At 46.7% G+C, this 287,143-nt stretch overlaps 5 protein-coding genes and 4 long non-coding RNA genes across 24 annotated transcripts in view; 4 read left to right on the forward strand and 5 right to left on the reverse strand.

The window, feature by feature from the left end:
- Positions 1-7,027, forward strand: part of NCOA1 (nuclear receptor coactivator 1) — a 291,778-nt gene extending 284,751 nt beyond the window's left edge. For 8 of the 13 annotated variants that reach the window (XM_072986356.2, XM_072986373.2, XM_078381578.1 and 5 more), the window contains 2 exons: positions 237-323; positions 5,438-7,027. In XM_072986356.2, coding sequence (XP_072842457.2) covers positions 237-323; positions 5,438-5,608 — 258 coding nt within the window. In that variant the 3' untranslated portion in view covers positions 5,609-7,027. Of the gene's footprint in view, positions 1-236; positions 324-5,262; positions 5,322-5,437 lie in introns of all 13 variants that reach the window. The other 5 variants (XM_072986382.2, XM_072986398.2, XM_072986368.2 and 2 more) reach the window with 3 other exon arrangements.
- Positions 7,028-10,892: 3,865 nt separating this feature from the next.
- PTRHD1 (peptidyl-tRNA hydrolase domain containing 1) lies at positions 10,893-13,003 on the reverse strand. The gene is made up of 2 exons (XM_020813355.3): positions 12,768-13,003; positions 10,893-11,630 (listed from the first exon to the last, which is right to left on the reverse strand). Exons 1-2 carry the CDS (start codon positions 12,963-12,965, stop codon positions 11,460-11,462), a joined length of 369 nt encoding a protein of 122 aa, XP_020669014.3. The 5' UTR covers positions 12,966-13,003; the 3' UTR covers positions 10,893-11,459.
- Positions 13,004-13,080: 77 nt separating this feature from the next.
- Positions 13,081-24,900, forward strand: CENPO (centromere protein O). 3 transcript variants are annotated; one of them, XR_013539173.1, is made up of 8 exons: positions 13,458-13,626; positions 13,778-13,963; positions 15,503-15,672; positions 17,363-17,492; positions 18,220-18,479; positions 20,030-20,201; positions 22,231-22,437; positions 22,649-24,900. XR_013539173.1 is itself a non-coding variant. In XM_072986403.2 (7 exons), exons 2-7 carry the CDS (start codon positions 13,936-13,938, stop codon positions 22,356-22,358), a joined length of 888 nt encoding a protein of 295 aa, XP_072842504.2. In that variant the 5' UTR covers positions 13,458-13,626; positions 13,778-13,935; the 3' UTR covers positions 22,359-24,900. The 3 variants fall into 3 exon arrangements, 2 of the variants coding, with proteins under 2 accessions (XP_072842509.2, XP_072842504.2); XM_072986403.2 differs by having other exon boundaries at positions 22,231-24,900; XM_072986408.2 differs by lacking the exons at positions 13,458-13,626; positions 13,778-13,963 and adding an exon at positions 13,081-13,396 and having other exon boundaries at positions 22,231-24,900.
- A 2,512-nt stretch (positions 24,901-27,412) lies between these two features.
- On the reverse strand, positions 27,413-138,316 carry ADCY3 (adenylate cyclase 3). Its single transcript, XM_020813356.3, has 21 exons — positions 138,036-138,316; positions 136,492-137,334; positions 111,002-111,151; positions 76,678-76,808; positions 74,450-74,561; positions 72,098-72,225; positions 63,652-63,810; positions 59,408-59,570; positions 52,597-52,716; positions 51,972-52,114; positions 49,677-49,838; positions 47,777-47,864; positions 46,514-46,630; positions 40,830-41,086; positions 39,005-39,086; positions 35,163-35,321; positions 34,316-34,462; positions 32,062-32,181; positions 30,475-30,601; positions 29,678-29,802; positions 27,413-28,492 (listed from the first exon to the last, which is right to left on the reverse strand). The coding sequence occupies exons 2-21, from the start codon at positions 137,179-137,181 to the stop codon at positions 28,310-28,312; spliced, it is 3,363 nt and encodes a 1,120-aa protein (XP_020669015.3). The 5' UTR covers positions 137,182-137,334; positions 138,036-138,316; the 3' UTR covers positions 27,413-28,309.
- Positions 138,317-148,718: 10,402 nt separating this feature from the next.
- DNAJC27 (DnaJ heat shock protein family (Hsp40) member C27) lies at positions 148,719-160,199 on the reverse strand. Of its 2 annotated transcripts, none has more exons than XM_072986431.2 (7): positions 159,962-160,199; positions 156,208-156,290; positions 155,281-155,350; positions 154,439-154,603; positions 154,088-154,210; positions 153,118-153,278; positions 148,719-152,171 (listed from the first exon to the last, which is right to left on the reverse strand). In XM_072986431.2, exons 1-7 carry the CDS (start codon positions 160,028-160,030, stop codon positions 152,039-152,041), a joined length of 804 nt encoding a protein of 267 aa, XP_072842532.1. In that variant the 5' UTR covers positions 160,031-160,199; the 3' UTR covers positions 148,719-152,038. The 2 variants fall into 2 exon arrangements, with proteins under 2 accessions (XP_072842532.1, XP_072842528.1); XM_072986427.2 differs by having other exon boundaries at positions 159,953-160,198.
- Positions 160,200-180,771: 20,572 nt separating this feature from the next.
- Positions 180,772-185,883, reverse strand: LOC144584750 (uncharacterized). The gene is made up of 2 exons (XR_013539182.1): positions 185,593-185,883; positions 180,772-181,444 (listed from the first exon to the last, which is right to left on the reverse strand). It is a non-coding gene; the product is annotated as an uncharacterized LOC144584750 (long non-coding RNA).
- Positions 185,884-230,752: 44,869 nt separating this feature from the next.
- Positions 230,753-237,337, reverse strand: LOC144584753 (uncharacterized). The gene is made up of 2 exons (XR_013539185.1): positions 236,070-237,337; positions 230,753-231,337 (listed from the first exon to the last, which is right to left on the reverse strand). It is a non-coding gene; the product is annotated as an uncharacterized LOC144584753 (long non-coding RNA).
- On the forward strand, positions 230,908-236,019 carry LOC144584751 (uncharacterized). The gene is made up of 2 exons (XR_013539183.1): positions 230,908-231,045; positions 231,614-236,019. It is a non-coding gene; the product is annotated as an uncharacterized LOC144584751 (long non-coding RNA).
- Positions 237,338-261,150: 23,813 nt separating the features above from the next.
- LOC144584754 (uncharacterized) lies at positions 261,151-263,662 on the forward strand. Its single transcript, XR_013539186.1, has 2 exons — positions 261,151-261,263; positions 261,786-263,662. It is a non-coding gene; the product is annotated as an uncharacterized LOC144584754 (long non-coding RNA).
- The last annotated feature ends 23,481 nt before the right edge of the window (positions 263,663-287,143 follow it).

The raw sequence follows: 287,143 nt of genomic DNA on the forward strand, positions 1-287,143 counted from the left end.
GCAGGCAGAGCTGTTTCCCTCTATGTCCTCCTAAGAGGGCCGATGCAGAAGATAAGCTGGGCGTCGGAGAGGCTACCGATGTGTCGTTTCTCCCCACCCCCACCCCTTTCCCTTTTGATGGCCAGAATTGCTGGGCATAAGCCCCATTCTGCAACTTGGGTTCTCATCTTGCTCTCCTCCTCCTCCCCCTCCTGCCCGCCCGCTTGCCCTCTCCTTCCTGTACAATTTTTTTCCAGGTGAACGACCCGACCCTCAGACCCACCGGCCTCTACTGCAATCCGCTTTCCTCTGACCTTTTGAAAACAGAAGCCGATGGAGCGCAGGTCAGTAGCTCTCTCCGGGAAGCCTCGAATGCCCACCTCCACCGCCTGGCACATCTTCTGTGAAAATATGGTGCCCAGCCGGGAGCGAGGGGCAAGACTCTTTATCGGCAAGCCACGGAGACGGCAGCGGGGCTCTTGGTTAAGCTTCCCCAGAGCTTTTTCTGGCTCGGAAAACAATGTGACTGGGGGGGGTGGTGGTGGAGAGAAGCTTTGAGCGTCATTACTCTTGGCTTTGGGCCCTGTGGATCGTGTCCCATGTGTCTCAGAATCTGTCATGGCCCCATCTTGAAAATGAGGGGGCCTCCGACCCCAGTGGTGATGCAGCTAACACAAGCCACACACGAAAAGAAAGTAAAGAAAGACGCGGGTAGTGTGTTTGGGGGAATCATGCGCCCTGTGCCAGACCAGCGTTGCAGGAGGTGGCTTTGCCACCTGGGAGAGCCGAAACGCCTTTGTTCAGGAATATTGCTTCCCACGTAAAAGAGAGGCCGGCAGTTTAATTTTTTTAAAAAAAATCTTTTTGTTTGTAAGTCAGTTTTCCATTCTGCAGTCAGCTCTGCAAAGCTGGGCATGCCCTTTCTGCCACCCCTCTTACATTGACTCCCCGTACGAGCCGTCAGCAGAATAAACATAGGTGCCCGGCTGTAAAGGCAGCCAAGACCTGTGCTCAGCATGGGAAACACTGAGATTTTTCAGAGCCACAGCTGGGAAATAATCCGGTTGTTATTTTCCTTCATTTTGTTTCATCGCTGTTTCTTTTAGATATTTCTGTATCGGTTTTCAGGTAGGTTTCCAAATGCAATTTCGGTCAACAAGCAGATCTCACCTGCTCTCCATAGAGAACCTCCGCCAGCCAGGTCTCTCTAAGCCAGTTCAGGTCAGCACACTCCGAGCCAAGCTCCTGGGCTGGGTGTTGGCTGTTTGGCCGTTTGCTGACCTGGCCTTGTTATGATGTGCCATCACGTCACCTCTGACTTCTGGCAACCCTATAAAGGAGTGGCCTCCAAAGTGGCCGGTCTTCACCTGCTCTGAATGAGCGATCCCCTGTCCTCAACGGTCTTGCCCAGCTCTTGCAAACTCAAGCCTGTGGCTTCCTTTTGGGAATCAGTCCATCTCGTGTTTGGTCTTCCTCTTTTCCTGCTGCCCTCCACCTTTCCCAGCACTCCTGTCTTTCTCTTTCCCAGGGAATCTTGCCTTCTCAGGAGGTGCCCAAAGCAGGACAGCCCCAGTTTCAACACTTCTGCCTCCAGAGAAAGTTCACGCTTGATTGGATCTGGCACCCACTTGTTCATCTTCCTAGAAGTCCAGGGTTTATCCACAAAGCCTCTCCTCCGGCACCACATTTAAAACAAATCTCCCCTTCCCCCCCCCCCTCCGTTCAGCTTTCTTAAATGTCCAACTTTCACAGCTGGACAATTAAGAAAGCTTGCAAGTATTGGGAAAATGTTGCTGGCATTTCCACCAAGGAGGCCAGAGGGCTTTGAAAGGAAGCCCAATGTGTCCCTTGACCTCTTAGTGGATTACTGGGTGGCTGTTCCCAGCGGCCAAAGCCTGCCTAGCTGAGGGGTGAGGAACGCTGGTCGCCTTTTGCCCATTCCCCACAGGTCTTTTGCTCCCCTTGGTCCTTCTCCCAAGACTGCTGCCAAACTTCCGCAAAAGCGAGCGAGCAACCAAACTGAAACGTCACCCGAACCACCTCCCGATGGGTCTTGCCCGACACTAAGGAGATATTGCCTACTTGTTTCATTTTACCTCGCAAGACTTCAGATTCACGCACACACATTTGTACATTTTCTCTAGTGTTTGTTATTGACACGTTTTTTTCCCTAGGATACACATGTGTGTATCTATTCTATTTAATTTCCACATTTTCTGTCATTGGCTGTGCCTTTTTTACAACTGCTACCCCTTTCAGTAACCCATGTTTTTAAATGCTTTCTGCACACTTTATGTCTCTGAAATGTTCCATAAACGTTGAAAATATATGGATTTTTTAAAGCAAAGAGCATTTCTTCCCACAACGAACCTCAGAAGGTATTTTTTTAAAAAGGCTGCTTTCATCAAGGCTGTCAAATCCAATAAAATTCTTTTCTGTCTGTGCTTTCACGAGAACTAACTGTTCTGGTAGGAACCAGTTTGGAGGCACAGCTTAAAAGCTTTTTCGGTTACTCTAGTATTAAACAGAAATAGATCATTCTTCCAAGGGGAGGGGGTGTTCATGGGTCGTACATGCAGTTTCCTGCCACCCCCAGGCTATTTACAATCAGTGACTAAAATCTTATTAGCTGCTATGGCTGCACCAACTTCCTCGCTTGTAGCAATTCATCACCAAGTTGAAATCCAGCCCGTGAATTGCACGACACTGGTGTAAAAACATAATAGATTTGGGGCCAACATCTGTACTCGTCTCTGTTTGAATATAATAGTTAAGGACGGCTCTCCTGGGAGAAATGGCCTCAGCCAAAGGGCTTTGAAGCTGAGCTCGGCCTAGCTTCCTGTTCAGAAAGAAAGCTCCCAGCTATCACTGCTGGGGCAGGAACAGGAAGCTTGGACAGAACTAGGCCTCAAAATCTTCCAGTTGATGCCTTTCAGCCAGGTGAACACATGTAGCTGTCAAGAAGAACTCCCAGAATTGAGAATTATGGAATTTGTAGTCTTAAGAAAGCTAAAAATCCCACACCTAATAACAAATGGAGGCCAGCAAAGTATGAGGACACTTGAAGGAGGATCTGCATAGGATTCTGCAGTCCAGAATGTGCAATATTTGATCCGCGTTACCTTGGTATTTCCTAAATGCCTAATGTTTATTTTCACAATATAGATGGGCTGAAACTGAAATCCATCTTTGGCAAATATGGCGCCAAGCTGTGACACTGTACAATGTGGCTTCACCCTGTGCAAGTGATTGTCCCCATCACTTTTGGTGTTTCTTAGTCAGTGGTTCTCCCTGTTTGCATTCCAGTTTCCAGAAGCCCGAGCCAGCGTAGGCGCTGGACAAGGATTCAGGGAGCTGAATCCTTAAAGCACCTGGGGAGTTAATAGTGGAGAACCACTGACCTTTCTGACCCCTTCTCTCAGGATCCTCAGGCTTAGTTTGCTGCACGAGATCATATGGCCAAGGTCCAACCAAGAAGATGCAACAGACATTGTCCATTTGCATTTAGCCCTGTTGACCGTTTCCCCAGCTGTGCCGGATCGATACGAGGCAGAATGATCAGACTGGGGGAAGGAACCCCTCTGGCACCATTTTAGGCATCTGTGAACCTCACAATTCAGCCGCAGCCATATACAGAGAAGCTGGTTTTAATTCACAGAAATCATTGGAAACAGATGGGAGGGATCTCACTCTGTGGGGACCACAGCTATGGAAAGGGGCTTCCCCTCAAAGCTTCCATCTTCAGGAGGATTCCGTTGAATCCCACCATGGAGGGCCAATGGGAAAGGCTTGCTTTGATTTTATATCAAGCTTTCAGCTTCTAACTTTTCTGGCAGCCAGAACAGGATCTCAGCCTTACGGACACTCTTTTGCCAAGGCCTGGGCACTGACGGTGGAACAGAGGGACCCTGTATGCATTGGGGCAGGCGTGCCTCTGGGTTTTAAACATCCCAGCTCACCAAGACCCTGGGGGGGGGCAGTTAGTGCTCCTAAGCTTGTGCCGGGGAGAGGTCAGGGAAGCTGAGAAATTATGAAGAAGGAATGTACGGTAGGGGGAAAGACCTGGAGGTGTGGACTTGTGAGCCGGCAAGAATTTGCAGGCTGCTTTAGCAGACTCTTCTCTGTTTTCGGACCTCCTGGGGACGCATTTTCCCCCAACTTTGAGGGAGGGGTCTTCGCTCCATGGGTTGAGGCCATATATATTCGCGAAGGCTTTCACAGTCGGGATCTAATGGTTGCTGTGGGTTTTTCGGGCTCTTTGGCCATGTTCTGAAGGTTGTTCTTCCTAACGTTTCGCCAGTCTCTGTGGCCGGCATCTTCAGAGGACATCCAGTCCTGTTCTTGAGGCTCATGAGCCTGTGGAGCGGCGTGCGGGGTACAGCCACAGTAGGAAATGCGGCACATCTCAGTATCCTTGGCTTGACCAGGCGCGGTGCTGTCCTCTGAAGATGCCGGCCACAGAGACTGGCGAAACGTTACGAAGAACAACCTTCAGAACACGGACAAAGAGCCCGAAAAACCCACAACAACCAGTTGAGCCCATGCTTTGTATGCAGAAAGAAGTTGTAGAACTTGCTCCCCATCTGCTGGAGGGAAGGCGAGGAGAGAAGCCTGCCTGAAACCCCCAGAGGTGGCCCATCTGGCCAGAGGTGACACGGGGGGGGAATCAAGCGAAACAAACCAAAGGCCTGACCCAGCTTCCCGTGCTCCTAACTTGGGGCCCTGGATTGGATTCCAACTCCTGTAGTAATCATGATCAAGAGTTGAAGTCCAATGTCTCGCGGGCTGGGGGCGGCCGTCCAGAAACAATCTCCTCTGTTTTGGGGAGGCAGGGGTCTCTGGTGCAGTCGCTGACGCCGGACAGCATCTGAAAGGCAAGGTTGGAGAGAAGGGGACGTGAAAAGCCTGCGGGCATGAATGGGGAGGAAAGTTGGGTTAAGCCTGTCTAGCTTTCGGGCTATGCCACTGGCAGTGCTAAGAAAGGCTGGAAATAAAGCATCGGCCTCTCCCTCTCGAACAGGGACAAGAATAAGCTTTAAAGGGGAAACGCCATCCAGTCCTGTTCTTGAGGCTCATGAGCCTGTGGAGCGGCGTGCGGGGTACAGCCGCAGTAGGAAATGCGGCGCTTCTCAGCATCCTTGGCTTGACCAGGCGGGGTGTTGAGCCAGCTTGCCCGCCTGCCCTCACCCCCCACCCCCGGGGCCTTCCTTTTAAATGCAAGAACATGTGAACTTCTTTTTCCCAGCACTGATCCAAATGAGTGCAGCGGTTTTCTTTTTATAGGACAAGAAGACAGAAGAGTTCTTCTCTGGGGTGACTACAGGCTAGAGGAATTCTCTCTAGTGAGTTTCCACCTCACCATGGTACCCCGCTCTGTCTGCCCGCCCGCCCGCCCGCCCGGGGGCCCCTTCCCACGCTTGGCTAATCCCCCCTCCTCTCGCCTCTCTTTTTCTGTCAGCAGGTGCAGCAGGTCCAGGTGTTTGCCGACGTGCAGTGTACGGTCAACTTGGTGGGCGGAGACCCTTACCTGAACCAGCCGGGCCCGGTGGGTACCCAGAAAAGCGCCACGGGGTCTCAGACGCCACAGGCCCAGCAGAAAAGCCTGCTCCAGCAGCTACTGACCGAATAGTCTTGCTTTTCAAAAGGAATGTGAAATTTAAATAATAAGACGTACAGAGATATATATAAATATATATAAATATATATATTATATATTTTTCTGAGATTTTTGATATCTCAAAAACCTTGCAGCCATTCTTCAGCTCTCGTAGTGTTTTGAGGGGGGGGAAGCAGGGTGGTGGGTTTTTTCCTTTTTCTTTTCTTTTTTTTTTTAAAGGCGTTGGATGTCAGCCGTGACAAGACAGAACAGTTGAGCCAAAATTTACAGATGATCCTTATTTTTGTAATCCGTTGCTGGCTTCTTATCCCTGATGGAAGTTACTTGTGGGGCAGGGTGGGGGTTGGGGGTTTGGTTAGGAGAGGAAGGAAAGGAAGATATTTTACTGGGGGGAGAGGAAAAAAAAAGGAGTCGAGTTCTCAGTTTCAGCTGGATCTGTCACTGATTTGCGTCTTCAGCGAAGCAGGAATTGGGCGAATCCTCGCACTCACCTCTTCTTGGGTAGGGATGTTTTTAGCTGATCTTAAAAGACAGGCCCTCTGGCCCATTGCCTGCCCCCCCTTCCGTTTGTGCAATCAAGCTTTTTCTAGCAATTGTGAGTTTGTCAGTTTTAAATAATAATAATAAAAATAATAATTAATAATAATAATTAATAATAATGACAGAGTATTTTGACCCACCATTTTCCCCATGTTTTATGCTGATCTATAGACAGCCTCATTAGTGAGAAAGAGGCCTCGGTGTATATGACGGGGGGGGGTGGGAGCTTGTGCAAAAACTAATATAATAATTTTTGAAAAATAAAAAGACATGAATACAAGTTTTGGGGGAGAATTGCAATATTTTGGGGGGGGGAAGAGGTGGCTCCGAGAGCAAAGCACCAAGTGCCGCCGCCCCTGTTACGCTCCTTTTATATCTGTGGGATCCGTGGGTGGAAGGAGGGGGTTTGTCGTCCCCCATGGAAAGGAAACCCCATGGAAAAGAAAGGATGCCCATTAGCAGCTTACTGGCAAAGTTGCACCCTTTGGCCATTACTGTAGATAAGGGGAGGGGGGGAGAGATAAATCTGATTAAAAATGAGCAGTCAGTCCTCTGCTTTGATTCTGTTTAACAGCCAAGGTAGCTCAAAACTATTTAAAATAATATTATGATTATAATAAAAAAAGGCAGTTCTCTGTGGAACGGGAGACACGTTTATTCTTCGCCCTGCTCAGGCCTTGCCTTGTAAATAGCTCAAAAACCTCTTGTATAAATTGGTTTCCTTCTCTTCTTAGTTAAGGGATGCTCTTAAATAGCATTGCTTTTGGAGGGAGGGGGGGTGTTTTCTTTCTCTTTCCTCTTTCTGAAATTTTGTTGATGTGTGAAAAACAAAACTGTGTAGCTTTTTGTTAATTGAATTTGCAAGAGTTTAAAAAAAACAAAGAGACAAAAGCTGGTGGCTGGTGTTGCATTTATTGTTCAGAAATGCTGGTGAGGGAGAGAATGGCCGGGGGGGGGGGGCTTTTTTTCTCTGGGTCCCGAGCAGGAGGACCAGCAGACTTAATGGGGCAGTTCGGGGGGGGGGGAGAAAGGAAGAGAACGGGAATGTTCTTCCTCTGTTCTGGACTCCACAGGGGCCCAGCCAGGGCTCCTCTTCCTGTGTTGAGATTTGCTGTTGTAATGGGACAGCATGTGTTTCCTTCCCCCCCCACACACACACACAGAGTATCAAGGAGACACGCCAAGAAGAGAAGATCCACCTGCCCATCGCACTCACCCACGTTCCAGGAGGACTCACCAAAAGGCAGGGACCAGCCAGGCTTTATAAGTGGCTTAGTTTCAAGGAGGCACCGCGAGTGAGCAAGACCGGCCAGAAGGAGTTGTCACCCCAAGCCTTCCATAGGGACACGAGAAGGCTTCTCCCTCCTTCCGCAGAAATAACAACGGAACAGAAACACGGCAACATTCCAGCCTGATATAAGAGCCATAGAGTGGAACGGCTTAACAGCCCCAAAGCAGTCAGTCCAGTAAGTGAGGAGCCTTTTTGATTTTCTGGTCTACAGATCCCATTGTTTTCATTTCTGGGAGTCCCGTCTGCAGGACCCAGGAGAGATGTCCCAGCTGGCAGGCCTCCTACCTTGGACTGGCCTAACTTCCTCTTTGGAAAGGAAGCTTCCCAACCATGACCAGAGCAGTTTCTTGTTAAAAGAGGAAGTTGGGCCTCGCCAAGGTAGGAGGCCTGCCAGCTGGGAATTCTCTCCGAATGTAGGCCTCCTTCAGTCCCAAGGGACGATGGTCACATGGTCTGTATGGAGGACTTGGAACAGCGTCTAGTGTGGCTGAGAAGGCCAATTCGAGAGTGACCGTCCCTTCCACACTGAAGGCAAATACAATCTGTCCCCTGTCCATCTCCCGGATTTGGCTGGTTTCGGGATGGCCCCTTTGCCTCGGCCTGCTGGACAAGGGTCTCCTCAAATTGCACTCCAGGTGAATGCAATTTAGGTGTCTGTAAAGTCTTTATCCTGAAGGCAGGACTTCCAGAAAGCAAAATTAAAGGCTTTGATTAAGGAGCTTTGTAGTGCGGTGGTTGAACTACCGTGAAGACTCAGCTCACGACCCAAATTCAATCCTGGCTCGAGTAGCCAACTCAAGGTTGAATCAACCTTCCAAGGTGGGTAATTGAGTACCCAACTCGCTGGGGGGAAATTTTAGCCTACATGAAGCTAAAGATCACAAGCTAAATATGAGCCAACAGTGTGACGGGGCTACAAAAAAGGCCAATGCTATTTTAGGCTTCATTAATAGAAGTATAGTTTCCAAATCCTGCAAGGTGCTAGTCCCCCTCTATTCAGCTCTGGTTATGCCTCACCTTGAGTCCTGTGTCCAATTCTGGAGACCACACTCTGCAAGAAGGATGCTAACAAATTGGAACAACTTCAGAGGAGGGTGACAAGGATGAACAGGGGGCTGGAAACAAAGCCCTAGGAGGAAAGGCTGAAAGAATTGGGCCTGTTTAGCCTTGAGAAAAGAAGACCGAGGGGGTGATAGGATAGCACTTTTCAAAGACTTGAAAGGCTGTCCTACAGAGGAGGGGCAGGGTCTGTTCTCAATCATCCCAGAGTGCAGGACATGTCATAATGGGTTCAAGTTACAGGAAGCCAGATTTTGGTTGAATATTGGGAAAAGCTTCCTGACTGTTAGAGCAGTATGACAGTGGAACCAGTGACCTCGGGAGTTGGTGAGTGCTCCAACACTGAAGGTGTTGAAGAAAAACTTGGATAATGACCTGGCAGATCTGCTTTGATTGTATTCCTACCTCGAGCAGGGGGTTGGACGTGATGGCCTTGTAGGCACCTTCCAACTTCACTTTATGATTCTATCATTAAGTTGCAAACCACCCAGAGAGAAAGTACTAGAGGGTGGTATATATGCAGCACACTTTGCTTTGCTGTCCAAAAAAATCCAAGATGCACATCCCTGAAATCTGGGTATATTCAGAGGAGCTTTGCTGCATGGCTCTGAAACTAGCCTCAGACTACAGGCAGCCAAAATGATATGCCCTGGTTGCCAGAGGACTAGTGGTAACAACCCCCTGCGTGATTTTGGTACCGGGTCTTCCATAATGAATTCTCCCTCCCATGGCCTTTACAGCACAACACGGTCTAAAGCAGTACTTCAGAGGAACAGCATGTCTTAAAGACAGAGGGATGGGGAAAGGGCAGCCCTCCAGAGAGGGGAATTAGGGGAGGTGCCACCTGACATCTCTTCACCTACCTGGCTTTTAAGGTCTGCCAACATTTTGCAGCTTAGAAGTTTCCTCGAACACACCCCTCAAGTATCTGACCTTCAGTGTAGTTTGCCAGAGAGGTCGTCTGTTTCGGCAACAACGAAAAGTATTGTGCTGGCTCTAAGACTATCAGATTTATTTCCTGGTGAGTTTGGGGAAGCAAGTTCTCAAATTCTGAAGCAATGGAATGAGTTCATGAAATGTTCCACTGAGAGGTTCCACAAGATGTGTTTTCATTATGGCCCAGTTATTTTCCTCCTTCATGGAGAAGAGGCAAGAAGAGGCCCCCCTCCATAGCATCCTCGCCGCTTCCCCCTCCATGAATGCTCCAACCCTCTTTTGAAACCTTCAACGCGACATTTTGTTGTTGAAAATCCCATTTCTGTCCTCTGCCTCCCCCAAAATCTGTTTAACTGTGTGGCCTCAAGTTCTGGTATTATGATAAAAGAACAATCCTAACCTTAATTATGTCCTTACTTTAAAATTGTAGTCTTCCCGCTCTCTTCTTAAGCTTTATAGAGTGTGCCTCACCAAGACTCCCTAGAAGCACTGCAGTAGCTTCCTTCTTTATACACATGGTGGGTGGAGCTAGACCACACAGTCTCTAAAAATGAGACCTTTGTCCAGGTGGGGGGAAATGTAGGTGTTGGTTTGTCGCATGGAATTCCCAGAATTATGCCTGGAAAATCCTGGGATCTGGAGTCCAAAAAAATCCAAATGACACATCCAAGTTTTTCTCCCCCCTAGGGAGTTACTTCCACACTTTTAGTTGCCATTTTCTGCACTTTTCCCGGGTTATAATTTCTTTCTCTTTGTGTGTATGTGAGAGAGAAAGAGAGAAAGATGGTGGTGTGCAGAGACAAGACATGTAACTGCATAGATTTGCATAAATGAAGGACTTTTTTTCTTTCCTAATAAACCTGAACAGCTAATTTACTTTTCCCACATTCTCATCAAACTACCCATCACAACTTGAAGATCCAATTTCCTGATCATTCACTGCCAGTTCAGACCTGTGTGCTCTAATGTGCATCGTTTTACAAATCCCTGGACTTAATTTGCCTTTTCACTACAATTCATCCAGGCTGCAAGGATCTTCCGGGAGCCCTCCACAATCCTCTCCACCCACTCAACTCTTATGGTCACCAGAAATCCTGATCATTTACTTTTTGCCTCCACATCATTCATGAATCCACCCTGGAGAATTCTGGGAATTGTTGCCCAAAACAATTGCACACACCTTTCATTGAGAAGCATGGCCCAATGCAGACCGGGGGGGGGGGGGGGAGATGACACACAGGGACAGATGCAGTTCTCACAATCTTCATTTGCAGGAACAGCTTTGTTTGTTCTCACTCTGCTTTGTATTCTTCAGACAATGCTCTAAGACAGTGATGGCGAACCTTTTTGAGCCCGAGTGCCTGAACGGCAACACAAAACAAAATTATTTATTTTGAAGTGCCAACACTGCAATTAAACCTGAATACTGAGGTTTTAGTTTAGAAAAAACAACTCATGTCATTTACACACTTTTTCTGTCTGGTTCTTTATTGATTCCTCCAATTAACAGCTCTTTTAGAAAAAAGTCAAGTGCACCACTGCAAGGCCAAATAATGTTAGTTCATATATAGCCTCAGAGTAATTGTCCTAGGTCAATCAAGAATCCCTGTTCTACCAGCCAAGATTACTGAGAAGAATCTAGAGTTCTAACGGATCTGATCTTGTATAAATTTTCTGACTTTTTAATATCTGAACATGAGCAGAAGGGGGGATTTCATGAGGCTCAAATCCACGGCTCCCCATCTTTATCCATCAAAGTGCCTCAAGAGTTTCTTCTTAAACTGAGAAAAGCATTTCATCAAAAGATGAGACGGCTCGCCCTGTATCCCTGTGAATGCACCACTTTAATCACCTCTGCAGAAGCCCTTCAGCTGAAGCCTCAAAAGAGTCTGCGTCAATGCAAGAGGACCACTTCTGACGTCTGACATCTTTAAATTAAACGGCTACAGCCAGTTGTCCACAAACCGAGAGTAACAAGAGCGCACCAGGGAGATGCTGCTCCCAGTCAACTGTTAAAACGGCTAGAGAAGCAGCTACTCATTTCAGCAGTTTGAATTTCTTCAGATGTTGGTGTACCTGCTCCTTTGGGTATGGGCGGAGAGCAATGCACGTGGCTATATTTTCCGGCTGTTCTACCCACAAGTTGTGATCAATGTTGTTTTGCTGCAGCGTCTCTGTTAAAGCTGTCAAGGCACACTCATCCAAAGCCTAAGGACAAGAGAAAGCAGAATCTCAGTGCAACACACAACACTGAAAGAGGTCTAGCGGCAGTGCTTTCCACAGTGGTATTTATAATTCACATCTGCATGCTTAAATCGCAATTATCAAGGAGCACTGAAAGACATCTGTTTGACATAAAACTAATCAATGAGATGTGCTGCATTATGCACAACTACCCTGCAGGTACACAGGGAAAAGAAATACACCTGAAGACACTGGGCCACACACTGCAATTGTTTGGAAGGAAAGAAACCTCTCACTGAGAAGAAAATCCATCCAGGGTGGCTCCTTAGGGAGAAGACAGGACAGCTCCTCTCTGCCAACGTCAACCCGGGTGATCTGGAGGGAGCCAGAGCAGGAGACGAAAACCTTTCCTTCCACCAATCCCCCTCCCCATTTTGTCTCTGGTTCAAAGCCACCTGAAGGTTTGTGTCCCCCCCTCGACTTACATTTTTTTAAAAACGCAATTGATGCAAAGATTGACTTTCCAAAGGGGAAGGCGGCCCACAGCTCACGAATGATCCCACCGGCCTTTTGCCCCTCCCTGGCCACCCCAGTCTGTAAGGAAGCCTTGGGGGGGCAGAGGGGGGGAGGTTAAAAAAGGCCTCTGGAGTAACAGGCCCAAGGGGTTTCCTTCCCTGTCTGGGAACGAGAGGCAGGGTCCCAGGAAGGGTCCCAAGATCACCTCATCATCATCATCACTACCTCTGTGCGCCAGTAGGTCTGGGGCGGCAGCCACCCCAACACCGGCTGGCGAGGGCGAGGCGCCTGCCCGCCCCATTTCCAGGGCCATCGCCTCCATCTCTGGGCTGCGGAGGGAGAGGCTTCTCTCGCCGGGCAAGGAGCATGGGAGTTGTCGTCCGACACCGGGAGGGCCGCACGCGACTTCTCTCTTTCTCCTCCCCCCCCCCGAACCCTGACACGCGTGTCATTTTAAGGGCGCGGTGGTGGTGGTGGTTTCTGAGGATCCCCCGAGAGGAGGAAGATGATGATGATGCCGGTGAGGCCAGGAAGGCGGTATTTTGATAAGCCAAACCCTTACTCAGGGTTGGGGAGGATGCCCGTCTCCCTGGCAACCGAGGGGGGGGCACACACACACATACAATCCCACAAACACACACGCACCTCCAGCACCACGGTCCTCATGCTGCCGCCCTGGGCGAGGTAGGCGGCGGTGTCCGGGTGATCGCGGTGCGCGTGCACGACCGCCAGGGCCGCGTGGCAGGCCTGGGCCACCAGGGCCCCCAAGGGCCACGAGAGCGGCTCCCGCCTCAGGTCCCCCCTCAGCACCACGTACTGGACCAGCGGGCGCGCCGCCGCCATCTTGCCCCGCCTGCCGGCCGGAAGAACAGATGACGCGGCCGAACGGCATTCTGGGAGGGGAAAAGGAAGGGGCGTGGCCGAGGGCGCCGCCCTACCTTCCCGTACGGAAAGGCGCGACCGACGAGGCCGCCATGTTGCTGTACGGACGGGCGCGGTCGGGGAAAGGGCCCCGCGCCTCTCCTTTCCTTCTTTTGTTTTCGGCCTATAAACCTATTTATTTCGCCAACCGGCACCGGGAAGAAGCGAGGCCTTTGCTTCCGTCGCATATATTTCTCTCCGCCCCCGCGAGGCCACACCCCCTCTTGAGGGAAAGCCCGCCCGGCGCGGGGAATGACGGGAAAGACGTTATCTTTCGCTCATCCTCGTCGAGGGACAATGACGCACTTCCGGTCTCCGCCTGGGCGGGAGTTTTGACTGCGCGCCGGCGGCCGGTAGGTTGCCGTGGCGACCGTTCCGAGTCTTCCCCGAGGAGGCCGCAGATTCCCTCCCCCCCTCCACCCGGGTTGGCCGCGTTTCCTCCGCCCGGGCGCAGCCGCCTCCCCCCCCCCAGGGATCCGGAGGCTCCATCGGCCCCCGAGGCCGAAGAAAAAACCAAAAAAAGGGCCGATTATTGGTTCGAATCTCGCCCTTCCCCAAAGGATCTCCGCCCCGTGTGGGAAAGGTCCGTTCCTGGAGGCTCGGCTTGCTGTGGGGGGGGGGGACGCCTTTGGGACCCGGGTTGGTGCTTTCCCACCTCGTGGTGGTGATGGTTGTGATGATGGCAAGAATGTTGTGCCCTTTGGGTCACGCGACCTCTCTTTCTTTTTTTGAAGGTTGCAGGAGGTTGGGGGGAAAAAACCCCCAGAAACTCCACACTGAGTCGAGAAAGAAACGAAGGAAGGAAGGAAGCAAAAGAAAAGAAAGGACCCCCCGCTTGGCTTCTCTTCGCCTTTCCCTCCTCGGGCTTCTCCTCCTCCCGAGGGAATAAAAAATGGGAGAAGCCGCTGACGCCCGAGAAGGTCAGTGTGGGAGTCCAAGGAAGGACCCCGAAGGTTACGGACGGATTTGTTGGACGGTCCGGGACACTTCCATTTTGTTTCTTTCTTGTATTTAAAATGTCTTGCCCACCCGGCCGTTCTCCTTGGAAAAGGACCCGAGGCGGCTGACCAGGAAAGAGAACCGGATGTCATAGAATCGTGAAGCGGGAAAGGGTCCTCTTAAGGGGCCCCGTCGGTTCCAGAGCGGCGAGGGGGCTCTCTGGCGAAGAAGGCGCCGTTTCCACCTTCCTCCTCTGCCTCTAAATGCCCCATCATCAGCCTCAGGGTTCAAGAAGGTCTCCCCCCCCAAAAAATTCCAGTGAGGCTTTTGGTCAAGAACGCTCATTGACCTATCATGAATGCTAACCTACTGTTTTAAGTTCCTTTTCCTTTGCCATCTCTTTTCTTAATGGGCTTGCTTTGCTTCCTTCATTTCTCTCTCCCTCTTCCTTTTCCTTCTTTCCTGACCTCCAAGCCTGCACAGATCATATTGGGAGTCTCTCCCAGTGCCAAAGCGTGGGGAGGCAGAGGGGCAGTGGACCAGGGCACAAAATTCTTAGGGGCACATGGGCTGCCCTGGCCGGCACACCCCTGCACCCGCTCCTTGTACTCCTGTATTGCCTCCTGGCAGTCCCAAGTCTGAGCTGCCAGCAGGCACCAGGTCCACCCATGCAAACTTTGGAGTGGCTCCATGGCCGTTTTGTGGCACCACCCTGGAGGGCTTCTCCCACCGCACCTGCCCCCACATGGCGTGGGAACACGTGACCCATACCTCTCAATACTTGCCTTGCCCTGGGTGCTGGTCTCTCCCACATGTGGGCACTCTGTTTTTCAGTCTCCTAACTGTAACTGTAGACAACAACTGTAAGTAAAGACACCTCTGGGTTTTTTGACTTAAAATGTTTCTACGGTGATTTTTAAGATATTTATTTATTTTATTTATTTATTTATTCTATTTATATCCCGCCTATCTGGTCTTGCAACCACTCTAGGCGCCTATCAGGTACAGACATAAGATATGGAGTGCTGCTAGTCACTTTGAAAGGGGGAGAAACTAAAGCGGTTCTCTCGTGCTTTTTTCCTGCTGTTGACGTCTGTACCTTATACTCTGCTAACTATCAATGGAATTAACCAAATTCTCAAACAGTTATCACAAGTGGCAAATCACCACTGGTTGAAGCCAATTTGAGGATGCTTGCAAGATGCACACAGTACAACAAAGTTGCATCCACGCCAAAATTGCTAGGGGAAGCCATTAGTCAGTGGCAATTTGCCACTGCTGAGGCTGTCATTCCTGTCGCGCGCAAAGAGATGTGCTATAGGTTTTTAGCCAGCGTCTCATAATATAAAAATAGAATGGACACGCTCGAGTCCATAAAGAGAGTTTTGAGCTTTGAACTAAGATTATTACCACATGGCATTTATTTCAAAATTGAAATGAAACATAAATTAAAAACGGAAGTTTTAAAATCCTATTAAAAGGAAATTGAACTCTGTAAACAAGTGTGGATTGCTTTCCAGATATCTTTTCCCACCTGGAAGAGTTGGAAGCCAGCGCACACAAGGTGGCCCTGAAGCGAGGAGCAGCGAGGACGCGCCAGGAGGACGTGGCCTGGATGAAAGCTAGAGTCCAGGAGCTGAAGCGTCAGAGAGATGAGTTGAGGGCCAAGGTGAACATGTGTCGTTCCCTGGTAAGTGTGTGGCATCAGGAAAACCCCGAGCCATTTACCTAGGAATAGAGGAAGGATTTAAAAAATTGTGCCTGCAACTATGAATGCATACCCATCGAGCTTTAAAGTGGTTGTTTTTGCTGTTCAAAAACATCAATTCTAATATTAGACAGCAAGAAGGTTAGGTATGTGTGAAAAGGTGGTTGATGCCTTTAGATATAGCTACTGGTCAGAAAAGGATTTTTGCTCCTGCCTATTCTTTCCCCGCAATATATTCTCCCATTTCAGCTTGTGATGCTTCCTTTTGCCCCGAGGAAGTCTTTGGGAGCCTTGGGATAGAGAAGGGGAGATTTTAAAAGTAAAAAAATTGTCACTGGCAGTCCCGATCTGAGCAGTGGTTGGTCAGTGGTAATTTTTGGCTTTTTAAGTCCCCCCCCCAAGTTCCCAAATGCTTCCCCCACAGCAAAAGAGAGCCCTGAGGAACCTCAGAAACTAAAAAAATGGGATAGGAAGTTAAATTCATTACTTCCAGCACCCGAATCTGATTTATACCATTGTAATTTTGTGTAGTGGAATTTTTGCCCCTTTGTGAGCTGCCGCCATGATTTTAATCCCAGGAGAGGAGTCCCTGTCTGTTCTAAGCAGCTTGCAGTGGTTTGTGACTACATTGAATTGTCTTTGGCTTGCGGCTTCTGTCCTAAAAAATAAAAAACTCCAATTCTATGCCTAGATACAGGCATCGAGATGGTCCATTGAAGTCAGCAGCATGTCTTTTGTGCCAATGGGGTTTTCTTCACCCGAAAGTGCTGGCTGATGGCTTTGTTTGTACTTTCACATTGTCCCAACACGCACACATACTCAGGAAGGGAAGGCACAGGTTTTTATCAACAGCAGAGAGCTTATGTCGGTCGTATGAATCATCTTGAGTGGCCTGATGGATTTTTAGGAGAGAAAGGAGCTGGTGGATCAATGGATGGCCTCCTTTCCTTGGCCGTAGCATAATTGGCCACAATGTGTTCCTTCCTGCCACTGCTTTGCCTGCCAGCCATCCAAAGAGAGGCTTCTCCTGACCCAGCTTTGCTTTGCTTTTGTTTGCTCACTGCCTGCATGATCTCTGGTGACTCAGTCCAGAAAAAAACAGATCACGGTGACAGCTTTTAGTTCTAAGTTGTCAAATGACTCTCTTAGTCACCGGAAACTATAGTCTCATTCTGTATGAATTTTCCTTACCTGGGCCAAGAACAGACAAAGGCAGTTCTGTCAAAGCATCTGATTGAATTCCTGTTAGCTTCTGGTCCTCGCTCGTCCTAGCTGTGTAAAAAAATAGTCTGAGCACTTAACTGGGGAACTCCTTTTAACCCACAATTCCTCCGTGTTTGGTGGTGGACTACCAACAGGAAGCTATCTGTCCTATCCCAGTGGAACAAGGCTGAATTTGAATTCTCAACTGGGTCATCGCCTATGACTCACTAGTAGTAACTCCGTTATCCATACAAAATAGAGGAGCAAGACTAAGCGCCTTGTCTATGTATATGTGGGCTATTTTGAGGATCACACAAGGGAAGGAGCCTTATTCTTTTCCCCATCATGTCTCTGTGCTGTGGTTCCCTTGCTAATTCTCGGCAACAAACTTCTCTTGGTGTTTGGAGAGGTGTCAAAGGCAACGTAGACATGCCCGGTAGCTGAGCCATGCTTTTCTGGTCTGTCGCAGCACGTTGGGAGCAAAGAAGCCATCCAGAGTGACTTGCAGACTTCCCAGGGAACCAAAGCCAGCCGACAAGCTCTCTTGGAGTGGAAGATAGAGAACGCTAAAGGCCTGCTGCAGGTTTTTCGTCTGACAGGTACCTTTCTCAGATGCATGTAAAGCTCTGCTCCTGTTAGTGACCTTTGGTTCCATCTCTCCTGCTCCTCTGGCTCCTTCTCTGCAAAACAGAGAAGCCACAAAGTGTTCTCCCACCTTCCACGCCCGATATGTATGCACAAGTCTACATCCAAGGCCGCAGACAGACCAAACAAAGACCAGATAGGGCAGGTGAGCCTTGGCGTGCAAATTATCTTGTCTCTTAGATCAGGCAGGACCCCCGATGTTGGGCTTGCCAACTCCCATCTGCCAGCTGCTGCCTTGTGTCTTCAGTTTTCGTGGAATTGTTTTAGGTTTCAATAACCTTGAAAACTCTGTGCTAACTCCTAACACCAGGCTGTTGTTGGGCACCAGCAGAGCGTAGCGCTTTGGCTGTGGAGTAATTTGAGGCCTCCCTCTTGTGTACGCAGTGCCGGTTTTACACAAGTTTCTGCCTGTCGCAGAAAGCCATTTGATACACGAGGGTCAGTGGGGTGTCCTCGATACGGCACACACCGGAAGTGTCAAACTGTGGTTTGCCCACATTCTTTGCATTTAGAAAGCAAAAAGAGGAGGAGGAGGAGGCAGGAGGTTTTAACATTGATGAGAAGCAGTTCCATGTCACAAAGCAGAAGTCTAAACAACCCTGGACAGGTGTGTTCATACCAGCCACAGCCCCTTTCATTTGCCCTGATTTGCTGTTCTGACTGGTGCTTTGCCTGCCTTAGGTCTCAGTGGGAAGCTGACAAAGCGAGGGGCCTGCCTGTGCATCAGTACCGCCTTTGAGGGCACCTACCTGGGCGCCTATTACCTGGACCTCCTCATACAGCAGCCGATCCAGATCCAGCGCCATTCTGTCCCGTCCTTCATCCCTTTGGAGCAAATCGCTCGCGAACATTTGCAGACAGATATCAGGCGTTTTTTGTCCATGCTGTCGGAACACCTGAACGCTTATGACGGGAGGAAATTTCAGGCGGATCAGCTCCAGGTAGGAGAGTCATCGCTGGGTGAGAAAGCCAGTGTCCTTTTACAGGATCCTGGAAACATGTCTGTGAAGCAGGCCAGTTTCGCTGTGGTGCAGAGAGGTGTGTACACAGCTTCTGTGGGCTTGAGGCTGCTCCTCCATGAGGCCTGCAGCTGTTTTGGATGGGAGGGGAAGAAAGAGGGTGGTCCAGGTCGGCTTCTAGTGAGGCGGCATTTTGAATTAATTGAAGGGCTAAGAGTAGCTCTGTAGATTGCAGAAGGAGATCAGTCATTTATATCACCAGTTTTAAAAGTCTGTCTAAAATAACTGGAATCACATGCTTAACATTCTTATCCAGATGTCTGGAACAGTAATTTGTTGCCTATATGAATTAAAACAACATGCTGTTATAACAGACTAAGTAAAAGGTAAAGGTTCCCCTTGACATTTAGTCTAGTCGTGTCCAACTCTAGGGTGCGGTGCTCATCCCCGTCTCCAAGCCATAGAACCAGCATTTGTCTGAAGACCATTTCCGTGGTCACGTAACCAGGGCTTCTAGACACGGAACCACCGTGGTGGTACCTGTTTATCTACTCTAGATAAACTCTAGCCGCCTAGAGTGGTCTTTTAGACCACTGGTTCTTAACCTTGGGTTACTCAGGAGTTTTGGACTGCAACTCCCAGAAGCCTTCACCACCAACTGTGCTGGCTGGGGTTTCTGGGAGTTGCAGTTCAAAAACATCCGAGTAACAAAGGTTAAGAACCACTGTTTTAGACCAGATGGGCGGGGTATAAATCAAATAAATAAAATACTCACATTTTTGCATGTTTTTGAACGGCTCGGTTGGCAGGAGCTGGGACAGGTGATGGGAGCTCGGATTGGATTCCATCTCACAACAGCTGGTCTTCCGACCTTGCAGCAGTTATAACAGACTACCCAAGAGCATAGGCCAAGCCTTTGCTGGTGCAGTTCATGTGCATCTTCAGGGCGGAAGAGTGCCGTCCGCTGTCAGGGCAGCCTCCCTACGCTCAGAACAACCCTCTCGCTCTCGGTGGCTGAAGAGGACTGTATTTTTTTATGCAAGCCTAGAGAAGTGAGAAAGTAGCATCTCTCAGCGGTTGCAGGGCTGGCTGGTTTCATTTTATGCCACTAGACTCCCGTGACTTCAGTGCTCTGCATAGCATGCATCTATATTTAGCTACGGGCTAACACATAAAGTAGAAACATAAGTCAACAAGTTAAAAGAAATCAGCAAAACAGTACAATTCAAGCAGCACAGATCAGTCTTATAACCATCCTCATGCACGTACAGTACTTACATACACCAGACTCTTAAGCCTGTTCAGATCCCTTAATAACCTTGTAAAAGACCTAGAAAAATAAGAAATTCTTTCCATGGTGGCCAAACAAGTATAATGCTGAGTTTCATTACACACACACACACCCAGGTGCGCTTGCGAAGGCAGCCTTCCTCCTGGGGGCCCTCTGCGGTGGTCGGAGGAGCATCTGAAGACAAGACGGTGGGAATCGTCTCAATGGGTTAATCTGTGGCTTTGACTTTCTTTGCTTGCAGGAGCGTTTTTCTGCTTTCCTCGAGGGAGACGTGCGGGGAAATTCCTTGTACAACCTGCTGGAGTTCAACTACGGTGTGAGGGGAGGAAGCAGGACTTTTCCCTTCACGGCGAGGCTCACTTACGGAGACCCTGTGAGCGCCTTGCCCACGGAGGCCACTGTTGTCTGCAAAGGTGAGGAAAAGGGGGCTTGGCGTTGACTGCTGTGTAGGTGAGGCTGCCGGGTGGCTGTCCTGCCCAAAGCATTACCGTGGGGAATACCGTTGGCCTTTTCTTGTTCTCCGATTTCACCACCACCAAAGTGGGCCTTGGGGGAGAGGCCCTGAGCTTGGCCGTTCTTCATTTCAAGAAGCATAATTAAATCAATGTACCATGTGTGACTCCAAGAGTATATGCAAACCTTTTTAAATTTTACCAGGGGATTTCTTAAGCCAGCTATTCTTTCTTGCTTGTCCTCAGATGGTCTCCCTCTGTTTTCTTTTCAATAACTTGTGATGAATTCAGTCGTTAAGTCGTGTCCGACTCTTCGTGACCCCATGGACCAGGGCACGCCAGGCCCTCCTCTCTTCGACTGCCTCCCAGAGTTGGGTCAGATTCATGTTGGTCGCTTCGATGGCCCTGTCCATCCATCTCCTCCTCTGTCGTCCCCTTCTCCTCTTGCCTTCACACTTTCCTAACATCAAGTTTTTTTCCAAGGACTCTTTTCTTCTCATGAGATGGCCAAAGTACTGGAGCCTCAGCTTCAGGATCTGTCCTTCCAGTGAGCACTCAAGGTTGATTTCATTCAGAATGGATAGGTTTGTTCTCCTTGCAGTCCAGGGGACTCCCCAGAGTCTCCTCCAGCACCACAATTCAAAAGCATCAGTCCTTCAGCGGTCAGCCTTTTTATGGTCCAGCTCTCACTTCCATACATCACGACAGGAAAAACCATAGCTTTGACTATGTGGATCTTTGTTGGCAAGGTGGTGTCTCTGCTTGTTAAGATGCTGTCTAGGTTTCTCATCGCTTTCCTCCCATGAAGCAGGCGTCTTTTAATTTCCTGGCTGCTGTCACCATCTGCAGTGATCATGGAGCCCAAGAAAGTGAAATATGTCGCTGCCTCTATATCTTCCCCTTCTATTTGCCAGGAGGTGACGGGACCAGTGGCCATGATCTTAGTTGTTGTTTTTTTATGTTGGGCTTCAAACCATTTTTTGCGCTCTCCTTTTTCACCCTCATTAAGAGGTTCCTTAATTTCTCCTCACTTTCTGCCATCAGAGTGGTTTCATCTGCATATCAGACGTTGTTGATATTTCTTCCTGCAATCTTAATTCCGGTTTGGGATTCTTCTAGTCTGGCCTTTCGCATGATGTATTCTGCATATAAGCTTAATAAGCCAGGGGACAATATACAGCCTTGCCGTACTCCTTTCCCAATTTTGAACCAATCAGTTGTTCCATATCCAGTTCTAACTGTTGCTTCCTGTTTTACATATAGGTTTCTCAGGTGATAGATAAGGTGGTCAGGCACTCCCATTCCTTAAGGACTTGCCATAGTTTGCTGTGGTCCACACAGTCAAAGTCAAACCTTTGTAGGTTAGGGTACTAACCTAAAAAGCCTTGAACAGCTTTTAGTACTTGTGTACCTGTCGTTATTAGCTTTAAAATTTTTTTAATGGTGTAAGCTGCATTATGTCCTTTTTAAGGAGAAAGGCAGTGAATGAGTGAGTTAATGAATGAATGAATGAATGAATGAAACTAACTATCTGAACAGTCTGTCCAAAAGTGGTGAAGAGAGACCTGGGCTCCTCTTTTCTGAGAAGCCTGGTCTTCTGTTTGTTCAACATACTTTGGCTTAGCTTGTGTTTTTAAAATGTACCCTATTAGCTTATTTGCAGCCTTTCCGCCATGTTGCGGATCAGGTGTGCAAATGAAGAGGTGAAATTTCCTCCCACACTGCAAATTTTATAGCAAGCCGGACGATGCTTGAGAGTCAAGTGAGCCTGATTTAGCTTTTTTTTCTGAGAAAACCCTGCATGCAATTTCTTTCAATATATACATAGCTTCCCTCTCCTATCCTTGGGCTTCGAGACCAGTAATAAAGAGGTTGCTATCCAACATCTGAATGAAAAGTGTGAAGTTGAGGTGGAGGTGCGGGCGGGGAATATGTACTCTTTTCTCTGATTTGCAAGCTCATCTCTTCTTTTTTCTTTTTTCCTCAACAGAAGATGCTCCGTCCTCTTCCGCCGAGGTGGCAGCCGCTCATTCGGCCTTATTCCCCACGAAGCCCCTTCATGAAATCTTTAGTGCCATCACAGCCTCCACTGAGACTCTGAGCAACTCTGTTTTGTGAGAGTCCTCCGTGGTCTCCTTCTAGGGGTGGCCTCGTTCCTTTTGGGGGGCCTCCTGCCGTGGTCATTCTCTCCAGACAGGTAAATCACCGAGCAGCATCTTTGAGGATCACAGATGGGTATTTCAACCCAGAAAACCTCCCTAAAGTGTGTGTTCAAAATGAGTTGTCTTCTTTTTAAGAGCGAGCAGCTTACAGACCTAACAAAGAAACTCCACACTTTCAGAGTTCTACTGTATCTCCGCAGTAGAATGGAAAGAGGATGTTGGAATGATTACCTTTCTCTGTTTCAGCCCATCCTGTCTTGTCTCAAAAAGGCTTCCTGGGCCTGCCACCTCCTTGTGTGTAAATTCCACCTGCTACAAGGATCAGGAAAGGAATCCAAGTATATTCACGCAGCAAGCCCCTCCTGCTTGAGACTCTGCCCTCTCATCCCTTTTCAGCAGCTTTGAAGATCGGTCAAGAACAGGGAGCGGATTTCCTGATTTCTTGAACTACAATCATCCATTCTGGGATTTCTACATGACAAACACCTGGCAGAGACATATCAGCACATCCCAGTTGGGAGAAGGGGCCTGAACCCTGGATGCCTTGGAGGCTGAACTTCCTGTTCAGAAAGGAAGCTTCCAGCTCGCTCTGGGACTGGAGCAGGAGGAAGCTTGGGCTGATTGAGGCAGAGCCTTTCTGCCAGCTGAGCCACCTTGAGGGATCTGTAAGGCGCCTGTCGGATGGAACTGCCAGGAGGGAGAATGACGGGAGCTGGAGTCGAAGAAATCAGAAAAATCCTCTCTGCAGTGAAGGGGGGGTGGCCAGCCTCCTAGGCAGTCTTCCCCCTCACAGTCGCCCTTTGGGGTATTTATTGAAGCTGACCACCATGTAGAGGCGGCTGGACCTTTTTAGAGAATGCTTATTGTATACTGGCTTTCAGTCTTTTTAAATTAAGTGTTTCTGCTAACTTACACACTATACTTTTTACAGTTTAAAAATATGCATTAAATTGGCCGCACATGAAGTTGTATGAAGCAGACTGAACTGGAAAGATGTGCACGTAAAACGATAGCTCTGAGGCAGTCCAGACTACTCTATTTACTTTAATTTCAAAAAGTTAATAAAAGACAAATCGCCGAACTCAAAAGTTAGCTACTTCTTTCTTCTCTGATTTTGCAGTCCTGTTGAGTTTTACCATTTCAGCTCTTCCTCCCCATAGCTTTGTAGTGGTTTTTAAAGGATGGCAGCTGATGGCTGGATGCTCTTGGGATTGATTTCCATTAAGTAAGAGGTTCTATACTAGAGTAAAATGTTGCATTTCTATCTGGCTTCATTCTGAAGGCTTTTACTGGCATGTAGCATTTACACACCTTTATATTTAAAGGAATTGCTAACCTTTACATTTAAAAACAAACCCACCCAGCATGGTGACACATTGTCCCCTATGCCAGCCTTTGTAGGATGGAAACTCAGCCTCAGACTAGCTACCTGTTACTGAACCTGGGTGATGAGCAGAGTTTTGGACGCAGTAATGCAGTTTAACCGCTGCCCGTGAGGCTCCCTCCATTCCATGAGGATTATCTCTATCCAGGCCCTCTTTTGGCATCCAGTGGTGTCTGGATAGTAGCAGTGGGGAGGGGTCTGCAGCTCCATTCCCCTGCACCGATCCCTCCACAGAGAGCAGATAGAAACAGAAAGGCCTGCCTGATACGAGGTCAGACCATTGATCCATCTATAGGCCAGCCTCTTGCACTCAAGACGCGCTGAAGTTCCGGCCAGGCTCCTTCCTAGCCCCCCTCTCCGGAGATCCCTCGTATTAGCTGGAAGGTCTCCTGTCCAAATACAGTGGTACCTTGACTTATAAACTTAATCCATATTGCCACGTCATTCGTACGTCGAAAAGTTCGTAAGTCAAGGCAAGATTTCCCATAGAAAGGCATTGAAAACCATTTAATCTGTTCAGGCTGTTTTTCGTTCGTATGTCGAGGCGCTATTTGTAAGCAGAGGCATTAGTTCCCATAGGAACTAATGCAAAGCCAGTTAATCCATCCTCTACTACCAGAGGGAGAATTTTTTCTCTTCTTTTGACCGAAGATGAACTTAGGTCAAAAAAGGGCAGGAAAAGTTTTTTTTCGTTCGTAAGTCAAGGCTCCGTTCGCAAGTCGAAGCAACATTTTGCGACCGGAGCCATTCGTAACTCAAAACGTTCGCAAGTGGAAATGTTCATAAGTCAAGGTACCACTGTAGCTACCATGCCTGACTTGCCTCACGCCCAAAATTAGCCCAGATTGCGTGTGCCCAAGGTGGTAGTGCTAGAGACAGAAAACTGGATGAAATCTGGGGACTGTGGCAAAGCGCCGTTCTCTTCTGGGTCATCCGTGAGGCCCATCTAGTGAAATTCGTGGGGAGAATGCTTTCTTTCTTGTGAATCTTCAGGTGGTGGCAGGCGTTGCTTCTTTTAGATGCTTGATTAGCCATGCTTATGCTTGTGAACAGAATTTATTATTTTGTTAGGAGTGTAAGGTCTGGGCCAGTAAACTTAAATCCTTCCAGCTTTGCATTTTGTTTTGTTTCATTTATTGGTTAGTTCTCTGTTTCAGATCTTATTCTAATCCCGTAGTTAGCTGTCCTGCAGTTTTGTTTCATTCACCAGCACCCATGACTACCTGAAAAATAAACATGTCCGTTACGCATCCAGTAGCCTGCTTGTCGCTGCTGGTAGACTTTTTCCTGGGCCCAGGCGTGTGTTTGCAACGGAGGTTGGTGCCGGTGGGGGTGGCGAGGATGGCAGCTGTTGGAGGGGAGGCATGTTCTGTGGATGTGAGCAACAAAGCACGTTGGGGGCAGAAAGGTTCGACACCGTTGGGGGGGGGTTCCTATTCTCCTTTCGCCTCGGAGAATGCGAAACACATTCACTGGACACAGTTCATCATATTCTGCTTAAAACCAAGTTCATTCGAAAACGAGCCATCTGACGACATTGTTTTCTTATTGAGGAGACACACTGGTGATCTGGTTGGATGAAGATGGGCAGAATGTGATTCTGGCCCGGCGGGGTGGATCGGAACCTGTGGCATCCAAGCAGATGCACCTTAGCATGTCCCCAGCGCAAGATGTTTCCAACTTTGTGTCTAACATGCCTCGAGTTGAGTGATCAAGATGGAAGAGGGATTTGGTTGACAGATCAACTGGACCCTTGCAGTGTCCTTCGCTAAACTGGGGGGGGGGGGAGTTGTCTGAATGCTGCGCACATCCCTGATTGCCCACCCAGGGGACTTGTACTTATATCATGGCCTTTTTAATGAAAAGTCTCCAGAACTGCCCCAGTTAATAATTTACAGAACTTGGGAAAGGGGCCGGCCGGATGCTCTGGGAAGGCGACACGCCACCTAATGGGATCAGGGTCTCCAGCAGGAAACAAAGAGGATCTCTCTGCCTTTCCGCCAGGAAGTTCTACTTTGAGCAATTGTAGACTTTAGGCCTCTTCATTTTGTTATTTCCTTCCCAAGTATCTTTGTGAAACTGGGAGTGGGCCAGGCAGGGGCCCCCGGAGGCTCCCTCTGCTGTTCTCTCTGCAAAAAAACACAATTTAACAGCTGAATAACAAATACACATTGACGCCTTGGAAGAACAATATATATCGATTTGTCACTAGTGAAAATTCAGTCCTGGCCCGCAAGGACTTTGAAATGCTTACAGGATCAGCAGCAAAATCTTGCAGCATGAGAAGCTTCGGTTCACGATGCTCTTTTCCGAGTCCCTCGGTTTCCTGACTTTCTCTTCCCACTGGCAACGGCAGGTGGCAGCCCCTGAGCACGCACGCCTGTCTTGTGAGGGCATCTCCCTGCCCCGCCCCACCTCTATTTTTGCAGGTCTTGGTATATTTCCCTTAGCCTGCTGGTGCCTCCTTTCCCTGTGTGTGCAGGTACGAGGCCATGTTGGCTACAAAGGGGCCCGTGCTTGGAAAATGGATATTCGTCTGTAGGATGCTACAGATGTCGTCTGCTTGGCCGATTTCCCCCTCCCTCCACCTAAGGTTTGGTCATTAGTGAAGCAACAAGAAAAGGAACTGAGTTAAAAGGAAGCAGTTTTTGTTTTGTTTTTAAATGCTGGGCTGGGCTGGGCTACTTAGAGATCTCCATTCCAACAACAGAGCACAAGAAGTAACTGTGGCTAAGCGCACGCACGCACGCACACACACACACACACACACACACAAACCAGCTAGCTGGAGATCAAGATCCATTCTGGATGGAGAAGGGTTTTAAATGGACTGTTCTGCTGTTGTTTCAAATATGTTTTATTATTGATCTGTTATCATTTTAATATAGTCCTTGCTTAAGAACTGTTTTAGCTTTTAAAGACTTTTAGTAATGTAAGCTGCCTTGGGTCCTTTTGGGGAGAAAGGCGGCACAGAAATATTTTAAATAAACAAATAAGCTGCAGAAGCCTCTGTGTTACAAGGTCGGAAGACCAGCTGTCGTAAGATCGAATCCACGCGACGGAGGGAGCTCCCGTTGCTTGTCCCAGCCCCCTCCAACCTAGCCGTTCGAAAGCATGTTAAAAATGCGAGTAGATAAATAGGTACCACCTTGGTGGGAAGATCACGGCGTTCCGTGTCTAGTCGCGTTGGCCACGTGACCACGGAAAATTGTCTTTGGACAAACGCTGGCTCTACGGCTTGGAAATGGAGATGAGCACCACCCCCTAGAGTCAGACACACGACTGGACTAAATGTCAAGGGGAACCTTTACCTTTACCTATGGCTATGTGGCTGTGAGGGGACAGAAAGGCTAGATTCTAGCCTTTAACAGGTTTACTCCACTGGCTTAGGAAATGAGAATAGCTAACCTGTGTTAAATTTTATAAAACGGATAGAATCAGTTAAGCTCTTGTAATGCAGCAGAAGTACAGCAGGACCCCCCCTATCCACTGGGCGTCATTTCGATGCCCTCCCACCCCGTGGATGCTGAAACACAGATTATAGCTAACAATGTATTAATAGTGACCACCATACAAAGGCTGGACCCTGGTTCTTCATCCAACAGAAAAATAAGACACGGCACAACTTTAAAATTGAACAGATTTCTATTCGAGAAACTAAAGAAACTGATTACATTCCTTCCTTCCAACATAACCCGACAAAGCCGTTGAGTTTAAAAAAACAGTCTGGGAACCAGATCACTCTCTTCCTTTTAAAGCATCAGCAGAGGTGAGAGCAGCGAAAGGTTGCAAGGCGTCACCCGGAAGAGGCGGCTCGCTTTCAGGTTAAGACAGTTAAAAATATAATCTGCATCTCTTTATATAAATTTATTCATATTTTAACAGATCTGAAACAGGACATCTCAGATTTAAATGGAACAGATTGCACGTGGTCCTTTCCTCTCCCCTCCCTACTTTCTCCTCCTTTCCTCCAGGGGTTTTGAGAAGAGGGTAAAGCTCTCCTGGGAACCAGGCGCAGACAGCCCAAGCGGTAGCGGTTCGTACCCAAACCCGGAGTTTGCGTTTACTTTAGCAAAACTCTGTGCCGAGATCGAGTCTATGGAAAACTGAAACCATCAGCCATGGGCTCCTGGTTGGGACTGAAAAAGAGAACGCAGGCAATCTACGCAAGTGGCGCGGCGGAGGCGGTTGTGCACTTCCGAACCCAAAGAAGGCCACGTGGGCGCCGGGGGCAGAGACCCGTTCCCCCGGACACGGCTTTTCCCACTCCCCCACGTTTACATCAAGAGGCGACTGCGGACGCACCTGCAGCAAAAGGAGCCTCTCTACTAACAATAAACCTTTGGAAAAAAAGGGACAGGCTTTCTGTAACTCTAACGGTGTTGGTGTGGGATAAAACCATCATCTCCACCTAAAACCCCAGGTGCTGAAAACGGTGGTGCCTTCAGGCAGGCCGCAGGGGGAGCGCCGGCTCTTTCCCCCCCCCCCCATGTGATTGGCATGCACAGCCCGAGGGGGGGGGCTCAAGAGCTGTCGACCACTTGGTGGGGCAGGGTCACGCAGGAGCCGTTGACGAAGGAGCCCTGCTTCTCGCGCCCTTTCATGAAGTAGGTCAGCAGGTCGCCTTTGCCTTTGACATAGATGTGCCCTCGGCGCACGAAGCGGAAGCCGTACTCCTTCAGGACGAGGTGGGTCTCTTCCACAACCTGGAAAGGCAAGGGAACGCACGGATGCCACTTTCCAAGACTTTGGTCCAAGAGGAGCAAGACTTTCCCACCAGTCTCAGGGGGCCCTTGCTGGAGACAACCACCCACCTAAACGTCTTGTTCTCTGGCTGAAAAAGCGGGTGACAGGGGCTCTCACAAACGTTATTTTTCCATCCTGGAATGACTCTTGAGAGGCTGAACTGCCTGTACCTAGGTAATTCCCCATAGACTGAAGGGTGGTTCTATACCAAAAGCTTTCTGCTTTCCGGAAAAGTTTTACGCCATTGGGTCATACAGGCCAAGGAAAACACATTTTAACCTACAAGAAATCATCTGGATTGGACTGGAACTCTGAACCTCTGAGGTTTTTAGCAGCTGTAAATTACAGTAGGACCCACATGGGACTGGTTCCACAATCTTCCGTGAATGCCTGAAACCGTGGATACTAGGGAACCCTATACAACATACAAAAGTGTGGGATAAGGGCCACTGTGGTATGTTTTATATAGGGCTGCAGGCGAACTGCAGATACTAATCCTGAGGATATGGGGGGGGGGGAGTTTTCCCCCTGTACACTTCCAACATCAGTATCTTGCCCCATTAGGGGAAGTTAAATAAGGATACCAAAACTATCTTATCAGCCAATTTCTGGTGACTGTTCTGGCTCAAATGTTTGCGTGGCACCCTGCAAGTTTCTGCAACTGCTAAAAGGTGTGCCGGAAAGTCAGGTGGGTAGGAAATGTTTAAGAGAAGATCAAAAAGTGGTGCCACTGCTTTTCTGCATATGCTCCTGCAATACGATTTTCCGCTTCATCTGTAGGAAACTCTTGGGCTTCCTAAGAAATTTGTCCTCTCAACAAGAAGACCAGTAGCCTGAACACACATTGCCAAGAGAGACAACTCACTCCCTCGCTCACCCACCACAACTGATCTTAAGGCACAGTCTTACTTTAAACGGGGCCCTGTAAAACCCCGTGGGTATTTCCTAGAAAGCACACCCCTCTATCCCTATGGCATGGGTTTTGGGGTGTATGAGGAGTCCGTGTCAAAATGCCATGAATATTCCCTGGAAATATGGGCTTTTCCTTAAATCCCGTGGTTCACCTTCACTCACAGGCAAAGGCAGTTCATTCCCATCCCGTCCCCTCCCGTCATGGCAAGAAAGTGAGGGGGACCCCCCCTCACCTGTATGTTTCCCATGACGCCCGTCGATTCCATCCGGCTGGCCACGTTCACCGTGTTCCCCCAAATGTCATAGTGTGGCTTGCGGGCACCGATGACTCCAGCCAGGACGGCTCCTTTGTTCATGCCTGCCGTTACCATGTGAAGAAAGAGAACGGCATGCAAATTTATTGATTTATTTATTAACTTATATGCCGCCCACACTACCCAAAGGTCCCTAGGTTGAAGCTCGGTTTCCCTGGGGGCACTTTTTACACACCGACATGGGTCAGCTGTTCAGAGGAAATGGGAAGGCAGATGGGTCCTGCCAGATTGGACCAACTACATCCCGGCATTCCACCATGGCCCACCCCATGCCTCCCAGAAGCCCAGAAGCAGGGGATGGGGTGGTTGCATCCCAGCCGCTGTGGTTCAAAGGTAGAATGTGGATGGTAACTCCAATGTGGAATACTCCACAGAGTGACTGAACTTTATACCCACAACTCCTCTGAGCCTCAATTTTAAAACAACACTCAGCCAGAGGCTACCGCTACGCCTTTACAATGCTCCCTTCCCTAAGCGAGCTGTGCATCGAGTGAATCAAGACTTCTCCTTGTTCGCCCAGAATCTGATGCCAACCCATTTCACTGGCTTGACTCCACATTCTCCTGTTACAAGGGAGCAGAGAAACCTCTTCGCTCTCTAGGTGGAAAATGCCCAACGTCCTTCTCTTCCTGTTTTCTTTCCAAAGGTGGCTCCAAGCAACTGAAGGCGCTCAAAGGGAAGCAAGCCAACCTGGGGGGGGGGGGTGTCAAACTTGCCTATTCGCAGCATGAAGTTATTGAAGGACTGGTAGTTGATGTTCATCAAGGTCTCTTTCATGGCCAAGGCAAAGTCTGTGAGATCCGCCAAGTGTTGCCAGCGCTCTTTTTCGGAAAGATCTTCTTTCTGAAGAGAGCAAAGGGCAAAAAAAAAAAAAAGGCACAAGAGCTGAAGCTCCCTGAAGTGGGGCGGGGTGGGAAACGCACACCCCTGCCGTGAAGGACTTCTTCGAAGTTCTCCGGTTCTAAGCCCTTCCTCTCCCCCTCCACCACCCTGCGGTGCATCCAAAACATCTTGGAAGGCCAGCCCTGGTCTACGGCGTAGCTTCACCGTGACTTTAAAAGAGTTTCTGGGGACTAAATTCATGAATCACGATCAAGGAATTGACTGGATTAATGCATTTCAAAAATTAAATGAACGTGCGCGCAGACGGTAATGTTTTAAAGCAGGCAGCTCTTGCGACGTGGCTAAACTGATGGCTGAACTAACCACCATCTTTGTTGCTAAGCAAGTCTGGAGGGAGCCGGACTTGAGCAATCGGGGGGGGGGGGGGAGATGATTCAGGGTGGCCCCCTGATGTATATTGATTATCAGCATGCACGTATGGATTCCTGTAGCCAGAACTTGCAAATTACAGGCCTTGGGCAGTGGAAAATCTAGAAGTGCGAGCGTTTCTCTTGATAGTCCACCACAGACACTCCTCCCAAAAATGGAGAATTCAAAAAAACGAAGCAGCTGGGTGGGTGCACGTCGACCCATGAAGAGACCAGTGTCCTGAGAAGTTCATGGTTCATAGGCTTTTGGAAGCCAACCTGCTCTCAGACGCTTGGCATGACCATAAAGGTAGTGTGTCGCAACAATATCCTGTTGCTGGGGAAATCTGTTCCCCCCCCCCCCAGCGCTTGTGATGATTGTCACTAACATCAGATGGACAAGCAAAGCCTTGCGGGGGGGGGACATGGCTAATTGACACCACAGTCCTGCAGGCCCTGGCTCTGTGACACCACTGGTTACAGGAAATAAAATTAACTTGTGCGTTATCTGGGACACTGAAGACAAGCTTCATTGAAGTTTTCTGACAAGTGAGGAAACTACCTTTTTAAAAAGTAACCTCTTCTTATTACTTCCTAATTAGTTTTTGAGAGCATTTTTGGAATTTTAGAGACAGCTGCCGTTCTTTCAGTCTTAAAAGGCGTGAACGCGTGCACGTAATTGTAAACTGTTAAAAGTAAAAAACTTGATATAATGAGCAATACGGCAAGCAACAAGTCTGCACGTTCTATGCTGTCAAGTCAGAACCAAATTAAAGAACCCTGAAGTGAGATACTGTATTTAAGAAGTGGTTTTACCAGTTCCACTCCCTCAGAGAGTTCCCATGGCTGACCAGGGATTTGAACCCTGTTCTCCTGAGCCCTAGCACGTCACTCTCACCACCACACCGCACTGGGAATCCAAGCCATTAGAGGAGGGCGTATTGTCCATCATGTTTAATACACATTAACTATAACACATTACTTCTAAAATGACGTCTAAGTCCTGCTTAGATCAGCACAAATCTTAACCTTTCCCCTCCTTTCTCCGCTTACCTTAACAGCGTTGTTGTAACTGTTGGTGTTGGCATCTGGGGTCACACCAGAAGCTGCCATGTAGGTACTGCCGATGGTTTTGATCTTGGTGATGCACCGGAACTGGGGGTCGTCCAGGAGCTGCAAGAACCAGGAATTAAAGGGACCCCTGGCCCATAATCACTACGAGAGTCTGGGAAGCCCCTCTGAAAGCTTTCAGGCTGAGAGAGCAGCACACCAATACTCACAACAGACGGTCAACCCATCCACTATATCAAAATGCTGTCAGAGCTGTGGCAGGATAGTGTGGAAGTAACTCATTACTTGTACAACCAAGGTACCACTATGTTCCATTAAAACTGTAACTAATTGGTTGAAATCTCTGATCCTTAGGGCAGTATTGCAATTACAGTAGGCCTGCTGAATCGATGGAACATATGGAGGAGCTGTCTCCCTTGCATTACACTCTGGGAGGCAGTGGAAGACAGGAGGGCCTGGCGTGCTCTGGTCCATGGGGTCACGAAGAGTCGGACACGACTTAACAACTACACAACAGTTCAGATGTATTTACGCTAAGGAGCAGGATTTCAGCCAGTATGACATAATAAAGGAAAGTATTAATTTTATTGTTGTACAGATAAGGCCTAGTGAAAAGTAAGACGATATCATATGGTTCATCCACTGGTTTATCCTGTGCTTTGTGCTCTGTTGTGAAAATATTTTAAAAATTAAAAGAAAAAAATCCAGAAAAAACTTTTCACGTGTATTTCAAGAACCGGCCACTGGAGAGAGTCAGAGACCTTGCTATGAATACTTAGGAAGAGTGAAGAATTACATAGCATGGTCTCTGGAGTCATCTAGTGGGCTGTTCTGGTTATGCATATGAAGGTGTGTTTTTTTCCAGTTTTTTAAAAATCTTTTATGATGCTGTACAGATATACTAAAGGGACATGGTGGCGCTGCGGGTTAAACTGTAGAAGCCTTTGTGCTGCAAGGTCAGAAAACCAGCAGTCATAAGATCGAATCCATGCGACGGAGTGAGCTCCCGTCGCTTGTTCCAGCTCCTGCCAACGTAGCCGTTCAAAAGCATGGAAAAATGCAAGTAGATAAATAGGTACCACCTCGGTGGGAATGTCGCAGCATTCCGTGTCTAGTCGCGCTGGCCACATGACCACGGAAAAACTGCCTAGGGACAAACGCTGGCTCTACGGCTTGGAGACAGGGATGAGCACCATGCCCTAGATTCGGACACGACTGGACTAAATGTCCAGGGGAGCCATTACCTTACATATATATATATATATATATATATATATATATATATATATATATATATATATATATATATATATATATATATATATATATATATATATATATATATATATATATATATATATATATATATATATATATATATATATATATATATATATATATATATACTGCTTCCTATTATTCATGGTTTTCAGTATCCACGGGGGGGGGGATGAGGTTGGAACCAACCCCCACTGGATATTGGGGTCCTACTGTAACTAATAAGGTTAACTATTAATGAAATACAAAGTTCTCTTGCCAAAAACTGTAGCAAACTGTTGCTGTTTGGTATCCGAGCATTGTAACTGTAATGAACTCTCCAAGTTCTGATTAGCACTGGGGGCAAAGGTATTTTCCCAGTCCCAGCCCCCCCCCCTGCAAGAACTGTTATTTGTCTGAAGGGGATATAAACCCTGCCATTGCTCTCCTAAAAAAAAAAAAAAACAACCTCAAAGCTCCATGGCATTACACAAAGTTAAATGAGTCATTTGGCCTTAACTTTCCAAATGTGCTACCTCTAGGTACCGAGTTACTTCTACACAAGCCAGCCTCCTCTATGTTTTCAAATGGGAGACGCTCACTAGGAAGCTAAATAGACCAGCAGATGCTTCTGTTTTAGGATGTGCAATTGGTCCTTTTATGGATGCAGCGGAGCAATTGCGGTCCTGTTGATTTCCTCACCGGGTTCCGATACGGTGCTGGCACACAAGCCCGACTCCGAGGCCGAGCCTTAGCTCAAGCTAACTCTGCTTTCCCAACTGTTTCTCCCTCAGCCAAGATCCCCAAAGAGACCTCCCTATATATAGGAGGGCTGGTCGAAGAAAGGAGGAAGTCGTAACCAAACCCATGAAATATCCCTCCTCCAAAGCAGGCCCTCGGAAGGAGAACGGATTCCCTTCGGGGCCCAAAGACTGAGCCACAACAGTTGGCCCTTTCCTGCCGAGCTGGGAAGACTCACGGCATCAAAATCCGAGATGATCTCGTTGAGGAAGCGCAGGCACTCAATCCCGCTGTTGTTGATGCTCTCCTCCGTATAGAAGTCGGCAAAATTTGGGATGGAGGCAAACATGACACCGATCTCGTCGTACGACTGGCTGTACAGTTCCTGCGTGTGAAGGAGTGAAGAAAGTAGACAAGGGTCTAACCGTTGATTTTGGAGTTGACGTTAGTAGGGATCTGAATAATACACTTCTTGTTGGTTGGTTTTTTCTAAGGTCAAAATATAGTAGGACACACACACCCTGTATCTGCTGATTCACTTATCCACTTATTTTCATGGTCTGAAAGTATTGAAAAATCCTAGAAATACTGTGCATATTTCTAAAAATGAAGTTACCAGAACTGGCCACTAGAAGGACTGAGATACCATACTATGTGTAGCATTCACTTTTTTAAAAAGTGTTTGCTATAATCTGTTTTCTAGCATCCACGGGGAAGTGGGGGGAAGGCTTGGAACTGATCCTCCATAGATATGAGGGTCTTATTGTAATTTGAAAGTGTGGGTTTGGGACCTGTGGTAGACTTCTTAGCGCTGTCAGTTTTGGTTCAAAAGCTGGTTGCAGCCCTCAGCGGCTTCTTGGGAGTTGAAAACCGGCCCACCACCCTCCAAAAATGGCCCCTCCTTCCCCAAGTGGATGCATTCCAGATAGTTTGGATTACAAACAGAAGCCTGCAAATTTTGTGGGGTCTTTTTTTTGGGGGGGGGGGAGATGCAGTCCAGAAAAAAAAAATCTGCCCACTAGCCAGGTGACGGGAGGACCCCCCCCCTTGCTTCAGCAGCCCGGTCTCCTCCCGCCGGTGCTCACCTCATCTCGTTTCTTGGAGCCCAGGAAGTGTCGCGCCACATGATCCGGCAGCATGTTGGTGACCAGGGCCTCGTTCCAGCGTCTCATCTCATAGACACGTTCTTTCTGATCATGGACGTCAATCTTCCATAGGAATAAAGTCCTAGCCAGCTTCTCCACCTACCAAGTGTGTGTGGGGGGGGGGAGAAGACAGGGGAAGAGATCTGTGATCAAAAGGGCTCTCCCAAGACACTTCAACGCGACTGACCATCTGGACAAATCATGTTGCTTTAGATGCAGTCGCAACCTTGCTCCCACCAGCCCAGTCCTCTTGAAATCTTTCCATTGGCTACCTTAAGATTATTTGCTCATCCTTTATTTGCTAAAAGGAGAAGCCACTGTTTTTTATTCCAGTTTAAAAGCTCCACTATCAGGGCTACTGTTTCTTTCTAACCATAAAGCAGTGGTTCCTAACCTTGGGAAACCCAAATGTTCTCGGACTGCCATTCCCAGAAGGATTCTCCACCAGCTGCGATGGCCGGGGTTTCTGGGAACTGCAGTCCAAGAACATCTGGGTGACCCAAGGCTGAGAACCACTGCCGTAAATGAAACCCTGCCGCGTCTCTTTTCCCCATCACAGTATTAGCCCGACCTGAGAGTATTCAACCAGAACCAGGCAGCATTTCAAAACACAGACTGGGTGGGGGTAAAGAGATTCCGTTCCCCTGCCATGAAGCAAAGTCATAAATAAGGCGGTTTCATTGCTTAGACAAGCCAGCGTCAACCAGAGCGCAGCTTGGCAGAAAGTATGCTGATGGAGGTTATCAAAACAGATTGATTTTTATAGGCCGGTTGGTTTTACGCTTCTCTCAGGGACATGTAGGAAGGGGGGGGAACCAAGCAAGATCCTTCTTAGAAGCCTCCACACGAAGCAGGATTTCTTTCCAAAGCTCCTCTACATCTTGTTTTTAGGTTTTAAAGAAAAGTCATAGATTTTGCCACCAATGCAGCACCAAAATCAACTGCATGCCCTGCTTTTCTTATGGGGCGTCACGTGCCCCCATCTCAGGGTGACTCATAAGGTTTTATGGTATATAAGATGCAAAAAGAGTGTTTCGCTGTTGTCAACCCCCAGTCAGTTTCTGCGGCTCAGGAGGGATTTGAACTTGGTTCTTCAAAGTCAAACAACGCTGACGTTGCCTTCACCGCAGGGGCAAATGCAGCAGGAAGATGATGAAAAGCCCCTGGTTGGTTCTGACAGGACCCCCTCCGAGGCCAGAAACCTCCTCCCTTCTGCTCGTGTCTGGGATCTGTACAAGCCACGCTTCTGGAGAAAGACATGGAACAATATTCTCAAAAAATACAGGTGCAATGTTTCTCAAGGAAACTGTGGGCAACACCCATCCGCCATTTTGAGGGACGGTATTCACCCACATCTTACTGCCACCGTCTTATGGCTAAGGGACTAAGACCCAAATCTGGAAGCCCGCAGTTTGGATCCTGTGTCTGCCATAAACGCTCCAGGTTTACTTTCCTCTCACAGCACCGCATGCAGAATATGGGTAATAATAACACTGAGCTTTCTTAGAATTGTTGAACAAGGGAGCCGAGAGGGGCCTCTAAGGCCATTGCGCCCAACCCCCTGCTCAAGGCAAGGGTCCAAATCAAAGCAGATAGGACGGAAGCTGGTCTTCATTTTCTCTTGAAGGCCTCCGGCGCTGGAGCGCTCGCCTCCTTCCGAGGTCAGGGGTCCCACAGTTGTACTGCTCTAATCAACATTCCCTCTAAGCTGGACAGCCGCGCTGTGCTGCGCCGGTGATCCACACCCATAGCCAAAGTTGCTGCCCATTGGCTTCCAGTCGTAGCCACCTAGAGTGGTTTTATAGACCAGATGGGTGGGGTACAAATCAAATAAATAAATAATTAAACCTCCCGCGCTGGCAGAAAATTAGAGGGACTGTTGACTCTAATGGTTAACATTCTTTCCCTGAGATTCAGCCTAAATCGGGCTCCCTATAACTTGAGCCCATTCTTTCGTGTCCTGCGCATTAGGATGATCAAGAACAGACCCTGCCCCCCTCCACTTTCAAGCATCTAAAATGCGCTCCCTCCCCTCCGTCTTCTTTTCTCCAAGCTTAAACATCCCCAGTCCTTTCAAACTCCCCTCCTCACCGGGCTCGGCTCCCAGTCCCCTGATCGCCCCGGTTGCCCTCCTCCAAACTTATTCCAATTGGTCAGCATCCTTCTTGAAGTGCCGTGTCCAGAACTGGACACAGGACACCAGATGAGGCCTCACCCGTGCTGAACACAGTGAAACAAGTACCTCATGGGTTCTAGAGACTAGGCAGTCTAAAATAGCATTAGCCTTTTTTGTAGCCACATCACACTGTTGGCTCATCTTTGGCTTGCGATCTACGACAATTCCAAGATCCTTCTCACCCGTAGTTTGGCCGAGCCAGGTCTCCCCCATCTTGTAACTGTGCATTTGGTGTTCCTCCCCCCCCCCAAGTGTAGAACTTCGCATTTTTCCTTGATACATTTCATTCAGTCGTTTTCAACCCAATGTTCAAGCCTATCAAGATCATTTTGAATTTTGTTTCTGTCTTCCAGGTGATTAGCTATGCCACTCCATTTTGTGACATCTGCAAATTTGATTAGCACGCCCCATATTTCCTGATCCAGGTCATTGATAAAAATATTGAAGAGCATCGGGCCCAGGACTGAGCCTTGGGGTATCCCATTTGTGACCTCTTCCCAGTTGGAGAAGGAGCCATTAATCATCCTCCTCTGAGTATGATTCTGTAACCAACACCAGTCCACCTGGCAGTTTGGCTATCTAACCCATACTTAGTGATCTTGCTAATCAGAACACCACGGGGCACTTTGTCAAAAGCTTTGCTGAAACCAAGATAAATTACGTCTACCGAATTCCCACCAGACGTTACCCAATCCAAAAATGAGATAAGATTAGTCTTACAGATTTATTCTTGACAAATCCATGCTGACTTCCAATTACAGTGGTGCCTCACATAGCGACGATAATCGGTGCAGCAAAAATCGCTGCAAAGAGATTTCGTCGCTATGCAATATTAAAAAGCCCATAGGAATGCACTGAAACCCCTTCAATGCATTCCTATGGGCTTCAGACTCACCTTTAAGTGAAAATCCTCCATATGGCAGCCATTTTCGCTGCCCGGTAAGCAAGGAATCCATCCCAGAAAACAGCGGGTAGCCATTTTTTTTACCCAGTGGCCATTTTGGAACCGCCGATCAGCTGGGGGAAAATCATCGCTTTGCGATGATCGGTAAGCAAAACAGGGTACCGATCATCACAAAGCGATTTTTCCCCATAGGGGGCGCCCATTAAGCAAGGCACCACTGTATTACTGCATTGTTTTCAAGTTGTTCGAAGAGTGAACCTTTTATAATCCGATGCAGAATTTTCCCTGGGATGGATGTGAAGCTGACTGGTCTTTATAGGAGTATTGTTAAGAATCACAAGGCTTTTTTTTTCTGAACATGGAGAAACATGTCCCTAGATGTGTGCAAAGCCACACATCCTGAGCAAGAGGAGAAAAACATCTTAGGTTTGTCTCATAGACCAATTGTGGTGGATTCCAAAACCTGGTTTCCAAAGAACATGGGGGGGGGGCTTTGACACCGGAGTCTTCCTCTCCGATTTGCTCAGAAGGATCTGAGGCTTCTCAAAAAGTTAAAGACAAATATGATGCCTATCCAAGAGGTATTGTTGGCTGGAAAAGCTAAGACATTGCCCAGAAAGATAGACTTGAGACAGAAACAACCCATGATTCAACCTCTAGGGGGGTATTCCCAAGTCGGAAAGCATTCAGCCGGCTACTCACATGGCGGGAGAAATAGTAGAAACTGAGCATCATCACGGAAATCATCACCGTCATGGAATACTTGGACGCAACCATTAAGTATCTGTAACAAAGAGCAAAATTAAGACTCGTGGAGCAAACAATTATTCCAGTGATGGCTGGAAGAAGCATTCAGCCATTTTTCACAGCCCAATCCTCGTCAACTCGAGGCAACCCAATAAAGAATCCAGGGTAGTTTCGAAAGCCCTTTGTGTGGGCAGCTGCCCTGGAGGCTGAATTCTCCGGGCGATTCCAAAGTGGCTGACATTGCTGTCCTATTCTCTTCATCCTCTGGTGAACCGCCTTCCCTAGATCCAAGAGAAGGGAGACCTGCTCTTAGGCCTCTGGATCATCATCCACTGTTTCCCTTCCCTTGGCATTCACCGATCGGCATTTGGAACGTCAAAACAACCCTTGCCTTCCGGATTGGCGCTTTATCAGCGTTCACTCTCTCAGCCAGGCAAAGGTCTCCCGCCCCATGAAATGCTCCACCCAAGGTGGATATGATTTAAATAACAATTTCAACTTTTTTTAAAAAAAATTGATCATTCAATTTTTTTAAAAAAATCTGTGTTTAATTTAAATAATGATGGAGATCAATTTCAGGTTTTTTTTTAAATTATTGATTTTTACCCGCCCTGCTCCACCACCCCCCAAGAGCTGCCTCCCAGACCACTTGCATGAAGTCACCTCACTTCTTGATTCTTTCTCGAGCCCTCTTCAAAATTCATCTTTCCATGCCACCTCTTCTCTCCTTCCTCCCCCTATGAAAACCCAACCAAACGCTTCCCCGGCCTCTTGTATGCTGGACTTCCATGTCCTCCTCTCCTCCTATTGTCTCTCCCGCACCTAACTTTAGTTTGCAGACTCCAAAAGGTCACGTAATATAACCTTTCCACTACTGCACAAGGCACATGAAAGACAACTAAAAAAATTTACCCATATTTTCCGTGTATAAGACGCCCCCATGTATAAGACGCCCCCCTTTCTAACCCAAAATTAAGAAATCTAAGTGGGGCTTATCAAATATAGGGTAAAAAGGATCAAAGTGCTGCGGGATGGCTTTGATCCCTGCTTTCTCTCTTTGTGCTAAGCCACACGAGGGGGAAAGGGATCAAAGCAATTCCATGACTGCACAACCATTTTGATCCCTTTCCCCCTTAAACAGCCATGGGATTGCTTTGATCCTTCCCCCCTCCTTTTGCTAAACCCCATGGGACTTAGCAAGCAGAGGGGAAAGCAGGGATCAAAGCGATCCTGCAGCACTTTGATTCCTGCTTTCCTTTTGCTAAGGCTTAGCAAGAGGAGGGGAAAGCAGGGATCAAAGCCCTGCAGGATCACTTTGATCCCTACTTTCCCCTCCACTTGTTTTTTTCTCCCCAGCTTACTTCCGTGTATAAAATGGCCTTCAATGTTTAGTCTAAAGATTTTAGACAAAAGTATAGTCTTATACATGGAAAAATACAGTACATTGTTTACTTTAATTAATTCATTGGCATCGGCAAGATTACACTGGAGGTAGCCCTTTGCAGCTTGTCCTGAGATCAAAACGCAAGCCCCCTCTCTCGCCCTGCAGGACGGGAGCTCAGTCTGCATCCCAAACCTTGCACCGAGGCCACCCTGGCCCATTCTCCCAGGCCACCTTCAAAACACTGCTTCCTTGCACTGCCCATTCCCAGAAACACCACCCTTCCCACCCATAAGGCCAGCAGCTCTGCTGGCTGAGAGATTCTCAGCATCATCCTCAAAAAAAAAAAGGAGGACATTAATTTCCCAAGCTCGGCTCCTGGCCCCCACAAGCTCTTACTGGCTCTCTCGGAATCGCTTCTCGTCGTATTCGTCAAAGATCTGTTGCCAGGCGAGGATGTTCACCACCCCCACAGCCCCTGTGATCATCAACATCAGGGTGAGTTTGACCATGTGGCTCACTTGTACCAGCATGATGGTGGCGATGAGCGCCAAAACGGCGATGTAGCTGTAGTACTTGGGGTTCTCCACACAACCGCCGTGAGACAGCACAGGCGTTGTGCCGTTGTGAAAGGTGTAAGACTGCTGGCAACTGAGCTGCGGAGACAGAAGGGAGGGAAGGCTTCAAGACTGGCGCTCTTTCAGTCACTCGCTCACTCGCTCACTCAGTCGATCTTTTTATTGGGGACACTGCCTTTCCATAAAGGGTACGTTCAAGACCGTTCCTTTTCAGCCACCTCCACACGCATTTCAGAGGGAGCAGAGAGAGTCCCCCTTAATTCCAAAGAGTAAACGTGTAGGAACCGTCTTGGCACCACACAGCCCACCCGATTCCTCCATCGCGCCAGATCAGAGCTTCAAAACATCAACTATTCTCCATGACAGCACCCAGAATATTGGCCCCAGCTCAGCAGGCGAGGGGACTCTGGGAGTTGTAGTCCGAGATATCAAATTTCTAAGCTGTGCTCTACACAGGACCCGACCGTACTATTCCCAACTCATTTGGACGACCCCATCAAGGCACCCTTGCCCTGCTTAGGTTCTCTGCCAAAGACACGCGGCTCTTTCCTTCCATTTGAGAAATCTGCTATGGAAAAAATAGCACTTCCTTCACCCACATCCTCAATTAACGCACCACTTCCTTGTTGCTTTCAAGGAGCACTAGCACTTTGAGATGATGATCATCATAATAATAACCACGTGCCGTCAAGTCAACTCTGACTCACGCCAACCCTCTCCAGGGCTTTCCCGATATAGAATACTTGGAAGTGATTTTCCACTCCTTTTTTTTCTGAGGACATTTCTCGGATGACCATGCAGCCAGCCCAAGGCTACACAGACTGGATCCCCGCATGGGGGGGGGGAGGCACCGTAGGGAACCCAGCTCCCAACCTCTGGCTCCAGATCATCCAACCCACTGATCTATTCAGCCATCTTGGCACCTTGTGGGAAAGGCTTATATTTCTCATAACGCCCTCTGGTTACACTGCTTACACATTCTCCTAATATTCTTTTACACGGATATCTTTCTGGAACCTGTAAAAACGCTTAGTGTTTTTTTTTTTTTAAGTTGGACAAACGGCCTTACTCAACCCATTGAGTCAGATGGGTCATAAAATCTGTTTCATTCTGTCAATATTTAATTGTTTTTAACATTACTTTGCAGTGTTATTGCAAAAGGCTCCTGCATTTTATTTTTACAGTGTATTCAGTTTTGTTTTGTTTTTTATTGCCATTTCACGTGAAAGTTGCAGGTTTTTTAAAATCTGAAAGTGTGCCTCAGGTTGACTGGGACCTTGCTATGAAGCAGGCAGAAGGCGGCACTTCCTAAATATGCGTCTAGCTCCTTCTTTTATCAGGCTGTTTTGTCTGCTAAAAAACAATAAATTCAGTGAATTGAGACATTGATTGGGCAAGTCTGGGGCAGGGTTCCCCCCCCCTCTCTATTTCTCTCAGCCTGGTCTAGCTCACAGGATCGTTCTGAAGAGGAAGCAGGAAGGAAGGACGCCTTGAGTAACGAAGCAGCAGTGGACGGAATATAAATGCAACCCAAATTAACCATAATTGCTTCTTAAACAACCTTACCAATTAGACTGACAGAATCATTGCAATACAATAAACCCTGCAGACCGTGAAAAAGATGGACAGCGATCGACTCCGGGAGCCCCCCTGGCCGCTGGAAGCTGAACTCCCTTGAGCCACCAGGTCAGCGACAGAGGATCCCACCACGACGTTTGAGCTATTTTCATAGCCTATCTTGACCGCTCTGGGGATCATTTCAAGGTTTGCTCCCTTGCTCACCCTTTCCGTGTTTCCAGTGAAAAATGGCAGGATGCAGGACCCTGCATCTACTCTTGCAAAAATATGAAGGGAAAAGCCTGGGGATTCTTTCACCTTCTATCTGTTTAGGACTTCAAAAGGCACCATCCTAGGGTGGTCAAGGACTATGGGAGTCGGAGTCCAGAACATCCAGGAGGCCCCCTGAGTTGGAAGGAAACCTTCTGGGTTCCTAAACAGAATTCCTCTCTGAGCATCGGCCACTGGCAGGAAGGGGAAGAACCACGGAGGGCTCTTGGTCTCACGGCCCATAGGAAGCTCTTTGGCCACCGTTCAAAGCAAGGGGCTAAACCAGACAGACCGACGGAGCAGCTGGGCACTCCTGTTGTCTATCTCACAGCTGCTTGTCTAGCCCTGTATGGCTTAAGCACCGTAGAGCTCAGCTCTCTCTCCTATATAACTGTAAACCTATAGAGTGGTGCCTCGCTTAACGAGGACAATCCGTTCCAGCAAAATCGCTGTAGAGCGAAATCCTCGTTAAGCGAAATAAAAAATCCTATTGAAACGCATTGAAAACTCATTCAATGCGTTCCAATGGGCTGAAAACCCACCGCCCAGCAAAGATCCTCCATAGGGGCGGCCATTTTTGGTGCCTGTAAAGCGAGGAATCCGTCCAAAAACACAGTGGGGAGCCATTTTACACAGTGGGCGGCCATTTTGAAGCCGCCGATCAGCTGTTTTAAAAACATCGTCTAGCGAAAAATTGGTTCCCGAAGCAGGGAACCGATCATTGGGAAGCAAATTTTGCCTATTAAAACATCGTTTTGCCTATTAAAACATCGCAAAACAGTCATTGTATAGCGGTTTCGTCATTTAACGAGGCAATCATTAAGCGAGGCGCCACTGTACAGCTGTCCTGTATATATAGATACACCTCTATAGCTACGTTGTCTGATCCTGGGTTTCCATGGAGATTCCCCAATGAGGTCCAGCCCAAGAAACATTGCTGTCTGAGGTGGAATAGCACATGCCATCCATTTTTTTTCTGCCAATTATGGAGCATAACTCCTAGGGCTAACCAGGTTATTTTAGTGCCTGAGGCAAAGAAATCCTGCAGATGCTTGCCTCAAACGGCTGGAGAGCTCGGTAGTTGAGGTCTCCGGCTGCAGGCCCAGAGGTTGCGAGTTCGATTCCCCCCACGGGGCCTTCTCGACAGGGGCTGGACTGGATGACCCTAGGGGTCCCTTCCAGCTTTGCCGTTCTAATATGCTGATGGCGACAAGGAGGAGGAGGAGGATGACTCTCTCTCAGTAACAATGCAACGACAACAGCTAACCATGGGCTGCCTTTAATTACAGCCCAAATCTGCTGCCAAGGGTGGCTGCCTCACTCTGCTTAACAGCAGGGCCGGCTCTGGCACATAAAATATGGGGCAGCAACAGCAACCCTAGAGCAGTATTCTCCTGGGAAACGCAGCCTCCCCCCTGCCTTCGTACCGAAGACAGGAGCACCGACAGAGCACACTCCAAATTTTGCCCATCAGAAAGGCCTCTAGATGGATTGGCTTACACGACCCATCATCCACAGGCATCGTGAGCGTCGTTCATGCCATCTAGCAATGATGAGAACGGTAGCCAAAACCTACCTAAAGGACTTTGAGTTCGGGCAGCAGTAGGGCCATGCTGCCCGATAGGAGTTGTAGTCCCATCGATAGCAAGGGTGACGAATTAAGGGAGACGACTGCAAAGAGCTTTTCCATGGCGCAGGCTTCCCCCCCCCAAAAAAAGAGAAGGGGGAGGCAAGGGAGAATTAAGCTCTCTCCTCCTCCTCCTTTTCTCTCTTGTTCTGAACACTCCCCAAGGTTTCAAAGCACGGAAATGGCAGCATTTCCACATCAGCCTCAGTACAGGAAAGTTCAAGGTCCGGCCAATTATTAACAGTTTCTAAAAATAATCAGCGGCAGCTGGCCTTTTGCTAATTCCCCTTAATGATCCCCCACCGCACAGTTCTGTAAACAATTATTGGCTTGCACAGAAAGAGGAAGTTGGCAACAGACATCCACTGAATGCTGCCCGAGAGGGAGGAGGAGGAGGAGGAGAGGTGGTGGTGGTCCTGGCAGGGTGATGTCTAGGTTCAGTGTCACTCTGCTCTAAATAAAACCACAACAGGCTCGTGGTTGAAGACAGACTCTTGGGCAGGGCCTTGGTTCCCCCCCAGTATTTGCTCCATTCTAAATAAAGAACGGCCTTCGGAGGCTGCAGCCGGTCGGAGGAGAAGAGCGAAGGGGAAGGAAGGAGCAGAGAGTGTGCTTAAGGCCTCTCCGAAGGCTCTCTCCGAAGGCAGAAAGGAGAAGACAACAGACAGAGAAAGAGACGCACAACAGTTAAATGGCTTCTTCTCCCGTCACCAACCCTTATGCTCTGCCCTTCTCAACGTGAAAAGTGCACTGGGCTAAAAAGCAACAGAACTCCCATGTTGCATGGAGAGGACTTTTCAAACACTTGAAAGGGAGCCATACTGGGGAGGGCCAGGATCGGAAGGCCTTCAAGAGAAACTTGGGCCACCCTCGGCCAAAGGTCTGCTTTGACTTCCATTCCTGCCTTGAGCAGAGAGGGTTGGACTCAATGACCTTTGAGGCCCCTTCCGACTCCATCGTTCTAGGATTCCATGACCCACTTTATCTCTGAATCCCCGGGACCCCCATTCTAGCCGGAGAACGGAAAGTTGGATGTTAGAGCCACCCCTTCATTTTTGTCCTGCTCGAGGCTCTGCTGAAGCTGTCGAAATCTGTTTGACTAGAGATCACAGCAGAATGGAAGAAATGAGTGGAACTACCACGGATGGCAGACGGTACCTCTAAGATTATATCCCATGCTTGGAAAAGTGAGGTTTCTAGCCATCACCATTCCGACCATCTCCCAGCCACTGGGGGATGCTGGGAGTTACGGACAAGAAAACGAAAACTAACTTCCCCAAGCTCTTCAGTTTCCAAACCCTTGATAAGTGGCACCTTACACACACACACACACACACACACACACACACACACACACACACACACACACACACACACACACACACACACACACACACACACACACACACACACACACACACACACACACACAGAGACTGGCAAAACGTTAAGAAAAAAAACCTTCAGAACACGGCCAAAGAGCCCGAAAAACCCCACAACAGCCAACGATTTGCATCCTCTCTGTTTCGGCACCATGGATCGTAACGGCAGTCACCACCCCGTCTTACCTACAGCCCTGCGCAGGGCAGTGGTTCACAAACTTTACTTCCCTCTCTTTGATTTTTAAGAAACTCTCTTATCTCTTCAACTCTCCTTGAACATCATACACCCTGTTTAAATCTCTCTCTCTCTCTCTCTCTCTCCATCTCTAATTTGTCTTTCCATTTTGTAAGTCGCCTTGGGCCCTTTTCTAGGAGAAAAGCAGGGTAAAAATATTTTAAATAAATAATTTTGTTTTTTTAAATAAATAATTAAAAATTAATACTAACTGAACATATCACCAAAATGTCTTTAAGCGAGCCAACTCAAACCTTCATGAAAATCTCAGGGATGTGGAATTTCTTCACTTACCTCAGACGGGGACCAATAGCCCTAGAATGCCATTTATTTTCCACAGCGCTCTCTGGACGTTGACTCAACAGAACAAAGACTTTTTTAAAAAAAAGGAGGTTGGGTGGGGTTTGCTGTTTTTAATTCCATGCCTTGCTTACCATATCAACAATGTCTGCCATGGTAAGGATAAAAATGGCGGACATGGCCCATGTATTCCTGGCCCATCGTGTCCGGTCAATCCATGTAGAAAAAGACACCAGCTTTCTAGGAAAAACCTGTAAAAAGAAGAAGAGGGCATTAAACGCACAGGAAACCTTTTTCTCCATCTCCTGCATCTTAGCAGGGAAAACTGCTCAGGGAGGGACAGTGGCTCCAAGATACTGCACAGAATCATCATCATCTTAGAACTGTACAGCTGGAAGGGACCCTCTGGATCATCCAGTCAACCTCTGTCAAGGAAGGCCCAGTGGGGGAATCAAACTCCCAACCTCTGGCTGCTTATACCACTGAGCTATTTCTTGGGAAGCATGGCTATAAAGTGATGGCACAGTTACTTCCTATTGGTGATTTTTCACAAGGAACGTGCGCCAGCACCTCTGCAGCTACACTATGGATGCCAATCCTGTTGGCCTCTTGTGGGGGACCCTAGTCTGATGTCCTGCTGTGTCCCAATAGGACTCCAGGTCAATGCTTTTTCTGGTGATGATTTAAAAAGTCACCAAAAATCCTGTTATTCAGGCAGGCATTTCAAAATATTATACCTGTGGACAGCTGGATTTATTTTAGCTTTAATCTGACTAATTCTGCCATTTTAAATGTTCTTATATATCTGTATTTTAATGCATTCTGTACTGTTTTGTATTTTATTCTGTTTTGTTTTGTCAAATTAGTATTTTAATTATGCTGTTGTGTGTTTTGTTATAAACTGCCCAGAGTGGCCCTCAACCAGGTGGGTGCTATAAAAAGAAAACCAGCCAACCAACCAACCAACCAACCAACCAACCAGCCAGCCAGCCAGCCAGCCAGCCAGCCAGCCAGCCAGCCAGCCAGCCAGCCAGCCAGCCAGCCAGCCAGCCAGCCAGCCAACCAACCAACCAACCAACCAACCAACCAACCAACCAACCAACCAACCAACCAACCAACCAACCAACCAACCAACCAACCAACCAACCAATAAAATAGCCCACTCCAACCATTCCTGTGGATAGCACCTACTTAAAACAGAAGCTGGCCCTATCCAGCAAGAGGGAACCTCACCCTTTCTCCCTCCTTCCTCGCAGGGGGAAGGGTTAGACTCAGTGCTCAACGGTGGTGTTGCCACCACACAAGGACTACCTTGACAAGCAGATGCTTGGGTTTTGTACAACCACTGAATAACAGTTATGGACCTGACCAGAGATGGGGGAAGAAACACGCCTTACCCTGGGAAAGATGGCAGCCAAAGAGCAAAGGGTCAAGATGAGCAAGAGAACCTCACCGACAACAAAGGTCACGTAGTTGGCCACCAACCTGCAAGAGAAGGGAGGAAAAGGGAACCGTGAAAGCTTGCCAAGAGGAAGATTGAAGATCCATGCTTGTGCCCTGCCTCCAGAGACAATGGGATTTTGGAGATTTTTAGACGCGTAGAGCTAATACCCAGTGCAGTGTAGTGGATAGAGCGACAGACTAGGACTCAGGAGACCTGGGTTCAAATCTCTGCTCACCCACGGAAACTCACCAGGGGTGTGGAATTGGTAAAACCACTCCTTAAATCTCACACTTACTTTGAAAACTTGGTTAGGGTTGCTATAAGTCGGTTCCAACGGGAAGGCACGAAACGACACATAGATGAGATATAGGGACTAAGAGATATACACATGCATGCAAACCTATTCAGGCTGCTCCCCGGGACCTGAAGGAGCCATGGAATCTTACCAGCTGCTGCCAGTGAACCACCTGGCTCAATTTAAGGTGACAGCACCCGCAGACGGAGCCTTAAGAAGTGCCGGACTCCTATCTGGGTCAGTATCCTGTTTAGATTGCGACATGTGGAAGGAAAAGCCGTGCCTGAGCCTATCGGAAAAGTACCGCTCGTGCGTTCAGCGGCGTGGCCAGTAGCACAACAGGTGCTTCTACAAATGGCTGTAGCCAGGTCTGAAACGTCCACTGTGAGCACCGAAGTCCAGATGGAAGACTGGCCAGAAATTTAAGAACAGCCCATAAGCCCCCCTCGAGCGCCTAAGGTCTACCACAGAGGGTGGAAATGTCTTTGCCCTTCTGGCGCCAGCTAAAAATATCCCTATTTCTACGTCCTTTGGAGAAATAGGGAATATTTTCTGACCATTTGGGGCCCAGGGGGTCTTCCTACTAGCACTGAGAGAAAACGTTTGCCCCGTGACCCTCCAAAGCTTACAGAGTGACTTAAATTTCAGGTCCGACAACACAGGGATTAGACCCACTGTTTGGTCCACTCTAGGGATGGGCTAGTTTGCTCCTTTTCCTGGAGAGCCCAGGATGTCATTGCAGGTAGAAATCAGCCTACCCCCCCTCCCCGAGCCTTGTTGGGCTCCCTCTGTCAAGAAGACTCTATTTTTTTTAGGTCATCAGGCAAAATTAAATAAAAAGAAGACGAAAACGTTGCGGCACCTTGGATGCCCTTAAGATTTGAATGTGAGCTTTCATGCACAAGTCCACTTCTTCAGGCTTCTTTTTTAGGTGTGGGTTGGAGGGCTTCCTGTTGGTGGGACCCCAGCGTGTGTGATTGCCGGCCCTGAATCCCAGCCAGCTGGCTGGCTGTCCCTTTGGTGAAGCGGCTGAGTGATCTTGAGAAATGAAAAACTTCCTTCCCACTCCCCTGTGGGAGTGGGAAGTTTTGTATTTCTTTGCCATTGTTGCAAACGTATCAGCAATGCTTTGCAAGGTTTTCTTTTTTAAAAGCCCTGTCAAAGCATTGTGATGTGTCGGTTAGCAGCCATTAAAAAGATATGGAACCCTTAGTTTCTCTTCTTCTCCACAAGAGAGCAGAATGGAAGCTCCCCATTTCTCAGGACCCTTAAAGCCTCTTAAGCTGTTCACCTCTGGCTTAAAGTACACAGCTATGACTAGAAACAAACCTTCTTTTTTTGGACCACGAAGCTCACTTCGACTCCATCATTTTCCCTGGGCCTGACTGATGTCACAGGGTTGTCGAGAGGACAAAAGGAGGAGCATTTCGCTTCTGTCCTGAACTACTCTGCGTTAAGGCAAGATATAAACCTAGCGAACAATAAGCCCAGCACAGAGTTTAATGTAGCATTTTTAGCCGGGACACAGACAGAGCCCCACAGGCTTCACTGCACTCACCTCCGATCGATGAAAATTTCCACCACAGCAGTGAAGAGAAGGACGACACACGAACAGCTGAAGGCTGCCCCGCTCTGCTTTTCTTTCTCCACTGAGTAACGGGTCTCCATCTCTGGGTCAATAAAGCGCAAGGACAGGCGGAAGGTGGATCTGCCCTTCAGTCTGCAAGAAATATGGGACACACTATGACCGTCATGTAGGAGATTTCAATTCGAGGTTTATTTAGATCTTTGGTTCAATCACACCAAGACCTTGTAAAAAAAAACCCAGTCTGCATAGAACTACTATCTGCTGGGAAATAGGAGTGAGATGATGCTGTTTTGTCCATGTCCTGCTGGTGGGCTTCCTATAGGCTTCTGGCTGGCTATGGTGGGAAGAAAATGCTGGTCTCCTTTAGTCTGATCCAATATGGCTCTTATTTTGGGAAACAGGAAATGCTCTTACACTGAATCAGATCACGCAGAACCTAAGAACTTGTTACTCTGAAAAGGCTGGGGAAAGTTATTCAGAGCTTTGGCGCGAAAGGCCGTCGGCATGCGGAGGACACCTAGCGCTATTGCTCCCAGTCAGCAAAGGAGCAGTCAGGTTTCGAGAATGCTGCCTGACCTTGATAATGAGCTAAATGGAGGTGAAAAATTAAAATGAAATCCTGAGAAGCTGTAGGTGCTGCTGGTGGACCAGGCATCAGGATTCAGCTTTTCCTAGAAGAGGCTGACAGGCTCTCCCTGACAGGTCAGGTTCACAGTCGGAGAGGATGCTTCCAATTCTGGGCTTGCCCTGGACTCTGATTTGGTAGCATCGACAAGGAGGGCTTTTTCACAACTCCACTGAAGTGCGCCAGCTATGACCTCTCCTGAGGCAATGTGACTCAGCAACAGTCGTTCATACCTTTGCTACCTCCCATCTGGACTACTGCAACCCACTCTGCATGTGACTACCCTTGAAGACGGTCCGAGATCTTTCGCTGGTGCTGTGCTACTAACGAATGCAAAATACTGCCATCATAAGGTCAAGGTTTCCCTTGACATTTAGTCCAGTCGTGTCCGACTCTAGGGCACGGTACCCATCCCCGTTCCCAAGCCGTAGAGCCAGCATTTGCCCGTAGACAGTTTCTGTGGCCAGCGCGACTAGACACGGAACGCCATTACCTTCCCACTGAGCTGGTACCTATTTATTGACTCGCATTTTTACATGCTTTCGAACGGCTCGGTTGGCAGGAGCTGGGACAACCATATGCCCCCACCCAAAAACTGAAAGCCCAGCTCTGATTGCCATTTTCTAACAGGACCTAAATCGAGGTGTTGGCTTTAACCTTTAAAACCCTCAATGGCTGAAAGTCTTGGTATGCAAGGGACCACCTGCCTTGATATGAACCAGCCTGGATGTTAAGGTCTTCAGGAGAGGTTGACAGCGGCAGAGGCCCACCCGACAGGCCGGCGGGCAGAATCTTCCTCCTGTTTGATTTCCAGGCTCTCAGCCATTTCGGGAAGGATCGCGTTTTATTTTATTGTAATTATTCAACATTTAAATTTGTTTTTCTTGTTGCTGTTGTGTTTTTTTAAAATCATGGTCCGCATGGCCTACTAGTGGAAAGGCAGCGTATAAATTTACTAATTATAATTAGGATAACTTCCTGAACATGCCATCGTACTTCTGGCCACGCAGACAAGGCATAATGATGATGCATTGGAGGAAAGGCCACAATTTTTTTTAAAAAAGGAATTCTAGTCCCCTTATAACTCCCCCTTTCCCAGGCACCTTTACTACCTGCAGAGATCTCAATTTCTGGTTTGGATTTTTAAACAAAATGCTGTCGGACGGCGTAGCCGCTACTCAGAGCCGGGACCAGTTGGGAGCCTCACAGAGAACACCTAGAGTTCCCTGGCAAAAGATGGAAATGAGACCTAAATGAACTGATAAGGATGACAAGGTGAGTTCTGTTTGGATGTCCTCTGTGAGAGACTCTCTCCTATAAAAAACAGCAGTGAAAGAGAGGGAAGAGAAGAGCCCGCCCATGTCCACATGAAGATGAACCACGGATGGACCGTGCACAGAACCCTCAGGTGGGACGTGTCGCAGGGCAGGCAGGGACAGCTTTGGGAAGGAGAATAAGTTGGGATATACCAAGGAGCAAGGCTGGGGGAAGTATCTGGGAATCCTCATAGTGTGGGCTGCCCCCACTACAATCCCAGCACGGGGATGGCTTTTGGGAATGGTAGTTCCCCCAAAAGCCACTCTTCTAAGCTCTGGGAGTCACACGGCAGATTCCCAAAGCGTGGGAAGGGTCCAACGTACGCTTGCACGGACTCCCTCTCCAGCAAGGCCTCATTCAGCAACTTGTTGAGTTCCTGCTCGTTCTCCGAAGCGTCCACCACTCTCTCTGCCAGGTCACGCAAGCGCAGGCGTCTCCGAGGGTTGGGGAAGGAAGGGTTCACCACCTGAGCAGGAAAGAAAGCAGATGGGAAACCCTACAGCAGAAGTATGAACACGGTCGCTGTTTTGACTTATATACCGGCTCCCCTAGCGCTAGAGCACTCTCTGGGAGGTTTGCAACGTAATCATGCAAACAATAATTTGCCCCACCCCCCAGTGTGCTGGGTCTCTCATTTTACTGACCTCAGAAGGATGGAAGGTTGAGTCAACCTTGAGCTGGCTCTCTAAAGCCACTGCGATCAAACTCAAGTTCATGAGCAGAGGCTCGACTGCAGTATTGCAGTTTAACCACAGCACTACTGGGCTCAGTTCGATCCCAAAGGACAAGAGAAGGGGAGAGAATATACAAAACACCAGAGATACGATACTTTGGATGAGCCGCGCTCTGCTTTATTTCTGCAACTTGCTCGCATCACAAAAGGCAGTTTTCGGAGTGCAAATGTACAGAATTTCTGGTTATTTTTCCAGTCCCGTTCTGCCCACCTACCTTGGTGTCCAGTTCCTCTGCCTCATCTGGGGACGTGCAGGTCGTGTTTATGCTCCCGTTGCATTCTTTGGTGTTGATCAGCTGAGGCGAATTCCCGTGGGAAGACGAGACGGACAATTTCTACAGGACAAAACGGAATATTTTTTTAAAAAAATTAAGAGGCGCGTGTCAGCTTTAACCACGGAATCCATAGTTCCTTGATTCCTTTTCTCTCCATTCTTCCACGTCTCCGCAGACCTAAAATTCAGGATTTAGGGGAACATTTTCCAATGCCCTTCTAATTTTAAAAACAAACAAACCAGGAGTCATTCTCAGCCCTCAAAATGCACAGGAAGGGGAACCTTCCATGCCTAAACTCTCAGTCACTAGCAAGGAAAATTGCTGGATAGCTCAGTGGTTTAAAGGAGGGGTCCACAACCCCCGGTCCACGGAGACAAATCTGGCCCCTGCACGTGCAGATGCACGCATGACCCCTCCCCCGCATGCACGGGCACACACACACACCCTGCCCCCCCCGGCACTAACCGGTATCAGGCGACCATATCAGCAAACCCTCGGGCCACACGGTGCTGTTGATGAACGCCAGGTCAGTACAAAATAAAACTGCCCTCATCCATGATGTAATTCTGGATGAGGGGGCTGACCTGGCGTGCATTACTGAGACCTGGGTGGGAGAGGAAGGTGGTGTTCCCCTCTCCCAGCTGTGTCCACCTGGGTACTCAGTCCAGCACCAGTGTCGCTCGGAGGGTAGGGGAGGGGGAGTTGCTATAGCCTATAGGAGTTCTATCTCCTTGACCAGGCTTCCTATCCCTTTGAGAGGAGGTCTTGAGGGCCTGTATTGTGTGTTGGGCTCACGAGACGGGTTAGGGATTCTGCTGGTGTACCGCCCACCCTGCTGCGTACCAACAGTCTCCCTACCTGAGCTGACGGAGGCAGTCTCGGACCTGGTGTTGAGGACTCCCAGGCTGCTGGTGCTGGGGGACTTCAACATCCATGCTGAGGCTGCCTTGATTGGGGCGGCTCAGGACTTCATGGCCGCCATGACAACCATGGGGCTGTCTCAATGTGTCATCGGACCGACACATGAGAAGGGCCACACCTTGGACCTGGTTTTCACAACGGGACTGGAAGGTGGTGGTTTGGATGTGGAGGGGTTGGTTGTGACCCCATTGTCATGGTCAGACCACTTCCTGGTCAAGTTCAGTCTATTAGCTTCTTCTTCCCTCTGCAAGGGTGAGGGATCGATTAAGATGATCCGCCCCCGGAGACTAATGGATCCGGATGGTTTCCTGAATGCTCTGGGGGAGTATCCGTCTGATATGGTTGGCACTCCTGTCGAAGCTCAGGTCACCCTATGGAATAGGGAGATGACCCGGGCGGTTGACACGATTGCGCCTAAGCGTCCTCTCCCTGCTCGCCGAGCCCAGACAGCTCCCTGGTATACTTCTGAACTGCGGGCGATGAAGCGAGAGGGGAGACGGCTAGAGCGCAGGTGGAGGAAGTCCCGCTGGGAATCCAATCGAACACAACTTAGAGCCCATTATCGGGCCTATTTCGTGGCAATACGGCTGGCGAAACGGCAATATTTCTCCAGCCGCATTGCTTCCTCAGAATGTCGTCCAGCAGAGCTGTTTCGGGTGGTCCGGGATCTTCTTCAACCGGGAAACCCGGTGGAGGTCCCGGACTGCTCATCAGCTCGCTGTGATGAGTTTGCTATTCATTTTGAGGAAAAAATCGCTCAGATTCGCAGTGGGCTGGACTCCACTGTTACTGCAAAATCAGAAGATGTGTCCAGTGTGCCGTGCTTAGGTCAAACTTTAATGGATGAGTTTCAATTGTTGAGACCCGAGGATGTGGACAGGATGCTTGGATCTGTCCGTTCTACCACCACGCCGCTCGACCCTTGCCCATCTTGGCTAATTGGAAGATCTGCCAGGGGGCTTCGCACTTGGGTCCAGGAGGCCGTGAACGCCTTTCTGAGAGAGGGAGTGGTCCCTACCGCCTTGAAAGAGGTGGTAATTCGACCACTCCTTAAAAAGCCTAACCTGGACCCAAGGCTGGTGGTCAACTACCGACCAGTGGCGAACCTCCCTTATTTGGGCAAGGTGTTGGAGCGGGTTGTGGCCGGGCAACTCCAGGCGCTGCTGGATGAAACGGATTTTCTGGATCCATTTCAATCAGGTTTCAGGCCGGGTTTTGGTACAGAGACAGCCTTGGTCGCCCTGTATGATGACCTTTGCCGGGAGAGAGACAGGGGGAGTGTGACCCTGTTGATACTCCTGGACCTCTCAGCGGCTTTCGACACCATCGACCATGGTGTCCTTCTGGATAGGCTGGCTGGGTTAGGAGTTGGGGGCACTGTTTTACGGTGGTTCCGCTCCTACCTGGCTGATTGGGTCCAGAAGGTGGTGCTGGGGGACAGTAGCTCTGATCCATGGTGATTGCGTCATGGGGTTCCTCAGGGCTCTATACTGTCCCCCATGCTGTTCAGTATCTACATGAAACCGCTGGAGGAGGTCATTAGGAGGTTTGGACTGAGGAGTCAGCAATATGCTGACGATACTCAGCTCTATCTCTCGTTTTCCACGAATCCAGGTGAGGCGGTTTCTGTGCTGAACTCGTGTCTGGACCTGATAATGGACTGGATGAGGGTTAATAAATTGAAACTCAATCCAGACAAGACGGAAGTGCTGTTAGTGGGTGCTTCGCCGGACAGGCTGGAGGGCCACTTCCCTGTCCTGAATGGGGTTACATTCCCCCTAAGGGACAGGGTCCGCAGCCTGGGGGTGCTCCTGGACCCCAGTCTAACTTTGGAAACTCAGGTGGACTCGGTGGCCAGGGGTGCCTTCCTTCAGCTGCGGAAATTATACCAGCTACGGCCCTACCTGGACGAGTGGAGTCTCATGAGAGTTACATACGCACTGGTAACATCTCGTATTGATCATTGCAATGCGCTCTACGTGGGGCTGCCTTTGAAGACGGTCCGGCGACTGCAACTGGTTCAGAATCGAGCTGCGCGGCTGGTGAGTGGTGGGGCCGCCAGAGAACATATCAAGCCGATTCTGTATAAGTTACATTGGCTACCAGTTGCTGCCTGGGCCCAATTCACAGTGCTTGTTTTGACATATAAAGCCCTAAACGGCTTGGGCCCTGGATACCTGAAGGACCCCTCCTTCCATATGAGCCTACCCGGCTGTTAAGATCTAGCCAGGGGGCCCTTTTGAAAGAGCCATCCCTCAAGGAGGTAAGAGGGATGGCTTGTAGACAAAGGGCCTTCTCGGCAGCTGCCCCCAGACTATGGAATGCCCTCCCAACTGAAATTCGCCTGGCGCCGACACTGATGATATTTCGGCGCCAGGTCAAAACCTTCCTGTTCCAGAAGGCTTTTAATTGAAATAACATTAACTGTGGGTCTTAATGATGGCAATTTTAATTGTATTTTAATCGTATTTTAATTGTATTTTAATCATTTTATTTTATTGTATTGAATTTTAATTGTTGTAAGCCGCCCAGAGACCTTTGGGTAGAGTGGGCGGCATATAAATTAAATAAATAAATAAATAATAAATAAATAAATAAATAAATAAAAGGTTGGGGACCACTGGTTTAAAGCATCTGGCTACAAAGACAGAGGTTGGGAGTTTGAATCCCCTACCCATTCGGCCGTTGAAAGACTATTATTAAAAACAAAAGCACAGCTACCCTGTCATGTTCTCCTTCACACTGTCTTTTGAGTGTGTAAATAAAATAAAATAAAGGAAGTTGTTACGGTGGTAAAATACAGGGAGGTTACAAATAGAAATTGTCATTCCGTGGCTCATCCCCAACACAAAATTTCAGGAATGAGGCAGAATAAGTCCAGTAAAGGCTTTACTCTGGAAACATCTCTTGCCCCAGGTATGACGCTTTCAGTAAACGAAAGTGTTTTTATTATTTACAGTATTTATTTTAAAAAGGCTTTGAGAACACGTTTTTCTGAGGCAATGTCTGAAGGGAGGCAGAGAGACGGGCAGCTTCTATAGTGTGGCTCCGGTTCAGGTTTGCTGCGCAAGCCCCTTGGAGGTTAGCAATCCTCAAGGGAGCGGCCTTCTCTCCGTCCCACCGCTTCCACAAGCGCATCGGGTGAGAGGACGCCAGAGAGGGCTTCCTTCCCCTGTGGCCACTCCCGCAGGAGGGGAACTCCCTCCCATGGAAGGTCCGGCCCCGTCTTTCCTTCCACCCGCAAATGGAAACCGACATCTTCAGAGAGGCTCTTCAGCAGTCAATAAGCAATGGAGATGGAGAAGATTTTTTTACATTGGACTTAAGACTTTATTTAAAAAATGTTTTAAAAATTTGTATATTATCCTTTCTAATTATAATGGGCATATTTTTAAATTAATTCTAGATTTTTAATATATTTGGGGAGAATGGTAAGAATGGATGGATGGATGGATGGATGAATGAATGAATGAATGAATGAATGAATGAATGAATGAATGAATAGATTAGATAGATAGATAGATAGATAGATAGATAGATAGATAGATAGATAGATAGATAGATAGATAGATAGATAGATAGATAGATAGATAGATAGATGATAGATAGATAGATAGATAGATAGATAGATAGATAGATAGATAGATAGATAGATAGATAGATAGATAGATAGATAGATAGATAGATAGATAGATAGATAGATAGATAGATAGATAGATAGATAGATAGATAGATAGATAGATAGATAGACAACTCTGACTGGCAGCACCTCTCCCTGGGTTTCTGGCAGAATTCGTTCCTAGCCCTAGCAGCAGACCCCTGGTATTCCTTGATGTTTTCCATTCCAAGTACTAACCCATCTCAACCCTGTCAAACGTTCCTGTCATATACGGTACTTTTTTTTAAAAATTGAACATTTTGGTCATGTAAGCCCAGATCTACGCAGACTGTCTCATAAAGCAGTGTGTGAGAAGAAGCCCTCTGTGAGTATCTACTAGCTCACAAGGGCCCTGATCCACCCTGGGAATATTCCATCACAACACAGAGGGACAAGAAAAACTTTCCAAAACAAGAAAAACTTTCCAAGCAGAAAGTCTTGGGGCATCTTAAAGATTAATAGGTTTATTTCACACAAACTTCTGTGGATCCTTGACCACTTCTTTTGATGCAGATCCGAGATAAGGAGGCAACCGTCCACAAAAACTTCATGCCAAATAGAACTTGCAAGGCTTAAGGTGTCGTGAGACTCTTTGCTGGTTTTGCTGCTGCTTACTAAAGAGATTTAAAGAAATGTAAATAACACATTGAATGTGTTAATAGCTAACTAGCACAAAACTGAAATTCCGATTAAACACCGGAAGGAATAACATTCACCTTCCAGTGTATGTGCGTGTGTGGCAGAAAAGGACAGCTACCGGATGCGGTTGTACAAGAAAAAGCACATGCCGAGTCTGACATTTAAACTCTGACAAACCGAAATCAAGACTGAATGCTTCTCTTTAATCCTGAGAGCAACGACCCCTCTGGGACCCAGTATTTTAATGCCAAGCTGAATGGAGTAACAGGCTAATGAACAGACTCCACTGACCCTGGCTGTCGGAGTAAACTGAAATGGAAGAGAGCGTGTGGTGGGGAAAACTGAAGCGAATGCAGACACGAAATCTCTCTCACTTTTTAAATCACTATAGGAACATCAACTTGCCCATTTTTCATGCAAGATAAAGACCACCCGTTGGTTTCCATCGTTCCCACTATGAAAATACACCCGGTTTTGCCCATGTTCTGGTCAGTTTGCTTTGTTTTGGGGGCCCAGTGAAGACGTAAAACCGGCTCCTTCGGCGGGGGGGGGGAGTTATTACTTCCACCCCATTTCCCTTCACAAACAATGTGCTCATTTGTTTACACACAGTCAAAGGGGAGTGTGTCATAGGTTTCGCACCGATCTAGCCCAGAGCGTGGAAAAGTTGCTGTCTTGAAATAAATTCCCCCAAGCCAGAGGGACAAAAGCAAACTCGGAACTACTCGTTCAGCGTGCTTCACAAATCTTCACCTCAATCAAGATACATTTTTGATAATCCTGAGCCAGTCCAGAGCCACGATCTAAGAGGTTTTACAATCGGATCTTACAGGGCAATTCCTAGCTCAGAACGTGCATATAAAACACAGTGAAATAGAATACTGTTTCGTAGGGTGCCTTGACAAAAGACATTTTAAAGCGTGTGGCTGAACTGTTTCCGAATACCAGTGTTGTATTCGTATACGAATAAGGGACCCGCGAACGTCCCACATTTTCCAGCGAAGCGCAGATCTGACGTCAGAACTCGGCATAAAAGTGCAAGCTGGACCACAAAATGTTTGCTTCCCGTATAAACATAGTCCGATGGGCTGAATACATGCCCATGTTAAAATGTCTAGCCTGCGTACGTGTCTTTTGCTTCAGTTGGGGGTCAAGAAACCAGGTCAGGGTCGTAGCATGAGAAATGTGTGGTTAGAACTGTTCCAGACTTCTCGTTTTAAAAGCAGCTGCAGCCTGTCCCAGACCAAAGGACGCTCCTACCCAGATCTGCTATTAGCCATCGAAGGCCAAGAGCAGAAAGGGAAACGGAGACATGACAGAAGCCTGTACATTTTTTTTCGTCCGTCCCAGCTAGTAAATTGATTCAGACAACCATCATTTGCGGGATGGAAAGGGGTAGACCTTCCCGCTCTCCCATCTCACAGCCTTCATCCAAACCAAAGGGACATTTCCAAAGGATTCGGAGGGTGCCAGCCCAAACATTGGGCAGATTGAACGGGAAATTTTTCCCAAAGGTGTACCAAGCACACTTACCACCCCGTTGATCCCATTCTTGAGTGGCTGTTCGGGGAGAAGTATGAGGTAAGTCACAATCCCTTTCTCCTTCAGGTATTCGCACCGTGATCCGCCGTCTCCTGGCTCCACCTCAAACTCTCCCTTCAAGCAGTCCATGGTACTCTGGGAAATGTGCACACGCCTAGAAGGAACACAGAAAATCTACAGTCGTGCCCCGCTTAACAATTACCCTGCATTACGACGAATCTGCTTTACGACTATGTTTTTGCTATCGCAATTGCGATCACAAAATGATGGTCTAAATGGGGGAATTTCGCTTAGCGATGATCGGTTCTCTGCTTCGGGAACCGATTTTCACTTTATGACAATCAAAAACAGTTGATCGTCGGGTTTTCAAAATGGCCACCGGGTGCTTAAAATGGCTTCCCGCTGTGCTTAGGGATGGATTCCTTGCTATACAGGCACCGAAAATGGCCGCCGTATGGAGGATCTTCACTGGACAGTGAGTTTTTAGCCCACTGGAACACACTGAACAGTTTTCAATGCATTTGAATGGATTTTTAAATTTCGCTTTACAATGTTTTCATTTAACAGCGATTTTCCTGGAATGGATTATTGTTGTTAAGCGAGGCACCACTGTAATCAGTGGTGGGCAGATTTTAAGAGATGCCAAACGGATTCCAGAGGCATGGTAATTTACAGCAGCAGTCCAACTGCAAGATGATGTACTGTTCTTCTTGAGCTCTCTGTAGAGAAAAGCCCAATTTTTGAATACAAGGACCATGGGAAGGTACCAGTTCTCTCTGCTTGATTTGCAACATATGTGGGCAGCCATGCTGCAGGCAAGCACATGGGGAAGCTATGACTTTGGTATTAAAGGATAAAAACAAAGAGAGAAACTGTAATAACTCCCAGGCCATCTCATCTGCACTGTAACACATCGTGTTGTTTAGTCATTAAGTCGGGTCTAACTCTCCCCATGGACCAGAGTCTTCTCATGAGATGGCCAGAGTATTGGAGCCTCAGCTTCAGGATCTGTCCTTTCAGTGAGCACTCAGGGTTGATTTCCTTCAGAACGGATAGGACGGATAGGTCTGAAACACATACATACCCCAAAACATGTTGAGAAAGAGTGAAGGCAAGAGGAGAAGGGAATGACAGAAGACAAGATAGTTGGACAGTGTCACTGAATCAACCAACATGAATTTGATCCAACTCTGGAAGGCCGTGGAAGACAGGAGGGCCTGCCGTGCTCTGGTCCGTGGGGGTCACAAAGAGTTGGATACGACTTAACGACTAAACAACAACAAATGGAAAAATGGAAGCAGCAGATTTCTTGACCCTGGACGGGCAAGTTCTCAGGGTAATTACATGGGCCTGGATCCTGTACAAGCATTTATCTGCACATTATCTAGTCCAGTGGTTCTCCAACTGGAGTCCCCAGATGTTCTTGTACTGTAACTCCCAGAAATCCTGGCCAGCCCAGCAAGTGGCGAAGGCTTCTGAGCATTGCAGTCCAAGAACCTCTGGGGGGCCCAGTTGGAGAACCACCGAGCTAGAGGGCTCTATTTGAGATTCTCCTCCTCTTTACTCCATATTTTGTCACCCTTTCCGTTGTAGGTTTTACACTTTCTCTCTCTCCTTTTCATCCTGTTTGCTGTCTATATAACATAACACATCCTAGAGGATGCAGAGAAGAATGAGAAACTGGAATTGACCAGCAGAATAATATGGACTGGAGCTTGGAAAAGTTACTTTTTTGGGGGTTGGCAGGGGAATTCTGGTAGAGCCCCCCCCCACAAAAAAAAACCCCAACCCTGCTCAAGGCTCTGATCATTCTCTTTTGCTCTCAGATTTCCATGCAGAGATGCTGGAAGCAAATCCCCCTAAATTTGGCCTCCACAAAGGCCACCACAGGTCAATGCCTTAACATTTCAAGCTTTCGTTGCTTCTAAATATAGCACCCTTACTGCTATTAATACTCAACCCAGAGAGCCCAAAACTCCACTGACCCACTCAAAAGGACACAGATTTATGAACTTCCTTGCCTTGGTGGCCGGCTGTGCTTCGTTTTTATGTCTGACCTCTTGCCCCAAAGCTATTGTTTCAGACAGATGATGAGTCCCAAGTGCAGCTCGAACTTATTCATTCTTCGTCACAGAAGAAACAGGGGTCAGCAGACAACCCTGGGGGAGTCCCTCCCTCCCTCCCTCCCTCCTTCCCAGGGCAGCCTCCCATTCAGTTTCGGTCCACCTGCCAGGCAACATAAAACATGTCCCCCGTGCAGCCAACTCCACACACCTCCTGGGCTCTCCTATCGCTTGGGAAATGGAAGGCAAGCTCCGGCTAGCAGGGTGGGAATCTTGACATGAGTTAAAGGTTCCCCTTGACATTTAGTCCTGTCGTGTCTGAGTCTAGGGCGCAGTGCTCATCCCCGTCTCCAAGCCGTAGAGCCAGCATTGGTCTGAAGACAGTTTCCGTGGTCACGTGGCCAGCGCAACTAGACACAGAACGCCATTACCTTCCCACTGAGGTGGTCCCTCTTTATCTACTCGCGTTTTTACATGCTTTCGAACTGCTAGGTTGGCAGGAGCTGGGACAAAGTGACGGGAACTCACTCTGTCGCGGGGATTCGATCTTACGACGGCTGGTCTTCCGACCTTGCAGCACAGAGGCTTCTGCGGTTTAACCCGCAGCGCTACCACCTCCCCTGTCTTAACACTAGTCCCTGGAAAAGTGTACACTCTATAAGCCTGGTGATTGTGCAGAAGAGGTGGAATTCAGAATAGGGCAAACAAGGCTGATGGATGCTGTTCAGGCATTCATTCAATCAATGCAGTTCTCTCTCTCTGGCTCCTGCTTAAATCTCCCCCCCCCAAAAAAATGTACCATTTCTGGGCGTCATGCAAGTCCCAAGCCCACCAAAGTGGTCCCACTCTAGTCCTGGAGCAGGTTCAACTCAACATGTTCCATTCCAACCCTGGAAGGTAGCCAAATTTGAGGTTACAGGAAAGCTGAGCTTTCTCGAAGCCAGCCTTCCCAGGAAGTTCAAATGGCTTTCTCATTAACTCCATATTTACCACTACCTACCACAGCACCATACATTTACCCCCATAGTTCATCCCCCTCTGGAACAAGGTGGCTGTTGTAATTATGTGCCGTCAAAGGCACATTTGATTTGCGGTGATCCCATGAAAAAGGGATCTCCATAATGTCCTGTCTTCAACTGCCCTGCTCTGTTCTTGTAAACTCGAGCCTGTGGCTTCCTTTAGGGACTCTGTCCATCTCGTATTGGGCTTTCCTCATTTCCTGCTGCCTTCAACCTTTCCCAACATTATTGTCTTTTTCAACCCATCTTCTCTTTCCATGACGTGCCCAAAGTACAACAGCTTCAGTCTCTACTTCTTTTGAACAGCAGCAGAAAAGTTTTGTAGCATCTTAAAGACTAGTAACTATTATTTCTTATAACCTTTTATGGACTAGGAAGTGCTGATTCAGATGCAAGCGGGCAACAATCCATGAAAGCTTACATCTAATAAAACCTCAAAGTACCAAAAAGATTTGTCTTTCCTGCAACAGAGAAGAAATTGGCAGAACTATCTCTCTGGAAATTTCAAGAAAATTGAAGAAGCAGTCCAGCCCCATATTAAATTTTACGGGCCAAAAAAAAAATTCACACATGCACACAGTTTGCAACCAGCAACTGCATGAAATGCTTCCAGTTGCAGGATAGAATAAATTATATTGTAAGTCATCAGAGAGAGAAACTAGTTCTAAATTCATTTACGTGTACTCTTGCCCACTTCGTACATGCTGGGAGAGCCGGAATCATTAACATTCACATAAAAAGAACACGGACATAGGGATGTGAATTTCACTGCTTCTCCCTCGGTCCAAAAAGCGGAGAAAGATAATCCACTTTTCTTTTCTCCCCTGAGATTTTCCCCACAGGCGGATCACCCAAGAGAAAGGTCATAAGAAATCTCACCGACCACCCGGAAATCTCTGGGAATGTTTCAGAAAATATGTAGAAATGGAAAATGTCCATTGTGTGCAAAAAAATGGCCAAATCCTGTCAAAGGGAACGTTGCTGCACAGACCAAGATCTTGGCCATTCCTGCTGCAGGATTTGAATTTCCCAGGAATCAAAAAAAGAAAAAAAGAAATGAATGAAGCAATGTTGGAAATCCCCACTCTGCATGATGAAACTGGGGAGAACGTTAAGAAGCATTTTGTTAATGCTTCCCAAAGGAAGCGCTCACCCTGGGATCCCTCCGGCTTCCATCTTGTTAGCCACGGTCACATCGGTGGACCAGACGTCATATTGCCACCGCTTCTGCCCCAGGACTCCGCCCAGAACGGCGCCACTGTGCACACCGACACGCATGTCGACGTTCGTCTTGGTCTTCTCTCGCACGTAACTTTGGAGGAAGGAGACAACAACAACAAAAAATTAGTACTTAAATCTAATATTCAAGGACTCAACTGGACGGGCCAACGTATGTTCAACCACCACCGAGCGTCGCTACATGATTTTAAAGAAACGGGGAGCGGGGTTTAAAGTACAACTTTTGGGGATTGCATGTGGCCCTCTCACTGTACCCAAAGAGCTCCTGCAGTTTTTTATAAAAATGCTGGGAAGTTTTTTTAAAAAAAGATACTAGAAATTCTGATTTTTCCCCATTTCTGAAAGCCTCCAGGAATAGTTTTGATGTCTTGTACCTCTGGAGGCCTCCAAAGACTCCCTAATTTTTTTTAAGGAATTATCTTCTGGACAATTTCCTTTGTTTAAAACAAAAGTTCAAATGCTATTTCGGGCTTCCCTGCAGCCATACGTAGAGAGGCTTGGACACACACATTTGAGCCCTCAGGCTCCCTGACCTTGTCTATTGAACCTTGTTTCAAAAGAAGGAAACATGGCTTTAAAGAATCGCCGGAATAGACGGCAAACATCAGAGCAGGGGAAAATGGCTTCTCTAGACTACAATTCCCAGACTTCCCCCCGTCAGCAGGGAAAGTGGAAGCAGGAACTCAAAAAAGCAACTTTTTCCAGCTCAGATGATTGATTGATTGATTGATTGATTGATTGATTGATTGATTGATTGACTGACTGACTGACTGACTGACTGACTGACTGATTGATTGATTGATTGATTGATTGATTGATTGATTGATTGATTGATTGATTGATTGGATTTCTATCCCACCCAGCTAGACCAAAGGTCTACTCTGGGCGGTTAATAGATATAGACTTAAAGGTCCGAGGGGCAGGCTAAACCAAGACATATTTGTCCTGGAGGAGCAAAAAAAAACCTGCCTTCCCGTGGGCTAGACCCCATGACATGGTACAGCCGGAATAATAAAATTACACGGAAGAGGAGGATCGTGATGAACCGTTCGGTATCAGGGCTCCCGGTTCCCAGGGAGCTGCGCTGTTGCCATGGGAACCTAGCAGGTAGGGGTCCCAAATCAGCGCATCACTCTGCCGAAGCAGCAGCCTGTTCATTCCTGCCATATGTAAAGGCTTATTTTGATGCCACTCCTTACATCTTAACAGAAAATTCATCTTGAAGTCAGAGCTACGCTCCTGGAAGTTCTCTCTTTCACAAACCCAGGGACTTCTGCGACATTTTCAACAGATTTGGCTACCACGGCAAATAACTCTTCCTGAAATCAAAGCAGAGGCTCTGCAGATCAGCATTTTCTTCCCCAACAAAATAGGCTGCATTTGATGGGAGTCCTGGTTTGGGTTATATTTCATGCGCTGAGTTCCAATTAGGAGGCAGCTAAGTCTGATGTTCAGACCCTTTTCACACCTTGAATTACAGATGCACAGAACCTCCTGTTTCTTGTAGAAGCCGTCTGAGGCCTACGACGGACGCCTCCACTATTCGCTTGAAGAGAAATACAAATCGGTCCTTTGCTGAACTTCTTGAACGATTGAATAGTAAAGGTAAAGGTTCCCCTTGACAATTTTTGTCCAGTCGTGTCCGACTCTAGGGGGCGGCGCTCATCCCGCTCTTCAAGCCATAGAGCCGGCGTTTGTCCGAAGACAATCTTTCCGTGGTCACATGGCCAGTGTGATTTAGACACGGAACGCTGTTACCTTCCCACCGAGGTGGTCCCTATTTATCCACTTGCATATTTACATGCTTTTGAACGGCTAGGTTGGCGGGAGCTGGGACAAGCGACGGGCGCTCACTCCGTTGCGTGGATTCGAACTTACGACTGCTGGTCTTCTGACCCTGCAGCACAGGCTTCTGCGGTTTAGCCCACAGCGCCATCACGGTTGAATGGCGTGGACTAAACCAGAGATGGACCAAGGGCCGCCTCCAGATGTGATGAGATGCCTGCCCCCCTCCTGCTAGTTATGTCTGACTTAAACTACTGCTCCACTACAGCTAGAAGGCTGCTCTTTGCCCAGCTTTGACAACAATCTGTCTAATGAACAAGGATTTTAGCCATTTGCACTACCCTTCTCCATTTTAGGGGAGCTCTCTTGGAGCATTTAAAAGAGAAAGGGATTCATTTCAAGGGGTGAGCAAGAAGACAGGTGGAGGCCCACCCTCTCTACCGGCGGCTACATCCTCATGAAGAAGGTGAGCACAAAAAGGAGATGATGGTAACTTCCCCTCGGTCTTCCTTCCTCAAGGCTAAACATGCCCAGCTCCTTTAATCTTTCCTAGAGTTGTAAACCGCTTCATGGATTGCTGCCTTGTCGTGGCGAAGGGGCTTGAGCAACTCAGAGAAGCTATGGGCTATGCCGTGCAGGGACACCCAAGACGGACAGGGCATAGTGGAGAGTTCTGACTAAACACAATCCACCTGGAGTAGGAAATGGCAAGCCACTCCAGTATCTTTGCCAAGAAAACCCCATGAACAGAAACAAAAGGCTAAAAGATATGACGCTGGAACATTTTGTGCAAAGATGGACATGATAAAGGACAAAATGGTAGGGACCTCACAGATGCAGAGGTGGCAAGAATACACAGAGGAATTATACCAGAAAGATCTGGATGTCCTGGACAACTCAGATAGTGTGGTTGCTGATCTTGAGCCAGACATCCTGGAGAGTGAAGTGAAGTGGGCCTTAGAAAGGGTGGCTAACAACAAGGCCAGTGGAGGTGATGGCATTCCAGTGGAACTATTTAAAATCTTAAAAGATGATGCTGTTAAGGTGCTACATTCAATATGCCAGCAAGTTTGGAAAACTCAACAGTGGCCAGAGGATTGGAAAAGATCAGTCTACATCCCAATCCCAAAGAAGGGCAGTGCCAAAGAATGCTCCAACTACAGTACAATTGCACTCATTTCACACGCTAGCAAGGTTATGCTGAAAATCCTACAAGGTAGGCTTCAGCAGTATTTGGACCGAGAACTCCCAGAAGTACAAGCTGAATTTCGAAGGGGCAGAGGTACTAGAGACCAAATAGTTAAAATGTGCTGGATTATGGAGAAAGCAAGAAAGTTACAGGAAAACATCTACTTCAGCTTCATTGACTACGCAAAAGCCTTTGACTGTGTGGACCACAGCAAACTATGGCAAGTCCTTAAAGAAATGGGAGTGCCTGACCACCTTATCTGTCTCCTGAGAAATCTATATATGGGACTGGAAGCAACAGTTAGAACTGGATATAGAACAACTGATTGGTTCAAAATTGGGAAAGGAGTATGACAAGGCTGTATATTATTGCCCTGCTTATTTAATTTATATGCAGAATACATCATGCGAAAGGCTGGACTGGATGAATCCCAAGCCGGAATTAAGATTGCCGGAAGAAATATCAACAACCTCCGATATGCAGATGATACCACTCTGACAGCAGAAAGTGAGGAGGAATTAAAGAACCTCATAATGAGGGTGAAAGAGGAGAGCTCAACATCAAAAAAAAAAAAAAACTAAGATCATGGCCACTGGTCCCATCACCTCCTGGCAAATAGAAGGGGAAGATATGGAGGTAGTGCCAGATTTTACTTTCTTGGGCTTCATGATCACTGCAGATGGAGACAGCAGCCACGAAATTAAAAGATGCCTGCTTCTTGGGAGGAAGGCAATGACAAACCTAGACAGCTCCCTGGAAGGACAGATCCTGAAGTGGAGGCTCCAATATTTTGGCCATCTCTCATGAGAACAGAAGACTCCCTGGAAAAGACCCTGATGTTGGGAAAGTGTGAAGGCAAGAGGAGAAGGGGATGACAGAGGATGAGATGGCTGGACAGTGTCATCGAAGCGACTCACATGAATTTGACGCAACTCCGGGAGGCAGTGGAAGACAGGAGGGCCTGGAGTGCTCTGGTCCATGGGGTCACGAAGAGTCGGACACGGCTTAACAACTAAACAACAACAAATAGATGTAAAATTTCCAGAAATTTTCTTTTTTTTCCAGGAAAAAATATTTCCCCCTTTTTTCTGGAAAAAATTGAATTTTTTTGGAAATTTTGCATCTCTAGTCTTCTCTCATAAGGTGTATCATCCAGTCCTCGGATCATCCTTGCTGCCCTCCCTTGAACATGCCCCAGTTACTGCCATCTTTCTTAAAATGCAGTATCAATAACTGGAAGGAGTCCTCTAGATCAGCGATTGTCAAACTTGGGTCCCCAGATGTTCAACTCCCAGAAATCGAGGCAAGCATAGCAAGTGGTAAAAGCTTCTGGGAATTGCAATCTAAGAACATCTGGAGACCCCCAGTTTGAACCACTGTTCTAGATGAGCCCTAACCAGTGCTGAATAGAGGGGGACTAGCACCTCACAGGATTTGGACACTATATTTATTTTAATACATCCTAACATTGCATTTGCCTTTTTTGCAGCCACATTGCACTGTTGGCTCATATTCAGCTTGTGATCTATGACAATTCTAAAATCCTCCTTACAGTACTCATACATAGTACTACCGAGCCAAGTATCCCCCATCTTGAAACTGTGCATTTGGGTCTTTTTCCTCCAGATGTAGAACCTTGCACTCCTCCCTGTTAAATTTCATTCTGTTGTTTTCAGCCCCATGATCAAGCCTATAAACATGGATTTAAATTTTGTTCCTGTCTTGGAACAAGGTACTAGCTATTCCACACTATTTTGTGTCAGATTTGATCAATACAAGCTGTCCTCTTTCTCTAGCTCGTTACCCTTTTTGAATGGCTAAATAGGGATTTGTATTTCAGACCATCATTCATGTAAATATTGACTGAACGAAAGATGGCATTTATACTCTTGATAGAGCTTGGCTACAGTCATCACCTACCGTAGCCTATTTTTCTTTTTTCCTTTTTTTCTCTTTTCCATCTTGGATTTCGCTGTTAATTTGGGTCATATTTTTAGTACATTTATATTTCCATAGTTTATTTTTCGTGTAAACCACCCAGAGTAGACATGTTCCAGATGGGCGGTATATAAGTCTAATAAAATAAATAAAATAATACATAAAATTGGCTTGGAAATAAAATCCTGTGACGAATGGTGGAAAGAATCGGGTATGTTTAGCCGGATGAAAAGACCGAATGACAGGTGTCATCAAATACCCGAGGGGCTCTCATGTAGAGGAGGGAACCGGCTTAGTTGCTATAGCTCCAGAAGGTAGGACCTAAAGCAATGGATTCAAGTTATGAGAATGATAAACACTGGTATGTGGTGGTGCTGCGGGTTAAACCGCAGAAGCCTCTGTGCTGCCAGGTCGGAAGACCAGCCGTCGTAAGATCGAATCCATGCGACGGAGGGATCTCCCGTCGCTTGTCCCAGCTCCTCGCCAACCTAGGCATTCAAAAGCATGTAAAAATGCGAGTAGATAAATAGGTACCACCTCGGTGGCAAGGTCATGCCGTTCCGTGTCTAAGTCGCATAGGCCACGTGACCACGGAAACTGTCTACGAACAAACACTGGTTCCATGGCTTGAAAACGGGGATGAGCATCACGCCCTAGAGTCGGACACGACTGGACTAAATGTCAAGGGGAACCTTTACCTAAACCTTGGGAAGAACATGACAGGAAGAGGTGTTCAACAGCAGAAGGGACCACCTGGGAGGGTGGTGGACTTTCCTTCACTGGAGACCTCCAAACAGAGGTTCAGTGACCATTTGTGAGGGATGCTTTAAGCTGTGGATTTTCCCTGGTTCTTTATAAGAGTGGTCCCCAAACTTGGGCCTCCAGATGTTCTTGCACTTCAACTCCCAGAAGCCTTCACCACCACCTCTGCTGGCCAGGATTTCTGGGAGTTGAAGTCCAAGAACATCTGGAGACCCAAGGTTGGAGACCACTGCTTTATAAGGTACAAGCGCACAAGCGTCTTATCCCAGAAGCTTAAAAACAAGAGACACAGAGTACTGAAGGCACGGATATGCTCAAAGCAATATAGGGTGGCTTCAGTTCCCTCATTAATGCATAAGAAGCTGCCTTATACTGAATCAGACCCTTGGTCTATCTAGACTGGTGGTTCTCTACCTTGAATAACTCAGGTGATCTTGAACTGCAACTCCCAGGCGCCTTCACTACCAGCTGCATTGGCCAGGGTTTATGGGAGCTCCAGCCCAAGATTGGTAACCACTAATTTACACTAGTAACATCACTTCTGACCAGCCATGGCTGTTGAGGATTTAAAGCATAATTCTTTCCTAGCCCTAACCCTGGTATCCCCTAATAGTTTTCCATCTGCCATGAGCATGTACACTTTGCTTTTGTATTGAACCAGCCACTAAACGCCATGACGTTTGCTTGATCCTAGTCCTCTTTGTTAAACTGGGCTGATCCAACAGCCTGCATTTTTGGGCTCTTTAAGGTTCGGGGCTGACTATGGGGAATGTTATTAAGAGCACCTGCTCTTCCAAACTGGCCATTACGCTACTGCTATTTACCTAACTGAATACGGAACATGGATCTTAAGACAGCAAAATATGTGAATAAAAAAAACCAAGATAAACTGCTTTCCCCTGACAAAAAGCAAACAGTTGAGTTTGTGACGATTCTGAAAGGGAGCGGACATCTTCTCCTCCCTCCTTCCCTATCTCTGGAACTGAACTAGAGCCCCTTATTTCTATAGCTAAGCTGGCAAGCCCACTTTCATTACTTCTCTTTCCCCAGTAATTTTCCATAAACAACTTCATTCAAGGCCAAATTTTTCCATGGCAGAAACCCTCAGACGAGCACTGATTTTCCTTTAACGAACGTCGAAGAAGAATTGGCTCAAAGGATGTTGTTTGAGTTAACAATGTAGAGTGGGAAAGAAGAGCTAGAGATATTTGTACTTCTCCAGTGGCGAAACAACACCAGCCACGCTTAAAGTTTTAAAGAATTAACCTGTAAGAGGAAAACCAATTTGAGCAAGAAGAAAGATAAATCCCGACGGAGAGGCACTGAATATTCACTAACACCACTGAAAAAAATAAGGTTTATCCAAAAGCAAGAATACATGAGGATCGTAACCCCTATCAACTGCAACAGTCCGGCACCTAGATTTGCCCATGCAGAGCTAATTAGTCGATTAACGGGGCTCTATACAACAAATTCACATAAGAGTACACATCACAATATACCGTATTTTTCCGTGTATAAGACGCCCCCATGTATAAGACACCCTCCACTCTTCTAATCCAAAATTAAGAAATCTAAGTGAGGCTTAGCAAATGTAGGGTAAAAAGGATCAAAGTGCTGCAGGATGGCTTTGGTCCCTGCTTCCTCCCTTTGTACTAAGCCCTGCATGGCTTAGCAAAAGGAGGAGGAAAGGGATCAAAGCAATTCCACAACTGTGCAATCATTTTGATCCCTTTCCCCCTTATGCAGCCACGGGATTGCTTTGATCCTTCCCCCCTCCTTTTGCTAAGCCCCATGGGACTTAGCAAACAGAGGGGAAAGCAGGGATCAAAGCGATCCTTAAGCACTTTGATCCCTGCTTTCCTTTTGCTAAGGCTTAGCAAGTGGAGGGGAAAGCAGGGATCAAAGCCCTGCAGGATTGCTTTGATCCCTGCTTTCCCCTCCACTTGTTTTTTTCTCCTCAGCTTGCTTCCGTGTATAAGACGACCCTCAATTTTTAGTCTGAAGATTTTAGACAAAAGTATAGTCTTATACACGGAAAATTATGGTACGTTTCTCCCTTGAATTGCACATACCTGAGCAGCACGGTATTGGTTATGCACTTACTTTTCAATAAATAAATAAATATTCATGAAATACTGTGCTGCTATTCCTCTCCAGGGCATGGCCTGAAAACGTTGCGTCTTGGGCTTACGTAGGGCTTACGTTGTTGGCAGCAGGGCAGCCCCTGGTCTGATGGCAGTGGCCTGACCACCCCTCTCTCCTGTCATGGCGGCTCCACATGGCAGCCAGGGAGGATGCTGGGGGCATGCCGGGAGGCTGATATCGGCCGGGAAGAAGTTACGTCCAGGTCTGTGTTAATCAGCTGTTTATGCTTTGTAGTTTTGTAGGGGATAAGAGTTACGCATAGATTTTTAACTACATGGGGGTCCAGTACCCTTAACCCCAGCCTTGTTGAAGGGAGAAGTGTATGATGCTTTCTCATTTGGGTTGTTGTTTCATTGACCTTTTGGAGCACTTTTAATTAGAAACAACCCCGAAGGTACTTGCCCGTTTGCCGGTAAATAAATATATCTTTCTTTACGTTTAAAAATAAAAAAAAAACAGTGATTGAAAAGGATCAGACTGAAAGGGAAGTATAAGATAAAAGAAAGAAGGAAAGCGCGGGGGAAGTCAGAAGACTTACGAAATAGCCTCCACCATCGCAAGACCCATCATGATGGAACAAACGGCGTGGTCTTCGCGGTAGTCGGGCAGCCCACAAATACAGTAGTAGCAGTCCCCCAGGATCTTGATCCGTAGCTGGTGGTACCTCTGGGAGAGCAGAATAACACAACATGTTCTGCCAGCAGCTCAGGGTTGACAGATTACAACCCAGAGATCCATTTTATACATTTAAAACTGCTGCTGAGTTAAAAATCAAGGTTCCTGGAGGCTCTTCTGACATATTTCCACCCCGTTTTGGTTTTTTTTTCCCCATTAACAACCCTCTCTCTCTATAACTCATGTGGAGGTTTGAGCACAGATCTTCCAAATCTTAATGCTCTAGCTACAACACCACAGCAGTTCCTTCTCCTTATTAATTCAGTTCCTTCATTCGTCTAAAACTAAGCTTGTTCGTGGACGAATTACATTCTTGGCTCTTAAAACCCTTATATAACTAAACAGTCTTCCCCCTGCCCCCCCATGGAGCAAAGCTTTGATTAAACACAAAGGAAAGCAGCAAAGACATTTCACAATAGTTATTTTTTTAAAAAAATGCAATCAGACCATTAATGTTGCTAATATTAAATGATTACTGGATGAATTGAAATATTCAGGAGGTCTTTCTCCTAGGTGAGCCACCTTTACAAACCTGTCTGTCAGATGCAACTCCCAGAATGGAGAACTATGGGGTTTGTAGTGCAAGAAATCTAAAAACCCCACCCAAACTAAAAAGACGGAATAACTCTAGGTAATAAGTCTTCATTACTATGCCCAGTAAGCCTCAATAAATTCAGCACATGATGTGCAGTGGTATTGATGCATGTAGATGGCATATTTTGGTAATGTGCCCGTTGCATGACCAGTCAGTCAGTCATGGGTTGCAAAACCAGACATAAAAAGAGACTGCATGACAGACTCTCTACCAAAGGGTGTGAACTATAGATGGGCACAAAATGAACCATAAACCAATAAATAAATAAATACCGTATTTTTCGCTCCATAAGACGCACCTTTCCATAAGACGCACCAACTTTATAGGAGAAGAAAACAGGAAAATATAATCTGTTTTCTTCGCTCCATAAGGCGCACAGACTTTCCACCCCCCTGTTTTGTTGGGGGGAAAATGCATCTTTTGGTGCGAAAAATACGGTAAATAAGGCTGGTTTGTGGTTCGTTTTGTGGGTGGTTCAGGGAACCACGCTTTCACAATACAAAATGAAAAGAGTGAACATCTCACTTTTTCATCATGGGCATTTCATTCTTTTGAAGGTTCCCTATATATATAGTCCAATGGGCAGCAAAAATACACTTCTCAGCTCAGCTACCTTCATTTAGAGATGGGCCTGAACCAAACGAAGCATGAACTGGTTCGGTTTTTCAAAAATTCACTGTGGTTTGTGGACACTGATGAACCACGAACTTTCACAAACCACCATTGTGCCAGTTCGTGCCCATCTCTAATGTAATGTATGATTACAGTAGCAAACATGGGGTGTTTTGAAAGGATGCCGAATCTTATACCTGTCTGCTTTTAAGATTATGCTGCAAGTCCACAAACATGGTCTGAGTCATTTTCACTTTGCTGAGTAATTCTGGTGTAATCGTTAATGATGATAATCATGAAGATGATCAATGTAGTGATGCTCATCATAATCATACATATACAGTGGTGCCTCACTAGACGATTGCCTCGTGGGACGAAAAACCCACAAGACGATTGGTTTTTGCAATCACTATGGTGCCTTGCAAGACTTTTTTTTTTAGATCGATGCTTGGCAATACTTTTTTTTAGACCAATGCTTCGCAAGACTTTTTTTTTTGACTGATGCATAGGGACCCTTGCAAGATGATTTTTTCACAAGACAACAATTTTCGTGGAATGAATTAAAATCGTCTTCCGAGGCACCATTGTACTACTGTTAATCTTGCCTTAGCTTTCCTCTCCATGCCAGAAATATTTAACTGATATTACTTATTTAGATCAGATGACATGGGGTGGCTTCAGGTACCCGGAAATGACCTTCCACAAGTGGCAATTCCAATTTTTCCAACCAGGAAACTGAAGGGGAGGGAGACTCGAGACACCACAGATAGGAGTCGCGAAGAGCTACACAATGCCATCCCCCAGTCCCACTTTTACCACTGTTAATGTAATGGACCTGCTTTTATTCCAATGCTGCCCCCCCCATCTATCTGCTTCCAAGTGCCCTTAAATATCTTTGCCACGGAGCAGAGTCCTTCTTCAGGTGCCATCGCTAACAGATGCACTTCGTTCCGAAAACCCCGAGGACACCTTGCAGGGCGAGTCAGCCAAGGTAACCAACAAACCTACCGCTGCTAGTTTATCAAAGCGAGCAAAAAGTTCGTTCAGAAGCTTCACCAATTCTTGGGCGCTGCAGGCGGACGACAGTTGTGTGAAACCAACAATGTCAGCGAAGAGGATGCTGTAAGGGGGGGAAGCACAAGAAATAAAAAAGATAACAGGGCTGACACGCCGCTAGCGCCATCCCAGAGAAACATCTATACTTTGTTAGCTACAAGTCGGACCCCCTCCGCGTTACCTGGCCCAAAGGTCATCATTCCAAGCATTCAAGATTTCCTTTTTCTATTTTAGATCAAGTTTCCAGCCTTTATGCCTCCAGAGGGAAGAAATTCTTCAGTTCGCTGATTATGATGATCAGCCCTAAAATTCCAGCAAGTCATCCTTCAGCTCAACTGAAGCACGTTACTTGCTATTGATACTCATTATTTCAGGAAGCTTTAAAGAGGATTCATTTCCTCATAAATCGAGCTCCAGTGGTCAAAGGCCTCTCATTCCAGATGTTCCTATCCCAACACTCACCCACACTCTGCAGAGAGGTTCCAGTAAAAACAAATTGATGTGAGCAAATGTATACAATTGATTTGATTTGCATCATCAGCAGGAAAATCCACACCAGAGAGATAATGGTCCTAATCCTTTTCGGGGACTTTAAAGTGAACTGAGTAAGCTGTTACGGTGAATTGTAGCTAATTACAAAAGTGCCCGTTGTGCGCCTGGTTGTGCACCAGGCACACAAACAGGGACACAATCTGCACCTTCGTAATTTGCTGCTGTGGTTTATGCAATTGCACTTACTCCAGAGTAAAATCTCAATAGGTGTCTGGCCAATGAGACCCATTAGCTAGATCACTGAATTTAGATTTTCTGTTCTTTTTCTTTTTAAATTTTTTTTGTTCTGTCCTTAGGGCTTGATAGAGCTGCTCAGCCCCAAATTCAGGGCTAGGCCACCTGTAAGAGGTTCAGACAAATCGTCCAGTCCTGCTCTGTCGGCCATATAGGCCTCATTGATGTCAGTCAATAAAAAGAAAACATGAATAGGAAGTACCGGATCAATTATCATATTACAGTGGTGCCTCGCTCAGCGATTGCCTCGTTTAACGATGTATTCGCTTAGCAATGAGGTTTTTGGAGCGATCTTGTGCTCCGTTTAGCGATGTTTCCTATGGGGAAATTTCGCATAGCGATGTTCAGGACCTTGCTTCGCTTAGCGATGACAGTTTAGGTCCCCCTGTTTCACTTACCGATGTCCGTTTTCGCTATTTATAAAGTGTCTTAAAATGTTCAAAAACTGTTTAAAATGCTTGGAATCATTAGTGCACCTTGTAAAACCTTTGCAAACTTAATTTGGCTTTGTTCTGAGTCTTCGTTAATTTTTGGTAAATTCCCCCCCCCCCCAATTGGAATGCATTGAACTACATGTCTGGGCTGATCGGTTTCCAGCATTTCCCCAGAGAGCGCTCTCTGAGTACAGGTGAACGACGCAGTGACAAAGCTCCACCTCTGATGAAACTCGCTTAAGGACGGTAATCCGTCCCCATTGGAATGGATTATCCGGTTTTCAATGCATTCCTATGGGAAATGGTGTTTTGCTTAGCGATGTTTTCCCGTAGCGATGTTTTTTGGGGGAGAACCAATTAACATCGTTAAGCGGGGCACCACTGTACTCTGTTTCTGGCTGCTTGGAAACAAATTCCACCCAGTCCAATTTGAGAAGGAACTCTACGAGACGCCCACACTGTGAAAACTACCGTTCCTGGATCCCTCCAAGAGTGGAAATAGACCACTTCCATTCACTTCCAAGAAAGCTGTGGATTGACTTGTTCATTTGTTTAATATTTTTAAATTTGTGGGTCCCTAAGATGCCGTTGGAGACGGCAAAAATGCCCCTGGGGCTTTACTCTTCCCTTCATACAGAGTCATACTGAGGGCCCCATCCAACAATTATTCTATGATCTATGACTCCTTAATTTTTTTTCATTCTTTTGGACTTGGCAAGGCTGTGTGTGGTGGTTGTTTTTTTTTTTTAATTTCATTTTTATGTTATAGATCTTTCTTTGAAACCTTACATCAACAGCTGTTTTGCTTTCTACCTCTTATTTCAACCTGTGGTGTTCCTTATGCTGCCACTTGGCTGATAAACTTCTTCTTTCTACTTTTTATGAAGCAAAATCGGCCAGGGCCTTCTCGGCGGTGGCTGCTCAAAGAAAGAACTCTGAAAACCAAGCCACGTTTCTCACCTGACGTTCTCATGGCGGTACATGTACATGGTGTTAAACTGTTGCATCTCCTTCTGGCTTGCATCTTTCTTCATGTCCTTCAACATCTCATCGGCAACGTGCTTGGGCAAAATAGAAAGCATCAGCCGTTCCTGAGGCAGGGGAAAAGGAGAGGGAAACAGACAGTCGAGTTAGAAACACGGGTGAAGTGGATAGGATTGTATCAGGCTGCCACAGAAATGTACACGGATCATCATCAACAGAAGCAGGAGGGAGAGCTGGCCCAAGATACGTTTTCACCTGAGGCAAAAGACAAGATGGTGCCCCTTTCTTCTGCACTGAGAGACACCGCCTGGACTTGCAGCAGACCTCAACTATTTAGCGGCAAAGTGACAAGATTTGAGAAACCAGGGAAAGGAGGAATCAAAAGACCCAGGGCAGTGGTGGAAGATAAGCCCCCTGGCTCGGGGATTACACTGCAGTATTGCAGTCAGGACTCTGCTCCAAGCCTGAGTTTGATCCGGATAGATTCAGGTAGCTGGCTCAAGAGTGACTCAGCCTTCCATCCTTCTGAGGTCAGTAGACTGAGTACCCAGCTCACCAAGGGACAATTTGTTGTTTGCATAATTGCCGTATTTTTTGTGTATAAGACACCCCATGTATAAGACACCCCCCACTTTTCTAACCCAAAATTAAGAAATCTAAGTGGGGCTTAGCAAATGTAGGGTAAAAAGGATCAAAGTGCTGCAGGATGGCTTTGGTCCCTGTTTCCTCCCTTTGTACTAAGCCCTGTGTGACTAAGCAAAAGGAGGTGGAAAGGGATCAAAGCAATTCCACAACTGCGCAATCATTTTGATCCCTTTCCCCCTTATGCAGCCACGGGATTGCTTTGATCCTTCCCCCCTCCTTTTGCTAAACCCCATGGGACTTAGCAAGCAGAGGGGAAAGCAGGGATCAAAGCGATCCTGCAGCACTTTGATCTCCTGCTTTCCTTTTGCTAAGGCTTAGCAAGTGGAGGGGAAAGCAGGGATCAAAGCCCTGCAGGATCACTTTGATCCCTGCTTTCCCCTCCACTTGTTTTTTCCTCCTCAGCTTACTTCCATGTATAAGACAACTCTCAATGTTTAGTCTAAAGATTTTAGAAAAAAGGATAGTCTTATACATGGAAAAATACGGTATATTGCAAGCCACTAAAAGAGTGCATTAGCACTACGGTGGAGTACATAACTCAAAACAACATAAGATGCTTCATCTGAGGATCCGGGATAGTTCAGTGGTTCGGGACAGGCCGTGTGGCACAGGCAGCCTCGCCTTCCAAGGGGTGGGGGTTGGCGTCAGGGGCTAATGGGGAACAGCTAGGGGCCTACCTGCCCTTGCCCCCCACCCTCTGCTTCTTGACGCTGCTGCTTCACTGTAACCATAGGGCCAGGTTTGGTTTTCCTTTTTTTTCTTTTATTTTTCCCATTGCAGAAGAAGTGAAGCCTGGCTCCGAACCCAGCCAAATTATTTTGGCGCCTGACGAAAAGTACCTCTTGCCATTTCTGGCAGCAAAAATACTAGATCGACAGAACCGTTAACAAGCCACTGCACCTTCACCATCCACCACACTCTTCACAACCTCCCCCCCTGTGTGCTCCTCGGCCTCACTCGCTCTGCCTCCGGGCACAGCTGGCCGGGCCAAGGACCCCGGGTTGCCATGAACCCTCCGTATCTGCTCCCTTGCCCCAGTTCAGGAAGGATGGGAAAAGAGGAATCAGAAGCCCCCGGGCAGGGGTGGAAGGCAGAGAGGTTTCTAAGCACTATGGACATGCAAGATCGGCGCTGACAATGAAGTGAGGAAGGGGAGGCAATTCTAAAAAAAACTCTTCGGAAGTATTCCAACGTGACACTGAATCTGTCTTGTGCTATAACTTACCAGGATAAGCAAAAGGCAACACAAGTGACATGTGGGACTGCATTTACTGGCCCAAATCTTGATGTTTAGCCTAGTAAATAACCTTAGAGTAGGCCCATTGAATAATGAGGATTTGGTGAGTCAATTCCTCTCCACGTTCCATGGACTCAAGAGGGCCCCACAAGAATGGCAACCAACATTTGTAGAGTAACTAGAATAAGCAGCACATTACGGCCTTAAAGCACGCCTACAGAAATTGAGGGAACTTGATAAGTTAACACTGATTCTAGTGTGATTTATTACCCAAAGCAACAAGAATTCTGGTCCCTGTTATAAGCCAGGGTGGCCGCTTAGTAAGAATAACGATGTGCTGTCGATTTGATCCTAACCCCATGATTCCCAAGTATTCATAGGCATCCTTCAGTCTCAAGAGACTATGGTAACATGCTCTGAATCGAGGAGTGTCCTCTCCAGAACATGAAGCCCGGGTAAGGTAATGTGGAGGATAGGCTGTTACCCAAGCAGCAGATCCCCCCTCTCCACATTGCTGAAATGGTCAAATGGAAAGGCAAGAGCCAATACAACTGGTTCCAGCAATGTCGCAGGAGTTGGCAGAACGACACGAACTGCCTCCGGGAGTCTGGCTCCGGATTTTGCCTCCAGGTTAACTCCTGAAGCCTCTTCCATGAGTGGATATAGCCACAAGGCAGTGGAGGTTTGAAATTGGAGTTTTCCTTCTCCGAGATGGGCTGCCTTCCATGGCTGACGAGCCCCACCTACCCGGCCTGCTCTTTAATAGTGCAAAAGTACGATCTGATCCTTAAAACTTTCCAGACTCCCAGTTTTTTTTTCCTGGGCTTTCTTTTTGTCTCCTGAGCACATGGCCTGGGGGTGGGGCCTACCGGTGGGACTTCCTGATTTAAAAGAGCGTGTCCCAGGACCCTGGACCCTTTTCCCTAGGAAGCTGGGAGAGACAAGAGGGCCTTCTTAAATGAACAGTGCAAGGAAATAGAGGAAAATAATAGAAAGGGATAAACCAGAGATCTGTTCAAGAGAATTGGAGATATTAAAGGAAACCAACATAGCACCAACATAAAAGTATACAAAATTATAATCCTAGACCCAAGACATAAAACTACAATCCTTCTCTGATACACAAGTAGCAAAAAATACAACACAATCTCAAATTTAATGCAATTCTTGAAACATGTTGGAAAATCATTATTTTTAAATTCTAATATACCATCATTGTTTTTCTATATATATATAATAAACCAGCAGACATGCTGTATGCTGTCCCAAGTATAATATTCTGAGAAGTGGCATTCCAGGTCTTCCTTCCGGTGGCACTCTGTGGCTAACATGCTCTTTGCCCAGGGCACATAATCCCATCAGACACATGTGTGCCGGCCAACATCTTAGTTGGCCCCTCTGGGCAGGAGGGAAAGCGGGAATTTGAACTCCCAGCCTCTGCAGCCAGTTCCTTCAACCCACTGAGCTCTACCAGTGGGTTGGCCACCTGTATGTGATCAAAAAGCAAAACAAAAGGGGTCACTCTGCATAAAGGCGCATAGGGAGCACATGGCACTTGCTAGATTTCCTTAACATAAACAAAAAACAGAGTCCTTAAGCCTCTTTTTGCCTATTTTCTCCCCTCTAACGGCAGCTGTTCCCCATTCCCTTCAGTCACATCATGCGCAAAGCCACCATAGATTGGGACCCAACGCCAGGCTTCCAGCGGCACAGAGTGTTGTCAGATTGGCATAAACGAGATAGCTGGCTGCCTCTGGCAAGACTCCCAACATGCAGGAAAGCGATTGTTCCAGGCAGGCACCTTTTCTTAGAAGCAATTCCTGAGGGAAGTGGAGATAGCTGAATAAAATGGACATGAAACCTACAGCGACTCACAGCGACACCAGATGAAGCGAACCTCTTTTGGAATCCAACTATCCATCTCCTCAGCTCAGCATAGTCTGTGCACTCCAGGTTTTCCAGCGGAGTCTTTCCAAGCCTATCTAGATGGGAAAAATTGGGGGTTGAGCTTCTGTTTCCATTTTGCATTTAGGACTTTAGATTACATGAGGCATCCTTCAGTCTCGAGAGACGATGGTAACGTGCTCTGTATGGAGGACTTGGAACATCGTCCAGTGCGGCTGAGAAGGTCAATTCGAGAGTGACCATCCCTTCCACACTGAAGACAAATACAGTCTGTCCCCTGTCCAGCTCCTTGGTTTGGCTGGATTCAGGACTGCCTCTTTGCCTCGGCCTGCTGGACTAGGGTCTCTCAAATTGGGACAGGCCGTGATGCAACGCCTGCCTCCAGGCTGAATGCTCAGACATCAAGGTTTCCAATCTGTTGAGGTCCATTCCTAAGGCCTTCAGATCCCGCTTGCAGATCTCCTTGAATGGCAGCTGTGGTCTCCCTCTGGGGCGATTTCCCTGCACTAATTCTCCATACAGGAGGTCTTTTGGAATCCGATCCTCAGCCATTGTCACGACATGCCCAAGCCAACATGGATGTCACTGTTTCAGTAATGCATACATGCTAAACATTCCAGCTAGGACTACTCTCTTTGCAACTTTGTCCTGCCAGGTGATACCAAAAATCCGTCGGAGACAACGTGTTCAGCTTCCTCTCCTGCCGTGCACAAAGGGTCCAGGACTCACTGCAGTACAGGAGTGTGCTCAGGACACAGGCTCTATAGACCTGGATCTTGGTCTATGCCGTCTGCTTCTTATTGAGCCATACTCTCTTTGTGAGTCTAGAGAACATGGTAGCTGCTTTCCCAATGCGTTTATCCAGCTCGACATCTAGAGAGAGTCAGAGATGGTTGAGCCAAGGTACACAAAGTCATGAACAACCTCCAAGTCTTGTGTGGAGATGGTAATAGAGGGAGGTGAGTCCACGCCCTGGCCCATGACTTGTCTTTTCTTCAGGCTGATTGTTAGTCCAAAGTCTTGGCAGGCCTTGCTAAAACGATTCGTGAGTTGTTGGAGGTCTTCAGTAGAGTGGGCAACAATGGCTGCATCGTCTGCGAAGAGGAAGTCCCGCATGCATTTCAGTTGGACTTTGGTCTTCGCTCTCAATCTAGAGAGATTAAAGAGCTTTCCATCTGATCTAGTCCGGAGATAGACACCTTCTATTGCAGTTCCAAAGGCCTGCTTCAGCATGGCAGCAAAAAAGATCCCAAAAAGTGTTGGTGCGAGGACACAGCCCTGTTTTACTCCGCTTCGGATGTCAAAGGGTTCAGATGTTGAGCCATCAAAAACTACAGTGCCCTTCATTCCCTTATGAAAGGACCTGGTGATGTTAAGAAGTCGAGGAGGGCATCCAATCTTGGGAAGGATTTTAAAAAGGCCATCCCTGCTAACCAAATCAAAAGCCTTTGTGAGATCTATGAAGGTCACAAAGAGTGGCTGTCTTTGTTACTTACATTTCTCCTGCAACTGTCTGAGGGAGAATACCATGTCAGTGGTGGATCTATTTGCTCGAAATCCACACTGTGATTCTGGATAGACTCTGTCTGCAAGCACCTGGAGCCTCTTCAGCACCACACGGGCAAGCAGCTTCCCTACAACGCTAAGAAGAGAGATGCCACGGTAGATATTGCAGTTGCCCCTGTCTGCCCTGAGATCCATTGTTCCTGTAGGTGGAACAATGGATTTCAGCAGAGTACTTCTGACCGCAAAGCCAACACCATATTCCCTGGTCTCATTCAATGGTTTTCCCTGCCAGAAGAATGAATTTTTTTTTCTTTGACAGATCCTGTGTCTGGCAATCTCGTCTCTTGCAGGGCAACAATGTCCATCTGCAGCCTACTCAGTTCCACATCGATAACTGCTGTCTTATGCACATCATCTATTTCCTGCAGGTTGTCAGAAAAGCCAGGGGTCATTGTCCGAACATTCCAGGTGCCCAACTTTAGGGCAGAAGTTTTCTTATGATTGTTGCATGGTACTGGGTTATCGATCTGCATGTCGGCTTTCACCCTAAACCCCGCGCACCCCACGAGGTTAACAGACCATGGCAAGGCAGCACCTTTCTGGCTAGGGGCTGCCCAGCGTAAGGTGGGTATCTACCTAGTGAGGTGCAATGACCTCTCCCACCATCGGAAGTAGCCCCTGGTGTCATGCTCTATGCCAATCGAGCAAAGACTTATAACCCGTAACTGTTATTTCCCGTGTTATTTTGATGCTGTACGCGAAGCTGGAGTGTCCTCTCCAGAGCATGAAGCCTGGATAAAATAATATGGAGGATAGGCTATTACCCAAGCAGCAAATCCCCCCTCTCCACGGCGCTGAAATGATCCAATGGAAAGGCAAGAGCCAATACAACTGGTTCCAGCGACATCGCAGGAGTTGCCAGAACGGAATGAACTGCCTCCGGGACTCCAGCTCCGGATTTTGCCTCGAGGTTAACTCCTGAAGCCTTTTCCATGAGTGGATATAGCCGCAAGGCAGTGGAGGTTTGAAATCGGAGTTTTCGTTCTCCTAGGTGGGCTGTCTTTCAAGGCTGACGAGACCCACCTACCCAAACACATCCTATCTCTGATCTAGAGGACTTGTTCATGGACAGCTGTGACCCTTGTCGTGGAGCCAGTGCGGTGGACTGGATAGACCTGTGGGCTAGCTCTCAGGAGACCTAGGTTAAAACCCCTGCTCAGCCACGCAAAACCACAAGGGGGTGGCCCTCCGTAAAACCACGCCTTAAATACCTCACATATCTGAGCAACCCAACTGGAGTCGCCATCAGTCACAATCAGCTTGACAACGCAGAAGAGACAGCCTGCAGCCAAATGGGAAAATAGCAAGGAAACGGTGCAACTGATCGAGCGCCCACTGTTCAATAGCTCTCATGACGCCCCCTGTCTACTTATTAAATCTTTCTTTCTCAATTTCCTAGCTTTACTGTCGAATCTTTCCAGTCACCTGCCACTGGTGTTCTGTTTCCATTCGGTCTGGGTGGATCTTGGCTTCAGTCATGATTCAGAGGCGCAGGGGAAGCATTGGCCCTCAGGAAAGTTACAGAACCATATTCAGAGAGTGATGATGAATGGCTCCTTCTCCAACATGGGGGGCAGGCAACAAGTGGTGTACCCCAAGGCTCAAAAGTGGGTCCAGTGCTTTTCAACATTTTTATTAACGACTTGGATGAAGGAGGGCAGGGGATGTTTGTCAAATCTGGGGATGAGACAAAATTGCATGGAATAGCTAATGGCGTGGAAGATGACATTGGAGGCCTTCAAGAGAAAATTGGAAAAGTCTCTATCAGATCTGCTTTGATTTGGACTCCTGCACTGGGCAGAGGGTTGGACCTGACAGCACTATAGGCCCCTTTCAGTTCCATGATTCTACGATTCTGTGATGCTCCATAAGTGGGTGGTGTTGTTTGTGTTTAAGGGAAAAAATAATCTATCCAGTTCAGTGGGAGTTACTTCCACTTATGTGTGCATACAGCTGCACACTGAATTCTCTGGATGCTCGTGGTGGAGCTGGGCCATAAAGAAGGCTGACCGCCGAAGAATTGATGCTTTTGAATTGTGGTGTTGGAGGAGACTCTTGAGAGTCCCCTGGACTGCAAGGAGAACAAACCTATCAATTCTGAAGGAAATCAACCCTGAGTGCTCACTGGAAGGACAGATCCTGAAGCTGAGGCTCCAATATTCTGGCCATCTCATGAGAAGAGAAGACTCCCTGGAAAAGACCCTGATGTTGGGCAAGTGTGAAGGCAAGAGGAGAAGGGGACGACAGAGGACGAGAGGGTTGGACAGTGTCTGCGAAGCGACCAACATGAAATTGACACAACTCCGGGAGGCAGTGGAAGACAGGAGGGCCTGGCATGCTGTGGTCCATGGGGTCACGAAGAGTCGGACACGACTGAACCACTAAACAACAACAAAGGGGTGGAATGTTAGTTGGCAGAAACAGCATCTCTCAGCCTGCATCAGTTCCCAAGGGGCTTCTCTCATGGTGGTACAGAAGAGAGAACCCGAGCAGGTTTCCCATTTGTCTCCCTTCTGAAAATGTTATATCTTCTTAATACCCACAAAAACAGCCTCTTCGGCACAACCAATGCCTCCTCTAGCCCTGTAGAGAGCCGCCGACGCAACACACCATGTGGTGCTGTGCATGCATTTTTCCCTTTTCAAGCCTCCACTCCATTGTTGTTCACCTAAATGAACCAGTCCCCCAAAATATTCCAGGAATTTCCAAGTTACTATTACAGGCCGTACAACATTTTATTTTCAACAATAAAGAAACCAGTGCCTAAGGACACAATACACAGGCACACCTGTAACAATGCTGATCAAATGTTTTGACAGTTTCCTCCCACCTGTTCCTTGATAGGAACACAAGTATGAAATGCTGAAAGCCAACTCCAGGTAGAGAATATATTATCTAGGAATCAAATCCTCAGAAGCACCCAAAGAGTTGCGGTTTCACAGATCAGTTTTCCAAGCCCAGATTGTCACTTTCGAATTGGCCTCTTCAGCCACACTAGACGCTGTTCCAAGTCCTCCATACAGAGCACGTCACCATAGTCTTTTGAGACTGAAGGATGCCTAACCTAAGGTGGGTATAAACGCTGATGGGAAAGGGCAGAAGCTGGAAGTGTCTGCGCATTAAAATAATATTCAGTTCATTGCTTCACTCTGGGGAGCCCCAAAAGAGCCTATATTTGGTCCATCGCAAACTTTTTTTGTGATGGGACTCTGCTCTGAGATGCCCCGTAATTCTTGAGAAATGAGTCAAGTGTTCTATTTTATCCAGTGGGTCAGTCACACCATATCTGCTCATGGTGCCTTCACCCATTGCTGTGGGGGGTGGTGTGTAAAAAAAGAGGCGTAATCAAAAAAGAGCAAAAAAGAGGTGTAATCAAAACATTGGTAGACCGTGCAAATCGGAACTGTGAAGCTCGGTTTCTCAGCACCGAACTCAACCATCTGAATTGGGCCCTACAGGCAAATGGCTACTCCAAAAATGAAATCACAAGAGCCATCAAACCAAGAAAACAACACCAAACTGAAGAAGAAAAACAGCCACCCACAAATAAAGTATTTCTGCCATACATCAAAGGGGTCACGGACCTCATGGGGAAACTTTTGAAAAAACACAACCTACAAATAGTATTCAAGCCCACCACAAAAATACAACAAATGTTATGGTCAGCAAAGGACAGAAGGGACCCCCTCACCACTGCAGGAGCATATCAGATACCTTGCAGTTGTGGCCAGGTATATATTGGAACCACAAAACGAAGCATCCACACCAGAATCAAAGAACATGAGAGACACTGCAGACTAAAACAACCAGAAAAATCTGCAGTAGCTGAACATGCCCTAAAACAAACTGGACATGAAATTCTATTTCAAAATACTGAAATACTGGACAACACCAGCAATCATTACGTCAGACTGCACAGGGAAGCCATTGAAATCCACAAGCACCAGCAGAACTTCAACAAAAAAGAGGAAACTGTGATGCTCAACAAAACTTGGCTCCTAGCTCTCAAAAATACAGCATGCAAAAGGTCAACGAACTCTACCCAGCCACAAGGACAGGGGATCACTACACACAAAAGACCAGCTAATGACACCCATCAACCACAGTGACAGATAATCTCTTCTCCTTAGCACAATAATACACCCACAACAAGACACACCAATCACCCATCTACAGAAAAAGACAAAAGCCTATCTCACAGCCATAAATACGGCACTCCCTAGCCAACTACATCAGAGCACAGAGTGCTGTCCTCCGAAGTTGCCGGCCACAGAGACTGGCGAAACAACCTACAGAACACGGCCAAAGAGCCCGAAAAACCCACAAAAACCATTAAATGAAATTAGTTTGTCTTTAAGGACCACCTAGAAGCGTCAAGCACTCATATAAGGAACTGTTATCAACTCTTGTTCCCCCCCCCCACTACTGTCTTGGAGAGCCCTTAAGAGTGTTTCAGGCATCTCCAGAATTAATAAATATAGGCCAGAATCCTGTTGGGTGGTTATACCAGCATTAGTGTAATAGAGTAAAGTGCAGTGGAAAACCGCCACTAGTTCAAGAGTCACAGCGTCTATTCCTTGCTACATGCTTGAGACATAAAATGGGGGCATGACGAGGAACACAAGCTGTGACTCCTTAACTACTGGCAATTCTTACTGCTGCAATTTATACCACTGCATATACACTGAAAAACATGGCCATACGCGCTCAACCCAGCAACACGGGAAGCCACAGACAAATGTTGATGCAAAATGCTGAGATCACACCGAACAATGGTAGGTAAACACATTCCAATATGGAAACACTCTAAGACACAAGAGACTAAACTATTCAAATATGCAATCAAATATTTCAATATTCAAATATACAGAAAGCAGAAATACAGACACGCAGTGAACAATTATCAGCAGGCAGATGCTCACAAATGCAGATTAGGATCCCTAGTGAGCTAGTAATAATGTCTCTCATGAACTCTCTTCTTCTTGCACATAGCATTTATTTATTTATTTGTTTGTTTGTTTGTTTGTTTGTTTGTTTGTTTGTTTGTTTGTTTGTTTGGAACAGAACCATACAAGGTCCAGACAGCAAACCGGCTAGCTCTTATTTATGATGTATGTTATCTTTTATTTCCGTGCCATGCCTATTGTTAAATTCAAGGCCATCTGGAGCCCAGCAATTCTGATCCTCTAATTTTGGCCAGGATGCACTTGTCTAACGGTGGACAGCATTAATGTTGTACAATGTTTGGGCAGAGTCCGTTTGTTAATACTGTAGAAGTCTGTGCCTCATTTTCAAAGTTAAAGTATTACATTTTATAACTCCTGTTGCCTATACAAAGTTAGTATAATAGCATTTATGGTTACATGTTGTGTTATCACAATACAACACACTGCAGAACTACTACTACTACTACTACTACTACTACTACTACTACTACTACTACTATTATTATTATTATTATTACAGTATTCTTAAAAAACACCAGGCACAGTCAATCAAAATTATAAAAAACTGACTGATATTACATACTGTAACTGGTCCGCGACTCAGCAGCAGTCTGTGGCCTATCCAGGACCAGACAACAGACAGAGATCTCCTTACCCCCGCGAGTGCTATCATGTACATGCGCATGAGCGCATTCTGCCCCTGCACTCATGCTGTGTGCATGCGCACTCGCACCCCCGTGAGTGCCATTGTGTGCATGCGCATGAACACTTTCCGCTACTCTGAGCGCGCTTGTGCGTATGTGCCCAAGTGCCCCCCCGAGCGCAATGTGTGCATGCACAAGAGATAACTCCGCCGCCCCTACGGGCACACCATACCCCCCGCAGTTGGGAAAAGGTTGAGGACCACTAATATAACAGATACAAGTTTTAAGCAAAAACCTAAGTATCTGTTGGATATTGGTGCAGTGTGCATGCTGTTTCCAATATTGCCAGTTTTTGTAGCTCTGACGGTGGTGTGATTTCTGAGATCTGAAACTGCTTATTTCTTGATATTGTTCCCAAAGCCCCAATGACTAATGGGACCAGTGAAGTGTGTTTCTTCCAGAGGCAAGATTGCCAGGTCTCTGTACTTTGTTCTTTTTTTCAATTCTTTCTTTTCAACTCTGGCATCTCCTGGAATTGCAATGTCAATGATTTGGACATTTCTTCGTTCTATCACTACTACCGTATGACTGTGTATTATGTTCAAGGTGTCTGTCTGTTTGGATCCAGAAATCCCACAAGATCTTGACTTCCTCATTTTCTGACACCTTCTCTACCTGATTTTCCCACAGGTTTTTGGAGACAGGAAAGCTTTTTTTTTTTTGTATATATAACTTGCACCTTTTTTGCACTAACTTTGCCACTCTTGTCATGTCTAACTTTGTGATCTGTTTTTGCAATCCGACATTCGCAGATGAGGTGTAACACAGTTTCATCTTTTTCTTGGCAGAGTCGACATTTGCTGTTAGCATGAATTCCTTGGATCTCAGCTTTCATCATGTTGGTTTGGAGCGCTTGTTTTTGTGAAGCAAAAATCAGTTCTTCGGTTTCTTTCTTAAGGCTCCCCAGTTTTAGCCATGCCCATGTTGAATTGTGATAATGCTTTCCATCAATATTTCTCAGGTGTTGTCCATGTAATGGTTTATTTTTCCAGTTTAATTAACTTTCAAATTGTTGTTTCATATATTGAGCCTTTGTTTCTTGATTTTCAAAATACTGTATTCCCCATTTTTACTGCCTTAAGTAATTTTTATCTGCTTGTACTGATATAATCATTTAGGCTTCTTTTTTCCTCCTCTATTAGCTGCTGTATTTGCAGTAATCCACAGCCTCTGGTTTTTTGTTTTTGTTTTTGTGGTAAATATAATTTGTTCACATTGCTTTCTGAATGTAGTGCATGATGCATGTTCATTAGTTTCTGTGTTTTTTGATCCAATTCTTCTAATTCATACCCAGCTGGGTATCTCCACCCATGTGTTCATGGCTTTGTTTATATTTCCATCATTTAATTTTGATTTTCAGTTTTTCTCCAGTCTTTTGATATATTCCCTGTCAGTTTTTTTAACTTTTTTGTGCATGATGCTTCTAGTGTTCCAAGGTATTTATAATTTTCATCACTTGCGAATGATTTTATAATATTGTCATTTTTAACTCTATTCTACCTAGTTTTTGGATCTTGTCATGGTGTATAGACAGACCTGCACATTTGTTCAATTCCAAATTTCATTTGGATATCTTCACTAAATATTTGCACTGTGTTTAGCAGTGATTCTATCTCTGTGGAACTTTTTGCATATATTTTTAGGTCATCCATGTATAAGAGATGATCAATCTTTCCTGCTTGTTCTGAAAGATGGTAGCCAAATCCAGTTTTATATAAGCTTATTGACATGGGAATCAGTGAGATGTTAAACAGCAGTGGTGACAATAACTCCCCCCTGAAATATTCCTCTTTTGATGCTAGGTAAAGGTTCCCCTTGACAATTTTTTTTGTCCAGTCGTGTTCGACTCTAGGGGGCGGTGCTCATCCCCGTTTCCAAGCCATAGAGCCAGCGTTTGTCCGAAGACAATCTTCCGTGGTCACATGGCCAGTGCGACTTAGACACGGAACGCTGTTACCTTCCCACTGAGGTGGTCCCTATTTATCTACTTGCATTTGCATGCTTTTGAACCGCTAGGTTGGCGGGAGCTGGGACAAGTGATAGGTGCTCACTCCGTCACGTGGATTCGATCTCACGACTGCTGGTCTTCTGACCCTGCAGCACAGGCTTCTGCGGTTTAGCCCGCAGCGCCACCACGTCCCTTTTGATGCTAACTTCCCCAATTTCTTCATCATGGGCCATTAAGATTATTATTGTTGTTGTTGTTCAGAATCTCAGGCAGAAGAGACTCTGCACAAATAACAATTATATTTTCTATCATCTGTTTAATTGAGATTCTTTAAAATCAAACAGAGATCAAATCTGACCTCCAGACCATTAGCTGCTAGCACTACCGATCAAAAGACACTGTGCGGCTGTTTTGTGTTTTTAACACATTTAAGAAAAAAAGATGGCGGAATCTGTGGTGGGAACTCGGGAAAGGACCCATGGAAGATGATAACAATTGGTTCCCATCCTAACCCTCTAGTAAAATCCCACTCGTACGAGAGGGCAATTGTCTTGGAACATAAGAACATCAGGAGAGCCCTGTGCTGGATCAGGCCAAGGGCCCATCTAGTCCAGCTTCCTGTATCTCCCAGTGGCCTCACCAGATGCTTCCGGGAACATCCTTTAGGGGTTTATGGTTGAAAGGAAACCAACACCCGCTTTTAATGAAAAAGTGAGCTGCTGGATGAATCAATTATACATCTCTCGTATGTCATTTGTTCTGGCTTTCAGCTCCGTGGAGTTCTCTTCCCAGCTTTTAGGAAGGATGTGGACCTCAAACGTCCAAGCCACTTATCCACATAAAGCAACGGAGTCAACTTGCCCTTAATGCCCTCTCTCTCATTTCCCGCATGCATCTGGATTGCTAAATCATGCTCATTAAAACCAAAGCATCAAATTATCCCCACTGCATCCTTTCCAAGAAACTCCCAGGAGGCGGTGAACAGAAACAGTAGTAATATAATAGCAAACATTATTTACCAGTTCTAGCCCTGCCAGAGTTTCAGTTTTATTCCATCGCTTGCCAGGGGTACTGGCTGTTCTAAAACGCCGCCGTGGCCCCTCACAAAACTACCATCATCCCACAACACACCGGCCTCACACACACTCCATAGTCAAAGCCTACGAAGAAATAAATCCAGCTGCAACATGGATTTCACGCATGGCTGGTCTTGTATTCGGTGTCAGAACATATCCTGCCTGACCCAGTTGGATGACTTTACACAGAACAGAGATAGTTTGGTTTCTCCTAAGCAGAAAACGGAGGGATGAATCAGAGCACATGAAAGCAAGTGAACAGAAACAGGTCTACCCACTCAAGGCTTGCATTCATTACTTTCATACCACGAAGATTCTTCTTGGTCAAGATGCGAATTAGTAAAAGGTTGCCGACTGGAAAAATCAATTCTTCCAGATCCTGATTAAAGGGTGAAAACCTGACCTCGTGCTCCCCATCCAAGTGGTCTGTCGTTCCATGCAGAGCAAGCCGACAAGTGGATCGGAAGCTGAGACTTCCGCCCTATCCAAGACATTTTGCTGTCGGAGGCTGAAAGCGGCACCATACCTTCCATTCCATGTGCAGAAGCCCAGGGGACCAGCTGCTAACACTTACCTTCAGTTCTGGCAACACTATAAGTTCAACAAGGTCTTCTAACCAGACCTGGGAAGCATCAGACAAGTTTAGGGGGCTCAAAGCTTTTCCTTCCATAATGGGGCAGGGGCTCCAGCAGAAACAGCTGGGAAGTGCCACCTCTGTCCCTGGCATCTGTTGTCCTAAGGCAGATGTCCTAATGGTTGGGATGGCTCTGTCTTGGGCACCATCCTCTGTGGCCTCCAAGGTCCCTTCCAACCCTATGACGGTTCTATGATGATGACTATCTGCAGCAAAGAAGCCCTTTGGGGCAACTCCTGTCTGATGCGTCTTTCCTGCTGCTCTGTTTGTTATAAGCCTCACCTGCCATGTAATTTATGCCTCTTGGGAGTTTTCCGTTCAAGTATTCTTTACTTTTTAATCTAATTTATGACCTCAATATTTGGCAGATCATCTTCTCCCACCCAGATCTACCCGAATCACCCGCCATAGCCAGCAGGGATGGCTGAGGGGTCTGACGCCGAGAGAGGCTCGGAAAGAAAAAACTAGAAACCGGGCCTTCTCGGCGGTGGCCCCTCGGCGGTGGAACGCCCTCCCAACAGAAATTTGGCTGGCACCCTCGCTGGGTGTTTTTAAAAGACAATTAAAAACTTGGCTATTTAGGCAGGCCTTACCTCCAGTCAGCTAAGTCTTTTTATTTCTTCTTTCCTTATCCTACCCCATCTTGGTAATTTTTTAAAAAATTAATTCTCTTAATTAATATAGCAATTGTATTTTTAATGATTTTTATATTGATTTTTATGTTGTAAGCCGCCCCGAGTAGACATGGTCTAGAGGGGCGGGGCATACATTTAATAAATAAATAAATAAATAAATAAATAACTAAATAAATAAATAAATAAATAAATAAACAAATAAATAAATAAATTACTGTGCTTATCCTGCTGTTAACCACTGCACTGCACTAATGGGGCGGCATATAAATCCAATCCGATCCAATCCATCCATCCAATGGGATATCCTGAAAGAGGACATGGCTGGCTGAAACACGGCACAAGAGCACTAGACGATGAATATTCTGTTGCAGGTTCGTCTCGGTCAACCTTAATGTTCTTCCGCTATCGGGGAGATGCTCCTGCCTGCCATACCGTTCTTCTGCACCTGCTCTCTGACCTGATGCCATAGTTGTGTTCCTGTATCAGCCTCAGGTGAAGATCTATTCTGTTTGTGCAAAGAACAGGACAGGAGCCATAAAGCCTTTGTCGGGAAGAGGACACGGGCTCATTTGCCTAGAGACACAACGTCCTTTGTGCGTTCTTGCTTGCCGTGTTTTGTGGCACCAACGAGGGCAACCTGTCTGGGAAAGTTTGCCAGCGGCTGTCATGGAAATGGGTTGCCATAGTGACTCCACCTGACATCCACACTGAATTACAGGAAGTGGAAGAAAATGATTGAAAGTCAAGGGACAAAGGAGATCTAGTGACAGACAGGGAGGGGCAAACAAACTGTCCGTTTCTGCCAGTCCCGTCTTCTGTGTTGAAAGTTCTGCTGCTCCAAGCTATTGATTGTGATCTGACCTCAAGTTGTTTCCCACTCAATGCTAACCCTAAGGAATTGATGACTTCCAAAAAGCCTTGTCTTTAAAAAGCCCTAATCAGGTCCAGCAAACTAAGGGCTGTGGCTTCATTTAGTAAGTCAATCCATCTCACATCAGATCCTCCTCTTCTCCTGCTGCCTTCCACTCTTGCTAGCATTATTGTCTTTTCATAGTATGTCCAAAATAGGATAGGTTCAATCTAATCATTTTAGCTTCTAATGAGAATTCAAGAATCAACACTTGTTTCCTCCTGTTACAACCAGCTTTCCAAAGGAGACACAAGTGCTGAGAAAGACATTATTTCTGTGGGTTATCTCTGCATCCATAAGAAGGAGGCATTTTTTAAAAGAATAATAATCATATTCTGCAGTAAGGAAAGCAAAATCCTAAAACAAATTATATGCATTTGCATAATTCCTCCCACATCTTTGGGGAAGAACAGAGAACTATATTCATTAATTATCACATTTATTTTATTTAAAATATTTTTAACCCACTTTTCCCCCTTTAAAAAGTATCCAAGGTGGTTTACAACAATTTAAAGAAAGTATTTAAGGTTAACAATGAGTATACAATACTAAAACGATCAACGAATACAAGACCAAAAAACTTAAGGAACACCAAAACACATTTAATGCACTAATGTACAACAATCCAGCTTAAAAACCACACTCAGAAGCCATTCAAAGAATCATAGACTAGTGAAGTTGGATGGGGCCTAAAAGGCCATAAAGTCCAACCGCCTGCTCGATGCAGGAATACAAATCAAAAGATATTTGCTGGGGATTGTCTACATTTCTCTTGAAGGCCTTCAGTGTTGGAGCACTCATCACCTCTCGAGGTCATTGGTTCCATTGTCGTACTGCTCTAACAGTTAGGAAGATTTTCCTGATATTCAGCCTAAATTTGGCTTCCTGTAACTTGATCTCACGGTTGCTTGTCCTTCACTCTGGGATGATGGAGAACAGATCCTGCCCCTCCTCTGTAGGACAGCCTTTCAAGTCTTTGAGAAGTGCGATCCAATCTCGCCTCTTTCTTCTTTGTTCAAGGCTAAACATGCCCAGTTCTTTCAGTCTTTCAGTCTGCATCTCTTGCCTTTTTCTTCGCAAAAAAGCAGTCATATAGGCCCCTTTGAGGGACAAAACTAGTCTATCAATGCAATTGTCCTGCTAAAAATGTCTCTTTCTCTCTTGCTTGTGTGTAGACACACACACACACACACACCTGCAGTTTCTGAGCAAAAAAAGCAATAGGGGTGGTGTTAATGAGAATTTTGCGTAAGACGGCGATCCTCTCCCCATACTTGCCTTATGGTCCCAATACATATTGGGACTCAACAGATTCTTTCTGGAAAGATTTTAAACCAGCCATTCTCGACCTTATTAGGTTCATTATGCAACTTACACAATCCTGATTTGACCTACATTTCTTTCATATCATCTTTATGGCCATGGCCAAAGAAAGAAAGAAAGAAAGAAAGAAAGAAAGAAAGAAAGAAAGAAAGAAAGAAAGAAAGAAAGAAAGAAAGAAAGAAAGAAAGAAAGAAAGAAAGAAAGAAGGAAGGAAGGAAGGAAGGAAGGAAGGAAGGAAGGAAGGAAGGAAGGAAGGAAGGAAGGAAGGAAGGAAAGAAAGAAAGAAAGAAAGAAAGAAAGAAAGAAAGAAAGAAAGAAAGAAAGAAAGAAAGAAAGAAAGAAAGAAAGAAAGAAAGAAAGAAAGAAAGAAAGAAAGAAAGAAAGAAAGAAAGAAAGAAAGGTAGGTGGATGCCAGGTCTCCATAAGGCATCAGCCTTACAGTTTCTGTATACAGTACTGTACTCAGTTTCTGTGTTACCCTATTGATCACTGTAAATGTTTTTAAAAGGACTGTTTTACTTTTGACACGACTGATAGCCACGGATCTACCACAAGAGAAAACGTGGTTGCTCCCACAATTATAGGCTTGCAGCAGAGCGCTGTAGGGCTCAACTTCCCTCTTTCCAACTTTCCCCCTGAAAACCCTATTTGGCAATTCTTTGATAATTTCCCTCTCAGCCATCCTCCAAAACCGGGTGCGAAACTAGCCTTCTGTACATTTGTGTGCGTTGACAAGCAAGCACAATCTATCAGAGGCAGCCGAAGGAGTTAAATTAATTCGGTATACTTTTCTGACAGTCAGATCATTAATGTTCACATGAGAAAAAAGTAATTTGGAAAGGAGCCCTCAGATGCTAAAATTATGGAGCATTAGCCAAGAATTGCAGCCATTTCAAACGACACCCATCTCCTGAAGACGGGAGTAATATTTCAGATGGTGTCGAACGCAGGTTTGAAAGGTTTCCTTTCCTTTCCTTCTGCTCTCTCGGCACCTTATTATAACGTTTAAAGATGAAGCCTGCCAGACTAATTAGCTCTTCTGGCTTAGCTAATTGGCAGGGTTGCAGATGAGGCTGGGGCAACATTTGCTGAGAAGCACGAAGGCGAGGCTCAATCATTCTTAAGAAAAATTACAAAGGGGGAACGATCAACATGATTTAACGTGTAATCCTAAACTCATTTTCTGGAGAATAACGGGGAAATAAGATCACATCTTGGACGCCATCTGGAGCACTTCCTGGCACTCCACCCCAACGCTTATCTATGCCCAAATGAGACGTTTTTGTAGGACTGTGTTGTTGTAGTTGCTTCGTTGTTAAGTCATGTCCGACTCTTCGTGACCCCATGGACCAGAGCACGCCAGGCCCTCCTCTCTTCGACTGCCTCCCAGAGTTGGGTCAAATTCATGTTGGTAGCTTCGATGACACTGTCCATCCATCTTGTCCTCTGTCGTCCCGTTCTCCTCTTGCCTCCACACTTTCCCAACGTTCAGGGTCGTTTCCAGGGAGTCTTCTCTTCTCATGAGATAGCCAAAGTCTTGGAGCCTCAGCTTCAGGATCTGTCCCTCCAGTGAGCACTCAGGGTGGATTTCCTTCAAAACGGATAGGTTAGTTCTCCTTGCAGTCCAGGGGACTCTCAAGATTCTCCTCCAGCACCACAGTTCAAACGCATCAATTCTTCGGCGGTCAGCCTTCTTTATGGTCCAACTGTCACTTCCATGCATCGCTATTGGAAAAACCATAGTTTTGACGATGCGGACCTTTGCCGGCAAGGTGATGTCTCTGCTTTTTAAGATGCTGTCGAGGTTTGTCATCACTTTCCTCCCAAGAAGCAGGCGTCTTTTAATTTTGTGGCTGCTGTCTCCATCTGCAGTGATCATGGAGCCCAAGAAAGTAAAATCTGTCACTGCCCCCATGTCTTCCCCTTCTGTTTCCCAGGAGGTGATGGGACCAGTGGCCATGATCTTAGTTTTTTTGATGTTGAGCTTCAGACAATTTTTGCACTCTCCTCTTTTAACCTCATTACAAGGTTCCTTAATTCCTCCTCACTTTCTGTCATCAGAGTGGTTGGTATCATCTGCATATCGGAGGTTGTTGATATTTCTTCCAGCAATCTTAATTCCGGCTTGGGATTCCTCCCGTCCGGCCTTCCGCATGATGTATTCTGCATATAAGTTAAATAAGCCAGGGGACAATATACAGCCTTGCCGTACTCCTTTCCCAATTTTTCGTAGGGCTACTGTTTTGTGCAGCGAGGCAAGGTGGAGCAATTCGCTGACAGATGGAGGGTCCCTTTGAGGGAGAAGGCTGCAATTCTACGTGGGCCTTTCCCATCATCTCAACCAGATCCATGGTAGGATGGGCCATGCTGTAAATAATAACCAAGTATTCACAGGATGAGGCCACAGTCTTGTTTTTTTTTTTAAGGTTTCCACTGACTGTTTATGTGTTCATTCTTCCAGAGATTCGTTCACTTTGGTCGTTCGCAAGCCTCTTATGCTCTGATGTTGCTTCCAAAGATATGAATCGGCTGGTTTCCTTCCTTCCCCACCCACTTGCACGCCACAAAGGGGCTCATTGCTGGTGTCTCAAACTGGCATGGACACACAACAGAGAGGGCATGTGCCACACACAAAAATAAAAGGCAAAGAGGGGAACCATCTTCAGCAAACGCACAGAAAACCATGTTTGTCAAAGGCATGTCTTAATGTTATTTTGGGACTGGCTCGGATTCTCTGAATGTAAATAACTCGGTTAATTAAGTGGGTTTTTACTGAGAGTCTACAGAGGTTACTCTCTGGTAGGAGCATCACAGAATGTGTTGCTATGGCAACTGCGCCGTCCCCATGGCCTCCCTCTTAATTTCACCGAGAACAGCCCATCTATAACAGCATAAACAAGGGAGAAATCCTTCTCTTTAGTAGCCTCGGTGAACTGCCACACGGTGCTTCAGTTCCAGGGCGGGAGGCCAACCATCCCACATCTGAAGCCGCTGGGGTTGAGTCTTAAACATCATTTGGTGATCTTCTGGGGATGGGCTACCATGCCAGGGGTTTGGGCAATGGACAGATTTTGCCAGGCTTCAGAACAGAGGGGATTTGGTTTAAATCCAAAATTGATTCTTTTAATAGTTTAAATTTAAAACATGATTTCTAAAAATAATTACAGTGGTGCCCCGCACAACGAGCGATTCATTTAACGACGAATCCGCATAACGATCACAAAAGCGATCGCATAATGATGTTTTAAATGGGTAAACATTGCTTTGCGATGATCGGTAAGCATTTTGCTTACCGATTATCGCATAACGATGTTTAAAAAACAGCTGATCGGCGGTTCCAAAATGGCTGCCAGAAAAAAATGGCTGCCTGCAGCGTTTTTGTGCCGTTTCCTTGCTTACCGGGCTGTGAAAATGGAGGCCGCATGGAGGATTTTCGCTTTAAGGTGAGTTTTTTTCCCATAGGAACACATTAAATGGGTTTTAATGCGTTCCTATGGGGTTTTTTGCCCTGCATAGCGACGAATCCATATAGCGACTATTTTTTTGGAACGGATTATCGTCGCTATGCGGGGCACCACTGTACATGGTGTTTTTTTAAAAAAATCAGTTGTATCCACCCTGCTGCAAAACTCATCAGCTCTATTCAGCACAGCCAGTGGTAAGGGGTAGCTGAGGGTTAGGGACCTACAAGTGGACTACCTTGAGTTAAAAGGATAGAAAGCAGGTGCTGGGCAAAACAATTAATTGGGACATGCTTCCAGGCAGTGTGGGAAGTATGACATCCAGGCGTCCATGTCATGCAATCTGACTACTGGCAGCTTCTAATGGCCTTCCCCTCCATCTAACACAGTGGTTCCCAACCTTTGGTCCCCAGATGTTCATGGACTACATCTCCCAGAAGCCTCCACCATTAGCTGTGCTGGTCAGGACTTTGGGGAGTTGCAGTACAAGTACATCTGGGGAACTGAGCTTGGAAACAACTGCTCTAACACAGCAAGGTGAGGTGGGTTAGCCTTGTTCCCTTAAGCAATGACAGTGTGGACAATGGCAATGAGAGCTTCCTGAGAGGGAAACTGAATTATCAGGGTCTTAAAGGTCATTGTCTTTAACCCAATACAGATTTTTCAAGAACAAACCTTGCCAGACTAATCTGATCTCGTTTTTTGATTGGGTCACCTCCCTGGTAGACAGAGGGAATGCTGTAGACGTAGTATATCTTGATTTCAGCAAAGCTTTTAACAAAGTGCCTCATGATATTCTGATTAACAAGCTAACTAGCTGTGGGCTGGATAGACCAACTGTCAGGTAGATACACAATTAGCTACAGAATCATACTCAGAGGGGGATAATTAATGGGCCATTCTCTAACTGGGAATAGGTCACAAGTGGGGTACCCCCAAGGCTCAGTTCTGTGCCCAATGCTCTTCAAAATTTTATTAATGATTTGAATGAGGGAGGGCAGGGAATGCTTGTCAGATTTGCAGATGACACAAAATTGGGTGGAACAGCTAATACACTAGAACAGTGGTCCCCAACCTTAGGCTTCCAGATGTTCTTGAACTACAACTCCCAGAAGCCTTCACCACCATCTCTACTGGCAAAGATTTCTGAGAGTGGAAGATTTCTGAGAGTGGAGGCCCAAGGTTGGGGACCACTGCCCTAGAAGACAGAAACAACATTCAAAATGATCTGGATAGGCTGAAGAACTGGGCTGCAAACAACAGAATGAAATTCAACAGGGATAAGGGCAAAGTCCTGCACCTCGGAAAGAGAAACCAAATGCACAGTTACAAGATGGGGGATACCTGGCTCAGCAAAACTATGAGCGAGAAGGATCTTGGAATTGTTGTAGATCACAAGCTGAATATGAGGCGACCGTATTATATGGCTGTGTTCCCCAATCTTGGGCCTCCAGATGTTCTTAGACTACAACTCCCAGAAGCCTTCACCACCACCTCTGCTGGCCAGGATTTCTGGGAGTTGAAGTCCAAGAACATCTGGAGGCCCAAGGTTGGGGACCACTGTTATATGGGACAAAAAAGGCTAATGCTATTTTAGGCTGCATTAACAGAGGTATGGTTTCCACATCCTGAGAGGTGCTAGTTCCCCTGTACTCAACACTAGTCAAACCTCATCTTGAGCACTCAGTCCAGTTCTGGACGCCACACTTCAAGAAGGATGCCAACAAATGGGAACAAGTTCAGAGGAAGGCGACAAGGATGATCAGGGGGCTGGAAACCAAGCCTTATGAGGAAAGGCTGAAAGAACTGGACATGTTTAGCCTTGAGAAAAGAAGGCTGAGGGCTTATAATATAGCACTTCTCAAATATCTGAAAGGCTGTCCTACAGAGGAGGGGCAGGATCTGTTCTCGATCGTCCCGAGTGGAAGACACGCAACTATGAGCTCAAGTTAAAGGAAGCCAGATTTCAACTGAATATCAGGAAACACTTCTTAACTGTTAGAGGAGTACAACAATGGAACCCATGACCTCAGGAGGTGGTGAGTGTTCCAACACTGGAGGCTTTTGAGAGAAATTTAGGCAACCATCCGGCAAATATCCTTTGATTTGTATTCCTGCACTGAGCACGGGGCTGGACTTGATGGCCTTTTAGGCCCCTTCCAACTTCACTGTTCTATGATTCTACGATTGCCAGATGTGAAACGCTGCACTATCAATAACTTGTGCTGAAATACGGTCTCTGTTTTGAGGCCATGTATTAATGTATAAATATTTACCATGCAGTCCCCCTGTTATATCTGTGGAAGTATTTTAAAAGAAAGCTCATCATTAGTCTTTAAAGTACCACAATGTTTTTGTCTTCTTTAAATCCCCCCCCCAAAATGCAAACACAGAATAACATGGCCATCTCTTCTAAAACTCAAGATGTGAAGTGACTGATGCTTGAAGCAGATGTTAGCAGCTGTGCTTCCCCCAAACATACAAAACTTTTGCTTTTATTGTTTTTTGAAGGTGCATGGGACTTATTTTGCTCTTTTCAGTAACACATTATTTCCAAGTAGCTCTGAATGTGATAAAAGAGCCTACAAATATAATAAATGAAAAATAAACAAATAAAAATTCCTCAAATTGTCCCCCATGTTGCAAAAATACATAATCCTTAAGAAAACACGATCTATTGTTGCATGCATATTGAAAGATTTAAAAAATCTAATTTTCTCTTACTAGAAATTGATTGAATAATTATACACAATTTTTTTCTTGGGAACTCATGTCTAAAATACTGGAAGATACTACTTTAACAAGTAAAATGATATTGATATAAACATAATAGAAGCACTCATTTTGACTCCTTCTGTTTCAACAAAATGTCACCATATTTGGAAATAACTGGGAGAGAAATAAAACATCAGCCCAACTTCTGTGTATTACTTTGGAAGAATCCACATACTAAGTTATTTTGTCCTCTGTTTTCTGAGAGAAAATTCCCCATATATGGTTGTCATTTGGAACCAAAGTAAAGAAGCATAAAATGCTCATAACTTACAGGGAAATTAAAATCATTTAAATACACTAACAAACAAAAAGGAGCCTTCAAAAGCATTGATCCACTCATAATCACAATTCAAAGTACTACATATTATTGGTCGCAATTCTCTGAATGTTACTTGAAAAGGATTATAGAAATGTATTCTCGAAATGCTGGCTAGAATCCTATTGCTGAATTGGGCTTTCATAGCAGAAATGGTGTAAGCCTTTGTGATCAAGTGGTGCTAATGAAAAAGGAGACGACTGCATTCAGGTGCCAACTTAATGCAATTTCCCATACAGCAGTGTAAATTGGCAACAGGATCCTAGCCACTATTTGTCATTTATACCAAGCCTTCAAAGCTCAACACCAAACATCAAATATCTAATTCTTAACCTGTGTTCTCAACGTCCAGTTGAAGCAATGATTTTACGTCATCTCTGTAGCAGTAGGCATCCTTCAGTCTCGAAAGACTATGGTATCGTGCTCTGTATGGAGGACTTGGAACAGCGTCTAGTGTGGCTGAGGAGGCCAATTCGAGAGTGACAATCCCTTCCACACTGGAGACAAATCCAATCTGTCCCCTGTCCAGCTCCCTGGTTTTGCTTCCTTTGTGACTTCCTCTTTGCCTCAGCCTGCTGGACAAGGGTCTCTTCAAATTGGGAGAGGCCGTGATGTACTGCCTGCCTCCAGGCTGAACGATCAGATGTCAGAGTTTCCCATCTGTTGAGGTCTATTCCTAAGGCCTTCAGATCCCGCTTGCAGATATCCTTGTATCGCAGCTGTGGTCTCCCTCTGGGGCGATTTCCCTGCACTAATTCTCCATATAGGAGATCCTTTGGAATCCGACCATCAGCCATTCTCACAACGTGCCCAAGCCAGCGTAGACGTCGCTGTTTCAGTAATGTATGCATGCTGAAAATTCCAGCTCGTTCTAGGACTACTCTATTTGGAACTCTGTCCTGCCAGGAGATACCAAAAATCCGTCGTAGGCAACGCATATGGAAGGTGTTCAGCTTCCTCTCCTGCCGGGCACAAAGGGTCCAGGACTCGCTGCAGTACAGGAGTGTGCTCAGGACACAGGCTCTATAGACCTGGATCTTGGTATGTGTTGTCAGTTTCTTATTGAGCCATACTCTCTTTATGAGTCTAGAGAACATGGTGGCTGCTTTCCCAATGCGTTTATCCAGCTCGGCATCTAGAGAGAGGGTGTCAGAGATGGTTGAGCCGAGGTACACAAAGTCATGAACAACCTCCAATTCTTGTGTGGAGATGGTAATAGAGGGAGGTGAGTCCACACCCTGGCCCATGACTTGTGTTTTCTTCAGGCTGATTGTTAGTCCAAAGTCTTGGCAGGCCTTGCTGAAACGGTTCATGAGTTGTTGGAGGTCTTCAGCAGAGTGGGCAACAATGGCTGCATCGTCTGCAAAGAGGAAGTCCCTCATGCATTTCAGTTGGACTTTGGTCTTCGCTCTCAATCTAGAGAGATTAAAGAGCTTTCCATCTGATCTAGTCCGGAGATAGACACCTTCTGTTGCAGTTCCAAAGGCATGCTTCAGCATGACAGCAAAAAAGATCCCAAAAAGTGTTGGTGCGAGGACACAGCCCTGTTTCACTCCGCTTTGGATGTCAAAGGGATCTGATGTTGAGCCGTCAAAAACTACAGTGCCTTTCATTCCATCATGGAAGGACCTGATGATGTTAAGGAGACGAGGTGGACATCCAATCTTGGGAAGTATTTTGAAAAGGCCATCCCTGCTAACCAAGTCAAATGCTTTTGTAAGGTCTATGAAGGCCACTAAGAGTGGCTGTTGTTGTTCCCTGCATTTCTCCTGCAACTGTCGGAGGGAGAATACCATGTCAGTGGTGGATCTATTTGCTCGAAATCCACACTGTGATTCCGGATAGACTCTGTCTGCAAGTACCTGGAACCTCTTCAGCACAACACGGGCAAGCAGCTTCCCTACAACGCTAAGAAGAGAGATACCACGGTAGTTATTGCAGTCACCCCTGTCACCTTTGTTCTTGTACAACGTGACAATGTTTGCATCCTTCATGTCTTGTGGTACTCCACCTTCCCTCCAGCAGAGGCAAAAGATTTCATACAGTTCGGTGATGATGATCTCCTTACCGCATTTCAGCACTTCAACAGGGATGTTGTCCCTTCCAGGTGCCTTGCCAGAGGTGAGGGAATCCAAGGCCGCTTTTATTTCTGCTAGGGTTGGTTCGCTGTCCAGCTCTTCCAAGACAGGCAGGCACTCAATGTTATTTAATGCTTCTTCGGTTACTACATTCTTTCTGGAATATAGCTCGGAGTAGTGCTGCACCCAGCGTTCCATCTGCTGTGCTCGGTCCTGGATGATCACACCTGTAGTAGACTTCAAGGGAGCAGATTTCTTCTGTAATGGACCTAAGACCTGCTTGATACCATCATACATTCCTTTGATGTTACCTGTGTCCGCTGCTATCTGTATCTGAGAGCAAAGCTGAAGCCAATAGTCATTGGAGCATCTCCTGGCAGCCTGTTGGACTTGGCTACGAGCGGCTCGAAGAGCTTGCAGGTTGTACTCGCTAGGACAGGCTTTGTATGCTGCTAGAGCTCTTCTCTTATCCTCAATGGCTGGCCTTAACTCCTCCGAATGGGCTTCGAACCAGTCAGCCATCTTTCTGGTCTTCTTGCCGAAGGTGGACAAGGCGGTGTTGTAGACAGTGTTCTTGAAGTGTTCCCATCGTTCAGGTGCATTTACATTAGCTGGACCTGGAAGGGTTTCCTCGAGTGCTTGGGCAAATTCCTTCACTTTTCTTTGATCGCGAGTCTTGTTGATGTCAATACGTGGTCTTCCTTCCTTTTTCATGTGATACAATTTCTTTGTTCGCAGTTTTACTCTACTACACACCAGGGAGTGATCAGTATCGCAATCAGCACTCTGGTAGCTGCGTGTGATCGTAACACTAGGAAGGCTAGAACGTCTAGTGAGGATCAAATCGAGCTGATGCCAATGCTTGGATCTTGCATCCAAGATCCAAGATCCATCTCTGTAAGTATCTTCAAAAATTGTGTTTGCTGTTGATTTGATTGTAAGCTAGCTTCACTCAAACTGTATTCTAATGTTGTGGTGCTAAGAAGTAATGGGTTTAAATTAGAGGAGGAAGGTTATGTTGTTGCTGTTTAGTCGTTAAGTCGTGTCCGACTCTTCCTGACCCCATGGACCAGAGCACGCCAGGCCTTCCTGTCTTCCACTGCCTCCCGGAGTTGGGTCAAATTCATATTGGTAGCTTCCATGACACTATCCATCCATCTCATCCTCTGTAGTCTCCTTCTCATCTTGCCTTCACACTTTCCCAACTTCAGGGTCTTTTCCAGGGAGTCTTCTCTTCTCATGAGATGGCCAAAGTCTTGGAGCCTCAGCTTCAGGATCTGTCCTTCCAGTGAGGAAGGTTACAGGACAGCAGATTTTAGGAGTAAGCTCCAACCGGCAATTTTAATTTGACAGTGGAATGGAACAATAAATACGCATATGGTACTAACTGCCAGTTACTCCTTTGTAAAGTGGAATAACCGCTTCCACAGCTGTTTCAGCTGCCCTGAGTCTGTTGAAGTCAAGTTTATGACTCTAGCAGAGCCTAGACCAGTGATGGCAAACCTTTTTGAGCCCAAGTGCCCCAACTGAAAACAATAACAACCCAGCAGGTGGCGGGCGGCAGCAGAAGCGAAAGTGGCGGCAGAAGGAGGAATTCCAGGCACAGAGGTGCCTCCAGCCCCCAATCTGGATTCACTTCCCATCATACTCAACCCTGCCAGTGTCTATAGCTTGGCCAGCCCACTGCCACCAGGGCCAGCTGCTCCGGATCCTGGCCCGCCACCTGTTGTGGCACTAGCCCCGTGGCTGCAGCCGCCTCCTAAGGTCTGGCTGCCGGGGGTAGCGATCTAGCGACTTATGGCTCGCGTACCCACAGAGAGGGCTCTGCGTGCCAGCTGTTGCATGCATGCCGTAGGTTCGCCATCGCTGGCCTAGACCAACAGAATACAGTACAACAGAATACAGTAGAATACAATCAACAGGGTTTTGAAACATAAGCATGCCTTCAAGAACAAAGAAAGCCTGACCTTCAATCAACAACATGAGTCTATTCCAACCGAGGCATCAAGTTGGGACTGACGCCCACCAGTCTGTTCCTGACAGCCATCCATAGAATTATAGAATCGTGAAGTTGGAAGGGGCCTCTTAAGGCCATCCAGTCCAACCCCCTGCTCAAGGCAGGAATACAAATCAAAGCAGATCTGCCAGGCGGTGGTCTAAGTTTCTCTTGAAGGCCTCCAGTGTCGGAGCACTCGCCAACTCCCGAGGTCACCGGTTCCATTATCGTACTGCTCTAACAGTTAGGAAGTTTTCCCTGATACTCAAATTAAACCTGGCTCCCTATAACGTGAGCCCATTGCTGAGTGTCCTGCACTCTGATGGAGAACAGATCCTGCCCCTCCTCTGGATGACAGCCTTTCCAAACACCATATCATCCCTCTGACTTCTTTTTTTAAGGCTAAACATGTCTGATTCTTTCAGTCTTTCCTCATAAGGCCACAATGCAGGACACTGTTACATACCTGTATTTCCTGAGTAACACTTCAGTAAAAGCTCTCGACAGCTGCAGTTCCCTGTCATTCTGTATTTTGAATGAACACAGAAAGCTTTTAAGCCTTTGTATCCAGACACAAAGATTGCCAACACCCACTAATCTAATGGTACCCCAGCCCTCTCTAGGCAAACAAAAAGGATAAGTGAAACTGTGATTTCACAGAACTGGTGTACAGAACGGTCGCAACATCTTGCGCGGCCATGTTGTTTTCTGGATTCTAGGAACTGTATTATGAACAGGTTATGAGCTAGACGCCTCCCTTCCTTTCCCGCAGCACAAAGAGCAACAGCCTTTCACCTCCGAACCTGCCCAAGATCCTGGATGGAGAGAGATCTCCATAAACAAAAACATACTGTATTTTTCCGTGTATAAGACCATATTTGCCCATGCAGAGCTAATTGGTTGATTAACGGGGCTTTATCCAACAGATTCACATAAGAGTGCACATCACAATATACTGTATTTTTCTGTGTATAAGACGCCCCCATGTATAAGATGCCCTCCACTTTTCTAATCCAAAATTAAGAAATCTAAGTGGGGCTTGGCAAGTGTAGGGGGAAAGGGATCAAAGCGCTGCAGGATCACTTTGATCCCTGCTTTCCCCTCCATTTGCCTTTGTTCTCTCCTCAGCTTACTTCCGTGTATAAAACAACCCTCAATTTTTAGTCTAAAGATTTTAGACAAAAGTATAGTCTTATACACGGAAAAATACAGTATATCTCTTCAACTCTAGAAGCAGATCTAATGTGGCATTTGGAAGTGATCAAACACAGAAGTCTCAGCAACATGACGTCTGCTAGTATTTGCTCCGATTTCCTCTCCAAGAGTTGAATAAGATACTTTGAAGACACAGACTATGGACATTTCTCAGATATCCCCAGGAGCATGTTCAGAATAATACACAGTCCTCATGCTCTGACATGCCATGCTTTGTTGCTTTAATGAGATCTATTGTTGCACTGAGTTGATTTTGTTATGTACTACAGGAATTCATAGAATCAGAAAAGTGAAGTTGGAAGGGGCCTACAAAGGCCATCCAGTCCAACCTCCTGCTCAAGGCAGGAATACAATCAAAGCATATCTGCCAGGTGATTCTCTAAGTTTTTCTTGAATGCCTCCAATATTGGAGCACTCACCAACTCCTGAGGTCACTGGTTCCATTGTTGTACTGCTCTAACATGTAGGAAGATTTTTCCTGATATTCAGCCTAAATCTGAATTTAGGCTGAATCTGAGCCCACTTGTTGCGTGTCCTGCACTCTGGGATGATCGAGAGCAGATCCTGCCCCTCCTCTGTAGGACAGCTTTTTTAGAATTTGAAAAGTGCTATCCTATCACCCCTCAGTCTTCTTAGAGCAGAGTAGAAATGTTTGAAAACAAACAAACAAACCTTCCACCTAACTGTGAAATTAGTAGGCACCAGACACAGAAGAACTAACCCTCCATCATGCCTGGATCTATAGCCAGGTGGGACCCACCCATGCCTTCAACTACAGTGGTGCCTCGCTTAACGATGTTAATTCGTTCCAGCGAAATCGCTGTAGAGCGAAAACGTCGTAAAGCGAAATAAAAAGCCCATTGAAACGCATTGAAAACCGTTCAATGCATTCCAATGGGCTGAATAACTCGCCGTCCAGCGAAGATCCTTCATGGGGCAGCCATTTTCGCTGCCTGTAAAGCGAGGAATCCATCCAAAAACACAGCAGGGAGCCATTTTGAGCAGCCAACGGCTATTTTGAAAACTCGACAATCAGCTGTTTTGATCATCGTAATGCGAAGAATTGGTTCCCGAACCAGGGAACCGATTGTCGGGAAGCGAAAAAAGCCCATTAACACATCATTTTGCGATCACAATTGCGATCGCAAAAACATCGTAGTGAAGCGGATTTGTCGTTATACGGGGTAATCATTAAGCAGGGCACGACTGTATCAAACTTTCACTTTTTCTTTTGCTATTGCCATGGAGGGAGAAGTGGCCACTAGAGATGGGCACAAACCAATTCACCCCAGTTCGTCAAGGCGGGCAGCACAGGTGCTGATGCACCCCTCTCCGGCCTCCTTTGGCTCAAACAGCCCCTCACCAGGCACGGCGTCCTAGTTTCCTGCACCTCCTCAACTGATCTTCCAGTCCCGGCAAGAGCTCAGTCTTCTCTGCTCTCCCTCCTTCTTGGCTGATCTCGCACTCAGAGAAAAGAACGGGGCAGAGAAGTCTATGTTTCTCGCTCATGACTGGGAGATTAGCCAAGGAAGAGGGGGGGAAATGGGTCTGGTGAGTGGCTGACCGGTTGACGGGGGGACGGACAAACCAGCGCAAATTGAACCAGGTTGTGTTCATCTGTAGTGTCCCACCGCTCCAGGGCATTTGAATCCATTTCCATGACCTGCCGAAATTTTGTAATTCTGATTACCAAATGCTCCACATTGCTTTTTTTCCTTCTGCATCTCCATCTTTATTCCTTCTCTGTCTTGCCTTTCAGACTGTCAGCCCATCTCCAGGGGCCGTGTCCTTTCTGATACCTGCAAGCCACTCCGAGAGCTTTTTGGGCAGAAGAGCAGGAGAAAACTGTGGCAAATATATATATTAAAATGGAGGATTAGTGCTTCGCCCAAACTTGGTGCCATTCAGCGGTTGTTCCAGTCTCCTCCTCCTTCCCCGCTTAAGAAGCAGACGGAGCTGAGATGAAATTTATGCCCGAGAAACTAGGCCTTTAGCGGTTCTCTTTTCATAAAAGTTTTGCCATTTCTTGTAGCTGTCCCCACGCAATTTCATCCTCCTTACAGGAGACCTTTTGTCAGTTTATCAGGCATGTGACACAGGCCATGGGCTGACTATATATATTTTTTTCTCAATGGTCTATAAATATCTCTTCAAAGACCCATCCAAACATCCTCTGACGCCTGTCAAAGTTTATCTCCCCATGACCCACAGCTCCAGCTGATATCAATAGCACTCCTGTGACGCTCATGAGGAAGGTGTTATCAACTGGTTCGGAGCAGGACAGAGAGCATGAGATGTTGTCAGGACTAAGAGCAGAGAACTGGAGGCAACTGAGTCTATAAAAAGAGTGCCAAATTGTATTTTTAAACTCCTTCCAAAAGAAAGCCCCAAAGACACATATCTGGTTCTGCGTTTGATCTATAATCATGTGCCATCAACTCAATTCTGACATATAGCCACACTTTTCACGGTTTTTCCAGATAGAGAATACTCAGAGGCAGTACCCCACTCCCTTCTTCTGGAGACCCCACGGGACTGCTGTGCAGCTTGCTCAAGGCCACCCAGGCTGGCTCTTCTCCCTGGAGGTCCAAGAGGGGGAATCGAACTCCCAACCTTTGGCTCTGCAGCCAGAGACCAAAATCACTGAGCTATCCAGCCAGATAGGCCATCTATAGTTCAGACAATAAAATGTTCAGCCCAGAAACTCACCTCCATGGCCTCCAATATGCTTCCAAGTTCAACTGAAGATGTTCAGGTTGATTTTAGAAGCTCTAAATGGCTTAGGGCCCAAACAGCGATCACTCTGTTTAGCAATGAAATCACTTTGCAACGCATTTTTTGCGATGTTCCCTATGGGGGAATTTCGCTTTGCAATGATCAGTTCCCTGCTTCGGGAACCAAGCATCACAAAGCGACGATTTTCCAACAGCTGATCGACGGTTTCAAAATGGCCGCCGGGTAAACAAAATAGCCGCCCGCTGTTTGCTGGGACAGATTCCTCGCTCTACAGCCACCAAAAATGGCCGCACTATGGAGGATCTTCGCTGAACGGTGAGTTTCCAGCCCACAGGAACACATTGAAGGGGTTTCAATGTGTTTCTATGGGCTTTTTTATTTCGCATTGCGACGTTTTCATTCTGCAGCGATTTTTGCGGAACGAATTAACGTCGCAATGCGAGGCACCACTGTAACTATAAGACCAATCACCCATCTATGTGCCTGTCCTGAATCTGAGATCCTGAATGGAGATATTGTTGTGTGCGCCTCCCCACATCGTGAGAGGCTAGGTTGAGGAATATACAAAACAAGGCTTCACCTGTAGCATTACTTCAGTGCAAAGTTCCCTCCTGAGGGAAGTGAGACTGTTTCCACCTCTAATTTGTTTCCAACAGCCAGCTTAAAAAAAAAAACATGTTGTTTCCTGGGTTGGTTTCTAAACTGGCTTTCAGAGAATGCTTCGGAACAGCTTCTAAAGACTGGTTTCAATCTGTTCTTTAAGCAATTTTCCATTCTGCCTACTGCAAATTTCTTTGAGAGTCCTGGTGGACTGAAAGTTGGTTAAACAAATATTTCTAATGAATAAATAAATACAATGAATATTTCTTTTGGAATTCTAAAAGAACAGCCCCTGCCAGAACGACAAGTGGGCAGAGTGGCACCTTGTCCTGGAAAGAAACAATATATTTTTAAAGCTCTGCAGTAAAGTCTAAAGGGAAAAAGCAAACAACAACAATAATAACACTTGTTTCTAGCACCCAAATTCAGAAGCTCAACTCAGAAGGGAGAAAGGAGCTTGACAGGGTTGGGAGAGTATGTTGTTATCCTTGCTAATTAAAAAATCCCAGTATCTGAACTTTGTGGCCTCGGGTTATATTTTCACACTGAGTACCAGACTGGTGTTACTCCTAATGTGTGAACTTGGAAGGGAGAATCACAGTTCAAGTCTCTCTAAAACTGCAAAGGCTTCTCACGTGAAGCAACTTACAATCCAGTACAGTGGTGCCTCGCTAGACGATGATAATCTGTTCCACTGAAATCGCTGTTCAGCGAAACCATTGTCTAGCGAAAAGCATTTTCCCCATTGGATTGCATTGAAGCCTGTTTAATGCGTTCCAATGGGGAAGGATCGTCGTTATCTAACAAAGATCGGCCATAAGAAAGCCGCTTTGCGAACTGCCAATCAGCTGTTTAAATCGCTGTCTTACGAAGCTTAAGTCCTGAAAACATACATTTTGCGAGCACGGAGGGAGCTGTCAAAATCGTCTAGCGAAAACTGGTTTGCGAAGCAGAGAGCAATCATTGTCCAGCTAAATTCCCCCATAGGAATCACTGTTTTGCGAGTCGCTGTAGCGATCGCAAAAAGTCAACGTCTAGCGAAAAAACTGTCATGCAGGGTAACTGTCTAGCAAGGCACCACTGTATTACCTATCCTTTAGCAATAAATACCTGTGTCTCTTCACTATCTTAGCTGGGGCTCTTTCCTAGCATTGCTACCTGAGAGCTTTCAAGTGGAGGTTAAGGAAGATTGTGTGTATGTGTGTGTGTACTGAACCTTGGGCAAAGCACTCCCTTTTAGATTAACATATTTTGCAGGGTTGTTGTGCAAACTTTGAGTGTTGCAAACTCTGGAAAGGGCCATGGAAGTTCTAACACTTGGTACGGTAGCTAATGCAAACCAAATAGGAATATTATAAAGGGCCCATTGACAGAAACCAGCCGATTACTTGTCGGATACGATGCAGACCTGAACGATTTAGGGCCTGAAATTCACGCATATGACCTGAAATTGCAGTTAAGTGAGGCAGCCTGCGCGTACACAAAACACACACACAAACTCATCAGCCAGAAGAACACCGAGACAGATATGGACACCCAGCTCAAGAACAGGAAAGGCATGTTAGCTTAGACTAGAACCATATCTGGAACTTACCTGCTGCTGGCTCTGTTCCTCGAGATTCAGCTTGACTTCGAGAGATTGCCGCGCTTCCAGGAAGGCTTTGCGGTGCTTCCGGTCTGCCATGTAGTAGGACATGATGCCCACACAGATGGTACACAGGTAGATGGCCACATTGGACAAGATCTTGAAAGGGAGAAGGGGGGAGGGGGAAAACGAGGTTCATCAGTCTACAGAAGTCGGAAAGCAAAGAAGACACGGGATCGTAAACCTATTTCCTCATCCATGTGAGAGGTCCCACCGAACACTGACAGAACTGGAAAAGCCACTTTTCCGGTGATCATGATAGGCTGAATCCGTCCATCACTGAATCATACTAGGAGAAGGTTGTGGGTCCCATCTGAACAGACATCACAAAATGATGGGCCATCAACATTTCATTTTGGTTTGGTTTGGCTATTACAGTGGTGCCTCGCTAGATGATGATAATCCGTTCCACTGAAATCGCTGTTTAGCGAAATCATCGTCTCGCGAAAAGCATTTCTCCCATTGGAATGCATTGAAACCTGTTCAATGCATTCCAATGGGGAAAAATCGTTGTTGTCTAACGAAGATCGGCCATAAGAAAGCCGCTTTGCGAACCGCCAATCAGCTGTTTAAATAGCTGTCTTGCGAAGCTTAGGTCCCGAAAACACCCGTTTTGCGAGCACGGAGGGAGCTGTCAAAATCGTCATTTAGCGAAAATTGGTTTGCAAAGCAGGGACCAAACATTGTCCAGGGAAATTCCCCCATAGGAATAACTGTTTTGCGAATCGCTATAGTGATTGCAAAAAGTCAATGTCTAACGAAAAAACTGTCATGCGGGGTAACTGTCTAGCGAGGCACCACTGTATTGCCAATGGCCCAGAGCAGTGCTTCGGCACTAACGGAGAGTGCGACACAAATTTAAGTAATAAATAAGAATAAAAAAATACATTTGTCAGTTTCTCAGTGAGGAATGGCTTCAGCTGGCTGTGATTCTCTCTCCTTATGAGGAACTCTTCCAGACTTACTCTATTATTACCACCCCACAGTGGTGGGCGATGTGAGGCCTGCCAGCTGCATGCAATTCCTAGGAGTATTTCTGCACACCCTCCACAGGTGCCTCTGTAGAAAAAAGTGGGGCATTTTAAAACAAAAAAAGGAAATGAAGGTTCTGCCCCCTAAAAGCCTTCAGGAATGGCCTGGGAATTCCCTCACACCAAAACAAAGCAAAACTGGAAGTATTCTTTCTGGAATTGCCTGTTTACTTGTTTATTTTGGATGGCCAAACGCAGAGACTAGTGGGCTATGTATGATGTCCAGAGAGAGGTTCAAATCTGACCACAGCTCACCCATCTCTGCCATGTTGTCAGGGCAAAAAGGGCACTGATTCTGTAAAGAAGTGGCTGAATGCTGGCTAGCTCAGCGCTTTAGGCATCTGGCTGTAGGGCCACAGGCCAGGGGTTCGATTCCCCCACTGTGCTTCCTTGATAGTAGTTGGACTCAATGAACCAGAGGGTCCGTCCCAGTTCTAAGATTGTGACTGAAATGAGGAGGATATGCTGAATAAGGTCTCCACCCCGACAGACACATTTAGTGAAGAAGCAAGAGAGGGATTGCTCCCACACTGCAAAATTCCCTCCCAAAGGAGACCAGACTGAACCCATCCCTGCTGGCCTGTCACCAACAGGCAAAAATTCATTCTGTTTCGGCAAGCAATTGACTGGAGGCTGGAAAAGGAGCTGTGGATTGAACGGGGCTACACATTTATTAACACGTTTTCAACCTTTGTTTTAATTCAACAGTGCTTTAAGATCATTCAACGGTCCTTGAGCGTTACGACTCTTTCATCCGGTTTTATTGGCACTGTTTTTTATTCCGTTTCTGAGAGAAAAGGGGTATAAAAGGCAACGAAATCTTGAAAGGGGCTGTAGGGGGTGAGGGTTTGGGTGGAATGTAATAAATCCAGATGTGAGTGCCAATTATCAAGCTGCCTTAATCAGGGTCACCCAGGCCACTCTTTTTAACAAATGGCAGCAAACAGATATACAAAAGTAAGCCTTGAGGAAGAACTTAAGAAGAAAAGGACCAGAATGGGTAGATCATGCTGGCTGTGGAATTCTGGGAGATGTAGTCAAGAAAAAGTAGGATTTCACATCTCTGAGAGAGAGGCAGCTTGGAAGAATATACTGTATAGAACAAAGTCATTTCCAAACACGGGGAGCAGCCCGGGCCTGATTTAGAGACAAGGAAGAAGGAGACATGGGCCTCAGAAAGACAGAGAGAGAGAAAAATCTTAAGTACAAGGAAGGAAGGAAGGAAGGAAGGAAGGAAGGAAGGAAGGAAGGAAGGAAGGAAGGAAGGAAGGAAGGAAGGAAGGAAGGAAGGAAGGAAGGAAGGAAGGAAGGAAGGAAGGAAGGAAGGAAGGAGCTGATGGATGGAGCTGATGGATGGATGGAAGGAAGGAAGGAAGGAGCTGATGAAGGAAGGAAGGAAGGAAGGAAGGAAGGAAGGAAGGAAGGAAGGAAGGAAGGAAGGAAGGAAGGAAGGAAGGAAGGAAGGAAGGAAGGAAGGATGGATGGATGGATGGATGGATGGATGGATGGATGGATGGAAGGAAGGAGCTGATGAAGGAAGGAAGGAAGGAAGGAAGGAAGGAAGGAAGGAAGGAAGGAAGGAAGGAAGGAAGGAAGGAAGGAAGGAAGGAAGGAAGGAAGGAAGGAAGGAAGGAAGGAAGGAAGGAAGGAAGGAGCTGATGATGGAAGGAAGGAGCTGATGATGGAAGGAAGGAAGGAAGGAAGGAAGGAAGGAAGGAAGGAAGGAAGGAAGGAAGGAAGGAAGGAAGGAAGGAAGGAAGGAAGGAAGGAAGGAAGGAAGGAAATGAGCAAATGAATAAACGAGACTGATCTTCATTTCGATACTTTCTTCTGCCAGGCTCCTGTCAAGAACACAGAGATTAGATTCAGAAATAATGAGCCAAGATACACAACAAGCCTTTTAGCTTGCCATGTCAAGCAGGAACCTTCCAAAAATTAATTCATCAGAGATATTATAAAGAACATTAAGTTCTCCCTCGAGCAGAACCAAACAAAGGAACGAGGGTTTCGGACTGGGATTACCGACTGTCCAACTGGGATTTTCTGGCTGTTCTAGCCGGTTCTTGGGCCATCCACAGCTGCTTGATCTGTAGCAGGTAAAGTTTGCACAGAGGTAAACACAGGGACCGCCAGATGCTGACAGAGTGCAACCAGCAAAAGCAGGACTGATCCATGCAATGTAAGCGTATTTTCACTGTCAGTGTCTCCATTTCAATGGCTAGTCTTCTCAGATACCTCTGCTCCTGTCATGTCATTAAAACTTGTTGCCATGTTTTGGAAAAGTAAAGCAGCCAACCTTGTCAGGCCTCTAAGCATCTGAGTGTCAAGGGGCAGGAAGGCATCTGGGGAGGACGTTTTTTCCACAAGGAGCTGGCATTCATCTCCACTGCACACACACACACACCCGGGCCAATACTTTCCCGCAGACCGCAGAGGAAGGCGTCTTCTAGAAGATAACCTCGTTTGAAAGATTTCATTTATGGGGCAAAAGAACCAACGGGACCTAACTGGCCTGTTGCAGTTCCCTGTACCTCACCTCCACGTTTGGCTTCCAGGGCTCCCCAAATGTTCTGAAGTGGACCCTGAACTTGGAAAAGTGTCAGTAGTTATGGGAGGCAGGAGGACCTCAGCGCCCCGATTCCATCCACCCCCAAAGTGTCTGCTTCTCTGCTTGAATGACTAAATTAAAACGGTGGTGGTATAATGCTCTCCTGGGCAGAAAGACGAACAAGTGGGTCCTAGATCAAATCAAGCCTGAACTATCTCTGGAGGCAAAAATGATGAAATTCACAATATCCTACTTTGGGCACCTCCTGAGAAGGCAGCATTCTTTTGGAAAAGGCCGTCATCCTGGGAAAGGTGGAAGGCAGCAGGAAGAGAGGAAGACCCAAGATGAGATGGATTGATTCCGTACAGGAAGTGACATCCTTGACTTTACAAGATCCGAGCAAGGCTGTTGAGGACATGACATTTTGGCCATGGCTGATTCACAGGGTCACTATAATTCTGAGGCAACTTGATCGTACAAAACAACAATGGGGGGGGGGGTTTAAGATGCCTTAAATTTCGCAGATAGCTGCCAAAGGTTGTGTTTTTCTAACTGTCTACGGCTTTGAGAAGCAATTTTCCATTTTAATTCAAGCCCATCTTCTCTGGGGTTGCTAAGAGACGATAAACAGAACAGAGCATTTATCTTTCAGACAGCGCACCATTTGAATGATAGCTTGAAGAGGAAAAGGAAGAAAATTATCTATGTGCCAGACTCCATCTCTCTAAGGCACGACAACCATTGCCAGCAAAATCCAAGAGTTGCCAAAGACCAAAAACTAGAAGACCAGACCATTGGGGGCGGTCGTATCCATTTTAGGGTGCAGTCCTTTCACTCTGTTGGACCCCAAAAGTTCAATCCATCCTTCTGCGGTATGCTAGGCACGGACGGGGTTTTTACTTTGCTATTAACCCCCAGCCTCTTCCTGGTCTGTTGGGCTACATAGCAAAAGACGGATGGGAAACCTTGGGTTTTTGAACTACAGCACCCAAAAATCTCTACGGCGGCGAAGTGGCCTTGCTGGGAATGACAGCCCAATGTACATGTGCCTTGCCCCTTTCTGCTCTGTACGTTGCACCCAGTGGAATCTACTGAATCCAATGAGCAGGGAGCATGCCCTGGGTTTCAGTCCAAACTTGAAAGAAGCCATCCAAAATGCTGCATTTATTTGGGGGATTGGACTCACCCACTTTGGACCGCTCCTGTAAAGCACAGAAAAAAGATCCACAGCAAATCTGTCATCCCCACAGGAGTGTCAGTGGCTTTTCGCTGGATCCAGGACCCATCCGAAACCATTCACTACCCACCTTTTTAAAAACTCTGTCCACAGATTTTGTGTTTTTTTTAAAAATTGTTGTTGTTGTTGTTGTTGTTGTTGTTGTTGTTGTTGTTGTTGTTGTTGTTGTTGTTGTTGTTGTTGTTGTTGTTGTTGTTGTTGTTTTTGCATGTTTGCCTGACTACGGCCTCCAGGATTTCCCTAACAGATTAGCAAAGGAAAACTTTATTTCAGACTTTCTAGTCGCGCTACTGCTGTGTTCAGTCACTTCTTGTGCCTTTCAGTGACTATGACCATACTTTGTCGAGTCAGAGCAAGTTCACATCCAGACCAGCATCTGGTCTCTCTGCCCCCAGGCCCGCTCAGATAGCCAGGTGGCCACATGAAAAAAAAAGAAGACTGGGCTCCTGTCCACCTAAGAACTGTGTGTCAGAGGAAACTGGACAAAGCATAACATATACAACCAGTACCTCTTCCGTACGATGACTACTACCGCTCTTCCTTTTTTCTGCATGACTACCTCTGTCAGATGCCTCTATGAAACCCAATCCTCCTTTAAATTCACCTACACTAGGGGTCATTATCCCATCTCCGCATCATCCTCTCTTCCTCCCCCTCTTCCTTTTTTAGATTTTAAGGAAGCGCATGACCATTTACGCGAATGTTCGCCCGTGGCAAAGCCCTTCGGTTCACACCCCAGAGCTCTAGGGGAAATAGCTATTAACGATTCCAAACCGCCGCAGAAACATGGGAAATAAACATAAATAATAAACGACCATGGAAACGATGGGGGAAGGCTTGACCGGTTGAATTTCTGCCTTGTGCATCATGGAACTGCGGAGCAGCGTGAGAAACCACCGAGGTTTAAGACCTGAAGACAGAGGGAGATCCCGTTCAACAACTTTAAAAGCGTTAGCCCATAACAATGGGGAAACCCACCTCTGGTGCACTGGTGACTTGCTATTTTTAAAGGCCTTTGGGTTGTCATGACAACCAACCCAATTCTGAAGCACTGAAGATGAGCTGGCTTCCATGGCAGCATTTAAAACCAAGTCATAACAGCTACTGCCGCTCTGGAAAGAATGCACACACACACACACACACCTCTCCCTATCTGAAGATGATTAAGTACTGTATTCTGGGAAAAGGGAAGGATTTTAAATATACGTCAGTATTCACCCAAAAGGAAATCTATTTGGCTTCCAGGCTTCTCCCTCAACTCTGCCCCACTCGAAACAATCGCTTCTCCTCTGAACAGAAATGCAGGGATGGTGAAGGTTGCATCGGTTGAATTTCTGCCCGTTCTGTGACTTGCATGAAATGCACAGAGACCCTGGAAGGAGAGAAGGGCTGGCTAACCTTGTCAGCCTCCATCTTTTAGCAGATTGCTGCAGATCCGACCCTTCAAAGTTTTTCATGAAAGGGTGCAGAAGAAGAGCTAAGTTTCAAAGCCCGCCTCAGGAGCTGGTGAGCATCCTTTCGCTGGAATTATTTTAGCCAGCGGTCAGAAAAAGTTACTTCTCTGGACTAAAAAAAAATAAACACCCAGCCATGGAGTGCATGGGAAGTGGCCATACCGCCATACCTCTCCAAAGGGGAAAAGCACCAGCAAACGTGGAAGAGACAGAAGATAAAGAGTTTTTTTCTGATGCTGTCAGGGCCTTAATGGGGAACAACTAACCCCAAACAGCAAGAGACAGGTGGCGATGATGGGAGCCCACCTCAGCCTCTGAGCTACCGCCCAGAAAAAGAGAGAGTATAGATGCCTCTGCTAAAGGGATTCTGGATGTTATGATTCCAAAGAGTAGCTTTTCAAACCTACGATGTAAGAAAATTCATAGGCCTGCCAGAGACTCATACTAGCCGTGAGAGATTCCCAGCCCTGCCTCCTCAGGGAGGAGAGCCAGTGCCCCAGCTTCCTTGATCTGCTTTCTCTGGGTGCTGCCTCTTGAGTGGGCACCCAACAGAGGAGGCAGGGAACAAGGTAACAGAGGAGTGCTACTGAGGTCCCATCCTGTTTACGGGCTTTCCCGAGGCATCCATCTGTCCCATGGTTGGAAACAGGCTGCCGGCCTGAATATGCTTTTGGCTTTCTTTTGATCCGGAAAGGCTATTTGTAGGAACTTAGTGCTGTCTTTATACTCTAAGGGGAAACAACCAAATGATAACCTTGATTTTTTTGGGGGGGGGAGGAGGAGGGAGAGGGTGAAGGGCCTTGAGGCCGGAGTTAAGAATAGCCAAGATCATTAAGCTGCCTTGTGCTTCAAAGCACAGAACCAGCCAAGATCGTGAAGTTCAGCATATGGAAAAAAAACACTAATAACAATAATTAATCAATTAAACATGAGCAGATGATATTCACAAGATAGCTGGCTGAAAGGAGTCACAGATGCTATTTTTAACATGGCACTTTAATGTTATTCCTACACAGTTTAAAAGACGAAAGGGCCTCCATCGTTGGAATGGCCAGAAAAAAGGGATAATATAAGACTTTCCTCTCTCCATTCGTATGTTTACACTTCTCATTATGGGATGCTTATGAAGAGAGGTTCTGATTCATGATCTTAAAGATTAAGAATGGGAGCCAGTGTGAGGGTCAAGCAGTCATCGTGCCACCTCAGAGCCCCTTGTTCAAGTCCACACTAAAATCACTAAAATCACTGGGTAGCTTTGGGTGAGCTACTGAGAGCCTGTACAACAAACCTTGCAGGATTCCTGTAAGAACAACGAGCAGTTGTTTCTTCCTCTGTGACAGTTCCCATCACCTGTCGTGGCACGCATCCGACACACCATGAACAAGCGCGGATACCTCTAAGTGCCAAAACCTAGTAAAGGTAAAGGTTCCCCTTGACATTGAGTCCAGTCGTGTCCGACTCTAAGGGCTTGGTGTTCATCCCCGTCTCCAAGCCGTAGAGCCAGCGTTAGTCCGTAGATGGTTTCTGTCGTCACGTGGCCAGCGCGACTAGACACAGAACGCCATGACCTTCCCACCGAGGTTATCTAAAATTCCACCACAGCCAAGTAAGAGGTTCAGGAAATCACAACGTTTGGAGAAGAACCAAAATAAGCAAAAAATGGTAGAGAAAAATATATGAAGGCAATCATTCCCCCAACACAAGTAATCCGTTAAGAATTCAGAGCAAACAAAATATTGATTTGTTTTAAAAGGTTTGGGTAGAAAACAGGCCATGGGGTGAAACGGAGTATCGCAGAAATGGGCATGTCTGGCTAGAATGACCACAACATTGAGAGGCTCAACACGTAGCCCCTCCCTTTCAAAACATGGTCTGTGCATGGACACTAGGTGTTATCCCCGAATTCTGAGCTCAGCAACGGGCCAGATGACGGTGAACAAAATTGAATGAAACTCGGAGGTGTGGCATACAAAGTGGATTCAGCCTGTTCTGGAAAGTGCTGCGCGACCTTTGAAGGATCAGGTTGAGAGTCCAGGTGTCCCTCCTTGATTCTGCATGACCTCTGAACTCCCAGGTAGCAGCAATGGCAAACACTCCTTCTGCACAACTCCTTCTAAGGCACCCAGAGTTGACCTTGTTTGGCAACCATCAGCCACACCTTATTTACATTGTGGCTTGACTTCTACAATGCACTTGACGTGGGACCACCCTTGAATGGTACACAGACGTTCCAGTTGGTGCAAAATCTGGCAGCTTGACTGCTAAAAGGCACACAATATTTAGACCATACTACTTCACGCTGGCCACGTGACCACGGAAACTGTCATCGGACAAACGCTGGCTCTATGGCTTGGAAACAGGGATGAGCACCGCGCCCTACAGTCGGACACGGCCGGACTAAATGTCAAGGGGAACCTTTACCTGACTTCATTACTGAAAGGCCTGCTGCTAGTTGCCAGTTGCTCATCTGCCCGGTCTAAGATGTGGGTCTTAACTTTCAACATTTAAAGGTCTAAAATCCCATCGTTATCCGCAGAGGCTCCTTCTTCAGAGCATGCGGGAAAAAGCTTTCTTTGCCTTCTATTAAAACCTTTCCAATCTCAGTTCACTGCCCTCAGCGTTGCGATCAATTCCCACTCTCTGTCTGTTCAACGAAAGTGTGAAAACACAGCTTTTCAAACTGGGCTAGTGTGGCCCTTTTAATGACTTTCTTGTTTTTAAATTATGCTCGCTAAGCCACCTTGAGCACTGTATTTTAGGTGGAAAGTGGTACAAAGATGTAATGAATACAGTAGAAAATCGATGGAAACAGCTGAAAATGGACTGCACGGTGGATCACATTCCCTCCTTCAGACCTGGAGGAAGCCAACGTTTGAAAATCATCAGATTATTTCATGGATCCTCTCTCTATGCCTTGCCACCCCACCCAATGCTGTTTTAGACATACAGTGGGGTCTTGACTTGAGAACTTAATCCATATTGGAAGGCGGTTCTCAAGTCAAAAAATCTGTAAGTCAAGTCTCCATTGACCTACAGTGCATTGAAAACCGATTAATCCCGTAACAGGCCGTTTTTGTTCCATTTTGGTTTTTTCTGGTCTGTAAGTCAAATCTCAGTCTGCAAGTCAAACCTAAATTTTGCAGCCAGAGAAGTCTGTAACTCAAAAAGTCTGTAAGTCAAGCCGTCTGTAAGTCAAGGGTCCACTGTATGCTTACATCCTCAAAGGCATCCAACTAGCATGCCCCCTGCGAAGAAGACTAGCTCAAAAGGACTCAATCCAGCTCAACTACAGCGAAAGGCTAAAATCAAAGAGTCTTAATGCCTTCCGTTGGCCCGGTATGGTATTATGACACACCTTTCTCACTGAGGAGGCATTGGACTCCCTAGCGACACCATCAAGGGCTTCAGTTGCCTGCATTAAACATAAGCAATTAGCTTTAAAGAGGGAAGGGAGATCAAAGACGTTGAAAACACAAACAAACGAAAGCGCCAAGAGACAATGCAGATGAGATGGGGGGGAGGAGACTTTCCAATGAATGCAACAATCTCTTAATACACAAATTACTTTCCTAGGCAGGCAAAACCCTTGACCTGGCCAAAGGAGGCTAAAGTCTAAAAGAGGGACACTACAACATTTTAAACTGAATAGAATAATTGAGTTGGAAGGGGCCTAGAAAGCCACTGAATACAGACACACACACACACACCCCTACACAAGTCAGGAATCTAAATCAAAGCCGATTAAAGCTGAAGGTTGTTCAATTGTCTCCCAAAGGCCTCCAGCGTTGGAGCGCTCACTACCTCCCCCTGAGGTCATGGGATCCATCGTCGTACTGCTCTAAGAGTTGAGACATTTTTCCTGATATTCAGCCAAAATCTGACTTCCTGTAGCTTGAGCCTATTATTATGTGTCTCACATTCTAGGATGATCGAGCATCCTGGAGTTTTTTTCTGTAACAGGATCAATTAAAGAAGAATCAGTCAGAAACCCCTATTTGGCATGCCAAAGGTCTCAGTAGCGTTGGCTCTATGGCACATGTCTTGACCAAGTAGGCAATGAGAGGCTACATTGACTCCCAGAACGTCTTATGAAAACCAGGCCGATGGCCCTTGTCACGAACACTCCTCATCAACTAAGCTGTGGCTGCAGAGACCCGTCTTCCCCTTGCTCCTTAAACCTCTTCCTCAGACACACCCTTTCTAGTAACAGCACCAAAATCATAGAAATCGTAGAAAAGTGAAGCTGAAAGGGGCCTCTACAGCCATCAAATCCAACCCCCTGCTCAGTGCAGGAATACAGATCAGAGGAGATCTGCCAGGTCATTATCTAAGTGTTTCTTGAATGCCTCCAGCATTAGAGCGCTCGCCACCTCCCAAGGTCATCGGTTCCACCGTTGTACTGCTCTAACAGTTAGGATGTTTTTCCTGATATTCAACTGAAATCTGGCTTCCTTTAGCTGGAGCAAAACGATCAACTAAAGCTAAATGATCAACATAGAGAGATCCAAACAACAGCTGGCTAGCCTGCCACTATTATTAGTCCTATTGCAGAAGACCAGCGCGGTGTTACATCTTCCAGGAGCATTTTCCAGCGGAAGGGATAAAACACAAAGTTCCTTGGGCTTCCTCACGCTTGTTACCTCTTCCCAAAGGGAAGACAGGTGCCTCTGTCTGTCTGTTATTCTGCCTGTGCATATACTACATGTGGGAGAGGGGTAAATTAAACGCATGCAAGCATGAAACACCTGCAAATTCAGGCTGAACAGAGGACGTGTCAGTTCAACACGAGAGAGGTTTCGAAAACAAATCTACCATGGCAGATGCATGGGTTTTGCTCCACTCCTGCAGGTGCAACACATGACAGCTTGTCTTCAGCCCTCTTATTTCCTGGTTCAAAAACTCAAGTGAGTAAGCCAATCCTCAAGTTGCTTTCTTAATACTCCTTAGGGTTGATTTCGTTTGTTCCACTTGTTCAGGATGATTCCTGTGGGTTGCAGCAATACAAAATTCTTGCCATGAGATTTATGCTGGGAGGTGTCCAATTCCTACCAAACTCTTGCGATCATTGTGTTCTCTCTCAAAAAAGCCTCAGACGCTGCGGAACCAAGAGCTGATTCGCCTCCATTGAGTTACTTTTTGGAAATATTAATTTTTGGATTACCTTTCTCAAAGTTCCACAGCACAGCCACTGGCCGTGATTATTCTTATGGACCAATAAAATATTATTTTTCACTCAGCTCTGTGTTCATTACGTGGCTACCCATCTCTTTTCTGTCCAGGCGTTCACAAACCCACACCATGAACACAGCACGCCGTTTGCCGAATGACTATCTAACTGGTTTTATTTGCTGTGACATAAAATGATGCTCCATCTGACAGAGCAAAAGAGTGATATCTAAGCCAGCGGTCACCTAAAACTTAGGGCTGTTCACACTAGGAAAGGTAAAATGGGCTGAAAAAAAAACAGATGGAATTGAATTATAAACATCTTTTGCTTCCCATCTCTGAGCCGGTCAACACACAAACGTACACACGCAGGGGAATCAGATGATACAAAAAATGCACAGCCAGAAATAATTACAAGAAGCAGCTAATACAAAGTATTTTTAGCCTTTCCATGTTTTTCGGTGGTGCTGATTGTGTTTCCCCTTTTTAGTGTGCTATTTGTTTGATTCTTTTTACTTATATACTTAACTGTTTTTAGCTTTTAAAGATCATCTTTTTAACGATATAAGCTACTCATGAGAAGAGAAGACTCTCTGGAAAAGACCCTGATGTTGGGAAAGTGTGAAGGCAGGAGGAGAAAGGGACGACAGAGGACGAGATGGGCGTACAGTGTCATAGAAGCAACCAACATGAATTTGACACAACTCCGGGAGGCAGTGGAAGACAGGAGGGCCTGGCGTGCTCTGGTCCAGGGGGTCACGAAGAGTCGGACATGACTAAACGACTAAACAACCACAACAATATAAGTTGCCTTGGGTCCTTTTTAAGGAGAAAGGCAGGATAAAATTTAAAAAAATAAAAATAAAAAAGAAGCACCTGAGACTCAGACAGAAAGGATAGCAGACTTAAGTGAGACAGGAAAGACAGAAACACAACTGGCTTTGGACCCTTAAGGGTCTGCTCAAAAAGCTGTTTTAACCAACCGCTCTTGCTAACTAAGTGCTACACTCAGCTTTATTTTCGTGCTAGGGGAGGGCATGTCCCGTCAACATGCAAACGTATAAATCAACAATCTGCTTAACTTTTTATAATGATTGTTTTAGACCTCTGTGCTCTCTAAATATCTATAGCGTGGGTCAAACCCTGGTCACTGTGCCCTAGTTACAGCTCTGCTTAGGAGAGCATCCTTTCTGACAACGGGCTGGGGGATACAGGCAGGTGTTCCAAGGGTCTGTACATCTTCCTGCCCACAGGAATATCCTATGTGGCAGCAGATCAAGGAAATGGGATTAGCCCAGCCTTCTCCTTTCCCTGAAGGAAACGGGGATGAACATTTTGAGATGGAGCCCTCCTGCCTAGAGCCTAAAAATGAAGAAGTCCTAGGAACTCAATATCATCCATTCACAAGAGGCTGCCTAAAGCAGAGTTTCTAGACAAACAGCCCGCCCGGCATGAACAGCTGTTCCTCGGCTGTACCTGTGACAAACCCAGACCTACTGGGATCTGCCACACGTTAACTAAGCTGCCACCAACCATTCCCTATAAGAAGTCACACAGACCAGGGATGGATTTTCAACAAATAAAAGAATAAGGTTTATTTAAAACAACACACAGGAAAATAAAATGATCAGGTGAATAGGATATATTAACGTGGCTTAGTTTCACTCATACATACACACAGTTTGGTTCACACAGAACCCTTAACTTGAAGCACAGACCCTGAACCTATCAGTTCTGGCTAACCAACAGACACCTGAACCTATCAGGTTGGTACTCTGACACACAGTAGTACCCTGTCTGACACACAGACTCCCACACCAGCTTCTTCTTCCCAGCTGCTGCTTCGTCACATCCCAGTGTCTCCTCACACGCTCCACATATATATACAGTACAGCCCCTCCTCCTGATGTCCCGCCTTCCACTCCCCATAGGATGGAACTTTCCCTCCAAACCCATGACAGACAGGTAACATCAGTGCTGTATGTAACACCTCCCCTCTTTATAAGTTGTTTTGTAGGGGGAAAGCTAAGGTGCTTTTTCCCAAAAAAACAACCTGGATAAAACACACAAAAACAGTTATACATACAATATCATACTTACTTATACTTACACTCTAAGTTAACCATAGCAATTAGGCATTTAAACATTTACCATATACATTACATCAATTTACCTTTATTCATACAAACCAAGTTCAAAAAACAGGTACATTTAACTTTTTGTCATCAATATATATACATAGTCCATGTTTCTTTCGCCGTCTTCATTCTTCAGGTCTTCTTGACAAGGCGTCAGCAACACAGTTCACTGACCCTCTGACCACCTTCACTTCAAAGTCATAGTCCTGTAGGTTTAAAGCCCACCTCATAAGTTTGCTATTGTGGGTTTTCATTGTCTTTAACCATTGCAGTGGTGAATGGTCAGTGCACAGAACAAAATGTCTCCCCCAGATGTAAGGCTTGGCCTTCTGGATCGCGTAGACTATGGCCAAACACTCCTTCTCCACGGTTGCCAAATGTCTCTCACCTTTTTGAAGTTTCCTACTCAGGTAGGACACTGGATGCTGGTCACCATTCTCATCCTCCTGGCACAGAACTGCTCCTACCCCGCTGTTAGACGCATCGGTGTAGATGATGAACTCCCGGTCGAAGTCTGGAGCACGCAGCACTGGATAGTTGATTAGCGCCTGCTTCAACCTCTGGAACGCCTCCTCACAGTCGCTGGTCCACGGGATGCGGTCATCAGTCTTCTTCCTCGTCAGATCGGTCAGCGGAGCCGCAATCTCGCTAAACCTCGGGATGAACTTTCTGTAGTAGCCCACCAACCCAAGAAATGATTTGACTTTTTTCTTGGTGTTGGGTCTGGGCCAATCACGAACTGCTTCTATTTTGGCCTCCAGGGGTTTTATCACTCCTCCCCCTACTATGTGACCCAAGCACTTTACTTCTGGGCTACCCAGCTGCAGTTTGTTTTCTTTGCAGAGCCTAGGCCAAAGCACTCCCTCCCCTGGGTTAAAGTGCCTCTCCCCGGCTTTCTGGTCATCCCAAACTTTCTTTCTGACCTTTTGAGCTTGCAGGGTCTCTGCTGCTAGCTCTAGGTTTCTCTTTAGGTCCTTCCTTAAAGAGTCTATGTATGTCACAACGTCTTGTGGGTCATCCTGGGTGATCTGCTCCCAATTTTGTTTGATCAAATCAAGGGGCCCTTTCACCCTTCTCCCAAATAAAAGTTCAAATGGACTGAACCCGGTACTGGCTTGTGGCACTGATCGATAAGCAAACAAAAGGGATTGCAGCTTCTGGTCCCAATTGTTTGGATTCTCTGCCAAGTAAGCCCTAATCATGCGCATTAGAGTCCCATTGAACTTCTCAGTTAACCCATTACTTTCAGGATGATAGGCAGTAGTTTCCTTGTGCTTAATTCCACAGATTTGCCATAAGCGTTTCATGAGCTTTGATGTGAACGATGCGCCCAAATCTGTGATTATTTCTGAGGCAAATCCCATCCTGGACATATACCCCACCAAGGCATCTGCCACTGTGTTAGTTTCAATGTTAGTCAAGGGTATGGCTTCAGGGTACCTCGTGGCATGGTCCACAATGGTGAGAATGAACCTGTTCCCCCTCTTTGTGGCCTTGGGCAAAGGTCCCACAATATCCACCCCTATGCATTTGAACGGAGTGTCAATCACAGGCAAAGGGCACAACTTTGCTTTGGTCCTGTCGCGGCTATTCCCCTGCCTTTGACACACATCACATTGTTTACAGAACTCCCTGATCTGCTTCCCTATGTCAGGCCAGTAGAAATTCTGTGTGATTCTCTGCTGTGTTTTGTTCACCCCTAAGTGCGCAGCAAACATGTCAGAGTGCCCCCTTTGTAAGATCATGGGGCGATACTTTTCAGGTACCACCAGCTGACTTCTGATCCCATCTCCCCCTTTTGAGATATTCCTCAGGGTCTCTCTATATAAAATCCCCTTTTTCTCCAGAAATCTCACTGGGGTTTCAGGTGTTAGCTGGGCGTCAGTCACCTGTTCAAAACACTTTTGGAGAGTGGCGTCTGCCTTTTGCTCTTGTCCAAATCTGCTGTCTGTGGTTAAAGTTTCCACCACAGCTTCTGAACTCCCCTCTGCTTCCGTCTCTGGCTCATCATTACCCCCTTGAACTGTCCCCGTGGTGGCTTGTGAACGTGTAATCACTAGCACCCGTTTCACATGTTCAGCCAGGTCATTTCCCACGAGCACGGCTGCTGGCAGAGTCGATGAAATTGCTAGCCGCCAAACTCCCCTCCAGCCTTGAAAGTTGACAGGTACCTCCGCGACTGGCAGTGAGATTACCTGCCCCTCAATCCCTGCCACCTTCATGCTCTCATTTGGGATCACATATTCCCTAGGAATAATATCTGGATGGCACAGGGTCACCTGAGAACAAGTGTCCCGCAGCCCCCGATACTGACGGTCAAGTATTCCTACGTCCACCCCTGCTGTCTCAAACAACTGAGAATCTGTTCTCACCAGCAGGCAGCGCCTGACCTCTACAAGAGGACCATTTTCCTCAGCCTGATCAGCAGATGTAGCTGTTCCAGATTGAGTAGCCATGGCAACAGGCTCCCTCAGTGACAGTGAGCCTTGCTCTTTCTGGACACAGAACACAGTTTTTGGCTTGGTTCCACTCGAATCCTGAGGCACAATTCCTTTTAGCTGCTTTAATTTCTCACACTCTGAGATTAGATGGCCCTTTCCCTGACAGAAATAACATTTTCTGGTGTATTTTGAGTCTTTCTCATCCTGTTTTGGTTTTCCCTCCAAAATCTGAGGTCTTGGTTTCATGTCTGAGGGCTTCCCTTCACCATGGGCCCCTCCCCCTTGCTGGTTTTTCCCTGGTCCCTGAGAGTACTTGCTGTAGGTTTCTTTGGGTTTTCCTACAGATTTCTCCTCACCTAAGGGCTTTCTTATCTGATAAATAAAATCTGCGATCTATGCCGCTTCGGCCACAGATCTAGGTTTCCTTTCCCTCACCTGGAATTTCAGTTCCCCATGCAGGACTGAATAGAACTGTTCCAGCGCTATCAAGTCTTTGAGCTGCTGAAAGGTCTCTGTCCCCTCCTGAGATAGCCATTTCTCTAGCAGCCTCACCAATTGGGCCCCCACTTGGGTAAAAGTCTGCTCTGGTTTCTTTGTGAGGGACCTGAATCTTTGCCTCAGCTGTTCCGCATTTATCCCATGTCTTGCAAACACCAGTTTTTTAAACTCTGCAAAATCTTTCATCAGTTCCTCAGGCATCTCGGCATAGACTTCAGCCAGGCTACCACTGATTAAAGATCGCATGATGGTCATCTTCTCAGTTTCCCTCACTGAGAAGTCCACAAACGCTCTTTCCACTAAGGAAAAGAACACCTCAGGACAATCTCCCTTGTGGTACACAGGGAATTTCTTCAGGTCAGCTTTAGACAATTGGCCTCCCTCAGAATCCCTATTGTTATTATTGTTCTGGTTCATCATTTCCAGTTTTCTTAATTCAAACGCCATTCTCTCTCTCTCCAATCTTTCTTCCCTTTCCATTCTCTCTATTTCAAATTGTCTTTGCCTTTCCCTTTCCTGCATTTTTTCTCTCTCTAATCTTTCCTCTCTTTCCCTTTCCTCCATTTCAAATTGCCTCATCCTCAGTTCATGCTGTTGGGCTATGAGCAATTTTCTGAGTTCTGGGTTCTGCTCTCCCGTGCTGTCACCCTGCACTGAGCCAAATTCATCCTCAGAACCTTGGTCTACCTGGGGGTCTTTCACTTCACCCATTTCTGCCATCTGGCTTCGAGTCAAGGGCATAATCCCCCCTCAGACCAGGCTGCTTTAAAAAGTCAAGCCTCAAAATAAAACGACCACTTTTTTTTTTCTTTTGCCTCAGAACCAGCTTTCCCTATAGATTGCTGCTGTCCTTCAGCACTACTTGCAACTGTAGCGAGTTAGAGTCTACCCCCCTCTGCTGGGCCTCTCAGCAGGCAGGCTAGCTCACTGCTATTTCACAGTTTTGCCTCAGCTTTTTCCCGCCAAAACAGGCTGCCTCAGAGCACCCTAATCTAGTCCCCAATCTGAGGTTACACGTTCTTCTACTAGTGCACCCCCCCATGAGGCACACCTAGAAGATTACCTACGCGCTCTCAGATTGTCCCTGACTAGACCCCCCTTGCTCTGGGCACACTTGCCAAGGCTTTGCTGGACCGCTGGACAACTGGACCAGTCGTATCCCACACGCTGGACACCAATCAATGTGACAAACCCAGACCTACTGGGATCTGCCACACGTTAACTAAGCTGCCACCAACCATTCCCTATAAGAAGTCACACAGACCAGGGATGGATTTTCAACAAATAAAAGAATAAGGTTTATTTAAAACAACACACAGGAAAATAAAATGATCAGGTGAATAGGATATATTAACGTGGCTTAGTTTCACTCATACATACACACAGTTTGGTTCACACAGAACCCTTAACTTGAAGCACAGACCCTGAACCTATCAGTTCTGGCTAACCAACAGACACCTGAACCTATCAGGTTGGTACTCTGACACACAGTAGTACCCTGTCTGACACACAGACTCCCACACCAGCTTCTTCTTCCCAGCTGCTGCTTCGTCACATCCCAGTGTCTCCTCACACGCTCCACATATATATACAGTACAGCCCCTCCTCCTGATGTCCCGCCTTCCACTCCCCATAGGATGGAGCTTTCCCTCCAAACCCATGACAGACAGGTAACATCAGTGCTGTATGTAACAGTACCGTTTCAGACAGTAGGCGAATAACTAGATGAAAAGTTACTTTGGAAAAGTTACTTTTGGGCTACCACTCCTCTTGCTGACTGGGAAATTCTTTGAGTTTTAATTTTTTTAAAAAGCAACTTTTCAAACTCTCTCTCTCTCTCTCTCTCTCTCTCACACACACACACACACACACACACACACACACACACACACACACACACACACACACATTCAGGTTAAAACATGTTTTGAGATGCTTTCAGCAGCTTTATAGACCAAACGTGGCTTTAGAGATCCTGGTTTGAGATCTCTCCTGGCACTTTACACCAACTGACTTCAAATTGTGGTCTTTTTTATTCTAGCTTGCTGGATATATACACAGGTTGTAAATTCATCGCAATAAACCATGGTTGGGCTTCTGTAATTGTGACTACAGCTATCTGCTGGCCAAGGAATTACAGGAGTTGTGGTTGTGGGGGGGGATAAGGAACCTTTCCACACTTCTGATCACAATCCACTAAAGGCTCAACTGCATAATAGGATTTTTTGGACTCTTTTCAGGGTTGCATAGAGTTGAACATTGAATACAAACTTGTCATTGAGTTTTGGGGTGATGTCTTGGATGCAGGCTGTATTTTGCACCCTGCAAGGTGGTGTTTTGCCTTTTAAGTTTTCTCGGAAAGCTGTTTGTTAGAGAGCGGTGCATGTTAACGCGGGAGATATGCATGTGTCACCCAGCAAACATGGAGTGTGTGTTTATCACAGTGCTATTTCTAGACCTTTATGCTTTGTGACAGATGGGGCACACATGCGCCTTCCCTCTCTTCTGGGCTCTTGAGTGTGTCTGTTTGTGTGTGCGTGCACAGTGTGTGTGTGTGTGTGTGTGCACAGATCCAGCAACTGGGAATGGCACAGCCATTCTGCAATCACCGGGGTGGGGGTGGGAAGCGCTTTGGAGAGAAAAGAGACTCCAGAAATTTGGAAGATCAATAATTGCTTGTGATTTGCATATTCATCCTGCTCCCACCGGGAAGCAGGACTCGAGTTTTGTAGTGGTGCAATAACATGCATGCACAAGCCCCAGGTCCGGTGCCAAAGAAATATTGGGTGCACTTTGGCAGGTCAATCTTCCCTGAAACAATTTTGAAAATAATTGGGCCTTGCCAAAACAGCCGTCAGGCGGCAGATGGGGAAGCAAACCTGGTGATTAGAAAACAGCTGGGGCCCACAGTGGAATGAGAGCCGTGGTGGATGCAGGTGAATGAAATTTACAACCCCTGGTCAATTTCACTCCTAGAGAACCGCTTGGCCACACCTCCCGTCTTTCTCAGCCTTTCAACTGTGATCTCTTTTGATTCTGCTCTATGTGAAAAATCGTATTTCCCAGGAAAAATCTGGTAGGTTGTGTTGAGTATACATCCAAGGGAAGTTCTGGAGACGTTGCTTTTTCGTTTGTTTAAGTGTTCTTATCAGCATTCTCACTACTGCTTGAGAAAGTTAATCCTCTCTTTTCTGTACACATTTAGCCGTACGACAGCAAGACTCAGATCAACAAGTGACCCTTTGCACCGACGAGCGATGGAGACTCGAATCAGGGACTCGCTGTCAAGTCGGACTTAAGTCACGTGGGTGATTCAAAGTTTTTTTTCCAGACTCAACTTGTAAATAGGAAACCGTCTACCCCCTCCTCTTTTTTTCGGGGAAAAAAATAGGGAATTGGACTTGGGGCTTGGGAGCAAAAACTCAAACTTGGTGCCAAAAACTCAGAAGCAGACATGGGACTCAGAGTCAAAGACTTGCAAACATCCCTGGCACCATTCTTGCATATATCATCTCTGGGATATGCAAAAATGCAACCACGTTCATCCTGGTATCTCAAGAAGATGCATATAGAAAGTTGCCATATTCCGGACTAAAACCTTTTGGTTTATGTGGTTCATGACCCAGTTAATACTGGCCAGAGTTTTGGTGAGGGGGGGGGATTTCTCTCAGCTTTATTTGAAAATGTCAAAACTGAACTGACAACCTTGTACATGAAAGAAAGAACTCTTCCACTGAGTTGCGACCTCTCTGTTACTATTCAAATGACACAAGATGCTGCTGTGATAGACTCATCAAATAATGAAGTTGGGAGGACCATCGAGTCCAACCCACTGCTCAAGGCAGGAAGACAAATCAAAGGATATCTGCCAGGTAGTCGTCTACGTTTCCCTTGAATGCCTCCAGGGTTGGAGGACTCGCCACCTTTCGAGATCATCGATTCCATTGTTGTACTCCTCTAACAGTTAGGAAGTTCTTTCTGATATTCAACTGAAATCTGGCTTCTCTGTATAATCTTTCAAGGATTTGAAAAGTGTTATTGTATCTCCCCTCAGTCTCCTTTTCTCAAGGCTAAACACGACCAATTCTTTCAGCCTTTCCTCCTAAGGCTTGGTTTCCAGCCCCCTGATCATCCTTGTCACCCTCCTCTGAACTTGTTCCAGTTTGTTAGCATCCTTCTTGAAGTGTGGTGTCCAGAACTGGACACAATACTCAAGGTGAGGCCTAACCAGTGCAGAATAGTGGGAAAATAGCACCTCGCGGGATTTGGAAACTACATTTCTATTAATGCAGCCTAAAATAGCATTTGCCTTTTTTGCAGCCGCACCACACTGTTGGCTCATACATTCAGCTTGTGATCTACGATGATTCCAAGATCCTTCTCGCTTGTAGTGTTGCTGAGCCAGGTATCCTCCAGCTTGTAACTGTGCAATTGGTTTCTTTTTCCAAGATGCAGGACTTTGCACTTATTCCTGTCAACTTTCACTCTGTCGTTTTTGGGCCAGTGCTCCAACCTATCAAGGTCATTTTAAATTTTGTTTCCATCTTCCAAGGGTATTCGCTATTCCACTCAATTTTGTGTCATCTGCAAATTCCACGAGCATTCCCTGCCTTCCCTCATCCAAGTCATGAATAAAAATGTTGAAGAGCACCAGACCCAGGACTGAGCCCTGGGGTTCTAAGAACTGAGATCACTGGTCCATTTTAGTGGAGGACTGTCTACACCAGGGGTGGCTGGTCTCCAGAGGCCAGGGTGCATGTGCCATAAAATAGGGCAACCTCAACGGGTTCAGGTAGCCGGATCAGGGCTGACTCAGCCTTCCGTCCTTCTGAGGGCCACAGCCGTAAAATGATTACCTAGCTGATCAAGGTGGGCCAACGTGTCATTTGCATAACTGTATTGTAAACCATCCAGAGAGTGCTCTAGCACTGTGGAGTGGTACAGTGGTGCCTCGCTAGACGATGATAATCCGTTCCACTGAAATCGCTGTTTAGAGAAATCATTGTCTAGCGAAAAGCATTTCCCTATTGGAATGCATTGAAACCTGTTTAATGCGTTCCCATGGGGAAGAATCGTCGTTGTCTAGCGAAGATCGGCCATAGGAAAGCCGCTTTGTGAACCGCCGATCGGATGTTTAAATAGCTGTCTTGAGAAGCTTAGGTTCCGAAAACACCCATTTTGCGAGCGCGGAGGGAGCTGTCAAAATCGTCGTCTAGCGAAAATCTGTTTGCGAAGCAGGGACCAAACACTGTCCAGCGAAATTCCCCCATAGGAATCACTGTTTTGCGAATCGCTATAGCGATCGCAAAAAGTCAATGTCTAGCGGAAAAAACTGTCTTGCGGGGTAACTGTCTAGCGAGGCACCACTGTATATAAATCAAAACAATATCTTACCAAATCTTTGGACCTTGGAAAGAGGTTCCTGCACCTAATCCCATTACACATACACACACCAAACAATTTTACAGAAACTGTTTGGCCAAAAATTTGAGGGGTACGTCAGAGCTCCTAGGTATGCCCTCAACACAGGGCAAAAGGAGACTTTCTGAGCCAACTTCCCAGTCTTGATTATTTTTTAAAAACTTTCTGGAGAAATGGGGTGGGGGGAGCGCTGGACCACCTGCTGCCCACCCTGATCCACCTACAATTACTAACAGCAGCTCTACAAGGTTTCAGACAAAATTATTTTCCAGTGCTGGGGCTTGAACCTGCAACCTTCTGGAGGCAAAGCGGTTTCTCTGCCACTGAGCTACCGCCCTTCTCCTGGGCATTCCGCCAACCAAGCGACAGTGCCATGCGGTACGACAGTGGAACCAGTGACTTCGGGAGTTGGCGAGTGCTCCAACATTGGGGGCATTCAAGAAAAACTTGCATATATGCTTTGATTTGGATTCCTGCATTGAGCAGGGGGTTATAAGAACCTAAGAAGAGTTGGATTTGATGTCCAGATTATAAATGAGAGACAATGTCTCAGGACGTAGAAAACAGAATCAAGTTCTTTATTCTGCATTCTTTAAATAGGTAGTTAAAAATCTCTGGCTTAATGCGTTTTGCTGTTCAATCAGTTTTGGAGTTGGTATTGACCAAAGAAAGGTGCAGAGAGTGGTCCATTGGTCCAGATAGGTGGGGTACAAATCAAATCAAATAAATAAATAAATAAATAAATAAATAAATAAAGAAAGAAAGAAAGAAAGAAAGAAAGAAAGAAAGAAAGAACCTCACTCTGGAAGAAGGCCTTGCTGAAACGCATTGAGCCAAAGCTTTTAAAGAATACAGAATAAAGAACTTGATTCTATTTTCTACATCCTCAGATTTCATCTCTCATTTATAATCCGGACTTCCGTGGATGTCCCACTTCCTTTTGTTTCGGTTGGACTTGATGGCCTTGTAGGCCCCTTCCAACTTCATTTTTCTATGCTTTCTGTGATCCTCAAAAGCAGCTGAAAATGTTTCAGGGGCTACGTCAGCCACAACGTATATGGCTGTGTGAAAACCCAACCAACATCTGAGATTTTGTAAACGAACTTGGAGGCCATCTTTTAATGTACAGCGCAGGATTTTCAGGACCATTCTTCCGATGTCAAGAGTTCCAAGCAGAATTGGCCCAGACATACCAAAACAGAAGGAAGTAAGAAGAGCAACCAAGGATGAGGGCTGGCATAACTCTTTGCTGGAAGCAGACCATCCGCTGGGGCAGGACATGGAAAGACATCTCGACTGCCAGAGCAATTTGTTGCATTTTCTGAGACAAACCACAAGGAAATCAGAACAACCCAGCCACACCCTCTGTCAACATCGGCGCCTGTTTAGCAGAAGGGGGCTTGCAACTTATACAACAGGGCCGGTTCTGCTAACTCTGTTTCACGAGGCAAAGCTCAGTTGCTCTCCAAACGGAAAACAGAATCCTTCAACTGCTCGTGATTTAACAAAACCCAGAAAGGGCATAATATTTAGAGGCCCTGTCTTGCTTCGGCTCAACATTCTGGATCCAAAATGTTTGAGTCCAGCATGCAAGCACAGTGAATATCAAAAACCAGACTTTTATCCATTTCACCTCTTCTTCATCTCATCCCCAGAAACAGTCAAACTGTGGGACTGTGGATTTCAAATCACCTACGTGCACAAATATTTATTTAAAATATGTAAACTGTCACACCGCCTCCTGAAAGAACGGCCACCTTCTTTTTTTTGCACCAAAATAGCAAGAAAGGTGTAGATGAGAGAATTTAAGCATATGAACCACACCCAGAGTAGGGGGGGGGGAATGATTATAAGGAGCCATGGAAGAAGATCCGTGATTTGGCCACGGAAAAACACCAACGTTCTGTATTCCTATGCAAATGAAGTACTGTACATACGAACCACAGGGGCTAGGAACTTGGTGCATTAGGTTCCTGCTTTCTAAATAAATAAATAAACAAACAAACATAGAATCTGAGGTTCTCAAGAATCCAAAACACGTGTGTAATCACATTAGGCTCAGAAATATTCTGCATGTGGAACTGCACAAAGCAAACAGCCCCGAATGCGGGTAAAGTTTGTACAGCTTTATAGGAATGCCATTTGCCAACTCCTATACAGCTATTCCTAGACTGGAATAAACTGGCCACAGTGGTCTACGTCAGCGGTCCAAGGCAATCTCACTGCAAGGCCCTCAAACTCCCTTGAGGCTAGTCCAGAAGCTGAAACGGGTGCAAAATCAAGCAGCAAAGTTAAGGGAAATCCTCTTGACGGTATATCACACCGTTGCCAAGATTAAGTCATCAGCCACTGGTATGCTAGCAAACAAATATTCAAAGATCTTGTGGTAAGCCTAAAAAATATGGACCAGGTTACCTGGCCGGTTTTTCCCCCTACCCTCACTTTAGGAGAGGGACCATCAGTGGTACCTCGTTGATCCTGACATTCTCCCTGCGACCAGAACTTAAAAGAACTTTTCTGCATTAATCATTATAATCGTGCGCCATCAAGTCATTTCTGACTTTTCAGGGTTTCCTAGGTAGAGAACACACAGAGGTGTTTTACTATTCCTTTCTTCCGGGGGGGGGGGAATCCTAGGACTGTGCGAAGCTCGCCCAAGGACACACAGGCTCTCTCCCAAGGAGGCATAATAGGGAACCGAACCCCCAATCTCTGGCTCTGCGGCCATGTATCTAAACCACGAAGCTAAAATCACTTATGCTGAATGAATGCAAAGAGTTGCAACCCAAACAGTAACTTTTTACCAAGTTCTTCTGATGATTCTTAAATATGCCTTTCTCTCCTGTGAAATCAAGTCTCTCTGGATACGAAGCAAATACATCAAGGTCTGAGCGTTAGGGGTTTACCTAAATTCTTCCAGTCTTTCCCTGACTGATAATCCTGTTGCTGACCGGGTGCTGATTCATTTGCAGGTTATATTTGTTCCTTCACCATTAGGAATTCTTCTCCAAAGTAAGATATGCATTTTTGTAAGGAAGAAACCCATGTACAGGTAGATACCTGATGTCTCTAGTCTATAGCTCACCTGAACAGGGAAAACCATGGGAAGGACAGGTATACCCACCTTGCAGAGCCATTTTATCTTCAAAGCTCTTTCACAAACACACACAACCCTCGGGTTGTACTAGCTCAGTTGCCCATCCCTCAAAACAGAGGAGGCCCATCTTGCCGTGGGTCTCCTGCGCTGACAGAAGGCTGGACTAGAAATTCAGTGGTCCCCAATCTTTGGCCTCCAGATGTTCTTGGACTTCAATTCCCAGAAATCCTGGCCAGCAGAGGTGGTGGTGAAGGCTTCTGGGAGTTGTCGTCCAAGAACATCTGGAGGCCCAAGGTTGGGGACCACTGGACTAGATGACCCATCCCCACCCTACAGTTCTATGACTCCCCTTCCTTTTCACCAGGACGTGGCCCTCTTCAGCCCAAACCAACCCAGGAGGTCCCTTACCTGCCACAGCAAGTTCTCTTCATAGGCCACTTTCACCTCCTGCTGCTGTTGAGCGATGGTCACTCCCAGTACCAACGTGTGGATCCCGCAGGAGATGGACGAGATCAGGACGATGGGCGTCAGGCGCAAGGGGAGGGTGAGGAAGAAGGAGAAGACGAAGAAGGCTTGCCAGCCCACCGTGTCGCTGGCCTCATGGTAGCGGGCAAAGTTCAGCCCCAGGTAGCAGAATATCTGGGCCACGATGAGGATCCACAAGACGTAAGGCACGAACTTCCGGGTGACTCTGTCTGGCAAGAGTTCGAACTTGCATAGGACGAAGAGGAGGATCTGGGTCGCCAGGCCCACCGAGGCGGCCAAAATAGGGGCCAGCTTCTCCGAGGCGTAGACCACCGTGCACGTAATGATCACGTAGCAGTCGAAAAGGGCAGCGAAGACCACCAAGACTAGAAGGGTCTCATGGCGCTGTCGCCGGAAGTAGGTCTGATAGAGGTTCTCGAGGGACTCCGGGGCGAACGTGAGGCGCATGAAACGCGGCAGACAGAGGCACGAGCCGGAGCTCCTGACCGTCACCTCATGGGTCCGGCCCACCCCGTGCTCAGGGTCGGAGGGCAAGCTGACGGAATAGTCCGCAGAATATTCTGCCGAATATTCGGGCTCGGAGAAGGCCCTGTTCCGGGGCATCTTGGTCATCGGCGACAGCCGTTCCTCACGAAATGATAGAAAAGGACGGCCCGACGGCTGGAGGTTCCCTCCGGACGGGGGAAGCCGCTTCCATGAACACCAGACCAGCGGCCTGGCCGGTCAAGGCATGAAAGCTTCGGGAGCAGCTCCGGATCCGAGAGTCTTCCATGCCGGAGGAAGAGAAAGAAATCAGATCAGACAAATACACAACCCGGGAGGCCTGTGTTTACCCCCCCGGCCCACCCTCCTCCAGCAAGCGCGGCATCCCCCAAACAAGCTGGCAGTAGGGATTCCCCCCCCCCAGTTCCTCCGCAGCCTTCACCCAAACATTTTCTGTCTCCCCCCCACATGCCGGCAAAATTAGCTTTTTAAAAAGGAGGTAGGGGGAAAGAGGCCAAGCTCCAGAGAAAAGGGCTCCCCAAAGGTCCCCGGCTGGGCCACATCCCCTCAGGTCCCCACCTGGCTGTTCAAAGATGATGAACTCTCTGGTGATGCTGGTGCCCCCCCCCCAGGCTGGACCAGCCCCAACCCCTCAAGGGGGGAGCAATCCCTGGGCTGCATCCAGCAAGCCTCTACGATGGATAGAAAAGAGCCGGGAGGGTACCGGGGAGGGGGGGGCTGAGAAAGCCATCCCCCCACCCAGGTAGGCTGGCCTCAGTTTCCCTGGTGGCGATGGAGGTGGGTCACCGTCCTGGCCACCTGAAGGTCGGATCCATGCCTTCCCTGGCACTTTTCTGGCACTGGGGCGGGAGAAGGGGGGGAGGGATCGCGTTCCCAGGTTGCCCCCCCACCTTAACCCCCATGTCCCAGGGGGGTGTTTTTTCCTCCTTCCCCAGCCCTCTCCCTCCGCCGGGCAGCCTCACCACCGGCCGGGGGCCCCTCCCTGGACGGACGGACGGGCTGGGCGAGGTCTCTGGGGGGGCGGCGGGCGGTGGGCGCCCCTGGTCAGGGCGGCGCTGCGGCATCCTTCCTCGCCGGCGCGCGCGGCGGCGGCGGTGGTGCTGATGGGGCTCGGCCGGGGCCGGAGGGAGAGGGAGAGGGAGAGGGAGGGAGGCTCGGCCGGGGCGCCGGCATCGGGCGGGCGGGCGGGCGGGCGGCCGCCTCCGCCTCCGCGTTCCGCCCGCGAGGCGGTCCAAGCTAACGCCCCGCCGGCGGGGGCAGCATCCTCCTCCTCCTTCCTCCCTCCTCTTGCTTCTGCTGCTGCACCGCCGGCGCGCGTCGGGAGCTGGGCAGACGTTCGGCCCTCGGGGCGCGTCCCGGGCAAAGGAGGGAGGGAGGCTGGCGGACGCCTCCCCCCACCTCGAAGGGGCCAAGGCCGAGCGGAGCCCCGATCCCCAGCTCTCCCCGAATGCCCCCCTTCCCCACCCAGGGCCCGGGAGGCGCCCCAAGGCAGCGCGCCGGGGAGGGCGCACACGTGCGCCCTGGAGGGTCTCCCCGGCGCGCTGCCCTGGGGCGCCTCCTGGGGCGGGGGGGGGCGGGTGAGGGGGCCGCATCCTGCTCAGCCCCCCTCCCCCGAGCCTTGGAGACCGTCCTCTTCCTTCGCCCCTTCGGGCGCCGCCGGAGGGACCCCTTTTTTGACCCCCCCCTCCCCAACAAGGGACGCTTCTTCCCAGGGCGCGCTCCCACGAAGCAGGACCCGCGGCTGAAAAAAAAAAACCCTACAAAATCGCCTTCCCTTTCCTGCCAGGAAGGGATGCGAGAAGACGGCCAAGAATCTGCCCTTTCTTTTCTTTTTTATTCCCTAGCTAAGAATCATTTTTATCCATGAACTTGTGCACTGAAACTTAGAAAAGGATTGCTGCAAGAAAATAGATGTTATGGCACCAGGAACCCTTCTAGAGAAGACATGTTGGCAAAACCATAGGTTGTATATACCCCAACACAAGAATCATATTTTTGGAAAAAGAAAGGGGAACATTAAGATGAAATATATCGATGAGAACGTGTATATTTGAGTTAAGATTCTGTGTGTCATGTATATGTTGTGGTTTACTCGTTAAGTCATGTCCGACTCTTCGGACCAGAGCACGCCGGGCCCTCCTGTCTTCCACTGCCTCCCGAAGTTGGGCCAGATTCATGTTGGTAGCTTCGATGACCCAGTCCATCCGTCTAGTCCTCTGTCGTCCCCTTCTCCTCTGCTTCTATGAGGTCCCTACCATTTTTGTCCTTTATCATGTCCATCTTTGCACAAAAGGTTCCTTTAATATCTCCAATTTTCTTGAACAGATCTCTAGTTTTTCCCTTTCTGTTATTTTCCTCTATATCTTTGCACTGTTCATTTAAGAAGGCCCCCTTGTCTATCTTTGCTATTCTTTGGAAGTCTGCATTCAATTTTCTGTAACTTTCCCTATCTCCCTTGCATTTTGCTTCCCTTCTCCTCTCTGCTATTTCTAAGGCCTCGTTGGACAGCCACTTTGCTTTCTTGCATTTCCTTTTCTTTGGGATGGTTTTTGTTGCTGCCTCCTGTACACTGTTACGAGCCTCCATCCATAGTTCTTCAGGCACTCTGTCCACAAAATCTAGTTCCTTAAATCTGTTCTTCACTTCCACTGTTTATTCATAAGGGATTTGGTTTAGATATTATACCTGGCTAGCCCAGTGGTTTTTCCTACTTTCTTCAGTTTAAGCTTGAGTTTTGCTATGAGAAGCTGATGATCAGAGCCACAATCAGCTCCAGGTCTTGTTTTTGCTGACTGTATAGAGTTTCTCCATCTTTGGCTGCAGAGAATATAATCAATCTGATTTCGATATTGCCCATGTGCAGAGTCGCCTCTTGTGTTGTTGGAAAAGAGTGTTTGTGATGACCAGCTTGTTCTCTTGACAAAAGCCTATTAGCCTTTGCCCTGCTTCGTTTTGAACTCCAAGGCCAAACTTCCCTGTTGTTCCTTTTATCTCTCGGTTCCCTACTTTAGCATTCCAGTCCCCTAGAATGAAAAGAATATCTTTCTTTAGTGTCCGTTCTACTAAGTGTTGTAAGTCTTCATAGAATTGGTCAATTTCAGCCTCTTCAGCATTGGTGGTTGGTGCATAAACTTGGATTACAGTGATGTTGAAAGGTCTGCCTTGGATTTGTATTGAAATCATTCTATCATTTTTGAGATTGTATCCCAGTACAGATTTTCTCACTCTTTTGTTGACTATGAGGGCTACTCCATTCCTTCTACGGGATTCTTGTCCACAATAGTAAAGATAGTAATCATGTATATACCGTTTCCCAGAAAATAAAACCTAACCTGAAAATAAGCCCTAGTATGATTTTTCAGGATGCTGGTACAGTATTATAAGCCCTACCCCAAAAATAAGCCCCAGTTAAGTGAAACCCCGCCCTCCACCCTTATGCAGCAACCAGAAGATGAAATTACTGGGTTTGAATTTATTGCACTTTTAAACAGGAATTGGGGAAGCAGCTGTCAAAGACGGCTCCATTGGCAAATTTGTAATTTTGGAACTGTTTGTGTGAATGAATAGGCCAAAATTGTTCGAAGCAAAGCTTACTAATTTTTATTTTTAAAATCATAGAAACATCAAGTAGTGGAGTTGTAAGGGGCCTGCCTATAAGGTTGTTCTGACACATGGAACTGGTTTACAAATGTTCAATATTTACTTATTTTTGCTGCTATTTATTATGTCAGTCTATATTTATCTCACTATCAGGCAGTCGAGCTGGGATGGGCCAAAGAGCAGCCATAAAATGTAGTAGAACTAGGGAAAGCAATGCAGTCAGAAAACGCAGTCACAAGACTGGCATGTCATGCAGAAGACCCAAGCCGATTTGGGCTCTGCTGCTTCCCGGGGCAGCATGATAGAAGCAGCGAGAGGAAAGAGCAGAGGAAGCGATTTTAGTTCAATCTTAGCGGAACAGAGCAAAACGGGAGATGTTTTTAGACAGCACGAGAAACTGCCTCCATAAAAGGTGTTTTGCTCTCCTTTCAGCATGTGCTTCAGCAGAGACTGGAGATCCATGCCGTATTTCTGCAATCACTCCGTAGTGCAACTATTCTAGATGTGGATTATGGGAGTTGTTGTGCAACATGTATTTTGTTGTTGTTGTTTAGTCGTCAAGTCATGTCCAACTCTTCGTGACCCCATGGACCAGAGCACGGCAGGCCCTCCTGTCTTCCACTCCCTCCCAGAGTTGGGTCAAATTAATGTTGGTCGCTTCGATGACCCTGTCCAGCCATCTCGTCCTCGGTCGTCCCCTTCTCCTCTTGCCTTCACACTTTCCCAACATCGGGGGCTTTTCCAGAGAGTCTTCTCTTCTCGTGAGATGGCCAAAGTCTTGGAGCCTCAGTTTCAGGATCTGTCCTTCCACTGAGCACTCAGGGTGGATTTCCTTCAAATGGATAGGTTTGTTCTCCTTGCAGTCCAGGGGACTTTCAAGAGCCTCCTCCAGCACCACCATCCAAAAGCATCAATTCTTCGGCGGTCAGCCTTCTTTATGGTCCAGCTCTCACTTCCATACGTCACTACTGGAAAAACCATAGCTTTGACTATGTGGACCTTTGTCAGCAAGGTGACATCTCTGCTTTTTAAGATGCTGTCAATGTTTGCCATCGCTTTCCTCCCAAGAAGCAGGCGTCTTTTAATTTCATGGCTGCTGTCACCATCTGCAGTGATCACGGAGCCCAAGAACGTGAAATCTGCCACTGCCTCCATATCTTCCCCTTCAATTTTCCAGGAGGTGACGGGACCAGTGGCCATGATCTTAGTTTTTTTGATGTTGAGCTTCAGACCATTTTTGGCGCTCTCCTCTTTCACCCTCATTAAGTGTGTGCCTATGTATGTGTCTCAGAGCTTGGGGGAAAATATACAGTGGGGTCTTGACTTGAGAACTTAATCCATATTGGAAGGTGGTTCTCAAGTTAAAAAGTTCTCAGGTCAAATCTGCATTTCCCATAGGAATGCATTGAAAACCATTTGATCCGTATCTGCTCTTTTCCGTCCATAGAAACTGATGGGAAGCTGCTATTCTGCCTTCGACCACTAGAGGGGGATATTTTGTTTCTTTTTTTCTTAGGTCAAGAAAGGTTCAGGGAAGGCAGGGAAAATACAGTCCAGGCAGGACAGGACCAGGCAGTCCGAAGACTGTCTCCCAATCCACTCTCTAAATACTGGAAGGAGTGAGGAAGCAGACAGGCACCCTTTTCACTGGCCAACAGTTAACTGAAAGTTCACATTTTGCACTTTCCCTGCCTCCCACGTGGTTTTTTTTCAGTTCTTAACTCAAATCTAAGTATGTAAGTCAAGTCAATATTTTCCTATGAGAGTGGTTCTTAAGTCAAAATGTTCTTAACTCGAGCCGTTCTTAAGTCAAGACCCCACTGTATATTGTTGGATATTAACATGCAAATAGTGAAAGGACTAGGAACCAGTCGGAAAGTACATCCTACTTTGTGCCCAAACCAGAGTACCTAGGTGAGGAAGACCGGACAGGCATACCTGTCTGAAAGTGGCTTCTGCATCATCTGTGTTCTCAGTGCAGATGTGACCAAATGGAGCCCAAACATGCTAGGAGCATCCTTATCTTTATCCCCCAACTAGACTATTACTGCAGTGCATTCAGCTGGCTCCAGGTCTTGCAACAAGCAGAAACAACTGTGTTATTGCAGGAGATCCCCCCAGAAGAAACCAAGCATGTACACGTATTGGTGTGACTATACAAGAACAGAGCTATCCGTGGTCCAAACAATGGCTCAACTAAGGAGAGGGGAAAACAAGCCTCTAGTCTCCTATGTTAAGCATCATGCAACAGGAGACAATATTTTAATCCACACACACCCCCGGGTATGTTTTGTTGCAAGATCCACACAGAACACAACCTACACCTTACAAACTGTAAGCATGTCCCCAATTTTCAGGCATTTGAAATGTACAGTTTCTTATCAACAAGCATGTGTGGTTCACGGAGGCTACAAAGAAGAATGGAATTCTCACTGGGTTCAGGGAATAAAAAGAAAGAAGACTTTAGATTCAGTGTATAACTCTTAACTCGCCAGATTATTGTAATGCACTCGATGTGGGGCTGCCGACGGAAAGTGTCAGGAAACTTCAATGGATCCAAAATTTAGCAGTCAGATCACATGACCCTGTTGTTACAGCAGCTCCACTGGCGGCCATTCAGTTTCTGGGCACAATTCAAAGTGCTGGTTCTAACCTATAAAGCCCTAAATGGCTCAAGTCCAAGCTATCTCAAAGACTGTATCTCCCATTATGGGTGTTAAGGGCATCAGGAGAGGCCTCCCTTTTCAGTTCCAACCAGCGTCACGGGTGTGCTTGGTGGGGACACAGGAGAGAACCTTCTCTGTGGCTGCTCCCAGACTCTGGAACTCCCTCCCACTGGAGGCCAGCCTATGCATGACTTCTTTGACTGGATTTTTAGTACTATTTGTGTTTTCCATTTCTCAGAGTAGCATTTAAAAAAATATTTGTATATTCTTAGCTTTAATACTGTATTGCCTTTTAATAATATAAGATCCCTCTTTACACTAATTGCTCTTAGGTTTAAATGTTGTCTTTTAATGTTGTTAATCAATGTAGGCATCCTTCAGTCTCGAGAGACTATGGTAACATGCTCTGAATAGAGGTCTTGGAACAGCGTCTAGTGTGGCTGAGAAGGCCAATTCGGGAGTGACCATCCCTTCCACACTGAAGACAACTACAATCTGTCCCCTGTCCAGCTCCCTGGTTTTGCTGCTTTCAGGACGGCCTCTTTGCCTCGGCCTGCTGGACGAGGGTCTCTTCAAATTGGGAGAGGCCGTGATGCAATGCCTGCCTCCAGGCTGAACGCTCAGAGGTCAAGGTTTCCCATCTGTGGAGGTCCATTCCTAATGTTGTTAACCACTGTTGTATACTCATTGTTTTCAGTCTTTCAATGCTGTAAGCTGCCTTGGGTCCTTTTCAGGGAGAAATGTGGGGTTAAAAGTATTTTAAATCAGTTAGTCAGTTGATAAATAGATAAATAAACTTAAGCACTGTGCTAATCCTGCTTAAAAACCTTCAAAGAAGGAGGCTCCACCATCCTTCGAGGCAGCCTATTCAAGACAGCTCTGACTGTCAGAAAGTTCTTCCTAATGTTCAGCTGGAATCTCTTTTTCTGTAGTTTGAAACCATTGCTCCGTGTCTGGAGCCCTGGAAGACAAACCTGTCCCCTCTTCAACATGACATCCTTTCAAATATTTAAACATGGCTATCATGTCCCCTCTCAACCTTCTTTTTGTAAGGCTAAACATTCCCAATTCCCTAAGCCACTCCTTGCAAGACATGGCTTCCAGACGTTTGACCGTTTTGGTCGCCCTCCTCTGGAAGACGTTCCAGGTTGTCAACCTCCTTCTTGAGTGGGGGTGCCCAGGACTGGACACAAGACTCCGGGTGAATTTTCAGATTTTTCTTTTGACTAAGAGGGCTACCTTTGCTTTTTATGAGTCTGCTACGTGGCCTCCCAGGCTAGACACACAGCTGCTCTAACACACAGGGCGCTTTGGGTCCACTTTGGTATCCGATTTGTGGGCAATGTGTCACAAAATATGGCTTTTAGAGCCTCGTCACCTTCATGATTTATGGATCATAGCATAGGCATCCTTCAGTCTCAAGAGACTATGGTAACATGCTCTGAATCGAGGAGTGTCCTCTCCAGAGCATGAAGCCCGGGTAAATTAATATGGAGGATAGGCTGTTACCCAAGCAGCAGATCCCCCCTCTCCACGTCGCTGAAATGGTCCAATGGAAAGGCAAGAGCCAATACAACTTGTTCCAGCAATGTTTATGGATCAACAGAGCATTAAAACAGTAGGAGGGGTCAAAAAACAAAAAGAGGGGGAGGACCCAGAGTGGTGTAATGTAATGGATAATGATGGAAGTAGAACTCAGGAGACCTGGATTAAAATCCTTGACCAACCATGGAAACTCAATAGGGAGTAACAATTATAAAACCATCCCTGACGTATCTCCTAGAAACCTTGTTAGGTTCATATTAAGTAGAAAGCAACTTAATGGCACAGAACACATAGACACAAGGGAGAGGAGGCGCTGCGCATGAACGGAAAAAGAGAATTAGGGAAATAAAGGCTCGGCTAGACCTTCGACCATCTTCCCAATCATAGCATCTGAGCCACCCAACCGGCCGTACCATTCTGAGCGTAGCAGGCAAACATTTGCCTTCAAGCTCCTTGCCTTCGCGGCGAGGACGTGACAGCCAGACGTTCTCAGCATTGCTTGCTCGGAATAGTACCTTCAGACCTCCACTGAGGTGGAGTAAGAGGCAACCGCAGGAAACAGACGCTTCAAAGTGGAAGTAATGGATTCCTTAGAAAGAAAGAGCCGTCTCTCTCCAGGAACCCTTGTAGACTTGTGGCCCTGCAGCAGCACCCAGTGGCCAATGCGGTAAAACTCGAAAAGCCTTTTCTTCTCCTTTCAGAGGTGGGACGTCATGATCATCTCTAAATTGACTTTGGATGTGGCCGCTCTGTTTTAAGTATGTTCCATGACATCTAAACCATTCTTCAAGGTTCTTCCAACAAAACGTCCCTTCTCCTTCCTGCACCCTTTCCTCCCGTTCATTTTGCCCTGAAGGATCAGCTGTGACATCCATTCGTTTGTTGATGGAGTAAAACAATCCACGCTGCTCTTGGAACAACGTGTTCTTTCTGAAATGTTTTTCCTTTTGTTTTGTGATTTTTTTGGGGGGGGGGTGGCCTTTATCCATCTGGCTTAATACTTCTTTAGTCATCCTCTGGACCCAATACGCATGCCATGGCAAGGCAGGCCTGTCCACAAAGCGGCTGAGATACAGGCTTCCATCTTGCCTCTGTGGCTGAACGAAATTCCAGCTGTTCCCGTTTCGAGTTCCTAAATGGACAGGCATGTTCGACACCCTGGCCGCTGACCTGTGGGGTCCTTCACAATTCTGTTTGGTCTCCTGTGTTATTCAACATCTACATGAAACCGATGGAAGAGAGATGGTCCAGAGTTTTGGGGTTCGGTGTCCCCAGTGTGCGGATGGCACCCAAGTCTACCCTTCCTTTACCCCTAAATCCAGGGAAGCTGTTTCGGCTCTAGATCGGTGTGTCTGGTGTCAGTCACGGACTGGATGAGGGTGAATAAACTGGAACTTAACCCAGACCAGACAGAGGTACTCCTGGTCAGTCGAAAGGCAGATGAAGGAAGAGGGATGCATCCAGAACTGGATGGGATCCCAATCCCAATGAAAAAATAGCTGTGCAGTTTGCTTGGGGAGGGTTGATCCTGGATTCATCCCTGAGCCAGGATGCCCGGGTCTCGGTGGTGGCCAGGAGTGCGCTTCCAAAATGAAAACCAGCGCGCCAGCGACGTCCATTTCTGGAGAGATCTGATCTGGCCACTGCGACACACGCCCTAGTTCCTTCCCAGTTGGATGGCTCTAATGCGTTCTGTGTGGGGTTGCCAACAGAAAATGTCAGGAAATTGTTGACGGGGGCTGGTTACAGGGATCAGGTAACTCCCATTACAGCAGCTCTACTGGAAGCTGATCAGTTACGAGGCACAATTCAAACTTATTAAGCTCTAAATGGCTTATGAGAGGTGAGCGTATCTCCAATTTTTAGGTATTTGAGATGCAGTTTCTTATCAACAAGCATGTGTGGTTCATGGAGGCTGCAAAGAAGAATAGAATTCTCACTGGGTTCAGGGAATAAAAAGAAAGAAGACTTTAGATTCAGTGTATAACTCTTAACTCGCCAGATTATTGTAATGCACTCGATGTGGGGCTGCCGAAGGAAAGTGTCAGGAAACTTCAATGGATCCAAAATTTAGCAGTCGGATCACATGACCCTGTTGTTACAGCAGCTCCACTGGCGGCCATTCAGTTTCCGGGCACAATTCAAAGTGCTGGTTCTAATCTATAAAGCCCTAAACAGCTTGGGTCGAAGCTATCTCAAAGAGTGTATCTCCCATTATGAGCCGGCTTGGGTGTCAAAGTCATCAGGAGAGGCCTTTCTTTTCAGTCCAAGCCAACATCGCGGGTGTGCTTGGTGGGAACACAGGAGAGAACCTTCTCTGTGGCTGCTCCTTTAGACTTTGGAACTCCCTCCCACTGGAGGCCAGCCTGGCCCCATCTTTGCTGTCCTTCCACAAGCAGGCAAAGAAGACCTTCCTCTTCAGGCAAGCCTTCCCTCAGTAACCTTGTTACCTGTGTGTGATTTTTAGATGGATTTTTTGACTGCATTTGACTGGCTTTTCAGTACTACTTGTGTTTTCCATTTCTCAGAGTACCATTTAAAAAAAATATTTGTATACTTATTCTTAGATTTAAATATTGTCTTTTAATTTTGTTAAACACTGTTGTATACTCATTTTTTTCAGCTTTAACTATTGTTCTTTAATTTTGCAAACCACCATGGGTTCTTTTCAGGGAGAAAAGCAGGGTAAAAATATGTTAAATAAATAAATAAATAAATGAATAAATAAATAAATGAATGAATGAATGAATGAATGAATGACTAAATAAATAAATAAATAAATAAATAAATAAATAAATAAATAAAATGTTTATCCTTTTTCCTCCAGACATGGGAAAAAGTTAAGGTAAAGGTAAAGGTTCCCCTTGACAATTTTTGTCCAGTCGTGTTTGACTCTAGGGGGCGGCGCTCATCCCGCTCTTCAAGCCATAGAGCCAGCGTTTGTCCGAAGACAATCTTCCATGGTCACATGGCCAGTGCGACTTAGACATGGAACGCTGTTACCTTCCCACCGAGGTGGTCCCTATTTATCTACTTGCATTTGCATGCTTTCGAACCGCTAGGTTGGCGGGAGCTGGGACAAGCGACGGGAGCTCACTCCATCGCGTGGAGCTCACTTACGACTGCAGGTCTTCTGACCCTGCAGCACAAGCTTCTGCGGTTTAGCCCACAGCGCCACCCCATCCCTAGTTAAGACTTAGCCCCAAAACACAGCCAAACACAGAAATGGGCAGCATCAAAAGAAGTGGATGTAAAAAGAGTTCTGGGGTAGCAAGGGATCTAATCCTTATGACTTTGTATGAAGACACTCTTGAATCAAGGGCTGAGATAATGGTTGAACCCCAACCGATTCCCAGACAAAAATCTAACTTTCCATTTACTGGGTGTCACTAATGTCACAGTGCTGGATGCAATCAGCCCACCCATCTGTTTCATCCTTCTCCCAAATGAATGTGCCAACGTATGGGCCATGACTAGAGATGGGCACGAACTGTCAGTTGGGTGGTTCGTTGCAGTTCATTTCCTGGCTGAACAGCTGATCCGCAGTTCGGCACCCTGCCCCCTCCAGCAGGCGGCCACTTGCTGACAGCACCCAGAGGAGGCGGGGCGGAGCAGGGGGATTGCCGCTGAACGGGCACCTGGTGGACGGGGTGGGATGTTGAACTGCAAATCAGCTGTTTGGCCAGGAAATGAACCCTGCGGAACCATCAGTTCGTGCCCATCTCTCGCCAGGATTCCAACGGAAAATTCTATTTTTAAAAAGTAACCCAATTATCTTAGATTTTCCCTTTGATAAAAAAATAACAACTCACATTCCAGACAGGAAAACAGAAGCATATTCTAAATCTCATTTAATGATGTAAAAAAAAATACATACATTTTAAAAAACGTATTGAACAACATGCAGGTGTCAACATTTTCTGTCAGCTTAGACTGAGCAATTTTACACTTTGACTGAAGTATTGTGAGTGGCTTTATGTGTAACTAATATCCAGAAAATAAATATATTGCGTTCAAATTCATACATCACACAAGGAAGGCCAGAGAGTCTCTGAATGGCATTAATAACTCTTTGGAAGAGTTTTCCAACCCTGTAATGGCTTGGAATTCATCACTCTGGATTTGCACCTCTTCTCTCCTCCAGACGCAAAAGCTGCACTGAGAGAGGATAACTTTCCAGTCCGATATCAAAGCCAATAAGGTCTCTGTAAAGTCGTCATCACTCCAGCCTCCCAAAGGAGACAGCTTTCCTGTCCATCCAAGCCTCTGAGGCTGTACAAGTGTGGGAACAAGATCACAGACGTTTCGCAACCAAAGTGGCCCACACCATGGAAGGCGGTAGCACTGGCATAAAAGGGTACTCTCCATCTGTCCCACCTGGCATGCCAGCATCGAACTGGGCACCCAATCAGCTAACTGTCCAGGCAAGCTCTCAGCAGCATGATCTGAACCAGCAACACCCCCCACACACACTTCACAGTACCTGGCATTCTAATCTTTTTGGTTCAGACAAGGTGGCATTTTGCTAGCTTAACAGAGCTTTGTTAAAGTTCCTGCACAGTTTTCTCTGCGAAGGAAGAGCTGATGGCAGCTTCAGTGGCCTCCTGTCACTTAAAACAGGATGGAGAGCAAGTATCTGAGGATGGAAGGTAGGAAAAATAGCTGCCTTAAAATAGAGGGAATTTTTTTTTTATTAGCCAAGACATTGCCAGATTTCGTCTACCCCACTGGATTTTACCCACTTCAGTGTAGCAGCATTTCATACATCCAAGGCTGCCTCACTGGTCTTTTAAATGTAACCTAAATGCATGAGCCAGAGAGTACGGGACTGGACCAGTAATGAAATAAAGTGGGGTGGGGGAAGAATGTATCCTGAGCTGAGTCTCCAGCTTTGGAAAAATAAGTGGTACATTTTTCTAGAGACCCGTCTGTACTTAAAGCAGACAGAAATGTCAGAATATTTCATAATTACACTGCCTACTGCGGTGACTGGCAAAGGGTTGTAGTCTTTACGGCGTGTCTGGACGATAAGAAGCAGAGAGCTGTAAACATGGGCTGTGACAAGGGGGAACGACAGGTTACCCACCTGTAATTGTAGTTCTTCGAGTGGACCTCTGTGATTCATGGAGGCCATGAAGAAGAACAGGTTGTAGAAGAGAGCTGAAGAAGTCAAAAGCTCAACGGGGGTAGTTCCTGGGAAGGTAAGAGGGCACAAGGTGAAGGAAAACCTCCGTAATGCAACACAGCGTACGTGAAAAAGAAGACTGGAAAGTGCAGTTGCAATATGCGGCGAACGATGGGGAGTTTACATGACACTGCATTTGTGGTGGTCAGAAGGCTGAGCTTCACTCTGAAAGGGAGACGACTGCAGAGGAAGGAACGTGGTTGCAGATCTGCAGAAGTCGACAAGTATAAAACCACTGCCTACGGCTTAAAGTGCACAATGCATACTTATATAAACACACGACAGGCGAGAGCCTCGTTTAAGGCCCTTCTTTTTCTCTCTCCCAGTTGATCTGATCAAAAAGTAAAATAAATAATTTGCATTTCAGGCAAGTAAAGCCCGTCCAGTGGGCCTCACTCAAGTCCTTCCTGAGAGCGCTTGCTTTTGCTTTCTCATAGAGGAATCCCAGAAAACAGACCAGCGGAGGGAGAATCTCGGGGCATCTCCTGATTGGAACACTCTGGTGGTGCTCATCAAATTATCTTCTGAAAATAGTCCAACCAAGGTTGCAGGGGTGAAAGTCACCTAACTGGCATTCGGGTGAAAGGACAGCCACGGCATGAACAAGTGTTTCCTACGTCCGGGGTTGCTGTCGCGTTCGGGGGTATCTGGGCCAATGCCAGACACTTCTTTGCTAAACAATGCTCTGAAACACTGACAGAAGTAGTGACAAAAGGCTCCCACTGGCCACAAAGTTTTGTGAAGATGCTCTAATGCGCCATATTCCAGCAAATTGCATGCTGCATGCCAGACCTCAGAGAGGCTCTACAGCCAAGCCGTCTTCCTTTGCTGGGAGCCGTGCTGCAGGCAAGGCAAGACAATAAACTGGTTTTGTGCCTAACAGGCCCGGATCCAATTTCACAGAGCACTCCAGCAGTACTGCCTAATAGTCCACCCTCTGTACCGTGTCTCTCCAGCTAAGTCTCCCAGGGAACACTTCATCAACACCAACAGAAAGCCAGCTCCCTGAAATTTTAGCAAGTGGGAAGAGCAGTCAAGGAAGGGGAAAAAAACAGTAAATAATACTTCCTGTAACTCTGTTGAGCCTTGAATCCAATATGAATGCTTTGGTTGCTCTACACTAGGATTTTGTTTTAAAGGACCGACTAGAAACTGGGCCTCAATGTGATTGCATCCCTAATGCAGGAGAAGAACAAAGGCCAATGGCCTTGGAAATGTCTTGCTGGCTCCAGGGAATAATGAACAGAAACGTGTAGAGGGTTCTGCTTCAAGGGGTGAAGGGAGCAGCCCTCTTCCTGACCGAAAGCTCCAGGGGGATATTGCTTGTCATTATTCACTTAAGAGCTCATAGCAGCTTCCAGTGCTCCAGTTGTTGTTGCAGTATTTTCTTACCCACGCAGCATTAAGAGACTGTAAGAGCACAGGAACCTGACATGAATCCTACAGAGATCTACAAAGGGAGAGGTGTTTGGACCTTAAGAAAGGAGTCAGCCCTAAGGGCCACCTCAACTGGTGAAGTGCAGAAACAGAAGTCACTCAAGGAGAAATCAGAAGACACAAAACATAAGCACCAAAGTTCGGATAACAAAGCAAACCAATGCAATAGAAACAAGTTATTTCACAAAGGAAAAACATCTTTTAGAGAATATTCAAACAGAAGCCAACTTTCCCGCAGGAAAAAGGAAAACGATATGACAGTAACGATGGCATTTAGAGAGATCTGGGAATTCACCAGACATAAAAAACCTAAATCAGGTTGCTTGCACCAGTGTGAGGAATAGTTCCAGATGAACTGGCTGCCTACACCAAATGGGGTCTGCTTGCTGTAGGTCTCGAGGGCTTCGTTCCCACCATCCGTCCTTGAAGCAGGAGGCAACGCTTGCTGCCTCCCAAACGGACAGGAGAATGGCCCTCTCAGAGGGGTTTCTGATCACCCATCCTTGGGAGAAACAAGCCGCTTCCTCCTTGTTTACTTGATGTTTTTCAGCAAGGCCGTCCGTGCATTAACCACAGCTTTGAAAGCGTCCTCACTGCCAGGAGCCATGCACTTGTCTGGATGGAGCAGCACCGCCAACTTCCGATAGGCCTTGTTCACCTCGTCCCTGGCGAGACAAAACAAGTCTTGATCAAGAGTGGACGTAACCACAGACAAGAGTGAGATGTGAGGGCTCAGAGTAGCCTTAGTCTGTGGGAAGCCCTATGGTCGAAATTCAGTGGCTAGTCCCAATAAGAGTAGACCTTTTGAGTCAACTGCTCAATGGTCAGTCAACACATACGTAACCTCCTCTGATTTCAATGGGATGACCGTACGTGGAACTAGCAACTGGATTTAGATTTGTGTGTCCTGACTTCACCCACGAGGCTCATAAACCCAATGAGCCCCTTCAACGACAGAAGGCTATCTAAGCTCTGAAGTTACTTCATACCGTGATTTTCAAACTAGGATTGCTTCTAAGCACAATGGTCATTCCATTTTTGACCTTAACCAAGTAAAACAGACACATGGAAATGTGCTCAGTTGCTACCTATCCCCTCTCTAAAACAGGCAGAGGAAGTACTCTACTATAAATACACCAACATTCTGAAATTCATGGAACGTTTGTCTCCCGCACTTTGATCTACATCCCCTTTATTGGGAGAAGGCGGTCTGCAAATCAGACAGACAGACAGATAAAATTAAAATGGCAACTTTAACAAACACACTCTTCTCACAGGATGGGGGAAGTGGCAAAAGCGGTAGGCTGGATGCGCAAGCATCATGAGAAGGTTGCCGATAAGAGATTGGGAGCACCAGAGACAGATGCACTGGGAAGAGGGAGGGGTTTGGACTGCCGATTGCAAAGGAAGTCCAAGCTTCCCACGATGAAAAAAAAAAACCCACACTTCCTCTTGCCGCAAATGATCGAGATGCTCTTCTTTCACCAGTGCCCCACTCTGGGGCTTCAATGGTGGTGCCCCTCCCCTTCCTTCCCAGCTCAGTTCTACATGGCCGGCGTCTACGTCAACAAGGACAACGCTCCCTCTAAAGTCTTCGGGGGTCTCCGTTACCTTGTGGCCCCTGGTTTGACACCCAGCATGTCCCAGCTGTCTTTGCTGCTGCGGATTCTCCGAATGGTGTCCGCCTGCTCCTTGGTGAAGCTGATGCTCATGCTGGCCACGGGGCGCTTCCCACCATTGTCGCACAAATCGACGATGGCCGAGTAGAACGTCTGCAAAAACGGGAAGGCAACGTTGGCAAATAGTCAAGACTTGGGAAGGGAACCAAGAACCAGGGCAGGAAAAGAAAAGAGCCGACAGCGGCCGGGAGGGCAACTAATTTCTAGATTTAGATTTCTAAACCTTCTACATGGGTTTTTCACCTGAGTGAAGCGAGGCACATTTGCTAGCAATCTAGGCCTTATAAGCTGGACACACTGGCATTCCCAGGCAGGCCGTTATGAAATGTTATCAACATCATGACTAGGTTCCACGATCATTCACAATTTTCAGTTCAAAGCCAAACTTTGCTTCTACACTACAGCTGCTGTGAACTTCCTGTTGAAAGTGTACATGAGAGTTTGTGCACAGTAGTTTAAAAGTGTTGCACAAAAACCCACACAGAGTAAACTGGTGTTCTCCCTTTTCTCTGTGTGTCAGTAGTTGAAAATAAAGGATCACTTCATCTTGGTTATAAAAAACGATGAAGTAAGTTTTACTGCAAGACATGTAGAATAGAATAAACAGTGCTCTGACCTTTGGTTCGTTATATAGTCGTGCCCCGCTTAATGATTACCCCATATAACGATGAATCCGCTTCAGGACGATGTTTTTGCGATCGAAATCGCGATCGCAAAACGATGTTTTAAATGGGTTGCGAAGATCGGTTCCCTGCACTGTGAAATGCAGCCTCTCAGAGACCATGATCTAATTCTACGGCACTAAAATTTGCATCCAAGTGAACTTGCAGGGCACAAGGCTCTGCAAAGCGAGTCAAAGGATGCAGGAGGGCTACTATTTTTCGCATGGCACTTTTTCTTACCTGGAACATTTCATTAATTCCTTCTCCCGTCTGCGCTGAGGTCTCAAAATAAAGGAAGCCCCGGCTTTCTGCCCAGAGTCGCCCTTCACTTTCATCCACACAGCGAAGCTTGGCAGCGTCAATCTGAAAGACAAGTAAGGAAAAATGTGACTGTCCCAGTCCACGATTCTTGGCTGCTCTGCACCCTCCTTTTTTTGCACACAACAATTCAAACCGGCGCAGTCTGCAAATTACACTGCTTTCTGATCTGCTTTTTGGAGAGGAGGGACTGGTTTGCTTCTTCTTTTGGCAAGAATTAGAATTTCAAGCAGGAAAATATCAAGCACCTCTCCTTTTCCGGAAAACAATTACCTTGTTGGCACAAACCACAAAGACGATGTTCTCCATGTTTCCATGAGGTCCAAGCTCCTGCTTCATCTCGGCCAGCCATGAGTCAAGAGCATCAAACGATTCCTTCTGTCCAGTGTCATAGACTAGAATGACACCCTGGGTATCTTTGTAAAACTCATTGCGCACCTAAACAGAGCATAGAAACAAGGCAAATGAACACAATGGACTAGCAGGAAGCTCCATGAAAGAAAAGTGATGAGGAATCAGACCTGGATAGATCTGGACTTTACAGGTCAGTTGTGGAAGGATAATCATTTCAAAATAACACTTACACAAGGACCCATATGACACATTCACCAACTGTAAGTAAACATTTGCTATGTGTTTCAAAGCAACATACCCAGATAGCTGGAACCCAACATGCAAATTAATCAACCCCTACCAACTCATAAGACTACACAGTAAGTCTTAAGTGACTAACATGACTGCCAACCTTAGTATATCTTCTAACTGTCAATGACCCATGATAATGAGTGGAGAAGGACTACAGAGGTGGGAATTTTCACTCATTCCCCCATCTATTGTCCATCTAATGAGTCTATTCAAACCAGGGGGAAGTGAAACCCATAGGGAGGATGTATTGGGGTCTCCTACCAACTCTCCTCAGACTGAAGAAGCTACTGGGATGAGTAGCGAAGAAAGAAGGCCAGCTGCCATGACTCAACTTCCAGAGAACCTCGCCCGGATGACTGAGAATCTTCTAACTACGTTCTTTGTCAGGGAGCGGTCTACATTTCCCATGTAGAAACCTCCGTGTTTCTGTCTTGACCCCATCATCAAAAATCAATGGCCATCTCATTTACCTCATAGAAGAAGGGGTGCCCAGCCATGTCAAAGATGTTCACTTTGATTTCTCGGTCCCGGACCTGCACTCTGGAAGGAAGAGGAAAACAGTCATAAGATTCAAGCACGAGCAATAGCCTTCTTTTCCCCTCACACCCAGCATTTCTGTAACAAAAATAGGAGCAAACAACAGTTCTTGAAAAACCACTCATCAACAGAGATAAATTCTGGCATGCTCACATAATATGTGAAAAAGGTGAGTATCTGAATAAATGAACCCATGAATTTAGAACCAAAAGAAACAGATTACATGCTACTCTCCCCAAGACGACTAGCATCACAGTAAGGGCCTGGCCTGACATGTAATATCTTCTCCAGGTCAGGGTTTTGACTATATGCAGAATTCAATATGCCCACAGGGATCTCACAGGTTCACGGCACCTATTTCCACTAGGACTATGGCAGCAAACTTGCTGAAATAACAAAGCACCTCTTTCACTTTTAATGTCTTTCACAGACATACACATACATTTCCTCTTGGTTCTCATCAAAGGTCCCCCTTGACATTTAGTCCAGTCGTGTCCGACTCTAGAGGGTGGTGCTCATCCCCGTTTCCAAGCCATAGAGCCAGCGTTGGTCCATAGACAGTTTCCGTGGTCACGTGGCCAGTGCGACTAGATACGGAATGCCGTGACCTTCCCACCGAGGTGGTACCTATTTATCTACCCGCATTTTTACATGCTTTTGAACTGCTAGGTTAGCAGGAGCTGGGACAAGCGACGGGAGCTCACTCCGTCATGTGGATTCGATCTTACCACAGCTGGTCTTCTGACCTTGCATCACAGAGCCTTCTGTGGTTTAACCCGCAGCACCACTCATGTCCCTTCGTCCCTTTCAGAACCTACTAGAACATAATTTCTGTCTTTCAGGAAGAAAATAATACTTACTTGGTGACCCCATAATCGATGCCTATTGTGGCAAGGTACTTGGGCACAAATCTCTTCTCACAGTATCGCTTTATAATGCAGCTCTATAGAGGGGAGGAAAAAGGCAAAGGAGACATGTGGATTTTACCAAATTCGATAAACTGTCCGTTCACTTCACTATACATTTTGCTTCACAAGGCTAACTGCGAAATGCATCACTTCAAAATACCCTACTGAAGTTTGCTGTGTGCAGATGTGACTCATCACTCACTCTTGACACAAATTAAATCAAGACCTGAGCACAATTCTTCATGTTAAGATCTACTGGAACTCATTGATGCATTTAGATTAGGCCTCCTTCAGTCTCGAGAGATGATGGTCACGTGCTCTGTATGGAGGACTTGGAACAGCATCTAGTGTGGTTGAGAAGGCCAATTTGAGAGTGACATACTCCCTTCCACACTGAAGACAAATACAATCTGTCCCCTGTCCAGCTCCCTGGTTTTGCTGCTTTCGTGACTGCCTCTTTTCCTCGGCCTGCTGGACAAGGGTCTCTTCAAATTGATGCATAAAGTTGAGATAATTCGGAAGCAATTTCCTGCATGTAAACTGCTTTTCAATACACCACACTTTTCAATACACTATCCATGTTGATGAGCTGAAACAGAAATGTCTCTCCCCCCAACATGACACCAAAACTCACTGAAATTACTATCATCAACCACTGTGATGAAAAACATGCTCCCCAAATTTGCCAAATTACAGTGTTTTTAGCCAGGAAATAGGACGCCTATTTTATTTTGCGGTTTCTGCATGCTTTCTTCCTTCAGAGCTGCATGAATAATTTTCAAGCACATCAAAACACAAGAAGATCCAAAATATTCGAATGCTTTTTAAAAGCATTTTATTCACTGAATAATTCTGTACGCTTCTTCTGCTTCTCACTTCCGACCTTCTATCCACTACTGAACTTTTGTTGTTCAACCAGGTTAATCTTTAACCATTCGTGGAAACTAGCTTCCTCTCAGCTGACATATTATAAATGTTTTATTTTTCATAATACAGTAATTGTTGATATGTTTAGGTAAAGGTAAAGGTTCCCCTTGACATTTAGTCCAGTCAAGCCCAACTCTGGGGCGCGGTGCTCATCCCCGTCGCCAAGCTGTAGAGCCAGCGTTGGTCCAAAGACAGTTTCCGTGGTCACGTGGCCAGCGCAACTAGACATGGAACACCGTGACCTTCCCATCGAGGTGGTGCCTTTTTATCTACTCGCATCTTTACACGCTTTCAAATGGCTAGGTTGGCAGGAACTGGGAGGGGCAACAGGAGCTCACTCTGTCGCGTGGATTCGATCTTACAACGGCTGGTCTTCTGATCTTGCAGCACAGAGGCTTCTGCGGTTTAACCCGCAGCGCCACCACGTCCCTAATTATGTCTAGGTAATGACAGTCTTTTTAAAAACCCCAATGCTGAATGAACTGGAAGAGGGGGAACAGGAAGGCAAAACACACAATTCTGATTGTGGAATGGGAAGATTAAAATGGACACCCAACCGAAATATATAGACCTCTTGAGAATGGCTGCCCAACATAAACTATCCAAATTAGTTTAAACAAAGCTGGTCAAGTGCACAGATCTTTCTCCCCAATCCCCACCTTGCAAGCCTGCCCCTGCTCTCTAAATCTGTCTTCCTTGCGAATCACACTTTTTAGGCCGTGAACCTGACAGATGGGACTGTCTCGGTGACTAATTTTTGCAAGCTAACCAGAGAGTTTCTTTTGAATGAAAGGTGGAGTTCAAATGCTCTAAACCAAAACAAGTATGTCCTCAACTGCGTTGGAAATGAAACCCCAATGTCTGTTCCGAGGGATCTAAAAAAAGATGGGCAGGGGGGTATGGGTCCTAACACAGATAGACTCATTCTCTCCTCTGGGATAATCGGTGGTTGCTTCCTCCTAGCTCAAGAAAGGCTAAAGGCTCACCGTCGCCTCCCTAGAACACCGAAACAGAGCCCGCCCGCCTGCCTGCCTGGGGTCCTTTTGAGGAGAAAGGCATGGTGAAAACGTTTTAAATAAATAAAACATAAATAAACAGAGGGGGCAGCTTTAGGTCTGCCTCTCTCCGGCACAGTCTCATTTTCTTATTTCTAGCCAGGTGCAAGATGCCCAAGCACTCACTTCTACTCAATAGCCTTAAGCTCAGCATTAGCCTCTTGCGCTCTGCTAGCTTTCATACAACACAGCCTTACAACTGGCCTGTGATGCAGATAAACAAGCCCCATCGCTCTCACATGAACTCATGCCTTCTGGTCATCCTTATCCACCACCACCCATCTGTAATTTTTCTTTGTTGCTCTTAAGAGTAAATCTCCCTCTTGCACCCCTGCCTTTTTCCTTTTGAGGCTGTCGACATTTCCCCCCTCGAGCCGTGGTTCCCAACCTTGGGTGATCTGGCTGTTTTTGGACTGCAACTCCCATGAGCCTTCACCACGGGCTGGCCTGGCTAGGATTTCTGGGAGCAACAGTCCCAAGAAAATCTGGTGACCCGTGGTTGGGAACCCCCTGGGCCAGAGTGCGATCCTTCTGTACCTTTTGGCTTCTCCTCCAGAGAGGAGGACTGAAAATGGGACAGGCCTGGGGAGAGGTTAAAACATCCTGAATCAAATGGACACGTGCCTATAAATGAATGAGCATGGATGCAGGGGACCCTTGCCATGTACAGCCTGGCCCATCCAGGTCGCACCACGAAAGGCAACGCCGTGTGTGCTGGTAACCTTTTTTTTTTTTGAAAGAACAGCTGTCTTCTTCTCCTTCTTCGTTTCAAGCTAGGAAAAGGCGGGTAAAGGAAATGCAGGCAAGGCGGCAGCGTCTTGAGCCAAGGGAAAGGCTGGGGGTGTTTATGGAGGTCGCTCTTCCTACGGCGAAGGGGTAAGAGAGTAAGCAGGCAAGAAAGAGACCTTTCTCTCCAGGCAGGCTTTCCCTGAGCGGCTGGCTGGCTGCTTGCGAGGGGCTGCTTTTCAACCTGTTTTTAGTATTGCTTTGATTTACCGTTTCTAATACGAGGCCCGTTTCAGTCCTTTGCAAAATTTCTGTTTGCATGTTTGTTTGTTTGTTTTTAATATTGTCCTCGTCTTGAGGATTTAAGCCGGCTTGGATCCTTTTTTCAGGAGTAGGAAGGCGGGGGTATAAATAAATGAATAAATAAAAATAGCTTATGTAAACAAATAAATATTTTTTTCAATAAATAAATAAATAATAAAATCAGAATATTTTACATAAATCAATCAATAAATAAAACATTTACCATTAATAATAAACAAACTCATAAACCAGCCGGCCTTCCTCGTAGGGTTGTTAAACAATTTTAAATAAATAAATATTTTCAATAAATAAATAAATTCGTTTATTCATTCATTTACCATTAATAATAAACCAACCCCTAAAACAGCCGGCCGGCCTTCCTCGCAGGGGTGTTCTGGCGAAGAGCCACGGAGGACGCCTTCAGCCCCCATGGAGGAAAGGCGGGGATATAAAGATTGCAAATATTCTCAATTACAAAACCTGGGGGGGAAAAAGTTTAAGGTTTTCCCTTTTGACACCCCCCCCCCCCGCTTTCCTCCCTTCCCAGAAGCCTCTGCGCTGGCGCTGGTTTCCTCCAACCCCAGTGGCCCCTCCCACACGGACCGCTCCCAATGGGAGGGCCTGATTGGCTGCCCCGCTTGTCCTTCTCCCCTCCCTCGGGCCAATGAGGCGCCCCTCCGCCTCACCTTGCCCACCTCCGCGTTGCCCATGGAGATGACTTTGATCCTCAACGACTTGCGGGGCTCCTTCCGTTTCGCCTCCATCCCCGCCGCGCGAGAGAAGGGCCTTCCGTGACGGAGTCCCGGTTAAGGGCTCAGGGCGCCCCCGGAAGGCCGCTGCCCGCCGCGTCCCGTCCCTCCATGGCCCGCTCAGCGAGGCGGCGGCGGCTACGGACCCCGGCGACGCTGCTAGGGGTCGCGCCAGTCTCGCGAGAGTTGAGGGGGGCTCCTTGCCCGTTTCGCTGGTTAATAAAACCTCGCGAGACTTCGTTTAACCCGTTCCTGGCTGGGTCGTACCTTGTTGTGACGTCATACTTAACTGTTGCCGTTCTTTTCATTTATTTACGTTACCGCACCGTTTGGAGCCGTTCCTTTTTTTCCCTCTCCAATTGCAACTCTTAGACTTCCCAAACAACATGGTCTATATTTATTATACAGGTTAAAATGAAATTTATTATTGTCATTTTATTTATTTATTTATTTATTTGTTTGTTTGTTTGTTTGTTTGTTTATTTATTTATTTATTTATTTATTTATTTATTTATTTATTTATTTATTTATACCCCGCCTATCTGGACCAGTGGACCACTCTAGGCGGCTTCCAACATAAAATTTAAACAATAAAAGGCAACAAATACATAAATAATACAAAACAACTACAATAAAATAAAAATAGGAAAAATAAGAAGAAAATCAAAAATTGGCTGGAGGAAAGGCCTGATTTAAAGTTAATGTATTTTTTTTTTTTTTAGGGATCATACTGTCTGCGATGTTTACTTTGTACTCTTAGCGGTGTTTTTATTCTGACCCTATGTTATTTTCATCTTCTTCTGTTAGCTGCCCAGAGTAGTGGTTCTCCCGCTAGTTGGGTGGAAAAAAATATAAAATAAAAATATAAAAATAAATGTCTTCTTAGAGAAGGGTTCACTTATCATTGCTTATCATTCATTAAATAGTCTTAAGAATACACATGCATGGCATAATCAAAAAGAAGACCTCTCAAACCGCTAGCGCCGCTGGCTATTTTTAAAAATTAAATACAGTATGTAAAATTCAGCAAAATACCCTAAAGGACATTGTGTCCCAAAACTGTTATTTAATAAAGAAATTTCAAATGTTGCCAACATGAGAAACATATGTATCATAATGTTAATCAATTCACCTTCATGCTGATGCTACAAATAGCAAACAAAACACAATAAACCGTCCAGGTAACTCGTCAAGCCTTGCCAGGAGCAGGAGAATGACAAGAAAGACAAGACACACACAGAGACACCCCAGTTGGCTTGAGATTCGAGAAGGGCACCGAACAACTTCGGGGTTGCAGAAACACAAAAGAAATGAAAGACGCCCATAACAATGGCATAATGGAGAGAGCCATGCTCAAATCTACAAGGGTGAGAAAGATCAAGACTCTGAACACCTCTACTTCGCAGAAGAGCAACGGGGGACTTTGGTACTCCAATTATTTTCACATCTCCATCACCTCCAAGAACTGGAACTTTCCAACAATTGGCTAGAGGGGCTCCATCACAATCTCCACTTGCCTCATCTCTGGCCCCTAACCTTCAACCACTATCACCTCCTTGGCAGCTGGAGGAGCTGAGAAGTTGCACTGAGGGACTGGGGTTTCCTGGGGTCTGTCCACGTTAACAGGCCACATAGCAGGGAGGAAATTGGTTGAATAGCCTTATTTGCAGCTTGTTAATGTCGCTCTCCTATAGCCCTGTCAGAGGTGCAGTTATAGGAGAACTCTGTTAATAAGTTGTAAACAAGGTTTCTTGTTGGTGTGTGGCTGTATGGACCTCCAGATTTGATTGTCTGCAAACGCTGTATTTTAATTTTGTGTATCATGTTCATTGTGTGGATTATTACCAGAGTTTTGAATGAACTAGTTATTTTGGCTAATTAACCTGACATATATTCTCTTGTAAACCAACCTTAGCTGGACATCATTCACATTGCAATTCGGAGATTACCAGATGAAAGCAAAACACAACGAAGGAAGTCTGAATACCACCATCATCATATAAAGACTCTGAGCCCGCAGACGTCGATTCCTTTAGGAACCACAGAACACCGAGACCCAGGAGGAGCTGAGGATAGAGAGAAGTTCTGAGGACTCTCCCTTCTCTGAGAAAGAGGGCTCTGGCCAGCTACTGAGAGGGCAACGATTCGAGAGGCAAGGTGGCCCTTTGGTCCTGCCTAGAAGACGCCTGAGTGATCCCTGGAAGGACAGATCCTGAAGCGGAGGCTCCAAATCCTTTGGCCACCTCATGAGAAGAGGAGACTCCCTGGAAAAGACCCTGATGTTGGGAAAGGGTGAGAAAAGGAGAAAAGCAGGGCTCACGTCACATGGTGTGTGCGCCTCAGGATGGCACCGACAGCTCTCGCTCAGATTTTAATTCCAATTGATCTCTGGCCACTGTTTTTCCTGCTGGTTGTCTCTTCAGTGGAAGGAAGATATAAGAGGCGCTTCAAAAATTTTTCTGTTAAACTTTTAGGACTCCTCTGATGTTAGATCTTAAATCTATTTATTCATAACCATTTATTTTTGGTATTCTGCCGTCCAGTTCAGGGGAAACCAATTCTTCCAAACACTTACAAAATGAGGGGTTTTAAACACCATTATAATGCCATCAAGTGGTTGTGCTGAACGGATGTTGTTATGGCAACAGCAGAAACAAAGATGGGTGGGTGATTACATAATGTTAATTACACCCCAGGATAGCCAGCTTCATCCATAGTGAATGTAATCAGCATGTCTGAACTGGGCCTCCTGGATATACTGGAAAGAAATAAAGTGGAAAATTATTTTTCTAATATTGTTCCCATTGTTGTTGTTGTTGTTTTTTAATGACTGGCCTTTCAATAAACTATAAAGTGAAAATCGTTGTTGCTGTTGTTTAGTCATTCAGCCATGTCCGACTCTTCATGACCCCATGGACCACAGCACGCCAGGCCCTCCTGTCTTCCACTGCCTCCCGGAGTTGGGCAGATAGCCTTTGATTTGGATTCCTGCCTTGAGCAGGGGGTTGGACTCTATAGCCTTATAGGCCCCTTCCAACTTCATGATTCTCTGATTCTAAGGTCCTGAGAGGTCCTGAATGTAAAGTACAGTACATATTCTTCTATAGCCAAGCTATGGCTTCCTCCAATCTCTTCAATCTAGCCTCAAGAAAAATTAAGAAACAAGGTTATGCTTTGAGAGGGTGTTGCAGCCTCTCCACTCTGTGCAAAAAAAATGTGTTTCTTGCTCATCACCATGTGTCTCACTCTCACAGTAATAGCTGTCAGAAGCACACTGTGGAAGCTGAGGGAAACATAAATAGAACTCACAGGTATAATTGCAGACCATCTCTTTTGCCTTGCAGAGTAATAAGCTGCTGTAAAATTGATTAGATGCCGAGGTGAATCCAAAGAGCCTAATGGACGGAAAAGGCACAGGAATTTGTGAGCGGTGCATTACAAAGCTAAGGAGAGAGGACCACTGAAATGCTAAGTTAAATCTCACTTCTCGTCCCTGTCGGAATTGGAAGAATGAAGAATCAAGAGTGGTTGTTGCGGGTTTTTTGGGCTCTTTGGCCGTGTTCTGAAGGTTGTTCTTCCTAACGTTTCACCAGTCTCTGTGGCCATGGGCATCTTCCGAGGACAGGAGTAGCACTCTGTGCTTTGGTGCAGCTTGTTTGGATAGTTGAGTATTTATAGCTGTGGGATCATCTTTTGTCCTTTTCAGGAGATGAGTGATTATGGTGATCTGTGTGTTTTTGTTGTGGGTGTATTGTTGTGATAAGGAGGAGAGATTATCTGCCACTGTGATTGATGGGTGTCTTTAGCTGATCTTTTTTGTGCAAAATGTTAGATCCCAGCCATGAAAACCTTCACGAATACAAGAATCAAGGCATCCACAAATCTCGATGGGCGAGGTTTTTGGAGCAAGCTGTCACTTGAACAAGACACGTTGTGTGATGGACCGAAGTAGGGGATGAAGGAGAGCAGATCTCTTGAAACGAACTCGTTTTGCGGCGTTAACGTCTTCAGATTGGCAATAAGAGGGAGGACAAATGTGAAAGGAGAGAATATGCATGCAGGAAGCTATGGTGCAGAAGGAAGATTTAAGAAATGGAGAAACCTAGTGGAAGAGCAGCTAATCCATCTCTTTGAACAAAGGAAAGATGGGGGGAATAAGAGAGCGGCAGATCCTTGTCAGAAGAATCTCCCCTCATATAGTTAACATGCGTCACCAGGGAATAAGACTATTGTCTTCTTGGCCTCAGGAGAGGCAAAACCAAGCACTATTTCACAAGTAACTTTCAGTTCACTTTTGCAGTTTGGGGCTGTAAACGCTTTGCCAGCTTTAATGAAAAAGTTAGAAATGTTTGGGAGAGAAAAGGTGCCGTTAACTGCCCTTAGCTGTGGGGCTGAATGGAGCTGGTTTGACAGTCACCCTCCAAGTAACTAGAGGCTGGGAGCTGTTTGTGGAAATGTTACTTTTCTTGGATTTCAGCTCAGAGATGAAAAGAAAGAAAAGAAAAGAGAATGAGATGAGTAACATTTCCAAGCTCTGGCTGAGATTAAACTATAAGAAAGGGCTGTGGCCAGAGGCAGGAAAGCTTTTTGAACTGCAGCTTCTAATAGACCTGAGCCATCACCTTCCACTTCTTCTGCTGGAGAGATTTCAAAGGCAATTTGCTGGAGATGCCTAGAACCAGATCCTTGGCCTAAAGGGACATTTGACCGAATCTAAAAAAGAGCATTGGCTGAAATCCTGCTACCCAACTTTTCATACACAGCGAAGGGCGCATTCCTTGCCAGTGGCAAATTTCCACCGATAAAAGACAAATCATTGCTGATTAAAGGTGATTTCAGGTGGCATGTGTAATGCTTTTGACTTCTGTGGGGCAATTTGTTTACTTAGAGACCTCTTGACGAACTTTGCAAAGACGATTTCACAGACCGAGTCTCTTCTTGTTCAGACAGTACGAGCAATTATAACAGCAACAAAATACTACAGTTTGTGCACCCAAGACCTTGACAACAGTACCAATAAAGAAATTGCGTATAGAGTTGCAAAGTTCAAGTGCCTTTTTGAATTCACATTCAGAGAAAAAAAAATCCAAGATACCTTCCTCAACTGGGTTGGGTATCCATAACATTGAAGAATCAGTTCCCCATGCACAATCTATAAAAATTCTAGACCAAATTGGGAAGGGCCTTAACAGTCCAAGTGGCAACAGCAGCTCTGGCCTCTTCAGCTCTCCCACTCTTCCTGATTCAGATCTCTTACTCACAGTCCTGCTCTTTCTTAGGGCTCGATCACACCTGGTAAAAGAACTCCAGTCATACCGATATGGATGTTTTTAGATCATTTCATAAATTTATGAGCACACGACGCACGGCCAAGACTGACTCATTTTCCTGGCCAGTAGTTTATTTCCGGTTTACTTCCCCCTCAATGGGAGGATTGTTTTATTTTGTACCAGTGATGAACCACTCTGTTCTTATTGATTCAGCCTGTGTGAATGTTCCAATCAATTTATTTCTTTTCCAGCGTGTTCAGGTTTCTGGGCACTGTGGTCACTTTAGGGCCACTGCACTTGTTCCTTCTTCTTCTTCTTCTTCTTCTTCTTCTTCTTCTTCTTCTTCTTCTTCTTCTTCTTCTTCTTCTTCTGAGAAGGCTCAGAACTCTCTTATTCCACTGTTGATATATCTCTCTAAAAGAAGGGACAAAGGCTGCCTGATTGCCCCAAGGAAGAGAAAATGAACTGATACAAAATTAAGAGCAGTGTAGCCTGCCATAATGGTTCAAATAGAAGGAAATGAACTGACACAGTTAAAAACAATGGGAATGCTCCCATCAGTATACGTATATATGTGACCACAAAAATAAATGTGTCAGTACAACTGATACATTTATTTTTAATCTTAGTTTTAATTGATGCCAAATACTTGATGCTTTTGAATTGTGGTGCTGGAGGAGACTCTTGAGAGCCCCCTGGACTGCAAGGAGAACAAACCTATCCATTCTGAAGGAAATCAACCCTGAGTGTTCACTGGAAGGACAGATCCTGAAGCTGAGGCCCCAATACTTTGGCCATCTCATGAGAAGAGAGTGTGAGCAAACACGGGTCCAAAAACACGTGTAAGCCTGGACAGAGAGCAATCAGGAGTTTGCACATGCTAAAATGGGCTGAATGAGTCCAAACTCAGCTAGCCATGATACAACACTCCTTCTCACAGGTCTGCCCACATAAGAACACCCTGGTACTCTCAGATGTTATTATGAAAAGGTCAAGTGGGCTTTGTAATCCTTAGCCGTAACTTGCACCACTGACAGGACTCTAAGTAAGCTAGGCCGAGGCAGCACTCTCAGATGACCCTATGACAAGTGTACTGTTCAGAAAACCAATTGAGTTTTATAATCTTTATTTTATTAAAGAATAAGCATGTTACTAAGTATCAAAGCCAAATTAAACCAAAGCAAATAAACTAGCATTGTGCTGTTTAGTTACAAAGATGTAGTGAGGCAAAGAAAACATGAAAAATAGAAAAGTGTTCAAAAACCTTACAAAAACACAAAAAGCCATTAAAAAGAATAAAAACAGTTCCAGTCCAGGAAATCATTAGTAAAAACAAAATAATCCAAGTAGGTTATAAAAAGGCTATAGTCCTCAGTGATCCTGTAGAACAAAAATCCCTAAACAAAAGTAAAAATCCATTATATGTCCCATAGTCCTTAGAAAAGTCAAATCCAGTAAATTACCATAGTCCTTACAAAATTACAAGAGCATAGTCCATATGGAGTATTCCAAGAAAAGAAGTCCATGAAGAATATTCCATAGAACAGTCCATAGAAAATAGTCCATGCATAGTCCTTAGGGAAAAATCCCATAAGTCCATAGGTAATCCAGTATAGTAAAGGTTAGTCCCATGTGTCACGAATGACTGAAGGATCGGTCTTGAAAGACAATGTCCATAGGCAAAAAGTTCCTTTTTCAAGAGTAACTGGCAAGGGCTTAATGCACCTTCCCACGATGTCATCCAATCAGAGTTCGTTACTAGGCAAACAGTCCTGTCGCATCACATGACTTCTTTCCCATACGCACCAGATGTTATTTGGGTTACGGTGGTTTATCAAAGAGTCACAACAATTCCCATCTATCTAATCACACAGAGTCCTTTCTCAGGCTCTCAGAATAACATTCTCTCTGCTCGCCTAGAAAACAACTTGTCAGCATAGCAAAGATACTTTATACAAAGAAACAAGATGGAACCTCTCTGGCTCATTTCTTAATTACAAAACCCATATGCCTTAAAAGATTTTAACTCAAAAACCCATCTCATCACAGAGAGGACTCCCTGGAAAAGCCCCCGATGTTGGGAAAATGTGAGGGCAAGAGAAGAAGGGGACGACAGAGGACAAGATGGATGGACAGTGTCACTGAAACGACCAACATGACTTTGACCCAACTCTGGGCCTGGTGTGCCCTGGTCCATGGGGTCACGAAGAGTCGGACACGACTTAACGACTAAACAACAAGAACAACAACTGGGGTTCTTTTGGAAGGTGTAGTGAGACCCTTAGTCCCACCCTCTTTGGGCTGAGCCAATATTTCACAGGGGTTACACGTGCAACATGTACACCATATGACAAAGTTACATACACCTTGACATCTATTCTTTTATTTATATGCCACTTTTCCCCCCGTAGGGGACCCAAGGCGGCTGACATCAACCCAAACTATAAATAGTTCTAGAACACCATATAAACATATTAAAAAAATAATTAAACATATATCAAGGTTAAAACAAAGATTAAAAATAATTTTAAAACATTTTAAAAACGGTGAGTTAATAAAATAAACTCATTGAAAAGGAAGGTCTTTGCCTGATGACCGGATGGCTTCTCAGGGGAATCAAACCACTGAAGGAAGCTTTCATCAGCAGCTCTTTGAGTCTGCTCTCATTCCTGTTGCACACATGGAACTGTACAACGGGATTTCGGCCCTATTTATAAAGTCTACCTTTGAAAAACCACAGAGGGGTTTAGCAACAAATGCCATTAAATTGGGAGACAGCGCAGCTGCGATGCTCAAGATAATCCAGAAAATGTCTAACCCGCGAATTCTTGCTGCCCAAGGCTTCATCATGTCATGGGAATAATAAAAGGTTGGTGTGAGAATCAGGAAGGGGCCGTTGGGGGAAAGCAGTGTGCACTTCAAAAACAGTAAGAGGCCTCTGGTTATTGGTTTCTTGTTAAATCAGAGCACTGAGACTTGTAATGAGAAGGGTTTATTGATCCTGTCTGCCCGACACGGGGATCGGCTGAATAAAACGCTGATGTCTGGGACGTAGACTAGAATAAACTCCCCAGAGACCCTGAACTTGTTTTTGCTGTATTGGCAGGACGGAGGAGCATCAGGGGTGGATCAACACATTGCTAACTCCAATCAGTTCCTAATGTGCTGAGTTTTTTGTCGCCGAGCACAGGTAGGATGCGCTTTGACTCCACAGCGATGTACTCCTGAAATAGACCGCTCTGAACTTCCTGGACGAGAGCTTATTGGAAACTTTACTTATTCGGACTATAATTTTCAGATTCTCTCAGCCAGGTGGTGTTGGCTGGGAGGTTCTGGGAACTGTTGCCCCCGGAAAGGCTCCCCCCGCCCCCAAACTCTGTTCTGGACAATCCCAACCATACAACTCAAGTGGAGAAACCTGTTGCTAATTTCTATCTAAACTAGTGCTTCATTCATTTACAGGTAGCGTATGACTCCGGAAAAATAGTCAAAGATTTATACAGAGGTGTCAAATGTGTGTTGGAAATGTGAAGCACACCAAGGAAAGTTTTATCCTATGTGGTGGACTTGCAGAGTAGCGAAACAATATTGGATTGGAGTGCATACTGTGTTACAACAAATATTGCTTTGTAAGGTTCCATTAACTCCAGAACTGTTTCTATTCGGTATGATACCAGATAATATAGATAAAGCAAAGAAGCACTTAGTTATATATATATATATAGTCACTGCAGCCAGAATTCTTTACGCCAAAAACTGGAAAAGTCCGGTGATACCGAAACAAGAGGAACTTATGGAGAAGATACGGGAAGCGGCAGAAATGGACAACCTATCAGAAGTAATGAAAGACTGGATGTCAGTATATTTTGTATTTCTCCTCCCCCCCCCTTTTTCCCACTTACATTTCATTTTACCTTCTGTATCCCATACCCTATCCCAAGTTATTAAATAGAAAAAAAATAAACTAGTGCTTCATTTCTGCTCTTCATGCTCTCTGTCTGAGCAGCCCCAAGACTAGGGAGAGAATCTTTGGCTTCTCTTTCAGTTAAGGTTTAAATATGTTGTTGCTGCTGCTGCTGTTATGTGCCGTAAAGTCTGAACTGACTTCTAGAGACCCTAAGAGGGTTTTCAAGGTTACCAAGTTGTTTTATCAGCTCCACTTCCCCAGTGAGCTTTCATGACCAAGGTGGGAAATCAAACCCAGATCTCCAGAGTCCTAGCCAAAGACTCTATCCACCGGGTTCTTTTAAAGATGTTGGCGATCCAAAATAAAGACCACTACCTTTCTCTTCGTACTGTGGAGTGATTGATTCATCGCCTCACTGACTGGCTGACTGATGCACAAAAAGACACGCACAGGCTGATGGAAGGCTGTGGTATTCCAAGTCAGATTATTTCTCTATTTGCGTCGTTCTTGTCTGCTCTGATTCGAAAGTGGCTTTCCACCTTATTTGACACAGAGTTTGACCGGATTAGAATGCTTCTGAATACAGAATATGTCTTGTACCACTGAATTATGAGTCTCCCGAAGAAACTCTATGGATGCCGTACACCGGGGTGGGTGCAGGGCATTGCTCCAGCACTTCTTTCACCCTCTATTTCGTCAAAAAGTCTTGCACCTCTACAAGGAATATGGACAGAAACTTTGCCAAGTTTTCTCTGGCCCCAGCATCCTGACACTGTTCGCTGGCTCGACCCATGTCATTCCACAATGCCTCCCTTGCTGGAAATTTTTAAAAAATGCTTTACTTCCTCTGCTTCTGAAACCTACCAGTTATTGGCTGAAATCCGATGGCTTAGTGTGAGAAAAACTGTAATTTTAAGTTGCTTCTATCTGGCAACGGCTGCAGTTCTCATGGGGGTGCATGCATGCACCAAGCCAGTATGTGAGTATGTCCCGGAGAATTGCAGCGGGAACTCTGTATTTGGCGGTGTGATGCTCTCGCCCCTCTAAGGGTTGCAGGGCGCTCGGTCAGAGAACTCGCCAAACTCTTATCTACCACCCTTGCGCTGTGTCGAGTGCTTAGACCTTAGGGGTGCCTAGCATAAGCCCCTTTGAACAAATCTGACCCAAAAAAACCACTTTGCACTTACTTGGTACTCAGCAAATACAGGCACATGAGCTTTTTACAATTCCTTAGAACTCACAAGAGCTCAGTGAGGTGGGGCGCTTAATAGTAGCTAGTTTGTGGCCCTGTCCTCCACTGGATTTAGCCAGACCCTGCTGTTCAAGAGACCAGTCCTCAATCAGGACATTTTCAAGATTACATTTTTATTAGAAAAATAAAGTTTCATTTAAAAAAAATCAGTTTGTATTGCATAAGCATTAGCATTCAAGGACATATTCAAAGATTATTGCAGTTAAATAAGATAACTATTTCCCAATTAAAATAATAAACTCTAAAAGCTAATCTGCAGAGGCTATGGTGGGGCTATGGTGGGCTCGCCCCCCACCTCTTTCTTCCTCTTCTAATTACATCCTCTCTCATTCAAGCTATGTGCTCCATCATCAAGGAACGAAATCCAGAATGGAATAGAATCCATTTTCTCGTTCAGTCAAGTTCATTCACACAACGCATCCTCCATTTTCTACCTTCCTAACTCCTCCCTTCTTCATGGCCCATTCTGGCCACTAACCAATTAACGTTTTAGAGGCTGTACCACCTCTCTCCACTTTCTATCCCCATGACGGTGCACGTGTGGTCATCTTTTCTCCAAGTAGCTCAGAATGTTGAGTCTTCCACGTGGCCCTCGATGTGGCCTTCAAGATAGCTTGAACCAGGCTGTACAGTCCCTAGGAAAACACTCTCGTGGCGCTTAGAAAAACACATTCCCTTAAATCATCTTCACACAGAGCCTATCTGACTCCATTTTGCATTTCTCCGACCACACATCCCGTCATCGAGACACATCTTTGGACTACGTATCCCATGATCATGACAGACGGCGGGGAACGAAGTGAAAGTTAACGCATTTTCTTAGATTATGCGACGGGATTTAAGCCCATGTTCCTTTCTTTAAAGGGAGGTAATCACATGAGTCAACTCTCCTGATTGCTAGCGGGACGTTTGCACTAACTACGGATAAAAGGCAAGGGAAGTATAGAAAAATTCTATGCTTATAAAATATAAGACAAGAAACACCTGTACTCCAGAAGGAAGGATTTTAATGCTCAAATAGGAAAAAGCGGACAAAGAGATTTTCTTGGAAAGTATGGAGTGGGACGATGAAGTGAACTCAAGAGAGCATGTGAAGAGTCGCCGAGAGTCTCCAGACCTCCGGTTTCCGTGGGGGGGGGGTGTCAAAGCTAGGGTTGCCAGATCCATAGGCACGAAAAGAAGGACACTGAAAGCCAAAAAGGAGGACAAAGGAGGGCGTATTGGGGGAGCGGGCTCTCTGCATGGGGTGGGGTGGGGGGGCGTGTTGCTTTTGGAATTAGGTGTTGGGTAGAATATCTGCCAAGGCCACTTTGGGCAGTTTACAAAAACAGAATTAAACAATAATATAAAAAACAAAATAATCAGCAACAAACAAACAAAGTATAAGAGCTACTAAAATAAAGTACACTAAGAAATCACATTAATAAAAGCATAATAAAGTGAAATAAAAAGTTTAAAAAGTGTGACAGATTTGAAACACTTTATAAAAACCAGGAAAAAAACCAGAAGGGGTGGATTTCTCTCTGCTTGAGAAATGCAGAGGGTGGAGAAAATGGACTTGCACACACAGACACAGACACAGACACAGACACAGACACACAGACACACACAGACACACACAGACACAGACACAGACACAGACACACAAAGCCGTTTTTTCCACCCTTTGCAATTTCTCAAGCTGAGAGAAATCCACTTGTGTGTGTGAATTTCCAGCTCCCACAAGCATGGGGGATAACTCTGCACATGAAATTCTCCCCAAACAAAATATCAACAGAGAAGAATTCAAAATTCCTGTGCTGGACCTATGAGGTGATGAAGGTGTGTATGCTTTGTCTTTCAAATGTATGACCATCTCTGTGGCAAGTGGCAGCCCCCCCCCCCCCCCCAAAAAAAACTTCCCACAATTCAGTCAAAGCTCAAGGCTGGAGGGAAGGCAGCATAAAGTAATAAATTCCATGGGGGCCTTTTTGGATCAGAAGTTTCCATAGCTGGGGAAGTTGCAGAATGAGTAAGTGATGGGAAATTGAAAGGGAAAAAATTACACCATTCTTTATCCTCTTACAGTGTTAACGGTGAGCTCAAAGATGAAACCAAAAGAAAGGCAGAAAAATGGAACTCTTTTCCACAGAATAAAATTTTTGGAAAACTGGAAGACATTGGCACAGCATCAGATTCATCTTTTTCATGCATCAGAGCACAATACCGTTGGGCTTCATACTTGGGCTTACAGCAAAGAAGTCATATTATAAACATATTTACATAAGAGAGGGAATATCTACAATAGCACCTTTAAAATACTGTAGAACATTTGGAACACCTTGGAAAGGTAGTGACTTGCAAAGAACGAGACATGATGGAATCTGGAGGCATTTTCTGAGCACACTCACACCTCTTCTGTCCATTTCCACCCGCTTTCTCTCTGGCTATGGCACCCGCCATAGCCAGCAGGGACGGCTGAGGGGCCTGACGCTGAGAGAGGCTCGGAAGGAAAAAACTAGAAACCGGGCCTTCTCGGCGGTTGCCCCTCGGCTGTGGAACGCCCGCCCAACAGAAATTCGGCTGGCACCCTCGCTGGGGGTTTTCAAAAGCCAATTAAAAACTTGGCTATTTAGGCAGGCTTTCCCTCCAGTCAGCAAAGTCTTTTTATTTCTTCTTATCTTACCCATCTTGGTAATTTTTTCTTAAATTAATTGTTTTCATTAATATAGTAACTGTATTTTTAATAATTATATATATTTTATATTGATTTTTATGTTGTAAGCCGCCCCAAGTAGACATGGTCTAGAGGGGCAGGGTATAAATTTAATAAATAAATAAATAAAATACATTCCTTCTTGCTTTATTCAGCTCAGGCTGAAGCAATAAACAAGCTTCATGATGTCCTCAGACTGCAAGACCCATCACGATCAGTCATCACGGCCAATTGTGAGAGCTTCCGTTGAAATTTCCAGCCATCGTAGAGGTGCCACAGTTGTTACACTTACATTCACTTACACCCACAAGCACACAATTTGATAACTTGCTTTCTGGAAGGAGGCAGTTAAAAAGTGGGTGGTGGGGCCAAGCGAGTGATCTTTACTGTGGTCAAATGTTTGGACAGTTCCCCCATTAATTAAATGAAACGACAATAAAGGTGTATCATTAAACAAATCTTTACTTTCATAACATGGCTTTGATTCTTTAATCATTTCACTAGGCTCACTAAATGATAACTTGTTGGGTAATGAATAGATAGGCAAAGTATAAATAGAATAAATGAATAAATGAATGAATAAATGAATGAATGAATAAATGAATGAACGAATAAATGAATGAATGAATGAATGAATAAATAAATAAATAGTCCCATAACATTATTAACAGCTTTTCATCTAACAAATCCCTCCTTTAAATCTCTTATAGGTACTTTGAATAACTTTGGATCATAGGTCCCCCGGCTCTCTCTCTTCTCTCATCCCTTCCACAGATTTTCTTTCCTCCTTTATTTCGCGCGCTTCTGATTCCTCTTCCTCTTTTCCCTTATCTTGACTTTCCCTTTCAGGGGATTGTCTTTCCCTTTTAGATGGCTGAGGGGACGGCACACTCTCCGCCTGCTCTATACTCTGCTCACACTTAGAACCACCGACTTAAACCCATCTTGATCAGATGCAACTTGCATAGTGTCTGGTCATCTGTCAGGTGTCGCCATCATTGGAGGAATGGAAGCAGAGGCTAGGCGTCCATTGAGCAGAGCCATTGGTGCTTGCACACGGCATTGCAGAGCGCATAATGGGCAGGGAGTTGCACTCGATGGGGCTATGGCAAAGAAAACTGGAAGGAGGAGAAGCAGAGAATGCTGTTCCCTTTCAGCCAAAGAGGGGTCTCCGCGGACAGGGAGAAGGCAGGATGGACGGCGCTGACCACCGGGTCGGCGGGCTCGGCTGGGAGGATTCCAACTTCCTTCCTTCGTTCTTCGTTACTGTCAGCTGTTTTCTCCTTTTTATATATATATACAGTGGTGCCCTGACTTACGAACGCCTTCACCTGCAAATATTTTGAGTTACGAACAGCTCCTTTCACAAAATTTTGCCTTGACTTGCGAACGGAGCTTTGACTTACGAACGAAAGAAAGGCAGGGGAAACGGGCAGAAAATTTAAATGTACTTACCGTTGGTGGCGAAGAGGCTGCTTCTTTGTAGCTCTTTCGCCCCAATGGTTCGGGAAAGGGATGCAGCGGCAGGGGTGGCCCAGGGTCGGGAGCCTTGAGCCTGGCTGGAGTGCTTTGGCCGCTCGCCTCCCGGCTTGCCTGCCACGTACTCCTCGCTGCCCTCCGCGGACCGATGCTGCCGCTGGTGCCCAACGCCGGCTCCATCTCAGGAACCTTCACCATGGCCTGCTCGCTAGGGCGTCGTTGTCGGCCCTCTGTGCTCTTCACCGCCCTCCGTAGGGCAATGGCGGGAAATTCAAATGGCCTTCCAGTGCTGGGTCCGTCCCCGCTGCTTTCTTACCAGCCAGGCTCCAGGAGACAGCCCGGCTGGGAAGTGAGCAGCATGGACGGACTCAGCGCCAGAAGCTAGAGCCCAGCCAGGAGGTGAGGACCCATCCCGGCCGAGCTCTGGTTCCCGGCGGTGGGTCTGTCCACGTTGCTAGCTTCCCAGTCGGGCTCCAGGAGGCACAGCCTGGCTGGGAAGCCAGCAGCGTGGATGGACTCAGCGCCAGGAGCTAGAGCCTGGACAGGAGGCGAGGACCCATCCCGGCCGGACTCTGGCTCACAGCGCTGGGTCTGTCCCTGCTGCTTGTTTCCCAGCTGGGCTCCGGGAGGCAGAGCCTGGCTGGGAAGCCAGCAGCGTGGATGGACTCAGCGCCAGGAGCTAGAGCCTGGACAGGAGGCAAGGAACCATCCTGGCCGAGCTCTGCCTCCCAGCAGTGGGTCGATCCCGGCTGCTCATTTCCCAGCTGGGCTGCAGGAGGCAGAGCCCGGCTGGGAAGTGATCAGCGTGGATGGACTCAGCGCTAGGAGCTAGAGCCCAGCCAGGAGGTGAGGACCCATCCCGGCCGGGCTCTGGTTCCTGGCAGTGGGTCCGTCCACGCTGCTAGCTTCCCAGTCGGGCTCTGGGAATCAGAGCCTGGCTGGGAAGCCAGCAGCATGGATGGACTCAGCGCCAGGCGCTAGAGCCTGGACAGGAGGCGAGGACCCATCCTGGCCGGACTCTGCCTCCCGGCGGTGGGTCCGTCCACGTTGCTTGCTTCCCAGTCGGGCTCTGGGAATCAGAGCCCGGCTGGGAAGCAAGCAGCGGGGACGGACTCAGTGCCAGGAGCTAGAGTCCAGCCAGGAGGCCATTTGAATTTCCCGCCATCAGTCCACGGCGGGCGGTGAGGAGCACCGAGAACTGACGCGGACGCCCCAGTGAGCAGCCGCTGGTGAAGGTTCCGGAGATGGAGGCAGCATCGGGCAGCAGCGGCAGCATCAGTGCGCGGAGGGCAGCGAGGATGGAGCAGGAGGCGAGCCGGGAGGCGAGCAGCTGAATCCCCCCAGCCGGGCTGAAGCCTCCTGACCCTTGGCCACCCCCGCCGCCACATCCCTTTCCTGAATCCTTGGGGCGAAAGAGCTCTTCGCCAGCAACACTTCGTACATTTAAATTTTCCGTCCTTTTCCCCTGCTTTTTTTCGTTTGTAAGTCAAAGTTTTGTTCTCAAGTCAAGGCAACATTTTGTGAAAAGAGCTGTTCGTAACTCGAAATGTTTGCAGGTCAAGGCATTCGTAAGGCAAGGCACCACTGTATATATATATATATAAAAGGAGAAAACAGCTGACATAGAGCTTGTCTTTGCTAGTCCTTTTCTTGGGGAGGCTTTTTAGGAAGTTGACGGAGGAAGGTTTCCTTCTAAGTCTGTTTGAACTCCCAGGAGACTTGAGTATTCTGTCAAGCCAGCTTCCCCCTTTCTTGGGGAGGAATCAAAAGCCCTTCTTCCTCTTCATCCTCAAAGGACACCAAAGGGGACTCTTTGGTCTTGGAGCGTGACGCCAACATCAGCAAGACACCCACAGAGTCCTGATTTCGGGGCTCTTCTGCTTCTTCTTCTTCTTCAATTTAGCACAGGCTCCCTTGAGGCAGGACACCATGCGTTTGAAGACGTCGCGGCACTTGTCCGTTTCTGCTTTCCCTGGTTTCGTGGGGGGCCCGCGACCGGGTAGAAAGCTGACCTTTGTGGCTTTGGGAGCAGCCTTGTGGCCTCTGGGTCCTGGGGCAACGCCCTGTGGGGAACGCTGCCCGGCCAGCCAGGGTGTCCTCTCTGGGCCCCGAGGCTCGGGCTTCGTGGTCTGACTCTTTGAGGGTCTGCTCCTGCCCCCGGCCCTTTTGTGCTTGGAGGGCCGGTCTTTGCCCGGCTGCCCCTGGCAGGCATCCTTCCCTGGCACCGGTCCCCCCTCGCTGGACCCGGCCTCCTCGATCCTCAGTTGGAAGCCCAGGCTTATATGGCCCTCCCCTTCCTGCACCGTCAGCTGCGGGTTGATCATCAGGCGAGGGCTGTGCTGCAGGCGACGGGGCGGGCAGATCGGGGTGTCTTGGCCACAGTGCAAGCAGACGGGGTACTCTTCTGAAGGGATGCCTTTGACAGGAGGAGGAGAAGGAGGAGGAGGAGGAGGCCCAGGGGGGAAGGGGCTCCTGGCCAGCGGCAGACGGAGTTCCAGGGTGGCTCGTTCCTCCTCCCGGGTCTCCACAAGGACGCAAGGCTTGGGAGACGCCTGCAAGCATTGGTGGGTTTCCTGGCACACCTCAACATGCGCGGCAGCAACCAGCGGCCACTCCAGAGGCTTCTGGGGGACGGCAGCAGCCTCCAAGATGGGGAGCGGAGCAGGACTCCGTCGCTTGGGGGGGGCCCTATTCACCGGGGGCAGCTCTGCTAGGGCCGTCTTAGCCCTACTCCGTCGGAGGATCTTCTGTTCACCACTTTCCATTTGGCCCTCGGTCCATTTCTTGACGCTGGTCCGGCTTTTGGACGGGCCGATGAGAAGGGAAGGGAGCGTCTCTGCAGGGGAAGGCATGGGTGGAGGGCAGGGGTGGCGGGGCCCTGGGCTTGACCGGCTGAGGGTTCCCTCCATCACTTGGCGCTTCCTGGTGATGTGCCACTCCAGCAGCTCCTGCTCCTTGTACGCGAGGAAACGGATCCTCCGCTGGCTGGAAGGGACAGCACCTCTGGAAGGACCTTCTCGTGAGGACGGGGCCCAGCTGCACAGGGAGATGACGGAGGTCAGTGATGCACGGGAAGGCCCAGGAGGGGGCCAGGCGTGGCGAGGCCCTGGGCTCCACTGGCCAAGGGTTTCTTCCTCCTCCACCGCCTGGCGCTTCCTTGTGACGTGCCATTCCAGGAGTTCCTGCTGCTTGTAGGCGAGGAAATGGATCCTCCGCCTGCCGGAAGGGAGAGGCCCTCTGGAAGCGCCTCTGGAAGCACCCCCTTCTTTGGATGACGGGGCCCAGCTGTAGAGGGAGATGATGGAGGTTGCTGATTCCCAGCGGGTGATCCTGCAAGGATGTTATGAAAAACAAAAGGGAAGGTGGGAATAATCTCATTAGATATTTCAAAGGCATTTGATTGGGTATTTATTTATTTATTTATTTATTATGCTAAAAATAACTGAAGATGAGTTGGCAAAATAGGATTAAAACATTTCGTAATGGAGATGAAAAGGCAAGGGTTTATATGAAGAAATGGTACAAATCTGTAAAACTAGGAGGGTTACGTCTTCCTAATTAAACATTATGCTTGTTGTTGTTGAGCCATTAAGTCATGTCCGACTCTTTGTGACCCCATGGACCAGAGCACGCCAGGCCCTCCTGTCTTCCACTGCCTCCCAGAATTGGGTCAAAGTCGTATTGGTAAATAACATTATGTTATATGCACTTAATATTATATCTCAGTCTAATAAATTCATATGGCTAAGTATAGGATTTCAGGAACTCTATCAGAACTCCAAGAATATTTTTTATACAACATGAATACAGTAGAAAGAATTGAAATGATATATTTTTTGAAAAAATATGTCTTTAATTTAACACTTTGCTTAAAACCAACATCTGGGCATACGATAACTTTGCTATAATTATTTAGGACGACAAAGAGTTAAAGAATATCACCTGTGGTGGCATTTTGGAAGCCCCCACCTGTGCTGCTTCTCTCGGTTGGCTGAAAGGTACAGCCTTGAAACCTCTATCACGGATGGGGGCGAACCACGCTGGCCGATCATGGAATCCATCGAGGTCTCTGATGAAAAGCGGGCAATCCTGCAGGGATTCGGAATGGGTTCAGAAGGAGAAAGAAAGCAAGTTAGGGCTTCTATTTTGTTATTCTTCTTATCACTGTTCTATATCATTAGGTCAAAAATGACCTCCAGTGACCCTAACAGGGCTTTCAAAGTTAATGAGGTATTGTGGAAGTAATTTTTTTTTTCAGTTCCACATCCCCACTGAGTTTCCACAGCCAAGTGGGCATTTGAAACCTGGAGAGGAGGAAGAAGGAAAAGGGTCGCCTACGGAAAATGCCGGAGGAGGAATACAACACGGTGGCAGCAAGGAGAGGCCCCCTCTGGAACTGCTGGGGCAGATTTTCGGCTTCCCGCTGGAGCCAGACGTCCCTAGCCTGGTCTCCTGGGCGTTTTGCGGCCTCCTCCACACTGACTCCACCTGGCATTGCTTTTTAAATGTGGTGACCACTGAGAATTTAGCGCCCAGGGCGACCACACCGTGGCTTCCCCACGTGACACCTATTTAGGATGACAAGGAGTTAAAGAAAAGTATTTCACCTATGATGGCATCTCGGAAGCCTCGGCCCTTTTGAAGAAGATTTAAAATCTTTCAAGGATGGGGGCGAACCATGCTGGCTGATCATAGAAAAAATGGAGGTCACCGATGATGAACAGCTGGCCATCCTGCAGGGATGGGGAATGAGTCCAGAAGGACAAATAAAGCAAGTTAGGGCTTGTATTTTGTTATTCTTCTTGTTGTTGTTCTATACAAAAAATTACCTCTAGTGACCCTAATAGGGCTGTAATGACCTCTAGTGACCCTAATAGGACTGTAATTCTATACCACCTTTCTCCTGGCAATGAGAACCAAATCAACTCACAAATCAAAAATTAAAAATAAGAACAGAAAAATTTATTAAACATGAAAATTTATTTATTTATTTATTTTATATCCCGCCTATCTAGTCAGTTAGAGATGGGATATTCGTATACGAATACAAATACGAAAATCCTGGACCCAATTGGCTGGGATCCCCAGTCCCCCTTCCCCGAGCCAACCTGTGCATTTACGGGTCGCTGCACAACACATGTGGCCACATCCCGCTCATCATGCCAATGTCAGATGAAACCTGGCTGGCTCTGCTCCATAAGTGGATGGGTTGGTTTGGGGAGACGGGACTGGGGATCCCAGTCAATTAGGTCTAGGATATTCACATTTGTTTTACAATCATCCCATCTCTAACACCTATGCGGTGTCATATCTACTCAGCCATCCAATCTCAATTTGTACCATTCCATAGGAGGTATAATTTCAACTGGAGGTGCAGTTACATTGCCAAAAACAACTGAGCTTGAATCAGATCTTGCATCATTAAAATTTCATAACTGTCGAATGAGCAAACAAATTCCAAAAATACAGTGGAAGAGGAAAATAATCCCGGTACTGAAAGGAGGCAAAGAACCACCAGACCCCAAAAGCTACAGACCAATCTCCCTACTTACACAAAGTGAACAAATGCCACTAAACCATCTAGCCCCTAAAACTGAACCTTTTCTAATTCCAGAAGAGGCAGGCTGTAGAGCTGGCAGGAGCTGCATGGCTCAAATCTAACCCAGCATATATAGAAGACGGCTTTGAAACACATAAAATAGCTGGAGAAGCTTTTGTCAACCTTACAGCACCCTATGATATTGCCTAGCATCAACTGCTGGTGAGAAAGCTCTACCTTCTTACTAAAGGTTATGGAGTAATAGAAATGGTGGCCATTCTACTTCCAGACCAAAGAGAATCAAACCACTGAAGAGACCACAGCTCTCCTGTTCCTGAATGTGCAGCTGGTACTTATCAATCCGGAATTCCTCTCCTCCACTGGCCTGTTTGTTTGCCTGAACCAGATCACTGAGGGTGTGACTCTATTTACAAATATTCCAGGATTGAGATTATCTGATTCACCTTCTTTTCCATTCACTACATATGAATCAAGCCAGAGTCCCCTTCCTTTCCCCCAACATCTATCGTCTGGGTGCAGCAGCAGCGACAGATGCAGGACAGCAGGAACACTGGCTACCATTTGAATCCTCTCTTCCCTGGTGCCTGAGTCTGCTTTCTTTCTTTCTTTCTTTCTTTCTTTCTTTCTTGCTTGCTTGCTTGCTTGCTTGCTTGCTTGCTTGCTTGCTTGCAACCTCCAACATATGACATCACAGAGGGTCTAAATGCAGTTTTCTCTCTGTCTAGTCGCACCCTGAGTCAACGTTGCTTGAATAAAGAGGTCTTCTAGTTCTACAATGGCTTAAGTTAAAATTAAACCGGGGTGAATGGTAACTATTTACGATGAAAACAGGATGTTAATGAAAATAATATTACCTGTGTTTAAAGATGTGCCTTTTCCGTTTCTGCCTGCTTTCAGCAATCGCCTTGAGGCAAGAGGGAATGGACTCGATGACATAGCCCTAAGAGAAAAAGAAGAGAAGAAATAGACTTACCGTAAGTATCATCAGGGCCTAGTTTGGTCCCTCCCAACCCCAGGATCTAATTTGGTCCCTGCCTTACCCAACGTTGCGAGCATCTCCAGAGGATCCAAAAAAGAGCAAATATGGACGCATAAAACCAGAGGATCATCATGATGATCACCTGGTCCTGGGTACCAAAATCACTTGCTCTGAAAGCCTGCCTCCAGGCTGGCAGATTTTTTAGGGCACCACTGCTGACATCATCCTTGCATCACAAATGCCCTTTGCACATTTTTGGCTCAAGGCTGTTGCTCCCCAGTTGACAACTGTTGGGGAAAATAAAAGGCTTTGGGACACTGAGACAAAATACAGAGAATAATCTTTATCTGTTTCTCTTAGGAAAAGGGTAAACAGGACATCCTAAGAAAACAAGAAATACTAAATTCTGTTGGTATTTGCATCAAGCATATCTAACATTTCACAAAGATATGCAAATTTCTCTTGCAGAGATCTTTTTCCAAGGCATCTATCCATTTTTCTCTCTCTCTGAAATAGGTAATTTAATGATCTGTTTCGAGTACAGTACATTGGTTCCTTTATTGTTTGCAGTTTTTTTATGTTGTAAGCCGCCTAGAGTGGTCGAAATGATTAGATAGGCGGGATATAAATACAATAAATAAATAAAATAAATAAAGTTTTTCACAGAATCTATATCTTTCTGGAAGTTTGCTTTTATTAATCCTATCTGGTCGTCTTACAGAGGTTGTTGTTTCTGCTACCCTTGGTCAAGTTTCTGCTTCCCCTTCTGTTCTGATAACATCTTCAGAAGATGGACCTGCATTTCTTGTCCTGTATATTATGATTAAACATCATCATTCGTGATTTTTGCCAATTAATCATTAATCCTGTTATTTCCCCAATTTTTTTCTAAATGGTTTTTGATATTATCCATACTCTCTAGTGGGTTTTTAATAGTCAATAGCAAACAAATTAATTTTAATTATATCATTTTTTTCCTATTCCTTGAATGGATTCATCATTTCTTACTGCATTAGCCAACAATTCTATAACCATACAAAACAATATTGGTGAAAGTGGACAGCCTTGTCTTGTACCTCAGCCTTTTCTGTTAAACCAACATTAACGATTACTTCTTTTTTTAAAATAATTTTTATTTTTTGACATTAACTATTACTTCTGAAGTATTGTCTGAGTATAATTGATCTATAACCCCTCTAAATTTTTTTTACCAAACCCCCGGTTCTCTGAGGTAAAATTTAACCAGCAGAGTTGGGACAACAGTAAAAAACAAAAGAAGGCCAGCCTGGTGCCTCCTCTTGATTAGCACGGCCTAGTTCTCAGAACCAGATGAACCTTGAGGAAAAGTTTAACAGATCTCCTCAGAATGAGAGAAGGACTTACAAATGCGGCAAGTCTGATCATTTACAATTCAATTGTATGGAAAACAAAAATAAAAATAGGAAAGGTGATAATCAGACCAAGATTAGAATGTAGACTGATCTTTTCCCGTCCTCTGCCCACTGTTGAGTTTTCCAAATTTGCTGGCATATTGAGTGTAGCACCTTAACAGCATCATCTTTTAAGATTTTAAATAGTTAGACTGGAATGCCATCACCTCCACTGGCCTTGTTGTTAGCCATGCTTTCTAAGGCCCACTTAGGGGCCAGGATGTCTGGCTCAAGGTCAGCAACTACATTGTCTGGTTGGTCCGGGATATTTATTTATTTATTGGACTTATATACCGCCCCATAGCGCTACAAGCACTCTCCGGGCGGTTTACAATTTAATTATACAGGCTACACATTGCCCCCCCCCCAGCAAGCTGGGTACTCATTTTACCGACCTCGGAAGGATGGAAGGCTGAGTCAACCTTGAGCCGGCTACCTGGGATTTGAACCCCAGGTCGTGAGCACAGTTTTAGCTGCAGTACAGCGTTTTAACCACTCCTCTATGTATTCTTGCCACCTCTTCTTGATGTCTTCTGCTTCTGTGAGGTCCCTACCCTTTTTGTCCTTTATCATGCCCATCTTTGCGCAAAATGTTCCAGCTAATTTTAAGGACAGATGGAGAAGGGAGATTGCCCCCCCCTTCACAGAAAGAAGTTGTTTCATGACCTGTACCAGAAGGCAATAACTGGATACCACGCTCTGTTTTATGGTGAACAGCCCTCTACCTCCCACCCCAGAAGATCTGTAGCCAATAGCTTCAGGAAAGGTATAGCAGGGAGCAAGCAAAATGCAACCAAATGGTGCAAAATAAAATTTAAAACAGTAATTCTTAGAAAAAAACAAGAATTTTACATAATTGCTCCTGATCACTTGGGTCACTGATAACTCAGGTCGGTCATAAAACCGAGAAAAGACTGCAGCCAAAATATCTGAAGGAGGATAAGACTTAGAAAGATAGCTTTGAAGGAATGAGAAAATATCTTCAGAAGTAAGATGTGTTGCTGGAGACCGAGACCAAGGACATCCGTATGATGGTATTCCCCATTAATATCTATGGATGTAAAAGCTGGATATTAAAGGAGCCGCATGGCGCACTGATTAAACTGCCAAAATTGTGCTCATGACCTGAGGTTCAATCCCAGGTAGCTGGCTTGAGGTTGACTCAGCCTTGCAAGGTTGGTACATTGAGTACCCAGCCCCCCCCGGGGGGGGAAGGAATGTATAGCCTGCTTAATTAAATTGTAAACTGCTCAGAGGGTGCTTTAAGCATTATGGGGTGGTATATAAGCAGCGTGTTTTTTAAAAAGCTGATGGGAAAAAATTGTTCAGAATATGGACAGCTTTACCGATCTCATGGACCACAAGAGAGTGGCCCCTAAGTGGGTGCTGGATCAAATAAAGCCTCGGATCTCTAGAGAAGTGAAAATGGATGGATGGAGACTTTTATACTCCAGAAGTACCAAAACTCACACAAAATGACAGCAATGTTGAAAAAAAAAACAAGACAAGTAGGAAAAGAGGAAGACCGAATCTAAAAGCCATGGCCTTTCCTTCTGAGGTCATGAATTCACCGAGCACATAACTTGGAATTGATGTGATGATGCACAACAACAGTTGTGAACCGCTTTTGTCCCATAATAATAGTGTCAGAATACAGCAGGGGTCAGGGAACTTTTTTACCTTTTACCCCACAAAAAATTTATATACACCGACATTACCCCCTTGATTCGAAAGGAAGGAAATCATACATTATGTGAATTAAAAATATTATTGAATCTACACAGGCTGTGTACCGAACTAGCAGGATGCACCAAATTTGATAAAGATATGCACTATTCTTGCTGGAACACATTGCACTCCAGCCATGGTGTGGTATAGGGAGTAGTAAGCTGTCCAATGTGCCTAGCAAGTTGCATTAAATTTTTGCTAGCTTGCAGAGGATCATTAGTGGCTGCCAGAGTGGTGCTAGCAATGACATGCTTTCTAGAGACAGCCAAAGCAGAATTGGGGGTGTGTGTGTGTTTCCCTACCACTTTAATCATTCTATGTGTGGTGTGCAAAAAGGAACAAACCAGGCTAAAGGTCATGTCACCCACCCTGGTGCCACAGACCAATATCAAAGGACCAGTGTGCTTTTTTTATCATCATCAATGGAAAACTCAGCAGTGGTCAGAAGATTGGAAAAGATCAGTCTACATCCCAGTCCCAAAGAAGGGCAGTGCCAAAGAATGCTCCAACTACCGTACAATTGCACTCATTTCACACACTAGCAAGGTTATGCTCAAAATCCTCCAAGGCAGACTTCAGCAGTACATGGATCGAGAACTCCCACAAGTACAAACTGGATTTTGAAGGGGCAGAGGAACTAGAGACCAAATTGCTAACATGCGCTGGATTATGGAGAAAGCCAGAGTTCCAGAAAAACATCTACTTCTGCTTCATTGACTATGCAAAAGCATGGCAGAAAGTGAGGAGGAATTAAAGAACCTCTTAATGCGGGTGAAAGAGGAGAGTGCAAAAAATGGTCTGAAACTCAACATCAAAAAAACTAAGATCATGGCCACTGGTCCCATTACCTCCTGGCAAATAGAAGGGGAAGAGATGGAGGCAGTGACAGATTTCACTTTCTTGGGCTCCATGATCACTGCAGATGGAGACAGCAGCCACAAAATTCAAAGATGCCTGCCTCTTGGGAGGAAAGCGATGATAAACCTAGACAGCACCTTAAAAAGCCACCCTCCCCCCTTAATTCAGTTTCACTTTTGCTTGCCACCCTGTTCATTTTCAGTTCTGAGTAGTCTCTCTCTCTCTCTCTCTCTCTCTCTCTCTCTCTCTCTCTCTCTCTCTCTCTCACACACACACACACACACACACACACACACACACACACACACACACACACACACACACACACACACACACACACACACACACACACACACACACACACAAACCTCCATTTTGTACATTTAAATAAGCTTGACGAAGTCCTAGGTCTCTCGCACCTTTCTTTCTTCCCTCTTTCCCTTGCTTGCTTCTTTCCCTCCTGCTGCTTCTTTGCAGTCACTTCCCGAGGAAGCAGTCATTCAGAAGCCCCAGATTGGCTGATTGCCCGGGGGCTAATCCCCAGCTGCATCCAATTAGGCTTATCTCTCAGATCTCTCTAACAGAAGGGAGCATTTAGGAGCTCCCTGCTGCAAGGAAGGAAGTAACTCAATTAAAGCTTTGGCTCCAGAGGGTGGGGGTGGATGGAAGGGAGGGGGGTAGCAGCCTGCTCATTACCCCCAGGATTTTCACTTTTACCCCAAATGGGGTAATTTACCCCTGTTCTCCGACCCATGGAATACAGCAATATATCAACAAAAACTCAACAGCATGCAGTGATTTCCAGACGGTATTGGATGCCATATTCCCAGAAGCCCTTAGGCAGCACGGCCAATAACAAAGGATTCTGTGGAACTGCAGCCCACTATCATCTGTGAGCCTGCAGGCGGAGAAAGTCACACAAACTTTGTAAAGTGGGTTGGGGTGTGGAGATGCTGCCCTTTCTAAATCTGTTTTCTAGGTGGTCGACTAGGCGGCTGGACTGCAGTGGCCAGCATTTCTCCCTGTTGAGTACATTGCCTAGGACTATTTATTATTTTTAATATAGAAATTATTGGAAAATTGTATTTCTTTAGAAATAGAAACAAGCAAACAAACAAACAAAGTAAAAAGCCAACAAAATACAAAAAAACAAAATCAATAGTATCACGTCCATCCTCATTGTCACTTTCATTGTTGGATCCCTCGCTACTTATCCATTTCGATTCGGTAGCACACCTTGATACCCTAAAACATACAATGCACTGAGTGATAGACACGGAAACTTTCTAAGAGAAGCCCCTTCTAAATCAGTTTTCTAGGTGGTAGATGTTAAAGCAGTGTTCTCCTGTCAGTATATATCCTCTGACAAATTAAAAACGAGACAAAGGTTGGAAGAGTACATGCTTTACCGTCTTTTACCATCTCTGTGTCAAAGGTTTAGGCAGCAGCTGAAGGGAAATACATGTATCTGAGACTTAGTCACGCCATAGACAATGTTGGGTTAGCAAAGTCAATTTTCTAATTTTTCAGCCATCTTTTGAACAGGATGCATTCAAAAAAGGTTACCACAATCAAAGTACAGAGTACTTTGTAGAGTCAGAATACAGCAATATATCAACAAAAACTCAACAGCATGCAGTGATTTCCAGACGGTATTGGATGCCATACTCCCAGAAGCCCTTAGGCAGCATGGCCAATAACAAAGGATTCTGTGACCTGCAGCCCACTATCATCTGTGAGCCTGCAGGTGGAGAAAGTCACACAAACTTTGTAAAGTGGGTTGGGGTGTGGAGATGCTGCCCTTTCTAAATCTGTTTTCTAGGTGGTCGACGAGGCGGCTGGACTGCAGTGGCCAGCATTTCTCCCCGTTGAGTACATTGCCTAGGACTGATGGGCGCGGTACTGCAAAAACATGCATAGGGTCTATTATTGCTGTAAGTTTGTTTTGTCAGAACTGGGTAATGTTGCCTTGTGAGGCTTTTTTTTTTTGGCAAGAGTAGTAGAGTCATTTCAGAGATAGGGGATAAAATTGGGATGTTGTCCATTTGGGTTTGAACATGGAACCTATCCTCAGATGTCATCACTCCAGGTGTAATATACCATGTTTCTCAAAAAGTAAGGGTCTTATATTAATTTTTGCTCTAAAATATGCATTAGGGCTTATTTTCAGGGGATGTTTTTTCATGTACAACCATCTACGTTTATTCAAATGCTGTTGTGTCATCTTCTGGTTGCTGCACAAGGGTGGAGGGCGGGGTTTCACTTCACTGAGGCTTATTTTGGGGGGTAGGGCTTATATGACGCGCATCCTGAAAAATCATACTAGGACTTATTTTGAGGTTAGCTCTTATTTTCGGGAAAGCGATATATAAAGAATTTTGTACTGATACTTTTACCTGGCTGTTTAATGAACAAATAAATAAATAAATATTTTAGCCACATGCCTTATTACCTGCATCTGTTTTGTTGATGCCAGAAATTTTACTCTTAAGCAGAGAGCTTGCATGGATGGACTGTGCCAAGGGCTTGTGCCGTAAGTGGAAACATGGAAGGGCTTTGAGTTCATAAATAACTAACTTCAGATAAGAGGAGTGGGGGGGGGGGGGAGAAGAGCTACACGTCAGTCCTGGAGGTCATGATTTGAGTAGAGGTTTGGAAGACCCTCCTTCAAATCCTAGAGACCCAAACCTAGGCAGCATAAAATCTAGAGCAACTGACGGCTACCTGCGTTCCTGTACAGTGATATTGCTGAAGAAATTGAGCTCAGCTAATATATTCTGCCAGCTGCCCTCAGACTTTAAAAAACTCAACGGCTGACCTCTCGTCTTCCCCAGCTTTCCATGACTTGTTTTCTCCTTAGATAATTTAACAAAACAGTTAGTTATCTGGTTATAGCGCTGAGAGGAGCGGGATTTCGGTATAACAAAATGTCCACACTAAATCAGTAGGATAGGACTGTCACTTAAATACCAATGAATTCCAAAGTGGGTTTAGGGAAAACTTGTACAATGCTACTGCCTGTTTAGAAAGTGATTTTTGATCAATGTTGACACAGTTGTTTCAGAGGAAACCTCTTTCAAACATAGTTTAAACTGAGCAGAAACTGTTAAAAGATGAAGGGTTCCTGTTTAATGACATTTACCAGACAACCTTCTAGCAGTGGTGCCTCGGTTTACGAACGCCTCGGTTAATGTAATTTTCAGTTTATGAATGAAAATCCATTGAAAATAATGTCTCGGTTTACGAATGTTTTTCACAATACAGTACGAAGAAAGTTGCCCCAGGATGCATTGCACCTGGAAGGCTTATAGCACTGCCCCGTGCATGAATTCCTATGGGAAACCATGTTTCAGTTTGCGAATACCAGCCTCTTGCCATGAAGCCTAAAGCTTTTCTTGCCAGTAACGACCCCTTAGGTGGAGGCCTTGCATCTGTTTAGAATAGGAAAGCACCCAAGGATGGTAGTGTGGTGGTATCCAGACAGCCATGTTCAACGGCAGGATATGAAGTTCTACACCCCAACCTTGACAGATAAGAATTGATTGATGGATTGATTGATGGATGGATGGATGGATGGATGGATGGATGGATGGATTGATTGATTGATTGATTGATTGATTGATTGATTGATTGATTGATTGATTGATTGATTGATTGATTGGACTTGTATCCTGCCCATCTAGACTGTGTCTACTCTGGGTGGCTCACAACAAATAGAGCAAAAACAATTAAGATATAATAACAATTTCACAGCAATGGACAATCATTCAAGATGGAAGGTAAAAATAAATTAAGTGGTACCCAAAGGGAAGGCCTGCCTAAATAGCCAGGTTTTAAGTTGGCTTTTGAAAATACCCAGGGAAGGGCCACATGGATCTTGGAGGGGAGATTATTCCAAAGACGGGGAGCCACTGCCGAGAAGGCCCGGTTTCTTGATTTTTCTTTCTGGGCCTCCCTCAGCATTCGGCTCCTCAGCCGCCCCTCCTGGCTAGAGCGAGTGATACGGGTAGATCTAGGTGAGAGGAGGCGTTCTGCCAGGTATCAAGGTCCTAAACCGTTTAGGGCTTTATATGTTGTCATTAAGACTTTGAAATCAATGTGGAAACGAATGGGCAACCAATGCAAGGCGGCCAGAGTGGGAGAGATATGTTGATGTTTTCTCACCCCACTGAGAAGTCTGCCCCCCCATTCTGCACCATTTGAAGCTTCCACATCAGTCTCAAAGGTAGCTCCACGTAGAGCGCATTACAGTGGTCTGACCTCGAGATTACAAGCGCATGGACGAGAGTGGTGAGGGCCCTGCTATCAAGACAGGGACGCAGCTGGGCCATCCGCCACAGATGGAAATAGGCGGAGGGGACCACTGACACCACCTGGGTTTCCATGGTGCTAACGCCTAGAGTGGACGACTAGTACAGATAGGTGGGGTATAAATAAATAAACAAATAAACAAACAAATAAATAAATAAATAAATAAATAAATAACATCACTTACATGTTTACATTTACGATTTCTTCGTTTCTTATTGCCTCAAGCAAGTTCCATAAATCTTCCTCTAGAAGGTAAAGTGTTAAGGTTATAATTTCTTCATCGTCTCCTGCAACACAAATGAAAGATGGTCGGGAGTGGGTCTAGGAAGTAATTTCCCTCTTGCAAATAAACTGTGCATTCTGAGCTCACAAGCTGCCCTGGCAGGCACAATCATCTTCCTTTTCACCAGAAAACCATCCGAACACGGCTTCTTTCTTACTTCTCATGGCGGGCCCTGTGGTTCACATAAGGCACACGGGACGTTTTGGAGGCTTCGGTGGAGTCCGATAAGAAGGTATCACGTCCTTCTCTTGACGTTTCTTTCGGACGTGCCACTCTAGGAGCTCCTGGTCCTTGTAGGCAAGGAAACGACTCCGATGGGATGAACGGAGAGGCTCTGGGGAAGAACATGTCGAGGACGGGGCTGAACCACGCTGGGCGATGATGGAATCCATGGATGAAGAGCAGGTCATCCTGCAGTGATAGGGAATGGATTCAGAAGCACAAAGAAAGCAAGTTAGGGCTCCTATTTTGTTTTTCTTCTTGTTTTTATATACCATTAAGGCAATGCTGACCTCCAGTGACCCCTAACAGGGCTGTCAAAGAAACCATAAAATACTAACCGGTTTTGAATCCACCAGAGAGTTTTAAGAAGGAAGCAGTCACTGAACGGGCATTATTTAGTTTGTCTCACAGTTAAGATGGACATATTAACCCGAAGAGATGCTGAATATAAATCCTTCAAAATTTAAGTTGCTGCTCGAATTTCTCCATTTCTGATGGAGTGGCTTCATCAGCGAGCTACTTGGGGGTATCAGGAAATTGAACACTTCCTCTACTCCTCAGCAGAGGGGGAAGGGATGTGAGAAAAAAAAAACAGATCATAGTAGACTGTCACTGATGCGTAGCATCACGTATTTAAAATTTTTAAAAAATCCTTTGCTTTTTCTGAAGGAAAAGACAATGCCTGCAGCCAAATCCATAATTCATTGTAGAAGGCAACTACACATAGGTGAACTGGCTAGCTAAGCCAAACAATTATTTGAATTAATGTTATTCTTTAACTCACCCTCTGTGGCAACCGATCCATTCCGATCCATTGGGCTCTCGCTCATCTCAAGTCTTTTTGTTGATTAGACGTATGGGAAAATCCTTTTCTCCCTTAGTAACGGGGAGGTCTCCTCGTCGTCTTCGCCATACCGGGTCTCTCTCACCCGTGACCTGTCCCCATAGTCCTGGGAGTACATCCTCCTCCTCCTCCTCAGCCCACCATGCTCTTTGTTCTTCAGCTTCTGGCTCCACGGCCTCTCTTTCTTCTCTCAGCTGCCTCCTCCACAACCCTCGCCCCTGATTCTCCCCAGTAAGAGGGGTGCTGAGGAAATCCCTTCCTCCCCCGATAATCAGCCTCCTCCCGAGGCCCCTTTACCCGCTCCCATTTCCCTGTCTACGGGTCTTCAACCCAAATGAGTTCCCAGCCACCCGGGATTTGATCGTCTTCTCTATTTATCATCCCCATTCCCGCCTCTGCCATGGACCTCCCCCTTCCTCCTCTTCCCGCCAATTCTTCTTCCGTTTGGGGGGCTCCTGTCAGACCCTGCAGGCTTGTCTCCAGCTCTCTGGTCTCAGTCCCCTGGTGTATTCTTTTTTTGGGGGGGGCATTGGTGGTAGGGTAGTTTGTACCTCTATGGAGGTTCTACTTGAGGACGGCACTCCGTCTCTCGTCTCGTTTATCACAGCAGGGTGGGCAGCACCAAACTCCATAAGCGGTGATGATAAGCCCCCATGGCAGAGGAGTAAGTGGCTGCATGGCGGCCAAAAACAAATAACGACGCCAACCAAACAACTCCTCATCTGTTAACAGTAAAGGAGTGTGACCACCTGTGACAACCGAGAGGGGTGTAAGAAGATTGGTTGGAAAGTCTTCCATTCCCTGTGACTCTTGGGAGTCCCAATCTCCTGAATAAGGAAAGCCCTCCTGACGATCAGAGGGGAAGACTGTCCTAGCATGAGCCTGAACAAGCACAGGCTCAACAGTTGTAGAACGGAGAAGGCCGAATGGGTTAACAGCCGGTTCGGTTGAATCTGCGAACACTGTGCTGCCGGAGCCGAATTTGAGGGAGCACAGCAGCTGTGAAGCGTATGTGGAGGCACAAAGCACTCCGTAGCCCATGGCTCAGAACGATGCCAGGTGGGGCAGGATGGCGGTGGTGGCAGAGAGCTCAAAGCTCCTATACCTAATAAAAAGGGCTGGTCCTACGCAACCTTGTCAGCGTGATAGGACCTACCTGAGGAAAATTACCCAGGCCTACCTGACAGCCACAGAGTGCTTGGGTGGACTCCTGCGAGTCCTTTTCGTATGATCCTATGCACGCACCGGCAGCTGAGACGGGGCTGCAGGCTACTACGTGAGCCAGCCCATTGATAAAGGGGGCTGTTTTGGGCCAAATTATCAGCCACCAAACAGGTCTTACCCCAGGCAGGGATACCACCGACTAGCAGGGCTAGCGGTGGGAGTTGCAGGCCCCCCTTTTCAAAGGCAAAACTAGGGCTGTCAAATGCTGGCAGAAAGCCCTTGCCTTAGCCCCTAAGGATCATCCAGTCCAGCCCCTCTCAGGGAGGCCCCTTGGGGGAATCGAACTCCCAACCTCTAGCCCTGCAGGCAGAGACCTGAACCCCTGAGTTATCGAGCTAGCTCATAATCTTTGAGCAGCAGAGCTGTAAGGGGCCCCTAGAGATCATCCAGTCCAGCCCCTCTCAGATAAGCCCCGTGGTGGAATCAAACTCTCAAACTCTAGCCCTGCAGGCAGAGACCTGTACCCCTGACCTATCCAGCTGGCTCATAATCTTTGAACAGCAGAGCTGGAAGGGAGCCCCAAGGATCATCCAGTCCAGCCCCTCTCAGGGAGGCCCCGTGGGGGAATCGAACTCCCAACCTCTAGCCCTGCAGGCAGAGACCTGAATCCCTGAGCTATCCAGCTGGCTCATAATCTTTGAGCAGCAGAGCTGGAAGGGGCCCCTAGAGATCATCCAGTCCAGCCATTCTCAGAGATGGCAGAATCAAACTCCCAACCTCTGGCTCCACAGCCACAGACCTCAACTACTGAGCCATCCAGTGGTTCCTGATTTCACTGACAAGGGTTCTGGGCCTGATGGTTATGGAAACTGCCATAAGGAGAATCTTTTCAGAAAGTAATGTGAGAACCTAGTTTTCCATCACTGCAGTCAATAATGAGGATGGTCTAATTTTCAAACCCAGTAACAGGTAAAGACGTGGGTTTAAAAAGCAATCTAGCTCTAGATCCAAGAGAGGGATACGAATGGGCCTCCAACGGGATTTCCCAAAGCTTTGCTCACAGGTCCCAGGTTTTCACCTTCCGATCCTCAAGAATGAGGTCATGCTGACTTAGAAAGCCAAGATCTGAAGCACAGTCTCTGGCCTCCCTCCAGTGGCCCGTTCTGGTCACTTCATCGTTTGAAATGGATATGGTTAGGATTTTTCTTTTAATATTTTTAATGTTTTCAGACTGTGGATAAATGAATCAGTGGATACTGATCCCATGGATAAGGGGAATCCTACTCTATTTACTGGTTTTTCCAGTATGGAAGTGAGAGCTGGACCATAAAGGTGGCTGACTGCCGAAGAATTGATCTCTTTGAATTGTGGTGCTGGAGGAGACTCTTGAGAGTCCCCTGGACAGCAAGGAGAACAAACCTATCCATTCTGAAGGAAATCAACCCTGAGTGGTCACTGGAAGGACAGATCCTGAAGCTGAGGCTCCAGTATTTTGGCCATCTCATGAGAAGAGAAGACTCCTTGGAAAAAACCTTGATGTTAGGAAGGTGTGATGGCAAGAGGAGAAGGGGATGACAGAGGACGAGATGGTTGGATAGGGTCACCAAAGTGACCAATATGAATTTGACCCAACTCCGGGAGGCAGTGGAAGACAGGAGGGCCTGGCGTGCTCCGGTCCATGGGGTCACAAAGAGTCGGACACATCTTAATGACTAAAGAACAACAAATCACCCAGAGGAGGGGCAGGATCTGTTCTCGATCATCCCAGAGTGCAGAACACATGACGACGGGCTCAAGCTACAGGGAAGCCGGATTTAGCCTGAATATCAGGAAAAAGGTATTAACTTTTATTTATTTATTTATTTATTATTTATTTATTTAACTTATATGCCGCCCACACTACCCGAAGATCTCTGGGCGGCTTACAGCATTTAAAATACAATAAAAAGGCAAAATAAAAGGGCAAAATAATTAAAATGCAATTAAAATATATATTCTAAAAATTGCCATCAGACCTACAGCTGATATTATTTCAGTTAAAAGCCATTTGGAACAGGAAGGTTTTGACCTGGCGCCGAAATGTAATCAGCATCGGCGCCAGACGAATCTCAGTCGGGAGGGCATTCCATAGTCTGGGGGCAGCTGCCGAAAAGGCCCTTTCTCTACAAGCTCTCCCTCTTATCTCCTTAAGGGATGGCTCTTTCAAAAGGGCCCCCTGGTTAGATCTTAACTGCTGGGTAGGTTCATATGGAAGGAAGCGGTCCTTCAGGTATCCAGGGCCCAAGCCGTTTAGGGCTTTATATGTCAAAACAAGCACTTTGAATTGGGCCCGGGCAGCAACTGGTAACCAATGTAAATTAAACAGAATCGGCTTGATGTGATCTCTAACAGCTCCACCACTCACCAGCCGCGCAGCTCGATTCTGGACCAGTTGCAGTCGCTGGACCGTCTTCAAAGGCAGCCCCACGTAGAGCGCATTGCAATAATCTATACGAGATGTTACCAGTGCATGTGTAACTGTCATGAGACTCTGCTCGTCCAGGTAGGGCCGCAGCTGGTATAATTTCCACAGCTGAAGGAAGGCGCCCCTGGCCACCGAGTCCACCTGGGCTTCCAAAGTTAGACTGGGGTCCAGGAGCACCCCCAGGCTGCGGACCCTGTCCCTTAGGGGGAGTGTAACCCTATTCAGAGCAGGGAAATGGCCCTCCAACCTGTCCGGCGAAGCACCCACTTAACAGCACTTCCGTCTTGTCTGGATTGAGTTTCAATTTATTAACCCTCATCCAGTCCATTATCAGGTCCAGACACGAGTTCAGCACAGAAACCGCCTCACCTGGATTGGTGGAAAACGAGAGGTAGAGCTGAGTGTCGTCAGCATATTGCTGACTCCTCAGCCCAAACCTCCTGATGACCTCACCCAGTGGTTTCATGTAGATGTTAAACAGCATGGGGGACAGTATTGAGCCCTGAGAAACCCCATGACATAAACGCCATGGGGCAGAGCAACTGTCCTCCAGCACCACCCTCTGGACACGGTCAGCCAGGAAGGAGCGGAACCACTGTAAAACAGTGCCCCCAACTCCCAACCCAGCCAGCCTATCCAGAAGGACACCATGGTCGATGGTGTCGAAAGCCGCTGAGAGGTCCAGGAGTATCAACAGGGTCACACTCCCCCTGTCTCTCTCCCGGCAAAGGTCATCATACAGGGCGACCAAGGCAGTCTCTGTACCAAAACCAGGCCTGAAACCCGATTGAAATGGATCCAGAAAATCCGTTTCATCCAGCAGCGCCTGGAGTTGCCCAGCCACAACCCGCTCCAACACTTTGCCCAAATAAGGGAGGTTCGCTACTGGTCGGTAGTTAACCACCAGCCTTGGGTCCAGGTTAGGCTTTTTAAGGAGTGGCCGAATTACCACCTCTTTCAAGGTGATAGGGACCACTCCCTCTCTCAAAGAGCCGCTCAGAGTGGTATAGATTTATCAGATGGGCGGGATATAAATCAAATAAATCAAATAAATCAAATAAATAAATAAATAATAAATAAAAAGAGGCGTTCATGGCCTCCTGGACCCAGGTGCGAACCCCGATGGCAGATCTTTCAATTAGCCAGGTCTTTGTCATCATCCCAGAACTAGATGCAGTCTCTTGGGTGACTCAGTTGATAAGAAGAAACATCATCCTTAAAGACAGGAATTCCAAAGCCTTGGTCAACCTTTACTCATCACACTGGGGGGAGGTCGTCCAGCTTAAATTGCTGCAGGTCAGTTCTTACGTCATGGTACTGAACAGCATCAGTGGGGATTTTTGGTGATTACATTTTCTTTCATTGGATTTCTTAAGTTACATTTTATAGCCAGCTAATAATTCAACCCTATGATGTCTACTGAGAATTTATCCTCACCGATTTTAGCTGCAACTTCACTCCCAGGGAAGTGTCCAGTCCTTTGTGGCTTATAGGAACGTCTATTCAGCATGACTGTAAAATATACGACAATAGAGCTGATTACTCTGGGAGGTGAGGAGTGATCCAGTATTGGAGGCAGTCACAAAAAAGTCGAACAACCATCGGTCAGATTTGCTTCGGCAATATTTAAAAATTAAAATAGTAAGTATACAAATATATAAAAGTTTAAGAAAGATTTAAAGAAGTATTTTATTAAAAATAGTAAGTAAAACCAATACTAAAACACATTTAAAAGAACAGTTTTAACTGAGCACAACAGTCCCAAATCCGCTCAGGCCACCAGTCAATAAGGGAAAGCCTGCCTGAACAGAAAGGTCTTTGTCTGTTTGTGGAAGGACAGCAAAAATGGGGCCAGGCCGGCTTCCAGTGGCAGGGAGTTCCATAGTCTGGGAGCAGTGTGCTAAGCAACAGGATCCTGGCCAAGGATTGGGAGAGGCTGAGATGAAAGGAAGCGAGGCTGTGGTGCGGATCAAACAGTGATGGTCTAGAGAAATCAGAGGCCCCAGCTGCTGCCTCTGACGAAGGTCTACCTACTATATTTGTGCCCTTTTAGGGTTGCCACCACCTTCTTTCTGACATGGTCCTGGCCATCCATTAAGAGTTATAGAAGGGGTAGCTGTGTTAGTCTGTGTAAGCATTATAAGTGGAAATCAAATAAAAATAAAGAATAAAAAAGACAAGAACGTGGTGGCACTTTAAAGACTTTTGTATTCTTTAATGTGAGCTTACATGGACAAGTCCACTTCATCAGAAACCAGTATATTAATTAATTATGAAATACAGGAACTAATTAATGTGCTGCCCATCCCATCAAAGGCCACTCTGGGCAGTTTTACAACAAAGACAAAGACAAAAACAGTAAGCAATAAGCAAAGCGTCTAACCTTACCCAATCCTCAAAACATCAACACTCATAAAATCAAATGCAACCTCAGCATCCTTGGCCTGCCAAAACAGGGAGGTTTCTAAAAGGTTCTTGAAGAAGGACCGTGAAGGGACCAAGTAGACAGCTGGAGTGAGTGGAGTCCACAGTCAAGGAGTTTGCTCCCTCCAGGACTCTCTTAGGGTCAGCATCCTCAGATGTCCAATCTTGGATGAGTGAGGATGATGGGCGGTTCTCACTGGAAGAAGGTGTCCTGCCAGGTAACTACAGGGCACCTAACACCTCCAGGGCAGATAGATAATATACTAAAAGCACTCAACTCTGTCTCTCATTTCCATCTAATTCCAAGCCGTCTCAGTTCTACACCGATGCCTGGCATCCCTCACGGCTTGGATGAGGGCAAACAAACGGAGACAATCCAGATAAAAGAGAGGGGCTCTTTGTCATTCAAAAGGCAGAGGAGGGAACAGGAATTCGGCCTACGCTAGATGGGGGTGACCCTCTGCATGAGAACTCAGGCCTGCAAGATGGGTGTCCAGCTGGACGTCCTCCCAGAGCCTGGATGCCCAGGTTTCCTCAGTGGCCAGGAGTCCCTTTGCACAGCACAAACTGGTGTGCCCGTTGTTTCCTTTCCTTGAGATTTGGTTACAGAGAGATCTCTCTCAATTACATGCCATTTAGGTTACTGTAAGTACCTTCGACGCAGGCCTGCCTTTGAAGACAGTTTGGACATTTCATCTGGTTCAAAATGCTGCAGCTAGGCTGTAACTGCATCCTAACTGGGGGGGGGGCAGTCACAGGGAGAACAGGACTCCCCTTGGAGAACAGCGGCACTGGCTACTAGTCTGTGTCCACGCTCAGTTTAAAAGGCTGGCTAGATCCTACAAAGCCCTAAAGGGAGTCCATGCTATCTGAAAGGCCATCATCTCCCCATATGAGATCTTCGGAGGAGGCCCTTCTCTCAGTCCTATTGCCATCACAGATGTAATCCATGGGGAGGGAGGACGGGGCCTTCTCTGTGGCTGCTCCCAGGTTGCAGAATACTCTCCCCTGGGAGGCTACTTTGGCCCCTTCCCTTTGCTCCTTCTGCTGACAGTTCAAGATCTTTCTCTTCAGGCAGAATTTTAATAACTACGATTGGGTCCCTGGATGCTAGGGATTTTGTTTTTGTTTTTTTCATTCTTGTGGGTTTTTAAATTGTAAAAATGTGTCTTAATTATTATGGTATAGTAATTAACTAGCGGCATGGGGATTGCCAGGAAATAGACCACATCATCCTATTCCACAAGCACCCCAAATGGCGATCTTTTTCTCTATGTGATCGTCTCCAAAGTTAGGAAGGGAGGAAGGTGTTGAGATTTCTGGGAACTTGCTTAAGTTCCAGTAAAATGCGCAGCCGAAGGCCAGCTCCTTAGGTAGAATTAGCTGCAGAAGTCCCTTTCCACCCTCACCAAAAGCCTAGCAATTTAGGAAATAAAACTCAGGAGACGATCTTTGTATAAAAAGATTTTCTGTATTTTACTCTCATAGAACGTCCATTTCTAAGCCAGACCGTTTTCTTTCTCAGTCCATGTGGCTGGATCTCTTCGGTGCAGAGATCCAGCCTTGAGGTCTAGCATCTTCTCAGGTGAAAAAAAGGGAAGTGAGAGTGAACACCAATGGAGTCTCTCAAGAAGGTATAGATAGCCTGTATGGGCACAAGTTGAAAGGTCCGCCTTGGATTCGTATTGAAATCATTCTATCATTTTTGAGATTGTATGCCAGTACAGCTTTTCCCACTCTTTTGGTGACTATGAGGGCTACTCGTCTGAATTGAATTCGCCTAGTCCCATCTGTTTTAGTTCATTGACGCCCAGGATGTTAATGTTTATTCTTGCCATCTCCTGTTTGACCACATCCAGCTTCCCAAGGTTCCTAGATCTTACATTCCAGGTTTCTATGCAGATTTTTTCTTTGCAGCATCGGACTTTCCTTTCACTTCCAGGCGCGTCCTCAGCTGAGCGTCCTTTCGGCTTTGGCCCAACCACTTCATTAGCTCTTGGGGCTACTTGTCCTTGTCCTCTGCTCTTCCTCGGTAACATGTTGGATGCCTTCTGACCTGAGGGTCCCATCTTCCAGCGTCATATCTTTTAGCGTTTTGTAAAGTTTCTAGAAGAGGTCTATTCAGATTTAGTGGGTCCTATGCCATTATCAGCAGCTAAAAATAGATATTTTCTTGCCTTCACTGAATCTAAAAGTAAATATACTTATGTATAGTGTATATACTAAAAAGTAAAGATGAGACTCTTGAGAAGGTTAAATCCTATGTAGCTGCAATTAAAATTAGATTTGGCAAAGCTCCCCTAGAATTACATACTTATGGTGGTGGAGAATGTTGTAATGCAGATCTCAGGAGATTTTTGGAACAGGAAGGTATAGAACGTAAAGTAACCATATCCCACTCCCCACAACAAAATGGATGTTCAAAAAAACTGAACCGTACATTGTAAGAGATGTCTATATCTATGTTAATGCAAACTGCATTACCAAATCCAATAAATAAATAAATTCTTTGTGGGCTAAAACAGTAGTTACAGCAGTTTGTTTGCATAATAGAGTTCCTAGCAGAGCAAGGAACTCTTATGGTTTGGAAAAAGACCTGGTTTAAAGCATATAAAAGTTTTCGGCGCTAAAGCATATACTGTACACAAATCATAGGCCTCCTTCAGTCTCGAGAGACTATGGTAACATGCTCTGTATCGAGGAGTGTCCTCTTCAGAGCATGAAGCCTGGGTAAAGTAGTATGGAGGATAGGCTGTTACCCAAGCAGCAGATCCCCCCTCTCCACATTGCTGAAATGGTCCAATGGAAAGGCAAGAGCCAATACGACTGGTTCCAGCAACGTCGCAGGAGTTGGCAGAACGACACATGCTGCCTTCGGGACTCCAGCTCCGGATATTGCCTCGAGGTTAAAATGAAGGCCAGGTATGCTTGCATGGACATTTTGCTGAGAATTTTTTTTGCTGGGCTTTCTTTTGGTCTCCCCCACCACATGGCCTGGGGGTGGGGCTTTCTACTTTAAATGAGGGTGCCATTCTCAAATTCTCTGATTCTATCTCTGACCCTAATATGGTAAATAGGAAAGCCAATTAGAATTGCATACACCTGGGAGGCAGGAAAGTTTTAAGGGTCGATCGGATCATACTTCTGCACTATTAGAGAGCAGGCCAGGTAGGTGGGGCTCGTCAGCCCTGGAAGGCAGCCCATCTAGGAGAAGGAAAACTCTGATTTCAAACCTCCACTGCCCTGTGGCTATATCCACTCATGGAAACGGCTTAATTGATGATAATTCTATGTCAGAATTATCATCATCTCAGAATTGCAGATCTGGAAGGAGGTCTATGAATCATCACATGCACTCCTTGTCAGAGAAGCACAGTGGGGAAACAAACTTCCACCCTCTGGCTACGCAGCCAGATACCTAAACCACTGAGCTGTCCAGCAGTTCATATAGTTTATGAACACCAGATTTATTTATTTTACACATTTACTAACAAACATACCATATGTATTTGAGTTGGTAAATCACTACTGATTTATTTATGCAAAAAGGAGGGGTGGTCTTCTAGCTATTATTATTTGGAAGATGCTTTGGGACCATTAAGCAAGCTTTTAGGAGTATTTACAGGAAAATACACAGCTTCTCAAGTTTAGAAAACTAGCAAAAAATATAAAGATATTGCATAGTTGGAGGGATCAGAAAAAAAGTGCATTTCACATACAAACGGCACACCAGGGACTGAGGAACATTAACAGCTTCTTTACACACAGCACTGGCTGCTGGTTATACTGGCTGTGGTGGGTTTCATCTGCATGTACATATGGCCCAGATTTAATTCCTACCAAGATTCACACAACACACAAAGACAGACTGGTTCGTCAAACAAGTTACGAACTGCATTTTTTGTCTCACCACTGTATTACTACAGAACCCTCATACATCAGGGATTAAAAGGAAGAACTTGCGACTCTGAAAGGGTTATTTCTAGAAACTAGAACAGTTTCGCTCTAGAAAAACCCCTTTGCAAAGAAATAGGGCCACTACACATGCTGTTACAGATGGATTTTGTAGTAGCCAACACCGGTTTTGAGTACCAAACATAGTTAGAAACACATTCAGCCCCTAAGCAGAATCACAGTGCCCTTCCTTCTGCACCGAAGCACCAGTTCCACTCCTCCAGTGGGTTGCCCTGGCTGAGCGAGAATTCGAACTCAGGCCTTCTGTGTCCTACTCTGACACACTACACCACACTGGGTACCACCTAGAATATTATAGAGCATGACTATTTCCAGGGAGATCTGAGCGCCACCTCCAATTTAGAAGTCAAGCACTACCAAAAAGGCAACGTTTTTGTGTATTCAAGCATTTATACTTCACATTCGTCTAAAAGAAATAAAAGCTACTTCTAGTAAAGATAAGAGTGGCTCTAGTATGAAAAGACGCTTAACCATTTTAAAAAAAAGTTATTTTAAAAAGGAAAATCCCGAGAGTAGACCCACTAGGGCTACACGAGCTCACTTCTGAACAGCTTTGCAGCGCTTAAACTTTTAACCCAAACCCCACCTCTGCCTACCTGTCCCAAAAGAAAAGAGGGAAAAACTTGATCCTCAAGCTGAAATTGGAATTATTGTTGGGTACCCCATTGGAAAGAAAGGGTACAGAATTTGGTACCCTGAGACTTCTGAAATTAAATGTTGTAATGTTGTCTATGTAGATGAAAAACTTATAAAGGAACAGATAAATGAGTCCATAGTGGCAACTGATCTACACAATATAGGGACTGTTCCACAAGAATTGGTCCATTGATTATCTGCAGAGACCACCGAGATCAACCGGCAGGTCCATCTTCTGAAGATGTTATCAGAACAGAAGGGGAAGCAGAAACTGGACCAAGGGAAGCAGAAACAACAACCTCTGTAAGACGATCAGATAGGATTAATAAAAGCAAACTTCCAGAAAGATATAGATTCTGTGAAAAACTTTATTTATTTATTTATTGTATTTAATCTAATCATTTCGACCACTCTAGGCGGCTTACAACATAAAAAAAACTGCACACAATAAAGGAACCAATGTACTGTACTCGAAACAGATCACTAAATTACCTATTTCAGAGAGAGAGAAAAATGGATAGATGCCTTGGAAGAAGAATATAAATCTCTGCAAGAGAAATTTGCATATCTTTGTGAAATGTTAGATATGCTTGATGCAAATACCAACAGAATTTAGTATTTCTTGTTTTCTTTGGATGTCCTGTTTACCTTTTTCCTAAGAGAACCAGATAAAGATTATTATCTATATTTTGTCTCAGTGTCTCAAAGGCTTTTTTGCCCTAACAGTTGTCACCTGGTGAGCAACAGCCTTGAACCAAAAATGTGCAAAGGACATCAAAGGATGATGTCAGGAGAGGTGCCCTAAAAATCTGCCAGCCTGGAGGCAGGCTTTCACAGCAAGCGAACTTGGTACCCAGGACCAGGTGATCACTGTGATGTTCCTCTAGTTTTACCTGTACCTATTTGCTCTTTTTTGGATGATCTGGCGATTCTCACAATGTTGAGTAAGGCAGGGACCAAACTAGACCCTGATGATACTTATGATAAGTCTATTTCTTCTCTTGTTTTCCTCTTAGGGCTATGTTATCACTTCAATTCCTTATTGCCTCGAGGCTATAGCTGAAAGCAGAAAGAGGCAGAAAAGGCACATCTCTAAACACAGGTAATATTATTTTCATTAACATCTTGCATTCATCGTAAATAATTATAGCAATGTTACCATACACCCTGGTTTAGTTTTAACTTAAGCCATTGTAGAACTAGAAGACCTCTTTATTCAAGCAACGTTGACTCAGGGTGCGACTAGACAGAGAGAAAACTGCATTTAGACCCTCTGTGATGTCATATGTTGGAGGTTGCAAGCAAGCAAGCAAGCAAGCAAGCAAGCAAGCAAGCAAGAAAGAAAGAAAGAAAGAAAGAAAGAAAGAAAGAAAGCAGACTCAGGCACCAGGGAAGAGAGGATTCAAATGGTAGCCAGTGTTCCTGCTGTCCTGCATCTGTCGCTGCTGCTGCACCCAGACGATAGATGTTGGGGGAAAGGAAGGGGACTCTGGCTTGATTCATATGTAGTGAATGGAAAAGAAGGTGAATCAGATAATCTCAATCCTGGAATATTTGTAAATAGAGTCACACCCTCAGTGATCTGGTTCAGGCAACCAAACAGGCCAGTGGAGGAGAGGAATTCCGGATTGATAAGTACCAGCTGCACATTCAGGAACAGGAGAGCTGTGGTCTCTTCAGTGGTTTAATTCTCTTTGGTCTGGAAGTAGAATGGCCACCATTTCTATTACTCCATAACCTTTAGGAAGAAGGTAGAGCTTTCTGACCAGCAGTTGATGCTAGGCAATATCATAGGGTGCTGTAAAGTTGACAAAAGCTTCTCCAGCTATTTTATGTGTTTCAAAGCCGTCTCCTATATGCTGGGTTAGATTTGAGCCATGCAGCTCCTGCCAGCTCTACAGCCTGCCTCTTCTGGAATTAGAAAAGGTTCAGTTTTAGGGGCTAGATGGTTTAGTGTCATTTGTTCACTTTGTGTAAGTAGGGAGATTGGCCTGTAGCTTTTGGGGTCTGATGGTTCTTTGCCTGGTTTCAGAATAGTGATTATTTTCATCTTTCACTGTATTTTTGGAATTTCTTTGCTCATTCGACAATTATAAAATTTTAATGATGCAAGAGCTGATTCAAGCTCAGTTCTTTTTGGCAATGTAACTGCACTTCCAGTTGAAATGACACCTCCTATGGAACGGTACAAACTGAGATTGGATGGCTGAGTAGATCTGACACCGCATAGGTCTGGGCTGGGTGCTTGTGATGGGATCACCTGTGTACTTAATGCGCTGTTGAGCTCTATGCTCATCTTCAGTTATCTTTAGCATAATAAATAAATAAATAAATAAATAAATAAATAAATAAATAAATAAATAAATAAATAAATAAATAAATAAATAAATAAATAAATAAATAAATAAATAAATAAATAAATACACAAGCAGATGCCTTTGAAATATCTAATGAAATGATTCCCACTTTCCCTTTTGCTTTTCATAACATCCTTGCAGGATCGCCAGCCCTGCATCGGTGACCTCCATCATCTCCCTCTGCAGCTGCGCCCCATCCTCCAAAGAAGGAGGAGCCTGCAGAGGCGCTTCCAGAGAGGAAGAAACCCTTGGCCAGTCGAGCCCAGGGCCCTGCCACGCCTGGCCCCCTCCTGGGCCTTCCCGTGCATCGCTGACCTCCGTCATCTCCCTGTGCAGCTGGGCCCCGTCCTCCAAAGAAGGGGGAGCTTTCAGAGGTGCTCTCCCTTCTGGCCAGCGGAGGATTAATTTCCTCGCCTACAAGGAGCAGGAACTCCTGGAGTGGCACGTCAGGAGAAAGCGTTTCGTTTCTTTTAAAATCTTTGGACACTTAACGAAATTTTTAAATATCATCTTTTAATGATATTTAAAGCCACCTGGAGTCACTTTGAGAAGAAAGGTGGGGCAAAAATATACTCACTCGTGCACACCCGCACTCCCACACTCGCCCGTTCACTCAGTCCATGAAATTCTCCAATATTTATATAAGCCAGACCCAAAATGTGCAGGGATTCCCAAGCTTAGAGATGATCGTGTTGTATCGGCCAGTCCTGTCCTTGTTAAAAATGAGGTGAAGCCAATGTGAACCAAAAGGCTCGCCCGCTTCTCTGAACTTCTTCTGAACTTCTTCTGTTTAAGTTCTAAGTCTTAGGGAACTACAACTCCCAGCCCTGCACTGGTGGCCATGCTGGCTAAGAGATTCTGGATATTGTAGTCCAGTGCAAACTTTCTCCTGCTCTCGGGCAGAGCTCTCGGAGTAGAATAAAGGGTTGGTGACAGAGGTGTCTGAAGATTTCCCAGCAACGTCATCGCTACCGACAGTTGTATGCCGATCACAATGCGACAGCAGAGATAGAAAACTAATTTATTCATCTTTTCTGTTTTCTTTCTTTTTGCTATGTACAAGTTTAATGGAGAAAGCTTTGTGTTGGAAACAATTAAGAATAACAGGCTATCTGTCTCATTTCCCCTTTTAGATGTTTTTTTTTAAATTCTACAATTAAACTGAAATAGATCATCAACCAAACTACATGGCTTTTCTTTCCTTTTTTTTCACCCCTGGGTCTACTTCGGGAGCTGTCATCCATCCCAAGATATGGGTGGAGCTGAACCGCTCATTTGCTTCGGTCGCATGGCCCATGGTCTTCGTCTTGCACCCCACACGATGAGACGGTGAGATCCAGCCTTGGGCTGCTCTGTAGATGAACAGGGCTCTCCTGCATTCATCCCTGAATCGACCACCATGGCCCGTGGGCCTGCCTGAAGGAGGCTGTGATTTCTAGCATCTATAACGACGCCAACAGCTATTTCTTCTTCTCACCCTCTGACCTTACTAATCACCTAGCCCACCCGCATCGTTTGGATTCATCTCGGGGTCCCGGATAATGTCCGCTGCTGGTTTGCTTGGCTGCCTACCTCGGGTCCCCTCCGCCAAGGACAAGCAGATTCAAGAACAGCTTCTACCCAAGTGCAGTATTGAGTTTAAATTCGCGGTCATAAGTTTTTGGTGGAATTTTAATTGCTGGAAGAAACGGGGTATCTATATTTGTATGGTGAGTGTTGTGTATATTTTAACTTTTTTTGTAGTGGTGTTGTCCAGTTTTACCTTGGGGAAGAGCACCTCATTTCATTGCACCCACTTGTGAGTGCAATGACAAATAAATTTATTATGTCTTATGTCTTACCTGCCACTGGCCTCACAAGACCTACTGCTGGGGTGAGGAACCTTTGCTCCCCCAGATGTTTTGAACCTCAGCTCCCACAGGCCCTCACCCCTGGACAGGGCTGGGAGGAATGAGAACCGTAGAGCTGGGGTGGGGTGGGATCCCCAGGATTCTCCAGTCCAACGTTCTGACAAGTCAGCCAGCACACCACACCTTGTTGTTGGTTCCACCTTGAGCAGACCCTCCGAATCCGTGGAGCTCACGTGTTGACTTCCCAAGGGCCCCTTGATTCAGTCGGTCTGCTCTAATGGCCATGCCCCATTGGGTTTTGGCCCGCAGATTTCACCTTCATGCTTCACGACATAATTCAAAGTGTTGGCTCTAACCTATAAAGTCTGGCACTGCTTAGGCTCAAGAGATCTCAAGGATTGTGTTTTCCTTTCTGAGCCTGCCCAGGAGAGGCCTTTCTCTCAGTCCCGCCACCTTTACGGGTGAGCTTGGTGGGGACACGGGAGAGGGGCTTCTCTGTGGCTGCTCCCAGACTCTGGAACTCCCTGCCACTGGAGGCCAGCCTGGCCCTATCTTTGCTGTCCTTCCGCAAGCAGGCCAAAACCTCTATCTTCAGATGGCTGTCCCTGAGTGGTTGGCTTCCTGAGAGGGGTTTTTAAATGAGGCGTTGTGCCATTTGATTCTTTTGTAATATTTGTATACTTCCTGTTTATAGGTTTAAATATTGTCTTTGAATGATGCAAGTCGCTTTGGGTTCTTTTTTAAGGAGAAAGGTGGGATAGAAATATTTTGAATAAATTAGAAATAAGAAATCCTGGGGGGGTGGATGTGGAGGAAAGAAAAGGACTAGCTGATGGCTGCACTCTGCTTTATGGCAGAGATTGGAACCAGGGACTTTCTGATTTTTAGATCAACCCCGTTGCTAAATCCTACCGAGAGGAAGCTCAGCCGGGCATCTTTGCCATTAGGGAGGGAATGACTCCACCAGCCGCTAAATATATGTGGTTTGTTCCGGCAGCCCTTTTTTTAGAGCTAACTGGCTGCTGAGCGTTGTCTTTTTATACTGCATTTTTGCTTTCAATTATGCTTTTACTTTTATTCTGATTAAGCGACTGATCTTGTTAATTGCATTCTTCTTTTGCTGACATGATTGCAAGCTGCCTTGAGTCCCACTTTGGAGAGAAATGCGGGACAATAGGCAGTCGTGAGGTTCCCAAACACTTCCCAAAGGGCTAGAAAAATTCCTAGGAACCTGGAGGGGGAGAATATGAAGCTTTCAATGAAACTGAGGATTTCTATCCCAGGAAGAGGACATCATCATCAGAATTGCCTTGCATGCAGTAACGCCAACAGGCCTTCCACCCGCTTCAAATCCTTTTTCAGTCGCATGTGTCGTTGAAGAAATGGGAAAGAGTGCTTAATCAACAATATGTGAGACCAGAAGCAAACAAGGAGGAATAGAAAGCTCCAACATGTTAACTACTGCATCACACTATCTCTGTGGCCTGTGTGTACTCAAGTCCCCTGAGGCTTCAAAAAGAGTTTGAGGGTTCTGCTTCATCTGCCAGTGGTTTCTTTTTGAGGACGTAGGTCCCTCTAAGTAGGCTTGGTCGCGGGGAGAATACGTTTTTAAAGTGGGCCCTTCGCAAAGCAAAGCAAAGCAAACTGTGCTGCTTATAGACCGCCCCGTTGAGTTTAAACCACGGTCCAGATGGTTTGCAATTTAAACATTGCATTAAATGATAAATTAACTACTGAACTTAAGATGAAAAGAGGGGAAATAAATTCAAATATTTTTATGCTATTTGGGGTAGATTTGTTGAATTTGTACTAGTGAAGGGAAAGGAGATGTGAGGGACAGTCCAAATGTCACACCTGTCCATCACGCTACAACCCTGATGTGGGAGCCAATGACAGAACAGGAGGGCGGAACCAAGAAAGAGAAGCAAAAAAAAAAAAAAAAAAGGAAGACAGTTTGAATCAGTTAGGGTGGACAGTTAGGAAAAGTCAGTTAGAGAGTTAGAAAGGAGAAGGACTGAGGTTTGCTGAGGGAGAGATAGTCAGAGATAGAAAATGTATTCTTACTAAAAAATATACAGTACACTGGTTAAACTGAAAAATAGTAAACAAAAAGTGGTCTCATGTGTAACAAAATATAATATATCAGTGATTGTGATCTAATGAAAACGAACAAAGACCACCTGAGATTCTGAGTTACCGTTTCATACCCTTTAATAAAATTAATTCTGTTATTGGCAGCAAGTGTGAGAGTAAAGTTCTTTACTGCATGGATAAGAGAAATCCAGAGTCCAACAGGAAAAAGGGGAAGAATGTCCTGAAACTAAAGATGTGACCTTGGAATCCCTATTTCCACATTTTTGTTCAGTTTTATACCAATCAAAGGATAAACATTTGACCTACAAAAATAAACCTGGGGCAGCCTTTCTGTTTTGAGATAGCCCACCAGTGTGGGCAATTTCTGAGGGACCATGAAGAGAAAAATAATAATAATTATTATAATTATAATAACACCCATGGATGGATCAGATCAAAGGCCTAGAAATTCAAGTCCAGATCCCTGCATGGATCTCTACGCATGCACACTCAGGGAACACACGTTTCCCGCCCAAAATCCCAAAATAGTAATCTCTTGTGGGCAAGGCACTGGTCTCTTCCTGTGGAAGTTACCTGAGGGATTCATGATCTACCTGATTATTATTAATGTTTAAAGTTTATGAAAAACTGACTGAAATCTATGAACAGGAATTTTGGAAAATTAATAGCAGAGGCATATTTTGAAAGGGGTTTCCACCCTGCCCTCGCACACCCTCCTCAGCTTTTTCACCCCACATATTCTAGGGACGAAGAGGCGCCTCTGGCACCCCTTCCCTCCCCCAATGGGGGTGTGTGGTTTTGTTTTCTTCACCACACAGGCTGGCGAAGTGCAATAGGAAAAAGTGGAAGAATTTCCTGAAGCGAAAGGTGTGACCTTGGAATCCCTATTTCCACATTTTTGTTGGGTTTTATACCAACCAAAGGACAAACCTTTGACCTACAAAAATAAACCTGGGGCAGCCTTTCCGTTTTGAGATAGCCCACCAGTGTGGGCAATTTCTGAGGGACCATGAAGAGAAAAATAATAATAATAATTATAATTATAATAACACCCATGGATGGATCAGATCAAAGGCCTAGAAATTCAAGTCCAGATCCCTGCATGGATCTCTACGCATGCACACTCAGGGAACACACGTTTCCCGCCCAAAATCCCAAAATAGTATTCGCTTGTGGGCAAGGCACTGGTCTCTTCCTGTGGAAGTTACCTGAGGGATTCATGATCTTCCTGATTATTATTAATGTTTAAAGTTTATGACGAACAGACTGAAATCTAAGAACAGGAATTTTGGAAAATCAATAGGAGAGGCATATTTTGAAAGGGGTTTCCACCATGCCCTCGCACACCCTCCTCAGCTTTTTCACCCCACATATTCTAGGGACGAAGAGGCGCCTCTGGCACCCCTTCCCTCCCCCAATGGGGGTGTGTGGTTTTGTTTTCTTCACCACACAGGCTGGCAAAGTGCAATAGGAAAAAGTGGAAGAATTTCCTGAAGCGAAAGGTGTGACCTTGGAATCCCTATTTCCACATTTTTGTTGGGTTTTATACCAACCAAAGGACAAACCTTTGACCTACAAAAATAAACCTGGGGCAGCCTTTCCGTTTTGAGATAGCCCACCAGTGTGGGCAATTTCTGAGGGACCATGAAGAGAAAAATAATAATAATAATTATAATTATAATAACACCCATGGATGGATCAGATCAAAGGCCTAGAAATTCAAGTCCAGATCCCTGCATGGATCTCTACGCATGCACACTCAGGGAACACACGTTTCCCGCCCAAAATCCCAAAATAGTATTCGCTTGTGGGCAAGGCACTGGTCTCTTCCTGTGGAAGTTACCTGAGGGATTCATGATCTTCCTGATTATTATTAATGTTTAAAGTTTATGACGAACAGACTGAAATCTAAGAACAGGAATTTTGGAAAATCAATAGGAGAGGCATATTTTGAAAGGGGTTTCCACCCTGCCCTCGCACACCCTCCTCAGCTTTTTCACCCCACATATTCTAGGGACGAAGAGGCGCCTCTGGCACCCCTTCCCTCCCCCAATGGGGGTGTGTGGTTTTGTTTTCTTCGCCACACAGGCTGGCAAAGTGCAATAGGAAAAAGTGGAAGAATTTCCTGAAGCGAAAGGTGTGACCTTGGAATCCCTATTTCCACATTTTTGTTGGGTTTTATACCAACCAAAGGACAAACCTTTGACCTACAAAAATAAACCTGGGGCAGCCTTTCCGTTTTGAGATAGCCCACCAGTGTGGGCAATTTCTGAGAGACTATGAAGAGAAAAATATTAATAAAATCGGTTGAATGAAACTGCAAGACTAAAAGCACTTTTCTGAGAGTGAGGCTCAGGAAACAGAGGGCGAAAAGCAGAGGATGGTGCTGTTCAATGTGAGTGTACGCTCAGCTCTAGTGTGAGGGAGGTGACATGATTCCCTTTTGCATCTCAAGCATAACGACATAGAGCTGTGGCACCAGAAGGCAGTTGAAGGTCATCAACTCCCGTTGACGGGGGAAGATCATGCCCATAGTAGAGGACTTCCATTTTTCATTTCAGGAAGAACTCTCGGTCCTGCCAGTAAACAATAAAAGTCATCTATGGATCTGAGTGCAAACGTTCCTGATCCGTGGCATAAATGGAAATTGAAAGGGCAAAGGAAATGAAAAGCATTGGTGAAATAATGGTTTTAGACCAATATATCGGTCAGTTACCACCAGAAATTAAACTTTAGGTGAGAAAACTTTTATGGAGGCAGCAGAGTTGACTGACACGTTTTCATTGAGCAATGGAGACATGGAGACCCATTCTGAGGCAACTGCTGAAATGGAGCAAGAGGGCAGTTTGAAAATAATGTTACCCCAAACTGGGTCCCTGTTCTTTATATCCTGGGGATATGGACCATGAGAGGAGAGAGAGAGAGAGCCCAGCCAGATTCCTGACAAGAAGACCACACACCAACAATTTTTTGGGTTAAGCACTCTTCATGTCACATTTATTGATGAGACACAAGACACAGGATATAAGACAAGAGGCACCAAGAGGCCTCTCTTCCATCCTTCCCATTCACACAAGACACTCTCCAGAAGGCCCTCCCCTGATGGGGGGATCAGTCCTCAGAGAGGGTGATGATGGGGGTCCTTCCAGCGCTGTTCTGAAGCCCACCTGTCCTTTCCTAGGTCATCCTTATAGGTCTTTTCCTTGTGGGCTTTGTTAATGGGCTAAACCTGGGCGGGCACAAGCACACGAGGAGGCAGACCCCGGCTTCCTGGGCAGAGACAATCCGTTGCCATGCAGGAATGCTTCCTTCCACGTGTACAGTCTGTCCCATCTGCCACAGACTCGGCTTCTGCTAGACTGCTTCCTCTTTCTTAAACTTGCTTTCTCCAGTTTTAGTTATATTTGGACTTCCTGCTCCAGTTCACTTCCCTCTTGCCTGGGCACAACAACTGCAAAAATACAAACCTTTGCCCACATAGACTACTGCTTAAAGCTGTATGGGGGGGGCGGTCCTGGAAAATTTAAATGGGCTTTAACGGGCGCACACACAAACAGCAATTCTAAGAAAAGGCCTTGGGCATAAAAATGTGGATTTTTTTTTTACTTTGAATAGTACAAAGTTTGATAACTTGCTTTCTGGAAGGAGGCAGTTAAAAAGTGGGTGGTGGGGCCAAGCGAACGATGTTTACTGTGACAAGGTTCAGTCAAACGTTTGGACAGTCCCTCATAAATTAAATGAAACGACAATAAAAGAGTATCATTAAGCAAATCTTTATTTTTATAACATGGCTTTGATTCTTTAATCATTTCACTAGGCTCACTAAATGATAACTTGTTGGGTAATGACTAGATAGGCAAGGTATAAATAGAATGAATGAATGAATGAATGAATGAATGAATGAATGAATGAATGAATGAATGAATAAATAAATAAATAAATAAATAGTCCCATAACATTGTTAACAGCTGTTCATCTAACGAATCCCTCCTTTAAATCTCTTATAGGTACTTTGAATAACTTTGGTTCATAAGTCCTCCGACTCTCTCTCTTCCCTCATCCCTTCCACATCTTTTCTTTCTTCCTTTATTTTGCGTGCTTCTGATTCCTCTTCCTCTTTACCCTTATCTTGACTTTCCCTTTCAGGGGATTGTCTTTCCCTTTTAGACGGTTAAGGGAACGGCACACTCTCAGCCTGCTCTATACTCTGCTCACACTTAGAAACACCGACATAAAGACATCTTGATCAGATGCAACTAGCATAGTGTCTGGTCATCTGTCAATTGTCGCCATCATTGGAGGAATGGAAGCAGAGGTTAGGCGTCCATTGAGCAGAGCCATTGGTGCTTGCACACGGCATTGCAGAGCGCATAATGGGCAGGGAGTTGCACTCGGTGGGGCTATGGCAGAGAAAACTGGAAGGAAAGAAGAAGCAGAGAATGCTCTTCTGCTTCTTTTTCTTCTGCAATTTAGCACAGGCTCCCTTGAGGCAGGACACCATGCGTTTGAAGACGTTGGGGCACTTGTCCGTTCATGCTTTCCCTGGTTTCGTGGAGGTCCCGCGAGCAGGTAGAAAGCTGACCTTTGCTGCTTTGGGAGCAGCCTTGTGGCCTCCGGGCCCTGGGGCAACGCCCTGCGGGGAACGCTGCCCGGCCAGCCAGGGTGTCCTCTCTAGGCCCCGAGGCTTGGGCTTCGTGGTCTGACTCTTTGAGGGTCTGCTCCTGCCCTCGGCCCTTTTGGGCTTGGAGGGCCGGTCTTTGCGCGGCTGCCCCTGGCGTTCGTAAGGCAAGGCACCACTGTATATATATATATAAACAAGGAGAAAACAGCTGACATAGAGCTTGTCTTTGCTAGTCCTTTTCTTGGGGAGGCTTTTTAGGAAGTTGACGGAGGAAGGTTTCCTTCTAAGTCTGTTTGAACTCCCAGGAGACTTGAGTATTCTGTCAAGCCAGCTTCCCCCTTTCTTGGGGAGGAATCAAAAGCCCTTCTTCCTCTTCATCCTCAAAGGACACCAAAGGGGACTCTTTGGTCTTGGAGCGTGACGCCAACATCAGCAAGACACCCACAGAGTCCTGATTTCGGGGCTCTTCTGCTTCTTCTTCTTCTTCAATTTAGCACAGGCTCCCTTGAGGCAGGACACCATGCGTTTGAAGACGTCGGGGCACTTGTCCGTTTCTGCTTTCCCTGGTTTCGTGGGGGGCCTGCGACCGGGTAGAAAGCTGACCTTTGGGGCTGTGGGAGCAGCCTTGTGGCCACCGGGCCATGGGGCAACGCCCTGCGGGGAACGCTGCCCGGCCAGCCAGGGTGTCCTCTCTGGGCCCCGAGGCTCGGGCTTCGTGGTCTGACTCTTTGAGGGTCTGCTCCTGCCCCCGGCCCTTTTGGGCTTGGAGGGCCGGTCTTTGCCCGGCTGCCCCTGGCAGGCATCCTTCCCTGGCACCGGTCCCCCCTCGCTGATCCTCAGTTGGAAGCCCAGGCTTATATGGCCCTCCCCTTCCTGCACCGTCAGCTGCGGGTTGATCATCAGGCGAGGGCTGTGCTGCAGGCGACGGGGCGGGCAGATCGGGGTGCCTTGGCCACAGTGCAAGCAGACGGGGTACTCTTCTGAAGGGATGCCTTTCGCAGGAGGAGGAGAAGGAGGAGGAGGAGGAGGCCCAGGGGGGAAGGGGCTCCTGGCCAGCGGCAGACGGAGTTCCAGGGTGGCTCGTTCCTCCTCCCGGGTCTCCACAAGGACGCAAGGCTTGGGAGACGCCTGCAAGCATTGGTGGGTTTCCTGGCACACCTCAACGTGTGCGGCAGCAACCAGAGGCAACTCCAGAGGCTTCTGGGGGACAGCAGCAGCCTCCAAGATGGGGAGCGGAGCAGGACTCCGTCGCTCAGGGGGGCCCCTATTCACCGGAGGCAGCTCTGCTAGGGCCGTCTTAGCCCTACTCCGTCGGAGGATCTTCTGTTCACCACTTTCCATTTGGCCCTCAGTCCATTTCTTGAGGCTGGTCCGGCTTTTGGACGGGCCGATGAGGAGGGAAGGGAGCGTCTCTGCAGGGGAAGGCATGGGTGGAGGGCAGGCGTGGCGGGGCCCTGGGCTCGACCGGCTGAGGGTTTCCTCCATCGCTTGGCGTTTCCTCGTGATGTGCCACTCCAGCAGCTCCTGCTCCTTGTATGCGAGGAAACGGATCCTCCGCCGGCCGGAAGGGACAGCACCTCTGGAAGCGCCTCTGGAAGGACCTTCTCGTGAGGAAGGGGCCCAGCTGCACAGGGAGATGACGGAGGTCAGCGATGCACGGGAAGGCCCAGGAGGGGGCCAGGCCTGGCAGGGAGGGCCCTGGGCTCCACTGGCTAAGGGTTTCTTCTTCCTCCGCCACCTGGCGCTTCCTTGTGACGTGCCATTCCAGGAGTTCCTGCTGCTTGTAGGCGATGAAACTTATCCTCCGCCTGCTGGAAGGGAGAGGCCCTCGGGAAGTGCCTCTGGAAGCACCCCCTTCTTTGGAGGATGGGGCCCAGCTGTAGAGGGAGATGATGGAGGTTACTGATTCCCAGCGGGTGATCCTAAAATGATGTTATGAAAAACAAAAGGGAAGGTGGGAATAATCTCATTAGATATTTCAAAGGCATTTGATTGAGTATTTATTTAATTATTATGCTAAAGATAACTTTAATTTAACACTTTGCTTAAAACCAATGTCTGGGCATACGATAAATTTGCTAATGTTATTTAGGATGACAAGGAGTTAAAGAATATCACCTGTGATGGCATTTTGGAAGCCTCCACCTGTGCTGCTTCTCTCGGTTGGCTGAAAGGTACAGCCTTGAAACCTCTATCACGGATGGGGGCGAACCACGCTGGCCGATCATGGAATCCATCGAGGTCTCTGATGAAAAGCGGGCAATCCTGCAGGGATTCGAAATGGGTTCAGAAGGAGAAAGAAAGCAAGTTAGGGCTTCTATTTTGTTATTCTTCTTATCACCGTTCTATATCATTAGGTCAAAAATGACCTCCAGTGACCCTAACAGGGCTTTCAAAGTTAATGAGGTATTGTGGAAGTAATTTTTTTTTCAGTTCCACATCCCCACTGAGTTTCCACAGCCAAGTGGGCATTTGAAACCTGGAGAGGAGGAGGAGAAAGAAGGAAAAGGGTCGCCTACGGAAAATGCTGGAGGAGGAAAACAACATGGTGGCAGCAAGGAGAGGCCCCCTCTGGAACTGCTGGGGCAGATTTTCGGCTTCCCGCTGGAGCCGGACGTCCCTAGCCTGGTCTCCTGGGCCTTTCGCGGCCTCCTCCACACTGACTCCACCTGGCATTGCTTTTTAAATGTGGTGACCACTGAGAATTTAGCGCCCCGGGCGACCACGTCGTGGCTTCCCCACGTGACACCTATTTAGGATGACAAGGAGTTAAAGAAAAGTATATCACCTGTGATGGCATCTCGGAAGCCTCGGCCCTTTTGAAGAAGATTTAAAATCTTTTGAGGATGGGGGCGAACCCCACTGGGTGATCAGGGAAACAATGGAGGTCACCAATGACGAACAGCTGGACATCCTGCAGGGATGGGGAATGAGTCCAGAAGGACAAAGAAAGCAAGTTTGTTTTGTTTTTCTTCTTCTTGTTGTTCTATACCACTAAGTAAAAAATGACCTCCAGTGACCCTGATAGGGCTTTCAAAGTTAACCTGGCCTCCAGAATCCCCATCTTTCCACTACAAAATCTGAATGATGCAACACATGGCCCCAGGCTTCTGTAACTCTGTTTTTAACCCCCTTTTTTGTGGGAGCTGAGAAATAACACAATGTCAGTATAGAATTCCACATCCTCAGAATCTCTGCTTTACATGAACAACTGTCGTTACATTGCACAGATATATATATATATAATAGTTTGATGCCATTTCTAGGGCCAGGTCTCTGCCCTGAGAATTGTATTGTGGTAATAAAGGAGTCATAAAATGAGAGAATAGTTGAGTTGGAAACAATGGGCCTCTGCAGAGAAGGTTTTGCAGAGCTGGCAGTTAGCACACAGGTCCGTGGGGTGAGGGTGGCCAGGGGCTGTTGCTGGCGGAGACCGCAGCAGAAGGGGGGGTATGCCACCTCTCCCACCTCCAGTGCCTCGGCCAGGGAGAGCGGTGAGATGGACACTGACACAGAGGAGGAGAAGGAGAAGATGCAGGAGCGAGAGGAGGAGGAGGAAGAAGGAAAAGGGTGGCCTACAGAAAATGCCGGAGGAGGAATACAACATAGTGGCAGCAAGGAGAGGCTGGAACTGCTGGGGCAGATTTTCGGCTTCCTGCTGGAGCCGGACGTCCCTAGCCTGGTCTCCTGGGCCTTTCGTGGCCTCCTCCACACTGACTCCACCTGGCACTGGTTTTTAAATGTGGTGACCACTGAGAATTTAGCACCCAGGGTGACCACGCCGTGGCTTCCCCACGTGACACCTATTTAGAATGACAAGGAGTTAAAGAAAAGTATTTCACCTGTGATGGCATCTCGGAAACCTCAGCCCTTTTGAAGAAGATTTAAAATCTTTTCAGGATGGGGGTGAACCCCACTGGGTGATCAGGGAAACAATGGAGGTCACCGACGATGAACAGCTGGCCATCCTGCAGGGATGGGGAATGAGTCCAGAAGGACAAAGAAAGCAAGTTAGGGCTTCTATTTTGTTTTTCTTCTTGTTGTTGTTCTATACCATTAAGTCAAAACAGACCTCCAGTGACCCTGATAGGGCTTTCAAAGTTAACCTGGCCTCCAGAATCCCGGTCCTTCACTCTATCCCCTACACAATCTCAATGGCGCAACACATGACCTCAGCAGAAGGGGTGGTATGCCACCTCTGCCACCTCCAGTGCCTCGGCCAGGGAGAGCGGTGAGACGGACACTGACACAGAGGAGGAGAAGGAGAAGATGCAGGAGCTCTGAAGGGTGTTTGGGGCGTGTGGGGAAAGGGAGAAGGGGGTCAGGGTGCCTTGCCTTGCCTTGCCAAGGGGTTGCGCAGGGAAGGTGGGCGCCTGGCACGGCATCCACCGGCTCCCCCCCCTGCAAGGTAGCGCACCCGCGGGCGAGCAGGTAAAGAGAGCAGGCGGAGGCGGACCAGGGTGGGAGGCTGTGTGTCGGGTTGTGGTTGTTGCCCGGGCACACATAGGGGCGACTGGGGGTGTTTGGAGTGCCAGACCTTGAGCGTGGGGAGGCGTGGAGGAGCCGGGTGTCAAGCGCTGTGGAGTTTGAGAGCATCTTTCCCTTCGGGGTGCCCTGCTGAACACCTGGACCTCCAGGTGTTTTCTTGGGATGCCGGCTGGAGGTACGGATGCCGTGGGGTTTTTTGGTCCTGAAGCGCACAGCTGCCCTTTTCCCCTCTGTGACTGCCTCCCCCCCCCAATGGAGAACATTCATGCTGGTTCGTTTTGTGTTGCCATCAGGGTGCAATGGATTTGGCAGGTGCATAGTTGTGCAACGGTCATGGGGAACTTATTGGCTCAGAGGTAACGCCAGAAAATCAGCTCAAGCGGAATTTGATGGCTATTTTGCCCGGCCCTCTCTTTTAAGATGGGTTCAACGAGGTACCAGTTTTTTCCTACCTCAGGTTTCCCTCTAGTTTTTCTCCCTGAATCATCTCCTGGCCGGAGAGGATGGGAATGAAACCTGCAACTTCCTCTCTCCAAAGCTTTTGCAGTCCTGCAGAAGGACAACCTTCCCCGTAGACCCCTGGTATGTATGTATACCTTGTTTTTAGGGCTGTGGATTTTGAAGGTTCACACTCTGGGTAATATTCTAGGATGTCTTGTCACTTTTCTAGGACATGAAGATCTCTTTTCTGGGTTTATTTATTTATTTATTAGATGTATCTATTGCCTCATTGGTGCAAGCATTACTCTGGATGGTTTATGCTTGCAGGGACCCCCAACCTTGAGCCTCCAGATGTTCTGGACAGGGCTGGGAGGAATGAGAACCGTAGAGATGGGGTGGGGTGGGATCCCCAGGATTCTCCAGTCCAACCTCCTGACAAGTCAGCCAGCAGACCACACCTTGTTGTTGGTTCCACCTTGAGCAGACCCTCCGAATCCATGGAGCTCACGTGTTGACTTCCCAAGGGCTCCTTGATTCAGTCGGTCTGCTCTAATGGCCATGCCCCATTGGGTTTCGGCCCGCAGATTTCACCTTCATGTTTCACGACATAATTCAAAGTGTTGGCTCTAACCTATAAAGTCTGGCACTGCTTAGGCTCAAGAGATCTCAAGGATTGTGTTTTCCTTTCTGAGCCTCCCCAGGAGAGGCCTTTCTCTCGGTCCCGCCCCCTTTACTGGGGAGCTTGGTGGGGACACGGGAGAGGGGCTTCTCTGTGGCTGCTCCCAGACTCTGGAACTCCCTGCCACTGGAGGCCAGCCTGGCCCCATCTTGGCTGTCCTTCCGCAAGCAGGCCAAAACCTCTATCTTCAGATGGCTGTCCCTGAGTGATTGGCTTTCTGAGAGGGGTTTTTAAATGAGGCGTTGTGCCATTTGATTCTTTTGTAATATTTGTATACTTTCTGTTTATAGGTTTAAATATTGTCTTTGAATGATGCAAGTCGCTTTGGGTTCTTTTTTAAGGAGAATGGTGGGATAGAATTTATTTATTTCTTTCTTTATTTTATTTATATCCCGCCTATCTAGTCGATAGACCACTCTAGGCGGCTTACAACAAGGGATACAACAATAAAAACAACAGAATTACATAAAAGAAAACTTTCGACAATTGGGTTAAAACATTAGGAAAGAAAAGAGGAGGGGATCAGGAATTAACTAGGAGGGAAGGCCTGCCGAAACATCAATGTTTTTAATTGCTTTTTGAAAATACCCAGCGAGGGGGCCGCGCGAATATCAGCGGGAAAGTTGTTCCAGAGGCAAGGAGCCACCGCCGAGAAGGCCCGATTTCTTGTCTTTTCCTTCCGGGCCTCCCTCGGCGTTAGGCTCCTCAGCCTCACCTCCTGGCTCGCGCGAGTGACACGGGTAGATCTTGGTGGTAGAAGGCGTTCCGCCAAGTATCGAGGCCCTAAACTGTTTAGGGCTTTGTACGTGAGCATCAACACTTTGAAGTCGATGCGGAATCTGATGGGCAGCCAATGCAATGCGGCCAGAGTGGGTGAAATGTGTTGGAATTTTTTCACCCCGCTGAGGAGTCTGGCCGCCGCATTCTGCACCACCTGAAGTTTCCGCAGCAGCCTCAAAGGCAGCCCCACGTAGAGCGCATTACAGTAGTCTAATCTTGAGATTACGAGCGCGTGTACTAAGATGGTGAGCGCCCCCACATCCAGGTAGGGCCGCAGCTGGGCTACCCGCCTAAGATGGTAGAAGGCGGTTCGGACCACCGACGCCACCTGGGATTCCATAGTGAGCGCCGGGTCCAGATGGATCCCCAAGCTGCGGACCCCATCGTTGGCGGGCAGGGTCACCCCCCGAAAAGAGAGGGAGTTTCCCAAGCTCCCGACTGTGGGGGTGCCCACCCTTAGCACCTCCGTCTTGTCCGGGTTCAGCCTCAGCCCGTTCTCCTGCATCCATTGCAGTACTGAAGGGACGGAACGGCATCTCCTGCGGAAGGTGGAAATGAGATGTAGAGCTGAGTATCATCGGCATACTGATGACACCGAAATATTTTGAGTAAATTAGAAATAAGAAATCCAGGGGGGGGGGATGGATGTGGAGGAAAGAAAAGGACTAGCTGATGGCCGCGCTCTGCTTTATGGCAGAGGTGAGATTGGAACCAGGGACTTTCTGATTTTTAGATCAACCCCGTTGCTAAATCCTACCGAGAGGAAGCTCAGCCGGGCATCTTTGCCATTAGGGAGGGAATGACTCCACCAGCCGCTAAATATATGTCGTTTGTTCCAGCAGACCTTTTTTAAGAGCTAACTGGCTGCTGAGCGTTGTCTTTTTATACTGCATTTTTGCTTTCAATTATGCTTTTACTTTTATTCTGATTAAGCGGCTGATCTTGTTAATTGCATTCTTCTTTTCCTGACATGATTGCAAGCTGCCTTGAGTCCCACTTTGGAGAGAAATGCGGGACAATAGCCAGTCGTGACGTTCCCAAACACTTCCCAAAGGGCTAGAAAGATTCCTAGGAACCTGGAGGGGGAGAATATGAAGCTTTCAATGAAACTGAGGATTTCTATCCCAGGAAGAGGACATCATCATCAGAGTTGCCCTGCATGCAGTAACGCCAACAGGCCTTCCACCCGCTTCAAATCCTTTTTCAGCCGCATGTGTCATTGAAGAAATGGGAAAGAGTGCTTAATCAACAATATGTGAGACCCAAAGCAAACAAGGAGGAATAGAAAGCTCCTGATTTTGGGAAGTTCCCGGTTAGAGAGCGGACCAGCCAGCCATACCTTCTTCTGGAATGACTCAGTTCCAGAGCCACGACCATGTATTTTAACCCCTTTCAATATCTTTTCACCCTTCTTTATTTTATTACTCATATAACCCGTCTCTGGCCCGCTTCCTCTCTGTTTCACTTTCACAACAAAGAGGACAACCCGTAAAAGTGGATGGGCACAAGGTCACCTGCACACCTGGCTAGATGGAGATTTGAACCCAGGACTTTGGAGTCCAACACGTTAAGTATTGCATCACACTATCTCTGTGGCCTGTGTGTACTCGAGTGCCGTGAGGCTTCAGAAAGAGTTTGATGGTTCTGCTTCATCTGCCAGTGGTTTCTTTTTGAGGACGTAGGTCCCTCTAAGTAGGCTTGGTCGCGGGGAGAATACGTTTTTAAAGTGGGCGCTTCGCAAAGCAAAGCAAAGCAAACTGTGCTGCTTATAGACCGCCCCGTTGAGTTTAAAGCACGGTCCAGATGGTGCAATTTAAACATTGCATTAAATGATAAACCTTTGACCTACAAAAATAAACCTGGGGCAGCCTTTTCGTTTTGAGATAGCCCACCAGTGTGGGCAATTTCTGAGGGACCATGAAGAGAAAAATAATAATTATTATTATAATTATAATAACACCCATGGATGGATCAGATCAAAGGCCTAGAAATTCAAGTCCAGATCCCTGCATATATCTCTACGCATGCACACTCAGGGAACACACGTTTCCCGCCCAAAATCCCAAAATAGTATTCGCTTGTGGGCAAGGCACTGGTCTCTTCCTGTGGAAGTTACCTGAGGGATTCATGATCTACCTGATTATTATTAATTTTTAAAGTTTATGAGAAACTGACTGAAATCTATGAACAGGAATTTTGGAAAATCAATAGGAGAGGCATATTTTGAATGAGGGGTTTCTTTCCCCCATGCCCTCGCACACCCTCCTCAGTTTTTTCACCCCACATATTCTAGGGACGAAGAGGCGCCCCTGGCACCCCTTCCCTCCCCCAATGGGGGTGTGTGGTTTTGTTTTCTTCACCACACAGGCTGGCAAAGTGCAATAGGAAAAAGTGGAAGAATTTCCTGAAGCGAAAGGAAATGAAAAGCGTTGGTGAAATCATGGTTTTAGACTAATATATCGGTCAGTTACCACCAGAAATTAAACTTTTGGTGAGAAAACTGTTATGGAGGCAGCAGAGTTGACTTGACACGTTTTCATTGAGCAATGGAGACGTGGAGACCCATTCTGAGGCAACTGCTGAAATGGAGCAAGAGGGCAGTTTGAAAATAATGTTACCCCAAACTGGGTCCCTGTTCTTTATACCCTGGGGAAATGGACCATGAGAGGAGAGAGAGAGAGAGCCCAGCCAGATTCCTGACAAGAAGACCACACACCAACAATTTTTTTGAGTTAAGCACTCTTCATGTCACATTTATTGATGAGACACAAGACACAGGATATAAGACAAGAGGCACCAAGAGGCCACTCTTCCATCCTTCCCATTCACACAAGACACTCTCTCCAGAAGGCCCTCCCCTGATGGGGGGATCAGTCCTCAGAGAGGGTGATGATGGGGGTCCGTCCAGCGCTGTTCTGAAGCCCACCTGTCCTTTCCTAGGTCATCCTTATAGGTCTTCTCCTTGTAGGCTTTGTTAATGGGCTAAACCTGGGCGGGCACAAGCACATGAGGAGGCAGACCCTGGCTTCCTGAGCAGAGACAATCCGTTGCCATGCGGGAACGCTTCCTTTCACGTGTACAGTCTGTCCCATCTGCCACAGACTCGGCTTCTGCTAGACTGCTTCCTCTTTCTTAAACTTGCTTTCTCCAGTTTTAGTTATATTTGGACTTCCTGCTCCAGTTCACTTCCCTCTTGCCTGGGCACAACTGCAAAAATACAAACCTTTGCCCACACAGACTACTGCTTAAAGCTGTACGGGGGGGGGGGGGCAGTCCTGGAAAATTAAAATGGGCTTTAATGGACGCACACACAAACAGCAGTTCTAAGAAAAGGCCTTGGGCATAAAATGTGGATTTTTTTTTACTTTGAATAGTATTAAATCAATTATACTAAATGTGGGTTTTTCCTACTATTCAACGTATTGTTCCTTTCTACTTCAAACCTACTTACTAAATGTGCGTTCAGATGTCTGAAATCTTAGTGATCCTGCTGTCTGCTGATTTTCACTGGGAAACAGAAATCACTGGTGCTCCTTTAAGTAACAGGGTTGTACACTCAGAAATGCTTCTTAATGTTAATAAAGGTGCACCATCACTTTCTTTTGAACCTTCCAAGCAGCCAAAAAGTTTTAGAAATAAGCAGTGCCACCAAACACAGTGAAATAACAGACACCCAATGAAATATATGTAAGGACAGCTGGGACAAAGTTTCTCTGGGGACTGCTTGAGGTGAAGTCAATAAAAATAAATTTTAGACGTTCTGAATGTTGTGGTTTTCAGTTCTTCAGAAGACATTGGTCCCTTTCATCCTGAAAATGTGTTCAGCAACCAAAGATGGTTTGAGGTTGAGCGCATGTAAGCCCAGCCTTCCACAGCCCAAACCTACCTGGAAGGCCAACAGAGGTTTTACGTGTTCAGCCCTTAAGGTTTGCGAAGGCATCATGAGTGTGTTCAAGCGAATGAGTCTACAGGGCCTACGGAGACTTTTGCGATGAACCTATGGAGGTGTGCACATGATTTCTAGGTGGAGAGGGGCTGTGGGGGGCGGGATTGACCACATCACCCCCATCCGGGGAGCCCAACTCTGGAGGCCTAGTTGTGTGCGGATTTTGGAAGGGAAGGGAACTTTGGAAGACTGAAACCTCTTCCAAGTGGACTAGTTTTCAAGGGGAAAAAACCCCATTCTTTCCATCTCATCAAATGCCAAAAGTGAACAAAAGTCTTAGAAATAAAAAAGTACCACCGAACGCAGTGAAATAACACCTACCCAGTGAAATATATGTAAGGACAGTTTTAATGAAAGTGAAGGAGAGGTGCCAAGAGCTGAGGAACCATCGATTCTGGGCAGTTTCTTTCACTGACACAGTCACTCGCTGTCAGACTTTACAGCATCTCCACTCGGTTGGTTCCTTGTTAGATATGAACGCAACAGAGTACACCGGGGAGACAGTCCATGAGAGGATGCTTGTTGTAGTCACAAAAGGTCTGATACGCTCCTCTTTTTCACCAATATATTTTTCTGACAGTTTGGGCCCCAGTGGTCTTCATATTAGGAATATTTCCAGCCATCGTACCCAGTTGTTACATTTCCCTTCACTTACACCCACAAGCACAAAATTTGATAACTTGCTTTCTGGAAGGAGGCAGTTAAAAAGTGGGTGGTGGGGCCAAGCGAGTGATCTTTACTGTGGTCAAATGTTTGGACAGTTCCCCCATTAATTAAATGAAACGACAATAAAGGTGTATCATTAAACAAATCTTTATTTTCATAACATGGCTTTAATTCTTTAATCATTTCACTAGGCTCACTAAATGATAACTTGTTGTATAATGAATAGATAGTCAAAGTATAAATAGAATAAATGAATAAATGAATGAATAAATGAATGAACGAATAAATGAATGAATGAATAAATAAATAAATAAATAAATAAATAGTCCCATAACATTATTAACAGCTTTTCATCTAACAAATCCCTCCTTTAAATCTCTTATAGGTACTTTGAATAACTTTGGTTCATAAGTCCCCCGACTCTCTCTCTTCTCTCATCCCTTCCACCTCTTTTCTTTCTTCCTTTATTTTGCGTGCTTCTGATTCCTCTTCCTCTTTACCCTTATCTTGACTTTCCCTTTCAGGGGATTGTCTTTCCCTTTTAGATGGCTGAGGGAACGGCACACTCTCCGCCTGCTCTGTACTCTGCTCACACTTAGAACCACCGACTTAAACCCATCTTGATCAGATGCAACTTGCATAGTGTCTGGTCATCTGTCAGGTGTCGCCATCATTGGAGGAATGGAAGCAGAGGCTAGGCGTCCATTGAGCAGAGCCGTTGGTGCTTGCGCACGGCATTGCAGAGCGCATAATGGGCAGGTGGATGCACTCGATGGGGCAATGGCAGAGAAAATTGGAAGGAAGGAGAAACAGAGAATGCTGTTCCCTTTCGGCCAAAGAGGTGTCTCCGCGGAGAGGGAGAAGGCAGGACGGACGGCGCTGACCACTGGCTCGGCTGGCTCGGCTAGGAGGATTCCACCTTCCTTCCTTCCTTCGTTACTGTCAGCTGTTTTCTCCTTTTTATATATATACAGTGGTGCCCTGACTTACGAATGCCTTCACCTGCAAATATTTTGAGTTACGAACAGCTCCTTTCACAAAATTTTGTCTTGACTTTCGAACGGAGCTTTGACTTACGAACGAAAGAAAGGCAGGGGAAAAGGGCGGAAAATTTAAATGTACTTACCGTTGGTGGCGAAGAGGCTGCTTCTTTGTAGCTCTTTCGCCCCAATGGTTCAGGAAAGGGATGCAGCGGCAGGGGTGGCCCAGGGTCGGGAGCCTTGAGCCTGGCTGGAGTGCTTCGGCCACTCGACTCCCGGCTCGCCTGCCACGTACTCCTCGCTGCCCTCCGTGCACCGATGCTGCTGCTGGTGCCCAATGCTGGGTCCAGCTCAGGAACCTTCACTAGGGCCTGCTCGCTAGGGCGTCGTTGTTGGTCCTCTGTGCTCTTCACCGCCCTCTGTGGGGCAATGGCGGGAAATTCAAATGGCCTTCCACCGCTGGGTCCGTCCCCGCTGCTTTCTTACCAGCCAGGCTCCAGGAGGCAGAGCCCAGCTGGGAAGCGAGCAGCATGGACGGACCCAGCGCCAGGAGCTAGAGCCCAGCCAGGAGGCAAGAACCCATCCCAGCCGGACTCTGGCTCCCAGCGCTGGGTCCTTCCCTGCTGCTCGTTTCCCAGCTGGGCTCCGGGAGGCAGAGTCCGGCTGGGAAGTGAGCAGCGTGGACGGACCCAGTGCCAGGAGGTATAGCCTGGAGAGGAGGCAAGAACCTATCCCGGCCGGACTCTGCCTCCCAGCGCTGGGTCTGTCCCTGCTGCTCGTTTCCCAGCTGGGCTCCAGGAGGCAGAGCCTGGCTGGGAAGCGAGCAGCGTGGACGGACCCAGTGCCAGGAGCTAGAGCCCAGCCAGGAGGTGAGGACCCATCCCGGCTGGGCTCTGGTTCCTGGCAGTGGGTCCGTCCACGCTGCTAGCTTCCCAGTCGGGCTCTGGGAATCAGAGCCTGGCTGGGAAGCAAGCAGCATGGATGGACTCAGCGCCAGGCGCTAGAGCCTGGACAGGAGGCGAGGACCCATCCTGGCCGGACTCTGCCTCCCGGCGGTGGGTCCGTCCACGTTGCTTGCTTCCCAGTCGGGCTCTGGGAATCAGAGCCTGGCTGGGAAGCAAGCAGCGGGGACGGACCCAGTGCCAGGAGTTAGAGTCCAGCCAGGAGGCCATTTGAATTTCCCGCCATCAGTCCACGGCGGGCGGTGAGGAGCACCGAGAACTGACGCAGACGCCCCAGTGAGCAGCCACTGGTGAAGGTTCCGGAGATGGAGGCAGCATCGGGCAGCAGCGGCAGCATCAGTGCGCGGAGGGCGGCGAGGATGGAGCAGGAGGCGAGCCGGGAGGCAAGCAGCTGAATCACCCCGACCGAGCTGAAACCTCCCGACCCTGGGCCACCCCCGCCGCCGCATCCCTTTCCTGAACCGTTGGGGCAAAAGAGCTACAAAGAAGCAGCCTCTTCGCCACCAACGGTTTGTACATTTACATTTTCCACCCTTTTCCCCTGCCTTTCATTCGTTTGTAAGTCAAAGTTCTGTTCTCAAGTCAAGTCAACATTTTGTGAAAAGAGGTGTTCGTAACTCGAAATGTTTGCAGGTCAAGGCATTCGTAAGGCAAGGCACCACTGTATATATATATATATAAAAGGAGAAAACAGCTGACATAGAGCTTGTCTTTGCTAGTCCTTTTCTTGGAGAGGCTTTTTAGGAAGTTGACGGAGGAAGGTTTCCTTCTAAGTCTGTTTGAACTCCCAGGAGACTTGAGTATTCTGTCAAGCCAGCTTCCCCCTTTCTTGGGGAGGAATCAAAAGCCCTTCTTCGTCTTCATCCTCAAAGGACACCAAAGGGGACTCTTCGGTTTGGAGCGTGGCGCCAACATCAGCAAGACACCCACAGAGTCCTGATTTCGGGGCTCTTCTGCTTCTTCTGCTTCTTCAATTTAGCACAGGCTCCCTTGAGGCAGGACACCATGCGTTTGAAGACGTCGGGGCGCTTGTCCGTTTCTGCTTTCCCTGGTTTCGTGGGGGGCCTGCGACCGGGTAGAAAGCTGACCTTTGGGGCTGTGGGAGCAGCCTTGTGGCCTCCGGGCCCTGGGGCAACGCCCTGCGGGGAACGCTGCCCGGCCAGCCAGGGTGTCCTCTCTGGGCCCCGAGGCTTGGGCTTCGTGGTCTGACTCTTTGAGGGTCTGCTCCTGCCCCGGGCCCTTTTGGGCTTGGAGGGCCGGTCTTTGCCCGGCTGCCCCTGGCAGGCATCCTTCCCTGGCACGGGTCCACCCTTGCTGGACCCGGCCTCCTCGATCCTCAGTTGGAAGCCCAGGCTTATATGGCCCTCCCCTTCCTGCACCGTCAGCTGCGGGTTGATCATCAGGCGAGGGCTGTGCTGCAGGCGACGGGGCGGGCAGATCGGGGTGCCTCGGCTGCAGTGCAAGCAGATGGGGTACTCTTCTGAAGGGATGCCTTTGGCAGGAGGAGGAGGAGGCCCAGGGGGGAAGGGGCTCCTGGCCAGCGGCAGACGGAGTTCCAGGGTGGCTCGTTCCTCCTCCCGGGTCTCCACAAGGACGCAAGGCTTGGGAGACGCCTGCAAGCATTGGTGGGTTTCCTGGCACACCTCAACGTGCACGGCAGCAACCAACGGCAACTCCAGAGGCTTCTGGGGGATGGCGGCAGCCTCCAAGATGGGGAGCGGAGCAGGGCTCCGTCGCTCAGGGGGCCCCCTATTCACCGGGGGCAGCTCTGCTAGGGCAGTCTTAGCCCTACTCCGTCGGAGGATCTTCTGTTCTCCGCTTTCCGTTTGGCCCTCGGTCCATTTCTTGAGGCTGGTCCGGCTTTTGGACAGGCCTATGAGGAGGGAAGGGAGTGCCTCTGCAGGGGAAGGCACGGGTGGAGGGCAGGCGTGGCGGGGCCCTGGGCTCGACCGGCTGAGGGTTTCCTCCATCGCTTGGCGTTTCCTCGTGATGTGCCACTCCAGCAGCTCCTGCTCCTTGTATGCGAGGAAACGGATCCTCCGCCGGCCGGAAGGGACAGCACCTCTGGAAGCGCCTCTGGAAGGACCTTCTCGTGAGGACGGGGCCCAGCTGCACAGGGAGATGATGGAGGTCAGCGATGCACGGGAAGGCCCAGGAGGGGGCCAGGCGTGGCGGGGCCCTGGGCTCGACTGGCCAAGGGTTTCTTCCTCCTCCGCCGCCTGGCGCTTCCTTGTGACGTGCCATTCCAGGAGTTCCTGCTGCTTGTAGGCGAGGAAATGGATCCTCCGCCTGCCGGAAGGGACAGCACCTCTGGAGGTGCCTCTGGAAGCACCCCCTTCTTTGGAGGACGGGGCCCAGCTGTAGAGGGAGGTGATGGAGGTTACCGATTCCCAGCGGGTGATCCTAAAATGATGTTATGAAAAACAAAAGGGAAGGTGGGAATAATCTCATTAGATATTTCAAAGGCATTTGATTGGGTATTTATTTATTTATTTATTATGCTAAAGATAACTGAAGATGAGTTGGCAAAATAGGATTAAAACATTTCGTAATGGAGATGAAAAGGCAAGGGTTTATATGAAGAAATGGTACAAATCTGTAAAACTAGGAGGGTTCGGTCTTCCTAATTAAACATTATGCTTGTTGTTGTTTAGTCATTAAGTCATGTCCAACTCTTTGTGACCCCACGGACCAGATCACGCCAGGCCCTCCTGTCTTCCACTGTCTCCCAGAATTGGGTCAAAGTCGTATTGGTAAATAACATTATGTTATATGCACTTAATATTATATCTCATTCTAATACATTAATATGGCTAAGATATAGGATTTCAGGAACTCTATCAGAACTCCAAGAATATTTTTTATACAACATGAATACAGTAGAAAGAATTGAAATGATATATTTTTTAAAACAAAATATGTCTTTAATTTAACACTTTGCTTAAAACCAACGTCTGGGCATACGATAACGTTGCTATAGTTATTTAGGACGACAAGGAGTTAAAGAATATCACCTGTGATGGCATTTTGGAAGCCTCCACCTGTGCCGCTTCTCTCGGTTGGCTGAAAGGTACAGCCTTGAAACCTCTCTCACAGATGGGGGCGAACCACGCTGGCCGATCATGGAATCCATCGAGGTCTCTGATGAAAAGCGGGCAATCCTGCAGGGATGGGGAATGGGTTCAGAAGGAGAAAGAAAGCAAGTTAAGGCTTCTATTTTGTTATTCTTCTTATCACTGTTCTATACCATTAGGTCAAAAATGACCTCCAGTGACCCTAACAGGGCTTTCAAAGTTAATGAGGTATTGTGGAAGTAATTTTTTTTTCAGTTCCACATCCCCACTGAGTTTCCACAGCCAAGTGGGCATTTGAAACCAGGAGAGGAGGAAGAAGGAAAAGGGTCGCCTACGGAAAATGCCGGAGGAGGAATACAACACGGTGGCAGCAAGGAGAGGCCCCTCTGGAACTGCTGGGGCAGATTTTCGGCTTCCCGCTAGATCCGGACCTCCCTAGCCTGGTCTCCTGGGCGTTTTGCGGCCTCCTCCACACTGACTCCACCTGGCATTGCTTTTTAAATGTGGTGACCACTGAGAATTTAGCGCCCAGGGCGACCACACCGTGGCTTCCCCATGTGACACCTATTTAGGATGACAAGGAGTTAAAGAAAAGTATTTCACCTATGATGGCATCTCGGAAGCCTCGGCCCTTTTGAAGAAGATTTAAAATCTTTCAAGGATGGGGGCGAACCATGCTGGCTGATCATAGAAAAAATGGAGGTCACCGATGATGAACAGCTGGCCATCCTGCAGGGATGGGGAATGAGTCCAGAAGGACAAAGAAAGCAAGTTAGGGCTTGTATTTTGTTATTCTTCTTGTTGTTGTTCTATACAAAAAATGACCTCTAGTGACCCTAATAGGGCTGTAATGACCTCTAGTGACCCTAATAGGACTGTAATTCTATACCACCTTTCTCCTGGCAATGAGAATCAAATCAACTCACAAATCAAAAATTAAAAATAAGAACAGAAAAATTTATTAAACATGAAAATTTATTTATTTATTTATTTTATATCCCGCCTATCTAGTCAGTTAGAGATGGGATATTCGTATACGAATACAAATATGAAAATCCTGGACCCAATTGGCTGGGATCCCCAGTCCCCCTTCCCCGAGCCAACCTGTGCATTTACGGGTCGCTGCACAACACATGTGGCCACATCCCGCTCATCATGCCAATGTCAGATGAAACCTGGCTGGCTCTGCTCCATAAGTGGATGGGTTGGTTTGGGGAGACGGGACTGGGGATCCCAGCCAATTAGGTCTAGGATATTCACATTTGTTTTACAATCATCCCATCTCTAACACCTATGCGGTGTCATATCTACTCAGCCATCCAATCTCAATTTGTACCATTCCATAGGAGGTATAATTTCAACTGGAGGTGCAGTTACATTGCCAAAAACAACTGAGCTTGAATCAGATCTTGCATCATTAAAATTCCATAACTGTCGAATGAGCAAACAAATTCCAAAAATACAGTGGAAGAGGAAAATAATCCCGGTACTGAAAGGAGGCAAAGAACCACCAGACCCCAAAAGCTACAGGCCAATCTCCCTACTTACACAAAGTGAACAAATGCCACTAAACCATCTAGCCCCTAAAACTGAACCTTTTCTAATTCCAGAAGAGGCAGGCTGTAGAGCTGGCAGGAGCTGCATGGCTCAAATCTAACCCGGCATATATAGAAGACGGCTTTGAAACACATAAAATAACTGGAGAAGCTTTTGTCAACCTTACAGCACCCTATGATATTGCCTAGCATCAACTGCTGGTCAGAAAGCTCTACCTTCTTCCTAAAGGTTATGGAGTAATAGAAATGGTGGCCATTCTACTTCCAGACCAAAGAGAATCAAACCACTGAAGAGACCACAGCTCTCCTGTTCCTGAATGTGCAGCTGGTACTTATCAATCCGGGATTCCTCTCCTCCACTGGCCTGTTTGTTTGCCTGAACCAGATCACTGAGGGTGTGACTCTATTTACAAATATTCCAGGATTGAGATTATCTGATTCACCTTCTTTTCCATTCACTACATATGAATCAAGCCAGAGTCCCCTTCCTTTCTCCCAACATCTATCGTTTGGGTGCAGCAGCAGCGACAGATGCAGGACAGCAGGAACACTGGCTACCATTTGAATCCTCTCTTCCCTGGTGCCTGAGTCTGCTTTCTTTCTTTCTTTCTTTCTTTCTTTCTTTCTTTCTTTCTTTCTTTCTTTCTTTCTTTCTTTCTTTCTTTCTTTCTTTCTTTCTTTCTTTCTTTTCTTGCTTGCTTGCTTGCTTGCTTGCTTGCTTGCGTGCTTGCTTGCTTGCTTGCTTGCTTGCAACCTCCAACATATGACATCATAGAGGGTCTAAATGCAGTTTTCTCTCTTTCTAGTCGCACCCTGAGTCAACGTTGCTTGAATAAAGAGGTCTTCTAGTTCTACAATGGCTTAAGTTAAAATTAAACCGGGGTGAATGGTAACTATTTACGATGAAAACAGGATGTTAATGAAAATAATATTACCTGTGTTTAAAGATGTGCCTTTTCCGTCTCTGCCTGCGTTCAGCGATCGCCTTGAGGCAAGAGGGAATGGACTCGATGACATAGCCCTAAGAGAAAAAGAAGAGAAGAAATAGACTTACCGTAAGTATCATCAGGGCCTAGTTTGGTCCCTCCCGACCCCAGGATCTAATTTGGTCCCTGACTTACCCAACGTTGCGAGCATCTCCAGAGGATCCAAAAAAGAGCAAATATGGATGCATAAAACCAGAGGATCATCATGATGATCACCTGGTCCTGGGTACCAAAATCACTTGCTCTGAAAGCCTGCCTCCAGGCTGGCAGATTTTTTAGGGCACCACTGCTGACATCATCCTTGCATCACAAATGCCCTTTGCACATTTTTGGCTCAAGGCTGTTGCTCCCCAGTTGACAACTGTTGGGGAAAATAAAAGGCTTTGGGACACTGAGACAAAATACAGAGAATAATCTTTATCTGGTTCTCTTAGGAAAAGGGTAAACAGGACATCCTAAGAAAACAAGAAATACTAAATTCTGTTGGTATTTGCATGAACCAAGAATATTTTTTATACAACATGAATACAGTAGAAAGAATTGAAATGATATATTTTTTAAAAAAATATGTCTTTAATTTAACACTTTGCTTAAAACCAACATCTGGGCATATGATAACTTTGCTATAATTATTTAGGACGACAAGGAGTTAAAGAATATCACCTGTGATGGCATTTTGGAAGCCTCCACCTGTGCTGCTTCTCTCGGTTGGCTGAAAGGTACAGCCTTGAAACCTCTATCACGGATGGGGGCGAACCACGCTGGCCGATCATGGAATCCATCGAGGTCTCTGATGAAAAGCGGGCAATCCTGCAGGGATTCGGAATGGGTTCAGAAGGAGAAAGAAAGCAAGTTAGGGCTTCTATTTTGTTATTCTTCTTATCACTGTTCTATATCATTAGGTCAAAAATAAACAGGACATCCTAAGAAAACAAGAAATACTAAATTCTGTTGGTATTTGCATGAACCAAGAATATTTTTTATACAACATGAATACAGTAGAAAGAATTGAAATGATATTTTTTTTAAAAAAATATGTCTTTAATTTAACACTTTGCTTAAAACCAACATCTGGGCATACGATAACTTTGCTATAATTATTTAGGACGACAAAGAGTTAAAGAATATCACCTGTGATATGCAAATTTCTCTTGCAGAGATTTATATTCTTTTTCCAAGGCATCTATCCATTTCTCTCTCTCTCTGAAATAGGTAATTTAGTGATCTGTTTCGAGTACAGTACATTGGTTCCTTTATTGTTTGCAGGTTTTTTTATGTTGTAAGCCGCCTAGAGTGGTCGAAATGATTAGATAGGCGGGATATAAATACAATAAATAAATAAAATAAATAAAGTTTTTCACAGAATCTATATCTTTCTGGAAGTTTGCTTTTATTAATCCTATCTGGTCGTCTTACAGAGGTTGTTGTTTCTGCTACCCTTGGTCAAGTTTCTGCTTCCCCTTCTGTTCTGATAACATCTTCAGAAGATGGACCTGCATTTCTTGTCCTGTATATTATGATTAAGCATCATCATTCGTGATTTTTGCCAATTAATCATTAATCCTGTTATTTCCCCAATTTTTTTCTAAATGGTTTTTGATATTATCCATACTCTCTAGTGGGTTTTTAATAGTCAATAGCAAACAAATTAATTTTAATTATACTGTTTTTTCCTATTCCTTGAATGGATTCATCATTTCTTACTGCATTAGCCAACAATTCTATAACCATACAAATCAATATTGGTGAAAGTGGACAGCCTTGTCTTGTACCTCAGCCTAGACAAATCTTTTCTGTTAAACCATCATTAACTATTACTTCTGAAGTATTATCTGAGTAACCCCCGGTTCTCTGAGGTAAAATTTAACCAGCAGAGTTGGGACAACGATAAAAAAAACCTTTGATAAAAATTACTGTACCTCAGGGAAGCATCAGGGAAAGAAGGCCAGCCTGGTGCCTCCTCTCGATTAGCACGGCCTAGTTCTCAGAACCAGATGAACCTTGAGGAAAAATTTAACAGATCTCCTCAGAATGAGAGAAGAACTTACAAATGCAGCAAGTCTGGTCATTTACAATTCAATTGTGTGGAAAACAAAAATAAAAATAGGAAAGGTGATAATCAGACCAAGATTAGAATGTAGAGTGATCTTTTCCCGTCCTCTGCCCACTGTTGAGTTTTCCAAATTTGCTGGCATATTGAGTGTAGCACCTTAACAGCATCATCTTTTAAGATTTTAAATAGTTAGACTGGAATGCCATCACCTCCACTGGCCTTGTTGTTAGCCATGCTTTCTAAGGCCCACTTAGGGGCCAGGATGTCTGGCTCAAGGTCAGCAACTACATTGTCTGGTTGGTCCGGGATATTTATTTATTTATTGGACTTATATACCGCCCCATAGCGCTACAAGCACTCTCCGGGCGGTTTACAATTTAATTATACAGGCTACACATTGCCCCCCCCCAGCAAGCTGGGTACTCATTTTACCGACCTCGGAAGGATGGAAGGCTGAGTCAACCTTGAGCCGGCTACCTGGGATTTGAACCCCAGGTCGTGAGCACAGTTTTAGCTGCAGTACAGCGTTTTAACCACTCCTCTATGTATTCTTGCCACCTCTTCTTGATGTCTTCTGCTTCTGTGAGGTCCCTACCCTTTTTGTCCTTTATCATGCCCATCTTTGCGCAAAATGTTCCAGCTAATTTTAAGGACAGATGGAGAAGGGAGATTGCCCCCCTCACTTTCACAGAAAGAAGTTGTTTCATGACCTGTACCAGAAGGCAATAACTGGATACCACGCTCTGTTTTATGGTGAACAGCCCTCTACCTCCCACCCCAGAAGATCTGTAGCCAATAGCTTCAGGAAAGGTATAGCAGGGAGCAAGCAAAATGCAACCAAATGGTGCAAAATAAAATTTAAAACAATAATTCTTAGAAAAAAACAAGAATTTTACATAATTGCTCCTGATCACTTGGGTCACTGATAACTCAGGTCGGTCATAAAACCGAGAAAAGACTGCAGCCAAAATATCTGAAGGAGGATAAGACTTAGAAAGATAGTTTTGAAGGAATGAGAAAATATCTTCAGAAGTAAGATGTGTTGCTGGAGACCGAGACCAAGGACATCCGTATGATGGTATTCCCCATTAATATCTATGGATGTAAAAGCTGGATATTAAAGGAGCCGCATGGCGCACTGATTAAACTGCCAAAATTGTGCTCATGACCTGAGGTTCAATCCCAGGTAGCTGGCTTGAGGTTGACTCAGCCTTGCAAGGTTGGTACATTGAGTACCCAGCTCCCCGGGGGGGGGGGGGGGCGAAGGAATGTATAGCCTGCTTAATTAAATTGTAAACTGCTCAGAGGGTGCTTTAAGCATTATGGGGTGGTATATAAGCAGCGTGTTTTTTAAAAAGCTGATGGGAAAAAATTGTTCAGAATATGGACAGCTTTACCGATCTCATGGACCACAAGAGAGTGGCCCCTAAGTGGGTGCTGGATCAAATAAAGCCTCGGCTCTCTATAGAAATTAAAATGGCTGGATGGAGACTTTTATACTCCAGAAGTACCAAGACTCACACAAAATGACAGCAATGTTGGGGAAAAAAACAGAAGACAAGTAGGAAAAGAGGAAGACCGAATCTAAAAGCCATGGCCTTTCATTTTGAGGTCATTAATTCACCGAGCACATAACTTGGAATTGATGTGATGATGCACAACAACAGTTGTGAACCGCTTTTGTCCCATAATAATAGAGTCAGAATACAGCAGGGGTCAGGGAACTTTTTTACCTTTTACCCCGCAAAAAATTTATATACGCCGACATTACCCCCTTGATTCGAAAGGAAGGAAATCATACATTATGTGAATTAAAAATATTATTGAATCTACACAGGCTGTGTACCGAACTAGCAGGATGCACCAAATTTGATAAAGATATGCACTATTTTTGCTGGAACACATTGCACTCCAGCCATGGTGTGGTATAGGGAATAGTAAGGTGTCCAATGTGCCTAGCAAGTTGCATTAAAATTTTGCTAGCTTGCAGAGGATCATTAGTGGCTGCCAGAGTGGTGCTAGCAATGACATGCTTTCTAGAGACAGCCAAAGCAGAATTGGGGGGGGGGGTGTTTCCCTACCACTTTAATCATTCTATGTGTGGTGTGCAAAAAGGAACAAACCAGGCTAAAGGTCATGTCACCCACCCTGGTGCCACAGACCAATATCAAAGGACCAGTGTGCTTTTTTTATCATCATCAATGGAAAACTCAGCAGTGGTCAGAAGATTGGAAAAGATCAGTCTACATCCCAGTCCCAAAGAAGGGCAGTGCCAAAGAATGCTCCAACTACCGTACAATTGCACTCATTTCACACACTAGTAAGGTTATGCTCAAAATCCTCCAAGGCAGACTTCAGCAGTACATGGATCGAGAACTCCCACAAGTACAAGCTGGATTTTGAAGGGGCAGAGGAACTAGAGACCAAATTGCTAACATGCGCTGGATTATGGAGAAAGCCAGAGTTCCAGAAAAACATCTACTTCTGCTTCATTGACTATGCAAAAGCATGGCAGAAAGTGAGGAGGAATTAAAGAACCTCTTAATGAGGGTGAAAGAGGAGAGTGCAAAAAATGGTCTGAAACTCAACATCAAAAAAAGGAAGAGCATGGCCACTGGTCCCATTACCTCCTGGCAAATAGAAGGGGAAGAGATGGAGGCAGTGACAGATTTCACTTTCTTGGGCTCCATGATCACTGCAGATGGAGACAGCAGCCACAAAATTCAAAGATGCCTGCCTCTTGGGAGGAAAGCGATGATAAACCTAGACAGCACCTTAAAAAGCCACCCTCCCCCCTTCAGTTTCACTTTTGCTTGCCACCCTGTTCATTTTCAGTTCTGAGTAGTCTCTCTCTCTCTCTCTCTCTCTCTCTCTCTCTCTCTCTCTCTCTCTCACACACACACACACACACACACACACACACACACACACACACACACACACACACACACACACACACACACACACACACACACACACACACACACCCCTCCATTTTGTACATTTAAATAAGCTTGACGAAGTCCTAGGTCTCTCGCACCTTTCTTTCTTCCCTCTTTCCCTTGCTTGCTTCTTTCCCTCCTGCTGCTTCTTTGCAGTCACTTCCCGAGGAAGCAGTCATTCAGAAGCCCCAGATTGGCTGATTGCCCGGGGGCTAATCCCCAGCTGCATCCAATTAGGCTTATCTCTCAGATCTCTCTAACAGAAGGGAGCATTTAGGAGCTCCCTGCTGCAACGAAGGAAGTAACTCAATTAAAGCTTTGGCTCCAGAGGGTGGGGGTGGATGGGAGGGAGGGGAGTAGCAGCCTGCTCATTACCCCCAGGATTTTCACTTTTACCCCAAATGGGGTAATTTACCCCTGTTCTCCGACCCATGGAATACAGCAATATATCAACAAAAACTCAACATCATGCAGTGATTTCCAGACGGTATTGGATGCCATATTCCCAGAAGCCCTTAGGCAGCATGGCCAATAACAAAGGATTCTGTGGAACTGCAGCCCACTATCATCTGTGAGCCTGCAGGCAGAGAAAGTCACACAAACTTTGTAAAGTGGGGTGGGGTGTGGAGATGCTGCCCTTTCTAAATCTGTTTTCTAGGTGGTCGACTAGGCGGCGGGACTGCAGTGGCCAGCATTTCTCCCTGTTGAGTACATTGCCTAGGACTATTTATTATTTTTAATATAGAAATTATTGGAAAATTGTATTTCTTTAGAAATAGAAACAAGCAAACAAACAAACAAAGTAAAAAGCCAACAAAATACAAAAAAACAAAATCAATAGTATCACGTCCATCCTCATTGTCACTTTCATTGTTGGATCCCTCGCTACTTATCCATTTCGATTCGGTAGCACACCTTGATACCCTAAAACATACAATGCAGTGAGTGATAGACACGAAAACTTTCTAAGAGAAGCCCCTTCTAAATCAGTTTTCTAGGTGGTCGATGTTAAAGCAGTGTTCTCCTGTCGGTATATATCCTTTGACAAATTAAAAACGAGACAAAGGTTGGAAGAGTACATGCTTTACCGTCTTTTACCATCTCTGTGTCAAAGGTTTAGGCAGCAGCTGAAGGGAAATGCATGTATCTGAGACTTAGTTACGCCATAGACAATGTTGGGTTAGCAAAGTCAATTTTCTAATTTTTCAGCCATCTTTTGAACAGGATGCATTCAAAAAAGGTTACCACAATCAAAGTACAGAGTACTTTGTAGAGTCAGAATACAGCAATATATCAACAAAAACTCAACAGCATGCAGTGATTTCCAGACGGTATTGGATGCCATACTCCCAGAAGCCCTTAGGCAGCATGGCCAATAACAAAGGATTCTGTGGAACTGCAGCCCACTATCATCTGTGAGCCTGCAGGCGGAGAAAGTCACACAAACTTTGTAAAGTGGGGTGGGGTGTGGAGATGCTGCCCTTTCTAAATCTGTTTTCTAGGTGGTCGACGAGGCGGCTGGACTGCAGTGGCCAGCGTTTCTCCCCATTGAGTACTTTGCCTAGGACTGATGGGCGTGGTACTGCAAAAACATGCATAGGGTCTATTATTGCTGTAAGTTTGCTTTGTCAGAACTGGGTAGTGTTGCCTTGTGAGGCTTTTTTTTTGGCAAGAGTAGTAGAGTCATTTCAGAGATAGGGGATAAAACTGGGATGTTGTCCATTTGGGTTTGAACATGGAACCTATCCTCAGATGTCATCACTCCAGGTGTAATACACCATGTTTCTCAAAAAATAAGGGTCTTATATTAATTTTTGCTCTAAAATATGCATTAGGGCTTATTTTCAGGGGATGTTTTTTTCATGTACAACTATCTACATTTATTCAAATGCTGTTGTGTCATCTTCTGGTTGCTGCACAAGGGTGGAGGGTGGGCTTCACTTAACTGGGGCTTATTTTGGGGGGTAGGGCTTATATGACGAGCATCCTGAAAAATCATACTAGGACTTATTTTGAGGTTAGCTCTTATTTTCGGGAAAGCGATACATAAAGAATTTTGTACTGATACTTTTACCTGGCTGTTTAATGAACAAATAAATAAATAAATATTTTAGCCACATGCCTTATTACCTGCATCTGTTTTGTTGATGCCAGAAATTTTACTCTTAAGCAGAGAGTTTGCATGGATGGACTGTGCCATGGGCTTGTGCCGTAAGTGGAAACATGGAAGGGCTTTGAGTTCATAAATAACTAACTTCAGATAAGAGGAGGGGGGGAGAAGAGCTACACGTCAGTCCTGGAGGTCATGATTTGAGGTTTGGAAGACCCTCCTTCAAATCCTAGAGACCCAAACCTAGGCAGCTTAAAATCTAGAGCAACTGACGGCTACCTGCGTTCCTGTACAGTGATATTGCTGAAGAAATTGAGCTCAGCTAATATATTCTGCCAGCTGCCCTCAGACTTTAAAAAACTCAACGGCTGACCTCTCGTCTTCCCCAGCTTTCCATGACTTGTTTTCTCCTTAGATAATTTAACAAAACAGTTAGTTATCTGGTTATAGCGCTGAGAGGAGCGGGATTTCAGTATAACAAAATGTCCACACTAAATCAGTAGGATAGGACTGTCAGTTAAATACCAATGAATTCCACAGTGGGTTTAGGGAAAACTTGTACAATGCTACTGCCTGTTTAGAAAGTGATTTTTGATCAATGTTGACACAGTTGTTTCAGAGGAAACCTCTTTCAAATATAGTTTAAACTGAGCAGAAACTGTTAAAAGATGAAGGGTTCCTGTTTAATGACATTTACCAGACAACCTTCTAGCCGTGGTGCCTCGGTTTACGAACACCTCGGTTAATGTAATTTTCAGTTTATGAATGAAAATCCATTGAAAATAATGTCTCGGTTTACGAATGTTTTTCACAATACAGTACGAAGAAAGTTGCCCCAGGATGCATTGCACCTGGAAGGCTTATAGCACTGCCCCGTGCATGAATTCCTATGGGAAACCATGTTTCGGTTTGCAAATACCAGCCTCTTGCCATGAAGCCTAAAGCTTTTCTTGCCAGTAACGACCCCTTAGGTGGAGGCCTTGCATCTGTTTAGAATAGGAAAGCACCCAAGGATGGTAGTGTGGTGGTACCCAGAGAGCCATGTTCAACGGCAGGATATGAAGTTCTACACCCCAACCTTGACAGATAAGAATTGATTGATTGATTGATTGATTGGTTGATTGGTTGATTGGTTGATTGGTTGATTGGTTGATTGGTTGATTGGTTGATTGGTTGATTGGTTGATTGATTGGACTTGTATCCTGCCCATCTAGACTGTGTCTACTCTGGGTGGCTCACAACAAATAGAGCAAATACAATTAAGATATAATAACAATTTCACAGCAATGGACAATGATTCAAGATGGAAGGTAAAAATAAATTAAGTGGTACCCAGAGGGAAGGCCTGCCTAAATAGCCAGGTTTTAAGTTGGCTTTTGAAAATACCCAGGGAAGGGCCACATGGATCTTGGAGGGGAGATTATTCCAAAGACGGGGAGCCACTGCCGAGAAGGCCCGGTTTCTTGATTTTTCTTTCTGGGCCTCCCTCAGCATTTGGCTCCTCAGCCGCCTCTCCTGGCTAGAGCGAGTGATACGGGTAGATCTAGGTGAGAGGAGGCGTTCTGCCAGGTATCAAGGTCCTAAACCGTTTAGGGCTTTATATGTTGTCATTAAGACTTTGAAATCAATGCGGAAACGAACGGGCAACCAATGCAAGGCGGCCAGAGTGGGACAGATATGTTGATGTTTTCTCACCCCACTGAGAAGTCTGCCCCCCCATTCCGCAACATTTGAAGCTTCCACATCAGTCTCAAAGGTAGCTCCACGTAGAGCGCATTACAGTGGTCTGACCTCGAGATTACAAGCGCATGGATGAGAGAGTGGTGAGGGCCCTGCTATCAAGACAGGGACGCAGCTGGGCCATCAGATGGAAATAGGTGGAGTGGACCACTGACACCACCTGGGTTTCCATGGTGCTAACGCCTAGAGTGGACGACTAGTACAGATAGGTGGGGTATAAATCAAATAAATAAATAAATAAATAAATAAATAAATAAATAACATCACTTACATGTTTACATTTACGATTTCTTCGTTTCTTATCGCCTCAAGCAAGTTCCATAAATCTTCCTCTAGAAGGTAAAGCGTTAAGGTTATAATTTCTTCATCATCTCCTGCAACACAAATGAAAGATGGTCGGGAGTGGGTCTAGGAAGTAATTTCCCTCTTGCAAATAAACTGTGCATTCTGAGCTCACAAGCTGCCCTGGCAGGCACAATCATCTTCCTTTTCACCAGAAAACCATCCGAACACGGCTTCTTTCTTACTTCTCATGGCGGGCCCTGTGGTTCACATAGGGCACACGGGACGTTTTGCAGGCTTCGCTGGAATCCGATAAGAAGGTATCACATCCTTCTCTTGACGTTTCTTTTGGACGTGCCACTCTAGGAGCTCCTGGTCCTTGTAGGCAAGGAAACGACTCTGATGGGATGAACGGAGAGGCTCTGGGGAAGAACATGTCGAGGACGGGGCTGAACCACGCTGGGCGATGATGGAACCCATGGATGAAGAGCAGGTCATCCTGCAGTGATAGGGAATGGATTCAGAAGCACAAAGAAAGCACGTTAGGGCTCCTATTTTGTTTTTCTTCTTGTTTTTATATGCCATTAAGGCAATGCTGACCTCCAGTGACCCCTAACAGGGCTGTCAAAGAAACCATAAAATACTAACCGGTTTTGAATCCACCAGAGAGTTTTAAGAAGGAAGCAGTCACTGAACGGGCATTATTTAGTTCATCTCACAGTTAAGATGGACATATTAACCCAAAGAGATGTTGAATACAAATCCTTCAAAATTTAAGTTGCTGCTCGAATTTCTCCATTTCTGATGGAGCGGCTTCATCAGCGAGCTACTTGGGGGGTATCAGCAAATTGAACACTTCCTCTACTCCTCAGCAGAGGGGGAAGGGACGTGAGAAAAAAAATAGATCATAGTAGACTGTCACTGATGCGTAGCATCACGTATTTAAATTTTTTTAAAAATCCTTTGCTTTTTCTGAAGGAAAAGACAATGCCTGCAGCCAAATCCATAATTCATTGTAGAAGGCAACTACACATAGGTGAACTGGCTAGCTAAGCCAAACAATTATTTGAATTAATGTTATTCTTTAACTCACCCTCTGTGGCAACCGATCCATTCCGATCCATTGGGCTCTCGCTCATCTCAAGTCTTTTGGTTGATTAGACGTATGGGAAAATCCTTTTCTCCCTTAGTAACGGGGAGGTCTCGTCGTCGTCCTCGCCATACCGGGTCTCTCTCACCCATGACCTGTCCCCATAGTCCTGGGAGTACATCCTCCTCCTCCTCCTCCTCCTCCTCCTCCTCGGCCCGCCATGCTCTTTGTTCTTCATCTTCTGGCTCCACGGCCTCTCTTCCTTCTCTCAGCTGCCTCCTCCACTCCCTCGCCCATGATTCTCCCCAGTAAGAGGGGCACTGGGGAAGTCCCTTCCTCCCCCCGATAATCAGCCTCCTCCCAAGGCGCCTTTACTCGCTCCCATTTCCCGGTCCACGGGTCTTCAACCCAAATGAGTTCCCAGCCACCCGGGATTTGATCGTATTCTCTATTTATCATCCCCATTCCCGCCTCTGCCATGGACCTCCCCCTTCCTCCTCTTCCCGCCAATTCTTCTTCCGTTTGGGGGGCTCCTGTCAGATCTTGCAGGCTTGTCTCCAGCTCTCTGGTCTCAGTCCCCTGGTGTATTCTTTTTGGGGGGGGGCATTGGTGGTGGGGTAGTTTGTACCTCTATGGAGGTTCTACCTGAGGACGGCACTCCGAGGAGAGTGTCTACTCTCTCGTCTCGTTTATCACAGCAGGGTGGGCAGCCCCAAACTCCATAAGCGGTGATGATAAGCCCCCATGGCAGAGGAGTAAGTGGCTGCATGGCGGCCAAAAACAAATAACGACGCCAACCAAACAACTCCTCATCTGTTAACAGTAAAGGAGTGTGACCACCTGTGACAACCGAGCAGGGTGTAAGAGGATTGGTTGGGAAGTCTTCCATTCCCTGTGACTCTTGGGAGTCCCAATCTCCTGAATAAGGAAAGCCCTCCTGACGATCAGAGGGGAAGACTGTCCTAGCATGGGCCTGAACAAGCACAGGCTCAACAGTTGTAGAACGGAGAAGGCCGAATGGGTTAACAGCTGGTTTGGTCGAATCTGCAAACATTGTGCTGCCGGAGCTGAATTCGAGGGAGCACAACACCTGTGAAGCGTATGTGGAGGCACAAAGCACTCCATAGCCCATGGCTCAGAACGATGCCAGGTGGGGCAGGATGGTGGTGGTGGCAGAGAGCTCAAAGCTCCTATACCTAATAAAAAGGGCTGGTCCTATGCAACCTTGTCAGCGTGATAGGACCTACCTGAGGAAAATTACCCAGGCATTATCTAAGGGAGACAGACATCACCGTTTGTATTAGAGTAAAACAGGGCTTGGTAAGATCCAGGTGTGCACCTGTAAACAGGACACGGGAGTGGTGTCGGTTCCTGATCCTAAGTCCTGGGGAAAGAAGCTTTTCAGACTCAAAAAACTCCACCACGCTTTCCAAATCCAAACTCTCAGCTTTCCAGATTCAATACTCCCGGTTCTTCTCTTCCTTCTCCCGCTGAGCCAAATCAAGGCAGGAAGCAGGGATTGTGAGTGGCAGGGAAATGACCCCAGAGCATCGGAGGATCCTTTTCCGCACCTCCACCGCAGAACAGAGCTCCATTTCCATGATTGAGGGCGCCCCCTGCTGGCTGAGTGGCCGGACTCCCTGCTGGGAGGGTTTCCCGGCCTGATTCATCTTTGCTACAATGTAGCGCTGGCTCTCCTTAAGGCTGAGTTTCGCCAAGTGGGTGGTTTTTCCTCCCATTCCTCCGGCCTTTTCTGTGAGAAACGGCATAAACTGGGAGTGCCGGGCGACATGGCAACTTTATTAAATTTTGTTTTGAATTTGAATTCTGTTCTTCCCTTGTTTGCGTGACCCTCACAAGAGGGCCAGACAAGGTGGACCATGAAGGAGGATCTTTTTAAAATATCTCCCCCCCCCCATACACAAACACTTTAAAGGGAGAAACTGCCTAAATAGGGTTGTTAGAAGTGCAATGTGGTTTCCGACTCAACCACCACCACCACGGATCCTTGCATGTGGATGCAATGATAACCCCACATCGTAAAGTGACCTTGTTTAGCCTAATTCAGCCTTGAACAATTTGGGGAGGGGGATGTTCTCAACCCTTGGTTATGGATCCCTAGACTAGAGCTAAGGAAAATGACTGCCAGAATTTCCCAGATGGCCCTTTGGGAACTGGAGTCAGGAAAAGCAAAAGGGAATCACCCAGAGGTGGAAGGACAGATCCTGAAGCGGAGGCTACAATACTTTGGCCATCTCACGAGAAGAGAAGACTCCCTGGAAAAGCCTCTGATGTTGGGAAAGTGTGAAGGCAAGAGAAGGGGACGACAGAGGACGAGGTGGTTCAACAGCGTCACTGAAGCAACCGTCATGACTCTGACCAAACTCCGGGAGGCAGTGGAAGACAGGGGGGCCTGGCGTGCTCCAGTCCATGGGGTCACAAAGAGTCGGACACATCTTAATGACTAAAGAACAACAAATCACCCAGAGGAGGGGCAGGATCTGTTCTCGATCATCCCAGAGTGCAGAACACATGACAACGGGGCTCAAGCTACAGGGAAGCCGGATTTAGCCTGAATATCAGGAAAAAGGTCTTAACTTTTATTTATTTATTTATTTATTATTTATTTAACTTATATGCCGCCCACACTACCCGAAGATCTCTGGGCGGCTTACAGCATTTAAAATACAATAAAAAGGCAAAATAAAAGGGCAAAATAATTAAAATGCAATTAAAATATATATTCTAAAAATTGCCATCAGACCTACAGCTGATATTATTTCAGTTAAAAGCCATTTGGAACAGGAAGGTTTTGACCTGGCGCCAAAATGTAATCAGCATCGGCGCCAGACGAATCTCAGTCGGAAGGGCATTCCATAGTCTGGGGGCAGCTGCCGAAAAGGCCCTTTCTCTACATGCTCTTCCTCTTATCTCCTTAAGGGATGGCTCTTTCAAAAGGGCCCCCTGGCTAGATCTTAACGGCTGGGTAGGCTCATATGGAAGGAGGCGGTCCTTCAGGGATCCAGGGCCCAAGCCGTTTAGGGCTTTATATGTCAAAACAAGCACTTTGAATTGGGCTCGGGCAGCAACTGGTAACCAATGTAAATTGAACAGAATCGGCTTGATGTGATCTCTAGCGACTCCACCACTCACCAGCCACGCAGCTCGATTCTGGACCAGTTGCAGTCGCCGGACCGTCTTCAAAGGCAGCCCCACGTAGAGCGCATTGCAATAATCTATACGAGATGTTACCAGTGCGTGTGTAACTGTCATGAGACTCTGCTCGTCCAGGTAGGGCCGCAGCTGGTATAATTTCCACAGCTGAAGGAAGGCGCCCCTGGCCACTGAGTCCACCTGGGCTTCCAAAGTTAGACTGGGGTCCAGGAGCACCCCCAGGCTGCGGACCCTGTCCCTTAGGGGGAGTGTAACCCCATTCAGGGCAGGGAAATGGCCCTCCAACCTGTCCGGTGAAGCACCCACTAACAGCACTTCCGTCTTGTCTGGATTGAGTTTCAATTTATTAACCCTCATCCAGTCCATTATCAGGTCCAGACACGAGTTCAGAACAGAAACCGCCTCACCTGGATTCGTGGAAAACGAGAGATAGAGCTGAGTATCGTCAGCATATTGCTGACTCCTCAGCCCAAACCTCCTGATGACCTCACCCAGTGGTTTCATGTAGATGTTAAACAGCATGGGGGACAGTATTGAGCCCTGAGAAACCCCATGACATAAACGCCATGGGGCAGAGCAACTGTCCCCCAGCACCCCCCTCTGGACACGGTCAGCCAGGAAGGAGCGGAACCACCTTAAAGCAGTGTCCCCAACTCCCAAGCCAGCCAGCCTATCCAGAAGAACACCATGGTCGATGGTGTCGAAAGCCGCTGAGAGGTCCAGGAGTATCAACAGGGTCACACTCCCCCTGTCTCTCTCCCGGCAAAGGTCATCATACAGGGCGACCAAGGCAGTCTCTGTACCAAAACCAGGCCTGAAACCTGATTGAAATGGATCCAGAAAATCCGTTTCATCCAGCAGCGCCTGGAGTTGCCCAGCCACAACCCGCTCCAACACTTTGCCCAAATAAGGGAGGTTCGCTACTGGTCGGTAGTTGACCACCAGCCTTGGGTCCAGGTTAGGCTTTTTAAGGAGTGGCCGAATTACCACCTCTTTCAAGGTGATAGGGACCACTCCCTCTCTCAAAGAGCCGCTCAGAGTGGTATAGATTTATCAGATGGGCGGGATATAAATCAAATAAATCAAATAAATCAAATAAATAAAATAAATAAATAATAAATAAATAAAAAGAGGCGTTCATGGCCTCCTGGACCCAGGTGTGAACCCCGATGGCAGATCTTTCAATTAGCCAGGTCTTTGTCATCATCCCAGAACTAGATGCAGTCTCTTGGGTGACTCAGTTGATAAGAAGAAACATCATCCTTAAAGACAGGAATTCCAAAGCCTTGGTCAACCTTTACTCATCACACTGGGGGGAAGTCGTCCAGCTTAAATTGCTGCAGGTCAGTTCTTACGTCATGGTACTGAACAGCATCAGTGGGGATTTTTGGTGATTACATTTTCTTTCATTGGATTTCTTAAGTTACATTTTATAGCCAGCTAATAATTCAACCCTATGATGTCTACTGAGAATTTATCCTCACCGATTTTAGCTGCAACTTCACTCCCAGGGAAGTGTCCAGTCGCTTGTGAACGTCTATTCAGCATGACGGTAATATATACGACAATAGAGCTGATTACTCTGGGAGGTGAGGAGTGCTCCAATATTGGAGGCAGTCACAAAAAAGTCGAACAACCATCGGTCAGATTTGCTTCGGCAATATTTAAAAATTAAAATAGTAAGTATACAAATATATAAAAGTTTAAGAAAGATTTAAAGAAGTATTTTATTAAAAATAGTAAGTAAAACCAATACTAAAACACATTTAAAAGAACGTTTTAACTGAGCACAACAGTCCCAAATCCGCTCAGGCCACCAGTCAATAAGGGAAAGCCTGCTTGAAGAGAAAGGTCTTCTTTGCCTGCTTGCGGAAGGACAGCAAAAATGGAGCCAGGCCGGCTTCCAGTGGCAGGGAGTTCCACAGTCTGGGAGCAGTGTGCTAAGCAACAGGATCCTGGCCAAGGATTGGGAGAGGCTGAGATGAAAGGAAGCGAGGCTGTGGTGCGGATCAAACAGCGACGGTCTAGAGAAATCAGAGGCCCCAGCTGCTGCCTCTGGCAAAGGCCTACCTACAATGTTTGTGCCCTTTTAGGGTTGCCACCACCTTCTTTCTGACAGGGTCCTGGCCGTCCATTAAGAGTTATAGAAGGGGCAGCTGTGTTTGTGTAAGCATTATAAGTGGAAATCAAATAAAAATAAAGAATAAAAAAGACAAGAACGTGGTGGCACTTTAAAGACTTTTGTATTCTTTAATGTGAGCTTACATTAGTCAGGAGGTGAGGCTGAGGAGCCTAACGCCGAGGGAGGCCCGGAAAGAAAAGACAAGAAATAGGGCCTTCTCGGCGGTGGCTCCTCGCCTCTGGAATAACCTTCCCCCTGACATTCGCGCAGCTCCCTCACTGGGTACTTTTAAAAATCAATTAAAAACACTGATGTTCCGGCAGGCCTTCCCCTCAGCCAATCCCTGACCATTCCTATTTCGTTTTTCTTTCTTTTTTCTTTTTCCCTCTCCTTATTTTTGCTTCACTTTTTCTAAGTTTTTCCCTTACTTATAATTGTTTTTATTATATTGTATTATCCTTGCTGTAAGCCGCCTAGAGTGGCCTTAAGTGGCTAGATAGGCGGGATATAAAATAAATAAATAAATAAATAAATAAATAAATAAATAAATAAATAAATAAATAAATAAATAAATAAATAAATAAATAAATAAATAAATAAATAAATAAATAAATAAAATAAAAATTACACGGACAAGTCCACTTCATCAGAAACCAGTATATTAATTAATTATGAAATACAGGAACTAATTAATGTGCTGCCCATCCCACCAAAGGCCACTCTGGGCAGTTTTACAACAAAGACAAAGACAAAAACAGTAAGCAATAAGCAAAGCGTCTAACCTTACCCAATCCTCAAAACATCAACACTCATAAAATCAAATGCAACCTCAGCATCCTTGGCCTGCCAAAACAGGGAGGTTTCTAAAAGGTTCTTGAAGATTGACCGTGAAGGGACCAAGTAGGCAGCTGGAGGGAGTGGAGTCCACAGTCAAGAGTTTGCTCCCTCCAGGACTCTCTTAGGGTCAGCATCCTCAGATGTCCAACCTTGGATGAGTAAGGATGATGGGCAGTTCTCACTGGAAGAAGGTGTCCTGCCAGGTAACTACAGGGTACCTAACACCTCCAGGGCAGATAGCAAAATCCATGCCATACTGGAAATAGGTAAAGGTTCCCCTTGACATTTAGTCCAGTCATGTCCGACTCTGGGAGGCGGTGCTCATCCCCGTCTCCAAGCCGTAGAGCCAGCATTTGTCTGTAGACAGTTTCCGTGGTCACGTGGCCAGCACAACTAGGCACAGAACGCTGTTACCATCCCACTGTGGTGGTACCTATTTATCTACCGTATATGCCGGCATACAAGACAACTTTTGGAGCCCAAAAAACATGCCTCCAAGTGGGGGAGTCGTCTTGTACACCGGGTGCACTTAATTTGGGCCAGGAAGGAGCCGCCACCGCCGCCGCCGAGTGAGTGACGTGGGGCCCCGCTGGCCGGGGAGGAAGGCAGGCGGGCAGGCAGGCAGACAGTTGGTCTGGAGGGAGGGAAGCAAAGCCTGCCATGCCCGCCACCCGCCTGCTTCCTCTTCCCCGCCCTCTCGCTCAGAAGATGGTCCTGGGGGCTCCCACAACACCCCCGTGTTGTTGAACATATACATGAAACTGCTGCCAGAGGCTGCCTGGAGTTTTGCAGTTCTGTGCCATTAATATACTAATAACACTCAACTCTGTCATTTACATCTAATTCCAAGCCATCTCAGTTCTACACCAATGCCTGGCATCCCTCACGGCTTGGATGAGGGCAAACAAACGGAGAAAATCCAGATAAAAGAGAGGGGCTCTTTGTCATTCAAAAGGCAGAGGAGGGAACAGGAATTCGGCCTACGCTAGATGGGGGGGGGGTGACCCTCTGCATGAGAACGCAGGCCTGCAAGATGGGTGTCCAGCTGGACTTCCTCCCAGAGCCTGGATGCCCAGGTTTCCTCAGTGGCCAGAAGTCCCTTTGCGCAGCAGAAACTGGTGTGCCCGTTGTTTCCTTTCCTTGAGATTTGGTTACAGGGAGATCTCTCTCAATTACATGCCATTTAGGTTACTGTAAGTACCTTCGACGCAGGGCTGCCTTTGAAGACAGTTTGGACATTTCATCTGGTTCAAAATGCTGCAGCTTTTCCCACAGCAGCTAGGCTGTAACTGCAGCCTAACTGGGGGGGGGGGCAGTCACAGGGAGAACAGGACTCCCCTTGGAGAACAGCGGCCCTGGCTACTAGTCTGTGTCCACGCTCAGTTTAAAAGGCTGTCTAGATCCTACAAAGCCCTAAAGGGAGTCCATGGTATCTGAAAGGCCATCATCTCCCCATATGAGATCTTCGGAGGAGGCCCTTCTCTCAGTCCTATTGCCATCACAGATGTAATCCATGGGGAGAGAGGACGGGGCCTTCTCTGTGGCTGCTCCCAGGTTGCAGAATACTCTCCCCTGGGAGGCTACTTTGGCCCCTTCCCTTTGCTCCTTCTGCTGACAGTTCAAGATCTTTCTCTTCAGGCAGAATTTTAATAACTACGATTGGGTCCCTGGATGCTAGGGGTTTTGTTTTTGTTTTTTCGTTCTTGTGGGTTTTTAAATTGTAAAAATGTGTCTTAATTATTATGGTATAGTAATTAACTAGCAGCATGGGGATTGCCAGGAAATAGACCACATCATCCTATTTCACAAGCACCCCAAATGGCGATCTTTTTCTCTATGTGATCATCTCCAAAGTTGGGAAGGAAGGAAGGGAGGAAGGTGTTGAGATTTCTGGGAACTTGCTTAAGTTCCAGTAAAATGCGCAGCCAAAGGCCAGCTCCTTAGGTAGAATTAGCTGTAGAAGTCCCTTTCCACCCTCACCAAAAGCCTAGCAATTTAGGAAATAAAACTCAGGAGACGATCTTTGTATCAAAAGGTTTTCTGTATTTTACTCTCATAGAACGTCCATTTCTAAACCAGACAGTTTTCTTTCTCAGTCCATGTGGCTGGATCTCTTCGGTGCAGAGATCCAGCCTTGAGGTCTAGCATCTTCTCAGGTGAAAAAGGGGAACTGAGAGTGAACACCAATGGAGTCTCTCAAGAAGGTATAGATAGCCTGTATGGACACAAGTTGAAAGGTCCCCCTTGGATTCGTATTGAAATCATTCTGTCATTTTTGAGATTGTATGCCAGTACAGCTTTTCCCACTCTTTTGGTGACTATGAGGGCTACTTGTCTGAATTGAATCTGTTTTAGTTCATTGACGCCCAGGATGTTAATGTTTATTCTTGCCATCTCCTGTTTGACCACATCCAGCTTCCCAAGGTTCCTAGATGTTACATTCCAGGTTTCTATGCAGATTTTTTCTTTGCAGCATCGGACTTTCCTTTCACTTCCAGGCGCGTCCTCAGCTGAGCGTCCTTTCGGCTTTGGCCCAACCACTTCATTAGCTCTTGGGGCTACTTGTCCTTGTCCTCTGCTCTTCCTCGGTAACATGTTGGATGCCTTCTGACCTGAGGGTCCCATCTTCCAGCGTCATATCTTTTAGCGTTTTGTAAAGTTTCTAGAAGAGGTCTATTCAGATTTAGTGGGTCCTATGCCATTATCAGCAGCTAAAAATAGATATTTTCTTGCCTTCACTGAATCTAAAAGTAAATATACTTATGTATAGTGTATATACTAAAAAGTAAAGATGAGACTCTTGAGAAGGTTAAATCCTATGTAGCTGCAATTAAAATTAGATTTGGCAAAGCTCCCCTAGAATTACATACTTATGGTGGTGGAGAATGTTGTAATGCAGATCTCAGGAGATTTTTGGAACAGGAAGGTATAGAACGTAAAGTAACCATATCCCACTCCCCACAACAAAATGGATGTTCAAAAAAACTGAACCGTACATTGTAAGAGATGTCTATATCTATGTTAATGCAAACTGCATTACCAAATCCAATAAATAAATAAATTCTTTGTGGGCTAAAACAGTAGTTACAGCAGTTTGTCTGCATAATAGAGTTCCTAGCAGAGCAAGGAACTCTTATGGTTTGGAAAAAGACCTGGTTTAAAGCATATAAAAGTTTTCGGTGCTAAAGCATATACTGTACACAAATCATAGGCCTCCTTCAGTCTCGAGAGACTATGGTAACATGCTCTGTATCGAGGAGTGTCCTCTTCAGAGCATGAAGCCTGGGTAAAGTAGTATGGAGGATAGGCTGTTACCCAAGCAGCAGATCCCCCCTCTCCACATTGCTGAAATGGTCCAATGGAAAGGCAAGAGCCAATACGACTGGTTCCAGCAACGTCGCAGGAGTTGGCAGAACGACACATGCTGCCTTCGGGACTCCAGCTCCGGATATTGCCTCGAGGTTAAAATGAAGGCCAGGTATGCTTGCATGGACATTTTGCTGAGAATTTTTTTTGCTGGGCTTTCTTTTGGTCTCCCCCACCACATGGCCTGGGGGTGGGGCTTTCTACTTTAAATGAGGGTGCCATTCTCAAATTCTCTGATTCTATCTCTGACCCTAATATGGTAAATAGGAAAGCCAATTAGAATTGCATACACCTGGGAGGCAGGAAAGTTTTAAGGGTCGATCGGATCATACTTCTGCACTATTAGAGAGCAGGCCAGGTAGGTGGGGCTCGTCAGCCCTGGAAGGCAGCCCATCTAGGAGAAGGAAAACTCTGATTTCAAACCTCCACTGCCCTGTGGCTATATCCACTCATGGAAACGGCTTAATTGATGATAATTCTATGTCAGAATTATCATCATCTCAGAATTGCAGATCTGGAAGGAGGTCTATGAATCATCACATGCACTCCTTGTCAGAGAAGCACAGTGGGGAAACAAACTTCCACCCTCTGGCTACGCAGCCAGATACCTAAACCACTGAGCTGTCCAGCAGTTCATATAGTTTATGAACACCAGATTTATTTATTTTACACATTTACTAACAAACATACCATATGTATTTGAGTTGGTAAATCACTACTGATTTATTTATGCAAAAAGGAGGGGTGGTCTTCTAGCTATTATTATTTGGAAGATGCTTTGGGACCATTAAGCAAGCTTTTAGGAGTATTTACAGGAAAATACACAGCTTCTCAAGTTTAGAAAACTAGCAAAAAATATAAAGATATTGCATAGTTGGAGGGATCAGAAAAAAAGTGCATTTCACATACAAACGGCACACCAGGGACTGAGGAACATTAACAGCTTCTTTACACACAGCACTGGCTGCTGGTTATACTGGCTGTGGTGGGTTTCATCTGCAAGTACATATGGCCCAGATTTAATTCCTACCAAGATTCACACAACACACAAAGACAGACTGGTTCGTCAAACAAGTTACGAACTGCATTTTTTGTCTCACCACTGTATTACTACAGAACCCTCATACATCAGGGATTAAAAGGAAGAACTTGCGACTCTGAAAGGGTTATTTCTAGAAACTAGAACAGTTTCGCTCTAGAAAAACCCCTTTGCAAAGAAATAGGGCCACTACACATGCTGTTACAGATGGATTTTGTAGTAGCCAACACCGGTTTTGAGTACCAAACATAGTTAGAAACACATTCAGCCCCTAAGCAGAATCACAGTGCCCTTCCTTCTGCACCGAAGCACCAGTTCCACTCCTCCAGTGGGTTGCCCTGGCTGAGCAAGAATTCGAACTCAGGCCTTCTGTGTCCTACTCTGACACACTACACCACACTGGGTACCACCTAGAATATTATAGAGCATGACTATTTCCAGGGAGATCTGAGCGCCACCTCCAATTTAGAAGTCAAGCACTACCAAAAAGGCAACGTTTTTGTGTATTCGAGCATTTATACTTCACATTCGTCTAAAAGAAATAAAAGCTACTTCTAGTAAAGATAAGAGTGGCCCTAGTATGAAAAGACGCTTAACCATTTAAAAAAAAAAGTTATTTTAAAAAGGAAAATCCCGAGAGTAGACCCACTAGGGCTACACGAGCTCACTTCTGAACAGCTTTGCAGCGCTTAAACTTTTAACCCAAACCCCACCTCTGCCTACCTGTCCCAAAAGAAAAGAGGGGAAAACTTGATCCTCAAGCTGAAATTGGAATTATTGTTGGGTACCCCATTGGAAAGAAAGGGTACAGAATTTGGTACCCTGAGACTTCTGAAATTAAATGTTGTAATGTTGTCTATGTAGATGAAAAACTTATAAAGGAACAGATAAATGAGTCCATAGTGGCAACTGATCTACACAATATAGGGACTGTTCCACAAGAATTGGTCCATTGATTATCTGCAGAGACCACCGAGATCAACCGGCAGGTCCATCTTCTGAAGATGTTATCAGAACAGAAGGGGAAGCAGAAACTGGACCAAGGGAAGCAGAAACAACAACCTCTGTAAGACGATCAGATAGGATTAATAAAAGCAAACTTCCAGAAAGATATAGATTCTGTGAAAAACTTTTTTTATTTATTTATTGTATTTAATCTAATCATTTCGACCACTCTAGGCGGCTTACAACATAAAAAAAACTGCACACAATAAAGGAACCAATGTACTGTACTCGAAACAGATCACTAAATTACCTATTTCAGAGAGAGAGAGAGAAATAGATAGATGCCTTGGAAGAAGAATATAAATCTCTGCAAGAGAAATTTGCATATCTTTGTGAAATGTTAGATATGCTTGATGCAAATACCAACAGAATTTAGTATTTCTTGTTTTCTTTGGATGTCCTGTTTACCTTTTTCCTAAGAGAACCAGATAAAGATTATTATCTATATTTTGTCTCAGTGTCTCAAAGGCTTTTTTGCCCTAACAGTTGTCACCTGGTGAGCAACAGCCTTGAACCAAAAATGTGCAAAGGACATCAAAGGATGATGTCAGGAGAGGTGCCCTAAAAATCTGCCAGCCTGGAGGCAGGCTTTCACAGCAAGCGAACTTGGTACCCAGGACCAGGTGATCACTGTGATGTTCCTCTAGTTTTACCTGTACCTATTTGCTCTTTTTTGGATGATCTGGCGATTCTCACAATGTTGAGTAAGGCAGGGACCAAACTAGACCCTGATGATACTTATGATAAGTCTATTTCTTCTCTTGTTTTCCTCTTAGGGCTATGTTATCACTTCAATTCCTTATTGCCTCGAGGCTATAGCTGAAAGCAGAAAGAGGCAGAAAAGGCACATCTCTAAACACAGGTAATATTATTTTCATTAACATCTTGCATTCATCGTAAATAATTATAGCAATGTTACCATACACCCTGGTTTAGTTTTAACTTAAGCCATTGTAGAACTAGATGACCTCTTTATTCAAGCAACATTGACTCAGGGTGCGACTAGACAGAGAGAAAACTGCATTTAGACCCTCTGTGATGTCACATGTTGGAGGTTGCAAGCAAGCAAGCAAGCAAGCAAGCAAGCAAGCAAGCAAGCAAGCAAGCAAGCAAGCAAGCAAGCAAGCAAGCAAGCAAGCAAGCAAGCAAGCAAGCAAGCAAGCAAGCAAGCAAGAAAGAAAGAAAGAAAGAAAGAAAGAAAGCAGACTCAGGCACCAGGGAAGAGAGGATTCAAATGGTAGCCAGTGTTCCTGCTGTCCTGCATCTGTCGCTGCTGCTGCACCCAGACGATAGATGTTGGGGGAAAGGAAGGGGACTCCGGCTTGATTCATATGTAGTGAATGGAAAAGAAGGTGAATCAGATAATCTCAATCCTGGAATATTTGTAAATAGAGTCACACCCTCAGTGATCTGGTTCAGGCAACCAAACAGGCCAGTGGAGGAGAGGAATTCCGGATTGATAAGTACCAGCTGCACATTCAGGAACAGGAGAGCTGTGGTCTCTTCAGTGGTTTGATTCTCTTTGGTCTGGAAGTAGAATGACCCACCATTTCTATTACTCCATAACCTTTAGGAAGAAGGTAGAGCTTTCTGACCAGAAGTTGATGCTAGACAATATCATAGGGTGCTGTAAATGCTTTTCCAGTTATTTTATGTGTTTCAAAGCCATCTCCTATATGCTGGGTTAGATTTGAGACATGCAGCTCCTGCCAGCTCTACAGCCTGCCTCTTCTGGAATTAGAAAAGGTTCAGTTTTAGGGGCTAGATGGTTTAGTGGCATTTGTTCACTTTGTGTAAGTAGGGAGATTGGCCTGTAGCTTTTGGGGTCTGATGGTTCTTTGCCTGGTTTCAGAATACTGTAGTGATTATTTTCATCTTCCACTGTATTTTTGGAATTTGTTTGCTCATTCGACAGTTATGAAATTTTAATGATGCAAGATCTGATTCAAGCTCAGTTCTTTTTGGCAATGTAACTGCACTTCCAGTTGAAATGACACCTCCTATGGAACGGTACAAACTGAGATTGGATGGCTGAGTAGATCTGGCACGGCATAGGTCTGGGCTGGGTGCTTGTGATGGGATCACCTGTGTACTTAATGCGCTGTTGAGCTCTATGCTCACAACTCATCTTCAGTTATCTTTAGCATAATAAATAAATAAATAAATAAATAAATAAATAAATAAATAAATAAATAAATAAATAAATAAATAAATAAATACACAAGCAGATGCCTTTGAAATATCTAATGAAATGATTCCCACTTTCCCTTTTGCTTTTCATAACATCCTTGCAGGATCGCCAGCCCTGCATCGGTGACCTCCATCATCTCCCTCTGCAGCTGCGCCCCATCCTCCAAAGAATGAGGAGCCTACAGAGGCGCTTCCAGAGAGGAAGAAACCCTTGGCCAGTCGAGCCCAGGGCCCTGCCACGCCTGGCCCCCTCCTGGGCCTTCCCGTGCATCGCTGACCTCCGTCCTCTCCCTGTGCAGCTGGGCCCCGTCCTCACGAGAAGGTCCTTCCAGAGGCACTTCCACTGGTGCTGTCCCTTCCGGCAGGCAGAGGATCAATTTCCTCGCCTACAAGCAGCAGGAACACCTTGAGTGGCACATCATGAGGAAGCGCCAGGCGGAGGAGGAGGAAGACTCCCTTGGCCAGTCGAGCCCAGGGCCCCGCCACGCCTGGCCCCCTCCTGGGCCTTCCTGCATCGCTGACCTCTGTCATCTCCCTGTGCAGCTGGGCCCCGTCCTCCAAAGAAGGGGGAGCTTTCAGAGGTGCTTCCCTTCTGGCCAGCAGAGGATTAATTTCCTCGCCTACAAGGAGCAGGAACTCCTGGAGTGGCACGTCAGGAGGAAGCGTTTCGTTTCTTTTAAAATCTTTGGACACTTAACGAAATTTTTAAATATCATCTTTTAATGATATTTAAAGCCACCTGGAGTCACTTTGAGAAGAAAGCTGGGGCAAAAATATACTCACTCGTGCACACCCGCACTCCCACACTCGCTCGTTCACTCAGTCCATGAAATTCTCCAATATTTATATAAGCCAGACCCAAAATGTGCAGGGATTCCAAAGCTTAGAGATGATCGTGTTGTATCGGCCAGTCCTGTCCTTGTTAAAAATGAGGTGAAGCCAATGTGAACCAAAAGGCTCGCCCGCTTCTCTGAACTTCTTCTGAACTTCTTCTGTTTAAGTTCTAAGTCTTAGGGAACTACAACTCCCAGCCCTGCACCGGTGGCTGTGCTGGCTAAGAGATTCTGGATATTGTAGTCCAATGCGAACTTTCACCTGCTCTCAGGCAGAGCTCTCGGAGTAGAATAAAGGGTTGGTGATGGAGGCGTCCGAAGATTTCCCACCAACACCGTCGCTACCGACAGTCGTATGCCGATCACAATGCGACAGCACAGATAGAAAACTAATTTATTCATCTTTTCTCTTTTCTTTCTTTTTGCTATGTACAAGTTTAATGGAGAAAGCTTTGTGTTGGAAACAAGAATAACAGGCTATCTGTCTCATTTCCCCCTTTTGGTGTTTTTTTTTTTTTAAATTCTACAATTAAACTGAAATAGATCATCAACCAAACTACATGGCTTTTCTTTCCTTTTTTTTCACCCCTGGGTCTACTTCGGGAGCTGTCATCCATCCCAAGATATGGGTGGAGCTGAACCGCTCATTTGCTTCGGTCGCATGGCCCATGGTCTTCGTCTCGCACCCCACACGATGAGACGGTGAGATCCAGCCTTGGGCTGCTCTGTAGATGAACAGGGCTCTCCTGCATTCATCCCTGAATTGACCACCATGGCCCGTGGGCCTGCCTGAAGGTGGCTGTGATTTCTAGCATCTATAACGACGCCAACAGCTATTTCTTCTTCTCACCCTCTGACCTTACTAATCGCCTAGCCCACCTGCTTCGTTTGGATTCATCTCAGGGTCCCGGATAATGTCCGCTGCTGGTTTGCTTGGCTGCCTACCTCGGGTCCCCTCCGCCTTACCTGCCACTGGCCTCACAAGACCTACTGCTGGGGTGAGGAACCTTTGCTCCCCCAGATGTTTTGAACCTCAGCTCCCACAAGCCCTCACCCCTGGACAGGGCTGGGAGGAATGAGAACCGTAGAGATGGGGTGGGGTGGGATCCCCAGGATTCTCCAGTCCAACCTCCTGACAATTCAGCCAGCAGACCACACCTTGTTGTTGGTTCCACCTTGAGCAGACCCTCCGAATCCATGGAGCTCACGTGTTGACTTCCCAAGGGCCCCTTGATTCAGTCGGTCTGCTCTAATGGCCATGCCCCATTAGGTTTCGGCCCGCAGATTTCACCTTCATGCTTCACAACATAATTCAAAGTGTTGCCTCTAACCTATAAAGTCTGGCACTGCTTAGGCTCAAGAGATCTCAAGGATTGTGTTTTCCTTTCTGAGCCTGCCCAGGAGAGGCCTTTCTCTCGGTCCCGCCACCTTTACGGGTGAGCTTGGTGGGGACACGGGAGAGGGGCTTCTCTGTGGCTGCTCCCAGACTCTGGAACTCCCTGCCACTGGAGGCCAGCCTGGCCCCATCTTGGCTGTCCTTCACAAGCAGGCCAAGACCTCTCTCTTCAGATGGCTGTCCCTGAGTGATTGGCTTTCTTTACTTTTTACTTTACTTTTATTCTGATTAAGCGGCTGATCTTGTTAATTGCATTCTTCTTTTGCTGACATGATTGCAAGCTGCCTTGAGTCCCACTTTGGAGAGAAATGCGGGACAATAGCCAGTCGTGAGGTTCCCAAACACTTCCCAAAGGGCTAGAAAGGGTCCTAGGAACCTGGAGGGGGAGAATATGAAGCTTTCAATGAAACTGGGGATTACTATCCCAGGAAGAGGACATCATCATCAGAGTTGCCCTGCGTGCAGTAACGCCAACAGGCCTTCCACCCGCTTCAAATCCTTTTTCAGCCGCATGTGTCGTTGAAGAAATGGGAAAGAGTGCTTAATCAACAATATGTGAGACCGGAAGCAAACAAGAAGGAATAGAAAGCTCCTGATTTTGGGAAGTTCCTGGTTAGAGAGCCGACCAGCCAGCCATACCTTCTTCTGGGATGACTCAGTTCCAGAGCCACGACCATGTATTTTAACCCCTTTCAATATCTTTTCACCCTTCTTTATTTTATTACTCATATAACCCGTCTCTGGCCCACTTCCTCTCTGTTTCACTCTCACAACAAACAGGACAACCTGTAAAAGTGGATGGGCACAAGGTCACCTGCACACCTGGCTAGATGGAGATTTGAACCCAGGACTTTGGAGTCCAACACGTTAACTATTGTATCACACTATCTCTGTGGCCTGTGTGTACTCGAGTGCCGTGAGGCTTCAAAAAGAGTTTGAGGGTTCTGCTTCATCTGCCAGTGGTTTCTTTTTGAGGACGTAGGTCCCTCTAAGTAGGCTTGGTCGCAGGGAGAATACGTTTTTAAAGTGGGCCCTTTGCAAAGCAAAGCAAACTGTGCTGCTTATAGACCGCCCCATTGAGTTTAAAGCACGGTCCAGATGGTTTGCAATTTAAACATTGCATTAAATGATAAATTAACTACTGAACTTAAGATGAAAAGAGGGGAAATAAATTCAAATATTTTTATGCTATTTGGGGTAGATTTGTTGAATTTGTACTAGTGAAAGGAAAGGAGATGTGAGGGACAGTCCAAATGTCACACCTGTCCATCACGCTACAACCCTAATGTGGGAGCCAATGACAGAACAGGAGGGCGGAACCAAGAAAGAGAAGCAAAAAAAAAAAAAAAAAGAAAAGAAGAAAGACAGTTTGAATCAGTTAGGGTGGACAGTTAGGAAAAGTCAGTTAGAGAGTTAGAAAGGAGAAGGAGTGAGGTTTGCTGAGGGAGAGATAGTCAGAAATAGAAAATGAATTCTTACTAAAAAATATACAGTACACTGGTTAAACTGAAAAATAGTAAACAAAAAGTGGTCTCATGTGTCACAAAGTATAATATATCAGTGATTGTGATCTAATGAAAACGAACAAAGACCACCTGAGATTCTGAGTTACCCTTTCATACCCTTTAATAAAATTAATTCTGTTATTGGCAGCAAGTGTGAAAGTAAAGTTCTTTACTGCATGGATAAGAGAAATCCAGAGTCCAACAGGAAAAAGGGGAAGAATTTCCTAAAACTAAAGATGTGACCTTGGAATCCCTATTTCCACATTTTTGTTCAGTTTTATACCAATCAAAGGACAAACATTTGACCTACAAAAATAAACCTGGGGCAGCCTTTCTGTTTTGAGATAGCCTACCAGTGTGGGCAATTTCTGAGGGACCATGAAGAGAATAATAATAATAATAATAATAATAATTATAATAACACCCATGGATGGATCAGATCAAAGGCCTAGAAATTCAAGTCCAGATCCCTGCATGGATCTCTACGCATGCACACTCAGGGAACACACGTTTCCCACCCAAAATCCCAAAATAGTATTCGCTTGTGGGCAAGGCACTGGTCTCTTCCCATGGAAGTTACCTGAGGGATTCATGATCTTCCTGATTATTATTAATGTTTAAAGTTTATGACGAACAGACTGAAATCTAAGAACAGGAATTTTGGAAAATTAATAGCAGAGGCATATTTTGAAAGGGGTTTCCACCATGCCCTCGCACACCCTCCTCAGCTTTTTCACCCCACATATTCTAGGGACAAAGAGGCACCTCTGGCACCCCTTCCCTCCCCCAATGGGGGTGTGTGGTTTTGTTTTCTTCACCACACAGGCTGGCAAAGTGCAATAGGAAAAAGTGGAAGAATTTCCTGAAGCGAAAGGTGTGACCTTGGAATCCCAATTTCCACATTTTTGTTGGGTTTTATACCAACCAAAGGACAAACCTTTGACCTACAAAAATAAACCTGGGGCAGCCTTTCCGTTTCGAGATAGCCCACCAGCCTTTGACTGTGTGGACCACAGCAAACTATGGCAAGTTCTTAAAGAAATGGGAGTGCCTGACCACTTTATCTGTCTCCTGAGAAACCTATATGTGGGACAGGAAGCAACAGTTAGAACTGGTCATGGAACAACTGAGTGGTTCAAAATTGGGAAAGGAGTACGGCAAGGCTGTATATTGTCCCCCAGCTTATTTAACTTATATGCAGAATACATCATGCGGAAGGCTGGACTGGAAGAAACCCAAGCCGGAATTAAGATTGCCGGAAGAAATATCAACAACCTCCGATATGCAGATGATACCACTCTGATGGCAGAAAGTGAGGAGGAATTAAAGAACCTTGTAATGAGAGTGAAAGAGGAGAGTGCAAAAAACGGTCTGAAACTCAACATCAAAAAAACTAAGATCATGGCCACTGGTCCCATCACCTCCTGGGAAATAGAAGGGGAAAATATGGAGGCAGTGTCAAATTTTATCTTCCTGGGCTCCATGATCACTGCAGATGGAGACAGCAGCCCTGAAATTAAAAGGCGCCTTCTTCTTGGGAGGAAAGCGATGACAAATCTGGACAGCATCTTGAAAAGCAGAGACATCACCTTGCCAACAAAAGTCCGAATAGTCAAAGCTATGGTTTTTCCTGTCGTGATGTATGGAAGTGAGAGCTGGACCATAAAGAAAGCAGACCGCCGAAGAATTGATGCCTTTGAATTGTGGTGCTGGAGGAGGCTCTTGAGAATCCCCTGGACTGCAAGGAGAACAAACCTATCCATTCTGAAGGAAATCAATCCTGAGTGCTCACTGGAAGGACAGATCCTGAAGCTGAGGCTCCAGTACTTTGGCCATCTAATGAGAAGAAAAGACTCCCTGGAAAAGACCCTGATGTTGGGAAAGTGTGATGGCAAGAGGAGAAGGGGACGACCGAGGATGAGATGGCTGGACAGTGTCTGCGAAGCAACCAACATGAACCTGACACAACTCCGGGAGGCAGTAGAAGACAGGAGGGCCTGGCGTGCTCTGGTCCATGGGGTCACGAAGAGTCGGACACGACTAAACGACTAAACACACACAGCCTTTCCGTTTCGAGATAGCCCACCAGTGTGGGCAATTTCTGAGGGACCATGAAGAGAAAAATAATAAATGTTATTATAATTATAATAACACCCATGGATGGATCAGATCAAAGGCCCAGAAATTCAAGTCCAGATCCCTGCATATATCTCTACGCATGCACACTCAGGGAACACACCATTCCCACCCAAAATCCCAAAATAGCATTCGCTTGTGGGCAAGGCACTGGTCTCTTCCTGTGGAAGTTACCTGAGGGATTCATGATCTTCCTGATTATTATTAATGTTTAAAGTTCATGACAAACAGACTGAAATCTAAGAACAGGAATTTTGGAAAATTAATAGCAGAGGCATATTTTGAAAGGGGTTTCCACCATGCCCTCGCACACCCTCCTCAGCTTTTTCACCCCACATATTCTAGGGACAAAGAGGCACCTCTGGCACCCCTTCCCTCCCCAATGGGGGTGTGTGGTTTTGTTTTCTTCACCACACAGGCTGGCAAAGTGCAATAGGAAAAAGTGGAAGAATTTCCTGAAGCGAAAGGTGTGACCTTGGAATCCCAATTTCCACATTTTTGTTGGGTTTTATACCAACCAAAGGACAAACCTTTGACCTACAAAATAAACCTTGGGCAGCCTTTCCTTTCGAGATAGCCCACCACTGTGGGCAATTTCTGAGGGACTATGAAGAGAAAAATAGTAATAAAATCGGTTGAATGAAACTGCAAGACTAAAAGCACTTTTCTGAGTGTGAGGCTCAGGAAACAGAGGGCAAAAAGCAGAGGATGGTGCTGTTCGATGTGGGTGTACGCTCAGCCCTAGTGTGAGGGAGGTAACATGATTCCCTTTTCCATCTCAAGCATAACGACATAGAGCTGTGGCACCAGAAGGCAGTTGAAGGTCATCAACTCCCGTTGAGGGGGGAAGATCATGCCCATAGTAGAGAACTTCCATTTTTCATTTCAGGAAGAACTCTCGGTCCTGCCAGTAAACAATAAAAGTCATCTATGGATCTGAGTGCAAACGTTCCTGATCCGTGGCATAAATGGAAATTGAAAGGGCAAAGGAAATGAAAAGCGTTGGTGAAATCATGGTTTTAGACCAATATATCGGTCAGTTACCACCAGAAATTAAACTTTTGGTGAGAAAACTTTTATGGAGGCAGCAGAGTTGACTGACACGTTTTCATTGAGCAATGGAGACGTGGAGACCCATTCTGAGGCAACTGCTGAAATGGAGCAAGAGGGCAGTTTGAAAATAATGTTACCCCAAACTGGGTCCCTGTTCTTTATATCCTGGGGATATGGACCATGAGAGGAGAGAGAGAGAGAGCCCAGCCAGATTCCTGACAAGAAGACCACACACCAACAATTTTTTGGGTTAAGCACTCTTCATGTCACATTTATTGATGAGACACAAGACATAGGATATAAGACAAGAGGCACCAAGAGGCCACTCTTCCATCCTTCCCATTCACACAAGACGCTCTCTCCAGAAGGCCCTCCCCTGATGGGGGGATCAGTCCTCAGAGAGGGTGATGATGGGGGTCCTTCCAGCGCTGTTCTGAAGCCCACCTGTCCTTTCCTAGGTCATCCTTATAGGTCTTCTCCTTGTAGGCTTTGTTAATGGGCTAAACCTGGGCGGGCACAAGCACACGAGGAGGCAGACCCCGGCTTCCTGGGCAGAGACAATCCGTTGCCATGCAGGAATGCTTCCTTTCACGTATACAGTCTGTCCCATCTGCCACAGACTCGGCTTCTGCTAGACTGCTTCCTCTTTCTTAAACTTGCTTTCTCCAGTTTTAGTTATATTTGGACTTCCTGCTCCAGTTCAGTTTCCTCTTGCCTGGGCACAACAACTGCAAAAATACAAACCTTTGCCCACATAGACTACTGCTTAAAGCTGTACGGGGGGGGGCGGTCCTGGAAAATTTAAATGGGCTTTAACGGGCGCACACAAAAACAGCAGTTCTAAGAAAAGGCCTTGGGCATAAAAATGTGGATTTTTTTTTACTTTGAATAGTACAAAGTTTGATAACTTGCTTTCTGGAAGGAGGCAGTTAAAAAGTGGGTGGTGGGGCCAAGCGAACGATGTTTACTGTGACAAGGTTCAGTCAAACGTTTGGACAGTCCCTCATAAATTAAATGAAACGACAATAAAAGAGTATCATTAAACAAATCTTTATTTTTATAACATGGCTTTGATTCTTTAATCATTTCACTAGGCTCACTAAATGATAACTTGTTGGGTAATGACTAGCTAGGCAAGGCATAAATAGAATAAATGAATAAATGAATGAATAAATGAATAAATGAATGAATGAATAAATGAATGAATGAGTAAATAAATAAATAGTCCCATAACATTGTTAACGGCTTTTCATCTAACGAATGCCTCCTTTAAATCTCTTATAGGTACTTTGAATAACTTTGGTTCATAAGTCCCCCGACTCTCTCTCTTCTCTCATCCCTTCCACATCTTTTCTTTCTTCCTTTATTTTGCGTGCTTCTGATTCCTCTTCCTCTTTACCCTTATCTTGACTTTCCCTTTCAGGGGATTGTCTTTCCCTTTTAGACGGTTAAGGGAACGGCACACTCTCCGCCTGCTCTATACTCTGCTCACACTTAGAAACACCGACATAAAGACATCTTGATCAGATGCAACTTGCATAGTGTCTGGTCATCTGTCAGGTGTCGCCATCATTGGAGGAATGGAAGCAGAGGTTAGGCGTCCATTGAGCAGAGCCGTTGGTGCTTGCGCACGGCATTGCAGAGCGCATAATGTGCAGGTGGATGCACTCGATGGGGCAATGGCATAGAAAACTGGAAGGAAAGAAGAAGCAGAGAATGCTCTTCTGCTTCTTTTTCTTCTGCAATTTAGCACAGGCTCCCTTGAGGCAGGACACCATGCGTTTGAAGACGTTGGGGCACTTGTCCGTTCATGCTTTCCCTGGTTTCGTGGAGGTCCCGCGAGCAGGTAGAAAGCTGACCTTTGCTGCTTTGGGAGCAGCCTTGTGGCCTCCGGGCCCTGGGGCAACGCCCTGCGGGGAACGCTGCCCGGCCAGCCAGGGTGTCCTCTCTGGGCCCCGAGGCTTGGGCTTCGTGGTCTGACTCTTTGAGGGTCTGCTCCTGCCCTCAGCCCTTTTGGGCTTGGAGGGCCGGTCTTTGCGCGGCTGCCCCTGGCGTTCGTAAGGCAAGGCACCACTGTATATATATATAAAAAGGAGAACACAGCTGACATAGAGCTTGTCTTTGCTAGTCCTTTTCTTGGAGAGGCTTTTTAGGAAGTTGACGGAGGAAGGTTTCCTTCTAAGTCTGTCTGAACTCCCAGGAGACTTGAGTATTCTGTCAAACCAGCTTCCCCCTTTCTTGGGGAGGAATCAAAAGCCCTTCTTCCTCTTCATTCTCAAAGGACACCGAAGGGGACTCTTTCGTCTTGGAGCGTGACGCCAACATCAGCAAGACACCCAGAGAGTCCTGATTTCGGGGCTCTTCTGCTTCTTCTTCTTCTTCAATTTAGCACAGGCTCCCTTGAGGCAGGACACCATGCGTTTGAAGACGTCAGGGCACTTGTCCGTTTCTGCTTTCCCTGGTTTCGTGGGGGTCCTGCGACCGGGTAGAAAGCTGACTTTTGCGGCTTTGGGAGCAGCCTTGTGGCCTCCGGGCCCTGGGGCAACGCCCTGCGGGGAACGCTGCCCGGCCAGCCAGGGTGTCCTCTCTGGGCCCCGAGGCTCGGGCTTCGTGGTCTGACTCTTTGAGGGTCTGCTCCTGCCCTCGGCCCTTTTGGGCTTGGAGGGCCGGTTTTGCGCGGCTGCCCCTGGCAGGCGTCCTTCCCTGGCATGGGTCCCCCCTCGCTGGTCCCGGCCTCCTCGATCCTCAATTGGAAGCCCAGCCTTATATGGCCCTCCTCTTCCTGCATCGTCAGCTGCGGGTTGATCATCAGGCGAGGGCTGTGCTGCAGGCGACGGGGGGGGCGGGCAGTTCGGGGTGCCTCGGCTGCAGTGCAAGCAGACGGGGTACTCTTCTGAAGGGATGCCTTTGGCAGGAGGAGGAGAAGGAGGAGGAGGCGGCCCAGGGGGGGAGGGGCTCCTGGCCAGCGGCAGACGGAGTTCCAGGGTGGCTCGTTCCTCCTCCCGGGACTCCACAAGGATGCAAGGCCGCCGCATTCTGCACCACCTGTAATTTCCGCAGCAGCCTCAAAGGCAGCCCCACGTAGAGCGCATTACAGTAGTCTAATCTTGAGATTACGAGCGCATGCACCAAAGTGGTGAGCGCTCCAACATCGAGATAGGGCCGCAGCTGGGCTACCCGCCTAAGATGGTAGAAGGCGGTTCGGACCACCGACGCCACCTGGGATTCCATGGTGAGCGCTGGGTCCAGATGGATCCCCAAGCTGCGAACCCCATCCTTAGCAGGAAGGGTCACCCCCCCAAAAAGAGAGGGAGTTTCCCAAGCTCCCGACTTTGGGGGCGCCCACCCTTAGTACCTCTGTCTTGTCCGGGTTCAGCCTCAGCCCGTTCTCCTGCATCCACTGCAGTACGGTCCCCAGGCAGCGCTGAAGGGACAGAACGGCATCTCCTGCGGAAGGTGGAAATGAGATGTAGAGCTGAGTATCATCAGCATACTGATGACACCAAAATATTTTGAGTAAATTAGAAATAAGAAATCCGGGGGGGGGGGGGATGGATGTGGAGGAAAGAAAAGGACTAGCTGATGGCCGCGCTCTGCTTTATGGCAGAGGTGAGATTGGAACCAGGTACTTTCTGATTTTTAGATCAACCCCGTTGCTAAATCCTACCGAGAGGAAGCTCAGCCGGGCATCTTTGCCATTAGGGAAGGAATGACTCCACCAGCCGCTAAATATATGTGGTTTGTTCCAGCAGCCCTTTTTTTAGAGCTAACTGGCTGCTGAGCGTTGTCTTTTTATACTGCATTTTTGCTTTCAATTATGCTTTTACTTTTATTCTGCTTAAGCGGCTGATCTTGTTAATTGCATTCTTCTTTTGCTGACATGATTGCAAGCTGCCTTGAGTCCGACTTTGGAGAGAAATGCGGGACAATAGCCAGTCGTGAGGTTCCCAAACACTTCCCAAAGGGCTAGAAAGATTCCTAGGAACCTGGAGGGGGAGAATATGAAGCTTTCAATGAAACTGAGGATTTCTATCCCAGGAAGAGGACATCATCATCAGAGTTGCCTTGCATGCAGTAACGCCAACAGGCCTTCCACCCGCTTCAAATCCTTTTTCAGCCGCATGTGTCGTTGAAGAAATGGGAAAGAGTGCTTAATCAACAATATGTGAGACCCAAAGCAAACGAGGAGGAATAGAAAGCTCCTGATTTTGGGAAGTTCCTGGTTAGATAGCTGACCAGCCAGCCATACCTTCTTCTGGAATGACTCAGTTCCAGTGCCATGACCATGTATTTTAACCCCTTTCAATATCTTTTCACCCTTCTTTATTTTATTACTCATATAACCCGTCTCTGGCCCACTTCCTCTCTGTTTCACTTTCACAACAAACAGGACAACCTGTAAAAGTGGATGGGCACAAGGTCACCTGCACACCTGGCTAGATGGAGATTTGAACCCACAACTTTGGAGTCCAACACGTTAACTACTGCATCACACTATCTCTGCGGCCTGTGTGTACTCGAGTGCCGTGAGGCTTCAGAAAGAGTTTGATGGTTCTGCTTCATCTGCCAGTGGTTTCTTTTTGAGGACGTAGGTCCCTCTAAGTGGGCTTGGTTGCGGGGAGAATATGTTTTTAAAGTGGGCGCTTTGCAAAGCAAAGCAAACTGTGCTACTTATAGACCGCCCTGTTGAGTTTAAAGCACGGTCCAGATGGTTTGCAATTTAAACATTGCATTAAACGATAAATTAACTACTGAACTTAAGATGAAAAGAGGGGAAATAAATTCAAATATTTTTATGCTATTTGGGGTAGATTTGTTGAATTTGTACTAGTGAAGGGAAAGGAGATGTGAGGGACAGTCCAAATGTCACACCTGTCCATCACGCTACAACCCTGATGTGGGAGCCAATGACAGAAAAGGAGGGCGGAACCAAGAAAGAGAAGAAAAAAAAAAGGAAGACAGTTTGAATCAGTTACTGTGGACAGTTAGGAAAAGTCAGTTAGAGAGTTAGAAAGGAGAAGGAGTGAGGTTTGCTGAGGGAGAGATAGTCAGAAATAGAAAATGAATTCTTACTAAAAAATATACAGTACACTGGTTAAACTGAAAAATAGTAAACAAAAAGTTGTCTCATGTGTCACAAAATATAACATATCAGTGATTGTGATCTAATGAAAACGAACAAAGACCACCTGAGATTCTGAGTTACCCTTTCATACCCTTTAATAAAATTAATTCTGTTATTGGCAGCAAGTGTGAGAGTAAAGTTCTTTACTGCATGGATAAGAGAAATCCAGAGTCCAACAGGAAAAAGGGGAAGAATTTCTTAAAACTAAAGATGTGACCTTGGAATCCCTATTTCCACATTTTTGTTCAGTTTTATACCAAAGGACAAACATTTGACCTACAAAAATAAACCTGGGGCAGCCTTTCTGTTTTGAGATAGCCCACCAGTGTGGGCAATTTCTGAGGGACCATGAAGAGAAAAATAATAATAATTATTATAATTATAATAACACCCATGGATGGATCAGATCAAAGGCCTAGAAATTCAAGTCCAGATCCCTGCATGGCTCTCTACGCATGCACACTCAGGGAACACACGTTTCCCACCCAAAATCCCAAAATAGTATTCGCTTGTGGGCAAGGCACTGGTGTCTTCCTGTGGAAGTTACCTGATGGATTCATGATCTACCTGATTATTATTAATGTTTAAAGTTTATGAGAAACTGACTGAAATCTATGAACAGGAATTTTGGAAAATCAATAGGAGAGGCATATTTTGAATGTGGGGTTTCTTTCCCCCATACCCTCGCACACCCTCCTCAGTTTTTTCACCCCACATATTCTAGGGACGAAGAGGCGCCTCTGGCACCCCTTCCCTCCCCCAATGGGGGTGTGTGGTTTTGTTTTCTTCACCACACAGGCTGGCAAAGTGCAATAGGAAAAAGTGGAAGAATTTCCTGAAGCGAAAGGTGTGACCTTAGAATCCCAATTTCCACATTTTTCTTGGGTTTTATACCAACCAAAGGACAAACCTTTGACCTACAAAAATAAACCTGGGGCAGCCTTTCCATTTTGAGATAGCCTACCAGTGTGGGCAATTTCTGAGGGACCATGAAGAGAAAAATAATAATAATTATTATAATTATAATAACACCCATGGATGGATCAGATCAAAGGCCTAGAAATTCAAGTCCAGATCCCTGCATGGATCTCTACGCATGCACACTCAGGGAACACACGTTTCCCGCCCAAAATCCCAAAATAGTATTTGCTTGTGGGCAAGGCACTGGTCTCTTCCTGTGGAAGTTACCTGAGGGATTCATGATCTACCTGATTATTATTAATGTTTAAAGTTTATGAGAAACTGACTGAAATCTATGAACAGGAATTTTGGAAAATCAATAGGAGAGGCATATTTTGAATGTGGGGTTTCCTTCCCCCATGCCCTCGCACACCCTCCTCAGTTTTTTCACCCCACATATTCTAGGGACGAAGAGGCGCCTCTGGCACCCCTTCCCTCCCCCAATGGGGGTGTGTGGTTTTGTTTTCTTCACCACACAGGCTGGCAAAGTGCAATAGGAAAAAGTGGAAGAATTTCCTGAAGCGAAAGGTGTGACCTTAGAATCCCAATTTCCACATTTTTCTTGGGTTTTATACCAACCAAAGGACAAACCTTTGACCTACAAAAATAAACCTGGGGCAGCCTTTCCATTTTGAGATAGCCCACCAGTGTGGGCAATTTCTGAGGGACCATGAAGAGAAAAATAATAATAATTATTATAATTATAATAACACCCATGGATGGATCAGATCAAAGGCCTAGAAATTCAAGTCCAGATCCCTGCATATATCTCTACGCATGCACACTCAGGGAACACACGTTTCCCGCCCAAAATCCCAAAATAGTATTCGCTTGTGGGCAAGGCACTGGTCTCTTCCTGTGGAAGTTACCTGAGGGATTCATGATCTACCTGATTATTATTAATGTTTAAAGTTTATGAGAAACTGACTGAAATCTATTAACAGGAATTTTGGAAAATCAATAGGAGAGGCATATTTTGAATGTGGGGTTTCTTTCCCCCATGCCCTCGCACACCCTCCTCAGTTTTTTCACCCCACATATTCTAGGGACGAAGAGGCGCCTCTGGCACCCCTTCCCTCCCCCAATGGGGGTTTGTGGTTTTGTTTTCTTCACCACACAGGCTGGAAAAGTGCAATAGGAAAAAGTGGAAGAATTTCCTGAAGCGAAAGGTGTGACCTTGGAATCCCAATTTCCACATTTTTGTTGGGTTTTATACCAACCAAAGGACAAACCTTTGACCTACAAAAATAAACCTGGGGCAGCCTTTCCATTTCGAGATAGCCCACCACTGTGGGCAATTTCTGAGGGACTATGAAGAGAAAAATAGTAATAAAATCGGTTGAATGAAACTGCAAGACTAAAAGCACTTTTCTGAGAATGAGGTTCAGGAAACAGAGGGCAAAAAGCAGAGGATGGTGCTCTTCAATGTGGTGTACGCTCAGCCCTAGTGTGAGGGAGGTGACATGATTCCCTTTTCCATCTCAATCATAACGACATAGAGCTGTGGCACCAGAAGGCAGTGGAAGGTCATCAACTCCCGTTGAGGGGGGAAGATCATGCCCATAGTAGAGGACTTCCATTTTTCATTTCAGGAAGAACTCTCGGTCCTGCCAGTAAACAATAAAAGTCATCTATGGATCTGAGTGCAAACGTTCCTGATCCGTGGCATAAATGGAAATTGAAAGGGCAAATGAAATGAAAAGCGTTGGTGAAATCATGGTTTTAGACCAATATATCGGTCAGTTACCACCACAAATTAAACTTTAGGTGAGAAAACTTTTATGGAGGCAGCAGAGTTGACTGACACGTTTTCATTGAGCAATGGAGACGTGGAGACCCATTCTGAGGCAACTGCTGAAATGGAGCAAGAGGGCAGTTTGAAAATAATGTTACCCCAGACTGGGTCCCTGTTCTTTATATCCTGGGGAGATGGACCATGAGAGGAGAGAGAGAGAGAGACCAGCCAGATTCCTGACAAGAAGACCACACACCAACAATTTTTTGGGTTAAGCACTCTTCATGTCACATTTATTGATAAGACACAAGACACAGGATATAAGACAAGAGGCACCAAGAGGCCTCTCTTCCATCCTTCCCGTTCACACAAGACGCTCACTCATCCAGAAGGCCCTCCCCTGATGGGGGGCATCAGTCCTCAGAGAGGGTGATGATGGGGGTCCTTCCAGCCCTCTTCCGAAGCCCACCTGTCCTTTCCTGGGTCATCCTTCTTATGGGTCTTCTCCTTGTAGGCTTTGTTAATGGGCTAAACCTGGGCGGGCACAAGCACACGGGGAGGCAGACCCTGGCTTCCTGGGCAGAGACAATCCGTTGCCATGCAGGAATGCTTCCTTTCACGTGTACAGTCTGTCCCATCTGCCACAGACTCGGCTTCTGCTAGACTGCTTCCTCTTTCTTAAACTTGCTTTCTCCAGTTTTAGTTATATTTGGACTTCCTGCTCCAGTTCACTTCCCTCTTGCCTGGGCACAACAACTGCAAAAATACAAACCTTTGCCCACACAGACTACTGCTTAAAGCTGTACGGGGGGGGGCGGTCCTGGAAAATTAAAATGGGCTTTAACGGGCGCACACACAAACAGCAGTTCTAAGAAAAGGCCTTGGGCATAAAAATGTGGATTTTTTTTTACTTTGAATAGTACAAAGTTTGATAACTTGCTTTCTGGAAGGAGGCAGTTAAAAAGTGGGTGGTGGGGCCAAGCGAACGATGTTTACTGTGACAAGGTTCAGTCAAACGTTTGGACAGTCCCTCATAAATTAAATGAAACGACAATAAAAGAGTATCATTAAACAAATCTTTATTTTTATAACATGGCTTTGATTCTTTAATCATTTCACTAGGCTCACTAAATGATAACTTGTTGGGTAATGACTAGATAGGCAAGGTATAAATAGAATGAATGAATGAATGAATGAATAAATGAATAAATAAATGAATGAATAAATAAATAAATAAATAGTCCCATAACATTGTTAACAGCTTTTCATCTAACAAATCCCTCCTTTAAATCTCTTATAGGTACTTTGAATTACTTTGGTTCATAAGTCCCCCGACTCTCTCTCTTCTCTCATCCCTTCCACATCTTTTCTTTCTTCCTTTATTTCGCGCGCTTCTGATTCCTCTTCCTCTTTTCCCTTATCTTGACTTTCCCTTTCAGGGGATTGTCTTTCCCTTTTAGACAGCTGAGCGAACGGCACACTCTCCGCCTGCTCTATACTCTGCTCACACTTAGAACCACCGACTTAAACCCATCTTGATCAGATGCAACTTGCATAGTGTCTGGTCATCTGTCAATTGTCGCCATCATTGGAGGAATGGAAGCAGAGGCTAGGCGTCCATTGAGCAGAGCCATTGGTGCTTGCGCACGGCATTGCAGAGTGCATAATGGGCAGGGAGTTGCACTCGGTGGGGCTATGGCAGAGAAAACTGGAAGGAACGAAGAAGCAGAGAATGCTCTTCTGCTTCTTTTTCTTCTGCAATTTAGCACAGGCTCCCTTGAGGCAGGACACCATGCGTTTGAAGACGTCGGGGCACTTGTCCGTTTCTGCTTTCCCTGGTTTCGTGGGGGGCCTGCGACCGGGTAGAAAGCTGACCTTTGCGGCTTTGGGAGCAGCCTTGTGGCCTCCGGGCCATGGGGCAAAGCCCTGCGGGGAACGCTGCCCGGCCAGCCAGGGTGTCCTCTCTGGGCCCCGAGGCTCGGGCTTCGTGGTCCGACTCTTTGAGGGTCTGCTCCTGCCCTCGGCCCTTTTGGGCTTGGAGGGCCGGTCTTTGCGCGGCTGCCCCTGGCGTTCGTAAGGCAAGGCACCACTGTATATATATATAAAAAGGAGAAAACAGGTGACATAGAGCTTGTCTTTGCTAGTCCTTTTCTTGGAGAGGCTTTTTAGGAAGTTGACGGAGGAAGGTTTCCTTCTAAGTCTGTTTGAACTCCCAGGAGACTTGAGTATTCTGTCAAGCCAGCTTCCCCCTTTCTTGGGGAGGAATCGAAAGCCCTTCTTCCTCTTCATTCTCAAAGGACACCGAAGGGGACTCTTTGGTCTTGGAGTGTGACGCCAACATCAGCAAGACACCCACAGAGTCCGGATTTCAGGGCTCTTCTGCTTCTTCTTCTTCTTCAATTTAGCACAGGCTCCCTTGAGGCAGGACACCATGCGTTTGAAGACATCAGGGCACTTGTCCGTTTCTGCTTTCCCTGGTTTCGTGGGGGTCCTGCGACCGGGTAGAAAGCTGACTTTTGCGGCTTTGGGAGCAGCCTTGTGGCCTCCGGCCCTGGGGCAACGCCCTGCGGGGAACGCTGCCCGGCCAGCCAGGGTGTCCTCTCTGGGCCCCGAGGCTCGGGCTTCGTGGTCTGACTCTTTGAGGGTCTGCTCCTGCCCCCGGCCCTTTTGGGCTTGGAGGGCCGGTCTTTGCCCGGCTGCCCCTGGCAGGCGTCCTTCCCTGGCACGGGTCCCCCCTCGCTGGTCCCAGCCTCCTCGATCCTCAATTGGAAGCCCAGCCTTATATGGCCCTCCTCTTCCTGCATTGTCAGCTGCGGGTTGATCATCAGGCGAGGGCTGTGCTGCAGGCGACGGGGGGGGGCGGGCAGTTCGGGGTGCCTCGGCTGCAGTGCAAGCAGACGGGGTACTCTTCTGAAGGGATGCCTTTGGCAGGAGGAGGAGAAGGAGGAGGAGGCGGCCCAGGGGGGGGAGGGGCTCCTGGCCAGCGGCAGACGGAGTTCCAGGGTGGCTCGTTCCTCCTCCCGGGACTCCACAAGGATGCAAGGCTTGGGAGACGCCTGCAAGCATTGGCGGCTTTCCTGGCACACCTCAATGTGTGCGGCAGCAACCAGCGGCAGCTCCAGTGGCTTCTGGGGGATGGCAGCAGCCTCCAAGATGCGGAGCAGAGCAGGACTCCATCACTCGGGGGGGGGCTATTCACCGGGGGCAGCTCTGCTAGGGCAGTCTTGGCCCTACTCCGTCGGAGGATCTTCTGTTCTCCGCTTTCTGTTTGGCCCTCGGTCCGAGGAGGAGGAGGGAAGGGAGCATCTCTGCTGGGGAAGGCACAGGTGGGGGGCAGGGGTGGCGGGGCCCTGGGCTTGACCGGCTGAGGGTTTCCTCCATCGCTTGGCGTTTCCTCGTGATGTGCCACTCCAGCAGCTCCTGCTCCTTGTACGCGAGGAAACGGATCCTCCGCCGGCCGGAAGGGACAGCACCTCTGGAAGGACCTTCTCGTGAGGAAGGGGCCCAGCTGCACAGGGAGATGACGGAGGTCAGCGATGCACGGGAAGGCCCAGGAGGGGGCCAGGCGTGGCGAGGCCCTGGGCTCCACTGGCCAAGGGTTTCTTCCTCCTCCGCCGCCTGGCGCTTCCTTGTGACGTGCCACTTCAGGAGTTCCTGCTGCTTGTAGGCGATGAAACTTATCCTCCGCCTGCTGGAAGGGAGAGGCCCTCGGGAAGTGCCTCTGGAAGCACCCCCTTCTTTGGAGGACGGGGCCCAGCTGTAGAGGGAGATGATGGAGGTTACTGATTCCCAGCGGGTGATCCTAAAATGATGTTATGAAAAACAAAAGGGAAGGTGGGAATAATCTCATTAGATATTTCAAAGGCATTTGATTGAGTATTTATTTAATTATTATGCTAAAGATAACTTTAATTTAACACTTTGCTTAAAACCAATGTCTGGGCATACGATAAATTTGCTAATGTTATTTAGGATGACAAGGAGTTAAAGAATATCACCTGTGATGGCATTTTGGAAGCCTCCACCTGTGCCGCTTCTCTCGGTTGGCTGAAAGGTACAGCCTTGAAACCTCTATCACGGATGGGGGCGAACCACGCTGGCCGATCATGGAATCCATCGAGGTCTCTGATGAAAAGCGGGCAATCCTGCAGGGATGGGGAATGGGTTCAGAAGGAGAAAGAAAGCAAGTTAGGGCTTCTATTTTGTTATTCTTCTTATCACTGTTCTATACCATTAAGTCAAAAATGACCTCCAGTGACCCTAACAGGGCTTTCAAAGTTAATGAGGTATTGTGGGAGTAATTTTTTTTCTCAGTTCCACATCTCCACTGAGTTTCCACAGCCAAGTGGGCATTTGAAACCAGGAGAGGAGGAGGAGGAAAAGGGTGGCCTACGGAAAATGCCGGAGGAGGAATACAACATGGTGGCAGCATGAGAGGCCCCCTCTGGAACTGCTGGGGCAGATTTTCGGCTTCCCGCTGGATCCGGACCTCCCTAGCCTGGTCTCCTGGGCGTTTTGTGGCCTCCTCCACACTGACTCCACCTGGCACGGCTTTTTAAATGTGGTGACCACTGAGAATTTAGCGCCCAGGGTGACCACGCCGTGGCTTCCCCACGTGACACCTATTTAGGATGACAAGGAGTTAAAGAAAAGTATATCACCTGTGATGGCATCTCGGAAGCCTTGGCCCTTTTGAGGAAGATTTAAAATCTTTTGAGGGTGGGGGTGAACCCCACTGGGTGATCAGGAAAACAATGGAGGTCACCGATGACGAACAGCTGGACATCCTGCAGGGATGGGGAATGAGTCCAGAAGGACAAAGAAAACAAGTTAGGGCCTCTGTTTTGTTTTTCTTCTTCTTCTTGTTCTATACCACTAAGTAAAAAATGACCTCCAGTGACCCTAATAGGGCTTTCAAAGTTAACCTGGCCTCCAGAATCCCCATCCTTCACTCTATCCCCTACACAATCTCAAGGGCGCAACACATGGCCCCAGGCTTTTGTAGCTCTGTTTTAACCCCCTGCTTTGTGGGAGCTGAGAAATAACACAATGTCAGTATAGAATTCCACATCCTCAGAATCTCTGCTTTACATGAACAACTGTCGTTACATTGCACAGATATATATATATAATAGTTTGACGCCATTTCTAGGGCCAGGTCTCTGCCCTGAGAATTGTATTGTGGTAATAAAGGAGTCATAAAATGAGAGAATAGTTGAGTTGGAAACAATGGGCCTCTGCAGAGAAGGTTTTGCAGAGCTGGCAGTTAGCACACAGGTCCGTGGGGTGAGGGTGGCCAGGGGCTGTTGCTGGCGAAGACCGCAGCAGAAGGGGGGGTATGCCACCTCTGCCACCTCCAGTGCCTCGGCCAGGGAGAGCGGTGAGATGGACACTGACACAGAGGAGGAGAAGGAGAAGATGCAGGAGCAAGAGGAGAAGGAGGAAGAAGGAAAAGGGTGGCCTACAGAAAATGCCGGAGGAGGAATACAACATGGTGGCAGCAAGGAGAGGCTGGAACTGCTGGGACAGATTTTCGGCTTCCCGCTAGATCCGGACCTCCCTAGCCTGGTCTCCTGGGCCTTTCGCGGCCTCCTCCACACTGACTCCACCTGGCATTGCTTTTTAAATGTGGTGACCACTGAGAATTTAGCACCCAGGGTGACCACGCCGTGGCTTCCCCACGTGACACCTATTTAGAATGACAAGGAGTTAAAGAAAAGTATTTCACCTATGATGGCATCTCGGAAGCCTCGGCCCTTTTGAAGAAGATTTAAAATCTTTTGAGGATGGGGGTGAACCCCACTGGGTGATCAGGGAAACAATGGAGGTCACCGATGATGAACAGCTGGACATCCTGCAGGGATGGGAAATGAGTCCAGAAGGACAAAGAAAGCAAGTTAGGGCCTCTGTTTTGTTTTTCTTCTTGTTGTTGTTCTATACCATTAAGTCAAAACAGACCTCTAGTGACCCTGATAGGGCTTTCAAAGTTAACCTGGCCTCCAGAATCCCGGTCCTTCACTCTATCCCCTACACAATCTCAATGGCGCAACACATGACCGCAGCAGAAGGGGGGGGTATGCCACCTCTGCCACCTCCAGTTCCTCGGCCAGGGAGAGCGGTGAGACGGACACTGACACAGAGGAGGAGAAGGAGAAGATGCAGGAGCTCTGAAGGGTGTTTGGGGCGTGTGGGGAGAGGGAGAAGGGGGTCAGGGTGCCTTGCCTTGCCTTGCTAAGGGGTTGTGCAGGGAAGGCATCCACCGGGTCCCCCCCCTGCAAGGTAGCGTACCCGCGGGCGAGCAGGTGAAGAGAACAGGCGGAGGCGGACGGAGGTGGGAGGCTGTGTGTCGGGTTGTGGTTGTTGCCCGGGCACACACAGGGGCGACTGGGGGTGTTTGGAGTGCCAGACCTTGAGCGTGGGGAGGCGTGGAGGAGCCGGGTGTCAAGCGCTGTGGAGTTTGAGAGCATCTTTCCCTTCGGGGTGCCCTGCTGAACACCTGGACCTCCAGGTGTTTTCTTGGGATGCCGGCTGGAGGCACGGATGCCGTGGGTTTTTTTTGGTCCTGAAGCGCACAGCTGCTCTTTTCCCCTCTGTGGCTGCCTGCCCCCCCATGGGAAGGAGAACATTATGCTGGTTTGTTTTGTGTTGCCATTAGTGTGCAATGGATTTGCCAGGTGCATAGTTTTGCAACGGTCATGGGGAACTTATTGGCTCAGAGGTAACGCCAGAAAATCAGCTCATGCGGAATTTGATGGCTATTTTGCCCGGCCCTCTCTTTTAAGATGGGTTCAACGAGGTACCAGTTTTTTTCTACCTCAGGTTTCCCTCTAGTTTTTCTCCCTGAATCATCTCCTGGACGGAGAGGATGGGAATGAAACCTGCAACTTCCTCTCCCCAAAGCTTTTGCAGTCCTGCCGAAGGACAACCTTCCCCGTAGACCCCTGGTATGTATGTATACCTTGTTTTTAGGGCTGTGGATTTTGAAGGTTCACACTCTGGGTAATATTCTAGGATGTCTTGTCACTTTTCTAGGACATGAAGGTCTCTTTTCTGGGTTTATTTATTTATTAGATGTATCTATTGCCTCATTGGTGCAAGCATTACTCTGGATGGTTCATACTTGCAGGGACCCCCAACCTTGAGCCTCCAGATGTTCTGGACAGGGCTGGGAGGAATGAGAACCGTAGAGCTGGGGTGGGGTGGGATCCCCAGGATTCTCCAGTCCAACCTCCTGACAAGTCAGCCAGCAGACCACACCTTTTTGTTGGTTCCACCTTGAGCAGACCCTCCGAATCCATGGAGCTCACGTGTTGACTTCCCAAGGGCCCCTTGATTCAGTCGGTCTGCTCTAATGGCCATGCCCCATTGGGTTTCGGCCCGCAGATTTCACCTTCATGCTTCACGACATAATTCAAAGTGTTGGCTCTAACCTATAAAGTCTGGCACTGCTTAGGCTCAAGAGATCTCAAGGATTGTGTTTTCCTTTCTGAGCCTCCCCAGGAGAGGCCTTTCTCTCGGTCCCGCCCCCTTTACTGGGGAGCTTGGTGGGGACACGGGAGAGGGGCTTCTCTGTGGCTGCTCCCAGACTCTGGAACTCCCTGCCACTGGAGGCCAGCCTGGCCCCATCTTGGCTGTCCTTCCGCAAGCAGGCCAAAACCTCTATCTTCAGATGGCTGTCCCTGAGTGATTGGCTTTCTGAGAGGGGTTTTTAAATGAGGCGTTGTGCCATTTGATTCTTTTGTAATATTTGTATACTTTCTGTTTATAGGTTTAAATATTGTCTTTGAATGATGCAAGTCGCTTTGGGTTCTTTTTTAAGGAGAATGGTGGGATAGAATTTATTTATTTATTTCTTTATTTTATTTATATCGATAGACCACTCTAGGCGGCTTACAACAAGGGATACAACAATAAAAACAACAGAATTACATAAAAGAAAACTTTCGACAATTGGGTTAAAACATTAGGAAAGAAAAGAGGAGGGGATCAGGAATTAACTAGGAGGGAAGGCCTGCCGAAACATCAATGTTTTTAATTGCTTTTTGAAAATACCCAGCGAGGGGGCCGCGCGAATATCAGCGGGAAAGTTGTTCCAGAGGCAAGGAGCCACCGCCGAGAAGGCCCGATTTCTTGTCTTTTCCTTCCGGGCCTCCCTCGGCGTTAGGCTCCTCAGCCTCACCTCCTGGCTCGCGCGAGTGACACGGGTAGATCTTGGTGGTAGAAGGCGTTCCGCCAAGTATCGAGGCCCTAAACTGTTTAGGGCTTTGTACGTGAGCATCAACACTTTGAAGTCGATGCGGAATCTGATGGGCAGCCAATGCAATGCGGCCAGAGTGGGTGAAATGTGTTGGAATTTTTTCACCCCGCTGAGGAGTCTGGCCGCCGCATTCTGCACCACCTGAAGTTTCCGCAGCAGCCTCAAAGGCAGCCCCACGTAGAGCGCATTACAGTAGTCTAATCTTGAGATTACGAGCGCGTGTACTAAGATGGTGAGCGCCCCCACATCCAGGTAGGGCCGCAGCTGGGCTACCCGCCTAACATGGTAGAAGGCGGTTCGGACCACCGACGCCACCTGGGATTCCATAGTGAGCGCCGGGTCCAGATGGATCCCCAAGCTGCGGACCCCATCGTTGGCGGGCAGGGTCACCCCCTGAAAAGAGAGGGAGTTTCCCAAGCTCCCGACTGTGGGGGTGCCCACCCTTAGCACCTCCGTCTTGTCCGGGTTCAGCCTCAGCCCGTTCTCCTGCATCCATTGCAGTACTGAAGGGACGGAACGGCATCTCCTGCGGAAGGTGGAAATGAGATGTAGAGCTGAGTATCATCGGCATACTGATGACACCGAAATATTTTGAGTAAATTAGAAATAAGAAATCCGGGGGGGGGGGGGGATGGATGTGGAGGAAAGAAAAGGACTAGCTGATGGCCGCGCTCTGCTTTATGGCAGAGGTGAGATTGGAACCAGGGACTTTCTGATTTTTAGATCAACCCCGTTGCTAAATCCTACCGAGCGGAAGCTCAGCCGGGCATCTTTGCCATTAGGGAGGGAATGACTCCACCAGCCACTAAATATATGTGGTTTGTTCCAGCAGACCTTTTTTAAGAGCTAACTGGCTGCTGAGCGTTGTCTTTTTATACTGCATTTTTGCTTTCAATTATGCTTTTACTTTTATTCTGATTAAGCGGCTGATCTTGTTAATTGCATTCTTCTTTTCCTGACATGATTGCAAGCTGCCTTGAGTCCCACTTTGGAGAGAAATGCGGGACAATAGCCAGTCGTGAGGTTCCCAAACACTTCCCAAAGGGCTAGAAAGATTCCTAGGAACCTGGAGGGGGAGAATATGAAGCTTTCAATGAAACTGGGGATTACTATCCCAGGAAGAGGACATCATCATCAGAGTTGCCCTGTGTGCAGTAACGCCAACAGGCCTTCCACCCGCTTCAAATCCTTTTTCAGCCGCATGTGTCATTGAAGAAATGGGAAAGAGTGCTTAATCAACAATATGTGAGACGCAAAGCAAACAAGGAGGAATAGAAAGCTCCTGATTTTGGGAAGTTCCCGGTTAGAGAGCGGACCAGCCAGCCATACCTTCTTCTGGAATGACTCAGTTCCAGAGCCACGACCATGTATTTTAACCCCTTTCAATATCTTTTCACCCTTCTTTATTTTATTACTCATATAACCCGTCTCTGGCCCGCTTCCTCTCTGTTTCACTTTCACAACAAAGAGGACAACCCGTAAAAGTGGATGGGCACAAGGTCACCTGCACACCTGGCTAGATGGAGATTTGAACCCAGGACTTTGGAGTCCAACACGTTAACTATTGCATCACACTATCTCTGTGGCCTGTGTGTACTCGAGTGCCGTGAGGCTTCAGAAAGAGTTTGATGGTTCTGCTTCATCTGCCAGTGGTTTCTTTTTGAGGACGTAGGTCCCTCTAAGTAGGCTTGGTCGCGGGGAGAATACGTTTTTAAAGTGGGCGCTTCGCAAAGCAAAGCAAAGCAAACTGTGCTGCTTATAGACCGCCCCGTTGAGTTTAAAGCACGGTCCAGATGGTGCAATTTAAACATTGCATTAAATGATAAACCTTTGACCTACAAAAATAAACCTGGGGCAGCCTTTTCGTTTTGAGATAGCCCACCAGTGTGGGCAATTTCTGAGGGACCATGAAGAGAAAAATAATAATTATTATTATAATTATAATAACACCCATGGATGGATCAGATCAAAGGCCTAGAAATTCAAGTCCAGATCCCTGCATATATCTCTACGCATGCACACTCAGGGAACACACGTTTCCCGCCCAAAATCCCAAAATAGTATTCGCTTGTGGGCAAGGCACTGGTCTCTTCCTGTGGAAGTTACCTGAGGGATTCATGATCTACCTGATTATTATTAATTTTTAAAGTTTATGAGAAACTGACTGAAATCTATGAACAGGAATTTTGGAAAATCAATAGGAGAGGCATATTTTGAATGAGGGGTTTATTTCCCCCATGCCCTCGCACACCCTCCTCAGTTTTTTCACCCCACATATTCTAGGGACGAAGAGGCGCCTCTGGCACCCCTTCCCTCCCCAATGGGGGTGTGTGGTTTTGTTTTCTTCACCACACAGGCTGGCAAAGTGCAATAGGAAAAAGTGGAAGAATTTCCTGAAGCGAAAGGAAATGAAAAGCGTTGGTGAAATCATGGTTTTAGACTAATATATCGGTCAGTTACCACCAGAAATTAAACTTTTGGTGAGAAAACTGTTATGGAGGCAGCAGAGTTGACTTGACACGTTTTCATTGAGCAATGGAGACGTGGAGACCCCTTCTGAGGCAACTGCTGAAATGGAGCAAGAGGGCAGTTTGAAAATAATGTTACCCCAAACTGGGTCCCTGTTCTTTATACCCTGGGGAAATGGACCATGAGAGGAGAGAGAGAGAGAGCCCAGCCAGATTCCTGACAAGAAGACCACACACCAACAATTTTTTGGGGTTAAGCACTCTTCATGTCACATTTATTGATGAGACACAAGACATAGGATATAAGACAAGAGGCACCAAGAGGCCTCTCTTCCATCCTTCCCATTCACACAAGACGCTCACTCATCCAGAAGGCCCTCCCCTGATGGGGGGGATCAGTCCTCAGAGAGGGTGATGATGGGGGTCCTTCCAGCGCTGTTCTGAAGCCCACCTGTCCTTTCCTAGGTCATCCTTATAGGTCTTCTCCTTGTAGGCTTTGTTAATGGGCTAAACCTGGGCGGGCACAAGCACACGAGGAGGCAGACCCCGGCTTCCTGGGCAGAGACAATCCGTTGCCATGCGGGAACGCTTCCTTTCACGTGTACAGTCTGTCCCATCTGCCACAGACTCGGCTTCTGCTAGACTGCTTCCTCTTTCATAAACTTGCTTTCTCCAATTTTACTTATATTTGGACTTCCTGCTCCAGTTCACTTCCCTCTTGCCTGGGCACAACAACTGCAAAAATACAAACCTTTGCCCACACAGACTACTGCTTAAAGGTGTATGGGGGGGGGGCGGTCCTGGAAAATTAAAATGGGCTTTAATGGGCGCACACACAAACAGCAGTTCTAAGAAAAGGCCTTGGGCATAAAAATGTGGATTTTTTTTTACTTTGAATAGTATTAAATCAATTATACTAAATGTGGGTTTTTCCTACTATTCAACGTATTGTTCCTTTCTACTTCAAACCTACTTACTAAATGTGCGTTCAGATGTCTGAAATCTTAGTGATCCTGCTGTCTGCTAATTTTCACTGGGAAACAGAAATCACTGGTGGTCCTTTAAGTAACAGGGTTGTACACTCAGAAACTCTTCTTAATGTTAATAAAGGTGCACCATCACTTTCTTTTGAACCTTCCAAGCAGCCAAAAAGTTTTAGAAATAAGCAGTGCCACCAAACACAGTGAAATAATATACACCCAATGAAATATATGTAAGGACAGCTGGGACAAAGTTTCTCTGGGGACTGCTTGAGGTGAAGTCAATAAAAATAAATTTTAGACGTTCTGAATGTTGTGGTTTTCAGTTCTTCAGAAGACATTGGTCCCTTTGATCCTGAAAATGTGTTCAGCAACCAAAGATGGTTTGAGGTTGAGCGCATGTAAGCCCAGCCTTCCACAGCCCAAACCTACCTGGAAGGCCAACAGAGGTTTACGTGTTCAGCCCTTAAGGTTTGCGAAGGCATCATGAGTGTGTTCAAGCGAATGAGTCTACAGGGCCTGCGGAGACTTTTGCGATGAACCTATGGAGGTGTGCACATGATTTCTAGGTGGAGAGGGGCTGTGGGGGGCGGGATTGACCACATCACCCCCATCCGGGGAGCCCAACTCTGGAGGCCTAGTTGTGTGCGGATTTTGGAAGGGAAGGGAACTTTGGAAGACTGAAACCTCTTCCAAGTGGACTAGTTTTCAAGGGAAAAAAAAACCCATTCTTTCCGTCTCATCAAATGCCAAAAGGGAACAAAAGTCTTAGAAATAAAAAAGTACCACCGAACGCAGTGAAATAACACCTACCCAGTGAAATATATGGAAGGACAGTTTTAATGAAAGTGAAGGAGAGGTGCCAAGAGCTGAGGAACCATCGATTCTGGGCTGTTTCTTTCACTGACACAGTCACTCGCTGTCAGACTTTACAGCATCTCCACTTGGTTGGTTCCTTGTTAGATATGAACGCAACAGAGTACACCGGGGAGACAGTCCATGAGAGGATGCTTGTTGTAGTCACAAAATGTCTTGATACGCTCCTCTTTTTCACCAATATATTTTTTTGACAGTTTGGGCCCCAGTGGTCTTCATATTAGGAATATTTCCAGCCATCGTACCCAGTTGTTACATTTCCCTTCACTTACACCCACAAGCACAAAATTTGATAACTTGCTTTCTGGAAGGAGGCAGTTAAAAAGTGGGTGGTGGGGCCAAGCGAGTGATCTTTACTGTGGTCAAATGTTTGGACAGTTCCCCCATTAATTAAATGAAACGACAATAAAGGTGTATCATTAAACAAATCTTTATTTTCATAACATGGCTTTGATTCTTTAATCATTTCACTAGGCTCACTAAATGATAACTTGTTGGGTAATGACTAGCTAGGCAAGGCATAAATAGAATAAATGAATAAATGAATGAATAAATGAATAAATGAATGAATGAATAAATGAATGAATGAGTAAATAAATAAATAGTCCCATAACATTGTTAACGGCTTTTCATCTAACGAATGCCTCCTTTAAATCTCTTATAGGTACTTTGAATAACTTTGGTTCATAAGTCCCCCGACTCTCTCTCTTCTCTCATCCCTTCCACATCTTTTCTTTCTTCCTTTATTTTGCGTGCTTCTGATTCCTCTTCCTCTTTACCCTTATCTTGACTTTCCCTTTCAGGGGATTGTCTTTCCCTTTTAGACGGTTAAGGGAACGGCACACTCTCCGCCTGCTCTATACTCTGCTCACACTTAGAAACACCGACATAAAGACATCTTGATCAGATGCAACTTGCATAGTGTCTGGTCATCTGTCAGGTGTCGCCATCATTGGAGGAATGGAAGCAGAGGCTAGGCGTCCATTGAGCAGAGCCGTTGGTGCTTGCGCACGGCATTGCAGAGCGCATAATGTGCAGGTGGATGCACTCGATGGGGCAATGGCAGAGAAAATTGGAAGGAAGGAGAAACAGAGAATGCTGTTCCCTTTCGGCCAAAGAGGTGTCTCCGCGGAGAGGGAGAAGGCAGGACGGACGGCGCTGACCACTGGCTCGGCTGGCTCGGCTGGGAGGATTCCACCTTCCTTCCTCCCTTCGTTACTGTCAGCTGTTTTCTCCTTTTTATATATATACAGTGGTGCCCTGACTTACGAATGCCTTCACCTGCAAATATTTTGAGTTACGAACAGCTCCTTTCACAAAATTTTGTCTTGACTTTCGAACGGAGCTTTGACTTGCGAACGAAAGAAAGGGAGGGGGAAAGGGCGGAAAATTTAAATGTACTTACCGTTGGTGGCGAAGAGGCTGCTTCTTTGTAGCTCTTTCGCCCCAATGGTTCAGGAAAGGGATGCAGCGACAGGGGTGGCCCAGGGTCGGGAGCCTTGAGCCTGGCTGGAGTGCTTTGGCCGCTCGCCTCCCGGCTCGCCTGCCACGCACTCCTCACTGCCCTCCACGGACCGATGCTGCCGCTGGTGCCCAACGCCGGCTCCAGCTCAGGAACCTTCACCAGGGCCTGCTCGCTAGGGCGTCGTTGTTGGTCCTCTGTGCTCTTCACCGCCCTCCGTGGGGCAATGGCGGGAAATTCAAATGGCCTTCCAGTGCTGGGTCCGTCCCCGCTGCTTTCTTACCAGCCAGGCTCCAGGAGGCAGAGCCCGGCTGGAAAGCAAGCAGCAGGGACGGACCCAGCGCCAGGAGCTAGAGCCCAGCCAGGAGGCAAGAACCCATCCCGGCCGGACTCTGCCTCCCAGCGCTGGGTCTGTCCCTGCTGCTCGTTTCCCAGCTGGGCTCCGGGAGGCAGAGTCCGGCTGGGAAGTGAGCAGCGTGGACGGACCCAGTGCCAGGAGCTAGAGCCCAGCCAGGAGGTGAGGACCCATCCCGGCCGGGCTCTGGTTCCTGGCAGTGGGTCCGTCCACGCTGCTAGCTTCCCAGTCGGGCTCTGGGAATCAGAGCCTGGCTGGGAAGCAAGCAGCATGGATGGACTCAGCGCCAGGCGCTAGAGCCTGGACAGGAGGCGAGGACCCATCCTGGCCGGACTCTGCCTCCCGGCTGTGGGTCCGTCCACGTTGCTTGCTTCCCAGTCGGGCTCTGGGAATCAGAGCCTGGCTGGGAAGCAAGCAGCGGGGACGGACCCAGTGCCAGGAGTTAGAGTCCAGCCAGGAGGCCATTTGAATTTCCTGCCATCAGTCCACGGCGGGCGGTGAGGAGCACCGAGAACTGACGCAGACGCCCCAGTGAGCAGCCACTGGTGAAGGTTCCGGAGATGGAGGCAGCATCGGGCAGCAGCGGCAGCATCAGTGTGCGGAGGGCGGCGAGGATGGAGCAGGAGGCGAGCCGGGAGGCAAGCAGCTGAATCACCCCGACCGAGCTGAAGCCTCCCGACCCTGGGCCACCCCCGCCGCCGCATCCCTTTCCTGAACCGTTGGGGCGAAAGAGCTACAAAGAAGCAGCCTCTTCGCCACCAACGGTTTGTACATTTAAATTTTCCACCCTTTTCCCCTGCCTTTCTTTCGTTTGTAAGTCAAAGTTCTGTTCTCAAGTCAAGTCAACATTTTGTGAAAAGAGCTGTTCGTAACTCGAACTGTTTGCAGGTCAAGGCATTCGTAAGGCAAGGCACCACTGTATATATATATATATAAACAAGGAGAACACAGCTGACATAGAGCTTGTCTTTGCTAGTCCTTTCCTTGGAGAGGCTTTTTAGGAAGTTGACGGAGGAAGGTTTCCTTCTAAGTCTGTTTGAACTCCCAGGAGACTTGAGTATTCTGTCAAGCCAGCTTCCCCCTTTCTTGGGGAGGAATCGAAAGCCCTTCTTCCTCTTCATTCTCAAAGGACACCGAAGGGGACTCTTTGGTCTTGGAGCGTGACGCCAACATCAGCAAGACACCCACAGAGTCCGGATTTCAGGGCTCTTCTGCTTCTTCTTCTTCTTCAATTTAGCACAGGCTCCCTTGAGGCAGGACACCATGCGTTTGAAGACGTCAGGGCACTTGTCCGTTTCTGCTTTCCCTGGTTTCGTGGGGGGCCTGCGACCGGGTAGAAAGCTGACCTTTGGGGCTGTGGGAGCAGCCTTGTGGCCTCCGGGCCATGGGGCAACGCCCTGCGGGGAACGCTGCCCGGCCAGCCAGGGTGTCCTCTCTGGGCCCCGAGGCTCGGGCTTCGTGGTCTGACTCTTTGAGGGTCTGCTCCTGCCCCCGGCCCTTTTGGGCTTGGAGGGCCGGTCTTTGCCCGGCTGCCCCTGGCAGGCATCCTTCCCTGGCACCGGTACCCCCTCGCTGATCCTCAGTTGGAAGCCCAGGCTTATATGGCCCTCCCCTTCCTGCACTGTCAGCTGCGGGTTGATCATCAGGCGAGGGCTGTGCTGCAGGCGATGGGGCGGGCAGATCGGGGTGTCTTGGCCGCAGTGCAAGCAGATGGGGTACTCCTCTGAAGGGATGCCTTTGGCAGGAGGAGGAGGAGGAGGAGGCCCAGGGGGGGAGGGGCTCCTGGCCAGCGGCAGACGGAGTTCCAGGGTGGCTCATTCCTCCTCCCGGGTCTCCACAAGGACGCAAGGCTTGGGAGACGCCTGCAAGCATTGGTGGGTTTCCTGGCACACCTCAACGTGTGCGGCAGCAACCAGCGGCAACTCCAGAGGCTTCTGGGGGACAGCAGCAGCCTCCAAGATGGGGAGCGGAGCAGGACTCCGTCGCTCAGGGGGGCCCCTATTCACCGGGGGCAGCTCTGCTAGGGCCGTCTTAGCCCTACTCCGTCGGAGGATCTTCTGTTCGCCACTTTCCGTTTGGCCCTCGGTCCATTTCTTGAGGCTGGTCCGGCTTTTGGACAGGCCTATGAGGAGGGAAGGGAGCGTCTCTGCAGGGGAAGGCACGGGTGGAGGGCAGGCGTGGCGGGGCCCTGGGCTCGACCGGCTGAGGGTTTCCTCCATCGCTTGGCGTTTCCTCGTGATGTGCCACTCCAGCAGCTCCTGCTCCTTGTACGCGAGGAAACGGATCCTCCGCCGGCCGGAAGGGACAGCACCTCTGGAAGCGCCTCTGGAAGGACCTTCTCGTGAGGACGGGGCCCAGCTGCACAGGGAGATGATGGAGGTCAGCGATGCACGGGAAGGCCCAGGAGGGGGCCAGGCGTGGCGGGGCCCTGGGCTCGACTGGCCAAGGGTTTCTTCCTCCTCCGCCGCCTGGCGCTTCCTTGTGACGTGCCATTCCAGGAGTTCCTGCTGCTTGTAGGCAAGGAAATGGATCCTCCGCCTGCCGGAAGGGAGAGGCCGTCTGGAAGTGCCTCTGGAAGCACCCCCTTCTTTGGAGGACGGGGCCCAGCTGTAGAGGGAGGTGATGGAGGTCACTGATTCCCAGCGGGTGATCCTAAAATGATGTTATGAAAAACAAAAGGGAAGGTGGGAATAATCTCATTAGATATTTCAAAGGCATTTGATTGGGTATTTATTTATTTATTTATTATGCTAAAGATAACTGAAGATGAGTTGGCAAAATAGGATTAAAACATTTCGTAATGGAGATGAAAAGGCAAGGGTTTATATGAAGAAATGGTACAAATCTGTAAAACTAGGAGGGTTCGGTCTTCCTAATTAAACATTATGCTTGTTGTTGTTTAGTCATTAAGTCATGTCCGACTCTTTGTGACCCCATGGACCAGATCACGCCAGGCCCTCCTGTCTTCCACTGTCTCCCAGAATTGGGTCAAAGTCGTATTGGTAAATAACATTATGTTATATGCACTTAATATTATATCTCATTCTAATACATTAATATGGCTAAGTATAGGATT

The sequence above is a fragment of the Pogona vitticeps genome, chromosome 1 (genome assembly GCF_051106095.1).
Source record: "Pogona vitticeps strain Pit_001003342236 chromosome 1, PviZW2.1, whole genome shotgun sequence".
Lineage (NCBI taxonomy): Eukaryota > Metazoa > Chordata > Lepidosauria > Squamata > Agamidae > Pogona > Pogona vitticeps.

What these genes read in the sequence shown, in the direction of transcription:
- DNAJC27 (XM_072986427.2), bottom strand. Translation starts at nt 160,030, where the DNA reads ATGGAGGCGAAACGGAAGGAGCCCCGCAAGTCGTTGAGGATCAAAGTC. An exon ending in GCAACGCGGAGGTGGGCAAG is followed by an intron (nt 156,291 to 159,952) that starts GTGAGGCGGAGG and finishes TCCCCTCTATAG; the next exon opens with AGCTGCATTATAAAGCGATA. An exon ending in ATCGATTATGGGGTCACCAA is followed by an intron (nt 155,351 to 156,207) that starts GTAAGTATTATT and finishes TCTTCCTTCCAG; the next exon opens with AGTGCAGGTCCGGGACCGAG.
- CENPO (XM_072986403.2), top strand. Translation starts at nt 13,936, where the DNA reads ATGGGAGAAGCCGCTGACGCCCGAGAAG. An exon ending in AGCCGCTGACGCCCGAGAAG is followed by an intron (nt 13,964 to 15,502) that starts GTCAGTGTGGGA and finishes ATTGCTTTCCAG; the next exon opens with ATATCTTTTCCCACCTGGAA. An exon ending in GCAGGTTTTTCGTCTGACAG is followed by an intron (nt 17,493 to 18,219) that starts GTACCTTTCTCA and finishes TGCCTGCCTTAG; the next exon opens with GTCTCAGTGGGAAGCTGACA.
- ADCY3 (XM_020813356.3), bottom strand. Translation starts at nt 137,181, where the DNA reads ATGACCAAGATGCCCCGGAACAGGGCCTTCTCCGAGCCCGAATATTCG. An exon ending in AAGAGAACTTGCTGTGGCAG is followed by an intron (nt 111,152 to 136,491) that starts GTAAGGGACCTC and finishes CTCCCTTTCAAG; the next exon opens with ATCTTGTCCAATGTGGCCAT. An exon ending in GAAGCCGGAGGGATCCCAGG is followed by an intron (nt 59,571 to 63,651) that starts GTGAGCGCTTCC and finishes TGTTCCTTCTAG; the next exon opens with GCGTGTGCACATTTCCCAGA.
- PTRHD1 (XM_020813355.3), bottom strand. Translation starts at nt 12,965, where the DNA reads ATGGCGGCGGCGCGCCCGCTGGTCCAGTACGTGGTGCTGAGGGGGGAC. An exon ending in TGAGGACCGTGGTGCTGGAG is followed by an intron (nt 11,631 to 12,767) that starts GTGCGTGTGTGT and finishes TCTTGTCCTTAG; the next exon opens with GCTTTGGATGAGTGTGCCTT.